The sequence below is a fragment of the Equus asinus genome, chromosome 7 (genome assembly GCF_041296235.1).
Source record: "Equus asinus isolate D_3611 breed Donkey chromosome 7, EquAss-T2T_v2, whole genome shotgun sequence".
Classification (NCBI taxonomy): Eukaryota; Metazoa; Chordata; class Mammalia; order Perissodactyla; family Equidae; genus Equus; species Equus asinus.
Window position 1 is genome coordinate 83,288,562 of NC_091796.1, and position 287,210 is coordinate 83,575,771.

Here is a 287,210-nt window from a genome sequence, read left to right on the forward strand (position 1 = left end):
GAAAATCCAAGCCGCGTGACTCCAGAACTGTCTCTCCACCCCATGCACCATCCTCCTGGTCAGGCTTTCAGACAGCAGGGTAGCCCAGCTGTGGGCACCTGGCTGGGGGTCCAGCACTCATTCCTCCTGTGGGAAGCAGTTTGCTCAGGCCCTCCCTGTGAGGCCGCCACATGTGGGTTGGAGAGTGGCCTAGTGCAGCATTTCCTCCTGGTTGGAGGAGGAGGAGGAAATGCTCCAAGGCGTCAGGGGTCTGCGGATGGGAGTCTGTGTGTGTCTGTGTGTGCATGTGCCTGTGCATGTGTGTGGGCATTTCTGTGTGATTGTGAAGGCCCACGTGTGCTATGGGTCTCTGTGTGGTCTGAGAGTCTGCGTGTGTCCTCTGTATGTACAAACGTGGCTTGTGTGGGGGTCTGGTCTCTTGGTATCTCTGTATGCTTGTGTGATTATGTGTGTGTATGTGTCTGCTGTGTCTCTAGATGTGTTTGGAAGTGTGTCTGAATGTGCTTTTCAGTGGGATTGTGAATTTTTATGCCTGCCTGTGTCTTTGTGTGTGTGTCTCCCTCTGTGTGTGAATATCTGGACTGGCTTCTGTGTGTGATTACGCATCTCTTTGTGCATTTGCTTGTGCCCTCCCCATGGTCCTTGAGCATTCATCACTGCCACTCCCTCCCTGGCTGCCAGAACCTGGCAGGATTCAGGATCATGGGCTGGCCTGGGCTGGGGCGGGTGGGCGGCTGTGGGAGAGGACGGAGGCCTGGGAGGCGGCCCCTACAGCTCACATTCCAGCCAGGAGCAGAGAGGCCAGGGCAGCCCCAGCTCTCACCCCAGTGACCTCTGCGTCCGCTGCTTGCCTGCCCACCCACGCGGGGCTGCCAGAGACGCCGCCTCCCTGCCTGGCCGGCCCCAAGACTGGAGCTCCAGGAGCCAGGGGCCAGTCACTGGACAGCTAAGCGGGGGCCGCAGAGAACTTTCTGACTGGCTGCAACATGCTAGGGCTCGTGGGCAGACAGATTCCTTCCTGGCCTAGGGTTATGGTAGAGGGAGTGTAGGGATCGCTGTGCATGTGTATGGGGGTGAGTAGATGTGTGTTTGTGCATATCTGGATCATATATGTTTGCCCATAACATCTGTGTATACATAGGCATGTGTTTCTGTGTCTTTATCCTGGATTTGGATTTGCGTATGTGGCCACGGGTGTGTGTTATGCATGAACGTGTGTATTAAATGTCTGTCCTGTGTATGCTTGTCTATAGCTGAGTGTCTTGAGCACTTATGTACTGGGCACATTTGCCTATAACCATGTATACCCAGCATGTGTGTATTGTGTGTGTGCGTGCATTTGCACTCCCTCATTTATTCTTTCATCACCACATATTGCTTCATGCCCCGGGGGCTGGGATGTGGTGTGACGGTTCCCTTGAAGTTGACTTTTGGGGGCGGAGGGTATAGATGGCGGAGGATGCCACAGCTCTCTTCCTACACTCCGGAGTGAGCTCAACACCTGGGCAATGACTGTCATTCTCCCAAGTCCACCTCAGGCTTTTTGTCACTAAACTGGGGACTTTCTCAACCTGACCCTTGGGTCGTGAGATGAATTAGCTGGGGTAGGCTAAGACCCCGCAGGTCCCATGGGTTAGATAGAACTTTACTCTTGCTCACATGCAGTCCGGGGGGGTGGTGTGCTGGTAGCTTGGCTCCCCTGAACTGGGACTCCAGTCCTTGCCAGCCACATAACCTCAGGTGACTTCCTTTACTTCGCTGAGCCCCTGCTCGCTCCATCTAAATATATGAGGATAATAACAGTCCTTACTTCACAGGTGGGGACTGACAAAGCAGCTGGGTGCAGGAATGGTACCTGGTAGGCATGATTTCTAATTCAACTTTTGATTCTTGTTAGAGATATAAAAACACTACAGGGGCCGGCCCGGTGGTGCAGTGGTTAAATTCACACTCTCCACTTTGGCGACCTTGGGTTCATGGATTCGGATCCCAGGTGTGGACCTATATAGCGCTTGTCAAGCCATGCTGTGGTGGCATCCCACATACAAGGTAGAGGACGATTGACACAGTTGTTATCTCAGTGACAATCTTCCTCAAGCAAAAAAGAGCAGGATTGGCAATAGATGTTAGCTCAGGGCCACTCTTCCTCACCAAAAAAACCCTCAAAATACTACAGTGACAGAGCAGAGTCCCTGCCTTCGTGGACATGAGACAGAAAATAAAGAATCCTATGTTTCTGCCAATTGCAGAGGAGTGAAAGGATAGAGGGATTTGCACGTGTGCACGCATGCATGCACACACACACATCTCAGCATCACCATCTGGGCAATCAGACCCCCTGTCATGAGGCCTCCCGAGTAGATCCAGGAGCTGAGCACATCCACCGGCAGAGTCAGTGTTCTCAGCTCTGCATTTAACTGGCTATCATCGGAATTCTCAAAATAACCCTATGAGGTAGGTTTCAATTATTCCCATTTTGAAGATGGGAAAATGGAGGTGCAGGGAGTTTAAGTAATTTGCCCACAGTCATTTAGCTACTAAGGAAGGCGCAGAGATGGGGATCAAGCCTAGGTCTTTCTCCAGAACTCTCTCCAGTGAGCAGAAGCTCTTGCTGCTAACCAGACTTCAAATACGTTGAAGGAGGGCCTATGTCTCAAAGCCTTTCTGGGTCTTCCCCCTGCTGGAGCAGAGGGGGTGCTTGCCAAACTCTGACAGGTTGATGTGTGGGAAGGAGAAGCCCTCATCCAAGGCCTGGAGCTGACCCTGTTACGGGAGTTGGGGACATACAGGTGAACACAAGGGTCTCGGCCATAGGAACACTGTCTGGGCCATGACAACACTGTCTGGGCCATGACAGCAGTCACCCTGAGCAGCCACAGGTTCTAGTTCTGCATGCTAAGCTGCCGGGCCAGTCCCTACCTCCCAGGGCCACCCCAAAACACAAGACTTCCCACACTTGGCATTAGTCATGGTTTTAGCCTGAAATACCTGCCTCAACCCATCCCAATTTCTTGGCTTTCAGCTTCCTGACTCCTTTTCCCATTCTGGCCTGGCCTCTTCAATGTCTTGACCCTCTGAATTACTTTCCTTTTCCTTCTCCCTTGATGACAGTTCAGCATCTGGCACTGGAGCAGTGTCCCAGGTGGCCCTGGGTAAGCCCACTCCCTCGGACCCTGTCCCTGAGCCCCAGACCTGGGTGTGGCCAGAGGCGGGTGGGAGGTGGAGTACCTGGGACTGGACTCCCTCCTCCCTGGCTGGCAGGGAGAGCTCGGGCCAATGGCCTTCCCACTTTATAGGCTAGACATGCTGCAGCCACAACTAGCCAAGTCACCAGCAAGAAGGTACCTGGTTGACCTCTTTGCCTTCTCCTCCTGCCTGCTGGGCTGGGATTTCCTGTGGACTCACCCTAGCCTCAACCTGCACCCTCTCGTCTCTCCATGCACTTCTTCCAGGCAGGCTCTGATGGTTGTCCTGGCCACCACCACTGGGTGAAAAGCCACTCATCCAGGTTCTCCCAGCACCTTGAATTGCCCCTCCATCATGGCACCTGACCCCCACTGTCATCACTGCCCAGCTGTCTGTCTGTCTTCCCTCAGACTATAAGATCTGAGAGAACAGACACTTGTTCACTGCTGGATCCCCAGCACCTAGTGCAATGCATGGCGCACAGTAGGTGTTTGATTGATGGCTGAGTTGCACCAATCCTCAGAGCACTCACTCTTCTCCCCATGGGGAAAACATCCCAAGTCTGCCCGTTCCTTGCCCAAATGTCCTTCAGCCTTCAGAGGTAGCCCTCCTGGACCCCATGCTCAAGACAACTTGGGTGGGCCTCTCTGGTAGGGGTAAGTGTGGGAGAACAATGTCCTGTTACTGTGTAATCATGCCCTGGGCTGGTCACCACAGTCCCGCCAGCCTCCAGGGGACAAGGCTCATGCCTCAGGCCAGAGACCAGAACCCGGTGGGAGGCCTGGGGTGGGGCTGAGTTGGAAGGGAGACAAGAGCAGAGCCCATGGGTGACCGAGTGGTTCCCAGGGGCGGGAAACAAGATGGCACCCGCCACGAGGGCTGCGAACAAGGGAAGCCAGGCGAGGTGCCCACGGCCTTGTCCCAGGCCTTTGGAGCGACATGTCGTCACCAAAGGATTGGAAACCTGTACTTTGGGAATTTGGCAGCCGGGGCTGGGTTTTTCGTGTTTTCTGTAATTATTTCCCTTTTGTTCTCCCTTAGTATTTAGTAAAGCCCTTTGTGAAAATGCCAACTGGCCTCAGCTGTGCTAAGAGGACTGACAAAGGGGTACTCTGTGCGTGCTGGGCCCCATGCTTTAGTGGAAGGACCTAGCTTAGTGGTGGCAGCAAAGTCAAGGACCACTAAGGGCGGAGGGAGGCTCTGGGGCCACAGCCGGTATCTTGTGTCCAGCAGCCTCCCCGACACTGAGCTTCCTTCCAGGCCCTTCCAGGCCCCAGACTGGGCTTTATTGAAACCAGAGGGACTGGAGGGCAGGCCAGTCATGGCTGCTTTGAGGGAGGGTGTTTGTTTAGATCCTAGTGGTGACCAAAGCTCCTGAGAAACCCAGAGGCTGGGCACCTGCTGTGCCCTCGCCACCCAGTCGGGGGCAGTCCTCCGCAGCTGGGGCTACTTGGCAAGCTACTGTCGAGGAATCGGGCTCGTGAGCTGGTGCCGTAGCTGCCTCCCCTTCCTGCCCTCACAACTCAGGCCCCTGCTGAGCCTCAGGCCCCCGCCTGCCTGCTGCCCACTAGGGTGGACACTCAGCTTGTCCCTTCCCAACTGCTGAGACCCTCCACATCCTTCTTTCCGGCAACTATGCCCCCCTTCTCCTTCCAGCCCCTCCTGGCTGTCCCACAGCATCTCTGAGCAGCCCTGGTGAGAGGGGCCAGGAGACCTTCCCCCTCAAGAACAATCGCCCCTTTCTCTCTGTTGTGTAAGTGATACGCGAGGAGAGGAAGCTGTTTGTAACTAATCGGCTGTGATGTGGAACGGAGCTCTCTGAGAGCTGGAGAGCCCGCCGACAGCTCGGGGCTGTCCCGCCTCTGTGACAGCTGGGTGGTTGCGATGGCAGATCACCCTTCTCATCCCCCACTTCACTGGGGAGGCCTGAGGGATGATGGCTGGTAGTAGGTCCTGCCCATGTAACACCTCCTGTGTGCCAGCTCTGTGCTTCACACGCTCAGTACGTGGGAATCTCCCAGCCACCTTTGAGAGAAGATTGTTGCCCCTACCTTTCCGATGGGGAAACTGAGGTTCAGAGAGGTGAGGTTGCTCATGCAAGTTCCCTCGGCTAGCAAGCAGCAATGAGGAGAGGGATGGACGAGGTCCAGCGGAGGCCGTGCAATGAGGCAGTGTCCAGCAGGGCTTAAGAGCCTGCCGCTAGTTGTGTGACCTTGGGCAAGTCTTGTCAGCTTTCTAAGCCCATCTCAGAGGCAGGTTGTGTGGTTTAAATGAGAAAGTGGGTGTTGGCCATATAGAAAGGTGCCTGATATGCTGTAAATGCTTAATAACTTCACCTACTGTGATGATTTCCTGGGGAAAGGGGAAAGAGGTGAGCCAGGTTACCACCCCCCAGGCTTCAGGCAGACCCCCCCCATGGTCACCATGGATGGCCCAAAAGCCATCCCACAGGAGGCAAAGCTGCTGGGTTATTCCTCTGCCCTCTGAGGCTGAGCCACTTCGGAGACCCCATTCTCCATAGTGGGGATGTTGGGAGAGGATGGGAGAGAAGAGGGCACCCACACCCCTGGGTCCTTCTCTATGCCAGTTGCATAAGGAGACAAAGATGATCCTGGTGCATAGACATCACAGATCATTCTGAATTGGCATCTGAAGAACCAGAGTCAAGGTGCAAAGTGCTACGGGAGCAGAATGGGTGGGGAAGAGGATGCTGGGGTGTGTGCGCGTGATCAAACACATGTCGGATCTCCCTGGCCTGGCAATCCTGACCATCCCTTCCCCCGGGGAGGCACCCACCCAGAAGCTGGAAGATTCTGTGAAAGGGGAAGGGAGATGGGCCCTAGGACCAGGGCCCTTGGCTTCTTGGGACAGGAGGTCTTAGTGCCCTAGGCATGTCTTCAAGGTGGCAGTGTGACAAAAGTCTTCTGCAGGGACTCCCCCAAAGGAAAAAAAGCGATGCTTGCTTTCTGCGTAGTAAGTGAAGGACTTCCCTGAGCACCTGGGGGAGGGGCCGCGGGGGAGGGAGAGGGCAACAGCAACCCAAAGACCATCCCTGCCCCTCACCCTCAGGCCACTGTGTCCGGAGGCTGCAGAGTCTGGGGAGGCAGCCAGTGGCCTGAAGGCCATTGCTTGCGTCCAGAGCTGGCAGTGGGGCGAAGGGCCTGGAGTCTCAGCTTGGCGCACACCCTGATGCCGAGAGGCCAGGGGCTGGCGAGGGGCTTCTGTTCTTGTCAGGAATGACGTTGTCTCTGTTACAGGTCGGAGGTCAGCGGAGACTTTATAGACTAAACATCTCCTAATTGGAACAGTGTGGATCTGGGTGAGGATCCCCACAAAGCCTGTATCTGTTCCATTTTAATGTCACCCCTTGGAGCGTTAGCCCCTGGTCAAGTTGTCATTCTGTACTTCAGAGGGAGGGGCTGGGCCAGTGACTCAGCCAGACTCCAAGAGAAGGAGCTGCGTCTTCTGTGGGCCCTCCACTCAGTCGGCCCTGCTCTGTGCCGGCCCCTGGGCCTAGTGCTTGAGACACTGAGACGATCATGGCCCTCAAGGAGCTTCCAGTCCGGTGGGAAAGGCTTAAGGTTGTCAATATCAGGTCTGAGGGCCGGCCCTGTGGCCGAGTGGTTAAGTTCGCGCGCTCCGCTTCGGCGGCCCAGGGTTTCACCTGTTTGGATCCTGGGTGCGGACTTAGCACTGCTCATCAGGCCATGCTGAGGCGGCATCCCACATGCCACAACTAGAAGGACCCACAACGAAAGTATGCAACTATGTACTGGGGGACTTTGGGGAGAAGGAAAAATAAAAAATAAATTTAAAAATCTTAAAAAAAAAAAAAAAAGTCAGGTCTGTGCAAAACAGCCCCCAAAGGCCTCTGCCGCAGACTCATGGTTGCAGGGCGGGAGCAACTCTGAGCCTTAGATGGCCTGTCTTCTCCAGGGCCATCAGGCATGTGAAAGATAGAGAGTTCCAGAGACTTCCAGGGAGGTCCACACAGCAGGCAAGAAAGGCTTCACATGGAGAAGGTAATGCTTGTACAGCATCTCACAGGGTGAATCACAGTTTATCAAGAATCCGAGGGCAGAAAGAGCACTGTCGTCAGCGAGGGGAGCTGGGTGAGGTATGGGTTATTTGCAGGACATCAAGGAATCTGGAGGGGCTGGACTATATGCAGGGTAGGGGAAGGGCTGTGCCTGGAGATGAGCCTGGGAGGGAAAGCTGGGGTCAGATTGTGAAGTGCTTTCAAGGCAGTGCTGCGAGTTCATAGTTTATTCCAAGGGCTCCAGGGAGCCATTGAATGTTCTTGAGCAGGAGAGTGCTATGGCTAGATGTGTATTTCAGAGAAACAACTAAGGGCAGGTGGAGAGTTTGGCCTGGAGGCAGGAAGGCCAGATCTGTGGTTATTGCAGAGCTGAGAGTGGCCTGAATCAGGATAGTTGCTATGGGAGGAGACAGGATGGGACCCGAAGCCATCCAGATTAAAGAGTTCCTTTCCCAGCCTTCTTTGGAGCTGGCTATGGCCTTACGACTGAGTTCTGACCAATCCCTGCCCCTTAGGCTTCTTAGGCTTCTGGGTGTAAGTGGAAGTGTTGGGTTTGACTTCTGGGAAGTCTCCTTAAAAAGAGGAGCATGTCCTACTTCTTTGTCTGCCAAGCTTTTACGTAGAACTCCAATGTGATGATAGGAGCTCTTGCAGTCATCTTGGACCATGAAGATGAGTTAGAAAGAAACTGGATCTCTGAAAACTTTACAGGGCTGCCATACCAGCTATGGCCTGCTTACATCCAGAATTATTTTATAGGAGGGGAAAATAAACTTCTATCTTGTTTAAATCACCATTATTTTGGAGTTTTCTGTTAACATACGTGCTGCTCCTCATTTTGCCGTATAAAGGTGAGAAAATGAGTTCCACAGTTCTATATGAGCTTCATAGAAAAAAAGGCTGCATTCTTCCATGGCTTGTCCTGGGGAGTGAGTCATATCACCGTTTCCTGAGAAGAATTGCGGCCCTCCCATCCCCTCTCAGTTTGAAGCAGGAATGGAGAGGCCACTGTTAAGGATACAGATGTTGTGGCCCAGCTGGGCTGGACTTGCCTCCCCAGCCGCATCCCTCCCTCCCCAGTTCTCATCTTCCCCCAGAGAGCACAGGAAGGAAACTTTGTTGGGGGCAAGGGGTGCAGAGGGGAGCCAGATTAGTTCCTCTTATGGTTGGATTCCCAGGGGTGGAGGAGACAGAAAGTCTAGTGGAGGCTTCAGCAGACAGACAGCGGACCTCCAGCTGGACCCTGGGGCCCAAGGCTCTTCTTTGAGTCAGAGAACACTTGGCTGCTTGTCCAAAGATCCTCCTCTGCCTCCAGCTCCCCTGTTCTCAGAGAAGAACAGGGGCTTCTGGTGGATAGCCCAGGAGGCCCTAAGGGGCAGGATGGGCTCCTGCCTTGGGTTTAAAGGGGTGGGGTGGGAGGGGGTGAGGCGGGAGTAGAGGTGGAGTCGGGTCTGGAGGCTGACACCTGCAATTTCACTCTCTAACTTTCCAGCTCTAGCTTTAGGTGAGGAAAGCTTTGGGGGAGGGGGTCCAATTCTCCCAGATTACAAATCAAGTGCTCCAGATAGCATCATCTACCTTGAATCACTTCCATATCTTTCTTCCAGGAACCTGCAGGAGTTTCCCGAAATCCACGCTTACTGAGCACTTACTGAGTGTCAGGTCTCGTGTGTACATGTGTTTGATCTCGCTTCATCCTCACAACAGCCCTCAGAGTTGGCATCGGCCCCATTTTATCCGTGAGAATGGTGAGGCACAGACAGGTTAAGTAATTTGCCTCAGGTCACCCAGCCAGTAAGTGGCCAAGCTGGAACTTGAACACTAGTCACGTGGCTCCAAAGACCAGGTTTTTTGTGCTGGACATCCCTGGGGAGGCCCAGTGGCGGGGGAGGCCTGTGCCTGAAGTTGCAGAGGGCAGTTTCCAGGTCCTCCCAAACCTAGCCCAGGTTGTGAGGGAGGGGTCCAGTCCTTGGCATCCTCCCTTCCAGCCCTCCTGCCTCTCACCCCATCTTATCACCCGCTCTTGTCTTCCTACCTCATCTTCACTTGTTGTCTGCACCCAAAAGGTTTTGAGTGACACTGGATTTGTGATTCAACCAATAAGAATATTAATAATCCCTTATGGAGATTTATTGATGTCAAACTCCTTTCACATACTCAGTGTGCTGAAAACACCCCTGAGGCAGTCAAATGAGGAGATGGAGATTCAAAGACACTCGGGACTTGTCCAGGGCCACACCGCTGGCCAACATGGGGCTTGAGAACAGAGCTCAGTTTCCAGGCTCCTGGTTGGTATTTGGATATGGCAAATAGGATATGCCATCACGTGGAGCCTGACCTCTGACCTCAGGTCTCTGAGCACTTTTTGGATGACATTTGTCCTGCTCCAGGCCCTGTGCTGGGGGAGATTCTAAGGCCTAAGCCACACTCTCAGCCCCTGAGATGCTCAAAACACGGCAGAACAAGGAAGAAAAGTTGAGGAGTCACCCCAAGACCAAGAGCTGGTGTAAGCAGCGATGGGTGGGGGTTCCCAGGAAAGCCAATCGGAGGGATCACTCCTTCCAGGGGTGTCTGCATTTTTCCAGGGACCAAAACTCTTCCATAACCCTGTGTCACATTCATGGTGTGCACCATATCCAAATACCACTGATGCTATTATTTATTTGTTTAGATTGATTTTTTTTTCTTTTTACTCAAAAAAATTTGTAAAGGAAATTTTATATCACTACTTTAAATAGAAAGGTAACTGTGAAGATCAATTAAATTATAGCTGGATGTTGCTGGTGAAGACTCTGCGCCTGAGGGCTGCTCTCTTTTTCTAAAAAAGGACACGCGTGCGGAGCAAGTGTTAATGAGGTGTTAGAGACACATTAGCCCCTGACTGACTTTTTCCTTGACTCATTACAAGGATGGAAAGAGGATAGAGAAAGGGGACAATTTTCTCACTCCATAATTCAATGTTATTAAAGGCTAACTAAAATCATCTCGAATGTGCCCCAGATCATCTCAATGCTGTCCATTCTTTGAGAACCAGTGGCACAGAAAAACGAACATTCGAGTGCCCAGGGTCAAGGTTGGTGTAATGTTCGGGGAGCAGACCCTCCAGCGGCAAGCCCCACAGGGCATTATGGATAACTCATGTCATCTTCTCTCTGCAAAAGAAGAGGATAGGTAGGCTTCTCAGCTTTTATATATCCTTTTACAACTTGCAGAGACTTTGTTAAGCATTTGAAGTTCTCAGATCCCTGGGTAATTTCCTCTCTATTACAGTGGAGAAAGCTCAGGTAGAGATGGTTGCAGGGCCTCCCAAGACCATCCAGCAGGTTACCCAACGAAATACTGAGCAAACACTTGCTGGCCCTCTCTAGAGCCACCCCGTCTTCAGGTGGGAGAACGGAGCACCCACTTTGTGCGGGAAGCCTATCCCCCAGGGAAGCAGTCCCACACCCTCGGAAGTTGATCCTGGAAGAAGAGCTTCTGGAGCAGTCATCTTGGGAGTCTGACCTCTGCCCCTGAAGCTGGACTCACCAGCCTTTGGGGGTCTCTCTCTTCCTCATTCCCATGGCTCCCACCCTGTTGGTCTCAGTGGTTACTCAGGGGAAGGAAAGACTAAGGGGACACAAACACCAAGAAAACAGGAATGCGTCACTGTCCAGAGCCCGAGACATCTGCCCTCCAGTGTCAGGGGCCTGGGGACCTCAGTTCCTGGCCTGCGCCTGCCTCCACATGGACAGCTGACCTGCTAGCCACCACTGGGGAGTTCCTTCTACACTTTGCAGCCTCTTCATGCTCCAGGTTCAAAGCACCTGGTTCCTGGGCCTCTGCCTAGCCAGGCCTTTCCAGCTCAGGGCTGGCTCTTGCGCCAAGGGACACACTTTTCATAACCGGTCTCAGCAATGTTTCTCCTTCCATTGAGACCCACCTCTCACCTTCAGAGTGTGGCATGGCAGTATGAACACACTTTGTTTTAATTAGACAATATATATCCATTGTAGAAAATACAAATTAGCAGAAAGAATAAGATTAAAAATCACTCAACCTCATCACCCAGAGAAAACTCTTATGAATATTTTGTTGTCTGTTCTCTGGATTTTTTTCCATGCATGCCCATCTTTTTTTCTCTATTGCTTTGGTAATGCTTTTTCATATCAGTAGTGAAAACTCTATGGCTTTGACCCTCAAAGTGTGGTCTGGGGACCAGCAACTCAGTATCCCTTGGGAGATTATGAGAAATGAAGAATTTCAGGTGTCACTCCAGACCTGTTGAATCAAAATCTTCATTTTAACAAGCCCCCCGGGGGAATTCCTGTGCGCATTAAGGTTTGAGACTGTGGCTATTTGGCATCATTTTTAATATTGTACTCCCAGGGAATACTTACCACCTTGTGGCTAAATTTTTCTTCTCAAATCCACCTATAGTTGGGCATTTAGGTTATAGCTAATATTTTCTCTGTTAACAAGGCTACAATGAACATCTTTATACATATTTGTTGCCTGTATCCCTTAAATTCCTAGAAATAGAATTTCTAGGTCAAGGGCTTCTGATGTTTATCGTCAAGTTGCTCTACAGAAAGGCTGTTCCAGTTTACACTCCTCCCTGCAATGTCCAGGAACCGTGAGATCCCTACACTCTGGCATCCTTGGTATTATCATTCGGTTACATCTTTGCCATCAGATCTGTGACAGTGTGTCTCAGGGTTGGCTCTGCATACATTTCCTTGGTTACTGGCCAGTTAAGCTGCACATTTCTCCATGTGAGTATCAGCCATTTGCATTTCTTCTGGCTGTGTGTCTACTGGGGTCTTTTGTATCCAAAGCCCCCCAGGATGAGAGTGAGAGATGTTGCTAATGAGGGCTGCAGGTGGCTTGGCCCAGTGCTGGTGGAGAGTTCTGCACAGAGTGAACACAGACAAGTGGACATGCCTGCTTGCACGCTCATGTCGGCTCTCTGTGGGTCCCAGCCTCATGCTGTGTCCAGACCCTAGAGCAAGTGCCCAGCCAAGCCTCTGCCTTCTGGCCTGGTGAGGACTGGGTGCTGGCTGCCACCCAGGATGGTGTTCTTAGGCCTGGCTGGACACCCCATGGTCCTCCAGGCAGACAAGCAGGCCAGCCAGGTGTGCTGCGGGGAGCTGGCAGTGAGGACAATTCAGGGAAGTGACCCTGCCCAGTTGCAGAGCTCCTATCCCAGCAAGCATTGTGAGCCGCCCACTGGCCACTGTTGCTGAAGCTGCTGACCATGGCAGCAGGAAGCAGCACTTACTCAGCCCCGGCTGCACGTGGCTGTTTGCTGCCTCCCTCCGCCCAGGCTTCCTCCAGGCATAGCCTGCCCAGCTAGCAGCTGGAGGAAGTCGTGTGTGGGGAGGAAACAGGCGGGACCACCCCCAACATCCCCTGCAAGCCTGCACCTGTGCTCTGCCGGCCCTGCCACCTGTTGCCTGACTGGGCATGAGGCCTGACCGGGGGGGCCTCTGCAGCAGAGTGAGGCATGGGGCTGGGACATGGGGTGGGTCCTTGCCCCGGGGCAGGGAAATGTGGAGTGGGACCCCGCACTGACATTTACCGAATGCGCCTCTCCCTCTCCACAGCCACTGGGATGTATGTATTATTATCTCCCTCTGACAAACAAGGAAATCAAAGCTCAGAAAATAGGAGCAATAATAGCTTAACCCAGAGATTGCTTATTAGGCACCAGGAAGTCTGCTGAACACTTTGCAAGTGTTAACTTATTCAAGTCTCACAAGAATAGCGGGTACGAGAGTAGACCCATTTTCGGCGAGGAAACTGAGGCATGGAGAGGTGAAGGCACTTGCTCTAGGTCACACAGCCTGTCAGAGGCAGATCTAAGTGTCTTGACTCCGAAGTTCAGACCCTTAATCCCGTCTCCCCACCCGCTGCCCACCAGGTGACCCTTCCAGAGCCCCGGACCTGGCTGAGAGCAGCAGTGGGGAAGTTGGAAGGGGCCAGTCCACTGCCCTCATTGGATTGCCTCAGCACTGGCCACCCGTCCCCCGGGGAAGCACCCAAGCTGTCCCTCGTGTGGCACCATTCAGGGGGAGTCACCTGACCCTGGGCCTTTGTCTTGTCATTCTCTCCTGTGTCTCCTTCCCCCTGAGCAGGTGTCCATGGGGACTGTCTCTCAGATGCTGTGTCCTCCGGCTGTCTCTATCCTGCTCTGTGATGCCCTGACTCTGGGTTTCTCTGGCTCTTCTCTCTGGTAGGCAGAAGGAGCAGAGGGGGAATTTACATGAAATGTAGCAAACGCGTTGTGGCACCCAGTTGCCATGGGCAGCAGAAAAGTGTCTCCCAGCTGGTTGCTGAATGGGTAGAGGATAAAGCAGAGGGGAAGGGAGGGAGGAGCCTGTTCAGGGGTTAGGGGGCCAGCAGGGCTGATGTCTGGAGCATGGGAAGAGACTGTTCCCCAGAACTAGGGAGGGTGCAGTGGCCCTGGGCCCTCACGTACCTCCTTTCACCTTCCACAGTGGCGGTGGTGGCCCCAGGCTGCCCCAAGCGCTGTGCAGCTGTTGCTGCTGATGCAAGCTGCTGGCTGTGGGAGGCTGGGAGGGCCAGGAGGAAGGAGGGAGTTGTTCTCAGAGTGAGGGTCTCTGCGTAAGTCTGTTGACAAGCTTTCAAGTCCGCAAGATGGGACTCTGGGTTCTCAACAAGATTCACTCTGTCCCAAGTGGTGCTCCAGGCTGGCCTCCAGGCCTTTGGCGATCAGGGTGGAGTCCATCCGCAGCTGTCATGGCAACCTGTATCTCTTCAGGACTGCACAGAAAGGCCTAGAGCCTGCAGCCCAGGGGACCAGGGGCTCAGAAGACTGAGCAATGGGCAAGTAAGTGCATGGATGTGCCAGGGGGAACCCTGTAGGGTAGGGCCCATAAAGGGGCCCGACGTTGGCCCAGCTGCTTCCTTCCAGTCCTTGCCTCTTCCCAGCAGTGTCTCCTGGGTCTGGCCTCACTAAGATGTGCTTCTGCCAAGCTGGCTGGCCTCCAGGTGGATTTGGGACAGACAGCTGGGATGTGGTGTTTCCCGCTCTGTAGAGACGGAGGCTGGAGATGGGGCCATAGTGGGGCTGGAGCCAAGAGTGCTGGGCCCCTCGGCTATGGATCTCAGCAGGATGGTGGGGTCACGGGTGGGTGAAGACTGGCCAGAATGTATTTAGTGAGGTTTCCCAGGGAGGGGATATGTCAAAGGATCAGGACCAGGTGGTCCCCATACCTCCACCCATTTTTTACCCAGGTGCCGGTGAGACCTGAGTGGGTCCCTCTGGAAGGCCAGCCAGCTGGTCATGAGGCCCCCTCCTGTGTCCTCACCCCATGGCTCTCACTCATTCAGAATAGTTCCTCTCCCCGTCAGGGTCAGGCAGCCTGCTGCAGGGTAGCAACAGGCACTGTTCACTCGCCTCTTTTTCTTTTTTTTAAAGATTGGCACCTGAGCTAACATCTGTTGCCAATCTTCTTTTTATTTTTTCTTTCTCCCCCAAAGCCCCCCAGTACATAGTTGTATATTCTAGTTGTGGGTCCTTCTGGTTGTGCTATGTGGGACGCCACCTCAGCATGGCTTGATGAGTGGTGCTAGGTCTATGCCTGGGATCCGAACCAGGGAAACTCCAGGCTGCTGAAGGGGAGCATGTGAACTTAACCACTCTGCCACGGGGCCGGCCCCTCACTCGCCTCTTTTTGAATCTCCTGGTGGACTTGGTCATAGCTGCCTGGACTCCTGATTCTGGCAAGGATGCCATGTTCAGCTCAAGACAACCTGTGCTTGGCTTTACAGGGCACACACGAATAATAACACAGCCCTTCCCTGATCCCTAGCTGCCAGGTTCAGCTTTGGTCCTTCTTCCTGTCCTTCCTTGTCTGGACAACTCCTATCCATCCCTTGAGGCCCAGGTCAGATACGAAGCTGTTCCTGCTCTTCCCCACCCATTCCAGGCAGAATCACTCATTTCCCCACTCTGTGTCCCCTTAGCACTGAGTGAATGAAGCTTCCCAAAGAGCCATTCTGAACTTGACACTCTCCTGCTCAAACATTTTCCATGGCTCCCCATTGCAAAAAAGCCTTTTGCACTTTTTGGCTTCCTTATCCCCTAGGCTGTACCAGAGGACCCTCCACTCCCATCAAATTGTCCCCCAGCCTTCCCCCAAACTTGGCCTGAACCTCCCCCTCTCTACTCTCTTGCTCAGGCCAAGGCCTCTTCCTGGAACACACACCACCATGCTCACCTATTGAAATCCTACCCACTCTGCAAGGCCTGCCAACTCCTGGTACCCTGGGAGGCTGATGGCTTCTGAAAAGGCATAAGAGAAACCTCCCTTGGGGGCCCAGGGTTCCTCTTCCATCCCCTCCCCTTTAGGGCTTTTGAACAACTCCCATGATATATTTCATAATTTGAACCAAGCAGCAGCTGACAGCCTCCCATTAATGTCCTATGTGAGTGCACATGAAGTGTGTCACTGTGTGTGGATGGATATACGCATATGGTCATGGGAAGATATAAGCAAGCATATGCACGGGGAGCTATGCATGTGTTTGGAAATGTGTAGGAGTGAATGTGCCTTTGCACGTGTGAAAGTGTGTGTGTGCACATGTGTGCGCATGTGGGCCTATGCGGATGAACCTGTGCCTCTCGGCCAATACATGTGTGCACATGTGTACCTGTGTGGGTGTTTGTGTGTGTTGAAGGTGTGTGCTCATATATGCGGGTGAATCTCTATGTGCACCCGGGTGGACGTGTCCTGGTGCACTTCCTTCCATCCAACCTGGGGGTACTAGGGAAGGTCAAGGCTAGTCAGTTTGCCTTCCATGCACCCCCAATCTCCAGGGGTGTGAGGAGGGGCTGCACATTGCATCCCGACTTTTGACAGAGATAAATGAAGCACTCCTGTGAGGTTTCCAGGCCGTGGTGATGAGCAGCTGTGAGTGGCAGGGGTCTGGCCCAATGGTGACCTGGCCCCTGGCCTCCAGCCCTCGGCACCCCGTCCCCTACTGAGATGGCAACCAGACTAGGAGGGCTAGGGAGGGGTCCAACAAGAGATAATGACTCTGTCCTGGTCCCCAGGCAACAGGAGCCCTCCCTGGGCCTGTGCAGAGCTGCATATGTTGGGCCCTGGCACTGGGGATGGCAATGGGAACAGAGTCCCTGGGGGAAGCCAGGTCTGTGGTCCTCTTTCCTCTTCAGGGTAAACTTTGGAGGAACAAAGCAAGAGGTTAACACTGAAGGAGGGTCCACTCATGTGAACCCGCTTTAGATGGAACAAGGAGTTAGAGGTTTAAAGTGCAACAAGGAGGCTTAGGCTAGACTCGTTTACAAAGGCCACAAAATCTGTGTCTGCAAAGACCTCAACCGTGGGATCCATATCCACCCACAGGGCTGGAGGAGGGTGTCCGAGGCAGGAGACTCCTGGATGTCCTTTAGAAGTCCCCCCACACACTGTTCTGGTTCTGTCTCATGGCCTCTGCAGCTCTGAGGGGCCCAGAGGGGACTCTGAGGAGAGGATTAGCTGGGCCACTTCCGTGCGCTGCTCCCAAGATCCTTCTCGGCACTCCTCCCTCTAGAACCTTCTTATCCTCCATTTCCTGCTGCCCTCCCCTCACTTCCAAGTGGCTGCCCCAGCCTTGCCCCCAAAGTGCAAGTCACTCCCTCTCTGCTGCTCCAGAATTTGGGAAAGAAGCCACAAATTCTCCCAGCAGACCACCCCCAAGGGTCCAGCCCAGTCCTGCCTGGTCCCTGGAGCACAGCCCTGGACTTCCCACCCACAGGAGAGGTGCTTAGAGGCCCATACCCGAGGGGTGCCTCAGGAGGGCAGGGAGAGGGCAGGCTTCGGTTGGCAGGATCCCTCACCAGGGTGGTCCTGAGGGTGCTGAGGCCAACTGAACATGAGAATGTGCCCCGGGACACCACATCCATGCTAGTGTCCTCCTTCTCTGAGGAGGTTTGGGGCCCCTGCCTTACCTTTCCTGGTGGCTTTCTCTTGCTCTCCAGGGAGTGGCCATGCGCGAGACCATGCAGAGATGTTTGGGGAGGGCGTGGAGGGAGGGTGGGTGCCCCCCAACGCCCTGGACTCCCCTCCTCCTCCTGGAGCTCCTGTGCCCTCCTTGGGAGGTCTGACCCAGGCAAGCCCAGAGACAAGGGAAGGAGGTCGTTAATCACCGTTATTTATTATTTCTTATGTAATGGGTGTTATGAAACATGGGACCTTGTACCAGGCATGACCGGGAATATGCGAAAGACAGTCCCTACCAGTAAGAACTTCCCATGGGATGACCAGGTAGGCCAGAAGCCATCAGGCAACTTGCAGACCAGTCTGGAAAGAGGGGTGTAGGCCTGACTGGGCTCTTGTTGGAGGTGAGTCTGTCTGCTCTGACTGCTCACTGCCTCTGAGAGCCCAGAGATAGGAAGGGGGCTGGGTTCGGGGGCCCCCTACACCACAGCAGGCCCAGATCAGCTCTGGCTCCAGGGTGGCCTGGGTCACAGCTGGAGCTGTCACAATATTGACCCAGAAGGAGATAACATCCAAAAGGCTTGGAGTCCCAGTCGGACAAGTAAGAGGACGTCGCCGGAAAAGATCCCTGGCCCCTAGGGGGATCAAACTAAATGGGACTTTAATAGGTCTCTTCCAGCTCAGGTTTCATGGGTAATTGGAAGCAGGTTCTGAGCTGAGCAGAGTGGGCTGGCCCTAATGGCCTGCTGGGGACTGAGGCGGGACAGGGCATGCTGCCTCCATGCCACCCCACACGTCCCACTGTGGCCTCACTGGGGGCTTCCGGACTCCCTTTATTCTGCTTCCGAAGTGCTGCTGGCTTAACCCCTTCAGAGGAAGAACCCGCAGTAAGAAGGTGGATGGAGATTTGAGTCAGAGCTAGCTTACAGGGGAAAAGAGAAGCCCGTCCTGAGCCAGACACGCGCTAGGCCTTCATTCATTCATTCATTCATTCAAGAAATCTACATTAACATTTAAAGCTGGCAACAACCCTTTAAAATAGAACCCTTACATTTTTTTAATTACAAAAGAGTACATACTTGTTGAAATAAAATTCAAGCAACATCAAGGTACATTAAGTAAAATATAAAAATTCTCCTTTCCCACACCCACTGCTCTGTCCCTCCCTCACGACTCCCATACTCCAGGGATAACCTCTGCCTATCGCTTATCAGATGTCCTTCCAGATCATCTGCAATGCATCCTGTACCACATCCTGCTGTTTTCATTCAACAATGTATCACCAATACCCTTCCAAGGCAGTAAGTAGAGTGTGGATAGTCCTCACTCCCACTTTAAAGATGAGAAAACTGAGGTTCAGAAAGGTTTAATGCTGTCCTAGGCTGCACAGCCAGGCCTTGTTCTCACCCTGCCACAGCTTCCAGCCTCTTCCTGCAGAAGGTAGATAGGATGGAGCCCAGAGGCTGGAAAACTGCTGAGGGAGGGTTGGGATGGAGTGGAGTGGAGAACGAGAAGGAAGCAGCTGGCTAGGGAGGGGGTTCAGGGCTGCTTGGAGCGCAGCGGTGCCACTCCTCCAGCATCCCTCAGGAGCCCGCTGTACTCATGCACAGGGGCCTGGGGCCCTGGAGGCCTTGACTGAGCAGGCTGGTCAGCTGGCAGCGGAAGAGTTTTCAAAGCAAACCTGGCGAGAGGGAAGGAAGGATTGCATTTCAGCCCCAAATATGCCTGGGACACGTACATTTCTCCACTGGCTGGCCCCTCCCTAGGCCTAAAGGGGCATTTCTAGCCTCACACCATTGGGTGCAGGCCACTGCCCCTGCCTGCTAATGCCTGCCAGATGGGCCTGTGTTCTCCCTCTAGGGCTACGGTCCTACATTCCCCTGTGGCCTCCAGCCACCTGGCCTCCAGCGACATGTCCATCTGCTGAGGGCGGGCATTCCTTACTGCAGTTGAGACCCTGAGAGGCCAGGACCAGCTCCTACATCAGGGAAGGGACTGAGAGGACAGGGAGGTGGGGGGCCAGCCCAGCCTGTGCCTCAGCCTGAAGTATAAACAAGACAGGCTCTGAAAAGGTCGTGACCCAGAGGCCTCCACTCCAGCCACCCAGCCTTCCTCCTCCTGCCTGGGACCTCCAAGGGGAAGCTGAGAGAACACAGGATGGTCAGGGAAGAAAATATCCATGTTCCTACTAGGCAGACATATGCATTCTCAGCCAGGCACACGCACGCACATGCACACTCATGCACACACCCACTGATGCAGAAAGGGAGAACGCGGCCTAGGCATGGCACAGCTGCCCATCAGAGATGGCTTAAGGGATGCCGCCAGTAGAGCAGAGGAATGGACCAGGTGGCCTTTGGGGAGCTCTCCATTCCTAAGTCTGTCTGGAAAAATGCTCCCACAAGGACCACCCAGACCTGGGATGGAATCACAGAGATTCTCCCACAAGGTACTCAGGTCATTTGGGGAAGAGGACACTGATCCACTCACTTTGCCAATATCCTTGGCAAACCTACTCTGTGCCAGGCACCATGCTGGGCCAGGGAGCACACAGGGCATCTGCAAGGCTCCACTTGTACCAGGCCCCGCTGGGCATATGGGGAAGAGAGTCCCTACCAGCAAGAGAGGAGCCGATTCCTCCCCACCGGCGGGGGGGGGCGGGGGGGGGGTGCTGAGCAATCACTGAGGGGCTGCAGAGTGGTCTTCAGCCAAGCCGAGGCCATACCTAGGATGAAGACCCTCCGGCCCCGCCCCAGCTAGTGCCCAGCTTACAACAAGACTGGGACGGCCCATGTCTCCTCCCTGCCCACACCCCACCCTACCCCCACAGTTCTGGCCCTGGCTGGGGCCCCAGAAAGGAAATCACTAAGGAGGATTGAGTGTCAATTCACAAACTAATCCGATCAGCGCAAACAGCTACAGCACACGCTGTTCCCGCGCCGCAGCCCCCTCCCCTGCTCTGTAGACCCTGGCGGCTGCTGGCGGGCAGGCCTGGCCCCTGCCTGGCTGCGAGGCCAATTACAGCGGCCTTAATCACCACAGTGGCGGCGGCGCGGCGTGAACAACTGTCTGCCCATCAGTCTCCTTCCCGGGGCGACGTGGAGGGGATGAGCCCTTGCAGCTCTCCTCAAAGGAGCAGGAGCGTGAAACTGGATCCCAACAACAACCCGGTGGCCGCCGTCCAGGGGAACGCCTGGCTCCTCTCGCTGCCTGCTGGTCTTCTGTGTGTTTGCCGGGCTCCTGCTGCACTGGGGTGGAGGGCCCACAAGGACAGGCCTGGGGACTGCGCATCCCCTGAGCACTAACGCCATTGCCATTGCTCCCTCCTAGCCGCCATTGCTTCCGACAGCTGAGCTGGGGAGGCGGGCGCTCCCTGCCAGTCAGAGCAAATTAGGTGCCCGGACGTTGAGGTCTGCTTGGCATTTCCTGTGTTGGCTTTGGCTGGTGAGGCCAGGCCAGTGGGCTGCCCTCTTGACCCAAACTGAGTCGAACAGGCACGTCCTGGACTCTGGAGCCCATTGACTTCTGCTCTCTGCCCCACAGGGAATCCTGTTCCGGAAAAAAGCTCACCCCTCCCCGCCTGGGTTCCCACTGAGCTGCCTTCCCTTGCCTTGTAGGGTGCTCTGACGCCTGAGGCCTGGCCAGCCCCCAACCTGGCTCATCTCAATGCATGTTCCTCAGGCTCAGGAATGGAGCCCATGGAATTTGCAGGCCTCTGAGCATCCCAGTGCCTCCTGGATGTGGTAAAGCCCCTTGGCCTGCAGACCCCCGGGGCTGGGGTTCAGTGGGGGGCTCTGAGCTCCTCTGATCTTTGGCTCCCATCTGTCTGTGGAATAATTTCCTCACCCAAAGCCCTGTCCTTTGCCTGGACCCCAAGGAGCCAGGAGCTGCTCTGGGCGGCAGCACCTGGGTCCCAGCTCGAGACCATGCAGGAGCTCCCATAAGGGCCAGCTTCACGTGCAGGCTTTAGCATTTCCAGCTCCTGTTCCTCAGCCCATGTTTTCTTTGGCTTTGGGTCTTTGAGACACCAGATTGTCTAAAACAAGACGATACTCGTCTACTCATGATACTCATTTTCCCAAAGAGCAGAGTCTGCAACACAATCAGGCTCTTTGTGTGCAGTGCGGTCCCCAGCCACCCCTTCCCCAGATGCCCCATCCCCGCCCCAGCCAGGTCGCCTTGGGGCATGGAGCACTCCTCATTCCCAGTGGCCAGGGGTCTCTGGCCTAAGATATGGCAAAGCTGGGCAGAGAGGGCAGAGCTAAATCCCACCCCATAGACCATCACTGGTCTACACTTCTTTCCTCTCTCCTCCCCAGCCTCGGGGGCCAGCAGAGCCTGTGAGAAGCAGCAGGAAATGGGAATTCTCTAGAGCACAAGCCCTAGAGTTAGAGATTCCTGAGTATGAATCCAGCTCTACTGCACACCAGCTGTGTGCCTGGAACAAGTACCAACTGGCTGTGAAACTCAGTCGCCCTGTCAGTAAAATGGGGACAACAAGGGTTCTGTAGCATATGGTTTGTGAGAGGGGTCAACGAGCCTAGCCTATAGTAATCCCTCAATAAATGGCTACCATTTACACATCTATCCCTCTGCATGGAGTTGGCTGAGCAGCCACTAAGGGGTCTGTAGAATGATCCCGGGCCAAGTTTAAGCCACACATAGGATGGAGACTCTGCACCCCTACCCTATGGTTGCTTCCTTGCCCCTAGGCTGGCTCCACACTGCTGTCTCCCTGAGGAGGCTGCAGGCCCGGGCTGGCTCTCTCCCAAGCCCCTCTGCCCCAAGGCCATCAAGAACTTGCCACCCTAACTGGACAGGTCAGCCCACCAGGGCAGAGCGGTCTCAGGGGTCACGAAGATGATTGGGTACCCAAAGTCCCTGCCTGTGCAGGTCTCCGTCTCTCTCCAGGGAAAGAGAAGGCACAGCACAAGCTCCCCAGCTTCCCGGGCCAGGCACACAGTGCTAGGAGTTTGCTGAATGTGTGATGAAGGGACAGGCTCTGGACTTCCTGCACTGCTCGTGGGAGGAGCAATAGGCATAATTTTTCTGGAAAGCTTTGGGTGATAGCTATCAAGAAGACGAGGAGTGTTTATCACTTTGATGCACAATTCTACTTCTGGTACCATCCCCTGGGAAATAATGTGAAATGTCAGAAGTCGGGCAGGGCTGCAGGAGGGCCCATAAAAATTTCTACAAAGATGTTCTTCTTAGTGTCGTTTGTAATAGCAAGAATCAACAAAACAGAGAAGACGCCTCAGTATCCAATGGCAGGAGACTGGTTAAGTACATTATGCTATATCCATCCCCACAGGGAAGTAAAGAGGAAGCACTGAAAATTATGTTTAGGAAAAAATTTTAATGACACATCAACATCTGAGTAAAAAAGTCAGGATATCTAACTGCTGACAGAGTATAATCTTAATTATGTGAAAAAATAGTTTATGAATGGGTAAACAAAATGTGATATATACAATGGAATATTATTCAGCCTTAAAAAGGAATGAATTCTGACACACACTACAACATGGATGAACCTTAAGGACGTTATCCTAAGTGAAATAAGCCAGACAGAAAAGGACAAATACTGTATGATTCCACTTATGTGAGGTATGTAGAGTCATCAAATTCATAGAGACAGAAAGCAGCATGGTGGTTGCCAGGGGAGAAGGGGGAGTTAGAGTTCATGGATAGAGTGTCAATTTGGGAAGATGAAAAGTTCTGGAGATGGTGATGGTTGCATAACAACGTGAATGTACTTAACACCACTGAACTGTACAGTTAAAAGTAGTTAAAATAGGGGGCCGGCCCCGTGGCCGAGTGGTTAAGTTCGCGCACTCCGCTTCAGCGGCCCAGGGTTTCACCGGTTTGGATCCTGGGCACGGACATGACACCACTCATCCGGCCATACAGAGGCGGCATCCCACATGTCACAACTAGAAGGGCCCACAGCTAAAATGTACAACTATGTAGTGGGGGGATTTGGGGAGAAAAAGCAATTTAAAAAAAAAGATTTAAAAAAATAGTTAAAATGGTAAATTTTTTATTATGGATATTTTGCCACAATAAAAAAGGGTCATAGGGAAATACATCAAAATGTTCATAATAAATATTTTTTAGTAAAGGGATTATGGCTGATCTTTATTTCTTTTAGTTTCCAACATCTTGCCCCTAGAAAATGAGCTTTTTTGTTTTGTTTGTTGTTTGTTTTAAGGAAGTTTACTCCAGCATCTCCCAGATGTGCACAGGGGTGGGGGAGGGGGGAGAGGCGGGGTCCAGCTGCAGCTGGAATTGAGGGGAGAAGCACTGCTTGCTGGGGAGCGGTGGCTCTGAGAAGGCTTGGGGTCTCCCCTAAGCTCTCCCCCCGTTATTCACCCGCCTCTCCCTCTGCCTGGCCTGTATGTTCCGGCCTGGCCCAGGAGCCTCTCCCCAGGAACAGCACTGTCCCCAGCCTGAAGGGGCTGCCCCAGCCCTAGTGGGAATGCGGGCTCGGGGCTTTCTCAGACGGTCAGTACCCACGACGCCTTCCCGCTGCTGCTCCGCCCCAGCCCAGCTGCAAAAACAACAGCCCATACCCAAAGCCCTGTTATTGCAGCCTGGACTGTGCAGAGGAAGGAGTGGGGCTGGGGCCTGGCAGCCACAAACAGACCGAGGGGCAGGGGCACACTCGGGAGTGGGAGAGTCCTCTCCTGTTCCCCTGGGGAAACTTGGCTCTGAGGAGGTGGGGAAGGGGCTTGTGGAGGCCTGGGGGACTGAGGGCCAACTCTGCCAGTGGCCTCCCTGGCTCCCTGGGGACCGCAGGGGGTGGGGGCGGAGGTGGGAAGGAAGTCAAGCCACTTGGGAACCCGCTGAGCCAAGCCGTGGGCAGGAGGCGGCACCACCGTGGCTCCTGGGCGGGCCAGGGCCAAGGCTTTCCCACGGGGTATGACTGGCCACTGCGCTCTGCAGAGCCGTCCACCCCAGGCTCCGGCCTGTGAGGCCCCGGAGGAGTCCCTGCGGTCTTCCCTTCAGGGTGTAGGGGATGGCGGGTGGGACTCAGAGCCCAGAGGGCTCTCCCTGTCTGCCCCCCAGCACCCTCAGCTTTGTGCTGGGCATCCTAGCAAGGCCAGGGCACAGCTCTCAGAGGCCTGCCACTCAGCTTTCTCAGCATCAGCTCCAGTCTCATCCACTGGCTCCTTACTCATGTGACAGGGTAGGGACACAGGGCTCATATCACCAAGATCCTGAAAGTCTCAGAGACTGATGGAAGCCTGGCCCGTTTGACCCCTAAAGGCCATTCCACCCACTCTAACATGAAGGGGTGGCTGCTGTGTAATTAGGAGGCACTGTGGAGGTCTCTGGAGACAGATGAACCTGGGTTAGAGCCTAAGCTCTTCTCTACCAGCTCACCTCTGAGCCTCAGCTCCCTCCACTATGAAAAGAAGAAGGTAACGTTTCCTGCGTAGTCTTGTAAGGTTTATATATAAAGTGCCAAAATATACACAAGAATATTTATAGCTTACATTCACCCACCTCCCAAAAAGACTGGAAACAACTCAAATATCCGTTGAAGGAAAACGAATACATAAATCGTGATATAGTCACAACGTAGGTGCTTAATAAGTGGAAGACACTGCGACTCATCACCCAAGCCCCAAGAAATTAAATTGGGAAGAAGTTTCCAATCTCAATTCTCAGTTCAGCCCCCCACCTGCCACATTCTGTAGAGAGCATGCGGGGAGCATGCGTGAGTAGTCCCCGTGCCTTTTTGTTTTCTACTCTGGTCAGGAACCAGTTAATCAAAGTCCCCTCTGAAGTTAGACAGTGACTGTCTGTTGTTAAGGATGTTCCTGGCCACAGGCATTAAACCAGGGACAGAAACTATTCCAGGGAAGGAGGGCAGCCCGATGGGAGAGGGTGAGCCTCAGGCTGGTGGGAGCCACCAGCAGCTTCTGTTTGCAGGTTAGTCACCCAGTGTCACTTACGCACCAAGGGTGGCAGCAAGCTGCTCTGACCCAGGGCCCGAGCTTCCTGATGGCTGCAGCATCATGCAAGGTCTGCTGCTGTTCTGAAACACTCTCAGGTGGTTACAATAACTCATTCATTCTTGAAAGAGAGGAGTTAGAGAAATAAAAGCGGGTGTTAGTTGTCTCTGGATTACCTGGTCTTCAAAATTACAACTAGATCCTTATTAAATACATTAAAATCACCTTTTATGAAGATTTTATTGTTTTTTTAAAGAAATTTTTTTTTTAAGATTTTATTTTTTTCCTTTTTCTCCCCAAAGCCCCCTGGTACATAGTTGTATGTTCTTAGTTGTGCGTCCTTCTAATTGTGGCATGTGGGATGCTGCCTCAGCGTGGCTTGATGAGCAATGCCATGTCCGTGCCCAGGATTCGAACCGACGAGACACTGGGCCGCCTGCAGCAGAGCGCGCGAACTTAACCACTCGGTCACAGGGCCGGCCCCTGAAGATTTTAAAAAACTTCTCTTGATATGTAGTGGGTATCCAGACCTACTGCTTTAAAGATCAATAGTAGTACAACGTCTCTAAATCTTTGAGATATGAAATGTCACTGTTATCAGCATCTCCACTGACACACAAGATCACCCAGCTTGGGAGAGGCAGACCTAAGATCTGAACTGAGATCATATGACTTCCAATCCCAAGCTTTTAAACAGTTCAACGTTCAACTACACTGCTACCATAGCTAAGAGGATAAGTGGCTACTGGGCCTTGGTCTTCGCTTTTTTTTTTTTCCAAATCAGAGACTATTTGTTTTTGTTTACCTAGGTGCTTGGTACATTCCCACTTAGGATGAACCTATCAGTTGTGGAAAAACTGATCTGTTGACTGGAACCAGCTCACTTCGTAGGGCTGTTTAAAGACCAAAAGAGATATGGAATATAAAAGCCTTTAACTAAAAGGCAAAATCCTCTACAGTGTAAGGGATGGTGCCGTTTATTATTATGGGCTGTTTTCCAACACGCAACATGACACTTGGTATAAAGGTGCTCAATAAATATTGTTACATGTCAAATATGTTGATCTATGAAGAGCAATTGTTAATACGCAGTCCTAACAATGATAGGGTAGTGTTTTTTTCTAATCACATGCCCGGATCCCACTACCTGTGTCTGTCATTAGAATTTCTGTTCAAATTCCTAGCAATTGACTGTGTTTAAGTGACAGGAAATCTCAAGGACAGAGCCAGATCCCACAAAAATACAAACGCACATTTAGAACAAGCTTAGCTTCTAGTCAAGCAGGCAGAAGAGTGGCTCTACCTTTAGGCCTGGCTAGATCTAAGGGTCTACATCAGCTCAGTTGCTCTTTCTCTCTCACTCTAAGATCTTGCTCTGCTTGCTTCTGCTTCTCCTGGAGCAGCTGCCTGACTTGCTCCTGCAGACAAGCTTTCTCCATGAGGCAGGAAAGCTGGCCACTGATAGTCCCAAGCTGACCTCCTTATGATCTAAAGGAGAGAACATGATCTAAAGGAGAGAAGCCTGCTTCCTTCAAGGGTCCATATAGCAAATCACAGGGAAGGACTGAATGGCTTTGCACAACCAATCAGTGGAGAAGTGGGGCGACTGACCAGACCTGAGTGGTGTGCCATCCCTGTGGCTAGGGGCCACTTGAGGCACCAGGAGACCCTGGGACTGACAGTTCCACCCAAATGACATGGGATGAGGAGGAGCAGTTCCCAAAGGAAAGCGGGTGTAGGGCAGACAAAAACAACAGGTGTCCACCACAATAGCACTTGTTCTCAGGTTGCGTAGAGACATGACTTATCCATGAAAACAATCAGAGAAGGATAAAAACAGTAGCGCATTCACATGCCGCAGCGTTGAGTCAAAGTCCTTCAGGAAAAGGAAGTGATCTGATGGCCTAAGGAGATTCTTTAGAACAGGAGGAGAAAGACGCAAATATTTTAGTCAGCCTCCCTCCGCCCAGTTGAGGATTATCATCATAATCACCTTATTCCCCAAATTAAGTTTGGAAACTGTGATTTGACAATCATGCAGACAATTAGTCAGAATGTTTGAAATTGGGACACTTTGGAAAAATCTGGAAGATTTGGTCAAAATAATCATACTCCTGGTTGAGAGAATGGGCCTGATGAAGGATTTCTTACTTTTCTTCTCTGTCTTAAATAACTTTTCTTTCTGATTATAAGTGGGATGTGTTTATCGTAGAAATTTTAGAAAATACAGAACAGTTCAAAAACGAAAATAAAAATCACTCTTGTACTTGTTAGGAATGGGGGCAATTGCAAGAGACAGAAACTCAAAGATCACAGTGGCCTAAACAAGACTGCAGTTTATTTTGCTCACAGCTACATGAAATCCAGAAGCCCAGGTTGGTGCGGGCGTCTGCTCCACAGAGCCCTCAGGTGCCCCGGCTTCTTCCAGCTCACCACTCTGCCATCCCTGCCATGTGGCCTGCATCCTCGACATCTCAGCTGCCAGAGCAGAAAGGCAGCAAGAAAGAGCAAGGGATAAAGAGGCCAAGGATCCATGCCAGCTCTCTCCTAGGGAAGGTTCTCAGAAGCAGCAACACTTTCACACGATCCCCTTGTAAGAATGTGGTCACATGGCCACATCTACCTGCTGGGGAGCCTGGGGAATGCAGGCTTTACTCTAGGTGGCTATTTGCCCTGATAAAACTCTATCACTAGAGAAGAATGGCTTTTGAGGCAATGAGCGGTCTCTGATAAATCAGTAATCATACTTTCCAGAGACAGACACTGTTAACATCTTGGTACATGTCATTGAAACACACACATATCCACACACCCACCCCAAACCTATATAGATAGAGAGATAGTAGATAGATTAGATAGACAGACAGATGGTATATATATACACGTATTTATGTATAGGTTTGTGCGTATGTGTAAGTATGTGTGTGCGTGTGTGTATACATATATTTTATATATAAAATACATATGAATAACATACATTTTTAAATGAAATTGAGATTCCCACCAAATATACTCGTTTCATATCCTGATTTTTTGAAAAATTGCAGACTTTAAAGAAAGTCTCTTTTATTATCTATTTTAGCACTGAGTTATTTAACAGTTATAGCTAAGAGTAATGTAATGTGGCTGTACTGTAATTTCCAAACCAACTTCCTAATTTTGAATATTTCTGACTTTTGTGTAATAAATAATATCGTGGAAAATATTATGGACAAATCTTTGTGCCTATTTCTGATTATTTCCTTAGGATAAATTTCTAGCCATGGGCATGCTAGTTTAAAGGGTATGAATGAACATTCTTACAGGCTTTTGCTATGTTTTTCCAAATTGTCCTTCTGAAAGGTGTTTCAATTTACAATCCCACAGCAATATATGAGAATTGGGCCAAGTTCCTAAATATACTAATATTGCAACACTAATTACAGTCAAATAGTTGGTATCCTGAACATATAAATAGATCTCAAATAAACTAGAAAAAGATAAATACCCAATATCCAGATGCTTTGGGCTGCAAGTGACAGAAAACCCCATTTGAAATTATATAAAGAGAGAAATTTATCACTTCATATAATAAGAAGTCTACAGATAGGGCAACTTCTGGAGTTGCTGATTTCACACAACGACTTTAATAAAAGACACCACAATACATAGACTGAGAGGCTTGGAAGCAAGACTGTTGGGTTTTTATCCCAGCTCTTCCACTTGCTGGGTGTGTGAAACTGAGCAAGTTACTTATCCTATTTATGCCTCAGGTTCCTCTTTTGAAAATGGTTATATTAATAGTATCTATCTCATAGGATTGGTGTAAGGATGAAAAAAGTTAACACATGTAAAATATCCAGTATGTGTTGATATTATCAAAAGCCTAGGTTCTTTCTGTTTTTCTTTTCTGTCACCCTCAGCATGTTAACTTTATCCTCAGTCTTGAGGCCGCATGGTCACAACATAGCTGCAGTAACTCCAGGCATCATATCCAAGAAGACCAGAGGTAGAAGAAACTAAGTAGTCTTCTGTTTTTTTCTTAAGAACAGGGAAACCTTTCCAGGAAGTCCTAAATAGATCTCCCCCATATGCCACTGGCTAGAAAATAGGTTACCCTACACCAATCTATAAAAAAAGGAGAATGGAATTACTATGATTGGCTTAGACCAATCAGGATTTATCCATAAGCTAAAACCACTTCCCCTATGAGTAAAAACCAAACAAAATCAGTGCTTTTTAACAAGGAAGAAGAAAGAAATGGATATTAGGTGCACAACCAGAGTGCCTGCCATATATGACATTAGCAAAATGGGCAAATCACATGCAACGGCAATTCATAAGAGACAAAAAGCAAATGGTAAAGAAACATGAAAAAACGTTCATCTTGGTTAATGAATACAGAAATGCAAATTAAACAGTTTTTGTATTTTCTCTACCAATTTGCCAATGATGAAAAAAATGATAATCATCTACAATAGCAACAAATATATAAGGTGCCTAGGAATAAATCTTACACAAGATGTGCAAGACCTATATAAAGAAAATTACAAAATTATACTGGATGACATTAAAGAAGACCTAAATAAATGGACATATATACCATGTTCATGGACAGGAAGACTCAGTACCTTAAAGATGTCAATTCTCAAACTGATTTAAAGATTTAAAGCACTTTCAATCAAAATCTCAATAGTTTTTTTTTTTTGAGGAATAGACAAGTTATTTCCAAAATATATATGAAAGAGATAAGGCCCAAAACTAGTCAAGATCCTCTTAAAGAAAGGAATATGGCAAAGGGGATTTTTATTATCTGATAGCAAGACTATGTTTTTATTAATAAGACAATAGTAATTAAGAATATGTGATGTTGGTTCAGGGATAGGCAATTTAGCAATGGAACAAAATAGAGGGCCCCCAAACAGACTCACACATTACAGTAACTTGAAATAATTACAGTGGTAGCATTGAAAATCACTGGAGAAAGAATGGAAAAAGAAAATAGAATTGAATTCCCATCTCTCACCCTCCATAGAAAGTAATTCAAAATTATGTGTAGAGACAAAATTGTAAATTATTTAGAATAAAATACAAGAAATTATCTTTATGACTTTAGGGAAAGATTTTTTTAAAAATAAAATACAAGAGGCATTAACTATAAAAGACAAAGTTGATAAATTGACCATGTTAAAACAAAGAACTCTGTTCAAAGACATCTTAAAGTGAATACAAAGACAAGCCATTATCTGAGAGAAGATATTTATAACACAAATGACTGAAAAAGATTAGTATTCAGAATATATAAGGAACTCCTAAAAATCTATTAGAAAAAGATTTTTTTTAAAAGCCAAAAGTATGCAAAAGACACAAATAGATATTTCACAAAGGAGAAAAAACACATGGCCAGTAACCATGTGAGAAAAATGAACAACCTCAATAGTAATCAGGAAAACAAATTAAGATGACAATGAGATATCCTTTTATATCCACCTGATTCCTCCAAAATAAAACAGGTGATGACACCAAGTGCTGGTAAGGATGTAGATCAGCTGGAACTCTAAGTTCCGCTGGAAGGAGGACACATCAATTTTACCACTTTGGAAGACTAGCACTGTTTGTAACGTTAAATACTCACATAGCCCATGACTCAGTTGTTTCACTTGTAGGTGTGCCAAAGTATACACAAGAATATTTATAGCTTACATTCACCCACCTCCCAAAAAGACTGGAAACAACTCAAATATCCGTTGAAGGAAAATGAATACATAAATCGTGATATAGTCACATGATGGAATACTATGCAGCAATGCAAACGAGATAACCACAGATACATGGTAGCAACATGGGAAAATTTCAGGAACGTCATATTGAGTGGAAGAAGCAAGTTGTAGAAAATGACATTATAATACCCCTTGTAAAAAACTCAAAAACAAGCAAAGCTCAACAACATGCTTTTTAGGGATTGTAAATATATAATCAATTATTTTTTTATAAAGCAAAGGAATATCAATCAAAATTTAGATTAGTGATTATCCTTGGGTGTGGGAAAGGCAGGGAAATAGGGTAGGAGAATTGTACACACATCAGTGTGACGGTATCAGCAGTGTTTTAGTTTTTTTAAAAAATATATCACATTTTGGGGCTGGCCCCGTGGCCGAGTGGTTAAGTTCACGCGCTCTGCTGCAGGCGGCCCAGTGTTTCGTTGGTTCGAATCCTGGGCGCAGACATGGCACTGCTCATCAAACCACGCTGAGGCAGCGTCCCACATGCCACAACTAGAAGGATCCACAACTAAAATATGCAACTATGTACTGGGGGGCTTTGGGGGAAAAAAGGAAAAAATAAAATCTTTAAAAAAAAAATATATCACATTTTTTTAATTGTGGTAAAACGCACATGACATAAAATTTACCACATTAACTCTTTTTAAGTGTGCAGTTCAGTGGCATTAAGTACATTTCCATTGTTGTGTAATGTAAATGTACATCCATTATCCACCATTCATCTTTAGAACTCTTTTCATCTTGTAAAACCAACTCTGTGCCCACTGAACAATAACTTTCCCCTCCCTCCAGCCCCTGACAACCACCATACTACCGCCTGTGTCTATGCATTTGAGAATTTTAGTTTTTAAGTTGAGAGATGGGTTCGTGGGTGTTCATTTTGTTGTCATGCTTCATAACTTGTGTATATATATGTTATACACACGCACATATACATATTCTTTTGGATGTATAAAATAGTATGTACCTTATTTTTTTAATGGCTTGATATCTGGAAAAATAAAGAATGACAATATCCAAAATTGGCCAGAACATGGTAAATACTAACAAGCATATAAATTGATACAATCTTTAAGACGTTGTAAACTTAACACACAGGAAAACTGACAAATAGTTTATGGCTTTTGGGATCTACAGTGTTTTCAATTTTGGTTTCTAATTATTCGTTGCTAGCGCTTAGAAGTATGACTGGTTTTTGTGTGTTGACCTTGTATCCTGCTAAATTCACCTCTTAGTCTTAGGAAGTTTTTTGTTATTATTTTGATTCTGTGGGATTTTTCTATGTAGACATCCTGCCTTCTCTGAATAGGGACAGGTTTTTTTTTCTTGCCTGTCTGTATGCTTTTAAAAATTATTTCTTTTTCAAGCCTTATTCCACTAGCTAGGACTTTAAGTACAGGATTGAATAGGAGAGGTGAGAGTGCACATCCTTGCTTTGTTCCTGACCTGAAGCAGAAAGAAGTCTTTCACCATTAAGTATGATGTTAGGTGCAGGATTTTGTAGACGCTCTTCATCAAGTTGAATAAGTTCCCCTCTATTTCTAGTTTTCTGAGAGTTTTAAAAATCATGAATGGCTGTTGAATTTTGTCAAAGGCTATTTGCATCAACTGATATGATCATGTGGTTTTCCTTTTAAGATTGTTAATATGGTACATTAAATTGATTTGATTTTCAAATTATGAAAGCTTTGCATTCCAGGTTTAAATTCTCCTTTGTAATTGTGTTCATCTTTTTATGTATTGCTGGATTTGATAATTTGTTGCAGATTTTTGCATCTATGCTCATGAGGGATATTGGGCTCTAGTTTTATTTTTTGTACTCTGATTTTGGTTTTGATATAATCTTTTTGGAGGGCAATTTGTCAATTATAACAAAAGTCAGAAATGTGTGCGCCCAAGGATTCTACTTCTAAGAATTTATCTTAAGGAAATTAATCAGAAATTCTCACTACATACAGACTTCGGGTTCAGACAGACCTGGATTAAACATGATGCCGTCCCCTTAACAACTGCTTAAATTCTGTGGGTCTGTTTCCTAATCTGTAAAATGAGAATAAGAGGACCTATCTCACGGAGTTGCCTTAGATGAAACAATTCACACACAGTGCCCAACACCTAGTAAGCTTTAAGTAAATGGCAGCCCTTGGTATTAAAGGCTCCCATATTAGCTCCCAGTTTGAATCTCCTGATTGGTGGGTATTCGGTCTCCTCATGTTGGATTCCTCTGCCTTATATTACGTGCGCTGGGCATTGGGAATGCAAAGGCAAAAAAGATATATGGTCCCTGTCCCCGGGGAGCTGAATGTATCAGAGAGACAGACACAGGAGCAGACGAACCAGTCCCATGCAATGTAACAGCGTTATAACCGGGGTCTGCCCAAGGTAGACGCGCGCTCTGAGCGTCTGCGTCAGACACCGGGCCGTCACCAGAGCTGGGGGACCAGGAAAGAGGGCAGCAACTTCTCCAGTTTAGCCTCGAGCCGCGGTGGGGGCCGTACAGACCGGCTGTTCCCATAGCAACGAGACGAGCCACCCTCTACAGGCCTCACGCGTCACCTTCGTTCGGCGTCCGAGGAACCAGGAAAGCCCACTTCCGGTTCTCCCGCTGCAACGGAAAAACTCGAGCTCCCAGTCTCTGATTGGCTCAGGCAGACGGAGAGGGCGGGCGGTGGCGGCGAGGGGCGTGGCCCGCCGTCTTCCAAACTACAGTTTGTCTCGCAGAGCGGAAGCCGACCTCGACGTCCCCGGAAGTGCACACTCGGAGTTGGTGCCGGTGTGGATTCCGCCGGCGAGGTGACTGTTTTCGAGATGCCAGGAGCCGCGGCGAGGGGCTCGGAGTTGTCCGAGAGGATCGAGAGTTTCGTGGAGACCCTGAAGCGGGGCGGCGGGAGGCGCAGCTCCGAGGACATGGCTCGGGAGACCCTGGGGCTGCTGCGCCGGATCATCACGGACCACCGCTGGAGCAACGCAGGTGAGGCAGGCCTAGCTCCGTTGCGCCCCTCGTCGCTTTCTGTTCCCGATCTTCACCGCGCGTTTGCCCTGCTCACGCTCTCGCTCTCGGACCGCAGAGGAGCTGATGGAGCTGATCCGCAGAGAGGGCCGGAGGATGGCGGCCGCGCAGCCCTCAGAGACTACCGTGGGCAACATGGTGCGGAGAGTGCTCAGGATTATCCGGGAGGAGTATGGCAGGTCAGGCCCACGTCCTGGGCTCTGGGTTGGACCCAGTGACGCTTTTTGCGCCCCTCTCTCTGGTTGGATCCTTTATTGGAGCTGAGCAGCTCCTGTTACTTAAATGACCACACCTCCTCCCCACCTCCCTCTTTGTGTCTTGTTGCTTCCATAGACTCCACGGACGGAGCGACGAGAGCGATCAGCAGGAGTCCCTGCACAAACTTTTGACATCTGGAGGCCTGACCGAGGACTTCAGCTTACATTATGCGCAACTCCAGTCCAACATCATTGAGGCAATTAGCGAGCTGCTTGTGGAACTGGGTAAGAGTCCTGATCCTTGGGTGGACAGGACAGGTTGCAGGCAGATGAGGAAACAGGACTCTGGAGGTTTTTCGTTAGCAGAGATGGGAGCTAACCAGTCCCATGGTTCTCAGACGTTTGTTCTCCATCCTGATTAGGAACGCTTGGAATAGGTGGCAGGTCTAACAACCCTCTCTACATTTCCTTACAGACTAACCCTTTATGGACTGCAAATGCACTGTGACAGAGACTCTATTAGGGAAGGGCTTTATTTTCATTTTAAAGAGATGAATCCCCCTAAAACCACAGTTGTTAGATCCTTCTTCACTAAACTTCCTCTTTTTTTTTTAAAGGCTTAAAAGTCTTCTTCTTCTTTTCTTTTCTTTCTTTCTTTTTTTTTTTGTGAGGAAGATTGTCCCTGAGCTAACATCTGTTGCCAATCTTCCTCTGTTTGCTTGAGGAAGATTGTCCCTGAGCTAAGATCTGTGCCAGTCCTCCTCTATTTTGTATGTGGGACACTGCCTCAGCATGGCTTGATGAGTGGTGTGTAGGTTTGTGCCCAGGATCCCCCAGTGCACCCTGGGCTGCCAAAGCGGAGCTCATGAACTTAACCACTGCGCCCCAGGCTATCCCCTAAACAACTTCTTGAATTTTGATACACACACAAAACCTCCAACCCCCTTGTCTTTGTGTCCCAGAAGACCTTCAGATATTCATTACAATCAGAGATCCCCAGGGGAGGAAGAAGCTGGGTCTGTCTGTGCACTGAGCTGCTGCTTCCAAATTCCTCCTTTGTTTTTCTTCTCTGGCTTTCCTCTCTCGGGTGGAAGTGTTGTGGTCACCTTTGGGAGGAAGAGTTCTTTTGGGGAAGCTCTGTTTACCCTACTCTCAGCACTTGAGGATTTCCCAGATTGGGCCATTTCTTGCCTGAATTCATTGTCTTCAAAGTCAATTGTAAGGAGCTGCTGTAGTGGTGGGGGTTAGAGGGGAGTTGGTGAGTAGGCTACTGCTGGGAAAGAGGGCAGACTGAGAACTTGGGACGTAGGAGACCCCCAGGAGTGGGGCTTTTAAGGAAATGTGACATTTCACATGAAATCCTTTAAGCTTGTTACCAGGGTCAGCTAGGTGGGCAGTCTGTGTGATGGACACATGTCCCTTTCTGTGTTCTGTTATCTGTTCATAATGTAGCATGGCAATTTCATATTTTCCTTGCAAAACTGACTATTCTTACAGAAGGGACAACGGAGAACATCGCAGCCCAGGCTCTGGAGCACATCCACTCCAATGAGGTGATCATGACCATTGGCTTCTCTCGAACAGTAGAGGCCTTCCTCAAAGAGGCCGCCCGGAAGAGGAAATTCCATGTCATTGTGGCAGAGTGTGCTCCTTTCTGCCAGGTAGGGGACAGCTGAGGTTGCTAAGAAAAATGAAAAATGAGGAGAGATTAAAAGAGGGATAGATGGGGTCCATAACAACTTTGAATTGATAAGCAAGATATCGAGAAGATAAAGTAAAACATTAAGGGAATTTCCAGGTTGTCCATCCTGTGAACATTTTTAAACATCGATTTGAGAAAATTGGATGAACCGCTGAATCACAGAAAAGATAAATATTGGTTCTTTTAGGAATCAAAATAGGGTAAATTATCTTTGGGATGACTGATGCTTGGTCTGACCTCACTCGATCCCTAGGTAGATAATAGGTCTCAAAAAAGGAAATATGTAAGGATGCAGGATGTGGTAAAATAATGAGCCAGGAGCTACCTTGTCGGCCCGATTACACAAGCAAGTAGTATTTCCAGTTTTGTGGCTGCTCTGGTGCTGCTGTGGAGTATTAAACATTTGTCAGCTTCCCCTGGGCTTCCTGCCACTCACCAGAGAATACCTCCCATAGGCAGAAAAATGAGTTATCTGTTGAAAGTGGGTGTTGGATGTGCCCCGTATCACAGAATTCTCCAGGTACAGTTACGTTTGCAAGGTCTTTCACTCTGTCGCTCTTTCTCCCAGCATCCTCCTCTCTCTCCTATTGCAGGGCCATGAAATGGCAGTCAATTTGTCCGATGCGGGTATTGAGACAACTGTCATGACTGATGCTGCCATTTTTGCTGTTATGTCAAGAGTCAACAAGGTGGGTGTCTTTGGAGTTATATTATGTTGAATTCATAAAGATGATACTTCTGAAACATTTTTCCCCCTCCTGTAATATCCAGGAGAAGAGAAGAAAGCTTCTAGGACCTTTTGAAAGTACACACTTGGGCCTTTTTAATATATCAACTGAATTTCTTTTCCCTTTATCTGTATCATTGTCCCTCACTTGGAGTAGCCTCTTTCTGGTGAAAGCTTTGGAAAGAATGAAGTAGGACTATGCTAAGCATGTCAGCTGCTAGGGATCGGGTGGAGAGCTCTGCATTATGCTCAGACAGCTTGCCGGTGGTGGATGTGAGTAGAAAGGCTCCCGGCTTCTCAGGATGTGTGGCATATAGAGTTCCAGAAAAGACAGGGCTAAGAGCAGTAGATATTGCAGTTCTCTGTCATGTACTGTCTTCATTCTAACCGTGGAAACCCACTCTTAGGCTAGAATTTGTGGTCCTGAGCCTAGAATCCCTTTCCCACTACTGGTCTGTGACCCCCCAGGATACCAAGATGGAGGCCTGCAAATTCAGGCTGTTGTGCCTAATGACTCTTTTAAGGCTCTATCCCCGGGATGGCTCACATTTTTCTTCCTGTCCCAAAGGTGATCATTGGCACAAAGACCATCCTGGCCAATGGTGCCTTGAGAGCTGTGACAGGAACTCACACTCTAGCATTGGCAGCAAAACACCATTCCACGCCACTCATCGTCTGTGCTCCTATGTTCAAGCTTTCCCCACAGGTATGTCTGTCTCTAGCTGGTCTCTCTCTAGCCAACAGAGAGAAGGAAGCCAAAGTGAGGCTTAAACTCTGGGCTTTCAACCTACTCCTTCTGGGGCTTCTCTTTATCTGCATGTACTCAGTGGCTCAAACCCAGCAGAGGCTGGAAAAAGCCACAGAAGACTTGATCCAGGAAAAACAATGGACAGTTATAACCCACCAGCTTTAGGAAGTTGAAATTGTAAGGTCAAGACAGTGCATAGCCCCTTTGTTTACCTTGTCACCACTCCCTGTCACCCTGACCATTTCTGAAAATGCCAAGCAAGTTGAAATTAGGAACACAGAATCCATTTTATTTATCATAGTTCCAGGGACTGTCCTCTGTAGCCTGAATGCAAGCAGTTACTAAGTGAAGAGCCATTTCATCAGTGATGGAAACTATTTGCCTTGAAAATATTAACCCACTTATAGGTCTCTATTTTTTCTAATTGAGGTAAAATTCACATAACACAATTAACCATTTTAAACTGTGCAGTTCAGTAGCGTTTACTACATTCACAGCATTATGCAGCTACCACTGTCTAATTTCAAAACTTTTTCATCATCCCAGAAAAACAGTCCATATGTGTTAAGTAATCACTCTCTAGGCTTCTTTCTCCCCATCTCCTAGAAATCACTAATCTGCTTTCTGTTTCTATGGGTTTGCCTATTTTGGATATTTCATATAAAAAGAATTATATAATATGTGCCCTTTGGTTTCTGACTTTTTTCACTGAGTGTAATGTTTTGGGGGGTTCATCTGAGTTGTAGCACAGTATGCTGTTCCTTTTTATGGCTGAATAATATTCCATTGTATGGATATATCAGTTTCTTTAAACATTCATCTGTTGATGGGCATTTGGGTTTTTTCTGTCTTTTGGCTTTTGTGAATGCTGCTGCTGTGAGCATTCATGTACAAGTTTCTGTGTGGACATATGTTATTGTTTGTTTGGTTTTTTTTTTTGAGGAAGATTAGCCCTAAATTAACACCTATGCCCATCTTCTTCTATTTTATATGTGGGATGCCTGCCACAGCATGGCTTGCTAAGCGGTGCGTAGGTCTGCACCCGGGATCCAAACTGATGAACTGTAGGCCACCACAGCAGAGTGCACAACCTTAAGCACTATGCCCCTGGGCTGGCCCCCATGTTTTTTATTTCTTTTGGGTACATACCCCTAGAAGTGGAATTGCTGGGTCTCTTATTTTTTTTTAAATTTTTCCTTTTCCAGTTCCCCAATGAAGAAGATTCATTTCACAAGTTTGTGGCTCCTGAAGAAGTCCTGCCTTTCACAGAAGGTACAGAAGTTGTGTGTGTGCATGTGCACGTGTCTGTGTTGGTGTTTTGGTTTGGTAGTCCACGGAATTGAATGCTGTCAGGTTGTGCTTTCTATCGTATTTCCCATGGGGACTGTTTTCTTTAGCAGCTTAGAGGGCTTGGGGACCTGATCCACGTTCATTTTGTTCTGAGAGTAATATATTTAGCTGAGTTACTGGGGCCATGATGTGTGGGATCACCCAGCACTGACTGGGTTTGGCTTTGCACATTGTCTGAGACACAGGCAACAACCCAGTGGGAAAATGTACTTGTTTCAGTTGCTGTAGGGAGTCATTTTGGTGACGTGGCTGCCAAAGGGAGCAGGCTCTGAAACATTCCTACTTAGAAAACTCGGCCGTAGCCTGGATACCTTTGTGTGCTGGGCTCCTTCTCTCTGACTTCTTCTGAGTCAGCCGCTCTGCTCAGTGAGCTTGCTGCCTCATCAACAGTTAACACGGCCTTAAACACCCTCTGGGAGCAAAGCATAGTACTTGGGGTGCCAGCTATTCTTGGAAGTTGAATAACTTCATCCATTTATTCAAACTTCATTCTTTCACGAAATATCTTTTGAGCATCCACGGCGCATCCAGCACTAGTGTAGCACCAGGGATGTAACGGTGAACAACTAGATAGGCTCTGCTCCCACAGAGCTTATGTTGTATTGCAGAAGACAGATAAAAAAAGGTCAGGTCGTGAGATGTTTTAGGAAGAAAACAAATAAGGATGATGTGATGGAAGGTGGCTAGGAGACTTCCTTAGATTGGGGAAGGGTCTTAATAAGATGACGTTTCAGCTGAGTCCTGAATGAATAGAGCCCACCCTGTGAAGATCAAGGAAAGAGTTTTGCAGGAGTTGGTGCAAAGGGCCTGAGTTGGGTACATGCTTATGCAGTTGGTAAAAGATGGCCGTATGTCTGGAGAGAAATGAGCAAGAAGGAGAGCTGTACGAATTATAATTAGTGTGGTATGGTGGGGAGGGGCCAGATTTTGAAGGTTGCAATCCCAAATTTGAATTTTATTCTAAGGGCTGTGGAAGGGCATTGGACAGTTTTAAGTGGGAAGTACCATGATTGAAGTCATCTCTTCATATTCACATTTTGCTGCAGCTTGCCTTCCTTGGGGTCGCAAGTATGCCTGCATTATTGAGCTTAGAATCTATATGCTACTTAATTATTAGGGCAGGATCCTCAGTTTTATCTTTAGCACGTGTGATTGCCTTTCAGGGGACATTCTGGAGAAGGTCAGCGTTCACTGCCCTGTGTTTGACTACGTCCCCCCAGAGCTCATTACCCTGTTTATCTCCAACATTGGTGGGAACGCACCTTCCTACATATACCGCCTGATGAGTGAACTCTACCATCCTGATGATCATGTCCTATGACCACCCTCATCCTAAGCGGAAGCTGCTTAGGCAAACACAGAATGGAGAGGAGACTCCAGTGCTACTGCTAAAATGCATCTTCCTTGTAATGGGGGAGTGGACTGGAGTCAACCCAGAGAAAGACTTGATACTGTTCCCCGCCTTTTTAGTCACCCTGGAACAAGGACGCACATCCTGGACTGTCTCCTGCCTTTCGGGTCTTAACAGAGCAGCAGGGCTTGACCTATTGATTTTGGAGCCTCTAAGTGACCTGACGCATCTGTTTCAGGAACTTAAACTTCCTGGTTTAGTGGTGTGTTAAACATAACACTGAATACCTTGCCAGGATACAGGGTTTTGCTCAGAAATGGCTACCACACCTTTTCTTAGACTGTGCCAATAAAAGCTGCTCGAAGGTTCCTGAGTTGGTTTATTTATTGTTCTGCTCTGACTGTGCCTGAAACAACAGCAGCAGAGCCCTTTTCGTGTTTTCCTAGGGGGCTGTAAAGAGCTAACACTCTACAACAGGAGGGCAACTGGAAGTGTTCACCATTTCCCTTATAATTCACTGGAAATGGTCTCAAACAACTTGTTAGTAGTCTAAGACAGTGGTTCCAGAACCTCTCTGATCATAAGAATCATTAGGAAGCTTAAAAAAATATACAGGGGCCAGCCCCGTGGCCAAGTGGTTAAGTTTGCACACTCCACTACAGTGGCCCAGGGTTTCACTGGTTCGAATCCTGGGCGCGGACATGGCACCGCTCATTAGGCCACGCTGAGGCAGCGTCCCACATGCCACAACTAGAAGGACCCACAACTAAAATATACAACTATGTACTTGGGGGATTTGGGGAGAAAAAGCAGAAGAAGAAAAAGAAAAAAGAAGATTGGCAACAGTTGTTAGCTCAGGTGCTAAACTTTAAAAAAAAAAATACAATCTTGGGCTCCATTCCAGACCTAGTTTATCTGGTCTCGGGCGGCCCCTGGGAATCTGTTGAAAGCTCCCCAGAAAAGGACCCTCTCCTGTCTTGTTAATAGGATTTTAAATTGGTACAACCTTTTCTAGGTTGACTTTGAACCTGCACTTCTACAAATACTTGTATAAGCACACAAAAATAAAGACAAGAATGTCCATTGTAGCAGCTGGAATGTCATAGCCTGTGTCCAGCAATAGCATTTTAATAAGTATGACATACTGTGAAATATGTATACACTGCAATTGAGGTTTCAAAAGGGTGGTTTGAGGGCAGTGTTGGGATTGAAGACATTTTAGTTGCTTCACCCAATTCAATGCACCTTTGAATTGGTTACCAATATTTAAAAATCTGGAGCTTGCACATTAAACAAATTGAGATTTTTTTGTTTCCCTTGAAAACTCAGAAGATTTGGCGATTCTGGGTCTATGTTCCCAAATGGCAGCAGTTTGCTGTAGTTGAGTAGTTTCTGATTCCATTAGATGGAAAACCTCCAGTTTTCTTCAGTTCCTCCCTGGTCCATTTAACTCACTTATGCTATCTGTTTAACCCCCAGAGGCATCTGAGTTGTGACCCTTGTGTTGAAAGAATGGAGTAGATTTATAAGAAAGTCCATTTTAATTTCTGTTAACGAAAACAAGCTGGGAAAAAAACCAAGCTGCAGAGCAATATGCGTATGACCCTTACTTCGTTACAACAAAACAAATGTGTGCATGTGCAGGATGAAAGTATGGAAGAATAACACCAACTCGTGCAAGCAGGGGGACATCGTCTAACTTTATTTAGTAAGTTTATATAGTATTCCTGTGTTTTACATGTACTATGATAGTAGTTATGTTTTCAAAGAGTCTCCCCAGGTAATCCAGATGATCTGCCATGTTTGGGAAGTACTGGTCCAAAGCAGAGGTCTGAGGTGTAACGAGGAACCTCTGGGATGCTTCTCACAAAGGCCACCTCCTGCCCCATGTGGTAGTGTCTGTATTGTCACGTGGCGTAGTCTGTAGGGAGCGCTAGGAGTCTGCATGTTTAACAGTAAGCAGCCCAAGGGATGTTCACAGGTGATTTGATAGCCACACTTCGGTAAACACCGGCCAGAGGTAGGCTACGAGGGAAAGGCCTCTACTTTTATGTGATACCTTCTTGAGACAGATCTTGGCCTTAGGGCTCTTGTCTTCCCTGAGAGGGGAAAAACAAGATTGCAGAGGGTCAGTCTAAAAGACCGACCTAAAAGCTCTTTGACTCAGAAGATCCTGACTCACTCAGGCCTCAGTCTGTCCCATTATTTCTTAAAGCATCTAAGACCCCACGCTTTCTCAGTGAAGTGGCTTATAGCTACCAATTATGAGCAATTATCTCCTCTGAAGGCACCAATTCTAACAGCAATTCACTTGGGTACAATTGTGTGGTCTGGAGTAAGAGCAACAGTGAGTCAAGGAATTTAAATCTGTTTTTGGCTCCAAAAATGCTTTACGATACTTGTCCTTTGTGCATCTTAGTCTCTGGTCTAAAATTAGCACCAACATCCTTCCCAGGCCTGACTGAGATGGATGAAGGTTACAGGGGTGTCTCTTTTGGGTCAGCTCTTCCAGCGCCTAGCACAGAACTGCACAGATGCATATTCTTCAGAATCTTTAGGACCTCAATTAAGTAAATCCCACAGAGCTATTTATATGCCTTGTTTCTCTACTTCCCTCTCTCCCTTTTCCTCTTTCAGAGTAAATATTGGAAATAAATATCAGAAGGTGATCTAAACAGGGAGAAACTGAGGAGTTCCATGTTGACTTACTACCACTCCCTCCCACCTCTGCCTTTGCAGGCAGAACCCAGAAACTAAGGAAGAAAACCGTTGTAGCCTGGAGAGAATTAATAGAGGATTCCATGGATGTGAAAGGCTTCCTGAACATGCTAAATAAACCAAGTTAGATAACTTACTACAGTTTGTAAAGATACTTTTCCCACGGTTTATATCTTCCAATTTGGGCGGAGGGCAGGAAAGGCATAATTCTTGGAACTCGAATAAGGAACAGAAATTCCTAATTTAGCCTCAGAAAAGAAGTCTAAAAAACACTCTACCAAGAAAAACTTAAGTGTAAAGTGATACCTCAAAGAAATAAATGCTGGCACCCAGAGGATCGTCAGTTTCACAGACGTGATTCGAGACTGTTTCTCAAAGCAGTCTCTCACATCAGTCTGGGTTCATGAAGGTTGCCAGGGACACAGTTCATCACGGAGCTACCTGACTGTCATACCACGTACGTAGAACTCAGTTCATCAGGACAGCACCAGATGGTGATGTAATTACTGTAAAGGCCATACTGCCCTCCTGCCCTCACAAAACCTCCCTCTGCAGACATGCACCTCATTTGCACAAAGGAGCTATTCTGACACGTGGTTTGGAAGTGTTTTACATCTGGCCTACTTCGCTTTGAATTCTTCTTTCATTCACCAAAAAGCTGTTCCAGGATACTGTTCAATGGCTAAGCAATTATTAATAAAGAGCTGTAGTCTAAGCTGTCAGTCTTCTTCACAACCCTCACACAATGGAGGGCAGCCTTGGAGCCTAACCACACTTGAAATGGTGACTGCTTGATATTTATATTAAATACCGTGCTAAAGAGAAGGAGCCTTTCAGTAGAGTTTTTTCAGGCACATTATATTTAGTATTAAGACGTGCCTAAAGAAGAAGGAAGCTACTTACAAACCTGACAAGAAGGGCCGGCCCTGTGGTGTAGTGGTTAAGTTTGGCGTGCTCCACTTCGGTGGCCTGGGTTCGCAGGTTCGGATTTCGGGCACAGACCTACACCATTCATCAAGCCACACTGTGGTGGCAAGCCACCTATAAAATAGAGGAAGATGGGTACAGATGTTAGCTCAGGGACAGTCTTCCTCACCAAAACAAAAACAAAAACACTTGATGAGATTCATGCGGCAGTTAACTACTATAAAAGAGAGGTGATGAAACACTTTGAATAAGGATAAACAAATAGCAGTACCTAACTCCAAACCACGTTTTTTTAGAGGGGTGGACAGCCTTGGATACTCCTTGCTTTTGAAGTAAACAAGAGCAAGTTGTTTACAGTCAGGCAAGTTGTAAGGGTAAAGTCAGGCCAAATCCAGCTTCTTCAGACTGCCACTTGAGTCACGCTAGCTTACTGGCCTGATAGATTACAAAATGTAAGACACTCAGATTCCCCAGGGCTTGATCAGGTTGCCTGAACTTTATCAGATGTTTCTGGAGAAGACTGAGTGCTCTATGACAAATGGGGCAATGATCCAAGTGTTTGAAAAATCCTAAGCCATAGGATAACCTCTTTTTTCTTTCTATCTCCTACAACTTCTTATGCCATACATTTAGACGGGACTCACTCAGTGAACAGTTACTGAATGATGAAAAAACGGAGGGATAGAAGGAAGGGTTTATTTGGTGTAGATTATGCAGATTTTTGGCTTCCCAGAATCCCTTCTTTTCCTCTCTCCTGAGCCCACCTTTTTGCCATCTCGTGTTGATGAGCAGCTCCAGCTGAGAAAGGGTGAAAGCAGGCCTGATAGGTGGTGGCACCACACCAGTCAGTTCTCAGTGTTCGCCCCCTGTAAAGGGTTTGCTGGAACGGGGCAGCCCCTCAGGTGGAGAACAGGTAGGGAGAGGCTGCTTCTCTGCAGGGAGCTGTTCTTCCCTTCATTCAGATATGCCAATGCTGGCTCCCACCTGCAGCTTCAGCTGAGCTTGGCTGCCAGGCTCTCTAGGAACTGATGGGGTGCATCTGTTCTCCCTCGGCCTGTCTTCGTCAGCCCCCTACTCATCTCTTGGCCTTGGGCCCCCTCCTGCCCTGCCCCTGTTTTGGTTGCCTTGTTTTTTCACTGTTAGGCCCAGAGCCCAGCTGGTCATTTGTGTCTGATCCTTTGCCTCGTTCTGACATCTGATTGCTAGAACCTCTCCATTCTCAACTACTCATCAAGTTCCAGATCCCCAGCTAGGTTCTGGACCTTGCCCTAGCCCCCTCCCAGTCTCTCGCCTTCCTTCCAGTCTACACTCTAAGCTTTGCCTTAAGCTTTTCTGATATTAGCTCCTCTTGCCATTATAGTTTTAATTCTTTCAGAATTGTTATCCCCTTTTATCTCAATAATAAAGATATAGCTGTTTAACTCAGGATCCCTGAACCTAGAGGAAGTTACCATATTCTATCATCAGTTTCCTTGTCTCTCCCAGACTGAAGCTAAGCTTCTTAAAGGTATGCAACTTGACTTAATAAAATTTTGATGAATGTTACTGAAAAAGGAACTCTCAAGAATGGCTTCATTGCACATCTCATCTCTCAAATTTTACTCTAAAGTTAATGAAGCCTCCACTAACCAGAATCTAATAAAGTTGAACTACTAAGTTTACAAACTGATAAATCCCTAGTAAATTACAAATATATAGGGCAGCATGGGGTAATAATAGGAAGGAGTGTGCAATGTGAGCTCACACAGACTTGGGTCTGAATTCTGGCTCTCTTAGCTAGGCCCTGAGTAAACTGGTTAACGTCTCTGTGCCTTAGTAGTCTCACTGTAAAACAGAGATACTAGCTTCCTAAGAGGACTGTTGTAAGGATTAGAAATAACTGGGGCCAGCCCCACGGCATAGTGGTTGAATTCAGTGCACTGGTGGCCTAGGTTTGCAGGTTTGGATCCCAGGCGTGGACCTACACCACTTGTCAGCCACGCTGTGGCAGCAAGCCACATAAAAAGTGGAGGAAGATTGACACAGATGTTATCCCAGGGCCAATCTTCCTCAGCAAAAAAAAGAAAAAGAAAGAAAGAAAGAATGTATACAAAGCATGTGGTATATAGTAAGCTCTCAATAAATGGTAACTATTCTTGTTATTGGAGCCAGAAAACTTGGATACCACTCTCAGCTTTACTTACTAGCTGTGTGATCTTAGAGAAATAAGTAATATTTTTCAGCCTTAGATTCCCCCTTTGTAAAATGGGGAGAATAATACCACCTTATCTCATGGATTGCCAAGGAGTTCAAATTTGGTAGGCAAAAATTATTTTGTAAACCTTAAAGCACCATATAGGTATTAATGATTACTATCATGTGTTAGAAAACTGAATATATCTTTGTTCTCATGGCACCTGAATTAAAACAGAACAAAACTCTAACAGGCAATCAAAGTAATGTTAGGTATTTTTGGCTAATAGGTTGGTTTTATGCTGATACATGCTACTGAGTTTATAAATTATTAAAATAGGGTAATTATCTCTTAAATTGCTTGAGTCTGGCTACCCAGAAGACTGGCTACATAATATATGAAGAACTTTTTCTAATCCTCTGCTATTCTCATGCAAACAGTGGTTTGGGATTATAGCAAAACCTTTTGACCTCACACCCCATCATCCTAATACAAGAGGTATGGTAACTTTTCTTTTTTGGCTGAGGAAGATTAGCCCTGAGCTAACATCTGTGCCAATATTCCTCCACTTTATATGTGGGTTGCTGCCACAGCATGAATGACGAGTGGTGTAGGTCTGTGCCAGGGATCCAAACCCACAAACCCAGGCTGCCAAAGCAGAGTGCACTGAACTGAACCACTGTGCCACTGGGCTGGCCCCTTGTAACACTTTTTTTAATCCCACAAATTGGTCTGACCCAAAAGGATTTTTAAAACTCCCAGGACAGCTGGCCTCCACGTAGCTCTAGAGAGCGGAGGCAGAGGGCCAGAGGCCACAGCACCCCACTGGGCCTGGAAGCAGAGCCCCTGACAGCCTCACAAATCCCCTGAAAACACTCTCCTTTCTAAGGTCACGTCTCCCAGTCTATGAAACCATTTATATGTATTTAGAAGAATAAAGGCCATTTTTAGACAGTGGTGCCTATTCTTCAGGGTTCCAATTACGTAATTCTACAAGGATCCCCTTGAAAACCAGTGAAGGCTTTCCTTGAACCTTCTGTGAGGCACACGCTGATGAATGCAATACTTGATTGCTCCTGTAAGATTCACTGCAGGGCTGTTGCCAAGTGAACTTTTCTTTCATGAGCACAAATTTGTTTCCTGTATTAAAAATTGAGGAGAATCATTCCATTGATACAAAGGCCAATTTGAGCAGGCTGGTCAGGAAATACAAAAGTGAAAATTCTTGTTGCAATATCTTTCTCATTGTATGGCATCCCAGTTGCGATAAACATCACGAGCTGGTTTTTTTGCTTTTTTTCCCTTCTATAGGACTTTAGTCTAATTGAGTCTTATTAACCAGAAATCAAATCATCTAAAAAAGTGGGGGAAATACAGATGAAGAGTGGCATAACAAGCATTTGCAGAAAGATCAGTCCTGGTCCCAAAGGAAATTATGAGGCCATTAAACAGGCATACTGTAATAAAACCAAGACATAATTTGAAAGAGACCAAAAGAACCCTTGTCTCCTGAAAAAATGTAGAGAACATATCTGGTTAGGCTAAAAGAATAAATGCTGCATTTTTATATGAAAATTGCTTTCCATCTAAAGAGAGATACTTTACAAAGTACAAAAAAAATTATACTTTAAAAAACAAGCTCATAGTACTTTCACCATTTTACTGGTTTGGGATATGAAAACTGTGAGTTTTTTTTCAAAGACTGGCACCTGAGCTAACATCTGTTGCCAATCTTGGGTTTTTTTTTCTTCTCCCCAAAGCCCCCCAGTCCATAGTTGTATATTCTAGTTGTAGGTCCTTCTGGTTGTGCTATGTGGGACATGCCTCAGCATGGCTTGATGAGCAGTGCCATGTCCGCACCCAGGATCTGAACCGGTGAAACCCTGGGCCACCAAAGGGGAGCATGCAAACTTAACCACTTGACCATGGGGCCAGTCCCTCTGAAAGAGTTTTTTGTTTTTTGGGGTTTTTTTTTTTTGTTTTTTTTTAAGATTGGCACCTGAGCTAACAACTGTTGCCAATCTTTTTTTTCTTCTTCTTTTTCTCCCCAAAGCTCCCCAGTACATAGTTGTATGTTCCATTTGTGAGTGCCTCTGGTTGTGCTATGTGGGACGCAGGCTCAGCATGGCCTGATGAGTGGTGCCATGTCTGCACCCAGGATCTGAACCAGCAAAACCCTGGGCCGCCGAAGCAGAGCATGGGCGAACTTAACCACTCAGCCATGGGGCCAGCCCCTGAAACAGTTTTTAAAGAGGCAATAAAACAAACAAAAACCCAGGAACAGGACTTTAAATTTTTTCTATCCTATCCTTTTCCTTGTTTCTCTTCTTATCAATAGTATTTATCCCTAAAATAATCTAACTGCAGGCCTGATGGAAGACTGTAGGGACTGGTTTTCTTGAGCATACAGAAACTCTTTAAGTCTGAGATTTAGAATGTAAAGCAGCAGCAGAGGGAAGTGAAGACAACTGAGGGAAGGAGGGACTCACGGAGCACAGCCACGGGCAGTTGAGGAAGGCCGACACCATCCTTGAGAGTTCAGTGTCAGGTAAATTACATCAATGCAAATTATGAGACTGGAAAAACTGCAAAACAAAAACAAAATAACCCCCATCCCACCCCAAGAAAAACCACAAACAAATCAACCAATCAATCATTAAATTTTATCTCTAAATAAGTTACAAAAAGTAGATATTATATGGCAACCTCCTCTGTCCATGGCTACAAATGAATGAACAGTGTAGGCCTGAATTCCTCTGGTCCTCAACCAGAGGGATCATCTGCTCAGGGAAGACTGCCAGCGCTTGGTTGCTCGGGTGCACTGGGTGGATGCAGTCAAGACTCCCAGTGCCTGCTGCTCATGCTCTCTGCACAGAGGCAGACAGTTAGCACCCTGTGGTTCCTAGTCCATCAGCAATTCCGTTCTCATGGTGGCTCACAAGGAGGCATGGATTCCTGCAGCCTTTGTCTTGTATCACATCCTTGTGCTTTTCCAAAGAGATGCCAGGCCTGGGCCATTCTGCAAAGTCTAGCAAGATTAGGTTTAATCTATGGGAAGAAAGAGAAGAACTCCAATTAGCACTATGAAAAGCCAAGTAGCATATAAGTATTTCCTAATTAGGGCTATTCAAATCTGTTTGGATTTCTATTCTGGATTCGGAACAGATTATAGGTTTCCTTAGGATAAGTAGGACTGAAAACTGTAAGTCTGGATCTCCCTCTCTCCAGGAATGGAGACAAAACTTTCTTCACTGTCATGTGAAACAATAAGTTTTTCATGGAGTAAAATCTACTGGATGAGTCAGAAAATATTAATGCCTGAAAACTCCAGGAAAGAAAATACTTTACAGCCCTTAGTAGAAAAGGTAAGCAAGAGAAAAGGTTTTGGAAAACAGCAACATTCCTATTATGCTCTCATGTTCTGTTTCATTTAAGATTCTAACAAAGACAGAAAATGTTCTTTAATTTAAACCACTCTGTGCCTTTATTGCATTATCCACATCATTGTTCCTGGGCTGCTGAGTAATCAGCGCCAAAGCATAATGTGGACATCTCCTAAGCTTGGTTCCTTGCCTAATGACCCCCAAATCATAACTCTAGAGATCGGTGGAGATGGCTGCCATCTCCAGCAAGGTCACCATTTCCAGAAAGTACCGTCAAGCAGCTGGCTGTTTAGGCTATATTTATTTGCCAGTGGTGAATTGGGTGTGTTTCTACCAACTTCCTGTAGCCCCAGAGAACCTGCGCATCTTATCAACCTAGAGCCAGCAGGCAACAGACGCTCAGGACATGTCAGTCTGTACGTGTGTTAAGTTTAAAATACAAAGGCATCCTGTGTATAATCTGACAGTTCTACCTAAGCTCCATTTTTCATTTGAGCTAGAAGATAAAATTGTGAGACTTCATATAAAACTTACAATGCATATTTTTCAAAACTCTTGTATTTTGGAAAGGATTAAAACAGATTACATTAGGATAATAGGAGCCGGAAAAGAAAGAAAAGATAAACTTTGCTCCCTGTTCTCCTGTTAGTCATTACTGTACCTGTTTTTCCTGCTCCAAGTGGTCCATGTCAGCTAATGGCAGCATAGAAGGTCTCCCGTGAGCACACTGGAATGGCAGCTGGCACCAAGACAGGGCTTCAATAAGGCGACAGCTCTCCTCTAGGCTCAGGCCATCATTAAACTTAATGGCCCCTAAACGAAAGACAGAAACAAGAAGGTTATGGTGCGTATGGTGGGAAACCAGTGCTGACCCTGGGTCAGAGCCAAATATCTGGGAAAAGTAAGACATTTCTTAAGCTTCTTTCACGTGACTTTAATACTGCTTGAAATTGGCACTTACGGCCACGGGTGAAACTATGGCTTCAGGACTGGATTGTCTCTCAGCTTTTCCTTACGGGGTCGTTGTCTTTCTAATCCCTGTAGGAGGCATTCCTTAACTTGTTAGGATTTTGCTGTCAGAGTTTTTCTTGTGAAATCAAGGTCATCTTTGTCCAGAGTCAATCTATCACCAAGAGCTCTCATTGTTTCCCTACAATGTCCACTTCATTTGCTCCTTTTTTCGACTTCCATAATAATCTTCATAATCTGAACTCTCATATTGTCATAACCTGCCTTTATGCATACATTAATTCACTCAGTCAACAATGTATTTATTTATTAAGTATATACTTAATAAATATTTACTTATTATTTATTAAGTATATACTTTGTCTTAGGAGCTATGCCGGGCAGTGAATGAGACAGATGATCTCTGCCCTCATGGGCTTATGATCTAATAGGTGAGACAAACATTAAACAAATAGTTACACAGTAATTTAAATTACATATTTAAGTACTATAAAACACAGAGTATGAAAGAATATATAATAGGAAGACCAAACCCAGTTTAGGAAGGTCAGGGAAGGCTTTCCTGGCAAAATGGTAGTTAATCTGAGACCTTAGGTTAAGAAAGACATGGTTAATTGAAGAAGCAGGAATTTCAGACAGAGGAAAAAGGCAAGAGCAGAAGTTCAGCACACAAGAACAGGACCAAGGAAGCAAGCTGGAATGTCAGGGGCAAGGTGGAGAGTGACGTGAGATGAAACTGGAGAGGCAGGCAGGGGCCAGATCATGAAGACCCTTGTGAGCCATGGTAAAGAAGAAAATTTTTATCCTAAGAGCAATGGGTAGTCTTTGGCACATTTTAGTTAGAAGAATGACATGCTCAGAGGAATGCTTAACAAAGGAAACATCTGGTTGCTGAAGGAAGAATGGCTTGAAGGGGAGTCAGAATGGACATGGAGAGACTAAGTAAAAGGACTCAACAGTGGCAAGAACTAGGAAGGCGGCAGGGGAAACAGATCACATTGGAGAGATTTCAGATACATTTTGAAGGTAGAGATGCTGAAATTTGGTGATGGAGTAGATATGAGGAGTAAGTAAAGACAGGATAAAGGTGCGAAGGAGTTTAGGATGTTTGCAGGAGACAAACTAATGAGGATTTGAGGTTACTAAGCCAGGAAAGACAGGCATGAAGAGAGGAGAAGGTTGATGGAAAATAGAAGGAGGGAGGGTGTCAGTGGATTGGAGACCCCACTGTGGTCAAATGATAGCTGCAGGGGCTTCTGTAGCTGTCATGATCCCTAAAGTAAGTTCCTCCAATACCATTTTCTATATTTTATCATATTACCCTACTCAAGAACTGTCAATGATTCTAATGCCTTCTGTACAAGATCTAACGGGTTTGTTGTGACCTTCTAGGCTTCTATTCTTTCTTACTAGCCTAATTTCTGGATACTCTTTGCTGCTCCTCATATAACTAATTTGTTTCTGCTTTTGGTCTCTGCACAGGCTGTTTCCTCCCCCTGTAGTAAGCTTCCCCTTCCATCCTATGAATCTGTGTCCCTCAGCTCATTCAAAACTTGACTCAAAATGCACCTCCTCTAGGTTTTACTCCTTCACTCGTAAGTCAGCCTGCATTATGGCCAAATATATGTGTTGGTATTTTGCTTTCTAAAAGTAATGTTTTAGTGTTCATTTTTAGTGTATTCAGTTACTTGATCTAAACTGTACCCTCCAAGTAGCACACAGTAAAGGTGCCTTCTCCTTCTCTCATAATTGCTGTACCCCTGCACGTGCTTAGCCGCAGAGGCACACAGTAGCTGGTGTCTGGAGAGACTTACCATGGCAGGCTTGGGATGCCAACACCTTCTGGACAGTCAGTGGCAAAGTCCCTTGGATGCCTCCTGTAGTCTGGAGTAGCTAATGCATAAACACATTCTTTATTGATGGGAAAAGGACATGGGACAATGGAGCCTTTTGTGTGTGGTGCTTCTGTGTGAAACCCCAAAATAAGAGAAAGGCTTACCTCCACTTGTTCGCGAATAAATTCCTACAAAGCAAAAAGGAAAACAGGCATTAATCTACTATTAGAATTGTCCTTTGATAGTTTACAAAATAGCCCAGTGTTCTTCTTTAAAATATGCCTCTTAAAGGAAAGAGTTCCAGCTATATAGCACTTAGGTGCATAATTTATTTCTTGTAAGGCACTTTGAATATGAAATATCAAGACAACTGAATAGACTCTTATTGAACAGAGAATATATTTAGCTACTGAAACTGCCCCCAGAGACAGCTCATCACTTCAAGAGGTTATGTGACCGCTCAGAGCAGCCTTGATGACTCAACTGATTCTAATATCAGGGAGATGTCTCGTTAAGAGGCTGTCTGTTTGCATTTATAATCTTAGCCAGAACGAGTGTAATATTACATGCAAACAGAATAAATACACAATCATCATCAGCACAACTGTGCACTCAGTATAACACTTGCTTAAATATCATAAACATAAGTAGTTATTTTAGTTCCCATAGGCTTTTTTTTTTTTTTGACAATTCCCTTCAGGTCAAAAAGCTTATTTTCTGAGAAGTTTTGTTAAGAAGTTTCTCCTCCCTTGCATATTTCTGTCCCTGGGGTAGCCTTTTCAATAGTTATATCCCTATAGATGTTAATATTTACAAAAGGACTTGAAAGAAATTTAAAGCAGACACTATTTCATGCTACCAATTTGTTTAACCTCTGGAGGTACTGTTTTGAGATATGCCACATTTAACAATTTCTTTATAAGAAAACACAAGATTTCTTTACTCCTAGAAAGGGCTATATGTAAATTAGCTTCCTAAGATTATAACACAGTAGATTTCTTTTTAAACTAGACTCAGAAAATACTCTCCCCCCCATATGCACTCTAGTCCACCATGCTTATAAATGAGCATATTTACTAGAGCTAGGTGGTAGACACTATATATTTTTTAAAAGCCATGTATTTTCCCAAACAAACCTGAACAGAAAGATGTCTCTTAATACCTGACTCTCTACAAAGCTTAGTGTGGATGCAGATCAAGCCTAATTCTTTGCTATTCTCTCTGTGCTTATACCTCTGGGACTTGTAAAGCATCAGTTTGTAAGCCTGGTGAAGGGGAAATGGATCTTACTCTCTGTTATTTCATATTTCAATGGTTCGATTAATGCTAGATAATTTAAATAATACTAAAAAGGCTCATTCATCAGGCTAGAGGATAGAACTTTATAGAAAGATGTATTAGTGATCTTTCAACTGCTAGGACTAAGGAGCTACCTCCTCCCCTTCAAGATACCAAAACTGTTCCAGCTTCTTCTAGAATCAACAAAATCTCTCCTGATCAGCCTGACTTAACATAATCAAGATTTGCTGAAACCATAAGCTTTGTCTCAATTTGAAGTAAACTTCTTACCAGTAGTCTTTGAAGTCACTTTAGGAAACGTTCTTATTACAATTTTCTGGTTAAATACTTAGGGATTGAATTACAATAAAAGATTCTAACAGATCCTATCTTTTGGATTTAAAACAGCTTGGAGGAGGAGCCCTAGAGAAAAATAAGCTTTTTGGGAGAAAAGAGCACAGCAGAAAGCAAAGCACAGGGTGTCTCATCAAAGGGCACTTTGGAAAGGGTAAACCAAGTCCCAGAGCTGGCACTGTGAACTGCCTCTTCCTCAAGAACGTCTCCTCGCCCTTAGCCTACAAACACGCTGAAGTCTCTCCCATCTGAAAACCAACACCCCTCCTCAACCCTGTGTCCTGCCCAGCACTTCCCGACCACCCCTAACTTTTGCCTATCACCTTCTCTCTCTCTTCTGTATGCAGTGAAGTTCTTGAAAGAGGAGCCCACTTAGCTCCACTTCCTCTCCCTTCCCATGACCCCTTGCAAAGTCTTCTGCCCCACTTCACCCCCAGAACACATTCCACAAGGTAACAAAGTCTTCATTAGGGCCAAATCCAACTTTTCAGGCTTTACTCCATGGCTATTGTTGACTATTCCCTTCTTGCTTAAACTTCCCTTGTTTTGGGGAATCTTACTTTTTTCTAGGTTTTCCTTCTCTCTCTGACTAAATATTTTCAATCATCCTTTATAGTTTCCTCTTTTTGGCAGTAGCTTTCCAGACCTTTGCCAAAACATATACATCCCGAGAGCTGGTATTCCTTTACCCTCTTCTCTTTTTATTCTTCATATTTTCCCTAGACAAGCTCGCTTCCTCTAGACCCCTTTCCAGCTTCTATTATTAAAATATATGTACTGTTAACTTCCAAAAAGATATGTATAGCCCAGACTACTTTGCCAAGCACTAGATCATTAGGCTGCCCATACACTGGACATCCCCACTGGAAGGCACATTCAATGTATCCAAACTTATGCTCATAATCTAACTCTCCAACCAGGTGTATATTTTCTTTTTCTCTCAGTGGCACCACCATCCTTCCAGTCATCCATCATTCAAGCTAGACCCTCAGAATCATTACTTATCTTTTCTCCTTTATCCCTTTTATATTCTATTGCTTACCAGGTCATCTTGATTCTACATTCCAAATTATGTTTCAAATATGTCCCTCCTTGCCATTCCCACTGCTACCGACTTCATCAAATCCTCATCCTCTCTTATTTGAATCAGTGCAATAGCCTCTCAACTGCTGTCTCTGCCTCAAATCTTCCCTTGTCAAGCTATCCCACAATTTATGCACTAAATCTATCTTCTAATTTTTATTTTTAGATATTACTAATGTAATTCAGATTTCTCAAAAAATGGTAGACTGAGTTGATGTGGATATGGCTGTGCTCCAAACAGAAAGAGCAAAAGAAGGAGTAAGAAACCAAAATGAATAAAACAGGACACTGTGAAAAAAGAACAGATAGACTTGAGAAATAACTAAATAAAAATTCTGGAAATAAAAAATAAAGTCATTGAAATAAAAAACTCAGTGTACAACCTAAACATCTAATTAAACAATAAGTGAAGAGAGAATTTAGTTCACTAGAAGATAAATGAGGAGATTTCCCAGAATGTATCACAGAGAGATCAACAGTGGGAAATATGAAAGAGAAGTTGAAAGACATGGAGACTAGAAAGATAAGGCCCAGTAGACATCTGACAGGACTTCTAGGAGATGAGAGAGAACAGGGGAAGAAGCAATGTTTGAAGTGATACAAACTGTACATTTTCCAAATAAAGAAGCATGATGAATCCCAAGAAGGAAATGAAAATAAATCCCTAAGAGATACATCATAGGGAAACTGCAGAACACCAAAGACAAAGAGAAAATCTTAAAAGCAACCAGAGAGAAAAATCAGATTACCTACAAAGTAACGATAATTAGATTGACAAGGGACTTTTAATGGGAAAAAGTGAATGTCAAAAGTAATGGAGTATTTTCAAAATGCTGAGGGATAAGTGGCAAGGTGGGATTCTGTTTTTAGCTAGACAATCATGCAAGTGTGGACATAAAGACATTTTCAAAGACAATTTATAATTCATGGACTCTTTTTTTTTTGAGGAAGATTAGCCCTGAGCTAACATCTGCTGTCAATCCTCCTCTTTTTGCTGAGGAAGACTGGCCCTGAGCTAACATCTGTGCCCATCTTCCTCCACTTTATATGTGGGATGCCTGCCACAGCATGACTTGACAAGCGGTGCCATGTCCGCACCCGGGATCCGGACCGGCGAACCCCGGGCTGACGAAGCGGAATGTGCGCGCTTAACTGCTGTGCCACTGGGCCGGCCCCTCATGGACTCTTAATAAAAGAACTTTTAAAAGATTTACTTCCATAAAAAGAAAACTGAATACAGAAAGAATAAGAAGGATGCAAGAAGCAACAGTGAACAAAGTCTCATAACATTTTGGTTAATCTAAATAGACACTGACTATAAAATTAACGACTACCAAGGGGATTACAAAGAAGGTGGAATTAAAATACTGGTAACAACATGGAAGATGTGAGGGGAGTGATGGAAGACAAAGAGTTGTAAGGTTTTTGTACAGTTAAGGAAGAGAAAAGAGGAACAAATTACCTTTAAACTTTGTTAAGTACACACGCTAAAATTCAAGGCTAATCTAAAGGAATACAAATGGAATATGTAACTTCTAAACCAGTAGAGGAAATAAAGAAAAAGAAAAAGAAAGAAAACGCTAATAGAAAACAGGAAAAGAGGAGAGAAAAGGCAACAAAGACGAAATAAATTATATTTCTTGTAAGAAAAAAAACAGGAAACAAGTAAAGTAAGAAGTAATGGCCTCTTCATCACCTCCAATGCCACATCCCAGCAGCACCTTTCCCGACCTTTACAAAACATATGTGTAGAGTACTCATATTTCAAATGCAATGCTCAGAATGTAGTTTACTCTTCTTCATTGGCTGCCTACAGGATGAAATGCAAACTACTTAGCAGAATACGTAAATCCCTGTATGACCTGGCCTTGACAACCTATCTTGCCTCGCCTAGTCCCACCACTACCCCAAATAGATCTTAATTTGCGCCACATACATTGGTAGTTCCCTAAACACAGGACCTGCTTCAAGTCTTTGATATCTGTTGCTCTGTCTAGAACGTTCTTCTCTCTTCTTCTGTACTTGGCAGGTTCCTGCTGTTCTATAAGACTTTTCGTAAAAAAACAGCTTTCTGTGACAGTTCCCTTGACCTCCACCTCCTGGGTACAGTAATCATTCTGTATTTCCATAGTACTTTTGAACATACTTCTACTGGCCAAATTTCACTACATTATAATTACTTAAATGTCCTTCTTCCTCACCTCAAGCTAATTCATCTTTGAGTCTCCAGCACCTGGCAGACAGCAGGTATTTCATAAATGCTTATTAAATAAAAGATGAATATAGAGTTTCTAAACAAAATACGAGGTTACGACACTCAGCAGTTCCCTCAACAGCTGCAGCTACGGCTTACCTCCACGATACTCTTGGTCACAGTAGCTCTTCCTCTCCGAAGTTCATTAGCTTCTCTTTCTACAAAACACAGGGGCACTTTTCCTACAAGGACCAGAGAATCACTAGTGTCTGGAAATATAATTTCAAGGCCAAGATCTTCCAGACTGTTGTGGTAACACCTAGAGAGAGACCCTCAAATGTAAAAGTACTGCTTCATTCACATTTCAGTGCTGGTTCCAAGTACCTGACAGTTTCTCAAAACCTGCCACAAGCTTTAAAAGTTGTGCTGTTTTTCTGACACTTATGGGTGTTTATTTGGGACTTTATCATCACATTTCCTGTTTGAATTACAGTAACCATCATTTTTTTTCTCTTTGCCATTGAGAAAATCAATTTGTTTCTAAGTCTTGTTCCTAAGTTTTTATTCTTCACTGAGGAATTGCTAACTTCTTCTCCTTGTTGGCACTTAGGAGTTTGGCACAAATAAAAGAGCTGAGAACGTTTTGAATCAGCATTAAAGCAGGGAGATAATTAACAGCCCCAGGAACTGAGAAGTCCTGATTAACGGGATGTAAATAAAGGGATCTGCCTCTAATATAAATTATGCCCCAGAGAAAAAGATTTATTGGCAGTGGCATATTCTCAAACCTGAAATAAATTCAGAGACAATTCTGCCTTTTTCATTTCCAATCATTTGTGCTGTCTAAAAGTAGGAAAACATCCTACTTGTGACTCACTACATGATTTGCCCCTTCCTTGCGGCCCCACGTTTTACTTTTTTCCCAGCATGATTACGGTAATGAAAACTAAGAATCTAGAATGCACTAAGGCAAAGCAGAATGGAAGCAATTACTGCAGTAACTTTGCTTTCAGAAACAGCACAGCATAAACACTGACTGTTCCAAGAAACGTTAAGAGTATTCTAAGCCAACTGCTGGAAAAAATTATCAGGGAAACTCTATCCTATACACAACAGCTGTGATATAGTGGAAAGAACAGCATTTGGAGTCAGAAGACCTGCATCTGAGTGCCTGCTCCACTACCTAAGAGCTGTTGTGACCTTGAACAAGTCATGTAACCTCTCCTGGTCTCAGGTTCCTTATCTGAAAAAGGAACAGTAGTCATGCTTATACCTCACAGAATTATCGTGAGAATTTACACTGTCAACCTCACATCCTCATGGTGGTACTAACCGTAAGAGTCTCCTCTGTTCCTCTGTCACTGATATCTCTAGTGGAGGACTTATAGTGGAAGACAGTAATTTCTTCCGACCAGAGCCTTGTGGCTGTTGCTTCTCATAGGAATCTATTGGGAGAAAGACGAATGAGTTAGGAGTAGGAAGTGAAGTCTTCTAGATTCATTTTCAGATAAAAATGAAGCATATGAGGCACAGCCATGTCATTATTATAGTGCTTAGCAGTGTGTTCAATATTCAGTTTTATGCTTTCAATTTCCATTATTGAAGTCAAACTAGTAAATATTCAGTCTGTTTATTCATTTTAGCAGTATTTTCCAAAATAAGAAATACAAGACTTAAATCTTACATTCAAATGAACAATGCAATGTTCCCATAGACAGTCAATAAATGTGATTTTAACAACAGAGGTGAATAATCTGGATTATTGGGGAAATACAATGGGTTTACTACACAATCCTATGGCTCAGGAAGGCTTCCCCATTCCTTCAGAAGGGTTTCCCAGTCTCTGAAGACAAGTAGTCAGTAGTATTCTCAAATGGTCCAGGGCCTTAGCAAGTAAGTTTTTCTAATATTGTTTTTACTACATCTTCGCTAACAATTAGGTCTTGATTTTATAAGGAAAAGTGAACATGGAAGTAACATCACGGCCATTCTAGTCCATGGAAGATCTCTCTAGGTCCTCCCCTGCCTAATTCTTTGACATTAGGGTTTTTCATTACTTGACCACAGGAGTAAAGATTTTCCTGGTATTTTTCCTCTTGGGGAACACACTGCCTCATGATGAGAAAAAGGGTAGCAAAGATTAAAAAGCATGTCCTGACTTTGAAAGGATAATAACAAATTAGTGATATGGTTGCCTCTGAGGAGAGAAACTAGGTGGGATGAGGGACAAAGGTAGAACAGAGACTTTATTATATTCTCTTTTGTGCTGCTCATACTTGAACCTATTTAATTATACTCCCTACTCAGAAACAAATTAAATTTTAAAATAAAAACAATATATGGGGGAGCCGGTCTGGTGGCATTTTGGTTAAGTTCATGCACTCTGCTTCAGCAGCCCAGGCTTCACAGGTTCAGATCCTGGGCACGGACCTAGTACTGCTTGTCAAGCCACACTGTGGCGGCATCCCACATAAAATAGAGGGAGATGGGCACCGATGTTAGCTCAGCAACAATCTTCCTCAAGCAAAAAGAGGAAGACTGGCAACAGATGTTAGCTCAGGGCCAATCTTCCTCACACACACAAAACAAAAACAAAAACAAAAAACCATATATTGGGCCTTCTGAGCTGCTGGTGGTCTCTACCTGTTGAGCTGTGAAGAAGGCACACCAGGATCACATGGGCATGTGGAGGGCATCTTTGTGCTGGATGTCACAATAAAGCAGCCTGATCCCTCGATACCCAATCCTTATGGTTGATGATAAGTATATGGCAAATATGCCTTTGACCATGTACGACCCACATATTTGAATCAGTAAAGTGAACTACTACATTCTTTCAGTTATAAAAGAAACCAAACCAGAGAACTTCAGCTTAATTTTTTAAACATACAATTCATCTTTTCTCACAACAGTCACAGAAAAACTCTTTCAGGTGCACTAATTCTGCTGGAGAGCCTCAGATCTTTTCTAGTTCTGAACAGGTCCTTACCAATAATAAGCTGCTCCAAACGGACACGCTCATGGGCAGCATGCTGATCCACCAAAACCAGCAGGTTTCCACCTAAAAGATTAGTAAGGATCACTGGAGCTTCAAATTCTCAGATCACGATTAAAATGATCATGTTGTGTTGAGGGAGAAGAGCTTAATTCAAACTGTTTAACAAGAGGAGCATAAGAGAAACATATATACTGAGTAGTAACAGTTGTATCTTTTATTTTCTAAAAAATCAAAATTATGGGGGAAACGACAACAAATTTATCCCTGATGAAAAACTGTTTAGTTCATTAGTATTTCATTTATGAAACACAGTTAAAGCCCTACATTCTTACTGTTTAAATCCTGATTTTGCTTTTTTAATTCAAATTTGATACAATGAAGTATCATTAAACTACACATTATTATAATCAGCTGACCTTGATTTGCAAGCTACTCTGGAACCCAAGAAGAATGCAATCCTACTACACTTCAGATCAGAGGTGAGCAAACTTTTTCTGTGAAGGGCCAGACAGTAAATATTTTAGAGTTTTGGGACACATGGTTTCTGTCACAAATATGCAACTATTCATTTTGAACCAAAGCAGCCACAGACAACAGGTGAATGTTGTAGCTATGTTCCAATAAAACTTTATTATGGACACTAAAATATTAATTTCATGTAATTTTAATGTGTCAAGAAATCTTCTTCTTCTTTTGCTTTTTCCCCCCAACTATTTAAAAATGTAGAAACCATTCTTATCTCCCTGGCTATACAAAAATAGGTAATGGCTGGATCTGGCCCACAGGCCATAGATTGCCTTGCTTTAGACTCAGGTTTCTCAAACTTTGACAGGCCTACGAATCACCTGGGGATCTTATTAAAATGCAGATTCGGATTCAGTAGGTTAGGGGTGGGACACAAGACTCTGCACGTCTAACAAAGTCCCAGGTGTTGCTATTTACAGACCATGACTTTGACCAGCAAGACTTTAGACTCTCAAGTGCAAGAGAGGAGGCAGAATGTCCTGACCCAAAAAGCCAAACCTACAGGGAAATCTCTTTCTCATTGACACGTCTGATTCATAGTTACATTCATACATCTTTTTAACTTGTAATTTTATTACTTTTGGCCACAGAGCTGAGGTTTATTGCTACTGATTATATAGAAATAAAAGTTCTCCTCTTGAATTTGTTCAAAATAGATAATGCCTATTTTTCCTATTTCTACTAAAGATTAAAAAACTGTTTCTATGGCACCATCAAATTCATGGCATGAGAGATTAAGCTTTAAAGAAAAAAAGGAAATAATTTTTTGACAGCAGTTCAACCACAGAAACAGCTCCAAAATGTTGAATTTTAAACTCCTTTGAGGATAGGAGGAGTTGCAGCTGGTTGTGATGAATACTGAACATCCTGTATTGGGCAAAACAATGGAATAAATAATAAATTTTGAGGGAGCAACCTCAAACTTGAAACTAGAGCCAAGGTGAATTACCAAGAGTCAGGGACCCGAAGAAGTCAACCTTGTACCTGCCTGTGGAGGAACGGTTTATCGTCTACGTAGCGTTCATGACATTTTCCATTTCTTGAATGAAGCAGAATATATTAAGGTAATTTACTCATGTCAGAAGCTGTATTTTTGATATTCCAACACAACAGAATAGAAGCTTCATAAGGGCAAGGACTTTGTCTGTAATATTCCCAGCATGTGTATCAGCACCAGGACATAAGAGGCACTCAGTAAATAGTTACAGAATAAATGAATGCGTCCTTATTCTTTTGGGTATCATAAGTGAACAACTGTATGTTATCGTAGGTAGAAACATGCAATAAAAAATGCCAATATATGGCATTAATTTCACTATAATTTAAAACAATAATGTATTTGTCCCTTGTAAAAATTTGTGCAAATATTAAAAGTAAGTCAATTATAGGAATAGCTTGCTTTTGGTATTTGTGAGCGACAGTAAAAACACTCACATTTTGATTTAGAAAATGTATTTATCTAAGAGTATTCTTTGGTGACAGCCAACGAATACAATAATAATATAGAATCTCAAGAGAAATTCAGAGGGCCATTTTTCTTCTTCGAACATCCGCAGATTTTGTGGCTACATCCATCTCAGGTGCCACTAGTGGAGGTTTTGGGATTAAACAACAAAGAATTCCAGGCAATCAAAACTTTAGAAAAAAATCTAGTCATTTTCTAGAAACAGTAGGGAAGAAAACTACTAGAATTTGACCTTTACTAATTCCATATTTATGATAATTAGGACAGAACTGTTGGTTAATTTGCCTTTGATCTACTACGACATTTACTTAATAAATCTACAATGTAAACAAGGTAAAAGGGAATATTTTGAAATACAAAGAGAATGAACTGCTTTCAAACTTTAGAAGCACTCGCCTGCAGGTTTACCTGTCTGGAGCTGACCCCTCCACTGGTGCCAAGGGTTCTCGGCCACTCAGGCCTTTTCCAGAACCTTACAGTATAAAACATTCCTTGTAAATGTGTTCAAGAGTCTCCCAGTTTGGGGGGAAAAAAAAAAGCCTTCTCTAAGCCTCATCCTCCTTCAGTCCCTCTCTTCCATGTCACAGATTTCCGAGGCTCTCCTTGTGGTCTCTGTCAGCATCCTGACCTATTTCTTCTCTGAAACAGCTCTCATTTATTTAAGTCTCTGACTTCCACTGTCAGGAAACTGAATGGATACTTTTGGTCTTCACTTTAACCTCTCAGCAGCATTTAGTACAAAGTCTTGGTTTTGCAACAGTACCTTCATCTGTTTTCCTCCTATTTCTCTAGCTGTTCCTTCACAATCTCTCTTGCTGGTTCCCCCTTTTCTACCTAGCTGTTAAATGTTGGAATTATTCTAGATTCAGAATCTCTCCTCTCGTCACTCCTCACTCCTTTTCTAGGTGATAAAATGTACACCCATGACTTCAATGACCAACTTTATGCTGACAACTCACATTTATATCTCCATGTCAGAATGCTTCTCTAATCCCAGACTGTAATATCCAACTACATTGTTGACATCTCTTCTTGAACATTTCAAAGAGACTTCAGACTGAACTCATGATTTTCACCTTGCCTGCCTGATTCTCCTCCAATCGGGTCCTGCAACATCATCCACTCAGTTATGGAGGTCAGAAAACTAGGAGTCATCTTTGATATACCTTCCCCATATCTAATCCACCACCAAGCCCTGTTCACTTTATCTCCTAAGTATCTTTCCAATGCATTCACTTCTCTCTAGTCCACCCTGGTCCCAGCTAACCATAATTTCTTAGATATTGCAATATCCTTCACACAGTCTCTCTGCCTTACTGGGACTCCACCCCCACACCCAATCCATTTTCAACACTGCTACCAGAGCAATATTTTCAAAATGCAAATGTGATGTGACACATGCCACTGCGAAAACAAACTAAAAACGGAAAACAAAAAGCTTTCAATTGTTTCCAGTTGGTGTTGGGACAAAGAAAAAGCTTGTAAGCGGCATTTACAATCTGGCTGCGACCTCCTTCTCTAGCTTCACCTCCTTGCTCTCACTCCAGCTGCACTTGCCCTACTTCCTCTCACTGAATGGGAGGAAATCACAAAGTGCATGTGTTATTCCCTCTGCCCAGGGTCCTCCTCCCTCCCTCTCTCCCTCCCTCCCGTACCTGGTTACCTCATCCTCACACTTCTGATCTCACTTTACCAAGAAAACCTTCCCTGACCTCCCAGACTAAATCAAGTCTCCCACTCCACATCATCTTGCTTCTCTCCTCCAAAGCACTAGCTACGGGAAGAACTTTAACATTTGTGTAATTATCTGTTTCTGTGCCATGTATATTTTTTCCCACTATCGTATCCCTAGGGCCTGGTACAGTCTCTGGCATGAAATAAGCACTCAATCAATATTTGTTGCATGAGTTAAGGTTATAATTTACAAACTACTATTGTTTTATTAAAGCAGGTCACCAAGTAATTATATGTAACTCTTGATAAACCTAGCAGAGTTCATTATATAAACTTCTATTATTATAAATGGAATACATGAAAATATTATTTAAAAGTCAAACAACAGGGGCCAGCCCCATGGCCAAGTGGTTGGGTTCACACGCTCCACTGCGGCGGCCCAGGGTTTCACTGGTTCCGATCCTGGTTGCGGACATGGCACCGCTCGTCAGGCCATGCTGAGGCAGCATCCCACATGCCACAACTAGAAGGACCCACAACTAGGATATATAACTATGTACTAGGGTGATTTGGGGAGAAAAAGCAGAACAAAAAAGAAAAAAAAGTCAAACAATATAAAATATTCTAAAGAGTAAAAGACGAAATTTCCCCTTTGCCCATTCCCATTCTCACTCCCAAGGTAACAACTACTAATAGTTTAACGTGTATCTTATATATATGTATATATATATTTATATATATAAAAAACTAGGGTCCGGCCCCAGGGCCGAGTGGTTAAGTTCACACGCTCCGCTTCGGCGGCCCAGAGTTTCACCGGTTCAGATCCTGGGTATGGACATGGCACTGCTCAACAGGCCGTGCTGAGGCGGCGTCCCACATAGCACAGCCAGAGGCACTCACACCTACAGTATACAACTATATACTGGGGGGCCTTGGGGAGAAAAAGCTGAAAAAAAAAAAACTAAATGTACTTTAAAACTGTTGTTTCATAATATCAATTCAGAGAGGTTTTCCCTAATCTGTCCAAATCACTGTATATAAAAAAAATCCTTAAAAGGAAGTTATCAGAAGACCAGCTGTTTATTAATCAAAGCTAAACTCCATTCTTACCTGCCTCACCATTCTCTTCAGTCTTAGTGCTCATTAAACAGGCAATAAACTTGTTATCCACTTGCTGGAGAACCTGCCACACATTCAAATAAGCAGTACAACACTAAATAAAAATTAACAAAGGCTTATCTGCATAGAAAGAGACAAAACTGTACTTAATTTAGAGTTGTTTGCATTATAACATTCTTATCTAAGACTGAGGGAAGGTGCCGATGAACCTGAGGGAGTCCTCAGGAAGGATAAAGAATGGGCAAGTAGAGCAATCAGAAGACATAAAGGAAAGAAGACCACATGGCAACACAGACTGAGGCATCTAAGAGGGACATGCTAACAAAACTTTAGAGCAGACCTAGAATGTTCCCAACAGAACGACTCTTATTAATAGGTAATATGATCAGATTGCTAAGAAATAAGGCTGAAATAAATTTTGGAAATTTATGAAAAAGTGAGGAAAACCAGTTTGGAGGAGCTAGTCCATTAAAAGCCACCCTGGCATTAGACTTTAGTGGCTCCTCTCTGTCCAGGTACAGATAAAGTTCCCTCATTGGCCCCTAATCTACACCACTTGCCCAGGGTCTATTTCTGGCCCAAGTGCTTGCTCTGTTCTGGTACCAGGTAAACGCCACATTAGTAGTTTACCTAGATCTGTCTAACCTCCTGATTTGATTCCATATTGAAATCAAGGAGACGAAGACAGCCAGAGTGGTACAGAGAGGGCAAACTAGAAAAGCAGATGAGACAAGGGGTCCCTTTTGTTAACAGAACTCCTCAATCTGGGGTCTCCTGAGCAATGTTGTTTGCAGCCTCACACAACAGAGGGTCATTTAAAAAGGGACACTGGTGCACATTTAAGGACAATGTCTCTACAGTACTCAGTCAAAATATGAAGTCAATATATAATCTTTGAAACTGTGGGCCTGAATCCATAATTTGTTCCTCTAAACCTGCTCATACTGAGGACATTTTTTTCTTTGTAATTGTAATTAGTTCTTTGCTTTTTCTTCTGATGATAAAAGTTCCAGTAAGATTTAAAAAAACACATGTGCCTTGACCTGGGTGGTCTATATCATTAACTAAATCCAATTTCACAAGAGTTAGTCTAGCTTACGTCTTAAGTATATTTTTAAGAGACTTCAAAGTCAATCTTTTACCTGCATCGAATGAATCATTTCTTTAGTGAAACGATAAGGATACAAGATGTTGTGAATTTTAACTGCTAAGCTCTCAGCCTGGCCACTGCTTACATCAAGAGCAACCTAGAAAGAACCAGCACAAACATCATTTAAATTTTAATTTTTTTATGTCTGCAGAACTAGAGATTTTACTAGAGATCTCAAAGTGCCTTAAAAACGTTCATTTTCACAGAACCTATTAGAGGTCAGTTGAATTCGGGGAACTTATAGAAACTCAAAAGGCTCTACGAATTATTAGTCTTTTTTTTTTTTTTTTGGAGGAAGATTAGCCCTGAGCTAACTTCTGCCACCAATCCTCCTCTTTTTTGCTGAGGAAGACTGGCCGTGACCTAACATCCATGCCCATCCTCCTCCACTTTTTTGTACGTGGGATGCCTGCCACAGCATGGCTTGATAAGTGGTGCATAGGTCTGCACCCGGGATCCAAACTGGCAAACCCGGGGCCACTGAAGTGGAACGTGCAAACTTAACTGCTGTGCACCAGGCCAGCCCCTTTGAATTATTAGCTTTAAATAATAATTTTTGTTTATAAACAAAATTACTGACAGAAATCAATATTGTTTCAGAATAACATTCTGTCCATGCTCCATGCTCAAGCCTTTAAAGATATCTTAACTGAAGAATCAGGAATCAAAGGCTCAATTATTATACACCTCATTACAACACACAAAGTACATTCTGTGATAACCCACTGAGGACAGAACGTATGCTCAGGTCCAGTGATGAACTGTTCCTCCAGTAGAAGATTTACTGCTTTATCTAATGATAACAGGTTTCATTATCACCACCTTAAATACTTCGCCAAAACTGCAAGTCAGGGTTTCTAAGAGTGGTAAACACATTCGATATTCACACACTGATTACACACGTTTAATCCAAAACGTCTGAACTCCCAATATGCTATGAATTCTGATTCTCTACATTAAATACTAATTTCCAAATAAACTATTTGGAAACATGCCCACTTTGCATTTGTAATTACAAATTAGTACAGTCCTTCATGCCAACACCCAACTTAAATGAAATTCAAATTTTAAAACAGGCAAAGAAAAATTGCTGCAGACCCACCTCTGGATAACGAGCAAATACGGGATTGTCCCATTCTGAGAACAAAGACTGAAGCGATTCACTACCAACAGCATCGGACACGGTATCTAGGGCAAAAGGGGACAGGTAAAGTCGGCATCAATGGCCTCAGGGAAAAGGGTGAATGGCATCTCATATTTGGTGTGGTGTAGCTCAAGACCAAAGATCAGACATATTGTTCCAATATTCTACAAATGTTCAGTGTTTGCTCTATCTCTAAATTGTTTTGATCTGTTATTTTTAAAACTACAATTGATGACCGTATCCTCCGGCATTATAGCTTTTTCTCCAAATTATTTTCAAGAGAGATTTCAGAATACAAGTCCAGAAGAAACTGGTTCAAATTAGTAGCCTCACTTCCTTTAGGTAAAAATATACCTTCTCTATTTTCAGAAACAAAAAAAGAAAAAAGAATAAGTGTCGTTAGCTTTTTGTGTAGTAAGAGTTTTCTTACATAAAACTACTGCAATATGGAGTGCAACTCCAATCTTTAAAAATAAGAACCATTTTCTCCAACACAAGACACCACAGACTGCATAATCACCCAGTATTGACCTCAAGTCTGGAAAAGTAATTTCTGATCTAAATGCATGCACTGAAGTACTTAGTTCTGCTGTTAAATAGGACTGTGGGGAACTCTTGGTTCTCTTAAGGCACAGCTGGCACTGATCAAGCTCAATAATGCAACCCTGCTTGTTTTCGAGTTAGGGGCACAGTGTGTGCTAAGAGTACTGGCGATCTCTCTTATTACCCTACCTCTGTTACTCTGTCTCATCGCAGTCCTCTCTTCCCGAGCTCTAGGAAGGAAAGGAAGAACAAGGTCGCTTCTAAAAGGATGACACCTGTACTGAAATCCTAAATACAAAAGAGAAAAACCTAGATATTTGAACTCAAAATATAAACTATTAAGAAGTTAAGTTACACAAAATCTCTTTATGCACAAACTGAATTGAGACATAAGGCAGACTAGTAAACACTTGACTGAGAGTCAGATGTTCTGTAATGAAATTATTCTGCTAACTTAGGAATCTACATTAATGCTTAGTCCCACTATCCATCTAAACCAGACAGAATGAGGACCTCAAATAGACCACTGATTCTCAGTGGAGGCAATTTTGCTTGGGGAACATTTGGCAATATTTTGAGACATTTTTGGTTGTCACAACTTGGGTGAGGGGTGCTACTGCCATCTAGCAGATAGAGGTGACGGATGCTGCTAACTATCCTACAATGTATAGGACAAACCCTACAACAAAGAATTATTTGGTCCAAAAGTCAACTGTGCTACCGTTGAGACACTCTGTATTAGACATATAGTGGTACTTAATTGCCATCCTTCACTACTTGGTGCAACCTTCACAAGTCCCCAATTTATATGTCTCTTATCGCCAATATATGAGTCTATTATAACAATTATGTCATCATACTAGAATTATGTTTAGACAGCTGTCTTCCCTAATAGACTGTGAACTCCTGAAAGCAAAATTAATCCACAATGTGGCGGCACCTAGCACAGTGTGAACGATCAATAAGTGACCCAATAGACGAACGAATGAAAAGTTCTCAATTTAATCTCCCAAATCCAAATTACACCCTCCTCTCTGAAGGATGATCAGATTTGAGTGTTAGAAACAATGCTGAATTAGACAGTTTTGGGACAGGGCAAAACATGATGAGATTATTATTTCAAAAAGATAAATCCTGGGGCCAGCCCAGTGGCACAGCAGTTAAGTTAGCACGTTCTGCTTCATTGGCCCATGGTTCACTAGTTCGGATCCCCAGTGTGGACATGGTACCGCTTGGCAAGCCATGCTGTCCCACATATAAAGTAGAGGAAGATAGGCACAGACGTTAGCTCAGGGCCAGTCTTCCACAGCAAAAAGAGGAGGACTGGCAGCAGATGTTAGCTCAGGGCTAATCTTCCTCAAAAATAAATACATAAATAAATCTGTTGGACAAAAACTGGAGAAAGATTAATTCAGAATGATAAAATTAAAGTGTGATGTGAAATAAGGTTGTGTCATTGGTAATAGAAAGGACAGAGTTAAAAACATTTTAAAGGAAAAAACTGCCAGGGCTTGGAGGCTTGACACTACTCCTTAAAATCACCTTTATAGATCCTCTCTTCTGTGCAATTAAATTTACCTAATGTAACATTTTTGTGTATGGTTCAACAATGTCCTAATGTCCTGCCATACATCAGCCAGAAGGGTAACATTCCATGTGAATGGACAGTGCTTAGGAGCCATCTTTTCATGAAACTTGTTTCTATACCCAAAATATTTTTCAGTATGAAACTCTAAGTTAACATGACTTTCAGAAGTTCACTACAAGATTTGCTAATCCAGAAAGTTAAGTAGGTTGAAGTGTTTGAAACATCTAGATTTATTTAACAGGAACAGATGTTTATGTTGAATATGGCAGCCAAGACTTCCCCCTTTGTTTTAGCAACAACCATCTCAGTTTAATGTAATCCAGTGATTTTTTGTCATCATGTCAGAAGCAGCTATATTCAGGAAGATGAGGTGCCAGTGCCTTAGACTGATGTCTGTCTGATAAGCATTCAGTATAAATCAGGACATAAAACTACACAGACTGAAAGATACGTGTCTTGAAGAGCAATCTGATAGTCTCAGGAGCAGTAATGAAAGAAAAGGCTTTTCTCCTATTTAATACTTTGAAAGTTACTACAGTGATTATTTTTTTCACAAGGAAAAAAACTAGAAATCATTGAAAAATAAAGGTCCTATTTAACCTTAAATAAATCAGAGCCTCCTGCTAGAGATATTCACCCTAAGGAGAAACTATAAATTAATCTGCAATTACATTCATACAATTTACATTCTTTTGCAACATTCAAGGCTTTTAATATGGATGCACATTTAATGTTTATCCTCCTGATGTAAAACCAATATTATATATACCCAGATGGAAATCAGCTTTACTATCTCCCAACATCTGGCTCTCAATACACTGCCAAAACACTGTCACTTTTAATGTTGACTGAGACCTGAGAACTGAGGCCTAGTCTAGGCTCTGAAGTAGCCTTGTGGTATGGTCTAAAAGCCACATTATCATTTTCCTGAATAACAGCTACTTATACCATAAATAGATCAAGTGTATTAGCATATGTATTATAATAAAGTACACTTAAAAAGCATAGTTATGAAAATACATACTTAACTTATATTCCAAAAAAATTATGGCCAAGTACTATTTTCAAAAAAATCCACAAATATAGTACTGTACCAAGCCATAGATTTTAATGGGAAACCTAAGATAACAACAGGGTCATTCTAGCCCTTTAGCTGGCAGCTGCAGAGAGAAAATTCTAGAAAAATACCACACTGGCATTGTAGGTGCCTTTATTATTTATTTACTTATTTTCGAGGAAGATTCACCCTGAGCTAAGATCTATTGCCAATCCTCCTCCGTTTTTTTCGCTCAAGGAAGATTAGCCCTGAGCTCACATCCATGCCAGTCTTCCTCTGCTTTGTACATGGGATGCCTCCACAGCAGGGCTGAGCGGAGTAGGTCTGCTGAAGTGGAGTGTGCAGAACTTTAACCACTCAGCCACAGGGCTGGCCCCCTGCAAGTGCCTTTAAAGACAAATTTCTAAGAGAGTTGTGCTCGGGAGAGAGCAGAAAGAAGTTGGGGAAGCCCCGTGGATCTTCTCAACTATTAATAGTACAATTTTCATTAAAAACTGTCTCACCCTCTTACACATAAACACACCCATAAACACTTCCATTCTATATCAAGCTTATATTGTATTTCCAGATTTAAATAGTATTGGACCCAGAGAATCTTCATGTACCATAAAAAATATTTCATAATTAAACTTAAAAATGTTCTATCAGCTGAGATAATCTCTTTGAACAATGATGATCTTACTCCTCGGCCATTATTCCCATCTTCAAAAGCATTGCATGCCAGTGAACACTACATCCTTACCATTCTTGAGCATGACATCCACAGCCACAGTTGTCAGATCTTTAGTACAAGCAGCCTGAACATCCTCAGTAGGAGCAGTGAAAGTGCTAAGTCCAGTTGTTTTGTTGATATAAACCATTCTTCCCAGGGCTACATCAAAATGCTGCTGCCAATCCAAAGAACGTGTGTTTGACTCTTCATTTTCAGAACAAGTTCTTGCTATAGAGTCCTCACTCTGAAAACAAGTTCCATTTTGGCCAGCTGTGGAATCTTCCATGTGACTCATTAACATGCTACTGGGAGATTCAAGACTTCCTCTCTGTTGTTCTGAAGCTATAAGAACATCTGAATCTTTACTGCCAGCTTTAGAATTACTACAGGGTAATACCAAAGGAGTTTCTGGTATCACAGAGCTCTCTGTTGTATTGTTGTTAGAATATGTTTCACTATCTTTATTGAAGGTATTATCCTGTGTGACAGAGTCCGATGTTGGGACGATGCCACTCTCTGTTTTTTTATGCTCATTTTTAAATAACTTACAGGAATCTAGGGCTAACCCAGTGCCCAAGTCACTGTCTTTCCTACTGGAATCCGATTGTAGTTGTTCATTAAAGTGACTCACCACTTCCATTGTTTGAGTCTCTCTCTCAGAACCTTTCATTCTGGATAATTTAGAGGCTAGAGATTCAGGTGACTTCTCAACATCCAAAGTTTTTCTGCTAAAATGAGATAACTCCTTTAGAGTCACAGGACTTTCTCTTAAGCAAGGCATCTGTTGTTCCAAACAATCTTCTTCCTTGGAGAATGGAAACTTCTCTGAGTAAAGAATGTGACGGACTGGTTGACAACTATTATTTGAATCATTATGTCTCACAGTAGTGATTTTACAAATGTCAGAGTTGTCCAAGTGGTTCTTACCTTTCTGTGGAATGTCAGGTTCAACTTGAGGACTGAGATTGGTAGTGATTTCAAAATTATTATTTTCCTCCATTTCTGTATTCAGAGGATTTTTAACCTTCCCATATTGCCTCTTAAACTTCTCTAAAGATCCTAGTTGTGAACTTAAGCTTAGCTTCTTATGGGCTATGGGCTTGGAGGAACCAATCAACTTATCTGTTTCCTCATTACCATTTGAAACATGTCTACACCAAGGGAAAGAGGAGGATGTGTCAGGTAATAAGCAGCCTGTATGTGACTTTTTACTACCTTCCTGAAAAACAGCAAAATTTTTATAACCTACAGGTTTGTTCTCTAGCCCGTAACTTATATTTGTTCTGCACACTTTTTTGTTGGGCAGCTGAGCAAATTCTGTACTTAAAGTGCTGGTTAAATCTTTGATGTTTGGAGTCTCAGTTGAATGGCATGTTCTATTTCCAAATGTTTCTTTGGCACTCGCAGGACCAGGTCGAACACAATTTTTAAATAAATGCTCTGTTTCAGTTGATTTAGTTTGCTCCCTTTGTACCACATGAGTTATAAAGCCAGTGGAACATAATTTAATTTGTCCGTAACTAAAAATGTTTATCCTTCCGCAATTACTAGGTTCTTCTTCTCTTTTCTCATCCTCTCTCTGAGCATCATGTACTCTCAATGTTGTTGTCTCAAAAGGCAGAGGTTGGCATCCCATCTCAGTAGCATCTTTAGATCTCTCGAGTTGATTCTGAATTCTATTCTTTTTCAGGATGCTGGCAGTCATGTCATTAACAGTAGTACTTACTTTCTGCATTTCTGGATCTTCTCCACTCTCCTCCAAGTGATACGATGTCTGAAAAGGGCTTGCAAACATTTCTGAACTGGTTCCACATGGATCTCTTGAAGAGTTAAGTTCCAAGCAAGATTTTTTATGTTTCTCATTTTCTCCTGATTCTGATGCTTTAGCTGTCTCTCGTTCTAAGATCTCTGATTCTGAGTGACAGCTATCTTTGTTTTGTAAAGATGACTCCGTCATTTTACTACAGCCCGGGTCATCTGAGTTGTAAGTGTACAAAAATGAATCACTTGCCTTTTTTCCAATAGCTTCTGAATCCTTAGAATTCTGTATGTTTTCTATAGTAGCTTTTCTTTTCACAGCTTTTGACTGCATATTAAACATTTCATAGGAATCCAAAATAGTATTACATGCTTCTTGGAAACTGACCTGGTCACCCTTCTCATCAGAGGACACATGCTTCTGAAGAGTAGCGTTAAAAAAACTAAAATCATTATCTTCACTAAATTCCTTTATGTCCTCACCTGATAATTCCACAAATAATTTTTCTTTCTTTAAAAACATTTTCACTCCTTCCTGAACGCAAACCAAAGGAGTATCCCAGTTCTGAAACTCAATCAGAGTTTTTGCTGGCTCCATGCACACATCATACTCACAGAATTGGCACTGCATATTGATTACATATATCCCATGGAGTTCTGGGTTGGACCTATATCGAGGATTTGAAGTCATTTGCCTACTGGCAGAGCCATTCTTTGGTTTGCATATAATACTTTCTTTCCTTAATAAAAAGTCAATGAGTTTATGTAACTTTGTCCTTAAAATTAGCCTTCTATTCACAAACAAAAACTGCATATTCTTATTATAATGTGCTTCAGAGCTGATATAGCCACTGAGCTCAAACTCTTTATATTTAAAATTTATTTCCCTTAACTTTTGGGACTTGCCCAGCCCATAAATTTGACAAAATCGGGAACATACGTCTTTGGTTTTAGGGAGCTGAAGAACCATGGAACCAGAAACATCATTCCTCAGAGAGAAAGAAATGGAAGGGTGCATGAGTGAGAGTGCCTCTACCCTCTGCCTAACTTTCTCAAACTCCAGTCTGGGATCCATGCATTTCCTTCGTACAGGTAACTGATAAAATAGGTTATAGACTGTTACTGTTGTCCCAGCGCTTGGTCTACTCAACTCAGCTTCACAAGCTTTCAGGGCTTTTCCATTCTGAAACAGTTTCACAAAAGTTTTCATTGTTTTGTTTTTCTTGGATGAAATTTCCACAGCACTGGCCATGTCAGCTATACTTGCCAAGGCCTCCCCTCGGAAACCATAAAACCTTAGGTTCTCCAAGTCCTGCAGAGAGCTGCATTTACTAGTGAAATAACGATTTCCCACCTTGTCTACATCATCACTCCCCATCCCAAATCCATTGTCTATCACTTGAACTTGGAAGGTTTCCATATTCACCCTGACAGCCACACATTTTGCTTCAGCATCAATACTGTTCAGGGCAAGCTCCTCAACACACTGGCCTAAGGAGCAGATAGCCAAACCAGAACGCAATTTGGCTTGTACTTCGACTGACAAGCGCTTGATCATGGCAGGAGGAAAGCTGGTGAGAGTGCCAGGCACTGGTTTCCTTCTCTGACTGGAAATAATTGCCTGGGGAAGGAAAAACACACACGCACATTATCAAAGCTTCAGAGTTACATAGCATTACCCATTTCTTTCAAGCATTAGGAAGAAGTATCATCTGAGTTCAATAAAATCTCTCATTAAACCACATTGTAAAACAAAACGAAACAAATTATAGTTCTGATCTCTAGGCAGATCACACAGCTCATGTTTGGTGCTCAACAGACTTAAATAACATCCAAAGTAGCATTCATAATTTCCTAATTTTCACGGCTCCTTTCTAAATCCCACACGCCCTAAAGTGAAATCAGAATCACATTTGAAGTTGACCCATAAAGACAGTGTTAGAAATTCTAATCACTTCACCAAAAACAGATGCCTAAACTAAATTCAGCTAAGAAACATGAGCTAGAATTTATTCATGAAAAAGATGTCCAAGCTAGTTTTATAACATTCATATATTACATGATAACCATGACTTTTAGAAAAAATTCATAATGAAGTTTTAAGACACCGTAATAAGAAAGGGGAAGGGGGAAATTAAAAAAAAAAAATCAAATTGTTGTATCAAGAAGAGATGGGCATTAAGAGAGTATTATTAATTATTACTATTATTGGTTAAATGTAGTTGCCTCAGAGGAAAGAGACTGGGACTGGGGAAGGATAAGGCAGGGAAACTCCTTTTCATTCTAAGCCTTTCTTTCTCTACCATTTGATTTTTAAATCTTCTTCACATATTACTTTGATAAAAAGTTTTCAGAAGGTCCTTATTATTAATATTCTTTTGTATAATACTCTTTTGGTCTTTACAGATGGCTACACTCTATCTTGGCAATAACAGTGATGGTCAGAGGCTGTCTGAACTTGATTTTAAGTTTTCTCGCAGGTAAAAAAAATCAAGATTATAGTGCAATTAAAGGTCCCCACCCTTCTTCCTAGCTGACAGAGGAGCACGGGCTGAACCTCTCCAAGATGGTAGGGCTAGTTTTTCAAACCCAGGAAAATCAGAGCTGTAACTGCAAATCTGATGATTTCTAAGATAATGAACTCTGCAGCCGGCAACAAATGAAAGGTAAACGTTTAATAAGTATTCCGACTGCTACCCAACTCAACGATTTCCTGATCACATCCCAGTCCTTTCAGGACCACAGCTCCTGGGTCAAGTGGGGGCGATTCCGTCTAGGGGCTGCGCTAAGAAACTTTCCGGGGCTGGGCCCGGGCGCGGACCCCCAGGCTCAGGCTCCACCCCGCCCCTCCCCCAACCCGCACCCCGCACCCCGGCCGCCGGCACGCGGGCGCCCGCGCGGAAGACAGGCCGAGCCCTCTGGGCACCCTCGCGCAGCTGGGTCCGAAAAGCTGGCCCGCAGCAGGCGTCACCGCCCTTCTGCTGTCAGAAGAGCTCCCGGGACCATCCTTCCGTCGCGTGCTCCCCCCCACGTCACCTCGAATCGCCCTTCACCAACTCCCCTACCACCAACCGCCTTGGACGCCGGACGCGCGCACGTTGGCTCGCGCGGCTCATGCACGCGCGCGCCCACGAGCATGCGCTTCTGAGGAGGCTCGGCGAGGACTCCCTTTGGTCCGTGCGGCCCCGATGCGCACGCGCACCAGTGTTACCTGTTTAGCTGCTGACGCGTCCGGGGTCTTTTCACATTGGTGCTCTGAATTCTCGATCTTTATGCCCTTTTAGTCTTATGTGAAAAGCTGTTTCTAGCAACTTTTGCCTTTTTCCAGTTCCCCCTTTCGTCCTTTCTCGTTTGCGCGTACTACCATTTATTAATTAAATATATATTTTATTTGCTTGTCTCTTCACTCACTAGAATGTAAGCTAGATGAAGGTAGGGGTTTTTGTCTGTTTTGTTTACTGCTGTACCCCATGGCCAAGAACAGTGCCATGAGTTTTGTGGATTTCAATGAATGAATAAATCCAGAGCCTTCCATCTTACAGAATTATAGCATTTCAGAGCTGGAAAAGACTGAAAAACTGTGTAGCTCAACTTAATTTACGGATGAGGACACCAAGACTCTCTTCATTGACTTTTCTGGTATCTTCCCAATACCACGGCAGCTTCTTTTCTAGCAGAAGGAAAGTGGAATTCTAAGAACACTGTGAGAATAGGTGTTTTGGGAATTGTTACCAATCCGTTTTTGCTGTCCATCTCATTTTCATTAACACCTTCTATTTTTAAAAATTGGAATTTATGACACGTGTCAAACCCAGAAAGCATTTGATACATATTGTTTAATGGCTGACCAAACCAAATCAGACTTCTAGGGCTGATCAAGCAAAATCTTTATTGCTTGTATGAGTTTGCTAGGGCTGCCGTAACACAAAATACCACCGACTGGGTGGCTTCCACAACAGAAATTTATTTTGTCAGTTCTGGAGGCTGGAAGTCTGAGGTCAAGATGTCAACATGGTTGATTTCTTCTGAGGCCTCTCTCCTTGGCTTGTACATGACTGTCTTTTCCCTCTGTGTTTACATGTTCTTTCCACTGTGCACACACGTGTCTCTGTCCAAATTTCCTTTTTATAAGGACACTGGGGCATTCTGGATTAGAGCCACCCTAATGGCCTCATTTAAACTTAATTATCTCTTTAAAGGCCCTATTCCCAAATACAGTCACATTCTGAGGTACCTAGGATTAGCACTTCAACATATGAATTTTGGGGGATCATAATTTAGCCCATAACATTGCTTTATGTGAATTCCTTACCCAGAGGAAAGGAGTGACAGCAGAAACTCCAGAAAACTAAAAGTAATTAGCCCAAAACATCATTTGAACAGCTAACAAATTGAATTTGAGCTATTTGTTCTCATTAGGTGTGCAATTTCCTGAAGAAAAACTTTACGGAAACCATTTAAAGAAATGATTCAAAGTAACCACTTTTTCTTTCAGACCTCTTTAAATTACCTTACAATTCTCTTCCCACAGATGTTTACTGAGTAAATACCTCTTCTTTTGCCCAAAATGAAGTTCACCAAAGATAAAGATAGGTTTTAATGTGTTTTTATTGATTAGAACTGTGTACACTTGAATCCTTGCATCATATAATATACAGTAGCAAGCAAATCACTGGTGCTAAAATAACTTACTGACAAATTCTAATACTGAGCACAGAATAGTTCTATCTCTATTAACAATAAAAAACAAAACCACAAGTTTATCTTGGAAAATTTAAATTCAGACCATTATTTCACAATTTGGAAATCTGAGTAATCCAACTTTAAGATGACTTTCTCATTGCTGAAGCTTGCTCTGTCGATGTGCGATTTGGGACTTCCTTTTGTCTCAAGCCATTCTTGCATATGACGCACTTTGGAGATGGGACCTTGCACCTGTCCTTGCACTGTGCCCTCGTCAGTGTTCTGGACCCAGCCTACCAATCCCAGCTTTTTACCCTCAGTCTAAGGGAAAAAAAAAGACAAGAGAGAGAAATCCAGTGAGATTGAACAAAACAAAGTGAAACTACAATCTCTTGCCAGAATCTTGGCCTAGAATCAAGCCACTAAACTAATTTGATATTGTCCAGAACAGTCAAAACAGAACCACAGCAAGGAGAATCTCATTGCTGATGTTAACATGAAGTGTTGGTCAGTTAACTCCATTTCCTTCTTCCACCCTATAAAACCCAGGCACTAGAATTTTTTACTGTGTAGTCAATTTGGTTAAGTACTAAAGACTTAAGACCAAATCAAATGCTTTCAAAATCATTCCCTAAGGCTGACTGTTGTTAGGACACTGGGCTGTATCTTGCTTATTTTTCCTTCTCCTAATCAAGAATCTATTAGGTATATTAAATAGAAAAAGCATGAAGTTATCTGATCCTTCCCTTTGTCTTTAACCAGGGCCACACCTAAACAAATCCAGATGAATAAGTGTCCTTTGTATCTTTAAAGATCATCAGAGAGTATTTCACAATTTCCTGGGTAACTCATTCCATTGTTCTCACTATAGAGAAACTATCTAATCCAAGGTATTCATGTTGCATCCAAGACCCACTTTCTGTCATCCTCCTAGAGAAGGAAAAAGCAGCTGGTGATCAGCCTCTGTACATCCAAGTTTCAGGAGACTACATAACTATTAGGCTTTCACTTGCCTTTCTTCTCTTCTGTCTAAATAACCACAGTGACTTTTAAAAAGTTGAATAAGACCATCTAATCATTGTAGTTGCTCTTTTCTTAGCCTTTCCAATGTTCTTTCCTTTAAGTCATTAAACTGTAGAATGACTGAAAATTTGGGAAAGGTAGCAATGTTTTAGAGGTAATTTTATCTTTGTAAAATTTCCAAGTAAGGATAGTATAAAGTTATTGATTGTTAAAGTAATCTATCTAAATAGAAAGGGTTGGATTACAAAAGAAAATTGGAGTTAACATGACTGCATGCCCAAATGCAGGAGTAGTGACCTCGTAAATGTGGGAAATTGCTGGAGTTGGCCAAATAAAATGCAACGCACAGCAAAACCATGTTTGCTGAAGAACTGACACATCCATCAAATCAGTTACGTTCAAAGCAAAGACATGTTTGGCTAATGAACAAAAGACACTTCAGTCAAATAAGTAACAGTTTAAAGGATACAGAGGAAGTTAAGGAATGAAGAAAAGTAGGAGATACCTAAAGCATGTATTAAGTGCTGAAGATGGTGGCATAAAAAAGGAAGGCAGGGAACGGATTTTGGAAGACTCCACATCCAAATGACTTTGTATAACAACCGCACTCTTCTGCTTCAAGTTAGCCTGGGGGAGGTTGGCTAGCCCAGGTTCTTAATTACCTTATATGGCAACTAGCTATAAGAATGATTGTGCTGATTTTGGAGCAGGAGGTTCTAACAGTCAAAAAAAATCTTTAAATTGCAATGTGATTTATCTGAACTCCCAAGAGTGAGTGAGTTCACTCTGAGTGAGTGAGTTTGACTGGTGTTGAGAATGGGAATTTCCTATGAGTTTTATTTGTGCCCTCAATTCTGAGCTTATTTTTAAAATGATAGCATAATGTTGCTGACTCATGTTCAGTTTTGAGTATCTATCAAAACAAGTCAACAGTGTTTTATCCTAAGATAATGCCAAAAAGCTAATTCTCCCTCATAATGATATTTCTGCTTGGACAGTCGTCTGGAAACATTTGAAGGAACATAATCACCAAATCTAGTCTCAATCTAAAACCCAAGTCCCTCAAATCAATAAATTAGACTTCCATTGTAGGAAACTAGAAAAACAAGAGCCAACCAAACCCAAAACAAGCAGAAAGAAGAAAATAATAAAGATTAGAGCAGGAGTTAATAAAATAGAGAATAGACAAAAAGAGAAAATCAGTGAAACCAAAAGTTGGCTCTTTGAAAAGATGAACAAAATTGTCAAACCTTTCGCTGGACTTATAAAGAACAAAAGAGAGAAGGCTCAAATTACTAAAATCAGAAATGAGGGGCCGGCCCAGTGGCGCAGCAGTTAAGTTCGCATGTTCCAGTTCGGCGGCCTGGGGTTCGCTGATTCACATCCCGGGTGTGGACATGGCACCGCTTGGCAAGCCATGCTGTGGCAGGCGTCCCACATATAAAGTAGAGGAAGATGGGCACGGATGTTAGCTCAGGGCCAGTCTTCCTCAGCAAAAAGAGGAGGATTGGGAGCAGATGTTAGCTCAGGGCTAATCTTCCTCAAAAAAAAGAAATGAAAGAGGGGTTATTACCACCAACCTTACAAAAATAAAAAGGATTATAAGGGAATACTATGAACAATTGTATGCCAACAAATTAGATAACTTAGATGAAAAGGGTGGATTTCTAGAAAGACTCAAACTACAGAAACTGAATCAAGAAATAGAAAATCTGAATAGACCTATAAAAAGTAAAGAGATTGAATTAGTAATCAAAAACTTCCCACAAAGAAAAGCTCAGGACTAGATGGTTTTACACGTGAATTCTACCAAATGTTTAAAGAAGAATCCTTCAACAGTCCTTCATGAACTAGACCAAAAAACAGAAGAGGAGGAAACACTTCCCAAATCATTCTGTTAAGCCAGTATTACCCTCATATCAAAACCAAACAAAGACATCACAAGAAAAGAAAACTATACACAAATATCCCTTGTGAATACAGGCATACCCTGTTTTATTGCATTTCACTTTATTGTGCTTTGCAGATACTGCATTTTTTGAAAAGACCCTCCACCATAAAAAGATTATGACTCACTGAAGGCTCAGATGATGGGTAGCATTTTTTAGCAATATTTTTTTAACTAAGGTATCACATTGTTCTGTTAGACATAATGCCACTGCACACTTAATAGACTACGGTATAGTGTAAACATAACGTTTGTTTTTCTTTTAATTTGTGTTTCTTTTTTGGTGAGGAAGATTGGCCCTGAGCTAATATCTGTTGCCAATCTTCCTCTTTTTTTCCTTCCCCAAAGCCCCAGGACATAGGTGCATATCCTAGTTGTAAGTCCTTCTATGTGGGATGCTGCCACAGCATGGCTTGATGAGTGGTACATAGGTCCACGCCCAGGATCCGAACCAGCGAACCCTGAGCTGCCGAAGCAGAGCGCATGAACTTAACCACTCAGCCACGGGGCCAGCCCTTAACATAACTTTTATATGCACTGGAAAACAAAAATATTCAAGTGACTCGCTTTATTGTGATATTCACTTTATTATGGTGGTCTGGAACCCAAACCCTCAATATCTCCAAGGTATACCTGTACTGATGCAAAACTCAACCAGATGTAAGCAAACCAAATCTAGCAATATACAAAGATTATACACCATGAAAAATTGGAATTTATCACAGGAATGAAAGGTTGGTTCAACATACAAAAACAGTACACCATATTAATAAATAAAATGGAATGTAATATATCATATTAATAAATAAAACAGAAGCCAGATGATCATCTCAATAGGTGAAGAAAAACCATTTGACAAACTCCAACATCTTTAATGACAAAAACACTCAAACTAGGAACAGGAGAGAACTTCCTTCACCTGATAAAAGGTGTACAGAGTTCATTGACCTCCCAGCCTTCCAAGGACACTGGGCATGGGCCCTACGTGAAGGAATGTGTCTGGGCTCGGGGCCAAAGATGGCCACTTCAGCCCTGACTCTAAGGAACAAGTTACAAAGAATATCTCCTGCGTCATGTTCCTTGTCTGGGCTGGCCACCCCGACGGACACCTGACTGCAGTTTAAAAACATCCCATCTGTGGGAACAAAAAGGTAGAAACAACTCACCCGTGGGAACAAGAAGAAATAACTCAAAGTATCCAAATGTCTAAAACCCTAAGTCAGAACCCAGAGAAACCTTAGGATAAAAGGGAGTCACAGACATAGAACAATTGGGAGTCTCACTGAGGAAAATGCCTCAGACCTGGACAATCGGCACTCCCACCCGACGTACAAACTATTGGGACTTCCTCGGCTGATTGTGGTGTGGATGTTGTAAGTACCGATTTGTTGTTCCCCTTTATCTCTGCTCCTCGTTATGTTTCCCTTTATCAATAACCTTTGATTGCTTAAACAACCAAGTAGCCTTGGTGGTACCTGTCATTCCTTGCCCTCTGAGGCTGCGGGCAACAAAAGGCATCTGTGAAAAACCCACAACTAACATCATACCTAATGGTGAAAGACTGAAAGCTTTCCCCGTAGGGTCAGGAACAAGACAAGGATATCTGTTCTCGCCACTTCTACTCAATATTATACTGAAGGTTCTAGCCAGGGCAGGGAAAAAGAAATAAAAAGCACTCAGAGTGGAAAGGAAGAAGTAAAACTACCTCTACTCACTGACGGCATATCTTGTATACAGAAAAATCCTAAGCAATATACACACAGACGCAGACACACACACACTCACAAACTAGAACTAATAAGTTCACAAGGTTGCAGGATACAAAGATCAATATGCAAAAATTAATTGTATTTCTGTACATTAGCAACGAACAATCAAAAATGAAATTAAGAAAACTCCATTTATAATAGCATCAAAAATAATAAAATTCTTAGGAATAAATGTAACAAAAGAAGTATAAGACTTACATATGGTAAACTATAAAATATTTTTGAAATAAATTAAAGACCTAAATAAATGGAAAGACAGCCCATGTTCAGGGATTGGAAGATTTAATATCGTTAATATGACAATACTCCCTAAACGGATCTACAGATTCTACAGAGTCTCTATCAAAAGTCCAGGTGCCTTCTTTGCAGCAGTTAACATTGATCCTAAACTTCACATGGAAACATATAGGATCCAGGATAGCTGAAAATAATCTTGGAAAGGAAGAACAAAGCTGAAGGACTCACACATCCCAATTTCAAAATTTACTACAAAGCTACAGTAATCAATACAGTTTGGTACTGGCCTGCGGACAGACATACAGATCAACTGGAGTCCATAAATAAACCCTTACATTTATGGCCAATTGATTTTTGACAAGGGTGTCATGACAATTCAACGGGAAAAATAGTCTTTTTAACAAATAGTGCTGGAACAACTGGATATCCACACGCAAAAGAACAAAGTTGGACCTCCTACCTCACATCACATAAAGATTTAACTCAAACTGGATCAAAGACCTAAAGCTAAGAGCTTAAACTATAAAAATCTTAGAAGAAACTTTTAGCAGAAAACATAGGTGTGAACCTTCATGACCTTGGATTAGGCAAAGGGTTCTTAGATATAACACTAAAAGCACAAGCAACAAAAGAAAAAACAGATAAATTAGACTTCATCAATATTAAAAAACTTCTGTGCTTCAAAATTTTCATCAAGAAAGTGAAAAGAAAACCTGCAGAATAGGAGAAATATTTGAAAATCATATAAGTGATAAGGGACTAGTATCCAGAATGTATAAAAATTCTTACAATTTAACAATAAGACAACTCAATTAAAAAATGGGCAAAGGATTTGAATAGACATTTCTCCAAAGAAGATATACAATATCTTCTTTCATGTGCCAATAAGCACATGAAAAGATGTTCAACATAATTAGTCATTAGGAGAAGGCAAACAAAACCACATTGCGGATATATACATACAATGGACTATTATTCAGCCTTAAAAAGGAAGGAAATTTGGACACATGCTACAACATGGATGGTCTTTAAGGATATTATGCTAGTGAAATAAGCCAGTCACAAAAGGACAAACACTGTAGGCTTCCACTTATATGAGGCACCTAGAGTAGACAAATTCATAGAGACAGAAAGTAGAACAGTGGCTGCCAGGGGCCGGCGGGGAGGGGGGAATTAGGAGTTATTGTTTAACGGGTACAGAGCTTCAGTTTTGCAAGATGAAGAGTTCTGTGAATGGATGGTGGTGATGGTAGCACAACAGTGTGAAGGTACTGAAGGTCAATGAACTACATACTTAAAAATGGTTAAAATGGCAAATTTCACATTATGTATATTTTACCACAAGTTTTTAAAAAAGTAGGTTATATAGCTTCCAAATATTTGGGGATTTTCCAGTTATCTTCCTGTTATTGATTTGTAGTTTACTCCCATTATGGTTGGTGAACATGCTTTGTATGACTTAAATACTTTTAAATTCATTGATACCTCAAAACAAAACAAAACAACAAAAAAACACTTCACACCCACTAGGATGGCTATAATAAAAAAGACAAGGGGCCTGCCGGGTGACGTAGTGGTTAAATTCACACACTCAGCTTCGGCGGCCCAGGGTTTGCAGGTTCAGATCCCAGGCAGCCCTAGCACTGCTCATCACGCATGCTGTGGCGGCAGCCCACATAAAACAGAGGAGGACTGGCACAGATGTTAGCTCAGGGCCAACCTTCCTCACACACAAAAAAGACAGACGATAACAATTGTTAGCAAGGATGTGGAGAAGTTGGAATTCTCACATATTGCTTACGAGAATGTAAAATGTACAGCTGCTTTGGAAAATAGTTTGGCACTTCCTCAAAAAGTTATACATAGGAGTTACCACGTGACCCAACAATCTACTCCTAGGTATATATACAAGAGGGAATTGAAAAAAAGGCTTACACGAAAACAAGTACATAAATGTTCACAGCATCATTTTTCATAATTGCCAAAAGGTAGAAACAACCTAAATGTCCATCAATTGACGAATAGGTATATAAAATGTGATATATCCATACAATGGAATATCATTCAGCCATAAAAAGGAATGAAGTACTGACATATGCTACAATGTGAATACACTTTGAAAACATGTTAAACGAGAGAAGCCAAACACAAAAGGCCACATATTATATGAGTCTATTTACATTAAATGTCCAGAACCGGCAAACCCATAGAGACAGAAGTGAAGTTAGTGGTTGCCAGGGGCTAGTGGGATAAGGGGTGAGTGCTAATGGGTATGAAGTTTCTTTCTGGGGTGATGAAATATTCTGGAATTAGTGCACAACTTGGTAAATATATTAAAAGCCACTGAATTACACACTCTAAAAGGGTGAATTTTGTGGGATGTGAATTATATTCCAACTTAAAAAGAGTCTCTTTGAGTATTCCCATCACTCATTCTAGGAGTGATGGAATTTAACTAAGAGGTTAGATGATATCAATATGCATAGACTGTAGCAAAATAAAACAATTGTTAAAATGAACATACATATTTAAATGATTATAAGTAGTCAAGAGTAGGTACAAGTCTAATTAAGTGGGGAAAAGATGGCATTTTCCTTGTCAATGTTTGTTTTTCTGCATGCTTTTATTCTCTCTTTAAATTAGGGGTGAGCCTTCAGTAAAGAAAGATGGGCTAGACTACCATCTGGTCCTTTTCCCTCAACAACTTTAATTAATCCTCAAAGTTGTCACCTCCATTTACTAAATCACGGCAACTTACCCTGCATAACTGGTAGCAAAGCAACTGCAACACAGCTCTTGCCATGACTTTCAGCAATTCCTTTTTTCAACAGGCACTTCATATATGAGTATGAAACAGGAGGAAATGATTTGCAAGTAATTGGAAAAAGAGGTAGTGACATTTAACATGCATATTTCAAAGATTCAGATTTGGATTTAAATACCACAGTCCCAGGAATGTGACACTTGGAAAGCTCTGCAGTCTCAACTCATTATCTTTGAGGTTCAGATACATTGGGAAGGCAATACCCTGATATCCCCCTATTGAAGACAGAAGAGAAATTGAGATTTCAGTTGTGTGTGCATGAGGCTGTCAATAGTTTGTTCACCCCCTCAACTACTCCCTATGACTCTAATGGGAATACCAGACTCCACGTTCAGTGTTACCATTACTTATCGTGGAATGAAGTATCTTCATTAGAAAAGCTTCACCTGGAAAAGGTAAATTGTTCTTTCAAAGCCAAACTGAGTAAAAAGGAATTAATTAGAGGAACGGGGGAAGGAATGGGGGAAAGAGGTCTGAAGAAAAGGCAGCAGCCACAGAGGAAGCAATCACATAAATTACACAAATGTCATGAGTTCATGTAAATGCCATCTCCTCCATCAAGGTCAGCCCTCTATTCCCCTTCGGAAGAGAGAAGCTCGTTAATACGTGTCTAGGTACCCGGGTACCATTGTTAGAAAAGACCAGTAACAACAGCCGACGAATCTTCCATTTACATTTTTTGACCCACTGCAAAGCATTTTCATACCCACTGCTCCACAAAGCACCTCTTTGCCATGCAGCTACCAAACAGCCAGCTTCTGCCGGGGCACATTTGTCAGGAACACGTCTCTTATTCCCACGCTCAGAACCTAGGTTTGTCCCCAAAGCCTGCAGGCCACATACCTGAGTGTACTTGCGGAAAAACACCCCTTGCACCTTCCCAAAAATTTCATAGTCCACTGATATCAGGGTACCCCCTTCTGCCATGCTCACGTTCAAACCTGTCAGGGACGAGGAAAGCAGAAAAGTAAAGGGCTCCGGATCCTATTCCAAGACCCCCAACCCTGAGGCAGAAAGCGCCACACCCACACTTCTCCATCCTTAACCTCTGCGACCTCTCCCTGACCTTAAGGTGCCCGATCTTCACAGTACTCAAGCGGATACGTGTAAGCGAGGTGTGTGAAGTAACAGAGGACACCCGAGCAAGGAGGCTTCGGGCCTCTTTGGGGGAATTACCTGCTTATCCAGTCACCTCCCTATACCCATCGCCGCTTCTGCTCCCTCTCCATCCGTACCTCTTCCCAGGGACCTGGCCTCCCTGCGGCCGCCAGAATCCCCTTCTCCTAACATTTCAGGGCTAACCGAACTGATGAGGACGCCCTAGGGACGCGTCCCAGGCTCACCCTCCTCGTCCTCCTCTTAGGCGATCGGCGCTCCCCTGGCGACCACCACGCCAAACGGTTCCTTCGGTCGCGTAACCGCCGCGCCCGGAAGTTTAGGGCGCAGCTCCTCCTTCGCTGCCTCTCATGCCCATCACCTCCTCAGACCAATCAGAGACGGCGCTCTGGGCCCAGAGCCCGCCCAGAGGGTGGGATTTCGGGACGCGGTTGTGTGCGAGCGCGAGCGAGCCTCGAGTTGGGGATCTGTCCACGGTCGCGACTCGGCTTCTACAGACCGAGCCCTCACCCCACCTCGGTCACTAAGCTAAACCCCTTTCTCGTTTACTCGTGGGGAGAAAGATATGGACGAAGAAGCACTTGAGATAAATTCAGTCATTCAATAAATATTTACTGAGACCCTCGTGTGCCAGGCACAGTTCTAGGTGGTCGACATACATTCGTGAACAAGAAGGATCCCTGGCCTGGAGGAGCCTACATTCTGGAGACGGGAGACAGACGATACATTAAACATCTCAAACAAGAAAACTGGACAGGACACCTACAACCTTTCGGCAGTGACTTTTTCTTTTAGTTCTCCAAATTTTGGGTGATGCCCAAGTCTGGAATGGGTAGCAAGGGAGATGTGTGTACAGGAGGTCCCAGTGGAGGTTACCGTTCCTTCAGTGCTTCTGGAAGCTGCCCACCAGAGTCCACCTTACTAAGAAAACCCCAAATAATGCTTATCTCAATCAATCACGTGCACAAGCAAAATAACCCAAGGCTTCAGAATCACAAATGAATCAGTCAATCTAAGCCATATGACCAAATTGCACAAATTCTTTCGGGAAAATGGAATTGTCAAGGGAAGTTGTGGGTGAGGATTTTTAAAAGTAGGGTTGCCTTGCAGGCATTGAATCCAGCTACCCTTACGATTAAGGATGTGTATGAAGGAAAACTGCGGTGTGTACTGCTCCTCTTTGGAGGGCTTGTATACGTTACATCCCCTCATTAGACTCCAGATGTGAATATGCTAGGTTGGCAGACTTGACAAGGTGCGATGGATTTGCAATGGAAGCCACGGAGATGCATCATTCCACTAATTTCCCACTACTAAGTGAGGCTATAGATCCTGGAGAATCATATAACCTTAGTGCTGGTGTCGGGTGGCGGGCCCGGCGGGGTGGGAAGCTAGATTGAATATCATGCTTGGCAATATTTGAAAATAAAGCTAAACAGAGTACCCAGCTGACGTTATTTTTTTTCTCTAAAATTCATTTTTTAAAAACTAGTTTCTTGGAAGTCTAACATTGTATAAATTCATTCATAAGTGGAAGATAAATAAAAACATAGATACAGAGATTAGATTAGTGGTTATCAGAAGGGAATCGGGGAGAGCAAAAGGGGTAATAGGGCGCATGTGTATGGTGATGGATGGTAATTAGTCTTTGGGTGCTGAACGTGATGCAGTCTACACAGAAATCGAAATATAATGAGGTACACCTGACATTTGTATAATGTTATAAACCAATGTTACCTCAATAAATAAAATTTTTTAAAAACCCCCAAAACAAAAAACTACTTTTTCAGGCTGGCCCTGTGGCTGAGTGGTTAAGTTTGCGCACTCTGCTTCAGCGGCCCAGGGTTTCACCGGTTCAGATCCTGGGCGCAGACATGGCACCGCTCATCAAGCCATGTTGAGGTGGCGTCCCACATGCCACAACTAGAAGGACCTACAACCAAAAATATACAACTATGTACCAGGGGGCTTTGGGGAGAAAAAGAAAAAATAAAATCTTTGAAAAAACTAGTTTTTCCATAGAATTAAAAACCTATTGAGTGTCTATTATGTATGGGACACTGTAGGATTACAAAGATGAAAGATATATAACTTTTGTCCTCAAAGAGTTTTTTATTTAGTGTAAGGGAAAAATATGCATGGAAATAATGGCAATACTATGCACAACATGCTAATTTAATTCCATGAACACCCATTGAGAGCTCATCATGAACCAGCACCGTGCTATAACAAGGACAGGAAATATTATGAGAGCACAAAGGAACAAAGAGATTTATTCTGACTGGGAAGACTGGAAAAGCATTCTTGGAGGAAACAGCATATTATCCAAGGTTACACAACCACAACCAGTAAGTGACAGAGCTGGGATTTACTTCTAAGCAGTCTAAATACAGAGCCCACTCCGGTAAATGCTATGCTCTACTACCAGTACGTGGAGCTTGCGGTGAAGCAGTGCCACTGAGGTAAGAAAGTGGAAGTAGTCAGGTATGGCTAGCCCAGGGGTTCTCAACCCTGGCCACACACTAGGACCTCAGGGGAAGCTTTTAAAAATACTGATACCCAGGTCTCACCCCTATAAATTGCTTTCCATGTAATCCGAAAGCACAGCCACGGTTGAGATCCACCAGGCTAGCTGCTGGGGAGGCAGGGCTGGAAAGGTAGGCAGGAACTAATCTGGCAGGTTGAAATACCATGTTAAATTATATGTTTCAACTCTATTCTATAGGTAAAGAAGAGGCCACTGGGTAGGAGAATGACAGGTTCAGAAGTATTTAGGATAATTCTTCTGGCAGAAGCATGAAGGATGGGCTTGGGAAGCAGATGTTGAAGGCAAGAACAGCGGTTAGGATTGTGATGCCATCCCAATGAGAAGTGAGGAAGAACTCTCCTAGGGCAGCAGAAATGTAAAGGAAGGGTCATGTATGAGAGACACTGCGGAGTAAATTCAACAGAGCCTGCTGACTGATTAGAGGGAAGGAGTGACAAAGAGGGAGCAGTGGAGATGACTGATGCTTTCAGCATGGGAGGGAACACTGGAGAAGAAGTGGATTGGGGAAATTGAGAGATAATCATGAGTTTCTTTTCTTTCATATTGAGTTTGAGTTCCCTGAGGAACATTCATGCGGAGGTGCTAAATGGGCAGTTGGAAATTTGAGCCTGTAACTAAGGAGAGAGCCAAGATGGATATCGTTTATACATAGATGAGACCTGAAATTTCATCATTTGGTTGAATCATCGAGAAACAGAATGCCTGAAACTGCATATACAAGAGAAATAAGAGGGCTATGGAGAACCTAACTTTGCAGGGGGGCAGGTGAGGAAAAGACTTTATAAATGCCAGAGACCTGGAAGAAGATGGAGCAAGGACATGAAAACAGAAACCAAGAAAGCACAGAAGCAAGTGAGAAGAGTTGCAAGAGAGTGAAAAATCAATAATGGCAAACGAGGCTGAAGAAATAGCAGCTTTGTCTTTGGTCACTGGAAGGTCACTGGTAGCCCTGCAGTTAAATAAAGTGGAAAGGATGGAAGCCAGACCACAATGGACTGAACAATGAGGGGGAGATGAGGAAGTGGGGACAGCAAATGTAAAGTTTTCTATTAAGAAGTCTTGTGGTGAAGAGGAGAAATGAATAGGACCCCAACATGAGAGGCAGCAGGTCGAGGAAAACAAGGTTTATTTTGCAGAGGAAATTTAAGCACATTTTAAAACCAAAGAGAATGAGTATGTAGATAGATACAACTTGAAGCTAACAAGATGGAGTGCTAAAGTGACGGAGTCAATTCCTGGAGTGTAATGAAAGGAACTAATTCAAGAGAACTCATGGAAAAAGAAAGACTCTTCTTCTTCAGAAACAAAAAGGAAGGAAGTCAAGATGGAGGGAGACACTCTGGGAAATTCTGCCAGACTGGAGGGGAGCTGAGGGAGCTGATGACAAGGAGGCCCGGTGCTGAGGTAATTGGGACTTTGAGAAGAGTGGGAAATGTCTGGAAATGCATTTACAGAGAAGGCAGTAAAGAGTCAACTAGGAAGGAAAACAAGGAATAAAAGGACTGCCCTAGAGGGCCCACCAAGGAATTCCTTTGTAACATGTAAAAGATGTAATACGACATGTTAAAGTATTAACACTGACTACTGCTGTCTATAACTATTTTCCATGTGCATGAATCTTTTGAGTAGTTACAGGAAAAAAGTAAGCTGTCTGTTCCAAATAGCTTACACAAATGAACTGAAGCATGAAGACAAACTTTCTTCTGATGTTGACAAGTTAGTATCATTTAGTGTTGAAACCAGGTTACACTGATTATTTTCGATCTGGTACTTAACTTTATTATCATTTCATTTGGCTGAGTCATTCTTGGGCCCTAAGAGAGGACGGCCAGAGTTACCACGTGAGAATCAAACATCATATCAAAATAATTTGACTACAAAAACCACCCCGGAAAAATACTGCGTAGCAAAACCTAGCCGAGTTAATAAAATTTGACAGCAAGCTCCAAACTACTGGCGAGGAAACGAACGGAGAGACAGTATATAGCCATACCTGGGGCTCGTACAAAGCAGCCGAGCGTGCTAAGAAAGGCTACCAGCAGGCCCACTCCCGCTAAGCGGGCGGACACCGGAATCCTGCGGCGGAATGACTCGAGGGCACAGGTAGGGGCTCCGGCGTTTGCCAGAGAAAGGTCTGGGAGCATCATTCACAGAAAAATACAAGTTCTTTGATGGAGTCTTAGAAAAGCCTCTCCCTCCCCCTCCCCCGTTCCCAAGGGCAGGGCGACACAGCTGCAGAATTGGCGGGATACTAGGTTAAGTGACACTCAGGCTGGCCGCACCGCCTCCCCGGGCAGGTCCCGACCGCGTGAGGACTGCGCCTGCGCGCGCCTCCCCCGGGCGGGGTGTGTTCGCTGCCAGAGGCGGGGCTGGGCGCGCACGCGCTCCTGTCTCCAGGCAACGGGAATAACGGAGGCCGGCTGAGAGCGCCTGCGCGGCCATCGGTTAGTGGGTGTCGGGTCGGGAAAACTAGGTCCTATGGTTTTCCCCGGGCAAGAGCGGTCCCCGAGAGCCTCAGGTACGCGGAAGGGCGGGGAGACATGGGGTCAGCACCTCGACCTCCAAAGGGCCCGATGGTCAGAAGAGCGCTTTGTTCCCGAAGCGGACTCCCCATTGGGTGCGCCACTGCTGACCCTCCAGGACAGAACGTGACTTCCGCATTCCGGATCTAAACCCCATGGCGGCCAGGGCAGGTGGCCCCCGCCCCTCAGGTTACAGACCTTTCGCTGTCTGCGCCGCGGGGACTCCTTGGGTGAGGATTTGTGAGCCAGGCACCTGCTGCAGCAGGCCCTGAGCGGCCTCTGTGCTCTTTGGCGTCAAGCACGGTTCCAGCAGGAGGGAAGCCCTGAGAGCTCCTTGTGCCCGTCACTTACCCCCAGGCCGCAGTTTTCTCACCTATAAATGATGCGGCTGGACTCGCAGTTCTAAGGTCCCTAAATACCAGTCGTGTAACTCTAACTGAGCGAACCTCTCAGTTTACGGGTGAAGAAACTGGAGCCAGTAAGAGGAAGTTGCTTGTCCTTTGTCACAGGCCTAAAACCTGACTTTCAATCCAGTGGTTCTTTCCACTTACTATGGAATGTACTGTGTATGGTAGGAGCATCACTGTATATGGCAGAGGCTAGTACTGGTATAAAGGAAAGCTAGGCAGCAGGAATACCTGTAGCAGAATCGTTTTTCCATCCTCAGGACCTAATAAGCACTCACAGGATAATAAGCACTCACCAAATGCTTATTGAACGAAAGCTTTGGCAGACCCAGCTCCACTGTCCCTAAAGTTTAAGGCAAAATGTGGGTAGGACAAACGTAGAAACAGTTTACTTTAGCAGCCGAGGTGAATCTCAGACAAACTCCTTATATATCTGGTTTAAATCCCTCCCAGACTTCAGTCCAGGCCCTGAATGGCTGGTCTCCAGTTGGCGCCACCTCTGCCTGTGGGCGTTATGCTCCCATATAATAAAACGGAAACTCCAAGGCTCCACCCAGCCGAGCAAGACCCCTATGAAAAAGGTGACTCTCCCCAGCGGTCCTCGATGGGGCACCTGAGGAACAATTTCCAGCAGAAGCTTTGGAGCAACAAAGAGCTGACACTGGATAATCTCTCCACTCACCCCAAGTGGAGCACCTGCACAAAAGTCCAGAGCTACTCCCATCCCCACCGTGCTGGAGTCAGCCAGCAAGATCCAGGAAGCAAGCCCCAGGGCCAAGCAAAGTGTTTGTTTTACTCATCAGGCCCTCAATCCCGGTATTCCAAAGCAAACAACCAGGACTTCATCCCCTTTACAAAGAAGCGAGTTGGAGTAGATCGGGCATACCCACTGAAACCTGTGTTCCATCGGAAGTCTCGTAGTATAGGTGAGGCTGGCACTGATGGGGACCAGGATGTCTCTCCAAGACCCCCTGAGCCAGGAGAGTTTTCATACAGCAGCTTTGGTTCAAGAAACTGGGTGAATTCCTCTGTGGCTGGCACTGTTGCCGCCACGCAGGGGGAGAGGGCGATGGCAAACCTCAACACGACTGCGTGGATGCGGATCCAAAGACTAGAGGCTGCAGGAGAGAACTTACAGGAGGAAATCCGAAGAAAAGAGACCCTCCTGAGGGAAAAGCTGAAGAAGACAGAGGAGGAACTCAGAAGGATCCGGAAGGAAAAGCAACAGGCAGAGGAAAATGAAAGAAGAGAGCTCCAGGGAGAGACACTCCCCAGGAGGAGAGTTAAAGGTAGTAGCAACGCCACATACAAACGTCTCTTCTCCCCAGAGTTGGGGTCTGAGGAGGTCTTCAGTAGAGACAGGGGAGAGGACGAAACTTGGGTATGGTCTCAAGAAAATTCTAGGCCATTCCAGTTCTCTGATTATGGAATACAGAAGCTCAAAAGGGAAAGACTGGTGGCAAGCAATAACAAAATCCGAGAGCAAGTCTCAGGGCCGTTGAGGGAGAAGTTTTCTCAGCCTTCAGAAGTGCCAGGCAGTGCTTTGCAGGGACCCACCAGCAATTCCAGCTTGTCTGGGGCACCAGACTCCTCAGGTTCCAGCTGTCCCACTGAAGAGCCAGAACTTGGCGAGTGCAGCCACTGTGGACGCAAGTTTCTCTTGCTCAGGCTGGAGAGACACTCCAACATCTGCAGCAGGATGCAGGGTTCCAAGAGGAAAGTGTTCGACTCCTCCAGGGCCAGGGCTAAAGGCACTGAACTAGAGCAGTACTTGAACTGGAAGGGATCAGCCTCAATCAAGGTAACAAAGGCCTTAGGGATTTGATTTTGTGTGTAAGGGCCTGTTATATCTGCATCAGTTTTCTTTAGAAAAATTTCATGTGTTTGATAGGGAGAAAGTGAGAATTAACAATTATTGATTACTACTGGGTGCTGGTCACTGTGATGGGAGTTTTTCGTATGATCCTGACCACAACCCTATGAGGATTTCACTGTCTCTTATCAATTCAAAAATTAAGTCTCAGAGAGGTTAACTTGCTTGAGCTAACAAATAGCATTAAATGGCAGAGTCGGCATATAAATCTGGGTCGGAATGACTCCAAAATCTAGACTTAAAAAATATATGTCCTTTTGATTATAAAAGTAATAAACGCTTACTGTAAAAAATTTAAAAGACATGAAAATTATAAAGAAAAAACTATGCATTTCAGCACTCTGAGAGACTTCCTTGCTCTTTGCAATATACTCTGCCACCTCCCCAGACTAAGATCTGTTGCCACTCCTATAACTGTGTCTACTTTTCCAAGATTAGCTCAATTTTGATAGATCTTCTTAGTAAATATGTGAAACGCAACTAAGTTTGGAATTCTTTTTCTCCCCATTTAGAATGTAAACACCTAAAAGGTAAAGGACTTTATTTTTGGTTATCTTTCAAAACATCCCTAGCTGCAGAAAAAGTAGGTTGTATAAAGTAAGGATATCAAGACACTTACGTGGTAAGTTTAGGGGAACTTTGTAGGCATGTCTGGACAGTCAGATCTGGAGAAGATTGTCTTGTAAGTCAGTCCACAACCCTGTCAAGGTTATGCCACTTTGTTGTAAAAGGAGTGTTTCTCATAACAAAACCCAAGAGTGGCATACTGACAAACACTTTTCATTTAACTAGTTTTACTGTGTATTAGAAAACTATAACAACATATCAAGCCCTTCATTTCTAGGAATCACGAATTTAAAGAAAATGTTAAGTAATTAATAGTAAGGGGATAAAGTGAAAGTGGTATGCAAATAATCAAACTTTGGGAAATCCTAGACCGGAGGATCTCAAAGGCCCCATCCAGCTGTAATATTCTAGCAAAATGTGAGAGCCTCATTCTGTTTTCATTTCTTTCCAACCCTCCCTCTGCTGCACTAGCACCTCTGATCCTTCAGCACTTTACAGTTTGTGTGTTTTTAATGGGGCCTTTAAAAACTCACATTTATGTGATGGCTGTTAAGAAAAGTAGTTTGCAGATAGAGTGACTTCTTTCAGTACGATTTGGGAGGTCATCACGAGAAAGTCCCTTCCATGTTCAGAGGTAATCTCTCTGACATCCAGTTTCCAATAAGAAGTCAACATTTTGCTCTTACAGATAAGGACATGATCATCAGTTCCTGTTCTTGCCTGTTTTCTTTCTGGTCAACCCAAAAATCCACTGGGGTATTCTCTGTCCCACTATCATGGTTTATTTCTAGCCAGAATATATAGAATCTTTTGTTTCTTAAATTCCCAAATAGAGTAGCAGTGAAGCAGAAGAATTGGGTTTCTGAGAGCAGACACCCTAGCTTTGTGGAAACTAGTTTAAGTGGGGAATATGTTGCATTGAGGACACCAAGGCAGAAAGGACCTGGATTGAGATGCCCTTCCCACCTTGGAATGTCCCGAGTCTTATTCCAAAGCTCTGTGCCTTTGGAAGCTGCGTGGTTTGTGCCTCTCTGTCGTTCCCCTCGTGTACTACAAAAGCATGTGATTTTCCTTGTATCCTTTAATCTTCACATAACTTCCAGCAGACTTGTACCTCTTGTCTCTCTACTAGACCTTAAACATTTGAGCACAGGGACCACATCTCTGTGCTTTGTGATGTGTTTAATGAATAAAATTTCAATATGATGAAAATTAAAGTATAAGTATCATATGGTTGAGGAACTTCCCTCTAATTCAATCCTTTTAAAGGTTCCTGGATACCATCTCTAACACTCTTAATTCTCTTGCCTTCTTGTCTGTTTCAGAGACTCTCCTGATGCTTCCTTTTCCTTTGATAGCATCTCTTCCTATTGTGCATCATTAATGATGTCAGATCACCGAGCAGCTACTTGTCTTCCTTTTTTCTTCTTTTTAAAATTAATTTTCTTTTAATCTAAATTATATTTGAATACATTTTAAAAATCATGTAGTACTAAGTGATCTATAATGCAGATCAGCAGTATCCTGCCTCGTCCCTCTTCAACCCCTAATCCAGCCCCCAGTTCTATAGATGACTATTCTGGTATGTATTTCCATATTTCTACCTAATATGCTTGTTTTCTTGCTTTATTCGTTTTGTACATTATCTGTTGACTTCCTCGTATGGACGCTGTGGGTTAGCTCTCTTTCACATCCCCTCTCCTAGTGCTTGTCTCCTTCCCTTATCCTTCCTTGTAGTAGAATCACAATTGTGGGTTAAATCAGTAGTTAGCTTTTTCATTATAATGACCATGTAAATTTTGTTCATTGACGAGGGAACAAATTCTGCCCCTGCCCACATGCACCTGGAGTTAATAACTGACTCATGTTTTCGTGCGTTTAGTCCTCCATACCTAATTGTTTTTTTCCTCCTAAATGATCCGTTCAATGTCAGACACCTGTTAATGTCTTTGTAAGTGCTCAGATGCCTCTCATTTCTATCAGTTTGATTTTTTGTTCTGGAAACCTCCCTCGCACCACTCTCTTTCCTCCTGCTCCAGTCTGGATGGGTTATTCTCTGGGGCTGATGCAGATCTGTTGTCTTGGGACCTCTCTCTGCTTCTCTTCTGTGTTGGGTCTCCTGTTTCCACCATCCTGTCTTCTTTTTTCTTACTTTACTTACTTTGGTGAAGAAAGGTGCATGGGAGGCATATTTTTTATCTTGGAATGAATGAAAATATCTATATAATACCCTTACATTTGATTGATAGTTTGGCCAGTAGGGAATTCTAGGTGGAAAATTAGTTTCTGTTAGAACTTCTAAGGCATTTTCCCACTAGTTTTTAGCATCCGGTGTTACTGTTGAGAAATCTTATGCCATTGTGATTCCTGCTCCATTATATGAAACCTACTTTGTTTTTTCTTTTTCTGATAGTTTACAGGATTCTCTCTTTATTTTGAAATTCTGAAATTTTACAATGATTTTGTTGGATACTTGGTAGGCCATTTTGATCTCAAGAGTAGTGACCTTTAATTCTAGGAATGTTTACTGTGTTATTTAACAATTTTCTCCCTGTGTTTTCTCTTTCTTTTTGCAACTCATATTGGTCAGGTGTTGGACTTCTGGATTGACTCTAATTTTCTAATCTTTTCTTTTTTACTTTCCATCTTGATCTTTGTTCCCATTCTGAGTAAGTTTCTTGACATTATTTTACATATCTGTTTTAATTTTTGGCTATCACAGTTTTAATTTATAATAGTTCTTTCTGGTTCTCTGGTTCTTTTTCATAGTATATATATTCTTGTTTTGTGGACACAAGCTTTCCAAAACTCCTTTGTTGATATTATGTTTTTTTGTAAAAAAAAAAGTTTTCTACTGCTGCCTGCCTTGTTGCTGCTTCTGTGTGTGTGTGTGTGTCTGTGTACACGCATGTGCATGTGTTCGTGTACTTGGTCTCTTTCTTTTTAGAGCTTTACTCAAATATCTGGTGATCTTGGGCTGTCCATTCATATTTAAGCTTCAGTGGGGCTTATTGACTAATGGCCTTCATATTAGGGTTATTAAGTAGTGAGCCTTTTAACAGAGGTCCCTCAGGGTCAGCATCTGCTGGTTTTTCTCTCGACTGCTCAGTGCATCCAGAAAACCCTAAAAGGGTGCCAGTGTGCTTAGTACTCTGAGCTGAGTGGGAGAAGGAGGCTGACAGTTCCACAATTCATCATGTATACTTGCACTGTATCCCCATTTTCAGCCCCAAGATTAACCCTCTTCTCCACTGTACCTGGATTTCCTGAGTCTGAAACCTGTCTGGTTCAGTTTCTCCAGAGGAGAAACTCCTGTTCTCCTGTGAAGGTGTGGAAGTGATGGACACTTGGGTGTACCAGGTGGGAGAGGAGCCCTGGGGTCCAACTTGTTTTCAGCCCTGCACCTCTCCCCTTTCCACTACTTGTACTTCCAAGCACTGAACCTCTTAGGGGTTCTGCTGGGAAAAACAGCTTGCCTCTCAGTACCATCCCCTCTGCAGGCCCTTAGTTTAAGTGCTTAGTTTAAGAGCTCTGGCAAGTCAGCTATCACTGTTGCTCCTTTCCTGTTTTCTTTGACCTTGTGGATTAACATCCTTTTTATTTCCTTACTGTCATTCTAATGGAGACATAAGGAGATGAGATAAATGCCAAGTTGATTGATTAGTCTTCCTTCTACTTACAGGCTGAACTCCCTCGGAAGAGCAGCTGGAGACAGAGGCATGAATCTTTCATCCGTACCCTCCGTCAGGCTCGAGAGCTCCAGCAGGTAATTGCCAAAGGTGGAAACCCCTCAGACTTGCCTCCCATCCTGCCTGCAGAAAATCCAGACTATATCCAGTGTCCTCATTGTAGCCGCCATTTTGCTCCCAAGGTGGCCGAGCGGCACATTCACAAGTGTAAGACCATCAAGAACCGTCCTCCACCTCCAAGGAAGCATTACAGTTGAGGAAACAACAGTGGAAACCTCCTCCCTAGTTCTGAAGGCTCTGCTTCTCTTCAGCAGTAAATAGGAATAGAATAATTTGATGCAAAGCAGTAAGAACTAAAACTTTTACATCTCCGAGGTCCGCCTGCAGAGCTGAAACCAGTGAGGAGAGACCAATTGCTAAGTAGAAGGAGGCAGAAGGAAGCCCCAGCTTCCCACTAAATTACCACCTCAGGCTGGTGTGCCTTATGTTATTGCCCTAAGAACTGATGAGTGAAGGCACAAGAGTAGCGAGCAGGCTACATTAAAGCTCTCTTCTCCTAAGCCTGACTTGTGGTTTATGCTAGTTAAGTGCCTCCGTTTGCTGTGCCTTCTTGCCACTGCCTCTGCGTGTATGTCTGTGGTTCCTGTTAACTCTTCTTGATCTTGCATGAAGTTGGCTCATTAGGATGAGTTGGTGTCAGAGGATCATGGTCACCCAGGTGGTATCTTATAAAAGGTAATATGATTTTGCTGAAAGGAAAATAGAAGTCTGTCCTTAACTTCCCTGGTGCATAGTCCTGGCCCAAAGCCAACAGAAGTACATAAGGTTAGGGCACCAGAGTATCCTAAACCCTCTCTGTGGTGTACTGTGTAATAAAGGGAACCTCATCTTTATGTACTTTACAGGCTAGGGATGGGGGAAAGAACATTATACGCCTAAATGGTTCTTTTCTAATGGATTTCATATGTCAAAAAAAAAAAAAAGGAAGAAACTTGTTTCAGCTATTGCTAGCACTCTCCTTTCAAATCAGGTTGGTTGGATGGCTTTTTAAGTGAGGCAGCAAAATCTGCCATCAAAGCAAGCTCAGACACTCCGGTGTCACATCTTCCTGTGGATTATACCACAATAAACCAAACTTTGAAGGAAAAGGTGCCAGATCTTTTAAATTTTCTCTGTGCAGAATCATGCCTAATGCAAGTAACCTTTATAATTAGGCCCTCAATAAATGGGTTTTGGGGATTTAAAATTAAATGAATAATAAAATGAGTGAGTCCTAGACTTGTTAAATGGGAGAAGGGATAAGGTAATGCCTTATGGGGGTAATATCAGTTCAGATAGGATGACGCTAGCGCAAAAGAGCTGAATACTAGGATTGTTGTCCTGAGAGCATCACTCAAATTGTTAGTTTAAAATACTGGAGAAAAATCACCCAACCTGACCTGGGCAAATGGGACTGGGCAGACAACAAAACCATATTTTACTAAACAACAAATGGCCACTCACTCTTGTTCCATTTCCTCTGTAGCTTTTGCTGAGTGGCTGGGCTAACAGATCAGACCAATTTGAAATGTGAGTTTAAGGTTTTAGCTGTGAAGCTGCAGGACACTAGGCTGAAAAAAAATTGTATATTTTAAAAACAGCATATATTGAATTGCTTTATGCTCTTCTTAATTGTTGCAAAGAAAAGGAGGTATCACATAATGGGCTTCTGGTTGGCCACTTAAAGAAACCTCACATAGAGACACTGGACATTTAACTCAATACATACATTCCCCAGGCAAGTTTAAAGAGGTACACACTTTGTTTCACACTAATGGTAAAAGCAATAGATGACAAGAATGAGCTGTGGCCAAGGTCCAAAAGTGGTAGCCTGTGGACTGCTTTGCCCCTCATATATGTTTTATTTGGCTGGCACAGCACTAAAAATATAATCTGACATTTAAGAATTGGGTTCTCTCTTGAAAAACTGGAAGTTCTGGAAGCACTGGGCCAGCAACCCTACATAGCACCAACTGAGTGAGGTTCAGAATCGTCTGCTCCTGCAGATGGGACAGAGCACTCAGACCACAGCCCCACCTGGCCTGCTTTACTTACTTGCCTTCTCTGCCTGGCCTCCCAGGCACTTGGGTTCGGGATCCCTGGATGATGTTATAAAGGTCACAGATCAGAGCCCTCCAGGGAGAACAAATGTGTGTGGAGGGAGTGCTTTCTATAGACACAGGAAGCTGTTATTCATTCTAATGTTGCTGGAGAAATAAAACAATAGTCAATGCCTTAGTGTTCCCTTTGATTTCAAGATGTTTAGGCCTTGACTATATTAGTCTTTTAAATTCAGCTTAATCTGATCTTTGGGAAAAGGTAAGAACCCTTTTTTTAAATCTAGGTCTCTTCCTGGATAGGAGAGGACAATAATGGATAAACAAACACTGCTTGTTAATGCCCATGTATCATACTACTTTATCCAAGAACCTCTAGTGCAAGTAAATGTTATAAATTTTAAAGTTCAAAAGGTTAAGCAATGGGAAAAAAATCTCATGGTGAAATTCACTTCATTTGAAAGTGTACGCAGACGTGCTGAGATTTCTTAACAGCAGTGTATTCAAGGCAGCACAGCGCCTTCTGGCCAACATTTGCTTTTGGTCATCAATTTATCACTCTTCACAGCTACACAGGAGGTAGCAGAAATGTGATAGTGTTTTCTCCTAAGGTTCATGATTCTGTGAGGGCTGGTGAGCAGCACGTTCACGTCCACAGTTAATCACTGGAGCAGATGCGCCCTGGCTTTGTGGCAGGAAGGAACAGGTTCTGGAGTCCTGACTACAGCCCATTCTGCGCTGACACGATCATGAATAATACTTCTTTGGAGGCCCAGGGATACTCATTTGAATGAATTTATTTGATACATCCTCACTCCAGAGTTGTTCTTTCTATTATGAATGTTTCCAAATATATGGCAAAGCAAATGAAATGTGAGTTGAAGGCTGCTCTTGCTTTAAACTTTAGTGAAGTGCTCAGCCAAGAGAAGTTATAACTTGGCTGTGCTATGTCAGAGAGATCAAATACAGTTCAAGCTCTCTGAGGGAAAACAGTTTTATAAACAGAAACTGGTGTTATCACTCGAACAAGCCCACTGAGACTGAGGAGGTAAGTACAAGAAGTGATCCCTCCTCTTTTAATGGCTCATTTTTTAGTCCCTCTATACTTCTAAGCACTATATTTTAAAAATGTTGGTGGAAAAAAGTTGTAACAGCAGAAATGATTCTGTTAGCAAGAAAAAATTGGAAAGAAGCAAAGATTATTTCTGTGCAAATGTCTCTTGTGTTGTTTCTGTTACAAGAACATTTATTTATTTATTTATATAAAGTCTCACTCAATTAAAAATTCACGAAGGCCTAGAATCTGGGTGTTTTATCCCCAGTGACTAAGGTCCATGCGCAGGCTTACTGAAGCATAGTATTGATTGAGAGTTTAAATGTTTATTTAAAACAGAAATGCCAAACCACTCCACCCTCAACCTTTCGAACATCTGGCTAACAATAAGCTAGTTCTTTAGCAACAATGTCAGAGCAGAGGAGTAACTCAGGTTATACTAAAACTCAAAAGCAATACTACTGGCAAACTTCAAACACCTAGCACTGCATAAAGAGGAAAAGTAGGACAAATTTTAAGAGCTCTACAGAAAACCATTCAAAGGCATTTTTGCTGCCTCACCTTTCACTTTTCGTCAAATATATGGCTGCCACCTTTGAACTGGTTTCTGTTTGCATAGCTGTTTGGTGGGAAAAATCATATGGCTGTCCCAGGCACAATTTGGGAAAGTGCAAATTGTCTCTAAGGCACAGAACTTAGATTCTTAGCCAGATTAATAGCAAACCTAGACTTCCCAAGGAAACATGCGAAAGAAAACGACCACAGCATTCCACTGCTAGAAAATGACTCCCCTCTGGAACAAGAGCAGGGCTCTCACCCTTCCTTCAATGCTCACTTTCATCCCACAGTCTCAGCAACGTGCCCATGTTCCTCAGTTCCATAGCAGAAGCAATACTCATGATGAACACCCAAACTGACCCTGCCTCTCAGGCCTGCTGAGATGGTGAGCATGAGGGACACAGGAACATGAAAGGCCAGTCAGTCCTTAAAAAAGTCAAAGTTGCATTTACAAGATGAACCAAAACCCATTGTTAGGGTTAACAGCAAACCCCCAAGTCCCCAGAACTTGTAACTTTAATCCAGGGTTGGCCCCTTCCCTTATTTTAAGAAAAGGCTTCAGTGATTACATTAGTACCATTGTACTAGGCTTCCCAGAATTGAGAAAACAATGGGAACATCAAACCAAAGAAGATCCCATTGAACAGAGTTGCCCGTCCCCAGCCATGGGGTTTTCCCCGAGCATCAGCCTTTACACCACTAGTTTTAGGGAAATGGCAAAATTTCCATTGCACAGGTCCTTCCAAAATATTAAACAGATATCAAACATTCATTTTTTGGTTTGGGGAAAATGAGACAAAAATTAGTTGGTTGTAGGGAGGTAGGATGTGAAACTCATCAAGGCAGCTCCTGGACCCCAAATAAGAAGGGAACATTTCATGTGTTAAAGAAACACAGAGTTCACATCCTTAAGTAGAACCATTGAATGCTTGCCTAGAACTTGACGAAGTTTTGTTCTTCCAGGACACTTTCTCTTTGGGGAAGGTGGCTTGCTCCTGTCTACAAGGACACAATGACTATGGGATTACAAGGGAGCTCTCGGCCAAATTCCTTTCACCTGGCAGGTTCTACCATTCTGTTAGGCTTCAGGGACTACTAGGGTTTGGTGCTGGCTTTGGGCCACTCAAGGAGGAAAGATGATACAGATTCACTGATATGGCTTCATAAAACACCAAAAGGGGAAAAATACTGACTAGACATATCAAAAGGGAGTTGTTGGGGCTGCTAATGTCAAATTTACAACCCTAAGAGCCACGAAGGCAGAGGCTCAAGAAGCCTTCTTATGAGCAGAAGACTCAGTCACTCTAGGCCCTCTTGAAGATACCAAGTGAAGGAAGCTACAGGAGGACCTCCTTTCCCTCACAGTTTTCTCTTAAGGCCATTCCTACTGCCCCACTGACTCAATTCTCTATGAGATACCTCAACTCTTAGAGGTAGCTTCCAAAGCTAGGAAATCCCACCGTGCAGTCTGAAACTCCAGCTGTGTCACGAGGAGGGACCTGCCCTTCTTTCTCTACTCCTCACTGAAGAAATTTCAATCAACCCTCAGAGGAAAAGCAATCTAAGCCCACTTTTCCTCCTAAAGCATTTAGCTGCACGAAGTAATTGAACTTTCTGAAAACAAGCCCTACACTGACTCCATCAGACAAATTTTCCTAGACTCAGGACTCCTGAGAGGGCTCAGAATACTTCACCACTCTCCACATGACCCTGGATGGGCCACACTTGGTTCCAGCCCATTCCAGCTTTACACTTTTCCCCTCCTCCACCTAGAGGTGCAATGCCTGGTGTTGAATTCTTGAGGCAGCTTCCAATTAACGGTGAAAATGATAAATGGGAGATAAGCTGCTACCAGCGAAAATAAGGTGAGCACTGTGTCTCCTCTTCAAAGGTGGGATCAACAGATGAGGTACAGAGCTGCTATGGCAGTCACTGAGGACAAAGCCAGGGCCATGGGGCCCTTCCATTCTCCAAAACAAAACCACTCCTAGATCCTATCTAAAAGGCAATGCCACTCTCCAAGTGTACATGGAAAGTGCTTCAGAGCCTCCACCTTGCGCTCCTTGTCTGCAAGTGAACAAAGCCAGGAAAGCGCTCTCTGCATTCAGTAAGTGTGCTGTGAAGTTCTTTGGATCCCAGTTTCCTGGAAGCTATACAGGCTCAGGAGACTAGAGGCTGGGTCGACAGGAGTCTGTTCCCAGGAGGCACCAGGAATCTGAATCTAAGTCAGGCTTTGGATCCATTTCCATCTCTTCCTTTGCTGTCTGAGTTCCTTTGGAATGCATCCCCACCTGTCAAGATAAAACACAGTTCTACATTAACAACACTGCCACCTAGTCACAGCAGTTCAGGAGTAGATTTTCAATGCCATCCTGTAAGGATTTGTAGCCACAGTTTTGTGAGAAGCTCATAACACTACCTTAGATAAAGGCCACACCTTTACATTTGCTGAAGGTAGGGTGACCAACTGTCCTGGTTTGCCCAAGACTGCAGGATTTTCTGGGATGCAGAACTCTCAGTTTTAAAACTGAGACAGTCCTAGGCAAGACAATTCTCCTGCCTGCTCGAGCTGCCAATCACCCCATGCTTACCTCAAGTGTATATATTACTTTATGAGACATTATTTCATTTAATCCTCAAAACAACCATACAAGGTGGGTGGTATTATTTTCTTCTTTTGAGTGAGAAACCAGGGCTCACAGACACAATTTGTCCAAACACCTGTAGCTGGTAGATGGCAAAGCCAAGGTGGAGCCCTATTTCCCCACTCTTAGTTCACTTTATATAGAGCAATACTATGGCTCTAAAAATGACGTGAGCAGCAGCACCTGGGAAATATTTCTACCAAAAATGTTTCACCTGAATCTAATCAAGCCTTAAGTCTAATTTCCAGTTAATAGAAATGACAGGGTGACAAAAAAAACAAGCAACACCCCAAGAAAACATGACAAAACCAGAATGTAGGACATTCTGTTAAACACTGACCCAGTTTCTTCAACAAGTCAATGCAATGAAAATTAAAAAAAAAAGGTGGTGGTGGTGGAGGGAACTGTCTAGATTAAAAGCAACAAGAGACATAATTGCAACGGGAGGTTCTTAACTGGATTCTGGTCTGATAAAAACAGTTACAATGGACATTTTTGTGGAAAACTGGGAAAATTCAAGTATCAACTAGGTACTGGCTAAGAATTGAGAATATCAGTGTTAATTTTGCTAGGTGTGATAATAGTATTGTGGTTATCCAGGAGAATGAATGTCTTTATTTCTGGATATGCATAATAAAGTACTCAGGGGGGCTATGTCACAACTTTTATAATTTCCTTGAAAATGGTTCAGCAAAATAAATAAATACACACACACATTTTACATACACAGATACATACCCACACATATTTTAAACACACACATACACACGTATTTGAAACAAATAAAGCAACACGTTAACAACTGTTGAATCTAGATGGTGGATAAATGGGTGTTCACTGAGCTGTAATGTTTAAAATTTTTCATAATAAAAAGTAAAATAAAAAAGAGTAACAAAAATTATGGAAGTTAGGTGTTGAAAATGATTCAATCTAGGTATCTGAATAAGGCCCAAGGCTTCTGGGATTAATTACAAAAGTTACATCATCAAAAGGTAAGTACTTGCAAAAGAATACATCTATTTCAGCCCTTGATGTTCTGTTTCTGTGATTCTTCAAAACAGAATTAGAAATTGAATTATTCTTTTAATGCTCTCACCTGCTGCCCTCCTTCTAATTTCTTGTTCAGCGTCTGTAGCTGGGTGAAAATCTGGAGGTTTTCTTGCTGTAGCTTCTGTTGTTCAGCCAGACACGCTACCACCAGCCCCTGCAACCTCTCCACCTCCACACGTAGAGTGCTGCAAGCACAGGCAGGAGGCGGCAATGGCGCTCCTTTCCCAGCACACGTTCCTGCGGGGTTCAGCCGGGGTGGCTAAAGAGAGGAGAGCGAGCTCACAGGAGGTTCTGCCTGGGTGCCACAGCTCCCCAACCCAAACTTCCTCTAAGTACGAACAGATTTTTACCTTCAAAGTAACAAGATAAAACACACATACGTATGAAGTATATGTAAGATAAATGGAAAAACTGGCTGAGATTACAACAGCCCCTGGCTCTAACATAACAGGGCAAGAGAATGCACACTGCCTCAGTCCCCATTACGCTAAGGCAGAAAAAGGATCACCTATTTTGGTGGATTTTGTGAAAAAGCATGATTTGGTTTGGAACAAGTCTTTCTGATCAGTGAGGACACTATGATCCAAAGGGCCAATATTCCTGAAATGAAGTAGACCACACTTTAGAAGAGATTTGAGAGGTGGTCAGGAAACAGGATCACCAAAACAATTCAAGAAGGAGAACTGACAGGAATTAAAACATTCACTTTGAAGTTTCAAAGGTTCTATTACCTCTTCTGGGAAGCTTTTCAATTATCCTAGTCTGGATTTTTCTCCCTTCTTCTGTGGTACTTTGTTTATAGCAAGGGTCAGCAAACAACAGCTCATGGGCCAAATATGGGCTACTGCCTATTTCTGTAAATAAAGTTTTGTTGGAACACGAGCATGCTCATTCATTATGTATTATCTATGGCTGCTTTTGTACTACAATGTTAGAGTGGAGTAGTTGAAAAATGAGACTGCATGGTCCACAAAGCCAAAAATAATTACTATGTGGCCCTTTATAGGAAATGTTTGATGACCCCTGGTTTACAGTTTTATTGAGGTATTTACCACAATTTGATTTCTACAAGGTTAGTATTCATGTGTTGCTCCCTCACTAGACTGCAAGTATTATTTCTTACATTAGAGCCTCCAACCCACTGTAGCAGTGTCATGAAAAATAGGATTTGAATTTTGGAATTTCAATTGTGGTACTTCTGAGGCAGAGAGAAAAGAAAGACAATCCTTTGGTATGGAAAGGTGTTGGCCTGTCAGAAATGTGAAAGGGTAAATACTTTTCCAAGGCAACTCAGTTTAGCCTTGGCTAGAGGCTGTAAGCACTACCAAATAGACAGAATGAGTTGATGCAGGGCAGCTGGGAGATTAATGAAGCTAGAAGAGGAGACAGCGAGGCCAGGAGAACTGGGCACAGCTTACAGCCACTGTTTACCTAGTTATGATTCAAAGGCAAAAAGCTCAGTTACCCAGGCTCCTACTGGAGGCTTATGTTCTGAAGGAGCTTCAGAGGCCACTTTGAGTCCTTGCAGCTCTTCATAAGGCAAGGTATCTTTCTCAGATTCTGAAAAAGCTGCACTTAGGGGAGATGGGCTGTCAGGCATGGGGATGAATTCTGCATTTTCCAGCTCCTAAGTATAAGACAAAGAATCTCATCAGTTCTATTTGAGCCATTTACTTTCTCCCAAATTCCCTTCTTGCTATAGCTTTCACTCTGTCATGACATCAGCACCCTCTAGTGGAGCAAGACAGTTGTGGTTATAACACAGCTCACCCTACCAGTCAACAGCCTGCCACTCTTCCTCAAGAGGAGTAACAGTGATGCTTGAGTTGAACAGAATTCAAACTCAAGTTCCGTTTGGAGTGTCTGGCATGTTTCCTCAACACACTTACTCTACACAGGCTATTCAGGGAGTTGGGAAGCTCTAAGGTGATGGCAGTGAGGCTTGCTGCCAGGCTGCTAAAGGCTGAGGCTGAAGCATTAGACAGAACAGAGTGCTGCTTCCTCCATTCATACTCCCAAACAGCAAGTTTAGTCTTACTACATAGGGAGCTTTAAATCTATAGGTTTTTTTTTTTTTGGTAAAAAATTTAAAATTGCAGATGGGCAAAGGGAGATGATAAAAACCACCAGCAATTCCATCACTCATAGATAACCAGTTACAATGATCAATATATGATCTTGTAGACCTTCTTTGCATTACATATTTTCTACAAGAATGGGATCACACTGCACAGATATTCCACCCTTTTCTGCAAAGCTATATGTTGTAACCAACTTTCCATATAAAAAAATATACTCCAACATTTTTACTGTCTGTACTTCAACTTTCATAAACATTTCTCTATTTTAAGGCATTCCAATTGCCCTGATATTCCACTTCTACAAACCACAGGACAAAATCTGTAAGTTTAATCTTTGTATACATGCATTACAAAAACTGCCTTCAAGGAAGAGTGTATTAAATTTACATTCATTTAAGTAATACAGGTATGAGAACATTTTGTATTTCTTCTTGTCAGGAAGAAAAAAGGATTCGTTCCAGGTAGAAATCAGAAAGCTGGATGCCTGCTGCAAAACAGTTAGCAGGACACAGGAAATGAAGAGATCCTGGCAGCTCCTTTCTAGTCCTTGCAAAGGGCCTGATATTTTACCTAAGGTACCTTTACAAAGGAATTACCTTTCGAAGCCAGCCAGGACAGGAGCTGCTGGCCCCACTACTGATCCCCATGGCTTCCGTGGGACTGACTAAACCTTCCATTCCTCGGTCTGCTTCCATTGTTCCTCGGAAGCCTCCACTTGGATCAGGAGTTTCCGATTCCTGCTGACTGTCCTCCTCTTCTCGCCCAGCACCGCCGCCGCCGCCTCCTGGGGTAGAGCTCTGAACCACTGACAGATACACAGCACAGAAGTAGAGAGCTTTGCTATGCAGCAAGAAAGATTTAGCACCCCACTGACCCCTGGAAAGGTTCCTAGAGTTGTATGAAGTAGAATAGCAAAAATGCAAGTCAGATATTTGGGACTAGATTTTTGGTTTCTATACAAAGTAACTGTATATTAGTATCATCATAATGATAATTCACTTCTACTTTCCAAACATTCTTATCCCTCTAAACATAGCAGATTATCAATGTTCTAAGGCATTATTCAACAATCACCCAACCATGGCTCACCAAATCTAGTATCCACGCTTTAACAGATACATTCAGGCTCTAGCATCCTCCGGAGAGGTTCATCTTATATACAAAACTCTAACATTTGTGCCAAACACCTATTAAAGTTGCCTGATAAATTCACCACTAACTCCCTTCTGAGGAAACATCCTAATGATGAATTCTTCAATGATTAAATTCATTACATTTTTTGATGACTATTTGTAAGAATTTTAAAATATGATGGCTGGTTCTTTCATATCAATGAAGGATACTCCAAGTTACCTTAAATGAAGACTAGCTGATGTGTAGTCAAGAAATGAAATTGAATTTTAATATGGGCCAAAGAAAAATATAATCAAGAAAGTAAATCTGCCAAAGCTTAAAAAACATTCATGGTATATTCTAAAGTTAAATGTAGAGGATTGTTTATGATCATCTGCTATACTGGCTTGAGGACTGACTGTGTCACACTGTGATCCTACTGAAGCAGCAGAACTATAGATGCCAAAATAAGCTCCGAGGCTTGCTTTTTTGTTATAAATGGCTTTAAAAAATTATGTTACACTTGAGATATACATAAGACTATTTTTAACATATATGTAAGTTTTGATGCCTAACAAAATAAACATACGTGAATATACCACTTGAATGACTAGATTTCCAATATGGTAGCCACTAGCCATATGTGGCTATTTAAATTTAAATAAAATAAAAAATTCTGTTCCTCAGTCAACAGCAGTCATTTTACAAGTATTCAATAGCTACATGTGGCTAGTGGCTACCAAACTGAACAGCACAAATACAGAACATTTCCATTGTTGCAGAAAGATCTATGGGGCAGTCCTGAACTAGAATATTACCTATATCACTCTCCCTGACTTTATGAATTCCTTCTTTCTCTGGCCTCCTACTCAGATGTAACCACTGATTAATTTTGCATTTATTATTTCTTCTTAAAAAAAAACCTTTACCACATATTTATGTATCTTTAAGCAATATATTACTTTGCTCGTGTTTTTTTTTTTTTTTTTGAGGAAGATTAGCCCTGAGCTAACTTCTGCTGCCAATCCTCTTCCTTTTGCTGAGGAAGACTGGCCCTGAGCTAACATCCGTGCCTATCTTCCTCTACTTTATGTGTGGGATGCCTACCACAGCATGGCTTGCCAAGCGGTGCCATGTCCGCACCTGGGATCCGAACCGGGAAACCCCAGGCCGCCAAAGCAGAACGTGCTCACTTAACTGCTGAGCCACTGGGCCGGCCCCTATTTTGCTCATTTTTTAACTTTATACAAAGGCACATAGTCTGTTGAACTTGGCTTTTTACATTTCGCATTATGGAAATCTTTGTAGATGTTGCTCATTTTCATGCTTACATAATATTCCATTAGATGGTTATAACACACAGTCAACAAATATTTATTGAGCATCTGTCATTTGCCAGGCTCTCTTCCAGGCAATGTGGTTAAAATTAACTAATAAAAAAGACAAAAATTCCTGCCCTTATGGGTTATATTTTCTGGCCAATGGACATGTGCTTTTTTAATCATATTTTTCCTTAAATCCTGTTCCAGGAAAACAAAGCTGTAATAGAGCAGCTTATTTTATCATTTGTGACAGATATTAATAAGTACGAATAGATGCTGAGCAATGGATTACTTAAGGAAACCAATAAAAGGTATGATGTATGTGTGTATGCATGTGAATGTGTAAACTAAAGTTCAAGTCTAGATCAGATGTTCAACTGTTTCTTTTTGGAGAATTAGTCTGCTTTTATTCTACGTCTTTATTGTTTTGATTCCACAAAATATCAGAATCCAGGTCCTGAGACATCAACTCTAGCAAGTGGAAAACCAAAAAGGAACACAGATCAATTTCCTGGCATGACCTCAAATAACAGAGCACCATGAAGAAAGCAGTCAAAGGAAAATTATCAGAGAGCTTTGGGCTGATTTTCCTAACCACAGTGAAAGTTTAGCGAACCTTTAATTCTGAAGGCCTGTTTTGAAGGACTATTTCTATAGACTGGAATACCTCTGGGAATACCATGGAAATAAAAGGCAGGCAGAACCCATAGTCCCTAGCATAGTAAGGAAAGGAACAATACATAAGTCACATTACAGCGTTGGGCAAGCCACTTAACTACTTCCATATGCTTGGTGGCAAAGATGTACTCTCCCTCTGACCACGATGTAAAAATCATAACTTATTATGAAATCCACCAAAATATGAGCTTCCCTCTTCATCACTCTGTTCCTCATTTCCCAGATATAGCTCCCATTTTTCTTTTTTTGGAGACTGCATGGAATCCAACTCAAAGACCCACACCTCCGAAAACCACTGATACCTGAGACATTGCTACTTACCAGTTCCGATGGATAAGCCGCTGCTATTGGAACGGATGGTCTTAGAATTCAATACTTTCTCTGAGGAAAAATGTTCAGTAGGTAAGCACTGTATTCGGCTACAGGCGGGAAAAGTGAGACGACTAGGATAGGGAGTTAATTTAGGAGATAACTACTATCCTTGCCCCCAGATAACTTTATAATTATTATTTACTGTTTTAGATATTAATGTCATAAGCCAACCACCACTAGCTGCTCTAACCATATTCACTATGTTAAGTAGCAATTCTCCATGTTGGCTGACCTTTGGAATCATCTGGGAAGCTTTAGAAAGTAACAATGTCTAGGTCCCACCCCAGAGATTCTGATTTAATTGGTCAGGGCTAAGATCTGGATAACGGGGCTTCTAAAAACTCTTTCTGGGATTCTAATGTACAGCCAAGGTTGCAAACCACTGATCTAAAAGAATGGACTTATAAACCCTCACACAGGCCTTTACAATCGAGTTCATAACAAACTAATCTTTTATACAGAAAGCAGTTATGATTTACTTTCTTTTTAAAAGTGTACTGAATGTTTTCACAAAGCATGAACACAGACATTAAATTAATTGACTAGAAGTAACAAATTATATGGTGAGAACGGCAGAGCCCAAGGTTATCATGTTAAAAAGTGGTCAAGAGGTGGTAGATGACAAAGCTCAGGAAATGACAATGTTCTGTTTCTATCACTACGTATGGCATCACTGACCATTATAAGACTTAAAGAAGCAGGCTTTTTTCTTCAGGACACTTCTGTTTCCAAGAATGGGACAATTAATACCTGAGGTGTAGGGTCTATCCTTTGTCAAAGCCACCTCAACCCACACATACGAAACACTCACCAACAATGAGAATGGTGTGCCAACCACGGCAAGATAGGTCTGGTACGTGATGCAAAGATCCAAAAATAGGCCGAGGCCATGAGGTACAGATATCAGAGCCATGTGGTCTCTCTGTGGGGGTCATCGCCAGGCGACCATTACCACCATTGCCCCAGGCAAAAATGTGATTATCTAGAAAAAAAATTAAACAGTAGATAGTTTAACAGAACACTGGGTTCCCAACTCTTTGGGTTCTCCATCTTTGTGCCCTAGAGTCAGTAAGATTTCCCACCATGTACAAAACAAGGGAAAGCTGTTTATTCCCCTCTATAAAGCGTAAAGTCTTCCTGATCCTACCCAGGTAAAAATGACTATGGCTCTTATGCACTGCCATTCATTCATTCATTTATTCACTCATTCAACAACTTTTTTGGGTTGTCATTCAAATATTTATTGGGCATCTACTTCATGACAGGTACAGCCCGAGGTGCCATGGATAGAGCATTGAACTAAAGAAAGTCGCTGCCCTTGTGGAACTGACATTCTAGTGGAGGAGACTGATAATACATAAATAAATACCTAATACTTCAGGTAGTGATAAGTGCTACGAAGGAAGAGAAATGGTAAAGAAAAGTAAGTGGAAATAAAGAATAATAGTGGAGTACCATTACTCTGGGGTAGTCAGAGAAGTACCTTTGATACTTGAGCAGAGACCTGATTGAAATGAGAAAAAGAGAGCCATGTGGATATCTAGAGGAAGAGCTTTCCTGGCAGAGGGAACAGCAAATAGAAAGATCCTGTGTAGGTAACATAAGTGTCACAAACAAGGAACAAGAAGGCCCCTGCAGCTGGAGAAAAGTAAGAGAGGGGACAGTGATCAGAGAAGAGGTCAGGAGGTGGCTGGGGTCCTGGTCATGTAGGGCCACGCAGGCCATCGTAATGACTTTGGTTTTTATTGACTGAGATAGGAAACCATTAGAGTTTCTGAGCCGTAGCTATTTAGGATCCCTCAGGCTACCAAGAATAGAACTAACTTCAGGGGAGCAAGGGTGGAAGAAGGGAGACCAGATGTAGCAGCAAAGATGGTGAGACGTGGTTGGATGTATTCTGAAGATTTTCAATAAAATTTGCTGATGGATGGGACGTGGAGTGTAGGATGGAGCTGCCATTTACTGAGATGGGAAGGCTGCAGGAGGAAAAAATTTGGCTAGAAAACCAGAAGTTTAACTTTGAATATACTGTATGTTTGAGATGGCTAACTTAGTCAAATCAGGACTTATTTTTAATGAAAAAGGGTGTTATTGGGGCCAGCCTTGTGGCCAAGTGATTAAGTTCAAACCCTCCGATGCGGCCGCCTGGGGTTTTGCTGGTTCAGATCCTGGGTGTGGACATGGCACCGCTCGTCAGGCCATGCTGAGGCAGTGTCCCACATGCCACAACTAGAAGGACCCACAACTAAGAATATACAACTATGTACTGGGGGGCTTTGGGGAGAAAAAGGAAAAAAAAGAAAAGAAAAAGAGTGTTATTAATGATTAACCCAGGACAACAGGCATCAATCAGGACTAACCCAGGAAAACTGCGCTACAAAGCCGCCCTATCTTTAGACATCTAAGTCAAGGGGCTGTTGAATAAGTGAGTCTGGAGGTCAGGGGTGGTAATGTATAGTCATACATCATTTAATGATGGGGATATGTTCTGAGAAATGTGTCATTAGGCAATTTCGTCGTTGTGCGAACGTCATAGGGTACACTTGCACAAACCTAGATGGTATAGCCTACTACACACCTAGGCTATTATCTTATGGGACCACCATCATATAAGCGGTCCGTCATTGGCTGAAACGTCGCTATGCAACCCATGACTGCAAAGCTCTTAGTGTAGGGGGGGATTTAAGGTAATGAGCTCACTTAGGGGGTGAAGGGAGATGGTGGAGACTGAGGAGGATTGAACCTTGGGCACTCCAGGGCTTAGAAGCGTTGGATACTGCTATGATGGAACCTGAAGGATCTGCCTGTACCAGTCTGTTTATATGTATGTCTCCCCTGCTCTGCTAGACTGTGAGCTCCTTGAGGACAGAGGCTTTCTGAGACTTACTTCTAAATTCGCAGAGCCTAAAGAAGGAACTGGCACATACTAAGAACTCAGTTTATGTCTGCTGTGTGAATGAGGTGATCAAATACAGTTCAGAGGAGTACAGGAACATTTATCAAGAAGTAATATGTCCAGCCACAGATTTCAATTCTACCCTCCTCATTCTGAAGTTTAACTCGGGAAGTATACAGATCTACTGAGGAAACATTACCTCTTTGAGGTGCTGACAGAAAGTGCTACTGAACTTGCTGTACTCAGTTTAATCCTCAGTGACATCCTGACTCTGTCTTTCTAGGTAACATATGCATTTATCTAGTCTGACCCAAACAGTTTGCTCCCTAAAGTCTCTTGCTCTGGGATAAGCAGGGAAGGTTAATGTGCTACTCTGAAAGTTGGTTCACTTAAAAGCAGTAACAGATCACTTATCTGACACTATCCCCGGACTCCTCGTGTGTATATAACAGGCACACACTAAAGAAAACAAAGACATCTCAGAACATGAGCAACAACAAAAAAAGTCGAAATGAATCAAAAGATAAGACGACAAAATGTGACTGTTGTTCAGCAGTCACAAGAAAGAGGTAGCTACAAAAATAAAAATAAAAAATCAGAAGATGATACAGGAAGAAGAGAGAAAAAAAGAAAGCAGAATAAAGAGGGAGGGGAATGAAGACTAGCAGAAGTGGCAGTAAGAAAGAGAAGCAGGGGCCGGACCCATGGCTGAGTGGTTAAGTTTGAGTGCTCCACTTTGGTGGCCTGGGGTTCACTGGTTCGGATCGTGGGCACAGACGTACACACTGCTCATCAAGCCATGCTGTGGCGGAATCCCACACACAAGAACTAGAATGACCTATAACTAGGATACACAACTATGTACTGGGACTTTGGGGAGGGGGAAAAAATCAGAAAGACTGGCAACCAATGTTAGCTCAGGGCCAATCTCCTCACCAAAAAAAAAGAGAGAGAGAGAGAAGCAGTGATAGGTGCAAGAAGACACTGCCAAGTAGAAATAACTATGAGAGGACAGAGAGAAGAAAAATCAATTAGACCAATTCAGAAAGCTGAAAGATACACAGTATACAGTCCTTCAAGGCCTAGCAGTCCCTAAAGACATCACTGCCCAGCAGTGCAGCTGACTCCAACTAAGAAGCAAGGTTAAATTACGTTGCTGAGCAAGGTATATATAGAAGCATTTAATACTCTTAAAGCATTTTACCAAAAAGGCAAAAGTAAGAAAAGTAGGGCCTTAGAATATTAATTTGCCATTATCTAGAAATCTGACCTCATAAAAACAATCGCTATGTTAGGGACATGAAAAGTTAATGAAGCTCCATATGCATAAAAATTGGCCACCAATTTAACACAAATAAGAAAGTAAATGTATGATTCAGCTATACAAATAACCAGTCTACCTCTTTCCCAACCAAAAATTAAAACATAGCCATCTATCCAGAAAGCTTGAAATGATGTGTACAGACTCACCATCCGTGGCAGCAATGGTAAACTCGTCACCGCAGGAGACCCTGATCACTTGCTTCCCACCTAGTGGTCCCCCCAACAAGTTGATTCCTAGCCGCTTCTTATAATTCCCAACACCCAGTTGTCCACACTTGTTGCAGCCAAAGGTTAGCAGCCGGCCTCGCTCTGAGAGAGAAGCAAAAATAGACAACCAGGCACAAATGGGTCACAGAACAGAGGAAAAACACAGCCAATACAGAGTTCCACGGACCAGCTTCTGGTTGTTAGAGTATAAAAATAAAAAGCTAGCCACACGATCCTGGATGTAGGGCAGCTAGGGTATCCAGAACTATGAGCAATTAGACCCAGGAAGTGACTCAATATTGTATTCTCTCTCCAATATTGAATTTGAAATGTGGAAAATTCTAACTCAGAATACTTATAGAAGGTGCTAATTAGAGGCAGTGGTTGTCTCGAATTACAGGTGTTGTTCTCCTTAAAGGACATATTGATTATGCATTCATAATGATTATCAACAAAAATTGTACTTGAATGCCTAATTTGTTAATGAGGTAATCCTAGATACTAGGGGGAAATCAGGAGAGTGCATATATTGTTAAGAAGAGCTAATACTTGATAGAATAAAGCAGCCTGAGCTATGTGTATACAGTTGTGAATCGACTCACCATCAATAGCAGCGGTGTGAGTCTTGCCTGGGGCAATTGTACGAATCTTATAAAAGGACAACTGTTTGGCCAAGGTAAAGGAGGTTGTGTAGGGAACTTCATGGTATGCCTGAAACAAGGTAAAACACAAAGCAAAGACTCATAGGTAAAAATGGAGAGGTAACAGGCTGACCAAAAGGCCTTTCAAGCACATCATGTTCCTAAGAAGGTGCCAGGTAGCTTTTCATCTCCAATAGAATCCAAGAAATAAGCTCAATATGTAATCAGAGAATTTAATTAGTATATGAGACAGGACTTTCAGATAAAAGCTTTAGATTCCTAATTAGGGTATGAAAAACATGAACTCTCCACCCTAGAAAGTATCTACATAAGGAGAGAATCACTGACATTTGTCTTGGTTATATACTCTGCATACCTAACAAGGGCAAGGGCAAGGGCAAAGAATTAAAATCCTGAGGACTCTCCAGCCCACAGAGCAACCAGTTTACTGTGATCTAATTTCATCTACAGGGCAGTGTTTCTCAACATGTTAAAATCCATGTTCCTTTAGATTAGCATTAAAAAAAAGTCCTCTCATTTAAGTTTAAAATTTCACAACAAATCCAATGTTATAAAAACCCAAATCAAGTAATGGTCCTTCTACATATGCCCTTTCAAACTACACAGACATGCTCCCAGACCTGCCCCGAATTTGTACTCTCCCATTTGAGAACCACTACTTCAGAGAATGCATCAAAATTCTTCTCTCTTCCACTGAGTCAGGAAACTTTTCTCTCTTGATTCTTCAAAGAATGACAAAAACTCATCATACTAACACAAAGAGGAGACTAAGACTTAATATTAGTGGTGAATTTCATGACATCCTTGAAGGAGGAGAATGGAAATCACATTTAATAAGCCTGTACAGGATCAGTGATTTGGGAGTGATAAATCTAAAAAACTCTCCAGGGAGGTGATGCATGGAAATATGTTTCTTTCCATAATGTTAATTTTCTTGTACCTATTTCAGTGATAAGGTAGAATATGAATTCCATCACTTGACTCTTTGTAATCAATTTATTTATTGAGGTATAACATACTGTAAAATATTGTACAGCTTGATACATTTTCCTTATGTATATAAATGTAAAACCACCACCCAGATCAAGATACAGACCACTCCCATCCCCCTAGGATCCCTCCCACGCCTTCCGTTAATACCCATACCCTTCCTCCCAGAAGTAACTATTTTGACTTCTGCTATCCTAAGTTAATTTTGCCTGTTCTTAAACTTCATATAATTAGAATCATATAGTATGTACTCTTTTGTGGCTAGCTTCTTTTGCTAAATATAATGTCTGCAAGATCCTCACTTTATTCTTAAGTTAAAATCCATGATAGCATTCCCAGAGAAATGCCAACCTAGAGAAGTCATGACAATGGTGGTTAGGACACCAAAGTGGGTACTCACCTCATGGTTGATGATTCCACACATGCACTGATTCAGACCCAACTTGTTGGACTCATTGAGTCCACAGGCCAGCACTTTGCCTGACTGGGTCAGCAGAAATGTCCCATCACAGCCACATTGAACTGCAACAATAATCAAAGCCTTCGGAACATCCACCTGCAAGAAAAAAAAAATCCCCCAAACATAACTTGTATTAGGAAAAAACCCTCCAATTCTTTCAAAAGTGACATCCTGCATTTAGCAGAACGACTACAGGGAAGTAAAGGTTGCTCTGTTCTCTTCGATTTGCCCAGTAGCATAGAGGCTGTTTGCAAAAAGGAGCTCAAGTTTTATAATAAAGTAAAAGAAGGCAATTCCAGGTTGGCTAAACAGGCCCCGTCAAAGTTTGTTTTAGTCAATAGATCCTACTTAGGAAGACTTCTCAAAAAACGTTGGGAAAGGAGATGCTTTGATGTGCTGCAGATTTTGTCCTCTGAGACGGAAGCCTCCATGACAGTTATAGAAGAAACTCAGTAGCTCGTGGGGTCCCAGTCTGGTCAAGCTGTAAGTGAGGTGACAGAGTACTGAGGGAGCAGCCAGGAATCCAAATGCTCACATCCCTCTGCAGCTAACCAGACAGGGCTGGAGAATGGTGGGGGCACATGATGGAGGTCTGTGAAATCCAAAAAATCAAATCGCGAAGTTTCTACCACAGCCTTTTCAGAAGAAGAGGAACAGCGGTGAATCCCATTGAGAATGGTCACACAAATATTTAAGTTAATTTAAAAAATGTACATAAACTTTGTTAACAGTGAATGGTATAGTCAATTACAGTCAACCTTCCAGGGGGCACTCCTGTGCCCTAGGTGGGTGTGAGAGAAATGTGAGCGTGCTCTTCCCTCGGCTGGTTTCAGCTCTGCCTGTGCCAGCTCCTGCAGTGTCAGCTCTTGCAGTGCTGAGAGCAATTAGATATCATGTGTCACACAACATGACCCCTGAGTACACACAACTATTTCATCTGGTGTTCAACTGTGCAAGTAGGAGGGGAAAATGGCTGTGATGAGCTAAGAGAGAGTATATTGCTTTCCAATATCTTCCCAAGGAATTTTCCAGGGTGCATTTAGCTCAATGTGACTTTTTCATTTCACTGTGCATGCTGACTTTAGCTCCTATCCTCGAGTAACATGTGACTCCAGAGTGTCCACAGTGGCTGTATCCTCTTTCTCAACTTTTTATGATTTAGTCAGATGACAAGAGCAAAGAGTGCTAAATCAGGAATCCTGGAATGTCAGTCTCCCAGATAGGAAATATTTCAGAAACAGACACCTTAATATGGGGAGTCAGGGAAAGAGGACATATTACTGGAGTCTGTGCGACCTAGATGGGCTTTAGGCAGAAGCTGCTTCTGATTTTACCTTTTGTGGTGTATAATAATCCTCTTCTGAATCCAATCCCAGTCTTCCTGAGATACACATAAGAAAGAAAGTCATTAAAATGAGTGCATCCCTCCCAATGAAAATGTTCTATAAGAATATTCTCCTTTACTGAATTAACACTTGTCAAGGAGAAGCTGCATGATGTGTTTAGATGCACACAAGCCTGAAGTCAGGTTGTGCACCAGGGAATAAGTGGAGAGAGACAAGGCTACACCTACCATATTCGCCACAGCCCCAAGAATAGACTTCTTTGTTTCGTGTCAAAACCACCACATGATTATCTCCACAGGAGACCTGCTCCACTGGATTGTTCAAGAAGAAGTTTAGCTGCATGGGTTCTAGTACTTCGGGGCCGGCAACCTTGTCCACCCCCATGCAGCCATAATAATCAGATCCAAAGGCATAGAGTTGACCCTCATCTGCAAAAGAAAGGAAAGCAAAACCCATCAAAGGAATGACTTAGTTTGTACAATCAGAAAGCTGGGCAGGGCTGGAATGAGGACTACCCTAGCCAATGATCTCACATGAGATAATTACATCAGAGAAATCCAAAGATTTCTCTGTGCAAGTCTAGATTTGTTTGTGTTTAGAGGGTCACGAGTACTGTTATAATAATAGTTTAAAAAAAAGTGGTAGGATCATCATGTTAAAGGTTTAAAATTTTAGTAGGGTCATCTCTAGTCCATAGAGAAAAAGATAAGTACCAAGGAATCATAAAGTGAGTAATGGCAAGAACAAGAGTAAATTTCAGCTCTTGATTCCTGATTTAGTGTTATCCACACCTGACTAAGTGGTGAGGTTATTTATTCCCTTAACTGGAACACACAACATGATCCCACTCTTTTGTATTATCTACCTGCCTTCTCCTTGTTCACTACCCCCCAACACTATAGCAAATTGGGCACGTTGTTACTAATATCTATATGTGCTTATTGTCTTTGGTTCTTTGAATACTGTCTTTCATTGTAAAATTCCAACTAAAATATTACAGCATTAAGTACAATACCCCTCATCAAATGCATTTGGATGCTTTCTGCTGATGGCTTACCTGTCACACAGACAGTGAAATCATCACCACATGACACCTGGCGGATGGCTTTGCCTTGCAACTTTTCCACATGCTTTGGCTGTCGGTAGGAGGCTTTGTCTCCATGGCCCAGCTGACCATGGAGTTTAGTACCCCCCTGCATGTTCTGTGAAATAAAGAGGTCTTGTGAAGTTTTAACTTTTTATGCCAAAAGCTAGTCTTTAATATATCTTCTTAATAATAAAAAAAGTATAAAAAAATCAGCTGGAAATTTAGAAATGAAAAAAAAATGAGTAAGAGGATTAAACCTTTTAATGGTAGGTAGTATAAAACCCCTGCCAAGAGGTAAAGATTTAAAAAGTATCCAGATTGGTATCCATCAGGCCTTAAAAGGACACATTCCCAATTTTGTCTTTCAAATCTAAGTTGAACTATATATTTAATTATGGGTGAATGGTGAAAAAAAATTCTTTATATAGTCTAATTTGATTGTTTTCTACAGGAGGATAGCCTCTTGGAAATCCTTAATAGAAGTTTTACAAATTTTGGTCACAGTTTCCCTGAAATATGGAATAGTTATAAAGAATGTGGCTGCACAGAGGCTGCTATACAGCACTGAAAATAGTCCTAAATGACTTTTCAACAGTTTTATAGAGATAGTAATTCTTTTCATTCAATAATTCAACTGTAAGTCATTATATATATATTTTTTGTCTTTTTTTTTTCATGAGGAAGAATGGCCCTGAGCTAATACCTGTTGCCAATCCTTCTCTTTTTTTTTGCTTGAGGAAGATTGGCACTGAGCTAATACCTGTGTCAGTCTTCCTCTATTTTGTATGTAGGTTGCTGCCACAGCATGGCTTGATGAGTGGTGTAGGTCTGCACCCAGGATCTGAAACTGTGAACCCTGGGCTGCCAAAGTGGAGCACACTGAACTTAATAACCATGCCACCAGGCCAGCCCTAATATATACATGTTTTTTAAGGCACTAATTTCACTCCACCTCTGGCAGCCCCCCAGGGGCTTATTCTTTAAGGGATAGAGTTTTAGGAAATGACAGCAAGTTAATGCTCTATAACAGAGACAAAATCATTCATTCATTCTTTCAGTCAATCAACAGTTGAGTGTCTACACTGTCACACAGTGAAGATAAACCCTATCCTCATGGAGAAGTCATCTGAAACTATTGGAAAAAATGAGTTCTCTCAGGAAGAAGAGGAACAGTGAGAAGAATTAAGGGCCTAAGACAAAGTTGGGTAAAGAAAAGCAGCCTGAAAAGAGACTAAGAAGGCATAGCTGAAAAGAAAGAAGGAAAGCCAAGAGAATATGCTCTCATAGAAGCCAAGGGAAGGAAGACAAAGCTTCGAGAAGGAGGGAGTGGTCAACTATGTGAAATGCTGCCAGGAGGTCAAGCAAGGTAAGGACTAAATAGTATCTATTTTATTTTCACAATTTATAGGTCATTTTGGTAAGAGTAGTTTCAATCGAGTGGCAGGGATGGAAGCTGCACCGTAGGTGAATGAAGAGCGAGTGGGAGATAAGGAAACAGATAGCAAGTACAGGCAATTTGTTCAACAAGGTGAGAAAGAGGGTAGAATCTAGAGGGAACAAAAGAAAATTCTATTCAAGATATACCTAGCCAGCTTCGATCAGTGATGGAGGTCTTAGAATTTTCCTGACACGGTATACTGCTTCATTTGTTTAGAAAGCTATTTCATAGATACTAACCGCTGTGAACCTCATGGTAATAGAAGAGAGTAATGAAGTGACTTTCTGAAATCACTCAGCTATAAATGAGAAAGTCCAGTCTCCTGAGTCCAAACCTAGGGCCTTTTAATTCTTTCTCTCTCTTTCATTCATTCCTTCCAAAAACATTTACAATTGACCTAATATGTACCAGGCACTGGGGATACATCAGTGAACTAAACAGACAAAATCCCTGCTCTCATAAGAGCTTACGTTCTATCACCCAGGCTGCCACTCCCACAGCTGATGCTCAACTAACAAAATACTTAGACATCCTGGGCCCAGTAAACAATTAGGCTCACATCACAGTTTGAAAGTACTTAGCTTTCACTTACCACCCAGGTGTACAGTTCCTTCTCCACTGTGACCACAGCAAAGTGGGTATTCCCTGCACACACCTGCCGGGCACTACAGCCACTCTTGATGACATCCAGTTTCTGGGGAGTGGATTTTCCACCACCCCATACATAGACTTCACTGGTTCGAGATGTTACCACAGCAATGGGTGCTTCAGTCACAGTGCTTGACCTGCCAACAACCCCCAGAACAAAGGCACATTTAACATAAAAACCACATCAAAGAAAAATGCTTCCAGTCTGTTCCCTGAGAAGAACTGCCAATTATGGTATGAGAAAGTATGTTCTTTCTTGACAACTTATTTCAACCCTCTATCATAGCAGGCTTCGCAATTTCTGCCTCAGGGTTTCACCACAGCTTGGCCAGATCAGATTCCAGTCTCATCCATAACACCTACACTTTTCAACTTTTCAACATTCATCATGGTAATGATGTCCACTTTGGCATGAGGGTGAAATTATAGCTTTCTTTTTCTCAGAAACAACTATTTGACATTTAAGCAGATGTTGGCTTCTGAACAGGACACCAAAGGCTACTTACTGTGATCAAACAATGCTTAGACCCAAGAAAGACAGACCCCCTAGCGGTAATTTAAGATATATCACTTTTCAAGCGTCCCTTGAGCATTACCTTGGTCTTTTTGTAGGTGCATTAAGGAGTGTGACTTTTTCCTCCATCTCTCTACCAAAAGAAAAGTAAACATACATGAGCGAAATAATAGGTTTCTATATTGCACCAGTGTCTTTTTAATACATTGAACAGATTTAATCCTCTTTAAATCATATACCTCCTGCAACATTACGATACTTTTAGGAAAGTACCTCGATGCAACTTACAGGTACATCGGCCTGGCATTAGACAATTCATTAAATACAAGGGGCCAGCAGTTTGGGCCATTTGTTTTCTATCTCTGAGAAATGTTTCAAGCTAGAACAGAGAGCCTCAAGAACCTCTAATGCACATTTTTAAGTACCTGCTGACATCTCCATCTAGTCTGACTCCCCAAACTCAACATCTCAAATCTCAGCTCATTCTCTCTCTCCCATAAAGCTTTCTTTCTGACTCTCCTATTTCTCTAACTGGCACCCCTCCTCCCCATTCTCCCAGTCAACAAGGCTTCAAATTCAAGTCATCTCTGATTCAGCTGTCTCCCTTTCTTCCATAGTCGAGTTCTACAGATTCTACCTACACAGTGCCCTTTATCCTCAGCTCTCCTTTCCAGTTTGACCACCTTAGTTCTGGGGAGCTTTACTTCCCACCTGGACTGTGGTAGCGCCTCCTACGTGGTCTCACTACAGTTCTAATCTACTTTAATCAGTCCCATACTGATTTAACACTGATATTAGTATTGCCAAATAACTCTTTCTTAGGCATGCCTCTCATCATATGAACTACCCTCTCAAAAACATCCAATACTTCTGTACTATCTCTTGAATTAAGCACAAATTCCTTCATCTGGATTCAAGATTCTCTACCTTCCTTTCTAGCCTTCTTTCCCTCTACTTACTCCCCAGGTTATAGCCCAGGGTTCTTATTCTGCCTAAATCTATTACAGCTGAATTCCTGGGGTGGCGCTTAGGCGTCAGTATTTTTTGAAAGCTCCTGAGGTGGGAGCCCTCAGGTCTAGAACCACTAATCTATCCAAATACAACTTCCCGAATATTTTCCACAATTTCCTGAGTCTGTGTTTTATCCTGAAAGCTCTTTGTCTTATGTTTTTCCATCAAAGTTCAAAGTTCTAACAAAGTACTGCATATAAATCTACAATTACCTCAATAAAAATTGCAATTAAAAATTATCAATGGAAATATTTAAATAAGAGATGAGAACAGTGATTACATTGTTGGGAAATAAGACAGATAAAAAATTTAAATATGCTTAACCAGCCCCAAAGGGTGATATTGCCTGAATATGCATAGAACATAAATGAAAGGTCATGGTTCTGTATCTGGAGTATTACACATAATTCTAAGCACTAAAGCACTGGCTAGAGATCAACTGGAAAAGCAGAAAGATTAATTAAATGACACAACAGAAGAAAGGTACCGACCAAACGAGAAAGATTATGGAACAAGGTATATACGTCATGTATCTAAGGGCAAGAGTTGAAAAAGAGCAGAGTAAATGTTTGAATATTGGGAAGATACAGAAACAAAGAACTGGTAGGGGAGAAAGAAGGGTAGTAAGGCAAGAATAGGACAATAGGATGAAATACAGACTAGAACATTTAAGAAGGACAAAGAACTCTTTAAGTTAGGGTTTGAAGCCTCCTACAGGAAGTGAGGGATAAAGGACCTCCTTCCTACCTCTAGAGACCTCTAACAGAATGAATCTCAGGAAAGAACCTGTCAGGAATCAATCAGGCTCGACTTCAGGAAATGGGCCAAAGGTATCTGAAAAGGACTCCTCCAACTGCAACCCACTGTGCAAACAAATGCACTAAAAAACAAAGGCCCAGTCCAAGTCCATACTACCATCTGACAATTGTGAAGCCTTGTGCCAGGCCCTGGGCAGAGCACTTTATATGCTACCTCCTTTAATCCTCACCCTACCTCCCTTTATAGAGGAGAAAACTAAGGAACAGAGTTGGTAAATAACTTCACAAAGATAATGACAGAACTCAGACACAAACCTAAGGATGTCTGAGTCCAGAGCCCTCCTCTCTTAATTACTATGCTCTAATGCCCCATCTCTAGATTAAAACTCACAAATGGGCAAGTGCTGGGCTCTAGGGTCTCATCAGTCTAAATGTAGAAGAAAAGAGGAGGTGAAAGTCAGGAGCTACCCCCAAGAAATGAAAGCAGAGATGTTGGTGGACAATAGCACCAGACTGGCCAAGTCAGGAACCACCGCCCTCTCTCGTGGTACTCTGATCAGGCTTCTAACAGTTAACCATCTACAGAAAGATGATTTCCTTGTACTTTACCTCCTGCGTCTCCTGAGAAGGGGGCGATCCAGAAGTTCATCTGCAGTGGGTCTCTGCTCAGGATCCTAAAAAGTACAAATGGGGTTAGTTTTAATTTAAAGGAAATGGGCAAAATGGGATTTAAAGAGGCATGTTACGTCCTCTTAGAAGGCCATATGTTAGTTATTCAAAGACCACTGTATATTATCCTTTTGTTTGAAAAAACATTTTCTTATGTCACATTCCAGGACTCTGCTTAACATCTCATTACCATCAACACTTATACGTGAATGAGAATGCACCTTCCTCACTTGTTCAGTTAGGGCAGTGGCTGTCAAAGTGCAATATATACAGCACATAAGAATCTCCCAGAGTGCTTGTTACAAATAAAGATTTCTAGACTTTATCCACAGAGATTCTGATCCAGTTGGCCTGAGGTGTGGCCTAGGAATCTTCATTTTTCACTTGTAAACATCCTCAGGAGGTTCTAATGCCTGTGCTTCAGGGACCATACTTTGAATAATAATGACCTAGAGCTACAATGCAAAGCAAATGAGACATTAGAACTATACACATTCTTCAAATTAGGAACTCTAAATCATCTCTGACTATAATTTTATAAAATCGATTTATAAAAATTAATCTTGATCATAAGAAATGGAGCACAATTTAACTGGTAAAATCATTTCACAAATTAATAAAGTAAGAAAAAAGCAGAATAAAGTAAGAATTTATTGGCTGAAGCACACAACTATCATGAATTGCCAATGTCTATTCTTCTGGGTACAGCCACAAACATATCCCACCCTGGAGAAGTGGATACGGTTTCAAGCAGGTTCATCTATGCCATACCCCAACACTAAGGCTGGAAGGGAAACACTAAACTGAAATGAATATATAAGTCAACTACCTGGTCGAGGCACGCATGGACCATTTGGATCAGTTCCAAAGAGTACTGGCTAGAATCAACTTCCATGGCCCGGATTCCTTGTACAATCTTCACACACAGGTTGAGTGGATTCTATGAGAAAATGATGATTGAATTGTTTTTGGTTATATAAGGATGACATAATCTACCAGTAGGGCCCTGAGATGTCTGTAACTATTATCAAAAGAAGTGCAATAGTTCTGCCTTGGGTCTGACTTCTTTCTATAACTATTAGTATGCATCAGCGAGAAAGGGTTAGTGATGCACAGCTGCTATCAGATAGAATGAAGCCAAATGGCCAACATGGAGATATGACTATGTGGCCCAAAGCATAATACTCAGAGTATATTATAATCTGACCCTTCAACTAATTCCCAAGAAAAAGGAAAGCAAGGTTACCTTCTTGGCTTTAAGTACCTCCTTTGCCAACTAATTTGCCTCCTAATTTATATATCCTAATAATGATTACACAGGTGATATTCTGTTGCAACAGACAAGGCAGTGAATAACAATGATGATGATAATGATAATATTATAATAATAATATCACAATCACCTTTATTGAGAGACCACAATGTATTAGGCAGATATGTTATATATGATCTTTTTCGTATCCCTTGCAAACACCACACAAGGATATTATTATTATTACCAATTTAGAGATGTAAAGTAACTTGCCCAAGACTACATAGATAGTAAAAAATGGACCCCTAATTTCATTCAAAGTCTAATTCCAAAACTCGTTTTCCCTCCACTATATTATTTAGGAGAATTAGACGATATGCCAGAATAAACTTCAGGATTTAGAAAAATAAATAGGTCTCAAGAAAGGCCAATGAATTTTTATCATCTTACATTTGTATTTTTCATATACATTATGAGATCAACTCTGTGAGAGGCATATACATTTTTTCCTCATTATAGATAATGAAATAGAGGATCAAAGAAATGAAGTGATTTGCTTAAGTTCTCACACCTGATTTGTAGAGGACATTGAATGTGAATTCAGTTTTGCTACTCAAATTGTGGTCCATGGACTAGCGGCATCAGCAGCATCTGGGAGCTTGTTAGAAACAAAGAATATCAAGCCCTGCCTCAGACCTACTAAAACTGAGCCTGCATTTTAACAAGATGTCCAGGTGGTTTCCTATGCATATTAAAGTTGAGAAGCACTGGCTTACACTGGGCTTTACTTAAGAAGAAAAGGAAAAGGACTTTAAGGAATTTGTTGTCCATAAAACAATAACAATCTTTAAGAAGAGTCAGTGTATAATTTTCCATAAAAAAGATCATGTTAATGAGTATTATATATTTGCTTTAGCTTTTAAAAAAATGATGTAGCTGAAGCATAAGAAATAAAATGGCTTATCCAAACTGCAGCATCACATAGTTAACCCCAGAGCCAGTTTTAAAATTACAGTCAACAAATTCAAGTGCAGCATTCAAACTACTTGATTATGGCTATTTCAAAGGGGAATTCAAGTTGGAGATAAATCTGATCTATAGCATTTTAATAATACACTACTAAGCCAGTGCCTGAGTCCTGATTGCTATTTTTGCCTACAGTTGGTTTCTGTTCAAGAAATCAGAAGCTCAGGGATAAATGAAGTTGATTCTCTCAACCAAGTTGTACCATCTGCAAGGACAATGAGGGGATAATACATCAACTTACTGTAGCATCAAACGTTCTCTTTAGAGTAAGCAGTTCAAAAATGACGCAACCTACTGCCCAGATATCAGACTTGAAATTGTACTTTACTCCTTGGCACAGCTCTGGAGACATGTAATATGGAGTTCCTACAAGCTGAACAACAAAGAAAATAATCAAAGAATAACTTCTTTTCTGAGGTAACTATATTAATATTTCAACAACTAAATTAAATTTCCCAGGAACTAGTGATAACAACTATAAAACATTCACTGGCATATCTCAACATGGTTTTATGAGATGATGCCACCACAGGGAGAAATTTTATTCCCATCACATCTCTTGGGGCAATTATAAAGGGACAATTTCTGTGGCAAAGGTACTGTGGTAATCTGGGAGGTGCAACAGTTCTGTGATTCCTGGATCACAGAGGCTTAAGGCATTCAAGGCCCACTGAAGGCTTCACACAGATAAAGACACACTTACTAAAAGCTCACCAGTGGAAAAAACAAAAAAAAACTGGCTGTCGGGAGATGGTAACTGAATAAAAGAGTTAAAAGTTCTAACTGCAGGGGCTGGCCGCGTGGCTGAGTGGTTAAGTTCACACACTCCGCTTCGGTGGCCCAGGGTTTCACCAGTTTGGATCCTGGGCGCAGACATGGCACAGCTCATCAAGCCATGCTGAGGCGGCATCCCACATGCCACAACTAGAAGGACCCACAACTAAAAATATACAACTATGTACCCAGGGGGCTTTGGGGAGAAAAAGGAAAAATAAAATCTTTAGAAAAATAAAGTTCTAACTGCAATGTATAGTACTGAAACTTTGTAAATGGCTCAATTTGATATTTGTAATACTAACATGCAAGTGAATTTCTTTTGAATTTGAAAAAGATCTTCTGACTTCAAGAATGGGTTTGGAAATAAAAATGTCATGAATGGAGGTCATGTCTCTCCCAAGATGAGAAACAATGAGTACTTCAGAAGTTCTAATAAAACTGATAGCCATCTTTAATCAGCAAAACAAAGAAATTTTCAGATGGCTTACATGGCATTTTAAAATTTTCCTATCATTCCTTCTTTGCATTTAACTGGCTAAAAATAGTCAAATCTTGGTCTTATCAGATTATTCTTGATAAGAAAAATCCATATAAGGACATGATTGCTCTCTCAGAAGCTCAACATGGCACCATGATACAAGCAGACTGAGTCCTTGAAGCAGACTCCCAACCCTGGCTATTGGCATCCTTGGATGTCTCTAAACTGCTTGCAGGCATATCATGAAAACATCATCAGGACAAAATTAATTTTATTAACTTATGTTTTCAAGTTCTTTTATGGACAGAACATTGTGAAACCAGAAGAGTAATAACTGAGTTTTATAATTCCTAAAAGGAGGAGATCACTGTCTTTAAAGATCAACTTATGTCTACTCCTCACCAATATTCTTTCTTAAGATCAGGTAAGAAGGGAGTCCCGCAGTTCAGACCACGTATGATATTAAAGGGCAGATTGTTCTCTCGGCATCGGCCTTTATTTGAAATACAGGGCTTCTGAACTAGAAAAATTCAAAAGACACACAAAGAGAGATTGTCCAATCCTGAGTTCAAACATTAAATAAGAGATATAGTGAAATCTACTAAAGAGCCTGGGCTGGAAAAAACAGTAAAGCATTTTATTGCTTTTAGAAGTCTCTAGTCAGTGTTGCAAAGGGCTATGAGGTCGGAGCTGTAACGTGGACAGACTCTTGAAAGAACATCAGACTATGTAAATGCCTGTTAGTGAGCCCAGGAAAAAGACTCCTGAAGACTTGCTCTATAAGTACGGAAAACCCACAAGAATATTGAGGAAAGTGCAAGATTTAGGAAGTATAGTTACATCTCTTGGTGCTGGAAAGGAAAAAAAAATTAAGACAAGGGCAACGCATACTTACCGTCTCAGCCATGGAATACTCAGAATTAAGTTTCTTTGCTAGGCCATAATCTCCAAGTTTTATCAGGTTTGCCTTTGTCAGAAAAATATTTAATGTCTTTATATCTCTGAAAAAAAAAGATGCTGCACATTAACCTATATAGTTAATTGTTTTATCTCATCCCCCACCCACCTAGGATTAGTACAGAGTAATAATGAGTGTGTCACCACTGCTCAGACAGTCATGGGATGCCAAATAGTGGTCATCACTTTCACATGCACCTTAACATTGAAAAGGGAACTTGAGTGAGTGGAGGCAGAGAATTAACTTCATCCTCCAGGGCTTCACAGCACAGGCATGTCTCCCATAGTACTGACACCATTAGAAGAAGTTGAGAGGGTCAGACAAAAAACCAGCATCCTAGGTAATCCTAATTCCTACAAGGTGCACAGCATCTTCATTGACCACTTATGCCTTGGATTAAGTGATATCAAGGCAATTTTAACACTTGTTTGGTGTCAAAGTTTCAAATCTGCTAAGGCAAGAGAAAATGCTCCTCACCCCAGCAGCAACATGGTTAGGCTGTGTAGATTACCTAAATAAAATCACTGGCTATTTTTCTAAAGGTGAATTGACATATATAACACAAATAAACTGCCTGGTTCACACTCTGCCTTCTTTTATTGGAAGACGTGAAAAAACTAGAACAATATTCTCTGTAACTTTTGAAAAGAAAATAACAATATGCAACTATAGCCATTCAACAGCTATCAAGAAATATATGCTAACTGAATGAACAAACCAACAAAAAAAGAAATACTGGTATATTAACAGTAATCTCTAGCAATGGGCAATGACTCACTTCAGAAAAGTATAATGATGTGGAAATGTTCTTATAATGGTTGTGTCTTATAGCTAGAAATGAATAGAAAGCTGTTTTGTCCCCCCAAAGATCTGGTAAAATTGTATAATTAATTGTACAAAATGAATAGGCTTCTTATTTAAATTAAAAGATTTAATTAGAAAATTAAAAACAATTGCCAAGTATTACCGCTCAGAGAAAACATTTACTGTGAATTCCAACCAATCTAATACCACTTCTCATAGTGGCTTCTAGGGTCTACTGAGGAATTAATGAACTGAACTCTAAAATATCTCTTCAAGAAATGACTGAGCAGTACTTAGTTACTGAGACTCTTCTTTTACTTATTCATTCATTTATTTTAAGGAAGATTAGCCCTGAGCTAACATCCACTGCCAATCCTTCTCTTTTTTTTTGCTGAGGAAGACTGGCCCTGAGCTAACATCCGTGCCCATCTCCCTCTACTTTATATGTGGGATGCCTGTCACAGCATGGGTTGATAAGTGGTGTGCGGGTCTGCACCTGGGATCCAAACCAGCGAACCCCAGGCCACCGAAGTGGAGTGTGCGAACTTAACCGCTGCACCACTGGGCCAGCCCCTTGAGATTCTTCTTAAACATAGTTTAACTTCAGGAAGTGAAGATAGCACCCCTCATCACTCACTTTTTCTTTTCTAAATTATATCAATGGAATAGACTTGACTGCTTAATCAAGAAAATAACGGTCCTGATGGGAGGTACCCAAGGTGGGAGTTGGATTGGTGGGGAGGAATCCATCCCATAGTCTTTCACTCATTACCTATGAAGGATTCCAGCTTTATGGATACAGCTCACTGCTGAAACAATCTGAAATAGGTACCACACCACCATCTGCAGAGAAAAAATAAATTATATTTGCAAGCAAAAAACCAAAAAAAGTTGCATTTAAATAAACACACACATACGCACTCTCAAACAAACAAAACAAAGGAAGCTGCAACCAGAGGTTATGATTCAACATGACTTGACATCTCTTGTTTGTAGGTTGAGTAGGCAAAGAAAAGTGGTAGGGGTAAAAAGAAAAAGCAGGTCATCATAAAATAGTTTCAATGTCATTATAAAATATAGTATGGTGAAGCAGACTTGTGGAAAGAAATCCAGGAATAATGCAAAGGTATAGAAAACTGGGCATACCAGTATGTAGTAATAGAACCGGGAAAGAAAGCCCATAGAGACTCATGATGTGGAGGTAAAACGTTTAGGAAGCAGCTATAGACAGCTTCCTTGTTAGAGGTTTCCTTTGCCATGAATATCAACCAGAGCCCGGAAGGAGTCTGAACAAAAGGAAAAAGACACTCTTCATTGTTGGAAGAGTAAATACAGAACTAGAATGCAAGAATCACAACATTACAATTCTAGCTTCCTTCCACAGAAATATGAATTACCTCTTCCTCAAACAACTTGTCCTTCTGACGAAGGATTTTGTCATACAGGTTCCCTCCTGTAATTAAACAAAAGACAGGTTTGAATTGCTTAATAGAGATCAAAGCTTGGCTCCTGTATCTACTGGGGTTTTAACAGGTGACACAAAGAAAGAAAGGATTCCGCTTCCTCTCCAAAGGAAACTCCTTCTTCCCTCTTGGTTTTTCAAATGGGTACAAAACTCTTCACATCTTTCAAAGACTGTATGCAAAATATTCTTCAAAGATTTCCCTCCCTAACAGAAGAGGCTCAATACAAAAACAGGAAGTATGACATTTTTAGAAAACATTAGAATTAAAGACCATTCCTATAGTACCCCGATTAGTGAAATTACCTTGAATGTCTTCAAGAGCAGATGATTTTCTTTTCTAGAACTCCTTTTAAAAGACTCTGCAATATTTTTGTAACAACTCTCTCAATGTGACTACTAGAACATTTGGATTCCAACTGTGATGCAATGTTTTGTATATACAGGTGTATATCAACAACTTCTTTTTCTTTCCACTTCATGATCAAAAGGCTTCCCCAAACTCAGGGTACACCCCAGACTGTTTCCAATCATTACTCCCTTTACTAACTCCTTCCTGCAGAGTAAGTCTGTTTGCTTCTCCTTTTCCTTTATCAAGTAATACAGACTGCAAATGATCACGCTTCATTTTACTTCCTACCTGCAACTGGCTAAGTTTCACAACTTTTTTTCCCCTGCAATTCAGTAACTCGGAGTTTCAATAAATGTACCATTTGTTCTAGTTCCTCCTAACCACAAAGGAAGTTAACTACTTGAGGCTTCTGCTACTTCGAAAATCTCTTACATAATCTTGTACATTTAGCATTGATCAGAACCAGGAACAATTATGATACACAAAAGTCTAGACAAGAAAGTTAGAAGTCTAGGAGCTCTCTCTTAGAGATTTAAGCAAAGAATATGCTGGAATCTCTTTAGCATGCAACTCAAGAAAGGGCTTTGGGGGTTCTCTTATGCAATACGAAGGATAACAGCAAGTATAGTATGTATCAAACATTTGCTACATCCCAAGTACCATGCCAGGGGCTTTACATATTCATTTAATACATCAACCTTAAGAGGTAGGTACTGTATATCAACAAACTCATATTAAGATGAGGAAGCTGAGGCACACAGAAGTCAAGTTTCTTGCACAGGTTACAGAGCTAAAAAGTAGTGGAGCTTGAGATATGGGTTTAGAGTCTATTTTCTTAATAACTAGGCTATACTGCCATCTGACGAGCAAAATGGGCCAAAGAAATCAGAGACCAGATAAATAAGGCCATGCTTCACTATGTATCATTTTCATTCAGCTATGATCTTTGGACCATTTTCAATAGGATAGCTTTGGCTGAAGTCAATATAAATAAATATCAGCTATAAGATTTCATTAAATATATCAAGCAGTGCCAAGCCACACTACGTCTCTACTGTCATTTCATGAGAAAAAAACCCTGAAAAATGAATGTAAAATTCAACTGAACAAATAATTTGAACAACTATAATCACAAGGGAGACTTTGAGTATGCAGGGGAAAATCCCTCCCCTTATTTTATACATCGCTTCAAAACTCTCCAGGACCTGAACTATTTCTCTTAAACTCTAGAAATCCACTCAAAGCTTTTATCACTGTATATGTCTCTTCTTTTTCTCTCTCCCTTAAGCTAAGTATGAGCACAAGAATGTCTTGCCAGAGGAAGTCCCACTGAATTCTACCTTACCATTACAATATTCCAGCTCAATCAGTAGGGTGGTATTGTCCATGAAGTGATTGTAGTAGGCAATGATGTTGTCATGCTGCAGCAGGGCCAGAATAACAATCTCATTCAAGGCATCACGACGTTCCTTCTCAGACAGTCGGGTCAAATCAACTTCCTTCCACACAACCAGTGAGTCATCCTACAACACAGTAATAGAGGTATCGTGCTTTCCTCTTGCTTGGCAGAGAATGAATCCACACCCGGATCTGCAGGCCTAGAAAGAAAACTTCCTAGATGGGCAGAGAGTGACTCCTTTTACTTTTTCCTTTAAACAAAACATGAACAGACTTTAAAGGTTCTGCCTATAATTGAGCATCACAATTTACTGCAGGACTAGGGAAAGTGAATCATTAAGATGCTATGACGTTGTTACACTTAACTTGCATGATGTCAGTTCCAGGTAAAAATATAGGATGGAGGGAGATCTCAAAGATTCTATTGCGGGACATTAGGACAGACCGCTAATCATGATGAGGACTGTAGTAGGGCTAGAATATTGGAGAATTAAAGAACTGGAGAGTGGTTGTCTATAGCTGGCCACAGTTTCTTGTAAAATGGAGATATTAAACAACTCTAATTTTATAAATTTAGATTTCTCTAATGATTTTCATCTATCCTTTCTGGATAATAAGTCATGTCTAAGGACTCTGAATTCACTTCTCTCACCCTGCCCCATTTTGCAACTCTGCATCTCCTGTCACTTTCATGGATCACATGTTTTCCTCTACTCAGGAAAACTTACCTGCAGCTCCCAATATCCACTTCCTTTTATAATATCTCTAATTCTTTACTGATGCTGCTCCCCAGTCCAGGGGCATGCCCACCTAAATAAACCTACCTATCCTTTAGAATGGCTCTGCCAGGCCTTTAAACCTTTTTTGGGAAGATTCTGATGAACCTTCTACTGTACATTTACTCAATGCAACCATTTCCTTAATTGTCAGAGCTCATATTGAGATAATATTTGTCCATTGTTTTTCATTTATATACACATACAACTTCAATGCTATTTGTTTACTAACAGGGCTAACGTCTTCCCATTGAAATATGGGAAGCTTCTTGAGGGAAAGAGCTGCTTCTAATTAAACCTTTGTAAATTTACAGATCTAATGAACATCTGGTGATATGGATAATACTATGCAGTTTTTGGGAAGTATAATCAAATTTAACTTAAAACAATCTCAGTGATCAAGTTCAACACGATAATAATGGAAAGGCACAGACAGGCAAGGAGATGTGAAACCTCATTCCAGCCCAAGATTTACTTCTAATTAAGTGGGCAAGTCACTTAAAGATACTGTCTTAGTTTCTTTTACTATAAAACAAGAATACCAAAACCCTTCTCCTCTTTCTCATATTGTGAGTACAAATAAGAAAATAGAATACTAACAGTAACTCCAACATCATATATTAGTGTTGCATTAGGATAAAAAGTAACACAAAAATATTCTCTTGCAATTACCTCTCTCCTTCTCCATCTTTCAGCCTTAAAAGTCTGCTGGCTTGGAACCCACGCTAGAACTGCAGATGGTTCACTGATGGATGAACCACCTTCAGTAACCCCACCAAGTTCTCATTAAAAGCTTAGCTATTCTAAAGCTAGAGTTTTAAGACATTAGTGACCAAACCCACTTTATGGTTAGTTTTTGGAAGTAGCATCACCACTACAGGGTTTTAGATCTGTATATATTCTGAACTTGGGGGTTGGTGATGCATGAATCTCTTCAAAGGATGTGTATCTGTGCAATAGTGGGTGGGGGGGACTGTGCTTACACTAGGTTCTCAAAGGAGTCCTTGTTCCCCGTAAAGATAAGGACGAATGGCTCAGACTATACTAAAAACCTATTTGCCGTGCATAAACGCTGCTGGATAAACACTGATGAATAACCTAACACGTGACGATCTTCAAGAAAAATCTCCAATCGAGAGTTCACATCTGAATTTAAAGATAGCGGCCAAGACAGAGGAGTTGCTATCTTGTGGGACTTTTGAAGCTCTGCCCCTCCTCCCCACCCCGACCTTGGAGAGCTATACAGCAGGAAAGGAAGGAAGTTTTGACAATGCCTCACATTCGTATACCACTTTAATTCACAGTTTGCAAAGTACCTTCGTTCGATTCTCAAAATAACCTTAAAAAAGAAAGATGATTTTTACGGTAGTTATCACTAACTCCAATTTACAGATGGAGAAACTAAGGCTTAAGGAAGATTCTATGACGTGCTTAGTTTCCCGGGTTAAACAAAAACGACCAATTAGTAAAAGCAGTGACCTAACGAAGCCCTAGTGCAGGTGCGCTGGCAAAGCGCTGAAGACCTGAGACACACACCCCGCGGGCGGCCAACGCTAAGTGGGACGCGGCGCCGACGCAGGGGAAGCGGGGCCGCTAAGGAGGGGCTCGGGCGGCGGGGGCCGCTACCTCGGTGCGGCGGTACAGCGTGGCCTCCCCGAAGGCGCCGCGGCCCAGGACGCGGATGGGGATGTAGTGCAGCTCCTCCTGCTCCGCCGCGCCGCCGCCGGCTCGCGGCCCCGGACTGGCGCTGGGCCCCGGGCCCGAGTCCCCGCCACCCCCGGACTCGCTCCCAAAGTCCGAGTTGATGGAATCGCAGTGTCGCTCGTACTCGCCCAGCACCGACATGGCGGCGGCCGCGGAACCGGCCTGCGTGTCCCGGCGGCGCTGGCTGCGCTCAGCCGCTCTCGCTTCAGACGCCGGCCCGCGCCTCCGTCAGCCCCACAGCCCCGCGAGGCTCCATGGTGGCTCCGTCCCCTGACCCGGAAGCAGACCTGGGTGCTTCCGGCCCGGCGGGGTTCCGTCCGCCTTCGCGGGCACACTGAGTGTGGAGCCGTGGCTTCTCTCCCTGCGGGCGGCCCGGGAAAGCGAGGCCTCCGGCGCGGGTTGACGGGCGCGGGTGGGGACCGCGTGGAACCGAAGGGCTCGGGAAGGGCAAGGGCGTCACCCACAGGTCTCTAGGCCCCTCCCCCAATCTCAGACCAGGTGCCCAGACAGCTTCGAGGTCCAGAGGGCGTCAAGTCTCATCTTGGCGCCAGGTCAGTGATTAGGCAGCAGTGCCTTCCAGTTGGGCAGCGCTATTTCTTTAGAGAGATAGTACAATAAAGATATTATTTCTTGTTGTTAGTGACCTCCAGTCGATTCCACTCCTAGCGACCCTGTGTACAGCAGAGCAGAAGCTGCCGGGTCTTTTTGCGCCATCCTCGCACCTTCCGGGGCTATATCAAACAATGTTCTTCTGCTTGCCATTCATGGGGTTTTGATAGCCAGTTTTTTCAGGTCCTTCCTAGTCTGAGTCTGGAAGCTCTGCTAAAACCCTGTCCCCCATGGGTGGCCCTGCTGGTATTTGAAATATCAGTGACATAGTTTTCAGCATCACAGCAACATGCAGCTGATGAGAACTGACAGGTGGTGTGGTTCCCTTACCAGGAAGCGAACCCTGGCCACGGCGCTGAGTGCCAAATCTTAACCACTAGAGCACCAGGGCTGGCTGGGGGAGGGAGGATCTGCAATAAGACACTCCCTGCCCTCAAGTCACCAAGAGAATCGCAATATAGTGAAGAAATGTGTTCCATCAGTTATGTGACCTTGGGCAACTTCACATCTCCAAGCTTGCTTTTTTTAATTGTAAAGTTATGGGAATATGACCATCACGGATAACAGCTAACATTTATTGAGTGTTGTGGCACTGTGTGGCACTGTTGTGGCACTGTGCTAAAGGCTGTCTTTCCATGTGTCATCACTCTTAATCCTCATATTATTCCCATTTTGTAGAAGGAACTGAGATACAGAGAGGTTAAGTAACCTGTTCACTGTTACATAGCTAGTAAGGGGAGCTGGGAGTCAAACCTGGCAATCTGGCTCCAGATCTTTTTCACAGAGCAGGATGTGTTGGGGCTAAGAGAAGATCACATGGCTGGAGACCCAGGTGTATGTAGGGTAGAAGCAGGAGGAGACGGGGCCGCAAATGTTTTATAGAGTTTGGCTTTTCCTGTGGGCAGTGGAAAATTATTGGAGATTTTTAAGCAGAGGAGTATATGATTAGTGTGACTGCATGTCCCGATTTGCTGGGGAAGTCCCTATTTGCGCCTTTTTTCCCCAGCGTAATTGAGAGAGCCTTCTTTTGCTGAAGTGCCCAGCTCAGACAATAAACATATGGTCACCTTACATAAGACCAAAGTTATATTTTACAAAAAGAACTCTGATGACAGTGTGGAGGACAAAGACTGGAGGCTGGGAGACTAGTTAGGAGGCAATTTATATTCTAAGAAAAGTAGAGACACTGGGGTACTATGAGTGTGAGTGTAGAGGAGGTCCAGATTTAAGAAATCCATACAAGGAACACTTAGAACTTTTTGTGATCATTTGGAATATGGTTGGTGAGGTAAATGTGAGAGTCCAGGAGGCTCACCTTTTTAACTAGGTGGATAGTGATAGCAAATGTAGGAGGAAGAGGATTGCTAGGAGAGGGTCAGAGGTGAGAAGGCTAATGAGTTCACATTCCTCTGACCTCTCTACAGGTCATCAATGTTCGTTTAAAAGGATGATATTGTACACTCTGCGTAACATTCCCCATCAGGTCTGAATAGGAGAGTATGAGGGGACTTCTGTCCCCCTACATCTGGATCCAATATTTCTGTTAGTGTGCCAGCCGGCGAGATTGTCTGCTTATACTGAGCTCACACTTAACTGAACCTCTTTTTCATATCCCATCTAATCCAAAGTAACACAGCTCTCCCACCAGATTGTATCACTCCTTATTTTGTTCACAATGCTCATCTCTGAAATACTGATGTCTTGTTCATTATGTTTACTTTCTTGACTCTCTCATTCATCAGAATGTAAGCTCTATGAGAGCCTGGGTTTTGCACCCTTGTTCATAGCTCTCTATCAGCAGTACCTGGAAAAGTGCTTGATATTATAGACTTAACAATTATTTGTTGAATGACTATCAGGTCAGTATTACCTCATATGTATATAACATTTTTTAAACCTCAGTGCAAGACTGACTGATAATGCCTGTTAAATTTTATTTTGTTTGTTTCATTCCAGGGTTCTAGATTATAAGGATATTTTTGAATTTTCAATTCATTCATTCAACAAACACCGAGTACCAACTTGTGCTAGGTTACAACAGGGAACAAAATAAACATGGTTCCTACTCTCGTGGAGCTTACAGTCCACATGACAGACAAATAACCAGGCAACTACTACAGTGTATAAGTGCTATTAGAAGGAAAGTACAAGCTTCTAGAAAGGCATTAGGAGGAGCATCTTTCCAAGCCAAACTTGCTGGGTTAGGGAAGGCTTCCTGGAGGAATATCCAAAATGTTAAGTCAGTGATGGCTAACCAAAGTAGGCTATTCCACCTACCACCTCCTATTAATTAGAAGACATTTTGAGAATAGGTATTGTTTCTTATTTATCTGGGTCTACTCCAGAGTTTAGCCCAGCACATTAAACAGATGTTCAATAAATGTTTTTTTGAATTACAAGATGGAAAAAATAGTTATTTAAAATCAGAAATATTGACTTTCATTTAGAGAAGCTGAAGCCAAAGCTTAAAAATTCATTTTTCTGGCATCTTTGCAAGGAGGAACTAAATCATTTTCTGTAACCTGGTTAGCCTGATATTGTGAATTGTTCTAGTTACAATGTATAGATACAAACTTAACAGACAAACGTCCTTTTCCATCTTAGAGAATACAGAACAGAAACCCTCATGCTCACTTCTTTATTATACTGGATATAAATGAGACTAAATATCTGACCTTTGAATATTTATAAACCCAGAAATACTGAACATTCCAAAGCTATAACTGATTTTAAAGTGCCTTTGGTCAAAAATGGATTATTTCCATGTCATATTTTAACAAGTGAATAGTTAGGATGCTATATAGTAGAAGTTTCCACTTGTGAATGGCAGATCCCCAGGGGCCATTGTTACTGTAAAAGTTAAAGAATTTACCAAAGTACCAAGCAAAGTCTGTATCTATTCTCTGTTCAATATGATAGCCACTAGCTACATGCACCTACTGAACACTTGAATTGTGGCTTGTCTGAATGGAGATGTGCTATAGCTAGCTCTAAAATGCACACTAGATTTCAAAGACTATATTCAAAAAAGAATGTAGGGGCTAGCCCGGTGGCACAGCAGTTAAGTTTGCATGTTCTGCTTCGGCGGCCAGGGGTTTACGGGTTCAGATCTTGGGTGTGGACCTATGCAATGCTTGTCCAGCCATGCTGTGGTGGGCATCCTACATATAAAGTAGAGAAAGATGGGCACAGATGTTAGCTCAGGGCCAGTCTTCCTCAGCAAAAAAGAGGAGGATTGGTGGCAGATGTTAGCTCAGGACTAATCTTCCTAAAAAAAAAAAAGGGGGCACAGCAGTTAAGTTCACACGTTCTGCTACGGCAGCCTGGGGTTCCCCAGTTCAGATCCCCGGTGCGGACATGGCACTGCTTGGCAAGCCATGCTGTGGCAGGCGTCCCACATATAAAGTAGAGGAAGATGGGCATAGATGTTAGCTCAGGGCTAGTATTCCTCAGCAAAAAGAGGAGGATTGGCAGCAGATGTTAGCTCAGGGCTAATCTTCCTCAAAAAAAAAAAGTAAAACAGGGGCTGGCCCCGTGGCCGAGTGGTTAAGTCCGTACGCTCCGCTGCAGGCGGCCCAGTGTTTCGTTGGTTCGAATCCTGGGCACGGACATGGCACTGCTCATCAAACCATGCTGAGGCAGCATCCCACATGCTACAACTAGAAGGACCCACAACGAAGAATATACAACTATGTACTGGGGGGCTTTGGGGAGAAAAAGGAAAAAATAAAAAAAAAAATCTTTAAAAAAAAAAGTAAAACATCTCATTAATCGTGTTTATATTGACTACAGGTTAAAATGCTATTTTGGATATATTACACTAACTATATTGAGCTGGCCCGGTGGCACAGCAGTTAAGTTTGCATGCTCCACTTTGGTGGCCCGGGGTTCGCCAGTTCAGATCCCAGGTGCAGACCTATGTGCCACTTGTCAAGCCGTGCTGTGGCACGCGTCCCACATATAAATTAGAGGAAGATGGGCAGGAATGTTAGCTCAGGGTCAGTCTTCCTCAGCAAAAAAAGAGGAGGATTGGCAGCAGACATTAGCTTAGGGCTAATCTTCCTCAAAAGAAAAACATTAAAAAATAAATAGACTAAATATATTATTAAAATTAATTTCACCCGTTTCTTTTTACTTGTCTAATGTGGTGCTAGAAAATTTAAAATTATACATGGGACTCATGTTATGTGGGACACCACTGCAACAGACTGAATAATTTGCAGAAGATGTACTACCATTTGGTACGAATGTGATACTGTTGAGACTATTAAATTTAGTTATAAGTTTTGAATTCATTATTTATGTCCTCTAAAAGTAAAACATCAGTGAGAAATAAGAAGTTTTCAATGTTAAAATATTTATACTCAAATACTGGGAACCACTACTTTATAGACTATAGAGTCACTGACAAATTTATTATGTTTTTTGGGGGAAATGGAGGTAGGGGGTAAATAAGAGGCTAGCCAGTGAATGTGCAAAGCACTTGAAGTTGACTCTTGGAAAGAGGCTTTATGAAAAATGTTCAACCACAAGTAAAAGGAGATGGGGTTCACCCCATCACCTTCAGCTGCTGGGATGGGGTTTTGCATAGATGTGATGGGCCAAAAAAGCAAGTCCTGAGGGGTTCTAACTTGGGAGGAGTATTTTAAGGATGGAGGGCAAGGGAGATCCTCTGTGGGAATAATTCCAATAGCAATTTCCAAAAGAGAGATGCTGACAGAGAGTGCCTGGCTTACAGAACCCTATTTGGTCTTTCTGAAGATGTATAATTAAGCATCATTATTTTTAAATACATCTTGAATAATTTACATATTTACATATAAAATATAATAAACTTTTACTAGCTCACATAAACTTTATCCATCTGGCGTAAATTATGGACAACAATGTTTTTTCTCTATTTCATCACATATAATTTGCCATGCTTTAAAACTGAGGAATATGCAGGGATTATTACCAATCCAGAAGTAACAGAAAAATACACCTAAAATGGTTTCTGCTAGCCTTTATTTGAGAAAATTTACACAAAAAATTCCCAATCCAACACTTACAAGTGAATCTGTATAAATCCACATGCCTCTTTCCATTAAACAGAAAAACGGCTTATGATGGGGTTTATGACAATGGTATAACAAAACTTACTTAAACCGGATCATTCTCATCTATATTACACAGATGGTGTCGAATAACAGGCTCAAAAATGAAGGAAAGCAGATAACATCCTCGTTTTTAAAGCTGATTTGCTCTTGCACTAGCCTTTTATCAAGGCAAATAATTTTAACTTTTAGATAAATCAAGGTGTAATATCAATGAACTTTAAACCAAAAACACAAATGTCCGAGCTGGTTGTTTTGGCATGAGTGAAAGGGAAAGGACATGAAAGAATTTCAGTTTCACAAAGTCACATTTGGGAACGAAAACATCAGCAAAATAAAATATTGTCCTGTCCTATCTTCTTGACATGTTGTCAGAACAGAAGACTATAACCAACTAAGTGGCTTTCATTGCTGCTAAAAAGGGGAAAGGCACCAGTCAGAAATATGAAAGCATATCTTGTTAGGCTAAATGGTACAGATTAGAATTTCACCTTTAAACATCTAAGGATAGAACTTAACGCACAAATTTGGTTATTCTTTTCCCTACTTGGATGCATCCTCTGTCGGTTAGTATAGGTAATCCCACAGATAGGCCTGCTCAACATCTGCTGCCCCTAGGGCGAGGATTCAGCTGCCTGGTTCTCAGAACAGTACCTATCAGTTCTTAACAGCAGATGGCAGTGTTGCACAAATTAATGAAAGAACCATTTTCATGCCACACCAGAGGAATTCATACAGGGAGTCAAAATAAAGGGGAAAAAAGGCTTTTGGGTTCCCAGGAGGTGAAACATTAACAGAACAGCCTGAGATTTTAACAACATAACTCACTCCCTCTTCCACCTTTGTACTTTATCCAGGTCATCACAGCAGTGTTCTCTGTTAACTCTGAAGTGCTGCTTAACTGCAAGCTGCATGGCCCTAAATCCTATAATTCTTGCACTGCAATTAGCCAAGCCCTCTAACAGTCAGCAGGGTTAAAAAAGAGATTACAGAAAGGACAAACTTCTACCCACTTTCCTGGGAGAACTGGGAAAGTTTCGTGATAGTATTTTTCCTAACTGTTTAACAAACATGGTCATTTGTATCCACACTTTCTCTTATTTACATTAGTATTAGCCTTTAGGCACCGCCAATTCCCACAGCAATTCTTGGCTTTGCTTTCACAACATGTATTTTCAAGTATTTAGTCCATTCATGATCCTCCCAGATGTGTTATTTTTTATACCTCATATGTCTTAATTTTCTAGATGGAATACATAAGGACTAGATGGAATTAAGTCAGTGACTGGCCATGTAAGATGACTTAAGTTTTACTTATTTTTTCCTTGATAGAAGTTATGTTACAAATTCAAGCAGCAACATATCTGACAAAGGACTTGTACCTAGGATATATAAGGAACTCTCAAAACTCAACAGTAAAAAGAACATACAATCTAATAAGAAAACGGGCAAAGGACATGAACAGGTATTTCACTGCGGAAGATATACAGATGGCAAATAAGCACATGAAAAGATAGTCAACATTACTAGCCATTAGGAAAATGCAAATTAAAACCATGAGGTATCATTATACTCACCTATCAGAATGACTAAAATAAAAAAATAATAATATAGCAAATACTGGTGAGGATGCAGAGAAACTGGACTGGTCATACATTTCTAGTGGGAACATAAAATGGCACAGTCACTCTGGAAAAAGAGTAGCAGTCTCTTACAAAAATGAACACGTGCTTACCATAGAACCTAGCAATTGCTTTCTTGGGCAATTATTGCAGACAAATGAAAATTTATGTTCACATAAAAACCTGTTCATGAATGTTAACAATAGCTTTATTATTAATGGCCCAAAACTGAAAACAACCCCAATGTCCTTCAGTAGGTGAATGGTTAAACAAAACTGGTACATCCATACCATGAAATACTACTGAGCAAGAAAAAGGAACAAACTCTTGATACATGCAACAACTTGAATGGATTGCAAGGGAATTATGCTGAGTGAAAAAAGTCAATCTCAAAGGTTACATACTATATGATTCCATTTATATGACATTCTTGAAATGGCAAAGTTAGAGATGGAGAACAGATGAGTGGTTGCCAGAGGATGGGGCTTGGTGGTAAAGAAGGGAGGTGGCTGTGGCTGTGGCTGTAAAAGGGGAGCACAAGGGATCTGTGTGATGGAACTGTTCCGCACCTTGCTGTGGTGGTCACACAAATCTACACGTGATAAAATTGCATGGAACTAAACACAATTACACAAAAAGAAAAAAGATCAAGCAGTTGAGCACAAATATTTTAATTCTCTAAAATGAAATTTTAATTTTCTTTTAATTTCTTTTAAAAGAAATGAAATTTCTTTTAATTTTATCTAGAGTTCAGAGCTCACTTCTATGAGGTGTCACATCCATCACCCTTTTAAGCGACATAAAATTATGAAAGGATATCACCAGAAGCCACCTAAACACTTCAACTAAGGGTCAAGAGAAAGTTAGGGATGTTTGCACATGGAAACCCAAAGAGGACAATCAGAATGAAACAGTTCAACATGGTCACACAAATCTCGATAAAGGAACTAGAGTGGAAGCCCAAGCTGGTGAGCAAGTGGGAGAAGAAAAGAAAACATGGTTCAAACAGATCATATGAGGAAACCCAGTACAAATGCTGGCTTTGGCATTATCTAGGTAACCCCTATTTTTTGTCATAGGTGACTCTAATAATGTCCCATTGTTGCAAAACCAGTTCAAATCCTACCAAGTTAAAAAGAAGTCCTCACTGACTTGCTGGGTGTAGGTGGTAACCCATGTCCTCCCACACCAAAAGAGATCAGTTCTGGCAAGCAAGTTCCAACATGCCTTGATGGTGCTGTTGGTAGGATGTCTTAGGCCAGGCATGTCCCAGCGATGTTCTGCTGGCTGAGATAGGTGGGAGGAGACTGGGCCTGATTACTCAATCAACTTCTTGGCCTTGAAGAAGCGACGCAGGTAGAAGACCTGCCAGGTGGCTAGTCCAATGAGGCAGAACATTGAAAAGATGCTGAAGTACAGGACCCGAGTGTTCGTTGACTCTAAAAACACAAAAGCATTGTAAATGTAATGAAGTGAGGCACAGCAGGCTAACCAACTGCCAGGCGGAAAAGGCAATTAACTTCACTCTATTCCTAGGCCTAACAGTAGAATTTCAGATCGTTTTTTCTTAAATTTTCATTATTCTACATATAAATATTAAAAATTACAAAGATTAGTACTATCAATTTGATACACTAAAAGCTAACTGTGTCTCACAGAAGAAATTTCTATTCCCTTGAAATCTAACCAGGCTCATTTACCTGTAGCAGCAACAACACCGAAGTAAGCAATTATCCTTCCATACAACCTCCCTTCAGCAAACTGAGAAAAGGGTACACCAGAATTTAAAGTTTGGGAATCTGTCTCCTTTTGGTTCACTTATTGAGAAACAAAAGCCGCCTTCCTCTCACCATTGGTGTCCCGCATCTCTTCCTCTCGCTTCTTCATGTAGGCAAAATCATTCACGATAGACTCTGAAAGGTCTTCTAGGCGTCGTAACTCTACCTCTAAAGGTTTGAGCTTCTCAACTTTTGCAATCTGAAAAAGAAAGGACTTATGAACCCGCTTCCTGAAAAAACTGCTCTGGTCAAGAACAAAAGACAAAAGAGGAGTCTTTCAAAAACTTTCACCAAAATTAAAATCTCTTCTGTCATTACTACAACATATTTTAAAATCTGGGCTTCTCCCCTTCCCTACAAACTGTTTATATATTTCCATCTCACACTTTTTTAATACTTTAATTTTGATTAAAACCTCCTTACAAGTACTTTAATATGGTAGGCTGTAAAGTAAGACATACTATTTTCCCAATATTTCTGACTTTAATAAATCACTTCACTTTGCCCTTCCACTCATGTCTAAGAAATAAACAAATACTCTTAGAATAAGTGTTTTTTTTTTAACACTTTAATACTCTTACAACAATGCTTTTTTGAGTGCTCACTATGTACAAGGCACTAAGATCAGTTATGATCTCTGCTCCTAAGAAGCTCACAGCCTGGTGGGGAGACTCACATAAGCAGCTATAACCATAATATAAGGCATTATGTAGTAACTTTTACAATGAAGGTACACATTAAAAGTGGAATAGAAAGAAAGTAGCATGAGATTAATTATAGTTGGAAGTTATAAGCTGAACACGAAGTGGGTGAGTTAGGTCTCACAGGTTGCGCAGGATTTTGAAAGAGATGAGAGAAAGACATTCAAGGCTGAGGGGAACTTGCAAACCAAAACATGATGGGAAGAAAGTGCAGGCCGTGTTTAGAAGACCATGAGTAGTCTAGTCATAAGCAGACTGACGTGCATGCGCGTGCACACACTAATGTGTCAACACACACGTTTGGGGGAAGGTGGTGGGTAATAGCAAATGAAGTGTCAAAAGGTAGGCTAGAGCTAAACTGAGGAAGAAGATGAAGAAGGTAGCATAACGAATTAGACCTATTAGTATATACCTAGAATGTGATATGTATTTTGTATCTTGTAATCTCACTTAATCCTCATAACCCTATATAAGGTGAATATTATTATCCCTAAATTTTTCAGATGAGGAAATTAGGCTTAGAGTGTTAAATAACCTGTCCAAGGTCTCAGAGCTTGGTGGAGCTGGGACTGGAATCCAAATCTGAGTTTAGATTTTATTCTGTAAGCACTAAAAATTCGATGAAGAAAACCAGTTGACTACACTTAATTTTTCTGCATCAAAGGTGAAGTAAACGAGCTATATTTGGCCACAAGGATCTGGGTAAGTTGTCCAATTTATCACACTTCCTAGGTTTCATACTGCTATTATTCTAATTTTTACAGACTAATAGAGTAAAATTTTATGGGGTTGGCCCAGTGGCCCAGCGGTTAAGTTTGCAGCGGTTAAGTTTTGGTGGCCTGGGGTTCACCGGTTCGGATCCTGGGTGCGGACATGGCACCGCTTGGCAAAAGCCATGCTGTGGTAGGCGTCCCACATATAAAGCAGAGGAAGATGGGCACGGATGTTAGCTCAGGGCCAGTCTTCCTCAGCAAAAAGAGGAGGTTTGGCAGTGGTTAGCTCAGGGCTAATCTTCCTTAAAAAAAGAGTAAAATTTTAAAACAAATTATCCTAAGTATTCTCAGGAAGACCCTCTTCACTTTCCCAGGACTAAGCATTCGGTGAGTATCATCAAGACTTTATATCATACTACAAAAAGCTGACAAGAAAACCTCTATCAAGACCCCTGCTGCCTGTTGTTCTGTTCTTCTAAACATCTGACTTAACATTCAAAGTATCTGTAAGAATGTGAAATTATACACGTTTCACAAAGGCAGGCCATATTCTTCTAGTCTACTCTCTTCCATGGCTGGAAAAATGTGTTTTGCCAACAGCTTGATAAAAGCAAAGCCTATCTGACAATGTGTACCACAGGACCTCCGCTAGGGGGTGGCATTCCCCTTGCAGGCTGCATTTAGCTGTTAAATAATCAACGAGTATTAGAACTACAAGGGACTTCATTTTATTTTACAAATGAGGAAACTGAAGAGTCCATGAAGTTACTCAGTCCTTTGGGTGGAAGACCAAGACTAGCAGAACCATGGTCTCGACTCCCTCCCCAGGGTCCCCAAAGCATTTTTTCAGCATCAAACCTTAAAGCTTTGCTGTAATGCAAGTGTGTATATAAATCCTACCTCTCAAGCCTTAACCATGAAGCCTCCTTTAACCACTCCTATCCACGCTGATTCCATCTTCCCTAAAGCCCTACAGCACTTAGACTGTGCCACACAATTAACACTCCATCACACATCGTTTTAATTTTTATTGTTCCTCCACCAATATGGCCCTTGAACTCAAGAAACTTAAAACGCTATGCACTTTGTATAGTCCCACACACCTGACATACGGTGAACACTTCTAACTGTTATGCCCACTCTATGCCTTCTTCAATGGAGCCAACTTTCTCATAGCAGACAGTAAGTGCCGCTGGCCCCCTGAAGCAAGTGCTTCCTGCACGGTAAGAGCACTCTGCATCTACCTTCACTCAGAATTCATTTTCACAAGGCCCACTGCCTAGGAGAAAGTCTTCTCTACCACAGTATCTATCACTCTCATCTGTAAAGTAGGTACTGTCTATAAAAGCTAAAAGTTATAAAGCCTTTCCTTGCATATCTACACACCTCCAAAATAACTGTAAAATTACACTTCTTAAACTATATCCAAATCTTCCACTCCTCTAATGATGATTTGAATCTAAAGAGTTCGGAGTTATATGTAATCGTACCAAGGAAAGGTGTTAATTCTGAAAAACTGCTTCTTAAAATGCATGTGAATCCAGCCTCTAGAGAACCGCTCGATTCTTTTCCTTGGTGGAACACTGAGACTCAAGACAGAAGCTTCTTGTGGTAAGCCAAACTCAGTCAAATTACTTTGTTACCTCCACACCACTCATCACAGCCCCTGCATATTTGAGAAGCACCACAACAAAAGTGGAGACCATCTAGTCTAACGCAATCAAGATAAAGCAGACAGACCTACAGCCAAGGACAAGTCTATTTGTGTAGGGGTATGTGAATCACAGGTCTCTTCACAGAAGCTCAAAAGGTCAACAGTGTGCCAAAATAAGTCCAGGTAACACTGCCAATCTTAAGGCTAAATGAAATTTAGCAACATCTCATTTACTCTGTCATAGCCATTTGGCAGTTTCCAGAAAGAGTAGGAGAAGGGAGCTAAAATCTACTGAACTGACCAACTATGTGTCAGGTGCCTTACCCATGTTAGTTCATTTCACTTATGTCATGAATGGGACTTTGGACTAGTATATAGAACCCGAGTTCCTCCTTCCTGAAGGCATTCCGAAAAATAAAACTTTTGGAAAGTCTTCAGCTGTTGCTCCAACCAGGTAACTGTGTTTTCGGTGTATCTGTTGATAGCAAATGACAGACTAATAGAACTCTAGGCAAAATGGGATTTTTCGTTGTGCTGAAGATGCTGAGATCCACAGCAAGTCGGGACATACAAAGCCCAAGAGTTAGAGGATGCGTCAGATAGCTGCTTCTTTGTGGGACACCAATTGTCTCCATTCTCACAACTGCAACATTAGATGGTAAGTCCCTGCAAACAGCTGCTCTAGTTCACAGACCTCAAACTCAAAAGAAATGGTTCGCTTCACAGATTGATTCTACAAAGATGCCCGCCTCTGACAGGCAAAAGATAGTGCTGAGAGGTCCTTCAAATACGACAGAGGGAGTCAAAGTTGCTTTACTTCTGAGGACACAAGCATTCTTTCTCTTTAAAGAATTCAAACTACAAGACTCTCTGCTTCTTTACAATGTGGCAACCCTTCTGTCTTCCAAATAATATCCCCCTGCATTTGTATTGTGTTTACAAGCAATTCCACATGCATTAACTAATTAAATCCTCCATAACAATTTAGGAGGTAGTGTGGTACTCTGCCCAGCTATTAAGATACTGATTACTACTGAATTTTACAGGACCACACGGGATTTCAGAATTATGAAGCCCACAAATGTGAGAAAGATACATTGGATGCGACGAAAATTAAACAAACGTGCCATTTTCCTGAATCTAAATACTGATGCCAAAGAGCCAAAATCCTCAGGAGATAAAGTCTCTCCATTATCTCAAGGGCCTGAAATTAAATACCTCAAAACCTCTACATATACTCAGGGCTGTCTGGTAATTACCAGGGAACAAGTGCTTCTATTATCCATGTTCTTGTCACAGGCATTAGCCCAGAGACAACTATCAGCTGTTTCAAGGCAAGGTTCAAGGGAGCCTAGACATAGGCTGAGAAAAAGACTCGTCTTTGGCCTGTGTCATAACCACTTCTCCTCCTCTGTCTCAATTCAGTCTGCTTTTTTGGAGGGGAAAAGGGTTAGGTCGCCAAAGAAAGTAGTGGGAGGAGCTTCTTGGTTAAGAAACAGAATTTAGCGCTGTTGTAACCATGTGCGTAAAGCAAAGCTTAGGACGTGCCAGACTTCTGAAGCAGGAAGCAGGCAAAGGAAGCACCGTGGTTTCCTTTCTGCTAGGGATTCCCCTGTTGGGTTAAGCAAAAGGTCAGGAAAGATAAAAATCCTTTCCCGATGTTAACAAAGTCTAAGGATGACGGAAATTGCAGGAAATATAGGAGTTCTAAAATGCTATATGACAGTCATGTCCACATCATTCTATATGTAAACTCACAATCCCATCTGTTTGAGGAGAACAAGCTATGTCTAATGTCTAATCAAGAGCCCTGCTACTTATATTTAATACATATCCCTTAATATAGTGATCATATTAGGGGAAAAAAGTTACAACTGGTAACATTCCACATAGTAGGAATTCAATGAATGCTTGCTTAGAGGATGGACTGAAGTTGAGAATATCGCAGCAGTAATGAAAAACTGAAAATCATTTTACTGATTCACCTCAAAACAACTACATTTTTCTTAGTGTTTTATACCTTACAATAGCACTTTAACATAATCTTACTTACTCACTCACTCACTTCCTCGCTTCTTTATTTATTTAGGTGAGGAAGATTGACCCTGAACTAACATCCACTGCCAATCTTCCTCTTTTCACTTGAGGAAGATTGTCCCTGAGCTAACACCTGTGGCAATCTTCTTCTATTTTGTATGTACTGATGAGCAGTGTGTAGGTCTGCACCCAGGATCCAAACCCGTGAACCCCAGCCACAGAAGCGGAGCACATGAACTTAACCACTACACCACTGGGCCGGCCCGACATTATCTTATTTAAATATAATTAGGATTCTTATGAATCATGAAAGTTTAAAAGCGTTTTTCAGTTTACTCTTAAGTGCATCAAATAAAGAGGTTCCTTGTAAACCAAAGTCTCTACCAGGGATAGTCTTCCGCTCACTACTATGTCACCTGCTCCTGTTTATTGCCTGCTACAAATAACTCAAGCCAGTTTTGTTCAACTGAACACTTGAACTAGGAAAAAGAGGAAAGACCTGAAGAGCTGCAATTGTTGTACTAGTACTTTCTTGTGCAGAATTAGCCAGTCACTTCCAATCTTTTTCCATTTTAGGATATTTCCCTTCCCAGTCCTGAATGAAGAAAGAGCAACTTCTCCTGTCCCGTCATTTCTAGAAAATTCTCTTAAATCACTTGAAACAACTTTCCTTTGTTTATTTAGTTTACATTCTTCAAAAGCCATTTACGTTTCCTGTACCCCATCTACTCTTCACAGCCTCAGGTACTGTTGTAAAAAGACTGATCTGGGTAAAAATACTCATCTTTCTGCAAAGATGAATCCTCTAGTCTTAAACAGTTCTTGTGGTTTTTCAAAGGTGCTCTTCGTTTGAAAAACCATTTTGCACTGCCCCCAAGTCTCTCATAATAGAGACGAAAAAGGCTCAGTCCTCCTTCCCTTATTCTACGCACACCTCCACCTCCCTACCACCTAAATGTCACTTTTTATTCTCTACACTACTTCCTGTCAGCAAAAATTACTATTCATTATCACTGTCCCTAGTCTCTTACAGTTTCTTCTTCCATCTTGCTCTCTTCCTTAAAAGTCTGAAATTATTTTAACTAAAAGCTACTTTTGACTATTGTGTGTCTCAAAGACAGCACAAATATTCTAGTCTAAACAGCAGTGAATCCATGCCCTATATACCTGTCAGTCTGGGAATAAAAGCCTTAGGAATTAAAAACAAATCACTTTTCTTAACCTTGGACATTAACATATAAATGAATTCCAGCTTTTAAAAATTATAAATATGTCTCTATCTGGTGTCTGTCTCAGGAGAACTAATGCATATGTTTGAGTGTTTTATCACACCCATATTTCTATGGGATGGTTGGTTCAGTCATTTGGCTGACAGCACAGTAAGAATTATTGTTCAAAGTTGTTAATACAACTTTTTATATCAATAAGATTGTAGTTGGTTGTCACATGACTGCTGAGAAAAACCAGTCTTCTGGGAAAAGCACAGCTGGTTGGCTTGACTAGGTCACAGAAACCTCATAGCACAGCACGCCACTGCCTCCTCTGGCTGTCACAGCAGGACATACCTCTTCATAATTTTTTGCCTCCACTCCATGCTTCATGTCTAGGATCACGAGTTGGTCGGGTATCCGCCCTGTTCCTGAGAAAAAAAATCAAAGGCTTCATTGTGCGGAATATTTAAAATTCCGGGAAATCACCCACCCACCCTCCCTCTCCCTAACCCCTACTCTCTCAATAGAGGGAAACAGCCGCAACTCCTCCCGCTACTCAGCTGCAGAAAATTCCTGGCTCTGGCTAAAATCACAAGCATTCCAGACAAAGCCTCTATCTGTGTGGGGTGCCGGAAAGCAACAAGAACATGCTGCTGGCAAACATCTCTGAGCAGGCAGGACACAAGATACTGCAGCTGGTACTACAGAGGAAGAGAATAGGAGAAGGAAAAACAGCCTTACTGGATTAGGAAATAAAACTCAAAAGTCAAAACGGTATAAGATGGAGTGGCATATAGACCAATAGGCTGTGGATACCAACTTAAGCTGAAAAAGTACACTTCCACATCTGAAAAGGCTGCCCTGTCAAATTCTGAGAGAAGGACTACTGGGTACAGGCTAAGCTTGGATTTACTTAACACAAACAAGAATATTGAAAAGAACACAGGATTTATCTAATATTCCACTTTAATTCAAACATTTTGGTCAATAGGCAAATAAAATGTTATATGACTATTCCCACAAAATCCTTAAAAGAGAAGAGCACAAGAAAAAAACTTAATAAGAGTACAATTCTCAGGGATGCTTCTTAGAAAGAAATATCTCTTTGGAATAGTAGAGTCAACAGAGCAATGTTTACATTTTTTGGACAGACTAGAAAGATCAATTTGAAAGCAATTTAAATAAGACAGAATAGGTAGGATTAAGAAACTAAGACAACTCACAGATACTTTCTAAGCATTAGACCAGTAAGTCTCCAAAAAATAAAATTAAAATAGCACCCAGAGAGGTCTCCTCCCAAATCCAATGTGTAATCCTGATCATAGCATTGCCCATAAGAGATGCTATGCAAATTTTTGCTTCTCCTTCCTCATTTAAAAAGTTGTGAAATCCAAGCAGCTCACACACCAACCTGGTCCAAACGATCAAGATAACAGACTCTCTCCACTATCTTTCTGTTTGCTATAGCACAGTATTAGCATTATTTAAACACAAGTGAAACCACAAAACCACAGACCTCTGACTGGTCTGAGTCCAGACCATACAGTCTCTTGCATAGAACAGCTGGCCTATCCCCTTAGGTGACATCATGGTCCTAAAGGATCTCCTTTATAAAAAGACCCTTCAGTAATTTCTCTCTGCATTTGCCAGGCAAATAGACAATCTTTTAAAAGGTGCTCTAAAGACTAGAAGGTATCAGGTCTCCATATCATAAACAGAACACAAATGAAACTAGAAACTGAGTTCTGACTATAACGTGTGTTATATATTTATACACATATATACATATATATTTTTAAATTAGTTCCTAGGCATCTACATGCACACCAACAGCATATAAGAAATTCAGAATAAAAGATAATCTCTATCTTCAAAGAGTTTAAAATTAGGAATGTAAGACATATATACATGACACATTTAAACAACAGAAGGCTGTGTGTGTGAGTGATATAAATACATTCAAATGCCTAAATAAATAATCCAATCAGTAAGTGATGTTCCATTTAGAGATAGCCACGTTAACCTCCTTGTTGTTTCTGAGGCATGCTCAGCATCTCAAGGTGTTTGCTTTTTCTCCAAAGTCCTCATTACCACCTGACATATTTGTTTATTGTCTGTTTGCTCCAATGAAAATGTAAGTTCCATGAGAGCAGAGACTTCTGTTTTATTCACTGCTATATCCCAAATACCTAGTACAATGCTTGGCATATAAGGGCACTTAATATATATTTGCTCAATCAAGCAATCAATTGATTAAGAAATTGAGCAGGCTAGAATGGTTGAGGGAAGTACTCCAAAAGAACTAAGGATAAACTCATGTTTATATGGGAAGACAGCATTGCAGCAAATGAATAAATATGACAGGTTTAGAGGGCAAAGCAGACCAGACTGGCTGGGGCCTAATGAGTAGTGAAAGATAAAGCAAGAGCGAGAGTATAAAGACCATTAAATGGTACGATGCCTAAAGTCCCTTTCAGCTCGAAAATTCTAATTTTGGGTTTCATCCTATAGAACAGGAACATTACTACCACTACAGAGAAAGGAAAGCTTCTGAAAAAGGACTGACATGATGAAAGATGTATCTTAGGAGATAAATCTGGTAGCAGCATTTGGATATATTAAAAGCACGGGGGTGGCCGGCCCCGTGGCTGAGCGGTTAAGTTAGTGTGCTCCGCTTTGGTGGCCCAGGGTTTCGCCGGTTCGGATCCTGGGTGCGGACATGGCACTGCTCATCAGGCCATGATGAGGCGGTACCCACATGCCACAACTAGGATCCACAGCTAAAAATATACAACTATGTACTGGGGGGCTTTGGGGAGAAAAAGGAAAAATAAAATCTTTAAAAAAAAAGAAAAAGCAGGAGTATCAGTTAGAGGGCTAATGACATAATCCATAATTTAAAAGATTAGAGTTCAGATTTGTGTGGTGACAGATACAAGGATATTTTGAAAGAAGTATCTAGCGTAACTTGATGACAGACTGGAAAAGACAAAAATAATTTCAAAAATGTGAGCAAGCCCAAGTAACTGCAAGGACAGTGGTAACAGTGAGGGAAACTAGTTAGAAAAAGAAGCTCATGGATACAGTCTTAGACATCTTGGTTTTAAGGTAAGAGTGGCACAACCATGTGGAAATGTCTAAAAGAGTGTGGAGACATCCTGGAACCGGCAAGGGTTGGGGCAAAGAGAAGGATATCAGTCATGAAATCACTATTAAAGACCTTTACGGGCTGGCCCCATGGCCGAGTGGTTAAGTTCGTGCGCTCCGCTGCAGGCGGCCCAGTGTTTCATTGGTTCGAATCCTGGGCGCGGACATGGCACCGCTCATCAAACCACGCTGAGGCAGTGTCCCACATGCCACAACCAGAAGGACCCACAACGAAGAATATGCAACTATGTACTGGGGGGCTTTGGGGAGTAAAAGGAAAAAAAATTAAAAATCTTTAAAAAAAGACCTTTAATTTTCTATTTTTTTTTTTTTTTAAGATTTTATTTTTCCCTTTTCTCCCCAAACCCCCTGAGTACACAGTCGGATATTTTTAGTTGTGGGTCCTTCTAGATATGGGATGTGGGACGCCGCCACAGCATGGCTTGATGAGCTGTGCCATGTCCACGCCCAGGATCCAAACCGGCAAAACCCTGGGCCGCTGAAGCAGTGTGTGTGAACTTACCCACTTGGCCACAGGGCGGGCCCCCATAATTTTCTATTCTTAATCTATTATTCCATTTACTTCAGGCGAACTCCCTTAGCTTTTAGGCTAAATAACTGACGCACTTTAGATCAAGGGAGTCAATTCTTTTTTTTCTTTTTCGCTTTTCCTCCCCAAATGCCCCCAGTACACAGGAGTCTATTCTTGCTTAACTGTTGAAAGCAGCTAGGTTGATGTGCTATTCTTGAGAATCTACTGGCAAAGGTGCTTGCCCTTCTTCTAGGATCATGTTTTGAACATTCTATAAAGGTATAATTGCCAGGAGTCCTTTTGCTACCATACGGAAAACGTCTGAAAATAAAGTCAAATGGAAGCAAGGAAAGGAAGCACTAAAAGAGAAGTAAGCTTCCAATGATACTGTTAAAACCCCAAGATGCGGCCCTGCCTCAGGTCAGCCCCACAATGCAGACTTCCAGGTTCAGGGAGTCAAATGGTCCTTCTCTTCAAGCCAGTTTATGTTTTTATGTCTTGCAGCCCAAGAGGGTCCCAACTAATATAACAAACATACATTCATATAGCTTTTAGAGTCTAGTGTTCCTGAAGCCAAAGAATAGGGAGTGAAAAGGAATCTGCTTTCTTACCCACCACTGAGCAGAGAAGCCATCAGGTAACCAGCCTACAAGCTCCTATGGGATCTTGGCCTTGAGATGCACAGAAGAAGCCACAGCAAGGTATTAGCACTAGGAAGTAACAAGTGCTCTGGAGACCAAAACTGCTTCTGACTTTACCATATCTTATCTGTCAGACAGATCCTACTTGTAATCCCTGAGAAAACGTGTCACTAGCATATAATTGCAATATTTTCTAGCATCTAGTCCAGATTCAACTCTATCATTCAAGCCAAGTACATCACAGCATTCAAGAAATGCCTACTCCTGCACATGAAGAACTCCACTCATTAGCCAACTTTCACTTACATGTACGTGCACCCCAACAAATGTAGTTTTCATTTCCTCTTCCTGCTGGCCCAAGAGAGAAAGTTTATGCTCGCTCTAACTTGAGAGAAGATGCTTAATTCAGGGAAAACACTGATTACTTACCCTTGCTCTCAAAACACACTTCAAACATGTCATAATCTTCAGTGGTAAAGGCAAATTTCCCCTTGGTTGCATCCTCCTTGGAGTACAGAATATGGCCAGCAGAATCTGTGATCTAAAATAAAAAGGTAAGTAAGCACAGGCACCAAATAACACTTGGGAAGAGAACTTGCAGAAACTGGAGAAATGGAAAGAACCACTGTCTATAAAATACAGCTGAGGGGGCCAGCCTGGTGGCACAGCAGTTAAGTTCACATGTTCTGCTTTGGTGGCCTGGCGTTCGCCGGTTAGGATCCTGGGTGCAGACCTACGCACTGCTTGTCAAGCCATGCTGTGGTAGGCATCCCACATATAAAGTAGAGAAAGATGGGCATGGATATTAGCTCAGGGCCAATCTTCCTCAGCAAAAAGGAGGAGGATTGGCGGCAGATGTTAGCTCAGGGCTAATCTTCCTCAAAAAAAAGACAGTTGATATTTCTCATTACAATGACTATGTTCTAACCATTCCCAAATCCAGGAACTGGATTAGAAGATGAAACCTAAATACAGCAAGCTTCATTCATTCGAACAGCCTACCCACACTGCAGGCTAAAATCTGTTGCCACTACAGAATGTCTCACCATTAACAAAAAGTTAATACAGTTGATATAAATTGGGGTTATTAGAAAAAGTTCACTTTACAGAATGCAGACCTGTATCACTCCCCAGAAAGAGACATGTCACAAAAATGGAAGTGGACAATCACCAAAAGAATATACTACAAAAAGGAGAAAGATGCATAAGAATACACTTCCTCTGTAAAACAAATCTTGATGGGGTGGAGGTCGGGGGGGGGGGGGGAGAGTGGAAATGGGACCCCAGATACAAGGAGAAAAGGAAAAGAAGGCATGCATAGAGAGGAAAATCTGGGAGATCCATTTCCACAAATTTCATGTTAATTATGCCAATGGCCACATGGAATGGGAGAGGTACAGGGCATAAACAAGAAGTTTCTCCTAAAAAAGACATTCTTGGCTTCCACAGATGATTAATTCCTTTCTTCTGGGTTGTTAGCTTGAGTTCTCCAAACTTAAACTGCTGCATTCCTAGAGAATGGCCTGTAAGCACAGACGAAGTGGCATACATTGGTTAAGTGAATGGTCAGATATAAAGCAAGGGAATAACACGGTAATATGACAGACTGGATCTCAGGCTTCTTTTCTAGAGCACATGGCTATCTTAGCAGCAGGCAATTTCATTACCTAAGACAGGAAGCTGCTTGAAATGTGCAACACAATAGTAGTGACTTCATTACATTAAACTAGACGTTTTAATGCTGTTTGTAAAATAAGATTCATTTACAGGTGAGATTTTAAATATGAAAATTGAGGAGCACACATATAAGTGCATATATTTAAAGTATTTTAATAATATTAGTTATTTCTGAGTAGTGAGATTTCTTCTTCTTTTTCGGCGAGGAAGATTGGCCCTGAGCTAACATCCGTTACCAATCTTCCTCTTTTTGCTTGAGGAAGAGCGGCCCTCAGCTAACACCTGTTCCCAACTTCCTCTATTTTACATGTAGGTCACTGCCACAGCATGGCCTGAGGAGTAGTGTAGGTGCGTGCCTGGTATCTGAACTCAGACAGCCAAAGTGGAGCACACCGAGCTTAACCACCATGCCACTGAGCCAGCCCCAGATTTCTTCTTTATACTTTTTTGTTTTCTTTCAATTTTCTACAAAGGCACATATCACTTATGGTCAGAAATAAAGTTATTTCATTTGTGGGAAAAAACATACTAACTAAAGAATAGCTATCAGTGCTACACAAATTTGAGTCAACAGGTTAATTAAAAAAGTTTCATGCCTATTAGTATTATGATAATACCATCTTTTTGTCTTTGTTTCTGGACCCCAGGCCTTCATATTTGTTGTCTTTTCTACTCTGAATTCTTTATTCCTATTGTTCCCTTGATTGCAACTCATCCTTCAGAATTCGGCTCATGCGTCACCTCCTCCACGATATGCTCCTCGACCCTCCATAATCCCATGGCACCTGTGCACACCTCTTCTAAATTCCCTAAAAATAACAGCAGTAATATTAATCAAGTATCTTCTACCACGAACCATGCTGATGCTCATTCATTAATTTGTCACACATTTAAAATGCTAGATCCACAATGGTCAACATGTCTCCAAAGGGCTTTAGAGCCTAAATGAGAAGAATAAGAAATGAGACAACTTCACCACAACATGAAAAGCTCACTGCTAGAGGTGTGCACAGGTGCCACGGGGTCACGGAGGGTCAGGGAGAGTACTGTGGAGAAGGTGACATAGGAGCTGAATTCTGAAGATAGGAGAAAGGAATTCGGAGTAGAAAAGATGGCAAATATGAAGGCCTGGGGTCCAGAAACGAAAACAAAAACATGGTATCATCACAATACTAATAGCTAATATTTACTGAGCATTTACTAAGTGTCAATTGCTGTGCCAAAGGCTTTATAAGCATTTTAATTTAAACTTCACTATAACCCTATAGGTAAGAACTACTATTTCCCCCATGTTCCACAGGAGGAAACTGAGGCACAGAGAGGTTAAGTGGCTAGAGAGGTAGCAGCCAGAACATGTAGAACTGCAACACCATGCTAAGGAGTTTCAGTTTCACTTAATGCAAAGTGGAAAGGCAATGAAAAATTTGAAACGAGAGTAATGTGATTCAATTCGCAATTTCGAAAGGTGAATCTGATAATACTGTAAAAACAGACTCAAATGGGACAATACTAGAGATAAGAAGATGTTTAGGACACTATTCCAGTACTCCAGGTTATAAACGATGAGGGCTTTGGGTATAGAGAGAAGAGGACAGATTTGAGGGATTTTAAAGAGGGAGAGCCCACAGGACAAGACCACAAAGTAAACGCCCACAGATTAAGAGAGCAACATAACTGAGTCTAATGGACCAGTATAAGTCCACAGGGTGTGGCGGACAAAGTGGCAAACTGCAGAAGATGGGACTGTCTCAAGGGAGAAACTGCTACAGCACCCCAGGTTTTCAGATCACCCAACTTTTCAAAAGAAGCTAGACATTTTAACTTTTATTTGAAATCTCATAATTTTTAAATCCTTGCAACCAATCCCAGCATTTGAAAAACTATCTTAAGGCCAAACAAAAAATGCCTATAGAACCAAGTTCTTCTGGGCCACCAATTTCTGACCTCTGCATAAGATAGGAAGAAAGCTGACTAAAATCACATTAAAAAACTGCAAAGTCTCAGCTGAGGTCATAGACCTTGGATTTCTAGCCACACCTAGCAGCCAGGATGCAGGAACAAAGAAAAGTATTAAGTGATTTAGGCTTAGGGTTCTGCAACTGAGTGGTATGGAAGGACAAGAGGATTAAGGAATTATGCTATAAACTTTACACATAATCTTTAAGCCTCACAACAATCCCTTAGAGGCCAGTCTTATTATCCCCTTTTTACTGATGAGGAAACTCAGTAACTTGTCCCTGATCATAGAGTTAATAAACTGTGTACGTGGATTTGAAGCAGTCTACAACCCATGCTCTCTCCACATTCCATGCTGCCTCCTCACAAAAGGAATGTCTGAAAGAAGTGGAATGCACAGACGCCAAGAAAGACTAACAATCTGATGGATTCTTTGGGGCAGCGCAAGCCAGAGAGCCTGAGAGTCCTTTCAAGTGGGACGCAGCACTGTTCAGTTTGCACTCTCCACCTCAGAGGGATTAGCAGGCACCCACAGGGAGAGGCCTTGAAGTCAGCAATAACCAAATAATCTGCAGAGGAATATTTAGCCATGAAGATTCCTAAAGGCCTCTTGGTCCTGTGATAACTTTTTCTGAATCATCAACTAAAAGAAAAAGCATAACAAAGGACCGCTTTAGAACCGGTGATATACACAAACTATAGGGCAAAAAGGTCTGGGAACTAATCAAATCCCAAAGCAAGGTGTAGTTGCCAGTGTGGTTCCACTCTTCCTTTCTTCAGAATCTGTTCACCCATCAGATACTACACTTCCCCACTCCCTAGCTCCTAAAAGCACAATGACAATTCATAAGAGAAAAGAGGAAGCTCAAAAAGAGAGGCTGCAGGAATAACAGATTTTCACATCCCAAGCTGATCTAAAAACTCTAATTTGGATTTGGCTCCTATGAATAAAGTTGCAGAAAATGTGGAACTTCTCCAAGACATATTGGGATAAAAATAAGCTTCCAGATTTGCTCACTGTACTACTTTAATTCTAAAGGAAGAAGGAAAAGATTACAGGTTGCTAGAAATGTTTCAACGTAAATGAAGCCAGTAGAGGACAGCAGGGAATGAGCATCGAGGGTACAGCACTGAAGAGTCATCACAGATGTCAACATCCCCTGGTAAGGAAAGAGGCCAGGTCACTGGCATGGGGCAAACAACCTAATTGGGCTTACATGATTTGGCACACATTTGCCCAACCATCTTATTTCCTCGAAGAATAGCTTATGATCTCTTTGTATTCTCCTAAGATACTAAAAGGGTTCTTCAAAAAAATTATTAATTTAAGAACAGGAGCATCTATGGATGAGAAAAGGGCCTAAATGCAGTCAGAAAACTTAATAAGGCACTGGCAAAAATCCTTCATCGAGTACTTTGCAAAATGAATTAAGAAGCCTACCATGTTTTTCTGAAAGACTCCGATACAATTCACACCTCCAACTGGTACTCAGAAGGGGTAAAAACTGTTTAAACTGTCCTCTCCTACACTGTACTAAGGAACTACAGTCATGGCAGAACCACTTGCATTGGTGGTTTTTTCCTGTGACATCCGAAAACATATTAAAGATTCATTCCAGGGCAAAGACTCAAACGATTTACAAGCGGCTGAAGGCCAAGGACTCATCACTGCCTGCACCTTTATCAGCATGAAATAGTGTGTGATAATAATCACAATTGCCTCAAGGCCTCCGTAGTTCTATACTCCCTATGACCTTCAACTGACACAACTATATGAGGGTTATTTATCCAGATACTTGGAAATCCAGGCAGGCAACTTGACAGCTTAACCTTCATATTAAGCGCTTATGGACTGCTGGGTATTCTAACAGATCCTAGAATTTGTCTGAAAATCAGCAGGTTTCCCACGTAGTTCATAACTTTGCAGCTGTTTAGGGGCCAAGCCATTGATCTTAAGAAAAAAAAAATCACATGCCCTAACCCCAATATAATTACATAAATCAGCAGGTAGCTAAAATTAGAGAATAGAAAACTGGGCCAAGCTCAGTGACTAGCCCCAGCTGGCAAAGTCTAATAGGCTGAAATGATGGTTTTAGGTTTCCTTTAATTAAAATGTTCTCATTACAGATCACCTTAGAAGATCATCTGGTTTCTCAAGAATTGAGAGATTTTATTTTTTCTTCTTAAATCCTACTAGAGAACCACCTTGGTAATGTGATAAATAACTGCCACTTTCACATACTCTAACAGCAAGCTCTTAAAGGATTTCTTTCTTCCCTTTTAACAATAAAAAACACATAATATCTACTGTAAAGTTCTTAATTAAACAAGGTAACATTAAGCCATAAAATTTGCCCATATGACCTCAAGGAATGGGAAGTAATGAAGATTTATTTCTAGATAACACCTTCTGAAGAAAAGCAAACCAAAGTTCACAACTTAAAAAGTAGGAAAATAGTGTTAATTGTATATGCAGAGTAGCTGATGTCAAGAATATGTGAATACTCACACTGAAACTGTTAAATAAGGGAGAATGCAGGACACTGGGAAAATACACTCATTTAGAATTGGATTTTCTTGGACCATGCTAGGCAGTGGCCAGAAAACAGGTTCCTGAGCAGGTTCTGCTCCTGAAGCCTCCCCCCATTTCTTTACCAAACATTCAAGATAATACTCTGCCTACTTCAAAAGGATCCTTAGCTTAGGCCCAAACACTAGGCAAATAAAGCCATTAGAAATAAAAGAGAATAGGGGCCGGCCAGTGTCCAAGTGGTTAAGTTCGCGTGCTCCGCTTCAGCGGCCCAGGGTTTTGCCGGTTTGGATCCTGGGGGTGGACATGGCATCGCTCATGAGGCCACGCTGAGGTGGCGTCCCACATGCCACAACCAGAGGCACTCACAACTAGAATACACAACTATGTACTGGGGGACTTTGGGGAGAAGAAGAAAAATAAAAAAGAAATAAAAGAGAAGAGAGTTCACCTGGAGGAAGAAACAAATAGGCTGTCAAGAACCTGAACTGAGCAAATGATATCTGTACGATAACTATGGCGCTAAGCTTTCTGGAAGCCACGATTAAAAGACTAAAAGAGAAACAAGCTGGGTTACACATAATTTCTTTCCTGATGAAAGCTCCCAAATTTATCTTCAGAGATAATTTTCCTGGAACTAAACACGAAAAATAATTTATCAGGAAGGTCCTTGTAAAAGGACTGTGACCAATACTTGACCCTCCATTTTCAACCATGGCCTTGCTAAAGATACAAATGCAGTTCAAATGGGGACTTTTAGTGACCCTACTTAACGATCCGCCTGACCTACTGCAGGGGTAGAACCTGAAGGAGCTAGACGAATGCTCTGTGCCCTGGTTCTCTGCCCTCAGCACTGCCACTTCTTTCCCCACCCTAGCCTCTCTTGCTGCTTACAGAATTCCAGCCTTACTCTAAAGTTGCAAGAGGGGGCTGGCCCGGTGGCGCAGCAGTTAAGTTCCCACGTTCCGCTTCTCAACGGCCCGGGGTTCGCCGGTTCAGGTCCTGGGTGTGGACATGGCACTGCTTGGCAGGCCATGCTGTGGTAGGCGTCCCACAGATAAAGTAGAGGAAGATGGACACGGATGTTAACTCTGGGCTGGTCTTCCTTAGCAAAAAAGAGGAGGACTGGCAGTAGTTAGCTCAGGGCTAATCTTCCTCAAAAAAAAATAAATAAATAAAAAATAAAGTTGCAAGAAAGCTGGGACTACTTTTGGCCACTTGCTGCTACCACAATTTAAAAAAAAAAAGTACCAGGAAAAGATGTCTTAAAAATAATACTATCTACCCAGATCTTGGTTTCTAATGCCATTCTCTAAAAAAAGAAACTCAGGGCTCCTTGGAGAAATGGCTGATCCCCAGACTGGAGCAGGAAATATACAAGATGAGCCCAGAGCATCTTGTAGTGCCAGAAAGGAAAGAAGTGCTCAAAAACAAACCAAAAGAAAAAACAAGAATAGGAGTATGTCAAAGGGACACAGGAGCCAAATGACAGAGCTCCCAACAGCCAAAGCTGAAACATTTTGAGCCACAAAATAAAGTAGTCATGGATTGTAATTCAAAGTATAAAATAAATACACATGCTCTATACTGTTACAATTGATCAAACAAACAAACAAACAAATGGAGAAGAGACAAACATCCCATGCAGAAGATTCTCAATTTATGTAAAAACGGCGGCCTCGAGGAGGTCAAGCATAACTCCCGACTCTTAAGTGTGGGCTGCACAGTGACTTCCTTCCACAGAGCACAGTATGGAAAGAGGAGAACGAGTAACTTTACCGTGGAGAAACCTGACAGACACCACCTCAGGCAGATGATCAAGGTCAATATCAACAGTGATAAATCACGTTGATAGTATGCTCCCTTGATATGACATGATGAATATGACACTTTGCCTCTGTGGTCTCCCTCCCCTAAACCCATAATCCTAGTTTTATCATGAGGAAAACATCAGAAAATCTCATTAGAGGGGCATCCTACAAAAATACTTGACGAGTACTCCTCAAAACTCACAGGGCTGTCAAAAACATGGAGAGTCTGAGAACCTGTCATAATCTAGAGGAGCCCAAAGAGACATGCTCAAATGTAACATATCCAGGATAGGAGCCTGGAACAGAAAAGAAGGACATTAGGTAAAAACTAAGGAAATCTGAATAAAGTATGGACTTCACATGTAGGGAGTGCTGGAGTCATCTTGTAGTTCATACTATCCCGCGTCACCAGCTAACACTTCATTGAACACCTGCTATTAGACATTTTGTATCCCTTCAATTTCTAAATCTTGCTGCTGCTTCCTTGAGAGTTTACCTGTCTTTTTCTCGGTTTCCATGCACTCACCATTCGGGCCCTAATCATCCCTGGGTTTAGTCTATGCAGTGTACTTTATCTAGTTTGCCATCCTTTGGCACTGTTAGGTTGGAAGTATGGTTAGTGACTTAAATGTTTATGGAGTTTTGATTTACCACTAACAAACAGTTATCATAACAACAATAGTAACAATAATAGTAACATTTATTGAGTGCCTGCTACGTGCCAGACACTGTTCCAGGCACTTCACCTGTATTAAATTTAATCCTCACAGTAAGCTCATGAAGTACATACTACTGTCCTTATGTTACAGAGGAGGCACAGAGAGGTTAAGGAACATACCCAAGGCTTTACAGCTATTAAGTGGCACAACTGTGATTTGAACACAGACCTGAGGTCTGACTCTAGAACCTTCAGTCTAACTACTATGCTGCACTGTTGCTCAAAGGGAGAAGAGGGTAGGTGTTTCTGTTTCAGTTCATCTTTATTCAATGTATAACAGAGCTTCTACAAGGGACATGAAGTTTCTAGATTCCTGAGTTAGTCATTCAGGAACTACAAGGTTGATGGTTATCCTTAAAATAATATATACACACTGCATCCTCAGGGTTGCACCACAGGCTGATTATAAACCTGAGGAAGACAGAGTGCAGGCAGGAGCCAATTATTTGAAGGAAATTACAACTTCAAATTTTCACTAAGTATGCCAAAGCTGCAAGCTGACTGTCCTCTGCTGCTATGGGAGCACTCCTGGAAAAGAAGTGTGTGTTTGTTTGTTAAGCTGCTAAGTAATAAACTGCATGAAGGCCCCAACCACATTAGGTGTGGGGGGAGGGGAAAAGAGGACTATGTATGCATATATAATGATCAGCGGTCATTTGGTAAGAGTTCACAAGGGAATCTTGAGCCATGGGGTCTATTAGTCTAAGATACAAAAAGGCAGAAAGAACACCAAATCATTGATGATACGGTGGTTTTAGACTAGAAAAGTAGTATTAGAAATATTTTCAAAAGGCTACCATATGTCACCACTGTTCTCAAACATGAAGTATACGGACAACTCTGATAGCCTAGAAGCTTTATTTAATGGTCATAAAATGAATTTACACTGATCCTTCAAACAAGAGCAAGTACCAAGTCCATCAAATGCATCCCTGAAATCAAAGATCACATCTAGATTTTACCTAGAACAAAGTCAAACTTAGAAAGGCCACAGCAGCATTTAGCAACACTAAACTCTTTCAAATTTCCAACACAATTCAGCAATGGCATACACAGCACAGAAGTCTTGCTTAAGGAGGCTTGTAGAAGTGTTGAAAAGGGTGGAATATTTCCAGGCAGTGGTATGATAATGGATAGATGCTCTCTTCCTGCTTCTATCAGCATTTGCTACATTAACTCAACAGAGGCCATACGTCATGCTTGACCGGGGGCGGGGAGGGGAGAAGAGTTGGAAGGAAGAAAGAGGGAGGAAGGGAGGGGAATGAGAACGAAAGACCAGTTGACGCCCTAACAATACTACTGCGGGGGTGAAGCCAGATCAAATGTTTTTTTTCATACTGTTCCAAAGTTATTTACGGTAAAAACCTCCAGAGTGACCCTTTTAGGCACAAACAAAGCCTTGTTTTTTCTTAACAACTAGTCCCTTGATTTCCCACACGTTATGTTGAACAATGAGGCTGGGGGCACAGGATAAAGCAGATGACATCAACCTCCCTCAAGTTGGAGGCTTGTTTGGGAGCCCAAACTCTGGTCTGTGGCCAGCTGGCTGATTTCACACAGAGCTCTACTGTCTAGGCTGCCAGGCTGCATATGCATATGGGGACAATGGCTCAGGATCAACCACCAGTCAGCAATTCACACAAGAAACAGCATAGGAGTCACTGCACCCCACTTGATTACCTTTATAATCTGTTCCATTTTCCTAGAAATTAGACTCACTCTTCAGAAGTCATCATAAAGATACGGTGTAGCAATTTCAAATTGTAAGCAGTCCCTTCTCTAGATCTAGACTCACTGGACAACAGTCACATCAAATATAAATTGGAAAGAGATACTTTTTCCAACAGAAAAAGATCAGCCCTCAGTAGAGACACAAAGTAATAATAAGCTAAAACAGAACTGTTCCAAATAAAATCATCTCAAAACTACAGCATATATATACACTATCATTTCCTACAGCTTTTTTGAGGGGAGAGGGCTGCAGTTATTAGCCAATGGTTCCCAACTGCCAAAACGCTTCTTGATAATTTTTAGGCTTAAATTGTGATAGGCCTATGATTCAAGGCGGAACTCTTCAAGTGGTCTGTTTGGCTTTCTCATCAATAAGCTACGTGGGAAAGATTGGGACCATAACTGGGTATAATATCCAAGTAAAAGATAATCTCATTTAGCAAAATGAATTGTTAATTATCATTAGTACTCTTGAAAAATGACTACAACAAAAAAATGTTAGACCAATTAGATTATTTGGAAGAGGCTAAAAAAGTATAAATGACTTAAATTATTACCATGAGGCTTTTCTTTCCTTTCTGGTGATAATTATGACAACTCCTCACATTGCTTTTTCTCTTTCCGCAATCTATTTCCAAGGTATAAACTGGCCTTAGGCAACAACTCATCTCATTCCCCAAAATTAATTCATACTCCAATTTTCACTATTAACAAGCATTCTAAATAATAAATGGTATTGGAACTCATTAAACTATTATTGTATCATCTAGTCTTAATGAAAATATGTTTTTCAATTCAAAACCAAGAGCTGAGATTCTTTTTTTTTTTAAAGATGGGCACCTGCGCTAACATCTGTTGCCAATCCTTTTTGTTTGTTTGTTTATTGTTATTATTTTTTTTCTTCTCCCCAAAGCCCCTGGGGTACACAGTTGTATGTCTAGTTGTGAGTGTCTCTGGTTGTGCTATATGGGACGCCACCTCAATATGACCTGATGAGCGGTGCCATGTCCGCACCCAGGATCCGAACCGGCGACACCCTGGGCCGCCCAAGCGGAGCGCATGAACTTAACCACTTGGCCACAGGGCCGGCCCCAACAGTTGAGATTCTGAGTCACTACAACAGGCTATTATTATGGACCTGAAGTAATGAGGAAACCTGTATATTCACTAGGAATGATCAGTTGATACTTCATGCCTCATTTTTGTGCAGCAAAGTCTCTAAATCTGATACTATTAGCCTGGTTTAGCCTCATTTTGTGAATCAAGTAGGGAAAGGTGGTATGGGATGAACTCAATTGGAAATCTCAACACAGAACACATCTCAACACAGGCCTGAAGCAGAAATCCCTGCAGCAGAGTCCCACCCATCCTTTCAATCCCTTTCTCTCTCTGTTCAGAAAGGCCTTCCCTGACCACTCAAATACTCTTTACCCCATCAATCACTCCCTACCCGCTACTGCCTGATTCTTCACTAATCACTACCTGAAATTGTACATATTTTTTTAACTTGTTTTTCTATTTGTTCCCCACTAGAGCTCAAGGACCTTGTCTGCTCTTCCTCCCCATAGCTCCAGATACCTCTGGCATATACTAAATATTTAATAAATATTTATTGAATGAATGGGAGAACCATAAACAAAATGCTCAGAATTCCTCTCATTAAAATATTCTTTATCTGGTCACTGCAATGACATGGGGCAAGGGATCAGATTAGAGATTCAATTTTCATTCAATAGAGAGGAAAGGAATGAGTACCAACATCTCTGGCCCACCATAATGGGCCCTGCACAATAAAGAATCCATTTCAATTAGTCCTTCTAACAATTCTATGAGATCTATGATCCCCATCTTACAGATAAGGGATCCGAGGAGAAGGGTTAAATAACTCCCCCAAGACCATACACTCTTTAAGGGGTGGAGCTGCTGGGATTTGAACCCAAATCTGTCTAACTCCAGATCCAAGCTCTTTCCACTACACCACAGGGCTGCTCTCTCAGACTAAAATACTCAACTCAGTTGTCCAACAACACGTACATAGTACATTAAACTGAAGCCACAAGACGAATGAGACATTAAGGAGTTCACAAAGTAAGCACCACACTACTTGAAAAGTGCCATGTCAAACAGGATGTAATGGAAGCACACAGGAGAGGCAAACAGGCAAAGACTGGTCAAGGTTAAGAGAACATTGTATTCACAGACCTGCAAGGTGTTCAGTACGGCTAGAGGCAAGAGTGGGAGGAGAGAGGTGAAGAGAAAGGAAGGAAAGATCAGACATGAGGCTAGGACAGTGCCAATTCATTTGTTCATTCATTCCTTCTGTTGAAGTCCTACTACACGCCAGGCACTGTAATAGACACAAGCAATTCAATGATGAATGAGACATAGTCTCCGCTCAAGGAGCTTATAGTCTATCTAAGGAGATGGGTAAAACACAACTACAACATAGAGTGATATATGATAATATTGATGTATTTATTCATTGGACATTAAGGTGCTCCTTCACAGGAAGGTGAATTAGGTCAATTAAGGCACTACATTCACAAAGATCCTTCTAAGAGAGATTACCTCATTCAGAGCAACAACTAAATGCCAAGCCCAGCTGACCAGGTTTTGCACTACAGAAAGTCTCCAGTTCTTCTAACCTCAACACAAACCACAGCCACTTGAACTAAGGGTGGACATATGACCCAAGAAAAGACAATCAATTGACTGTTCAGAGAACAGAATGTGGCCTGGCATATAAACGGAGCTGAACCAAGTGGATTCCCGCACTCAGGAGCTGCACTTCAGAAGCTGAAGTGATCCACAGAGAGAATCCTTGAGGCAGAGTCTGGGCCATGAGTAGTCAAATTTTAAGAGAAAGCAGAACTAAGCAAACAGATGTTATGAAAAAGGTTGTGAACTGTGCTAAGGGGCTGGATCAAGCCCACAAATGTGTTCGTGGCCTGCACAGCATACTAAATTTTTTTAAATGACAGCCTGTGGTCCCTAAAATACCATTCCCCACAAAAAGGAGCCAGAACTCCTTGGAAGAATAGTTGCTTCCAGGTCAGAGGTTGGACGGACAAAAGACGAGTCTAGAACACCTTGTTGTTCCACAAAACAGGGAAGCTATCAAAGCCAAACAGGATTGTCTCAAAGGATATAGGAGCCAAAGGGACATGTGAGCATAAAGAACAAATGCAAATGACAAAAATGATGACTCTAAATACTGAAACAAAAAAATTATTTCAGTATAATACTTAAAAAAAAAAAACCTCTTCAGACTACATTGGAAATGACAAGGCCAAGAATTCCTTACTCTGAAAACTGCTGAGTAGAAGCAATGAATTCTGCATTTATCCTGCCTTTCCTACATGAACTATAAACTTTATAAATATGGAATGAATAATAGCATTAGAAAATCTTCCTTTCACAACCTTAATGAAATAATAAATTTACACAGCAGTCATCAATGAAAGATCAGTGGGAAGCTTTACAATGGAGGCTTCAGGCTGTTACCACCTTGGTAGGCAGAGTAACACCCCCCACCCAAAAGACGTCCACATCCTAATTCCTAGAACCTGTGAATATGTTATCTTACATGGCAAAGGGGGTTCTGCAGATGTGACTAAATCAAGGGTCTTGAGATAAAAGAGATTATCACAAGGGTGCTTATAAGGGAAAGAGGGAAGCAGGAGAGTCAGAGAAAGAGATGAGATGATGGAAGCAGAGGAGGGAGAGAGAGGTGGGTGCAAGAGAGAAAGATTTGGAGATACTATGCTACTGGCTCTGAAGACAGAGGAAGGGGTCATCAGCCAAAGAATGCAAGTGGTCTCTAGAAGCTGGACAAGGCAAGGAAACGGATTCTCCCCCAGAGCCTCCAGAAGGAACAGAGCCCTGCTGACACCCTGATTTTAGGACTTCTGACTCCTAAGAACTGTAACATAAATGGGTGTTGTTTTAAGCCACTAAGTTCATGGTAATTTGTTACAGCAGCAGTAGGACACTACACATGTGCACCCACTGATCAACATAAGCAGCACTGACGGACACAAAAAGTACCATGTGCTCTGCCACATGAAGCACACCTCACCACCCATGAAGTACCCTCAGCAAAAAGATAAACCGGACTCTAACTACGTCTTTACAGCTGCTTCCTTTTACAAGAAATATGAGGGACAGAACAGGTTAAACGACACCTCAAGGTAACAGACAAATCCAAAATGTAGGACATTCTTTAAGGACAACTGACTCCAACAATACAACAAGCATGAAATAAAGAGAGAGAATGGATTGCTCTAGATTAAAGAGACTTGAGAAATACAACAAATTAATTTTAAATAAATATTTTTGAGACAAGTGGAGAACTCTGAATTTGGCATTAAGGAATTATTGGTAATTTTGTGCAGTGTGATTAGAGGCACATAATATTGTGATTATGCTCATACTTTTTAAGAGATTCATGCTGAAGTATGCAGGACTGAAATACCATATCTGGGATTTACCGTAAACCGATTCAGCATAAAATAAGAGGGCGGAAGCAATTAAGACACAAGTGCGGCGAGACCCTGATAACTGTTCAATCTGGGTACTGTGTAAATGTTGGACTGACTGTACTCTTCTCTATAAAACTGAAAACAATGCCAAAACCAATTTGAATTGGTTGGTGACATTTAAAAATCAGTTTTCACATCCAAATCTGGATTTCCGACTTCATTTGAAAAATAAGATGTGCCAACAAGATCCACAACAAGAGATGAGTACTGGCCACTCCAAATTAATTGGAGTAGTTTCCACTACTCCCAATTATCCAGCGTTTATCATTACTGCTGCTGTCCTTCTTATACCTGGCCCAATTCATTCATTTATGTTACCTATTTGGCATCCGAGTTTAGGACCCCAGGAATAGTTCAGTTAAACTGGTTAGTAGCAAGAGAACAGAGCAGACATAGGGAGAACAACTGAGTGATGGCAAAATGCTGGTGTGTAGATGTACGGACTCCGGCTGTTGAGGTCCCTTCAGGAGCCTTGGATAGAGATGTAACTCCCATAAGGTCATGCTACACTATGCTTCCTGTATTTATTAACTGCTTACTAGAAGCAAGGCAGTATGCTTGACATCCTGGAAAATACGAACATGAAAATAATTCCTGCCCTCAGGATACTAACAGTCTAATAAAGAAGACAAGGTATTAAAATAAGTAGTTACAATTCAGAAAAAAATGAGTTTAGGGTACTGTTCAAGATGGCTCATGTGCAAAAGGCAAAGTAGGGTGTGACAAAGTATATAAAGTTTCAGGAACAGATCATGAAAAGCACTACAGAGCACGTCAGGAAATTTAAACTTCATCAGATGAGCACCAGTGAGCCACCGAAAGGTTTTACAATATAAATACAAATCAGAGATAAGAGTAATACCAGAGATGAGAGTCAAGTCTCTTTCACTGCTCAAATTCCCCGATTCTATGCACTACATCCTTTGAAGAGTCAGAAGCATGACCCCCAAAATGTTGTATCTAAGTCTCCAAAATTATGCCATCATGGCTTTCTTGGCCAGACAGAAGTTTGGTACCTGAAGAGAATAACGAAAGGATAGGTCACTCAGCAACAGCCCTGAAAAGTTTTTATCTCCTAAATCAAGTACTAGTAAATTGCATCTATTACCACTCCTGGGTTCCAATACCTTAAACATAAATTATGGTCTTATTATACCTGAAGCTCTATTAAAAAGTAAAAATGTTTTCTTATTTGGTCTAAGACCCATTCTGTTAAACGAAACAAAACACACGTTATTATGAACGAATAAAATTACCCACAACTCAGTCAAATCTTGACTGCTATCAAACTATAATAAAATTTCAAAGATCGGGCTCAGTCATGCCAACCGCAAACTGGCATCATGAGAGTAGTTGTCACCACCCAAGAGTATCGTCGAAATTTACATAAAACTTGGCCAAGTCCAGATTCTGGGGTACCAGAAAGGAAAGGACTAGAGACTGAGACCATTTTGTGACCAACAGTCGAATTTAATCAACCACAGGAATTAAAAATAAAAAGCTAGGAGAGTGTAAGATCGTAGCACTTGTCCTTCACCTTATTTAACTCCCAAAATAAGAATCAATTCCGCTCTGACATCAGTTTATTCTACTGCCTCGCTGAGCCTCAGTTTCCTCATGCGTAAAACGAGACTAACAGCACCTACTTCACAGGGTAGTGTGTGAACTAAATGGTAACATACGTAAGGTAGCACAGGACCTGACATGCGGCTAACGCTCACGAAATAACAGGTTTTCTTATTCACAATAAGCTTCAGTGCCTCCATTATTTTCCTACAGGTATCAATGTGTCTTTTGATGCCAACCTCCACAAATACTCAACGTCCAAAGACTTCTTTGGAGAACGAAGCGACAGTTCAAGGTATCTAGGACCGAAACTAGTACAGGACCCTGACCACGACCCGAAGTCGAGGCCGCCCCAGCTCAGCTGTCACCACATCCGCCGAGGCCTCGCGGCCCTTCCATGGGCTCCCCGGGATCTGGCGCCCAGCCCCGCCCCGCGAACGCCAACGTGCAGGGAGAGGGGGCGGTCTCCACCGCGCGCCCTTCGCGCTCGGGGGAGGCCACACCGCCCTCTGAGCCTCCCCTCAACCCCCGCATCCTCGGCCTCTGCTGGCCTACGACCGCGGGCTGTCCTCCCCGTCCCGCGCCGCCCAGAGCCGCACCTTGAGGTGGGTGCGCAGGCCGCCCGCGCCCCCAGACTGGTCGGTGATCTCGTAGGCGCCCGTCACCAGCAGGTCCTTGTGGATCTCTTCGCGGAGGCACTTGCGGGAGTTAACGGGCAGGTGGAAGGAGATGGCGAGGACCGAGCTGGGGCCGAGCAGAAATAAAAGCAGCAACGCTAACGGGCAAGGGCCACCCAGCGCCTGTGGGCCAGACAAACCAGACATGGTGCCGGAGCCTCTTCACCACCCTGGGCCTCTACCGCGCCGGAACCGGGAGGGCCCACGTGACTCACCTCTGACCTCCCAATGCCGTCGGCGCCATTTTGGAGACTGGCAAATAGAGGAAGACTATATTGTAAATCTTTTGAAAGGGAAGAAACGATGTGATAACACGTTATATCGCGAGTTAAAGTGTTTAAATAAGAGTTTCTGGAAGTTTTCCGCAAGAGCTTTATTTTGCTGCGCTTAGTGACGGCTCAGTCGGCCATAGCAAGTACGGGCAGCCCTGGAAGTAATTCGCCTTTTACTTCCGTAAGCCGTGCCTGCCGAGTTTTGAGGTCGGTGATACCATAGCAACCAAGCCCCAATAGGAAACAGCCACAAGGCCCTTCGCTGGCCCGCCCACCGGCCGCCAAAGCGCGCGGGGCGGGGGCAGAGGCTGACGGTTTGCAGTCTAGACACCGCTCTGTCTGGGTGACAGCTGGGACATTGGGCACTTTAGAGGAACGCTTCGAGAGGCCAAACGGAAAGATTCTACTTTGGCTGTTAGGCGAGGGGGGTCCGTACCTCAGAGAATGTGTAGAGGTCGCCTGGTGAATGAGCTGGGCGGGCGTCCAGTTCGTGCTCCGAGCCGGGTATTTGGGCTGGAGTAACTGCTTTCTGAATGTGCATCTTTCTTAGCAAACATTGAGCGCCTACGATGCTAGGCAATATTCAAACTAAATTTGAATTTTGTGTTTAAGTTGAATAAAACACTATGTTTTAGTCCAGCCTGAGAGAAGGACCTAATTCGGTTTACCAGATAAGCGTTGTCAAGGGAAGGCAAGTGTTTGTTTTAAGTGCACCAACACTTTAGGCATCAAATTGGCTAGTCTACGGTAAACAAACTTACACAGTAATCGTTCATGCTTTTGTTTAACAAATATTTACTGTGTACCTACTATGTGCCAGCCACTATACCATGCATGTATACCAACATGTTTATTGATTTAACAAACCACCATTGGGATACTGTCAAATATCCCAGGCTGCAGAAAATATGAAGATGAGAAAGGAATACACAACAGCCTATGTTTGGAATCATCTGCTTTGATTAATATTTATTGAGCATCTACAGAAAAACCCAGAAGATGGCCTATCTGCTCTTAGTAATTTAAATGATTGTTCTGTATTTGTAACTCCTTTCAGTCCATCTCATTCTCTTCCTGGAGCTAAAGTCCCACAAACAAAATGAGAACAAACATAAAGGAGCTGTAAAGCATTTTAAAATTTGACAAGTGTCATATAAAAATTATTTTATGAGGGGCTGGCCCCGTGGCCGAGTGGTTAAGTTCGCGCGCTCCACTGCAGGCGGCCCAGTGTTTCGTTGGTTCGAATCCTGGGCGCGGACATGGCACTGCTCATCAAACCACGCTGAGGCAGCGTCCCACATGCCACAACTAGAAGAATCCACAACGAAGAATATACAACTATGTACCGGGGGGTGTTGGGGAGAAAAAGGAAATAATAAAATCTTTAAAAAAAAAAAATTATTTTATGAGATGTCCACTAGGAACATTTAGTTTGATTATTTTATCCCTGATCTAAGATAAGATGGCTAGTCTACTCATTCCATCCTGATAATTTGCATTGGCCTTTTCCCTGCCAGTGCAGGGAATCAGCACCAAGCAGTTACCTAACTCATTGTTTTTCTTAGTCCTGAGGCTCTGCTGACTGTCAGTAAGAGCTTTGCAACCCATAAAATAAGTGTGTGTCTTTTCTTTAAATTTCCGTCTTGTTTATATAATAGCTTATATGTTCTTTTTTTTTTTTTTTTGAGGAAGGTTAGCCCTGAGCTAACAACTGCCAATCCTCCTCTTTTTGCTGAGGAAGACTGGCCCTGAGCTAACGTCCATGCCCATCTTCCTCTACTTTATACGTGGGACACCTGCCACAGCATGGCTTTTCCCAAGCGGTGCCTTGTCCACACCCAGGATCGGAACCAGCGAACCGCGGACCACCGAGAAGCAGAACGTGCGACCTTAACTGCTGCGCCACTGGGCCGGCCCCATAGCTTATATGTTCTTAAATATTTTTACATATATTAATTATTTCATTTGACATATTCAAAAACCATGTGACATAGACTGGGCAAGTCTGTGAATTTAACAGATGAGGAACCTTAGGTTCTGAGAGACCAAAGAACTTTTGTCCCCAAAGTCTCATAGCAGAGTGACAAAGTCAGGCTGAGGGCCTGAGCCTTCTTCAGGAAGGCCCTGTTGTTTATTATTTTGCAGATGAAAAAACGGAGACTTAGAGAAATTGAGTTACTTTCCTAAATCACAGCTCTCAAGTCCTTTCTTATCTTATGTTCTCACTTATCCAGGCCCCCAACTCTGTCCTGTTTCGCTTCCCTCCTCTGTAGTTTCCTCCTCAGCCCTCACCACTACTTAGTACAGCATACATTTACACTAGTTCCCCCTTAGCCACAGTTTTGCTTCTTGCAGTTTAAGTTACCCATGCTCAACTGTAGTCTGAAAACATTACATGTAAAATTCCAGAAATAAACAATTTGTGAGTTTTAAATTGCCCGCCGTTCTAAGTAGTAGTACGCCCAAGACATGAATCATCCCTTTGTCCAGCGTGTCCACGCTGTGTGCGCTACCCCCAGTAGTCACTTAGTAGCCATCTCTCTTGTCAGGTTGACTGTAGTGGTATCACAGTGCTTGTGTTCAAGTCACCCTTATTTTGCTTAATAATGAGCCCAAAGCACAAGAGTAGTGATGCTGGCAATTCGGATATGCCAAAGAGAAACCATAAACTACTTCCTTTAAGAGAAAAGGTGAAAGTTCTCAATAAGGAAAGAAAAAAATCATTTGCTGAGGTTGCTAAGCTCTATGGTAAGAACAAATCTATCCATGAAATTGTGAAGAAGGGAAAAGAAATTCATGCTCATTTTGCTATCACACCTCAAATATGTATGTATAGGAAAAAACATAGTATATATAGGGTTCAGTACTATCCACCGTTTCAGGCATCCACTGGCTGTCTTGGAACGTGTTTCCCACGGGTAAAGGGGAACCACTGCACTTATTTATCGTGTTTATTACTCCGTCTCCCTAACTAGGATATCTGTTTTGTGAGGGGCAGAAATGTTTGTCTATTTTGTTCACTGCTTTGTCTTCTGAATCTAAAATAGTGCCCAGCACTTAGAAGGCACAATAAATAACGCTTCAGTGAATGCAGGGTTGATTCCTTGGTTCCTAGCAGAAGGCCTAAGAGCAAATTCCCTCCATTATTCCCTAGCTATTTTCACACAAATTTATTTAATCCACAATATATCTAAAGTGTCCGTACGATTTCAGGTTCACCAACAATATGCATATCTTTTTTTGATTGAAAAATCTATTCTGTTTCCATATAGGGACACAGAAAAAAAATTCTCCCCTCTATGCTGTGGAACTAGAGGGCAGAGTAGAAACTTCTAGGGAACCCAAACTTTTAACCTCTGCATCTGCATTAAAGAAGGAACCATTTTACATCTGTGTGGAGAAAAGGTCTCCTTCGGAACTGGAGAGCAAGTGGAAGGTGTCCCACAACTAGAGAAAATGTTTCTTCCTGGCCTAACAGTCTTCTGTCCTCTCGTCATTCTGAAACTTCCCCAGCCAGATTCCTGGAGCCCCCGGAGCCTCTAGAGGTGAAGAGATGTCACGAGGACACACCTTCTACCCAGTATATCCCTAAGCCACAGGTTTTGCAACCTTTTGTTTGTCTGAGAGGGAAAATGTTTAAAACACACCTCACCCCAGACAGTGAATCTGAACCTCTTATTAAAAATCTGCATTTGCTAATAAATTTTGGAGAGTTTGTGGAGAAAAGGGAACCCTCATCCACTGCTGGTGGGAATGTAAACTGGTGTAGCCACTATGGAAAACAGTACGGAGATTTCTCAAAAAATTAAAAATAGAATTACTCTATGACCTAGCTATCCCACTACTGGGTGTTTATTCAAAGAACTTGAAATCAAAAATACAAAGAGGCTTATGCACCCCTATGTTCATTGCAGCATTATTCACAATAGCCAAGACGTAGAAGCAACCCAAGTGCCCAACGACTGATGATTGGATAAAGATGTGGTAGATATATACAATGGAATACTACTCAGCCATAAAAAAGGACATAATCGTCCCATTTACAATCACATGGATAGACCTTGAGGGCATCATGTTAAGCGAAATAAGCCACACAGAGAAAGACAAATACTATATGATTTCACTCACATGTGGAATATAAACAAACTTAATGGACAAAGAGAACAATTTAGTGGTTACCAGGGGGAAGTAGGGGGAGGGGTGGGCACAAGGGGTACAGGGGCACATTTATATGGTGTTTGACAAATATTAATGTACAACTGAAATTTCACAATGTTATAAACTATTTAGACCACAATAAAAAATTCTTTTAAAAAAAATCTGCAATTGCAATAAGGTTGCTGGGCGATTCCATGGTTGGGAGTCCTTGAAGCGCTTCGGTCCTCTCGACACCTCCTTTAACCCTCATAATCCTCAAGTGTGGCTTGAGGCTCCCCAGCTCCAATGCATGAGCAGTCAAGGATCCCTAACTCCAGTGTCCCTGCCCATTTGTGTGTACAGTGCCACTCACAGCGTGTGTTTAAATAGCTAAAACAAGATGGGTCTGTGAAGATACAAAAGACGCTTTTGGAAAACAATTTGGCAATATTTGTCATGTGTTGTACTCTTTGACCCAGAGAGTGATTCCAAGGACCTCTTCTATGGGTCCTCTAACTTCTAGACTCTCCTAGGACCTGGTCCTGGAACCTGCACGCTGCATGCTGGGTGATCTCATCCAGTCTCATGACTTTAAATTCATCCATGGGCCGATAACTCCCACATGTGGATCTCCAGACTTGACCTCTCCCCTAAACTACGGAGTCTATATCAGGCTCCCTACTTGACTTCTCCACTTGGATGACTAATGGGCAACTCATGCTTAACTCTTCATTTCCCCTCTCCCCCCACTCCCAAATCTGCTGCTTCCCCATCTCAGTAAATGACACCAACTTCGACTTCTTCACTGAGGCCATCTTTGTTTCCTCTTTCTCCTACACTCTCCCCACACAGAGCCAAGTTCATCAGCAAGTCCTACCAGTTCTGTGTCCTAAATATATTCCAATCAGTTGCTACTTCTCTCTAAGCAAGGCATTGGCAAACTACTGCCCAGCTAGGCAGGCCAAATCTGGCATGCAACCTCCCGTTTTTGTATCGCCCAGAAGCTAAGAATGGTTTTTACATTTTTAGAGGGTTGTTAAAAAAGAAGGAGGAGGAGGAGCAAGACAGAGGAGGAGAAGAAGAATGTGTGAACTTATGTAGCTCACAAAGCCTAAAATATTTACTATCTGACCCTTTACAGAAGAAGTTTGCTTTTCTCACCTAGACAAGACAACCGTCTGCTCCCATTCTTGCCCCACTATAATCATGCTCCTTAATACAGCACAAGCGATTTTTTTTAATGAAAATCAGATCAATCAGAATAAAGCCCCGATAATAAGGCCACTGTGGTCTGACTCCTGCCTATGTCTCTACTCTCTTCGTACCCAGTGAGCACTTCCTCCCACTACCCACTCATTCACTCTCCTGTAGTCACCTGGTCTTCCCAACAGTGTAAGCTCCTCCTTGCCTCAGGGCCTTTGTACTTACTGTCTACCTGGAGCTCTCTTCCCCAGATCTTGACCTGTGAACTCTGAACTCTGCAGGCTGCTCCTTGTCATTCAGGTCCCAACTCCAATGTCACCTCCTAGTGAGCCCACCTTGCATAAGTAACCCTGCCCCAGATTACTTTCTATCACATGATCCAGTTTTCTTATCTATATAGCACTTGTCACTATTCGAGAGTACTCTGTTATTTCTTGTTTATTATCACCCAGCCCTACTGGAATTTAAGATCTAAGAGAGCAAGGTCTTTGTTTCATGCCTGATATATTCCTGAGGCCAAGCATAACATCCTGTATGTAGTGGGTGCTCAATAAATATTTGCTAAATGAATGAAATAATACAACATGATATAGAGCACTTAGCACATCAACATGGAGCAGTTGCTCAATAAACGCTAGTTCCTCTATCTAGTATTTTCAGTGCCATTTTTGCTATGGAGAAGCTGAGGTCCAAAGCTGTGAAGTGACTTGCCTCAAGCCGTACGATGACTCAGTGTGAGGGTTCATCACACTGAGAATAGAAATGACAGCTCCTAACTGCAGACCAGTTTTCACACATAATTGTCATTACACTTGAAAAAATATAGTATTTATTAGTTCCCACTCCACTAAGATTTGGATTCCCAGGTAGTCTTTTCCTGCCCTCACTTATATTCATAATACAACTTTTGTGGGTTTTAAGTGAATTTAAGTCTTCCAGAACATCCATGAAGATGTTAATAGTTAATGCAAAACTTGTGGCATCTACTAGCATCTCCTCTCAATTCACTTTTCTTGAAAAAACAAGATTTATCTTCCTCTCCAGATTCTCAGGGTGCTAATTTTTAATCTTCCTAGGTGGGGAACAGGACTCCTCACCAACTCTCCATGACGATTAACACCCTTCTTCAATGTTGTCTATAGGACATTGTTGAGATTAACTATCAGGACCCTTCCTTATATGTTACGGCCTGTAAATCCTGATTGCCAGGATCAAAGTTCTTCTAGTGACATATGTGAGCTGAGGGCACTAAGAAGTCTGGATTTAACAAAAAATTTATTAGGAAGAATTTTAAAGATGATTTTAAAGATGCAAAACGTGTTCCAAAAGAACAAGTTTCAGAAAATGTAAGAACCATCACGTGAACCATTGTCACTACCCACGTGTCTTGAGAACAAACCAAATTTGAAAAGGACAAGACTAGGAGGGAGGCGTCTCCTCTGCCCCGTAAGCACTATTTGCTTATGGAGAACACAAGCCTTAGAGCCCAGAGCAGAGAGATGAAGTCCTGGAGGCCAGGAAGGCAGAATCTCAAGGCAGGAATGAGATGAAAAGAAATCCTCTGGACCAGTAGGGAGTGGAGGAACTGAGGGACAAAAAAGAAGAGTTGTGAAGACGGGATTCTAGGGGAGAAGGAAGTAGGGTCAGGGAGGTAAGATGGGAACCACAGGGACCTCCTATTTACCTTAAGTCTGTAGTTACTTATACTTCAAAGAAGGAAAAAAGTATTGAGAAAGAAAGAAAGAAATGGGAAAATTACTCAGTATGTTGTGAAGTAGCCCCAGAGTTGAGGACCTCCGAAGGAAGGTTAATAGAGAGCCAAACAGCATCTATCCCCAAACGTTAGCTACACTCTGCACCTGGACACAGCCACGCCTGAAGCCTGTCCACATGCAGATCCTCAGAGGGCTTGGGATTCAGAAGTGCTTTGAGACCTTGAAGCTCGGTAACCTACAGCAGAGGACTACACTGTCTTGGCCTTCACTCCTGGTTATGAGAAAGTTTTGGGTGTCCTCTCCAATGCATTTTCCTTGATAGGCCACTAAGCAGTCAGTATCTGGTGTGCACCAGCACTAACTATCTCTGAAATCCATCAAAACTCATTCTCCTTCAATAAAAGCTCCATCTTGTGAGAGATATGGACCTTACACATAGAAAAAGAACACCAGCTGCAGGCACCTTGATAATACCCATATGACTTTTCTTTTGTTATTTACTTGAATCACCTCTGCACACTGGCATCACTTGAGCATCTTTTTAACAACTGCCAATGCCTAGAATCCAACCCAGACCACTGAAAACAGAATATCTGGCTATATTCCCTGGGAATAGCGTATTTCAGTAGTTCCCTAAGTTGGCTGCACACTGGAATCATCTGGGGATCTTAAAAAAACGCTGATGCCTGACTCCCACCCCAGGACCTTCTGATGTAAATAGTATGGGGTGCAACCTGAGCACTGGGATTTTTAAAACTTCCCTGTGGTCCAATAAGCATCCAGGGTTGAAAACCAGGGCTCCAACCTACCCCTGTCATTCCTCTTTCAGCCCTAACCTTTCAATGCCTTCAAGTAGCGTGCTCTCAATAAATGCTTCTCAGGTTGATTGACATCTCTTATTTCTCCTGCTGAAGCGCTGCTGCCCTTTCTCCTAGAAGGTGACACAAAAGCAGTCCCTGGTAAGTAGAGTAGCTGGAACGCCAGCTTGGGGACAAGGGTTGTTCCTCAGCTGGCCACATTCTACCAGCTTAAGTGTTAGCAAGGGCCAACAGCTGAAGAGGAGGCTCTCCACAGGCACATGAAGGAGCCCATTTCTTCTTCCTTGCAGAAAACCATTGTGGCACGTGCACAAAGGAAGTATTAATAACCTTTCTAAAGAGGTACTTCTCCAAGATTTGGTGTTTCACAGACCGCAACCAGTGCTGTCAGTTCTACAGATGGTCAACTTCTGCATTTCAGACAGTGGCTTCCGAAGATAGCTCAGCTTGCCTCCCCAAAGCAGAAGACCCAGCTATGGGGAAGGGAACCATCAGAGTTTCTAAGCCAGAGGTCAAAAGCCGCTACCCACATGTTGGTCAAGGGCAAGAAGACTGACCACCAAGCAAAATTATTAGAGGTAATTGGCTCTTTTAGAGTTAAATTAAAGTAAGAACATTACAGCATTATAATAAGTAGGCCTTTGTGGGAGCCCACTCTGAGAGCCATGGACTGGGCATCCCACAGGAGAGGTGTGCTCTACACAGGGGTCCTGCCTCTGCCCTGCCATCCACTCACTGGGTGACCTTGGGCTGGAAATTATACTTTCTAGGTGTTGACTTCCTCCTCTTAAAATGTGAAGCCAGAGACTGGAGGCAGAGCTTCTTTGACATCTTACTCGCCTGCGTGCACAGAGAAGTGGAGAAGTCACAAGCTCACAAAGATGCTGCCACAACACCACTAATGGCTGGGCTCCACCACCCTCCTGCAGGGCCCAGGGTCCTGGCTGGGGATTCGGCAAGCACAGCTGAGCTGTCTGCAGTTTGTGACCTCACGGCTCAGTGTCTAATCGCAAAGCCTTCCCCAGGGCTAATGGGGTGACTAGAATGAAGGCCTCTGGATGAGTGTCCTAGCGCTGCCGTAACAAACTACCACAAATTCGGTGGCTTAAAACAACAGAAATGTATTGGGTCACAGTTACAGAAGCCTGACCTCTGAACTCAAGGGGTCATCAGGGACATGCTCCACTCAGGTCTCCAGGGGAGGATCTTTCCTTGTCTCTTCCAGCTTCCCGTAGCTCCAGGCTTTCTGGGGCTTGTGGCTGCCTAACTCCAATCTCTGCATCTGTCTTCGCATGGACTTCTCTTCCCTCTGTGTCTCTTCTCTGTCTGTCTCTTATAAGGACACTTGTCATTGGATTTAGGATCCACCCATATAATCCAGGATGCTCTCATCTCAAGATCCTTAACTTAGATACATCTGCAAAGACCCTTTTCCCAAAAAAGGTCACATTCACAGGTCCCAGGGGTTAGGATCTCAACATACCTTTTTGGGGGACACCATTCAATCCAATACAGCCTCCAAATGGAGAAGCGTAGAGGGATGTACAAATTTCTATCCTTCCTTAAAGCCCAGGTCATCATTTTACAGTGTATACAAATATCAAATCATTGTGTTGTCCACTTGAAACTAACATAATGTTTTATGTTAATTATACCTCAAAAAAAAAAAAATAGCCCAAGTCAAACGCCACCTTATCTAGGAGACCTTGCCACTTCATGCCACCCTGATCTTACCTCCACTGGGCCGTCTAGTTATTTCTGCACTGTCCATGTGTTTTCCGCCTACCTCTAGGTCACCGTCATCAGAGTTACCTAAGGAGCAGGTTAAAAATACAAAGTTCTGTCTTCCCTGCCCAGCCCCTACCACTCTCACTGCTGCCCGAGTCAGCCTTTCTAGGCCTTGGGCCCCAGAGTGTGTATTTTAGATCATCTGCCTGGGAGATTCTGACACACCAGAGGTTTAAGTTCCATGCCATGCTGTGAACTCCATGGCCGATTCTCTGCTGTATCTCTAGATGCCTTACATTTATTTAAGCTGATGAGAGGCAGGATGTAAGTGTGTGGTCTGGAGTCAGAATGCCTGAGTTCTGCTACCCACTGACTGTGTGACTTTAGGCTAAGTACCCAAACTCTCTGTGCATCCGCTTCCTCATGTAAACGACGATAATTACAATGCCTACCTCACAAGGCTGTGGTGAGGATTAAATGAAATAAAACTGAGAACAGCATCTGGCACGTAGTATGCACTCAGTAAATGGAAGCTGTCATGAAACAGAACAGGTTGGCAGTGGCTTCTTTTTCAGGATATTCCTAGATCCCGCCCTCCTGGGCATATACCCTGATCTTTCCACCATTGTCAATTATTGCTAACATCTAATGAATCTTTTTCTTTTCCAGGCACTCTGCTAAGCTCAATACATGCTTTATCTCATTTCATCCTCACAACAATGGTATGGGCAGATGGTATTATTATCTCCCATTTTATGGATAAGGAAATTGAGGGTCAGACAGGTTAAGCAACTTGCCCGAAGTCGCACAGTCGGTGACAGTGAGGTGGGCCTGTGAAGTATCAGCTTGGGCTCCCAGCCCCACTGCTACCCTGCACTTCTTTCTACTTCTACTGCCACACCCCCCACCCCGGCCAGCCCCTGAAGGCATTCCCTGTGCCCTCCTCAGGCCCAGCCATCTCTCTGAACCAACTCCCTAAACCACCCCTCACACAGCTTCCCCACATCAAGTTCCATCTTTTCTGATCCCTTCAAACCATGCTTTTCCATGCTTTTTTGGTCTAGGGCCCTCAAGAAAATGTCCTCTTCTCAGAGGTGTTTAATCAAACCATATTTCTCCTCCACCTTCCTGGGGATCTCCTCTAAATCCTATATCTGCCCAAACCCAAATCCGTCCCCTCACGCACAGCCACTCTGGCTGGTTTCTCCCTCAACCCCCATGTGGCCCTTGTGTCCGTTGAGAGCCTGCTGCCCTCTTCCTTCCCTGTCTCCATAGCTCCTTCAGGTGGGGAAACCTGCAGGCCTGGATGCCAGGAAAACCAACAACCAATCACCCCTCGGATGTGGTGCCCATCCCTGGCTAATCCCAGGTCTCTTGGTCACCCCCAGGCCTTCCCTCAGCCCCTGTCAGGGAGGGGCCTCTCACCCTGCCCCACTCTGCTGCCTGTCCTCCCACTTCATGTCCCTGGCCCAGGGCTTGGGGCCACCATCAGGCACACAGGCCTTATCACTACACAAACACTTCCTCTTTCCCCCAATACTGGTTCTCACACAATAGGTAATCAGGGTAAACTTCCTCTGACAATTCACTGAGCAAACACTCACTGTGCCCCTGCCCTATGCGTAGGCCTGGGGGGAACCCAAACCTGGCCTCCACCTCTAGGAGCCTTGAATCTGGTCAGGATGAAGCAGACAAATGAGTATCAGATGTCCCATGCTTTGTGGCCCAGCACACCTGGGTTCTAATCCCATTTCTGCTTCACAAGCTGTCTGTACCTTGGAGCAAGCTACTTACCCCTTTCTGATCCTGAGTTTCCTTAGCTATGAAATGGGAATAATGCCATCTAGGTTTGTTGTGAGAATTAACAGAGATAAGATCCTTAAAGGGCCTGGCAGAGCACCTGAGATAAGGAGTTAGTTCCTGAGTTCCTGGGAGAGGGAGAGCAGGATGAGGAGAGGGAGGGGTCTGCCAGGAGCTGGAGCAGGCTTCCTTCAGGTGGGAGAGGAAGGTGGTTATGGGGGTGGCTTCCTCCAGAGACCGAATTGCACCTTGAAAGCCAAACGCCACAAATAATGGCTCCTTTCTCTAGTCCCTGCTCCTTTGAGATCTAAGAGTAGGTGTGGTGCCACCTTTCAGGTATAAACTGAGTGGTCCCTGTGCATGACAGGGTCAGCCAATCCCTCAATAAGAACGCACTAGCAATTCACATGCTGGGGAACACAGATAGACAGATGGCGTACAAAACATAGTCCCTTAGTTGAATGTGGGGTGGTGGTCATGGTTAGTCGTAACATGTCCGTATGCAACAACAAAAGAGCAGGACAGGATAAGTTGATTTCCTAGGCAAGTGCTAACTCTGTGGGCACAGCCTGTAAAGGAGAGATGACCGTGGGCCTGCAGTAGTTGGGAAATTTCTCACTGTTGAGGAGTCAGTATGCAAAATCACAGCAACCCAGGCAGAGCAATCTGTGGCATGTCAAGACACAGGAGTACAACAGGTCCCTCCCTCCGCCCCTCTGTCAAAACATGCAAGCAAAACAGACAATCTTTCAACCTCCGTGTTTGGTTCTTTCTTAATACTTTAGGGTTGGTTTGTGCTCTGGCCTCGGTTTGTAGGAAACATGAGGGGGGAAGAGGAGAGAGGGGCCAGAGGGGCTGGGCTCTGGCAGAGGGCACTGGGGGTGGGGGGCACTGAGCCATGAGCACGGGTAGCAGGAATTGGAGAGTGGCTTCTGGCCTCAGGTGGGGTGACATGGGGAAAAGGGTGATGCTGATTATCCCTCCACTGAAGGAAGATTCTAGAGAAGGACACCAAGAGGGAGCACAGTGCAGCTATGGACAGAGCCTGAGCTTTGGTGCGAGGCTGATCCGACTCAGTTTTCACTGGGTCCTCAGCACCGAGCAACCGGCTGTGCGACCTTTACCTCTTTGAACCTCAGTTGCTTAATCTCTAAACGAGAATAACGACATCTGCTTTGTGGAGCTTTTGTGAGGCCTGTAAACTATAGAACACAGAGCCTGCCAGAAAGTGGATGATCAAATTCCCTTCCCCCCACTCAAGCTTCTAGGAATGCCCCAGAAATACAAGACTGACTACATTTAGTGTCTGGCTCCCTCCCCCGCCAACCCACGGTTAAGTTAGAATTAAACTGCTTATGCCAAAGCCCCTTCCAGTTCTCAAATTCTCTAGTAATATGTGTGGACTGAGTGGGAGGGGACAGTCATTCACCTCCTGGGGACTTCTTGGTCGCTGCTGGGCCAGGCTGGGCTCTGAGCAGCACATGCAGTGCCTGTGGGTGCAAGAGCTGTTAGATGGGGCCCTGAGGGGATGGGGGAGAGGGGGGAGTTGCCCAGAAGCCTGACAACTCCTCCTTTCCTATCCAGGGTTCCCCGTATCTGGGCTCCTTCCCTTCCCTTTGTGGGGATTTGCCTTGGGTGATGGTGAGCGTGGCAGGAGGGGTAACCTTAGCAGAAGAAAGAGTTGCTGGCTGGCCCCACAAGAGCGGGTGTGCAGCAAAGCTACCACAGGCTGATTTCAGCCCACTCTGAGAAAGAACGTTGTAGTAATGTGATGTCGGACACTGGAAAGGCGTCTCAGGCAGCAGCAAGAGCGTGGGTCCTGGACAGTTTACCCAGATACAACAATTCTCAACTCTGAAGGCATATAAAATATCCCGGGGAGTTTTGTAAAAACTCCCATTAGCCTGGCCCCTATCTATGAGATTCTGTTTCTCTTGGCCCATGGTGGTGGCTGTGGATCCTTGGGATTTTGTTAACAGTTCCTCCAGGTGAGTGCCCTGAGTGGGTAAGGATGAGGACCAGTGTTCCCCAGGCTGGTGACCCCCCCAGGCATGCCTGTACCCCTGGGCCAGAGCTCCTCTGTGCTCCTTTCTAACTCTGGGAGTCCACATGTCTGGTATGAAGTGTGTATTGTGGTCACCTCGACTTGCTTTCATCCTGATCCCTTGCAATCCGCTCTGAGACACAGAAGCCAGAGTGGTGCCTTTTAAACATAAATTGGATCCCATCCCTTCCCCACTTCAGTGTGTCACACTTCAATTCCAACTCCTCACCACGGCTGACAGGGCCCTGCATCCCCCCTCACCCCTCCGGGCACTGGACCTCTTCTGTTCCTCAAGGGCACCAAGCTGCTCCAGCCCTGGGGCTTTGCACTTGCTGTGCCTCTGCCTGGGGTGCTCATCCTGTCTGGTTCCTGGCTAGCTCCTCCTCATCCTCTGGGTCTCACAGGCCCCTTTTCAGAGAAACCTTGCGTCACCTGCCTAGTCCATGTGGTGCTCCTCCCCACACCTGCGCTTCCCTGTCACATCTCGGGAGGAGTACTAGCCTCCTAGAAAGTAAGATCCATGAGAACAAGGAACCTGCCTAGCTGGTTTATCACAGCGCCCACTGGCACAAATGGATTCTCGACAACTATTTGTTGAACAAATGAGTGAGTGTGTACATAGAATATGTTTATATATTAAAATCATGTGTTTTTATGTACATGTAGCTGCATTTAATGTGATTAGAAGTCTGGAGTGGAAAGGAACAGACGGTATTAGGGAAGAGGGCATCCAAGAAGGGAAGGAATATTTACTGAGCACTGACTCGGTGCCAGGCACTATTCTAGGGCTTTTCATACATTTGATCCTCACAAAAACCCACTGTTAACACAATTCCAAGGGTCTGCAGCCACCATGGACCGACAGAATCAGAATCTTGGAGATGGGGCCAGTGTTATTTTTCCATTCTACAGAGAAAGAAACTGAGACCTAGAGAGGGGAAATAACCTGCTTGAAGTTAAACTACCAAAAAGTTCTAGAATGGGATACAAATCTGAGTTTATTGGACTCCAAAGCTATCTTGTTCATCGCATCATTCTTGAAGGAGAAATTACCTTGATCACTACTTCTCTCCACTCTCAGGGAATAAAAAACCCTCTGGGGAATTCGACCTGAGAGAGCAATGGCTAATTGGTGAGTGGAGCTAATAACATTAGCAGCGGGCGCAGGACAGATAAGGAAGGGAAAGAGAATTTACTAATAGTCTTGCCACCAGATCAATTTAAATTCAACCTTATTTCTTAATTTTATTTGTGATCAGTTAAGAATTTGCACTCCTTTCCTTTTATTTAAAAAAAAAATGTTATAGTCTGCTTGATTTAAGTTCCTAGAAATCAACAATTATGAATAAGATTTCCTGGGTCATCAGAATGTCCTGGAGGTACAATCAACCTTTCTGAACACCAGCATGCATAGCCTAGAGGGTTATAGTATATAAACCCAGAGGCTAGTTATTTAGTCAGTGGACTAGTTAATTTGGGCCTTCTATCTTAAACTTCCAAATCTAATTTCCAGCCAAAGGATTAGGATATACCCTTTAGAACATCCTTTTAAAAAGTCCCTAGAACTTGGTTTATACCCAGATTCTCTTGATCTTAATAGAAGAAATGGGGGACCTTTTCTTATTTTTAAATGTTAGAACCAGCTCTCCATTAAATCTCATCAAAATACATGGAGCCACCTAGCATTGGGACAGAGATGAGTTGGACACCCTCCTTGCCCATAAAATGCAAGCAAACGAACAGCCAGCTCACAGGGGACTGTTACCCAGGGCCTTAAGCTTAGTTGGGGAAGGGCCGTTAAGTGAGATATACACACAATGCGGAGAATCTGTAACACAGGATGAGAAGTTTGCATGCTTCATTCTGTAGACAGTGGGGAGCTATGTCAGGCCTCTTCGGTTACAGATGACAGGAAACAATTCTGGGTTAATGGAAAAGAAAAAGGGGACAATCCGCTGGAAGGATATTGGGGAGTTTACGGAATTGAAGGAAAAACTGACTAGGCGAGAGGGGATCTCCAGAGGATGAACTCGTGACTCGGCCTTTCATCTCTGAATCCCCGCTCAAAATTTGGATTCCCAGGAGAGAGTCTGATTAGCTTGACTTGGGTCATGTGCCCACCTGAAAGGATCTGGGATTGATCATCCTCCAGAATCCTGCAGAACAGGAAGAGGGAGACAGTTCCTACAGGAAGAGATACTGGCCAGAGAGACAAGACATGTCTGCTCTAGTAGCCACTGGACGCTTCTGAGCATAGAAATGATGTGATTACCTTAGATCGCATGTCACTAGGTGCTTGGATCAATAGTTTTGATTTATCCTCACAACATCCCAGTAATGTGGGCACATTTATTAATCCCTATTTTTAAAGATGAGGAAAATTGCAATTTTGAGAAGGTTGCATGACTTTTCCCAAGAGGCAAAGCTCTTTTGGGACACTAAATCCTGTTTCTCTTTCCTGTATTATTTTCCTGTCCTTTAGAATCATTAGTTTGGCTCTAAAGTGTTTAAGAAAACAGAGAGGCAGGAGATGGGTTAGCAAGCTGTTAGAATCAACCAATGTGGAAGGAATGAGCCAGGCTGGGCCAGTGGAAGGAAGCAAATAGACTTGAGGCACCAGGGCTCAAAAAGTAGTTTGCAAACTAGACAGCGTTAGAAACATCCGGGCAGCTTGTTAAAAACACTGATCCCGAGAGTCCATCTCTGAACTGAACCAGAATCCTCTCTGGGTGGTGATGGGAATCTATAATTTTAAAACACACACCCATCTTATGGTGGTAATCATTTTGCAATATATAAGTATATCAAATCGACACGTCGTACGCCTTAAATTTACACAACGTCATATGTCAATTATACCTCAATAAAGCTGGAAAAAATTTTAAAAACACACACCCATCCCCCATATAGGTGATTATTCTGTGGCCAGCTGGATCCTGGCCTGTAGAGGGGCATTTGTAAATTATTGACCTATTAGACCTTTTTTCTAAATGTCCTCTAGTCCAGTTTCTTGTCTTATCTCTCTGCTGTTGCAGTTAAGCATTATCAAAGAATAGCTTTTGCGTGGTTGTAATTTGTACTCATTACATTTAGAGTCATGTATCTGCAGTATCTCTTCTGAGGTCTGAGGGATGTAAACAAGGATAGAGAGGTAAAGTGGCTCCTAGCTGTCCCCTTATTTTGTTAGTGTGGCTGGGGCTTGTGGCTTTTGACAGGGACTCTTGGGAGATGCCTTTGCCAGCTTTCCCTTTGAGGAGAATAATCCTGGGTTCTCACCCTCCCTTTCGCTATAGTAAGTCTCCACAACGAACACACCCAAGTCTGGTATTTCTGAACTTATGGTTCTGTGCTGCATGCATGCTGTTCCTGGAGCCAGGCTCGCTTTGCGGTTTTCCTCCCCACCCACCCTTTGGTCCCACTGATGGGCTGTTCCAGCCTTGGTGTGTGATAACCCACAGGCTCTGGGTGTTCTCTCTACGACACTGCAGAGCGTATAGGCTTTCAGTAATATCTGGGATTAGAAAGAACGGTGGTCTTTGGAAATGGGGTCTGGTACAGGTTGGAGAACAGGATTTGTGGTCTCCAGTTGCTCCCACCATTCATACAGTGAGGGGACTCATAAGAATGAGTAACTAGGAAAGCTTCCCAAATCTCAGTCATTTGAATACCATCCTCATGGGTTTTGCCAAGTCTGTGTGCCATCTATCTGTTATTTACTTAATATTTTCCACTATATTAATTAACATATTTTACTGGAGTGCTCATTACCCATGCTAGCTTTGCCATGAACAATAACAATATTCATGAAGTCACTGATTCACAAAGTCAGGTCTAATATGCAACCTGTAAACTTTCTTCTAGTACATATTAAAATAAATATGCATCTATTAAAATTGTGAAGATGTTCACCCATGTACTATCTAAAATCCTCCCATAGAGGGAGGTATATGTATCATTAGAGGTATGTGTATCACATTTTGGAAAATTATCCTAAAGAATCCCATGTGCTAAGAAACATGTGGTTCCAGATCCCTCAATTCATCACAGTTTGCATGTCAACCATAAGAATATTTGTTTGAGGGTCTATTTAGTGGAAAACTATGCTTTTACATCCTCTTGCTGCAGGAGTTAAGGTTCAAAGCAGGAAACAGAAAGCCAGCCAGGGTATTTTAACTAAGAAGGAAATTAATAATTTTATAATGATCTGAAGGGTTGGAGGACTGAGCTTCCTCTTGGAATGATTACCAGAGCACCGCAGAACTGACCTGCCAGGGGAACCGCACCTCCTCCATCATCAGGAGGCTGCTAACGAGACAGCTTGGCTTAAGAACTCACCACCAGGGAATCCAGGGACCAGGTACCACCTCCACCTCCTCCACCACAGGTTCCACTAGACACGCATGGATCTGGAAATTGAACACTGGACAGCTGCTGTAGGTGTCCACATGGCCTTGACATTGCTTGTCAGCAGAACATAGCCAAAGCATCAGGAAGGTGACCCTGACTCTCTTCTGCCTTTTTTTTTTTGAGGAAGATTAGCCCTGACCTAACATCTGCCGCCAATCCTCTTCTTTTTGCTGAGGAAGACTGGCCCTGAGCTAACATCCATGCCCATCTTCCTCTATTTTATGTGGGATGCCTGCCCTGACAGCATGGCTTGACAAATGGTGCGTAGGTCCAAACCAGGATCTGAACTGGTGAACCCCGGGCCACCGAAGTGGAACATGTGAACTTAACCACTGCACCACTTGGCCAGCCCCTCTCTTCTGCCTTTTAAATCTCTCAGAAGTGCATCTAATTGATGGAACATAATTTACCCCATCCAGAACCCCAGCCACAAGGGGGTCTGAGAAACATAGTTTATAGCTCTCTGGCTTCTAATTCTAAAAAGGCCCAGTAAAAAGTGGGACCGGATGTTGAGAGCCAGTTAGTCATACCCAACACACTGCCTGTCTGTGGCAGCTCTGCCACTGATTCCCTGTAAACTAAGGAATTAGTAAACGGAAGGAAAAAACAAGATCTAGGTGGGTTCTTATATTACCAAACAGTTGCTCTTTTGTGAATTGGAGGGGGGTGTGTGTGTGTGTAAAGGCAGGTTTTGTCTAATCTGAAAGTATACACTTGCAAACATACCAGCTAAGTCAATAAAAATGACCTGGATAGCACGAATTGACAGGCGGTGCCAGAAACCTCCATGGCCCCTTGCTGTCTGTGGAAAGGCAGTCCAGCAGCAGCCTCGTGTTGCTCGCCTTTTACAAGCAGGCCTGAACACGCAGCGTGTTGTGACAGCCCTCCCCGTCAGTCACAGAGGTCTGGGAACTGACAAGAAGCAGCCAGGCAGTCCTCTTCCCTGCCTTTCCTGTCAGCAGGACCCGGCTTGGAAAGCTGTTTCGTCCTCTCCACTTAACTTGAATCTTAATCTTCCTTCAAGGTCTAATTCTGTGCTCCTTTCTCACTTCCTAAAACAGGCTTTACTCTCTCGTTTCGTGCTCCCTCTATTAGGAAAAATGATTCCCCTCAGTGGGGACCCGGTTTCCACCCTCCTAGTCACCCTGTCAGGTCTTCTCTTCCCTGTAACCTGCTTGGGGAGGTGCCTCAACCCTCTGCTCCTGTTACACTCAGCACTTCCGTCCATCGCATGTGAAGCTGGAAGAGGAAAATCACCTTTACCCTCCCTCCCAGGAAAAGACCAAGACTAGGAGAAGGGTGGTCTGGACTTAAGGACCAAATCTAGTAGGTCCTTACAAGTAGTGACAGCAAAGCTTTAACCAAATCGTCAGCTGTGCAAAGAAGGTCTGAAGCTGGGGAAAATGGAATTGTTCTGCACACAACAAAAGGACAAATGGGGTTGGCTTCTGAGAGGCAGGAAGAGGTAAAGCAGTGCGAGAAGGGACATTGGAGAGAGGAGTGGGGAGAGAGGTGAGCATCATGAAGGACCTCTAAGAAGAGAGATGCTTAGTGCTATGTGGGGATGATACGGTGCAGCTCTCAAACCCCAGAAAGGTCTGCTGCTCCCACCACGGCCTCAGTGAGTGGCTTTTTGTGCCAAGACTGGAATGATATTGAGCTCCAGATGTGAGCTGTCATGTGACAGAGCAGGGACCCTTCATGGGGATGGTGAGAAGATTCAGATTGACTGAATTCAGGGGAAGTAGGCGCTTGGCCTCAGAAGTACCATGATCACCAGAATCCTGCAAGAGATCAGATAAATCACAGCTGGGAATGAGACCTTCTCTGACTGCGCACAGTCAGAGCAGTACAAAGGCACACCTCCCGGGAGGTCATCAGAAGGCAGAATCCACTTCTACCCTGTCCCTAATACTCCCACCCCCACAGATCTCCTAATCCCCAGAACCTCTGAATAGGATGAGATAGCACGCCTGTGATTATGTTATGTTATATGGCACAGGGAGAGTGCCTAAGTGGGCCTGATCTAATAGCATGGCTGGTAGGAGCAGAAAGCTTTCTTAGGAGCAGCAGAAGAGGAAGTGCAAGATTCAGAACATGAAGGAGATTTGACGCACTGTTGCTGGCTTTGAAGATGTCTGGGGCCGCATGAGAAGGAATGTGAGAGGCATCCAGGAGCAGAAAGTGGACCCTGGCAGGTGGCCAGCAGGGAACAGGGACCTCAATTCTATAACCACAGGAACTGAACTTTGCCAACACCTAGATGAGTTTATAAGTGCGTTCTTCCCCTGGGCCTCCAGATAAGAGCTCAGCATGGTTGATATGTTGACTTCAGCCTTATGAGAACCTAAACATAGAGCACAACTGAGCCTATTGGACTTCTGACCTACAGAACTGTCAGCCAATGCCTGAGTGTCATTTTAAGCCACTGAGTTGGTGGTGATTTGTTATGCAGCAATAGAAAACTAATATACCTCCCATCTCCTGCCCAGTGTTGAACTCAGCATCACCTTCTGGCTCTATGGACTTGTATCCTTTTATTATAGGATGCTTTAGTTGGGACCCTTTCCCTTGGCCCCTCAATATTTGTCACACTCTACTGACCCCATCTGAACACAGGCCTAGCTCCCTTTAGACTGTTCCATCTGGGGGATCTTTGAACTATACCTGCAAGGCCTCTGATGTATTGTGTGCCTCTTCCCTCCAGCTGTTGGGTAATTCCAACATTTAACTGACCTGGACTGGAGTCCCATATCTAACTGGACTGTGACATTTATTACCCATATCCCCAACATCTAGCATGGTGCCTAGCATATAGTTGGTACTCAATAATATGTGTTGATGATTCTGATGAATAGAGAGAGATGGCAATCTCTGGATTGTCTCCATCAAAGATTCGCAGTGTTGGCACTTGATGCTCTAGCCTTGTTGCACTATGTGCAGTGCCCAGGAGATGCCATGGTCTCCTTCGCCTCTGAGTTTCTCCGTCCCTAACCTGCTTTTCATCCATGCTCACTGCCTGTACCTTCCTCCCTCTTTCAACCAGCTAAATCTTCTTATTCTTCACGTCTCAGCTCAGATATGACATTCCCTGAAAAGCCTTCTCTGGTCCTCCGGTTCAAGATTAGGCCCTCTTTTGTTCTTAGGCAGTGCCCCATCATTACAATTGCCTTTTAATTATAATTGTCATTTTGCTTTGAAGATGTATGGGGCTGCGTGAGAAGGAAGGTGAGTGGCTGTGAGTACCGTGAAGGAATGTGAGTACCATGGTGAGATAGCTTCTTTGTCTTTTGAAACTCCAGCACCTCACACAGGGCAGGTTCTCTATAAACTTTTGGTGAATGGCTGTGCTTCTTTGTCACTCTGGGGATCCTGTTAAAGTGAAGATTCTGATTCTTAGATCTGAGTGGGGCCTAAGATTCTGCATGTCTAACAAGCTCCAAGTGATCCTGATACTGCTGGTCCGTGGACCACACTTTGAGTAGCAAGGTAACAGGATAGCCATTCCCACAATTATCTCTTTGTGGCAAAAAGTTTGCATTTAAGAGAAGCTAGACAGGGTTGAGGGTGCAAATAATGGCCACAGGACAAAATTCCCCGTGTCATTACTAAGCCGGCTGACTCATTTACAGAGATGAAGCCAATAACCTTGGCCTTATTAGCAACTGAGCTAACCGCCACAAACCAATAAATAACAACATTTGGCTAATTTGCATTTCAAAATTGTTTCCTTCCCTTGCTCACACTCTAGAACAGGTGCTAATGAACCATGAAATGTCGAAAGCATTGGCAGCAAGGAAGAAAAGAGGCAGAGTTGACCCACGCCTGAAGAATAACGATCCTTAAAAATCAAGAGCTACAAAATGCAATGTGGTATTGGATCCTGGAACAGAAAAAGGACATTAGTAGAAAAACTGGTGAAATCAGAATAAAGCAGGGAATTTAGTTTGTTAGTTATGGATCAATGTTGGTTTCTTTGTTTTTTTCTTAAATTATTTTATTGAGGTCACATTGGTTTATAAAATTGTGTAAATTTCAGGGGTACCTCATTATATTTCGGCTTCTGTAGAGACTGCATTGTGTTCACCACCAAAAGTGTGGTTTCCATCCATCACCATATATTTATGCCCCTTTACCCCTTTTGCCCTCCCCCGCTCCCTTCCCCTCTGGTAACCACTAATCTGTTCTCCTTACCTATGAGTTTGTTTATCTTCCATATATGAGTGAAGTCATATGGTATTTGTCTTTCTCCATCTGACTTATTTTCCTTAGCATAATACCCTCAAGGTCCATCCATGTTGTCACAAATGGCAAGATTTCATCTTTTTTATGGCTGAGTAGCGTTCCATTGTATATATATACCACATCTTTATCCATTCATCCATTCATGGGCACTTGGGTTGCTTCCAAGTCTTGGTTATTGTGAACAATGCTGCAATGAACATAAGGGTACATATATCTCTTCAAATTAGTGTTTTCATGTTCTTTGGATAAATACCCAGAAGTGGAATAGCTGGATTATACAGTATTTATATTTTTAACTATTTTGAGAAATCTCCATACTGTCTTCCTTATTGGCTGCACCAGTTTGCATTCCCACTAGCAGCGTATGAGGGTTCCCTTTTCACCACATCCTCTCCAACACTTGTTATTTCTTGTCTTTTTAATAATAGCCATTCTGACAGGTGTGAGGTGATATCTCATTGTAGTTTTGATTTGTATTTTCCTAATAATTAGTGATGCTGAACATCTTTTCATATGCCTGGTGGTTACCAGGTCATGAGCATCTTTGGCAAAATGTCTGTTTATATCTTCTGCCCATTTTTTGATTGGGTTTTTCTTTTTGTTGTTGTTGACTTGTGTGAGATCTTTATACATTTTAGAAATTAACCCCTTATTGGATATGTGATTTACGAATATTTTATTACTGCTGGTGGGTTGTCTTTTCATTTTGTTTATGGTTTCCTTTGCCATGCAGAAGCTTTTTAGTTTGATGTTGTCTCACTTGTTTAGTTTTTCTTTTGTTTCCCTTGCCTGAGGAGACATGGTATTCAAAAAGATACTGCTAAGACTGATGTCAAAGCCTATGTTTTCTTCTAGGAGTTGTACGGTTTCAGGTCTTACATTTAAGTCTTTAATCCATTTCAAGTTAATTTTTGTATATGGTGTAAGATAATGGTCTACTTTCATTCTTTTTCATGTGACTGTCCAGTTTTCCCAACTGGTTTCTTAGTTTTGACAAATACATTATTAGGAAAAACTGGGTGAGGGAGATATGGGGACTCTTTGTATTATCTTTGCAACTTTTCTGAATCTAAAATTATTCCAAAATAAGAAGTTTCTTAAAAGAATCAAGAGCTAGACTGCATAGATTTTCTTTACTTTGTGTAATAGCACTCTATTATACTAGTTTCTGAAAATGTAAAACAATTGCCATTGACTTAACAATAAAAAATTGGAAATGTGTGTTCATGGGAAAAAATCTCCAACCAAAACTAAGTAGCAATCAAAGGAGGAGTTAGAAGGTGGCTGGTGCCCATAGCATACCTGGCAAGGGAGTGTACCAGCAATGCCTACATCCCAAAAGTGCTTCACCATGCATCATGAATTCCAACATATTCTGACTGCTGTTTGCTCCATATTCTACTTTCATTTCTTCAACATATCAGGAATTTCTGCCATTCTTGAGGATTTCTTGATTCTGTACTCAGGATTCAGGGTGTCGTTCATTCGTTTGTTTGTGTAGCAATACTATCTTACAGACTTGGTCATGGTATCACGTTTTGCCTCAACTGTGATCCTTATCTATTAGAGACTCTAAGCCTAGTGAGGCCATGGACTTGAACTTATCCATCATTGCATGTCCAGCACCTGACTCCAAACTGGGCACATGGCAGATGCTTAATAATTATTTGTTGCATGATGAATAAAGGAAGTACTTCAGTATTTGAAGTGAATTCCTGCCTGGAAAACATGAATTTTTCAATTATATTTCATTATGTACATGTATCCCTTTGGTGGAACTTGACAGAAGTTATGAGGTCTTCAAGTCTTGCAAAAAAAACTTATCAACAGGCCTTTTCCAGCTCTGGTGAATTCATGGAAAGTCATGAAGATCCTATTACCTCTTATGGAAACCATGGCTTTAACTAAAATAGTGCACAGTTGAGTGTGCTCTGGTCTCAGGAGGGGCTGCTCTCCGGGACCTGCACTGAGGCCCAGGCTCGGGGCTGCCCACAGAGGGATGGTCAGAGGCTGTGTGGTCAAAGGTTTGCGTACTTATTGTTTTGTCTGTCCTGCAGTACCTGCTTCCCTAAGGAAGTTGCTCCTCTCCCACTCTGACAGGGTGGGAAAGGAATTCACAGTTTGTCCGCCTCCCTGGTAAACCCGTGACTCCTGCCAGGCCAATCAGAGCCTTCTCTGTGGTTTTGAAAGCTTGGAGCTAGAGGAGAAGGGGCTTTTGCCTTTTAGAGCACAGAATTGAGGGGATGTGATGTGAGGGCAGCTGTCGGTCACATTCCCTGCCCCGTGGAGAAAATCTGCAGAAGAAGAGAGGAGCCTCAGTCAAGATACAGAAATGGAGAGAGAAAGAGAGATCTAACATCCATAATTAAGTGTCAGGATCCAATTGTACTTTAGGGCACTTTATCCTCCTGAACTTCCCAGTTACAAGAGCCAAAAAATGCCCTTTTTTCTTAGGCTGATTTGGGTTTCTACCAGTTCCCATGGAGAGCTCTAGAATCCTGGAGAAAAATGTGCAATTTCCTTCCTACACGTAATGGGGATTGGTACCAGCTCAGGCAGGGAACCAGCTCTGTGGGCCTCTGCTTGGACTCGGTGCCGTGGCAGAGGTAGCCAGCTGCCCTCCCAAAACTCAAGTTCTCCCTTCCATTGCATGGCACCGTCACTGTGGGATGGCACCTCACCCACTGACTACATCTCCTTTTACATTCCGGTGGAAACGCAAGGTTAGCTCTCACCAATGGAACGTGAGTGGAAGTGACACGTGTCACTTCGAGGCTGGAAGGCAGTTAAGAAGCAGGGATTCCTTTGCCGTTCTCTTCTTTTTGCTACCCCCCAGCTGGATAAAGACAGGATGGTAGAGGTGAGCTGGAAGGAGCCTGGGTCCTGCCGTCAGGCCAGAAAATTCCCATTTGACTATTCTGTAGAGTAAGAAATAGTCCTTGGTTATACTAAGCCACTGAAAGGTTGGGGATTTGTTGGTTACAGCAGCTAACATTACTCTGACTAATACATTTCCAAGAGCTGGAGCTGGAGTGAGTTGAATATTTTGTCAGTAGGGAGAGTCATAAGCAAAGCTTAAGAGAGAGAGAGACCCAGAGTTGAAACTAGAGCTGAACTCCATAGGCGAGTCCAAGGGATGATTTCAAGGATGGAAACAGGAGACAAAGTCCAAGGTCAGCAACCAGATGGGCTCTGAAAGAAGTGGCAAGTAGGCAATAAGAGCAGGGACAGATACAGAGTGGGAGCAAACTAAGTGGGGTGCCTGTGGCTTGGTTTTTGTGGCTTCCAGCAGCATGGAACATGAATGAGTCTTCCCGGTTTAGGGGGACAGGAAGCACAGGTAACCTGGGGTAATGATGCCAGGTGTCGGGCCAGGGGGATGAATCGAATCCACAAACAGGAAATCAGTCATGATGTCAGAACCTCCAAGGCTTGGGAACACGTTGGGATGTAGTGCAGGAAACAGGTCAAGGCAAGTGGTTTAGAACTAATGACCAAGGTATTTTGGAAGCCGCATTCTCTGTGGAGTATTGGGATGGGCTGGGTAAAGTACAGGAAGGTAGCAGGCCAGGTGGGGATGGGGCCAAGGAAGAGCACAGGCCCCATCCAAAGGGGGCAGCTGCCGCTCAGCTCCTGTGGGTTATTGCCACATAGACATGCAGCCCTAATGTCTTCAAATCTTCCAATTTTTCAGGAGAAGCAGGAAATCTGGATTTTGTGTGTGTGTGTGTGTGTGTGAAATCTCCCGATTTTTAAATGCTGGCAACTAATTCAAAATTTTTAAAAACACCCTGTAGGCCAAAGAAAACACATTCACAGGCTGAATCGGCCCACAGGCTGCCAGCTTTTGGCCTCCAGCTTAAAGGAAATGGGCAGAACCAGAAGAGTGTAAAAAACAAAAACAGAGAACCTGAGAATCATTCACAGTTTCCCCCAATCTCCAGGCACCACAGATACTACAGGAAAAAGAGCTTTGCGACAACCACTCACAAAAAACACAGTATGCTTGGGCTTCAGAAAAGCTATGGGCTTCTGCAAGTTGCCAGAGACGTATACTGTAGTCCCCCAAATCTGTTGCAGTTTCCTCAGAATTGGATCTGTAGCTTTGAAGGAGTGAGCTCGTTTTCTTCAATCCGTCTTCCAAGTGCAGCAGGTTTTGGGTTTACAGTATTGTCCTTTCCTTTCTGAAAGGCCATCAACTCTATCTTGACAGCTGAGTTTCCAGTAAAAGCACTCACTTGAGTGAAGTCAATTTCAAGAAACAGGACTTGAGCCAAATAAGAGTTTGGCTAACTAAATTTTATGATAGGAAATGCTTCCAGGCCAAAAACCTCAAAAAGTGATCAAAGGTTTTCAAGGACTGCATCTAACTAGTCCAGTTTATTTACCTTGGCTTGTGTCCGAACCAGGGCCATGCTCAGAGGATGTGGCAAATGCAGAATCTGATTTTTCAAAAAATGTGGTCTCTTCCAGCGTATGTATCGCCATGATTGGCTGCTGAACTGTTCCGTCTCCACTGCCCCAAGTCAGTATCTGGCTTAAGGCTTTGCACATCCCAACAGTCCTGCTTGCCCAGGAATGAGATGTTCTCTGGGATGTGGGACGTTCAGTACCCAGACTGGAACAGTCTCGGGCAAACAAGGACAGTTGGTCACCCAAATCCCAGGTCCTTTTCTCAGGGTTCGTGCTATAAAGTTTTGACCCTTTTGACTGTGCCTTAAAAAAACAATAAAACAAAACAAAACAGAAAGCTCTCCCTCTTCAACTGCCATAGTGCTGCTCTTTCTTGGTTTTCTTCCTATTTTTCTGTTTGTTCTTACTCACTTCCTTTGCTGCATTCTCTTCCTCCTCCTACTTTTTCACTATGAATTGCACCTCAAGTTCCAGCCCTTGGGCTTCTGTTCTATTTTCCATCCATCTCAGCCAACTCATTTTTACGTGGAAGATTTCCACCTTTAGATCTTGAGCTCATATTCTCACCTGAGATACGACCCTCCAGCTCTAACAACTTCGCAAACATTTTCCATGGGGACGTCCTTGATCATCTCATGGCCTGAGTCATTATCTTCCGGCCCAATCCAGCTCTCACTCACTCACCTCGTTAGAGGCAACACCATCTTTTCAAGCCTTCAATCTCAGAATCCTAGAGATGCTAATCCCAAGTTAGCGTCTGTGCACTATGGGTGTATCCACAGCAGCATACTGCTGCGCACGTTGGAAGGGCTCAGTAAATGCTTGTTGAATCAAATCAGATCTTGGGAAAGGAGTCCAAGGAGGAGGATATGTAATAGCATCCTACCAGAGGCTCAGGATATCCAAGTGAGTACTCAGGGTTTGTGGGGAGAAGCAAAGCAAAGATCTGACAGATATGAGCACTACAGATACAATTAATTCAAATCTTCATTGATGTAACTTCAATCTGACCACCTATTAGTTAAATTAACTTGAGTGTTATTAAATTTCAAGTTCACTTTGTATTGTGGTGATATACTTTTAGGCATGGTCAGAGGTCTTTCCAAGGTTCCAGACAGTTATACGGGCTAACGTGACAAATATGGATTCTACTCTGCTTTATTTGCTAGGTTCCTGATAAAAGACGCTGCCTTTAATCGCCAAATGCACAGATTCAGAGCAAAGCTAGTGACCAGAACCCAGGTCTTTCTCCTTCTGTCCTCAACCCTTTCCCGCATTCTTTTTACCTTAAAAAAAAAGAAAAAGTACTTATACAACAATCACTTTGGAAATACTCTTGAAGTAGAGCTCTACCACGTTTTGATGGGGGCCAGCAGCTTGGAAACATTGCTCTTATTTTAGGAAAATCCTCCTCCTAATAGGTCTTCCTTTTCAGATAGCTCCAAGTCTGGGGGTTCCCCAGAACCCCTTTCTTTGTATCTATAAAGCACAGAACACCTTACAGCAGAGTCTCCCTCCCTTGGTGCTATTGACATTTGGGGCTGGCTAATTCTTTGATGGGGGAAGGTACTATCCTGTGCATTCTGGGATGTTCAGCAGCACCCCAGGCCTCTACCCATTGGATGCCAGCAGCACACATACACTCTCTCAAGGTGTGACAACCGAAAATGCCACCAGACATTACCAAATGTCTCCTGGTTGGGGATGGGGGACAGGAATTGTCCATGGTTGAAAATCACTGCCCTTGATTCTTTGACTCAGAAGTGAAAATGGGGCCTGTTTACTCCCACTAGTGAAATGTCTCTTTGTTCTTTGAGTCTTTTTGTGCCCTGTCCCAGCCAGTATTGTTCCCAGAATTGGGAGGAGGGGATTATCTCCAGGGAGGGCCCAAGGCTGGGCCTGACAGGTCCATCAATCAAGGAGGCTTTAATTGCACCCATTACCTTATCTGAGAAAATTCTCCTTTGGAAGATCACCCTGCAGCATGTGCCTCTGGGACAATTTGCCCTTCCTTAGGGGGATGGAAGGGAGCAGGGTGCTGGAGAAGGAAGGTGGGCTGAGATCTGAGGCGCCACCAGAATGAGTGGCCTGAGTCAGCGGAGCTGCTCCTGCCTCGGCTTGGGGATTTCCAGGGGGAACTGTGTGGACAGAATTCCCCCTGGATGATGGTCTAGACAGGGCCTACCCTTCCCTCTGCTCACCAGGGCCTTCTGCTTCCCCTTTAGGAAGAGGAAACACCCTGGCCGTTTATTTTGGGGCTGAGGATCTGTTGTGAATAAGCCCCAGGATGGGCCGCAGCACGTGGGGCATTTCAGGAAATGCAGCCCTGGCTGCAGCCCTTGGCCATGGTGCTCCAGGGGGCTTTTAGATCAGTTAGGAAAATAAAGGAAGGACAACACCTCAGATTAAGTCCAGGGGGCCTGCCCGTGGCCAAGTGGGCGGCCCAGGTTTGGATCCTGGGCGTGGACATGGCACTGCGTTGAGGCGGAGTCCCACATGCCACAACTAGCAGGACGTGCAACTAAGATATACAACTATGTACTGGGGGGATTTGAGGAGATAAAGCAGAAAAAAGAAAAACAGAGATTAAGTCCAGTAAATAAAATGCAATTTAAAAGCAGATTAGAATTCTTCCTAATTTTCCCAATTTTAGAAAACAATCTATTTAGTAAAAATATATATAATCCCACAGCCGTTATTGAAGTGCTTTCCATGTGCAAATTAACATAAAGAGCTAGGCTCATATTACATATACTATTACATGATTTTTTTCTGATTAAAAATATGTCTTCTAAATACTACTTTATGTTAATAATTATATATGTTCTTTATCATTTTTAAGGGCTAAAAAGTTTTCCTATGGTCTGAATATGCCACAATTATTTTAACTAAAATCTATACTGAAACATTTTAGTTGTTCACATTTTTCCATTATAAAGTATGCCTGCAACAAACATATTTGTCCACAAATTCTTATGCTTTTCCCAACTGTGTTCTCTACAACTTTTTATTCATCTTCTTTCTTCTTTTTTCCACCTTCCTTCTCTCTTTCCTGCACCCTCCTCCACCCAAGTGAATGTTGACAGCATGGTGTATATTTGTCTACACCTTTCTTTCTTTCTTTTTTGAGGAAGATTAGCTCTGAGCTAACTACTGCCAGTCCTCCTCTTTTTTGCTGAGGAAGCCTGGCCCTGAGCTAACATCTGTGCCCATCTTCCTCTACTTTATATGTGGGACGCCTACCACAGTATGGCGTGCCAAGTGGTGCCATGTCCACACCCGGGATCCAAACCAGCGAACCCTGGGATGCTGAGAAGCAGAACATGCACACTTAACTGCTGCGCCACCGGGCTGGCCCCTGTCTACACCTTTCTCTATGCCCAAGCAATGATGCACAGCCCCTACACACATAGAGGGCTGATTCGTTTGGTCACTTGTCTATGAGTAATGGAATGCATTCCATATTCTTAGCGACTTGGTTTCCTCTCTTGATGAGAAACTCTCTATCTCTATCCACACATTCTTTCCCAGAAGTGAGCATCCACGGGGTCAGGAGATCTGATAACTTTCTCTCTCCCCATCTTCCATTGCTACTTGGAGGCCTGAGATAGGAGCCATTATCTCCTCACACTTTTAGTTTCTCCACCCATGAAATGGGAGCATGCCACTGACCCATCTACTTCACAGGACTACTCTGAGCTGTTAAAAAAGAAACAATGGGCCCAAGATGGAGTCACTTGTGCTAAGCCCCATGTCAGCACACCAAAACTCAATACCCAGCCTAATTGCAGTGTCAGCCTTTCTTGGGAATGTGACCTTTAACCAGTCCGTCTGGAAGTACCTGGTCAGCACTAGTGAGGTAATCTGCCTGTTAGACGCCTAACTTCCCCCAAAGGAAGGTGACCTTGCCTGAAACTCCACTCTTTGCTAGAAACCACCTTTTCTGTCCCCTTCTGCATATAGAAGTCTTCCATTTTGTTTAGCTCCTTTCTATCTGCTAGATGGGATGCTGCCCAATTTACAAATCTTTGAATACAGCCAATTAGATCTTTACATTTACTCAGTTGAATTTCATCTTTTTAACAAAGCAAAACTTCCAAGTGAATATATATATATATAGTCACGTGCTACATTACATAGCAACATTTCAGTCAATGATGGACCACATAGACAATGGTGGTCCCATAAGATTAGTACCACATAGTCTAGGTATATAGTAGGCTATACCATCTAGATTTGTATAAGTACTGCAGGAGAGGAAGAAATTTTCCTCTACTCTCTACGTTCTGCTGGCTGGCCTAAGAATTAAATTGACATGAGAGAGATTAACAGGAGAAAAACAAACAAAAAGTTTAATAACAGGGGCTGGCCCTATGGCTTAGTGGTTAGGTTCGTGTGCTCTGCTGCAGGTGGCCCGGTGTTTTGTGAGTTCGAACTGTGGGTGCGGACATGGCACTGCTCATCAAACCACACTGAGGTGGTGTCCCACATGCCACAACTAGAAGGACCCACAACTAAGAATATACAACTATGTACTGGGGGGCTTTGGGGAGAAAAAGGAAAAAAATAAAATCTTTAAAAAAAAAGTTTAATAACATATATACATGGGAGAAACTGAGGAAAACCAAGTAACTTGCCAAAATGGCCAAAGTCCTCACCTTAGATACTATCCTCAGCTAAAGACAAAAGAAGGTGTTGGGGTGGGGAGTCAGGGACTTCAAAGGGAAGGAAGGCAATTCACAGGTAGGTGAAAAGGAGAAAATGTTTGGAAAACAAGTGTTTAGCCACACAGAAACAGAAAAACACAGAGGGGAGCCCAACAAACAGGCTCTTCTAGGTTCCTACCAGTCTACCACCTAGTTCATGTTATGCTAAGGTGATAGCTAGCTCACTTCCTGAGACAGGTGTTTTTATCTGGATTCTTTTAGGCAATTAAAAGAGAGGTAACAAGAAAAATTTTCTGAGTCTTTTGTTTCTTAAATAGTCAGCATAAAATAAGCCTCTTGTTAGAGAGACACATTTTGGGGTGGCAAATTTTGTTCTTCTTCAGTATACTCTATGATCACACAATGACAAAATCTCCTAATGATGAATTTTCCAGAACTTATCCATTGTTAAGTGACACATGACTGTATATATAAAATAAACCTTTACTTATTGGCTATGGTAACCAAGAGACACAGTGTCCTTTATTTGCTATTTTGAAACACCCCTGACACTTCCCTGCCTCTGTGCCTTTGCTTATGTCATTCATCTTGCCTGGAATACCCTTCCACTTGCTCCACTTAAAGTCCTACCCACCCCTTAAGGCCTGGTTCAAATCCCATTTCTTTCTTGTAATTGCCTCTGATGCCTCCAGCTGGAAGTCATTCTCCCCCTGCCTCCCCTCACCAGACCCTGAATTTTCTGCATTTGTCATTCATTCATTTCCTTGCAGTATTTAATTTTTTTTTCTTTTTGATGAGGAAGATTCACCCTGAGCTAACATCTGTGCCAATCTTCCTCTGTTTTGTATGTGGGTTGCTGCCACAGCATGACTGCCAACGAGTGGTGTAGGTCTGTGCCCAGGAACCAAACCCACGGACCCGGGCCACTGAAGTGGCGCCCACTGAACTTAACCCCTAGGCCACAGAGCTGGTCTCCATATTTAATTGTTTTAAATCTGAATTTAAAAGCTTCTGAGGACCGGAACTGTATCTTATACATCTCATGTTACCATAGGGTCCAGTAATAACACCCAATATGCACTCAAAAATTTGCATAATAAAAGGATGAATGAGGGGGCCAGCCCTGTGGCCGAGTGGTTAAGTTTTCGCACTCCGCTTCAGCGGCCCAGGGTTTCGCTGGTTCGGATCCTGGGCGCAGACGTGGTACCACTCATCAGGCTATGCTGAGGCAGTGTCCCACATGGCACAACTAAAGGCACTCACAACTAGAATACACAACTATGCACTGGAGGGCTTTGGGGAGAAGAAGAAGGAAAAAAAAGAAGATTGGCAACAGATGTTAGGTCAGGTGCCAATCTTTAAAACAAAAAAAGAATGAATGACATGAGTGAGTGAATGAATGAATGCTCTCTATTATCACTCTCGCACAAACATTCCCATGGAGACAGTTTCAGGAATAGATTAGAATCACGGAAGATTCTGAGCACTTTGAAAGAAAGATATTTTAGAAGTTCTCTAACTAAAATACTTTGCCCTCATTGGAAAACACTGCACTGTGGAAAATCCAAAAAAATAAAATAAAATTTATCTTTTATCCACAAAGATAAAAATGAAAATCAATCACAGTTTAGCCACCAGGAGAAAATTCACCTTTAACATTTTGGAGCATATCTTTTTAGTCTTCCTGTGCATATACTTACTGACAAAGCACAGACGTATATAATATACATTTATGTATGTATGTATGTCATATACCCACACACAACTTTAAAAAAAGATTAGCACTTGTGCTCTGTCGGGAAAGGGGCCATGGAAGGAGTGACTCTTGGATGCCGGGGCTCTGGCTCATGGGTTCTGGTTATGGAAGGTTTGGAAGCATTTCCCCTAAGGGCAAGTTGAGGCAAGCTCCTGGGGACCTTTGTGTTTGTTGAGTCACGGAGGCAAGGGAGGAGACCTGAGCAGAGAGCAGTGGGTCCCTGGGGGTCCTGCATCCCTGGGTCCCACGGGACAGAGGAAAAGTGACTACAGTCTCCCTCTCCTCCAGCTACCCTCTCATTCTCACCCTCCTAGGACGTCCAGGTCCCCCAAGGCTTCTGGGTCTCATTCACCCAAGAAAACCTTAGCCCCGGGGCGACGATTTCCCTGTTTCCAGCCCTTGCTACTGGAAACACCAAAACTACAAGAATTACCCAACAAGTGAATGAGTGAACTGTTTCTCCCTGGGAATTCTGACACTCCCAGAGGAGGGAAGGAAATACACCCACTCCCCAGGATGGATCCTCAGACAGACAGAGGCTGATGGGTTGAGGGGTGTGTTCTTGGGTAGGGCACTGGATAAGAACTCACATTCATTGTGCGTTGACTCTGCCAGATGTTTCTGGCCCTTTACTCACTTTCTCACTTAACTTTCAAAAGAAACTCTCAAGATGGTATTATCATGCCCATTTGATAGAAGAGGAAAACTGAGGCTGGTGCCGAAGCCTCTAAAATAAAACTATGTGAGCATAGCTGGCTCCACCTGGTGTCAGGTATGGCCACACTGGGGTTCACCGGCTGGCACTACCTGATTGCCTCCTCCCCCGCCTCTCCTTCATTCTGTAAGAATGACCTTTCTTCTCCTAGGAATCACCCTTGACTTTTTCTCTCACCTCCACATCCAGTCCCTCAGCAAGACCTGTTGACTCTAACTCCAAAACATCTCTTGAATCTTCCACGTCTCTCCCTCGTCACTGCTCGCACCCTGGTCCAAAACACCATCATTCTCTCCTAAACTGTTGCAATTGCCCTGCTGCTTTTAGTTTATTTTCCACAACACAGCCCAAATGATCTTTTAAAAGATCATACCACTTTCCTTCTTAAAAGCATCTAATGGATTCCCCACAAACTTTCAACAAAACCCAGATTCCTTGCCTTGGCTTATAAAACACTACAGGACATGGCCTGCTTGCTCCTCAGGTCTCAGCTCCTGCCACTTCCCCCAGCCTCCCTGCTCCAGCCACACTGCCCTTCTCTCTGTTCCTCAAACAGTCCAGCTGGCTCCCACCTCAGGTGCACTGCAGGGGCTGGTCCTTACGTCTGGACAGCTTTCTCCCCTCAGCTTCCCATGCTGGTTCCTTCTTGCTGTTCAGGACTCAGTTGAAAGGTCACCTCCTCAGAGACGTTCTCCCTGACCACCTGGTCTAAGTAGCCACTTAATCACTTGCTATCACATCGTCCTGTTTTAATGAACTGCGTAGTACTTACCACTATGCGACACTTATAAAATTACATCATTCATTTCCTGTTTCCTTCCACTACAATCTATCCTCAATACCAACAGTGCCTGGCATATTGTGGCTGCTCAATAAGTCTCTGCTGAATGAATTTGTGAATGAATGACATTTTTCTCTAAGTAATTAATTCAATGAACATTTATCATCTGTTAGGGGCCAGATGCTAAGCTAAGGGCTGTGTGAAAAGCAAAGATGAACAAGACACATAGACCATCAAAAAGTGTTTGGTTCATTGGGGCCGGCCCCATGGCCGAGTGGTTAAGTTCGTGCGTTCCGATTCGGCGGCCAAGGGTTTCGCCCGTTCGGATCCTGGGTGCAGCCATGGCACTGCTGGTCAGGCCATGCTGAGGCGGAGTCCCACATGCCACAAGTAGAAGGACCTACAACTAAAATATACCAACTATGTACTGGGGGGCCTTGGCGAGAAGAAGAAGAAGAAGAAGAAGAAGAAGAAGAAGAAGAAGAAAAAACCAGATTGGCAACAGATGTTAGCTCAGGTGCCAATCTTTAAAAAAAAAAAAAAAAGAGCAATTCATGATGTCTGAGATGTGCTAATAATCTAGAAAAAAAATGAGAGAACAGATGAAATGAGGCTGGCCAAGTGTTGATGATGATTGAGGCAGCATGATGGGAAATGGGGGATTATTATATTATTCTCCTGATTTTTGGGGATCTTTGAAAGTGTCCAAAATAAAAAGTTTTTTTTTAAAGAAGCTTATGATGAAATGGGGAGAAATGGACTCACATAACTACTTTGCTGCAGACTGCTGAGAATGCTGTAAATGAGGGAGCTTGTTAGTGAGTAAATGCTTACTCCATCGACTGAGCATCTAGTGTGTGTCAGGTGCTGTGCTAAGTACCAGGGATGTAACGATAACTGAGATGTACACAGGGTCTGCTTTCATACAGTGTCTGGTCCAGCCTATAGGCATAGGGACAGTAGCTGAAAAAAAGGACAAACACAGGGTGCCAGGAGAGTGTGTAACAGAGAGCACTCACTGGGTCTGGGGTTCAGGAACATGAGTGGGGTGAAAGGTGGCAGGGACAGCCTCCCAGGCAGAAGGAACAGCTTGCCCAATGGCTTAGCGGTGTGAGAGAAAAGCTCACATCCCAGGAGCCAAAGAAGGCCAGCGTCCTAGGGCAGGCAGAGCAAGGAGGAAAGCGGAGAGAGATAAGGCTAGGCCAGTGAGCAGGGGCCAGACTCCACAGGGATATGTAGGTCCTCTTAAACATGGGGGACTTTCTCCTTCACCACTAGGAGGACGCAGGAAGCTTTCTTGAAGTAGGGGACCTATGAACGAGCCTCTGAAGTTTGGAGGGAATTGCAACAGGCAAAGGTAGCTCCGAAAGGCATTCCTGGTGAAGGGAATCGAGTGAACTCTGAGCAGGAAGGAGAGAGTTCAAGCTATTGAGGAAGTAGTGGGTGGCCTGGCATGGGAGGAGCCCATGGCGCGCACAGGGGTGTAGAGGGCAATAAGCCTAGATAGGAAGATCAGAGACAAGCGCCAGACATTGTATACTAAGGAGTTTGGACTTTATTCCTCAGACAATGGGGAGCCACTGAAGACTTTGTGATCATTGGAGAGACATGATCAGAGCTGCCCTTAGGAAGGATAGATTTGACGGGGAAAGCAAGCAGGAGATTATTATTTATGTGAGAGGCAATGTGGGTCCAACTTTAACACTCAGCAATTTGTGGAGCACATACTACATCCCAGGCATTGTATTGAAAGCTGGAGATGCAAAGAGGAAAATAGGACTGCCTCTGTCCTGCCCCATGGAGCTCACAGACGGCTAAACTGGCAATGACAATACAGCGTGCTATGATAGTGACATGACCAGGACATTACGGGAACCCTTAAGAAAGGGGCTACTGAATGCTTCCTGAAGTGGGGGCAGTGGTCAGGAAAGGCTCTCAGAATGCTACGATGCCCTTCTGAGCCTTTCTTGATGAGTTACCAGAAAAGGGTGGTGAGCCCCATTTCACACGGCAGCACGTGTAGACAATCGTGGAGGTTTGAGAGTAGCATGACAGCAGACTCGGGCTGAGGCTGCAGAAGCGGCGCTGTGGCTAAGGAGAGGCTAGGCAGACAAGCAGGAGTCAGACAGCGGGCTTTGCATACCAAACCAATTTGTTTGTTATCATTAAAGTAATGGAAATAATTAATTATCCCAACTTCTTCCCTTTGTTCCTGCAGTCCTGGGGATGGCCGAGGGCCCCTTCCTATAGTCGCTACCTCTGTGCTACCTTAGCATTCTCTCTGTCTTCTCAGTTTCCTGGTTGACAACTTTAGACTTATTAAACAATTGACCTGAAAAGAATCTTAAACCTTAAAATATCTGTTAGAATAGCTGGTGTGATTTCAGTTCCCTGACTGGACCCTGAATGATAGTGAGGCCTTGAGAAATTTTAAGAGGAGATTTATGTTTTAGAAAGCTCTCTCTAGGGGCAATTATGGAGAATGAAGCCTGGAGGCAAGGAATCCATTCAGGCAGTGCTTGCGGTATTGCAAGGGGAGACAGACGACAGCCTACATTCGGGAGAATGGAGATGGAAAGGAGATGCAGTCAGGAGAGACTAAGGAAGTAGAGTTAACGGAAGGTGGAGACCAATTAGAAGATTTGCTGAGGCTTCTGGGTTTGCATAGTGTGCCATTTATTGGGGCACAAAATACAGAATAGATAGATGGGTGTTGAGGAAATTAAGTCTGAGGGGTTGTGGCACCACTGGGTAGAAATATTCTGGAGGCAGCTGTGTATACAGATCTGTGGTCAGAAGAGAGAAGTCTGAGCCAGACAGATGGATTAGAAAATCAACAGGGTATGATTGTGGTTGAGGTCCTGGATGAAATCACCCAGGGTGCATGTGGAAGAAGATGAGAGGAGAGGGCTGAGGGTGGAACCCTTGGGATCCCAACGCTTATGAGATGGGCTAAGGAAGAGGAACTCACAGAGAATCCTGAACAGAAGGCTGGGAACCACAAAAATGGTGGAGGCAGGACCAGGCAAGGGCATTCACAGGGAGGATGGACTTGCCGAGGGGTGTGTGTTACAGGCACATGGATACATATGCATTTTTAAAGTAATTCCTTCCCATAAGTTTGGAATATTAAACAGAAACTTTTTCACATCAATCCTGGTGCCTTCAGGTGACCTGGCCCAACCCTTCACCATTGTCCAAGTGCGTCAGGAGAAGCCACCTGGCAGGAAGGAGCCAGGTGGAGCACAGAGCAGCCAGTCTTATGGTCAATAACCCGTGATAAGGCCAGATGTGTGGCAATATCAAATAACCAAGAACCGGCGTCACCCCAGGCAGCATAGTCAACTGTCTTCAGCCAGGAGACAAGGAAGGGGTGGAGGGGTGTCCCAGATGCCTGGGAGGGGAAGTGGGAGGGAGCACACGTTTATGGAGTGGGCTGGCGCTGTGCTAAACTCTTTGCATGTTATCTTAATTAATCCTCCCAACAGCCTTGCCCCTTTCAAAGGTAAGGAAGCTGAGGCTCAGAGAGGTTGAATAATGTGCCCAAGGTCACATAATAACTGGGTGACCTAAGATTTGAACCCAGGAGGCCAAAGCCTATGCTGTCTCAAATGAGCCCTTGGTCTCCAGCAAAGTCTAATTCCCGGGTGACCTGCAGGGCCACATTCTTTAATTTGGGGGTGCTGATACAAACTTCCTGTGGAAGCGGGAGCTGAGTGATGGCTCAGCACCCAATCAGCAGCCTGAGTTAGCTGTTCCACACAAGTGGTTACGCTGGCGCTCGCTTCCAATCCAGACATCCTGTTTCATCATTCCCACCTATTGTCTCATTCCTGGATTTCTTGCCAAATGCCTTCCTTGCCACTCCCAGTTGGGGGGGAGGTGACAGGAACAGGCTGTAATGAGGAGTCTGTCAGACCTACTCATCTTCCAGAGACCCTCAAACCTGATGAACAACCAGCAGCTCTGGGACAGGCCAATTTCCACTCAATTTGAGGGACCCTAAAAAACCTCCTTTGAGTCTGATTACGGGTCAAATAATGATAATCGCTGGAGGGCACTGAGTGGCTTTCTGTGTGCCAAGCTTTGAGTTGTGTGCCGTGCATGCATTGTTTCATGTAATCCTTAAAACAACCCTGTGAGGTAAGCATGATTGGTACGCCTATTTTCATGCAAGAGACCAAGCCTAGAGAAAGGTGTCTACACCCATCTGCATCAGGAATGTCTGAATCAAAGGCATAGAGAGGTGCCTGCCCTGCCACCCTCACTTACTCTTCTGTCCCTGCCCCCAGTGCCCTTGGCTTAGATTCCTTGATCCATGAGAAATCTCTCCTTCTTTTTTCTAAGGCTAAAGGAAATTCTGGCCAGGGTTGCAAAGTGGTGGTGAAGGAAATGTGTGCCTTGGGTGTACCCAGAGTCCCATTTGGGAGCTTTTACTCCATAAACCTTTTTACACAGAAATAAAAAGCTCTGTCCCCTGTTACAGGTATTTTATATTAGCAGTGGAGCCCATAAAGAAGGGGTGTGTGTGCACGCACGTCTGTGCCTGTGTGTGCACACACGCGTGTATATGAGCGTGGGGTAGGAATTAGGCAAATAACCTCATAGACCTGCCCCCTGTTTCAATGGTCATACGTAGCTTCAGTGACTGCATTTTCTAAATCAAAAGTCAGGACACGTGGACTGGCCAATATAACTGTTTTTGAGGGGATAACACAGCAACAATGAAAGTGATGCCATCCACGTGAGATGTGGAGGCTGTTGGCTAACAGTTCAACAGCGAAGCTCTGGTGTGCTTTTGGGGATGGCCAAGAGGCCTCTGGGAGAGACAAGATTTGGCTAAGAGTCGAGGCCTGAATATCTAAGTATAGGCCTGCTGACAGCCCACTAATGATTAACATTAATAATATGTAATTTTAAAGATGCTGTAACGGAAGATCTGATATTCCCAAAACATGCAAGGGAAACATTATAGCCTAAAGCTAGAGGGGAGATCCGAAACAATATCTTGTTTTAGGGGCTATTATGGGATGCATTACATTAATAATTGAATCTATTTATATACATACAAAATGTCATGAAGAACTGAGCCAGCCCTGCCCACACATGAGGCTGAAAAGATTACCTTTGCTTAAAATACTCAATGAGTGGAGATAAAAGTGATTTTTGTTTTTGCATGACATGAATTCAACAAACATGTACTATTTCCTACTATTACTACCTACTAGCTACTAGCTTCCAGATGCTGGGTGCCAGGCCCATGGAGGACTGAGACTAGGATTACAGTGATAATGGGGATGACAGGTACGCAGAGGATAATTATGACACCATGCAAGAGGGTTGCAGTACTGGTAAGTACAATATGCTGGGGAGTCCAGAGGATGATTAGGTAATTCTTGGAAGGGGGCTGGTATTTGTTTTCTATTGCTCCATAACAAATTACCATAAATTTAGTGGCTTAAAACAACAAACATTTGTTATCTCATAGTTTCTGTGCGTCAGGAGTCGGGCATGGCTTGGCTGGGTCCACTGCCTAGGGGCTCCCCAGGCTGTAATCAAGGTGTCCTTTGGGCTACATTCCTTTCTGGAGCTCAGGTCCTCTTCCAAGCTCATGTGGTTCTTGGCAGAATTTAGTTCCTTATGCTTGTATGATTGAAGTCCCTGTTTTCTCTCCAACTGTCAGTAAAGACCATTCTCAGCAACCAGAGGCTGCCATCAGGTCCTTGACACATGGCCCTTTCTATAGGCCCTCTCACAATGTGGCAGCTTATTTCTTCAAAGCCAGCAGGAGAGTCTCTCTGATTTCAGGGAGTGTCCCAATTCCTCTTTTGAAGGGCTCACCTGATTAGGTCAGACCTATGCAGGATAATCTCCTCTTTAATTAACTCAAAATCAACTGATTAGGGTCCTTAATTACATCTGCAAAACCCCTTTTGCTATAATTAAGGGAGTGATAGCACATTATAGTCACAGATCCTACCCACACTTGAGGGTATATAAGGGTATACAGGGCGTGTGCACCAGATGGCAGGAATCTTGGGGCCCATCTTAGCATTCTGCCTCCCAAGGGTGGGGAGGGAGAAGGAAGAGGAAAGTGACAGAGTAGGTAACCGTTGTTGAGCTGAGTATTGAAGAATGAATTTAAGTGCTCCAGGCTGCCAAGGAGGGGAGGTGTTTCGGTAGGGAACAAGGAGGTGTGGGAAAGACATCATGGAAAGACAGGAGACCACAAACAAGGGTACAAGGGCATGGAGACACCTGTTGAGTGGCAGTGGAGTTGTCCAGTGGGGCCACAGGTTGAGGGTGGGGTTGAGAAAAGGTAGACAGACTGTGAAGTCACAAACACCATGTTCTTTCAATGAGTTCTTGGCCCCGACACCTGGTGACGGTACAGCATAGGCTGGAGACAAAAACTCTCACATAACAAAAATTTCATTGCAAGCTCCCTCACTTGCATTTCTCCGTCCCCACATCCCAACTCCTTTAGAAGGGTCCTTTCCCCGGAGGTGTCTCTCCAGGGATCCCTGACCTCATCTATCTGTGCATCACAGCTCTGCTGGTCTAGTAAGATGAATATCCACACTCTTCTGGGACCCTTACTTCCAGGCTTCTAAGGGGGAACAGATTTCTTGCTTACTGAGTCAGCTCTGGAGGCTCTTTTTTCATGTGTGAAGAAGCCAAACAGTGGGCAGACTGGAGAGGATTAGAAGAAGCCAGAGATGCTAGTCAATCTACATAAGAATAAAGAGCCAAGAGAGAAGTCGGAAGAGAGAGAGAAATATCCTGGAGGGCTGGGCATCTGCAAGTTCTAGGAGGCTCTTAGCAGCTACAAGGTTCAGAGAGGAGAGGAAAGGAGAGGTTCAGAGAGTGGCTGTGTCTGCTGATCAGATCCTTCGTTTTTATTTCCTTTTTTCCTCTTCTCAATATTTAAATAAAAATGGGAATTAATTTTTAAATTAGTTTTTAATTAGTTTAGATTATTTCTCCTGTGTACATGTGTTTTTTTTGGTTTTGTTCTGGAAGATGATACTGTGTAGATCCTGGGTGCCATGGGACCCCAGGTTTGGGTGACCTTAAAAGGAAAGGATCTGATAAATCACAGATGCCTTCATGTGACATAGTTTAATATGTTACCACTCTTTGAAGCATTTAGTTAAAAGAGAGCTCCAAGGACAGAAACACTCTCCACCCTCCAGAAATGAACAGGTATTCGTAGAATTTCAGAGGTAATTGTAGGGGATGATGACTCTTTCTTCAAAAAAGCACAACCCAGTTTCATTCCATCTTATCTGTACTCTTCATGTAATTTCTCTAACCTCTGGTTCCTGGGGTCAGCTGTGTTTCCTTCCTTGGAATTTATATCTGGTACCCAGTGATCAAGACAACAAACCTGTAACTACGTATTTTTTAGGGAAAAAATGTTTTGCCCTGCATTCCCTCAAGCAGAAAAAGAACAAATCACTCAGCTGCCTCAGCTGGACAGCATTTCTGCCCCTCATACCTGTGAGCAGTGCTCATCGCTTCCAGACAAGGTCAAGGCCCTGAGGCCTACAGAACAGTCAGCCAAATTCACTCCTCTTGACTTCTTAGCACAACCTCCTTATCCCCAGATTGTGTGTGTTTGGTTGGACTAAAGTAAACATAGTCGGATTTTGTTTTTGTTGTTGCTGTTTGTTAGTTTTGCAGAATGGGATTCTAAAGCGGGGGGCATCCCAGCCACCCTCGACTCCATATTGGCCAGGGAGAAGTGGTGTGGAGGGCAGTGAGGAGGAACTGTGAGGTAGAATGGGGACTGGTGTGGGAACTGACTTCCTCCCGAAAAGCCTGGAACATCCTTCTCAAAGCTCCACACAGCCAAGCTCCTTGCGCCAGCTCCCAGCCATTCCCTCGATACGTTCTCCTCAGAGCAGGGCTCCACATGGTACACACATACAGCCCGTGCGCGCACACACACACACACACACACACACACACACACACACACACGGCGCTGTCTGGTGACAGATTGGGCCTGAAGAATCTGGCAGTCTGCGTGGCCGATGGCAGAGAGTCGAGCCTGTTCTCGCTGTCTCCCTGGAGTCCCGCTGCAGACGCAGGTGCGCGTCAGTGCCGGCTCTAATTTTATCCCTGGTTGATGGAGGAGACTAACTGAGCAGCAGGGAGGCTGCTATTTTGGGTCTTCTGTGGCTCTGGGTTATATAAAGCCTATTGCCGTGACCTGCATTGCTTTGTGGCTGTGCCTCACTCTTGCGCGTTCTGTCACAATATGTCATCGGTTCAGACACTCACACACACACCCCCCCGGGGCTCTTGGGGAATGAGAAGGGAGGTGTGTGCTGAAGGATGTGTGTGTGTGCTCCTGCCAGCTTGCTGCGGGAGGAGGCCTGCATATACCACTGGGAGGGGGCATTGTACGTGAAGGAGGTTTGTTTTTGAAGGAAATGGAAAGATCTTTCTGATGGAGGAACGTGAGTGTATGTGCTTTGGGCTTTAGGACGGAGCGTGTTTGTGAGATGGTGTTGTGGGTCTGCTGTTGGCATGGCGATAAGAATAACTTCTATTTCGGTAACTCTTTTCATTTCGAAGGAACCCAAGAGTTTCATAAATTATACACAAACGGCTCTGCCTCTGGATGGCAGGATTTTTTTGGCCTGGAATTAGGAACAGCAGCTAGATGAACAAATGTGAAAGCCTGAATTTGGGGATGGGTTGATGGCAGAAGACGGCATTTCCTACATCACTGGGGACAAATCTTACCTGGAAAATTTTTCTCATAGATCAAAAACGCCTTATGGTGATGGTATTGTGACTGTTGTGTAAAGATAGGTACTGGCTGGAGTTAGTCATCTATGATATCCAATTTATCTCCTAGTATTTAATCTTAATAAATATTTTTAGATATGTAAATTTTGATGGTTGAACATACAACAGAATCCTGATATAATACAGCTCATTGGTCTATGAATTTGAAAGAACCAGGTTTCCCAAAATATAAATTATTCACACAGAACAAGCCTAACAGAGCTCGATGAGCTTCTCACACAGGTATTTGTCCTGTCCCCAGTACAAGCAGGGGAAAGGAGATGTCCTATACTTGGTGGGTTACGTGTCTCCCATATATAATCTCCAGGGGTATATTCTGGCTGATATGATGGAGCCCATAAAGCATTACCCAAGGGAACGATGATTTGGCAAGTACACAGCTCGGCTCTTGGAGCCTGACAGAGTGTGAGGCCTTAGGATGGCACTCGTGTTTCTCATTCGACTTTTCCTGTCACTGTCATCAGCAGCTACCACAGCAGGTGGGACTCCCGTTTCTAGTAACTTGACTGAGACTCTCTTTCTTGGCTGCTCTTTGAAAGGCGTTGAAGACCCTTCTCTTCCACTGTTCAAAGCACTTGTAAGGGATTTTATTTTTTACTTATTTTTTTATTTTCTTTTGAGGAAGATTAGCCCTGAGCTAACTACTGCCAATCCTCCTCTTTTTGCTGAGGAAGACTGGCCCTGAGCTAACATCCGTGCCCATCTTCCTCTACTTTATATGTGGGACGCCTACCACAGCATGGCGTGCCAAGCGGTGCCATGTCTGCACCCGGGATCCGAACCTGAGAACCCCAGGCCACTGAGAAGCGGAACGTGTGAACTTAACTGCTGCGCCACCAGGCCGGGCCTGTAAGGGATTTTAGAGAGAAAATCTTGGGAGATTTCTATGAAGAAAACCAGAAGAATCTGGCAGCCTGCTACCGAGGGCTGAAGGGAACTGGCACCTCAGAGCATTCCGGTGAAGGGAGCTGCTGAGGGAAGAAGGAAAGGGAACCAGACCAGAACCAAAGACAGAGCTTGGAGGGGCCAGATGGGGAAATGAAGCCGGGAACGGGGAAGGCATAAATGATCACTGCGTGTCTCTTTCATTAATAATTGACTTAAGCAGAATCTCACCACGCATGCCCCTCCCTCCGCCCCGGCTGGGGGCAGGAGCTCACTCCTCTGGCTCCTTGGTGGTCTCCTCGCTGCCCTCCATGCTCCCCTGCCCCCCAAAGTGACCTTTCTAAAACGTAAATCTGATCACCCCATTCCGTAAACTGCTCCAGAGTCTTTTCATTTCTCTCTCTGGAGAAAACCCAAATGCTTTAGCAGGCAGACAAGGCTCTCTGTGATCTGGAGCCTGCTTATCTCTCTGGCTTAGGTCACATAGCAGCCTTCCCAACCCTCCCCGAAGTGGGCCTCCTCCAGCCCCCCTCATTCTACTCTCTGACACCTTAAACTTTACTGAACCGCTTGCAATCCCCTGAATGTGCTTAACTCTCTTGTCCTCTATGTGTTAGCATGGACCATTCCATCTATATGGAATGCCTTTCCAGTCTTTTTTTTTTTCCCTGAGCTTCCTTCAGCACCTCAATTCAAGCATCTCCTTCTCCAGGAAGTTGTGTTAACCCTCTGTGTCTGGATCAGGGCTCTCTCCTCTGGCATCTTCGCTCACCTCTGTCGTAGTGCTTAAATGCTCTGCAGTCTGTCCTGCCTAGACGATGGGACTAGACCTGCCCCACTGCTCAGCCTGCAACAGCACGTGTTTGTTGAATGAATGACTGAATTTGAGCAGAAGCCACATTTCAGAGCTAAAAGTTCCATAACTTGGCATGAGGGGTAGGGTTGGTGGGAAATATTGATGAAGTTGAAGAAGAAAGGCCAGGTCCTGGGAAATCTAATCATGAACAACTCCAGCGGGCCCACAATTGTCTGTCTCCGAAGCCTGAGACAGATAGGGCTGTCCTGCCCTACTGTGTGTCAGGCAAGTAGGACTGTGGCTCAGGGTAGAACAGTTGGTGTGACGCCTCTGCCATCACGGTGGTCAGCCATCACTGCTCAGCATCTTTCCCACAGTCTACACAGGGTCTGCTTTTTCTGCCCTCCACTCCACCATGCATCTGTGAGGTACAGGGACGGGACTTGCATACGGACCTCAGTGTCCCTCACGGAGGACCACAGGCCTCCGTCCATGCCCTCCCCGTGGTCCCTCCAAGGAACTGCCAAGGCCACTGTGATTCTACCGTGGTCATCAGAACCTCACCACTCCCTCCCACTGGGTTGGCTGCTCACTCTGCTGTGCCACACCCTGGAGAGACTGGCCTCGGGCACAGGAGAGAAGCCAGCATGCTGAGCAGCTTATACTTGACCAAAATAGATGAGGCCACCTTGGGTCAGGGAATTCAGCTCAGCAGTTCTGGTGGTAGCTGACACTTGAGATTTTTGAAGAAACAGAGGCAGGATTAGAGGAGGCCTCATACTATAAATCAGATGTCAAATGTACCGAGAGAGGCTCTTCGATTAAATCCTTGATGTTGCCATGTTATCGGAAATAATTTTTTTTTAAAGATTTTATTTTTCCTTTTTCTCCCCAAAGCCCCCTGGGTACATAGTTGCATACTTTTAGTTGTGGGTCCTTCTAGTTGTGGCATGTGGGATGTCACCTCAGCGTGGCTTAATGAGGGGTGCCATGTCCACGCCCAGGATTAGAACCGGCGAAACCCTGGGCCACCGAAGTGGACCATGTGAACTTAACCACTCGGCCATGGGGCTGGCCCCATGGAAATAGTTTTTTAGAATATGGTTAATCACCACTTAATTCATCTATTTTAATGTTCGCACTTTCATTTATTGGGCTTTATTAAAGTAGGGTCTACTTTGTCTATACTCTCAGGGCATCACTGCCCCAGATATTTTCACTTCATACAGTGTTGGAAACTGCCTACTGGTTTTCCAAAAAGCAATCCATGTGCGTGTACACACACGCATGTTATCCTAAGTCCTTGTCCCCGTTCTCAGAGTGGCCCCATCAGAACAGAATACTGATGATATTAACCCAGGAATAAACTGGCTATGGGGGAAATAGGAACATAATTGGCATTTTCTGGGAAAGTTTCAGAATTTTAAACAATGCCTTTTTTAGGCTCATGAATCTGATAGACACACGCCCTGCTGTGACAAAGAGGGAGCGAGAGAGAGACCTGCGTGCATGGGAGCCAGAGGGGCGGAGAGGAAGGGAGGACGGCTGTTGGCGTGCTCACAGTTTTGGAACAGCTGTAGTGGTAAGAGTAGCTCCCCCTGAATGAGATGATGCTGGGCCACTTAGGGGAAAGGGAGGGAAGATTCCACGGCCGATGATGAGGGCGGGGGGGGAGGGGCGCTCGGTTTACCGGGTGGGTGGCTATCGAACGGATTACCTGTATTAGGCACTATTACCATCACCCAGAAAGGCATGTGCTTTAACTGCCAAGAAACTAATAATAAATTGGAACACTGTCCAGGGATGAGAACAAGTTAAAACAATACATTCTGTGCTCGATATGGAAAATACTTCAACACGAGTAGCACATCTGGCTTATTAGGGGCATGATAAGACAGAAATTATAGAGGATCTTGTATTTGTCACTTATTTTGGTGTCTTTTATTTTTTATTTTATTTTTTTTTAAAGATTTTATTTTTTCCTTTTTCTCCCCAAAGCCCCCCAGTACATAGTTGTATATTGTTCACCGTGGGTCCTTCTAATTGTGGTATGTGGGACGCTGCCTCAGCGTGGTTTGATGAGCAGTGCCATGTCCGCGCCCAGGATTCGAAACAATGAAACACTGGGCCACCTGCAGTGGAGCGCACGAACTTAACCACTGGGCCACGGGGCCAGCCCCTATTTTGGTGTCTTTTAAAAGTCACCTACCAGGGCTCTCCACAGTGAGGATACTAGCTAATGTTTATTGTGTGCTAACTGCATGCTCATTGCTCTTCTAAATGTTCTTTAATCATCAACTTACGTAATCCTTGCAACTTTTTGAGCTGGGTACTCTTAATATTCCATTTTACAGATGGAGAAATGGAGCCTCAGAGAGATGAAGTAACATGCTCAAGACCAGACAGCCAGTCAGTGGAAGAGCTAAGATTTGACCTTGGCAGTCTGGCTCTAGATCCCAAACTTGTAATCACTATTGTAAGCCACCTTTGTAGTAGCCCATGTACCCTTTTAAAACTGTTTGTAGGGGGCCAGCCCCGTGGTCAAGTGCTTAAGTTCCGTGTTCCGCTTCACCGGCCAGGGTTTCACCGGTTCAGCTCCTGGGTGCTGACTGCTCCGTCAAGCCATGCTGAGGTGGCCCACATAGCAGAACTAGAAGGACCTGCAACCAGAATATGCAACTATGTACTGGGGGGCTTTGGGGAGAAGAAGAAGAAGAAGAAAGATTGGCAACAGATGTTAGCTCAGGGCTAATCTTTAAAATAAAACCCAAAACTGTCTGTCAATGGTATGCAGGGTGTATGTTTTGCCTCAATGCATAACAATGACAGAAACTATGTGGAAATCCTGTATGAGCGTCACCATGACATCATTATTAATAAATGCTTATGGATCAGGTCAGTCACGTCACCTTTAGGGCTGAGCAGCAAATCCACACAGGACTCAGAGTGAGTTTCATTTCTGGATGCACTGCCCCAAAGTATTCAATGAGCGATTCCTTCATCTGGTCACTCAATAAATGTTTATTAAGCACTTAGTCTGTGCCTGGCACTTTGGACACACTGTACTAGGCTCTAGGGAAAAATACCGAGACTAAGGCCCAGTCCTTGCCCTCTAGGAGCATGTGATACATGGACATCTCTCAACCAATGGCCAACGGGGAAAAGGTGTAACAATATCCTAAGGGCTGATGACCACCTGTTGTCCATTTGTTACCTGCCTCAGACGTGTGGGTAATTCCTGTTTGCTAGAGGCCCCAGCAGCAGCTCAACCACCAGCTTGAGGAGCTGCCATCCCTGAGAGTCACCTGTGTCCAGAAATGTTTTCCCAGGGGTCTGCCAAGAGCTTGAATTTCTTGTCAGGGAAGTGACATGGAAGGGTGTCAAAGATGGCGGCTAAGACAGGCAATTGTGAACGGCATGTGTAACGTGAACTCACGGTGGTTTAAGCATACAGAATAAATACATAGAAAAGTTTAGGGCTAGTTTCTAGGGAGCAGCTTGTGGAACTGAAAAGTCCAGGAGGAGTCTGTGTCAGGCAAGGCTTCATCTAGGTGCTCTAGGACCCACCTAGGATGTGAGAGGTAGAGTCAACTCCATTTAAAGCTCGGGGTGGGGGCGCTGTAAGAGCAGGAATGGGTGATTCTCTGGAGGAAAAGGGGAGTCCAGTTACCAGGAGAAATACGAACGAATGTTGGGTGGCAAAACAAGAGGAAAAGGTATAGTTGGGGGAGGGCCATATCTCCCCAATTGATTTGTTTCCTTGAAAGTTTCCTTGTAGATACCCCTCACATCAGACCCACCCTGGAGTAGAGTGAAGAAACGACAAACGTGCCTCATGCTCAGGCTAGGGCTGATTATGAAGAAAAGTCTATATAGGGAGTAGCCAGGACTAGCGACCTGGAATCAGGAGAATCGCGCAGGGAGGACTATGTGAAAGTAAAGGCTCGAATATATAGAAGGCCAAACTCAAGGGGTCAGGAACCTATCCCTGTGTCCAAGGGTGTGGCAGCTTTGTGACTGCCTTTTAGAGACATACAATATAAGCCTGGAATCTCAGATGCCCCGGGGCAGGCAGATCAGGCAAATGAGGGCAATGGGCTGCTGCAAAGAACCAAAGCCACGTGCCCACTTAAAGGGGGCAGCCGTCACCCCCAGCACCATTTTTCCCCCAAGGAAGGCTGTACATCCAGATTGGATGTGCGTGCGCACACGTGTGAAATCTCTCTGTTTTTAAACATTGGCAACGAGGCAAATTTTAAAATACATTATGTGGGCCGGAACAGAAAAACACGTCAATGGGCCAGAATCTGATTGTGGACCCCCGAATGTATGTAATCTGATAGATCCATATTGTCATAGAGAGAACGTAAGTCCTTTCTCCATTTGTGCAACATCAAATCTGTGTGTAAATCTACGCCCAGATCAACAAACACCCAATGACAGCCCACTGCCCAAAGTTCAGCCCTTTCATCTACGCTATCTAACTAGAATCTGAAAAACACCGTGTGGGCCACGAAAGGAGAGGGAACATCGCTGTGAGAACTGCACTTTCATTTCCTGGCGGGGGTGTGGTTAAATTCACAACTTCAGTGTGACACTAACCGTCGGAGGGTTTTACATTCGATTTCCTGTTTCCTTTTCTTAATAAAGAAAGGAAAAGCGGGCCCCCGCAACGGTGCACTGAGTTCCATAGGAAGACACCATGGGGGTTCCGACTTGGCCACAAACAAAAACAAAGAGTAACCCCGAAACCTGGTAACTCCGAAACCTGGTAAATAGCAATATGCAGAAGACCATGGGTCATGTGATTGCTTAGGATTGTTTTGATCATCTCCTGGAGCAATTTTCCACCTCATATTCATTAGACCAGCGACCAAGGTCCTCCATTTTTGAGTTGCTGGAACCATTTCCCAAGACAGGTTTGGAAAATAGTAATGGTGATCATGATAATGATGGTGGCTATCGCGTGCTGAGGACTGTGAGAGGACCTGCCTCGCATGTCTCTAATCTCACATAAGCTCTCCAAGAACTATCTTCATTTTACTGATAAGGACACGGAGACTTGGAGGACTTATGATAATTTGTCCAAGTGCCTCATAAGTGATGGAGCCGGAGTTACAATCTTACATTCCTCAAATATTTATCAGTCACCTGTTTATTGGGCCAGGCACTACAAAAAGATTTACAGTTGAAAGCAGCTGAGCTCAAAATGATTCTCACTTGTTGAAAATGACCTCTGCGTAGAGGCCACCTTTGGAATATTTATCTTGAGTTTTCTTTCATTTGTTCAGACACTTAGTGAGCATCTACTGCGTACACAGTTCTAGGCTGAAGGGAATACCCTGATCCTGACTTTTGAAAGCTTGTAGTTTGGTTGCGGAGGCAGAGCCTATGCAATAAAACATTTCAATAATAATACAAGATAATGCATAATTAAGTGCCAAAGTAAATGGTCCACAAGAAAAAGTTCAGAGAGATGAGAGACTACTTTGGGCTGGGATGGTGGGACAGCGGACTGGAGGAGCGGGTCTTTGAGGAATGGGTAGAGTGGAGGTGACATCCTCCATAGGTGCGCAGGAGAAAGGGCAAAGCACAGCGTAAGCAAAGGAGTGTACAGGAGGAAGGAAGAGGATGATGCTGTGTAATCTGGTGTGTAAGCACTCAGTTTGGGCAGTCACATCGTAAGGTCCAGGATGTGAATCCAAGCTCGACAGCTTTCTACTTGTGTGATCCTGGATCAAACTTGTCTTAAGCCTCAGTTTCCTAACCTGTGAAATGGGCATCATGAATGAAATGAGGCAGATAAAGCAGGGTGTGGCACACGGTGAGCCCGCAGTGCAGCTACTATTTATTGATACGGTCTCTTCATGGGGGTACCTTGCAGCTGTTCCATCTGAATAGTGGAGAGAGATGTGTGGCCAACCTGAAACCATAACGTAAGAGCCCAAAGGAGGACTGGAAACTCTACAGCCGTGAACTAAAAGCAGCGAGTATCAGCCCCAGAATCGGATAACACAAGCAAACCACAAATGCGCTGCTCAGGTCTTCAAAGTTCTCCGGCAGCGCAGGACTCACTGTAACTTACTTTGTGTGATGGAGTCAAACCAGATTTTTTTTTTTTCTTTTTCTCATCAGACTTCACAGGAAGTGCACTCCTTTGTTCAGATTTGAGATAAGCACCCTCCACCTTGACTGTCCTTTGCAGCACTAACACACCCATTAAGTCCCTCACTTTCTATCCTAGGCCCATATCATCAGCAGCTTATATTTAGAAGGGCGTGAGTTTGTATTGCCCTTATGTTAGAAGTCAAATAGAAATGAAATCTATTAAGACATGTTTGTAGTCAGACTGAGATGATAATCTAAGAAAAGGAGGTGAGAGTCTCCAGGGGGACGCAGCCAAGGGCGGTGGACTTTTTTAAAGCTTGTTTATTTGGCCATCAGTAATCCCCTAAATTGCTCTTGCTCAATAATTATTTTAGGTTTCATGACTTTCAACCTAACCTTTGTGCCCAGTAGGAAGGAGCTGTACTGTGGTGTTGCAGCTGTTACGAATTAATAGCTTTGGCTCCCTTCCCAAGTTGACCCATTCAAATTCTCAAGAAAATTGGCTTTAAGGAATTTCCCAAAGACCCCTGACCTAATCTAACAGGATTTTTTCCCAATCTCAGGGTACTCATTCCTGGATTTCTTCAGAAAGGACTACGTAAGGACTGACAGCAGGAGGACATAGCAGGAGTAGCATAAACAATAGTGTAGTAAGTGGTAGAGACAGTTATCAACCAAATTATCTCATATCCAGAGAAAGACAGATGCAAAGAAATAACAAACTACCACACCAACGATAATGCCTGACATTTACTGGGCAATTGACATACACACACATTTTCTCACTGTCCTCCCACCAACACTGTAAGGAAGGTACAATTGTTATCCCCATTTTGCAGATGAGGAAACTGAGGCACAGAAAGATGAAATAATTTGGAAAATAAATATATATTTTTGCAAATGAGTGGCAGAGCTAGAATCAGAACCCAGGGAGTCTGGCTCCGGGGCTGGTGGTGTTAAATACCCCCAAGGTATGTGTGTTTTATTGGAGGAGGTGGAGGGAGAGGAAGTGTTATAAAGGGGCCAGGAAGAGAAGGGTGCCTTGGGGGCTTTGGCTTCGGCCTTGCATGATGCTGTCCTAGGCAGAGAACAGAACCCAAGCCCAGATGGATAAGGGCATATCCAGACGAATGCCCAGAAATTTGACAGTCATAGTTCTGTACCTAATCTCTGCCCGCATCCTTTTCTGTTCTTGTAGGGTCAGCCAGGTTCTAGACTTGTAGTATAGGATCTGGTTAGCCAAAGGGAATTACTGGAGCCATCTCTGGCTCATGCAGCTCCAGAGTGGCCAAAAAGAGCCTAGGGGCCAGAATCAGATGACGCTTCTGGAGGCATGGAACTAGTGGTCCCAAAGATCCCCAGTAAACTGGACTTTGGGGCCTTGAATCCCCCCGTCCAAGATGCAAATGTCTCAAGACCCCTCCCTGGTCCCGTGTCTCCACTGACTCTGAGAGCAGGGCCTCCACTTTGCTGTACAGAGTTAAGAGCTCAGTCCTGGAAGCCAGTCAGGGCTGGGTTTGCATTTCACTCACTGCCTGTGCACACTTGGGAACTTAACTTCTCTGTGCCTTCAGTTTTCCATCTGCCAAATGGGGATAAGAATAGAACCTACTTCACAGGGTTGTTCTAAGGGTTAAATAATGAAACCATATCACACATAAATCAATAATTGCGGGCAACGGTAATTATCCACACCTTGTCTTCATTTAAAAAGTAATTCTAACTGTCTCAAACCCACAGTGTATGTTATCACATCCGGTAGGGAGCGGCCTGGTGAGCAAAGCCTGTGGCCTTGCCAGGCCCTGCAGCCATGTGCTAGGGCCTCTCTTGGAGAGGAAATGGTTTCATCACCCGACTCTCTGGGTCACGGCCACTTTCTTCAGAGAAGGGCTCTGTGGCCTTGCCTGTTGGACATGCTTGATTTTGCCCCACGCCCTAGCCTGGCTCTGCCACCCCTAGTGTGCAAAGGAGCACAGAGAGCCACACGCCCACCTGTCCAGTAGAATGCTCTTTCACAACAGCCCCGGGTGTGGTTGTGCAAGGCCTTGTTCTTGCCCCTGGGGCAGGTGAGGATCCCATGAGAGCTAGTGCTCTTCTGAAGGTCCTTTTATTGACCTGGCTGGATGACCATGACCGTCACCTTCACCTAGGAAATGCCTGTATTCAAGGAAAGGCTATCCCAGGGTCCAGGGCAAGGGCAATTTCTAGACCTGGTAGAAAGGCCCCCTGTTCTGTTTTTTTTTTTTTTTTTTTTTGGTGAGGAAGATTAGCCCAGAGCTAACATCTGTGCTCATCTTCCTCTATTTTTATATGTGGGAAGCCTGCCACAGCATGGCTTCGTAAGCGGTGCAGATGTCTGTGCCTGGTATCCAAACCAGTGATCCCCTGCCACCAAAGTGGAGTACACGAGCTTAACCACTATGCCACTGGGCCAGCCCCAGAAAGACCCTTTTTAAGTTGACTTGGGAGCCTCGAGAGTAAAGTGTGGAGATGACAGGGTGGGGACTGGGGGCAATACCTGCGTCTGCTCCTCATGGCATCTCTAGGCCCTGGCACAGTGTTGGCTCTCTAGGAACAGTGCTACCACACGGTGGTTAAGCCCATGGGTTTCGGAGCCAGACTACCTGTGGCAGAATCCTGGCACTGTCACTTATTAGCTGGTGTCCTTTGGCAAACTGCTTAATCTTTCTGTGCCTCTGTTTCTTATCTGTAAAAGGGAACGATGATAGTAGTACTCATCTACTCACCTCTTTAGGTTGTTTTGAAGCTTAAGTGAGTTTCATAAAAATGCTTAGAACAGTGCCTGGCGTGTGGTAGCATAAGTGCTAGCTGTGATTTCCCACGTGCCAGAGATTTTACTTCCATCTTAGATAGAGGCTCGGGTAAATAAGGGGGCAAATCCAGAGTTCTAGACTAAATTTGTTTGACCTTGAAGTGTGTTCTGTTTGAATGTTACCACCTTGTGTGAAAAGAATCTCTAATTTGGATGCTATAGAAAAGTTCAGATTTCAACTTTGGGAACCTGAAGTAGAACACAATTGTCAGACCTCAGATTTTTGTTTTAGATCCTGGAGTTAAGACGCCCGCGGGTAAGGGACTCAGGTTAATCCAGCCCCAATGGACACGGTCAACCATCGCCTAGTCCTGGATCCCAGGGCCATGAGAGTCTGAGAAGGCTGCCCTTTGACCTGAATCTGGCTGACGTTAGTAACACAGGAATAGGTGAAATGCCAGCCACACCTGGCTGGCCCATAAAGAGGAAATACTTCCCACACCTTGCTTTTGCACACCGAGGGCCCCCAGGTGAAGGCAACCCCGGTGCGAGCCGCTGGCTTTCATGCCTGGGTGTGGCTGTGGGAACCACCCAGTGCAAACCCAGCGAACCTGCTGCCCTTTCCCTCCCAGCTGCCAAGTCAAACAGAACTCAGGGAACACAAATAGAATCATCACAATAACTCGTTGTTGGAGCCAGACACAGGAGAACCCACTCCCTGGCACCGCCACCCCCCTCGCGGGTCTAGACAAGATGAGTGCTCGGAGGGCTGAAGAAGGTGTGGCCTGTGGGCATTCCTGCCCGGCAAGAAGCCCTCTCGCTTGTCTGTACTCATTGCCACCCACATGGATCTCTCCAGGCGCGGCTTGCCAAGTCAGCCAGGGAGGAGGGTCTCCCTTCCTCCAAGCCCTGGATCTCGGGGAAATGCCCTTCCCACCCACTCACTTGACTAATGCTGCTTGTCAAGGAGGGAACTCTTTAAACACATTAAAATCCTAAAGGCATCTGAGGGCTGGAGGAATTCGTGCTGGACGTGCTTCTCTGCAGGGTCAGGCATGGGGGAGGAGAGAAGGGAAGAGGGAGGGGCCAGTCTAAGTGACAGCTTCACATAAATCTGGGCAGAGCTCTCCAGGTAGCCAGTGAACTCAAGCAGTGCCCTCCCTACCCTAGGGCAGGTCAGAGTCTCCCAGAACTCGCCCAAACTTTGCTGCTGCATGTGCTCTGGGGCATGTCTCTCTTTGCCTCTCGGATCTTGGGCCAATGAGGAAACCTGGGTTAGTCTCAGGAGGCAGGGATGAAGCCACATTCTTACTTTGTGGTGTCAGCGCCTTTTCACGGAGTTCTAGCAGAGCTCACAAAAAGAACTTCCCTCTCCCGTCCACCTTTTCTTTTTAACAGACGTGGAAAAAGGGGATAGAGTTCCCTGTAGAAACGTAAACTTGTGACTGATCCAAGTGGAAGTTTCCTGTGCATTCCACCCCATCGTGGGGATGCAGGAAGAGCAAAAACTCTGAAAAAGGACACCTGGGCTGGAAGCCTGGCTCTGTCCTACATCCTTGGGAAGTTACTTGGCTTGAGTTTCAGTTTCTTTGGTTGCCAAAATGGGCATAAGAAGACCTAACTCAGGGATGATGGGAGGATAAAAGGAGACACCATGTGAGAGAGCACTCTGCATAGCTCTGGCACATCAAAGGACTAGATCAATCTTGCCTTCAGTTTTCCCTTCCCCCACACTCTCTGGCAGTGGCTTGCTAGGTCCTTGACTGGCCTGAAGAATTGGAAGAGAGACCTAGAGAGAGATAGAATCTTACTGTAAACAAAACTGTCTTACTCTGACTTTACTCTGAGCTTAAAATGGGGAAGATAAGCAAGACTGCTGCTCCACCTTTTTCTAGACGGCAAAATAGGTTATTTATACGCCTGGGGATAAATCATATCAATGCTTTTACTTTCCCATCTGAAACAAAACACAAACCACTTCATTCCCATGCCAAAACTGATTCAATCTAATCCAGCCTCAAGTCAGGCCTTCCCATTAACCTGAACTTGAGGTTTCTGTCTTTTCCATCTGCCTTACGCTCTAAGTGGAATATTGGGGGTGGGGGGAGGGCAACTGACACTCCCAAAGGGGTCTAGCTTGACCATCGGTCGACAGAAAAAAAGTAGAAATTATCATTACTTCCCTGAAAATGTCAGAATTAGTACATTGCTGCCTTGCCCATAGTCCTTAATAAGCAGAATCCGCATAATACTTGGATATGTGGCATAAATCTTATTATCCGGAATTTTTTTTTAAGTGCAGATGACGACTTCGTCCAACTTACGGTGCACTTCCTCCTGTATTTGGCCTACGTTTACAGAAGGCTGCCTTCTTCCATTAAGTAAGGGCCAGACAGGAAAAACATTACGGTGGAGATGAGCGGATGGGGCAAGGGTTTGGGGAGTGCTGGTCAGTTGGGTAGAAACCTGGGGAGTGGCAACAGACAGGGAAGGGAGTTGAGGGAGAACTGTGTGGAGAAGGGTGTCAGGGAAGTGAGTAAGAGGTAGGTCAGAGGATGGAGCAAGGGAATATTGAAAGGAAACAGATACGCTATGTGGGCAGGTGGTAAACCATCTGAATGGGAGCCCAGGGAGGTCTAGCAGAGACTCACAGGGAGGCAACCCTGAGGTGCTGACTTGTCCAAGATGGAAAATGGGATTGGATACGGGTTGGTGGAGGAACGGAGGGATCCCAGACCAACCCGAGGTGCCATTCATTTTAATGAAATCCTTCTTTATGCTTCTGCCATGGGAAACAGATGCTGTGTACTCATCCCAATGGCTTATTTTTAATTCCAGCAAATAATACCTCCTCTGCTGTCTCTCAAAAATAAGAGACCATTTAAATTCAGCCAGGCTGGAAGTTGATGATATTTGGAAAAAATTCAAAGTCCTGGGCCCTTCAGCTGCGCCCTATCATTCAAATGTGATGTTCTGTTCACAGTGGTTGCCTTCACATGGTCATCCCGACCCTCCACTCTGTTACTGGATCTGCTTTTGTTTACAGTTTGTTGCCGCAATCTTCCTGTGACTGTTTCCAGAGCTGTGTGAAGGAGGAGACTGGCATACTGAGATTCCTCATGCTCCGCTAGCTTGTACGACAAGACAAAGTTAAGCAGTGTGGCGACCAAAGCTTCCTTCCTACTGACCTACGTTTTTCATGCTTGCCCATTTCTCAGAATCACAGTCTTCTGGGATTTCTAAATTTTCTCTTCCTTTGAGAAGGGAATGTTCTTGACTGGGGTTACTAGGCATCCCTCCCTCAAGTCTTCAACAAAGCTCTAAGGAATGAATGTATAACATTATCCTGCCTTTAAAGTATAAAAACAAATCCAAACTCCTTTCCGATTCCCCTCGATTGTGGAGTTTACTCCAGGAGGGGGAAAGTTGTCTATGCCGGTCTTGTTCCTGTCCCATGGGCAAGGCAGTTTGGGCAGTGGTTGTCCTGTGGGATGCTGTCTGGAGGAGACGGCGGTTCGGGAGGTCACCCTGACAATTATGGCCGGCTAAGGGTGGAGGGAGTGGTGAGGGTTTGGCCCTCAGTTTGGAGTCACAGGCAGCACAGACAGATCTTGGCTCAGGACCTGAGGCTGAGGCGTGCTGGGACAGCCTAGGGGGTGTCCTGGCTTTCCAGGGGCTGGGGAACCCTCTCTGGCCCGGGGGCGGGAGCCGCCGTTCCATAATGGGTTCTGGCTCCACTGCCGCCTCAGCACTTTCTAAATCCAGCTCCAAACATCAACAGCCGCAGCTGCAGCCATAGCAACAAGCCCCGCCCACCCGGCCTCGCTCGGGGCCTGCAGCACGTGACGGCGACGCCTGCGTCGCTCCCTCCGCCCCTGGCGCTTCAGGAGGGCGGGGAGGCAGGGGGATGACGTTTATTCTGTCGTCTCCATGGATATAATGCATAGACGTCAACGTCGCCCAGTGTTTAGTGTGTAACGTTCCTCCGTCTCCATGGGAACGTCAGGCGGCCAAACACCGGCCCCAGCAACAGGCTTCTGATTGGCCCAAGGTTTCCAAAGGCGGAGCTCGGTCTCCCGCGCCCGCTCTACTGTGTTGCTGTTTTGGTTGTTTGTCTCCCACTTGTTTATTTCTCAAACAGATCCTGGAGGCTAAGGTCTGGATCCGTCGCCAAGGATGGGATCCAGGAGAAAACGTGCTCAACGTGCAGCTTGTGCCTACCGATTACAGCCCAATAGATGACATAGTTCCACTGTGATCAAGTCCATTGTGGGAGACACGGCCCTCAGGCCCGGCGTCTGTCACAGCCCAATATTTGCGGTTACACCCCCGACCGCTCCTCGCATTACATCTCAGAAATCTCATCCTCTCGGCCTCATCCCAGAGACTGTTGCCTTCACAGTTACACTCTTTTCTCTCTCAGGCGCAGGTGGGGGCCTTTCATACCTACTGCCAGAATTCAGTGCTACCCTCTGCAGGATTTGGCTTCATTTTTCTGTCTGGTCCTAATTCTGTCGAATGACGTCATTTATCCGTGTTCCCAACCAGAGATGCCCAGATTTCTTGTAGTCTGAGCAGATACCGAAGAATCCCAAAGGACACGGGTTCTTCTATTCACGGACTCACTGAATCTCATGCTTTCATCTCTGCCCATTTTAATTCAAAACGAGGGGGCCATTTGCCTTCTCCAAAAGAAAGGGAAATAAACTGAGGACAGAGATGATGGGCGTGGGGTAGGGGAGAATTCTAGTCTTAAAATCTCAGATTTCTTGATTTATAATAGTCGTGTACTGATGGAGTTAAACATTCTGAGGCATAAATAATGTCTCCAGAAACAGTTTTAACCTTACCCTGGGCTCCCATCAGCGAAACCAAGTTAGCATCTGGCAAGAGATAGTGATCTAGCCCCAGGGGTTTCAGTCAAGTTGTGCTGAAAAGAATGCCTTAAAATCTTCAGTTATGGTGTCAAAAGTAATAAATCTTCAGCAGCTCATGCACATACAAGTCTGAAATGTTTCATAAAAGGTTTAGATGACCCGATAATATGTTTGCAAAACCGAGAGACACTGATGCAAACCTCAAGTTAAAAACAAGAAAGTGAAATTACTTTCGTAGGTTGGAGTTGATAAGGAGGGTATCTGTTTGCTCTGCTCTAATCTGAGCCCACTACTTCCTTTCTCCTTTATCTGCTCTGGTGAATATCCTTGCTGACTGTCCTCCGCCGGCCCCCTCATAGCCTACAATTTCCTCGGAAGATGTGAGTGAAATTAAACGAAATTGGGAGCCCTGCTTAATGCAAATAGGACTAAAGGGCACAGCTCTTTATTGTAATGAACTTCATTCTGATTAAGTCACAGAGGCTGCAAGTGCTTACTGTTTACCCAGTAAATATATTAAAGTGCCGGGCAAGTCTCCCTTCCTGGCCTGACACTGCCAGGGAATATTTGAAAGTCTGATAGAAGATCATTTTTAGACCATCAAACATCCCTTTCTAATTCTATCATCTCTCTTTACGTTTCCAGGAACACAGAGTGTCTTGGTCTCTGAGAGCCAATATATCTGGGTTACACCGAAAGAGGAATAATGAGGCAATATTTGCATTGTACATTGAAGATGACCTGAAAAGCTTGAAGAGGTGACTGAGGGCATTTTCTCCGTGTGGATGAGGAAGAGGGGAGGAAGATGGACGACAACAGAATCTCTAAGAGCTTGGATTTGACTCCAGCACATGAACTGGATTTTATGATTCTGTCCAAGGGCATCAGTTTAACCTCAAGCTTCCACGTCCTTCTCTGTTTCCCAGACTTAGTTCTTTCTTTCTTAGTTTTGTTGTTATTCTTTTGACTATGATGCAAACATGGTCGTGGGCCACAGTGTGTAGCCCAGGGAGTTTTTAATCGAGGAAATACCATGAACTTAGAGTTTTGATGGTACTGAAGGCAACAGACTGTTTCATACATGTTTGCTTGCACACTCATATGCACAGGAACCCCTTCCTGCCCTGTGGTTCGGCAAAGCCGCTCCATTTAGCTGACCAACCTCAGGACCGTGATGTCCTGCTATGCTGCTGATTTCCTCAAACTGCAATATGATTAATCTCCCTAGCCTATTTCCTTGTCTATAAAATGGGGTCTGGAGAACTCACTGATCCCACTTGGTTGCTTTGACCTAAGAGGATTGTAATGATACAGTGATTGCTAGTTGGCACTGTGGAAATACCAAGTGGTGTATAAATGCTGATTGTTATCAGCGGGTACAATTTCCCCCAACACCTCTCCAGCTTAGTGCTGAGTGGAGCCTCCACCCACAGTGGAGGTTTCCACAGCACAGAGGCCTTGTCCCAGGCCAGGAGGAGCAGTGACCTATGTGGCCTTCCAAGGCCCAGGTGCACCGAAACTCTTCCAACATCCCACTCATGACAAATTCAGCTCTCCTGTTCACACTCCTCAAGTCTGGCTTTCCTCGGTTTAAAACCAAAGACATTGCTCCCTGCCCTGTTTACCTCTCAGGACTGTTATGAGGGTCACACTAGGTAGGTAATGCTTGTGAAAGGACTTTCAGAACCATAGAGTAGGGGCTGGCCTGGCGGCGCAGCAGTGAAGTTTGCACGTTCCACTTCGGTGGCCCGGGGTTCACCGGTTCGGATCCCAGGTGCGGACATGGTACCGCTTGGCAAGCCATGCTGTGGCAGGCGTCCCACATATAAAGTGGAGGAAGATGGGCACGGATGTTAGCTCAGGGCCAGGGTTCCTCAGCAAAAAGAGGAGGACTGGTGGCAGATGTTAGCTCAGGGCTAATCTTCCTAAAAAAAAAAATCAACATAGAACAGAAGACATTTTCAGGTTTAAAAATGTTTGAGAAGTTGAGGTGAGCTGCACATGCAGCAGTGTCAAGGTGGACGTGAGGCGTGTAATTGATAGAGGCTGGTTGAATGCCCACCTGTGTGATCTGATACATCCTACATCAAGGCGTGCTCCCTCACTGTCCCTGAGATTCCATTACTAGCAACATATGCTTTTGGAGTAAGCATTTGCTACTCTCTTCAGGACTTAGTTTTAAAATACAGATCCTTTGCTGAGCAGGAAGTTCCTAGGGTTTACCATAAATTAGGTTATCAGACCTGTTCCTCCTCGACAGGTGAGATGGCGCCGTACAGGAGCGCTGGACTCTTAGATAGATCTGAGAAACAGCATGCTGGGAGCCTAGAGAAGACTGTTCCTGTTCCTCAAAGTCAGTCCTTACAAGTGTGCTGGTTGTGCTGGTTGCTGACAGAGGGCCCCCGGGACGCCCCCAGCAGACCTGTAGCTCCACTCACACGACAGGGGGCGACTCTTGCCCACCACCTCACCCAAAGCCCCCCAGGACTCTCCGTGCAGTAGTCCAGGGGTGCCCACACGGCTGGATTTTACGGGCCAGCGAAATGTTTTAAAAGTTAGCAAACTGACATAGGTTGCCAACTTTTAATTTTACCAAACAATTACCACTTCTTATCACAATCATTTCATAAATGAGAGGACATTTTAACACTAAAAAAGTCAAAAGGACATAATTTAAGACGAAAGGACAGCCCCTTGAAATTGAATAGATGTAGCTTTATGAAAACTCCCTAGTTTGTCTTTATTTTTTCCATTTTCTCTTGACAGTCTAACTTCTTCAGTCTCCATGGGGTGGTGTTGACAGTGGTGAAGAGAAGACAGAGAAATCAAGGAGAGATAAAAATCTAACTGAAGGATTGTTTAATTTTCCTAATCAAACTGATCACGGATCACTTCTTGCACTGTGCACCTTTGGGTCACCAGTTTCTTTGGTAAAGAAGAGTAACATAATCTCACCAGGGTGGATTAGAATATAATATGGTGGTGGGAATATAATACTTTGAGTAATTCCCTTGGAATTACTTCCACTCTGGGCCAGGTCACTTTGTTTCCACCTGGTCTAATGCTTGTTTGGACCATGCCCCACCCACCCAAACACTTCTGGTTTTACCTGGGCAGGTGGGATTATTGACTGCCCCACGCCTGGTTCAGCCAGATCAGATGGGGCTGAATGGTGGAGATTGGCATGGTTCCCAGGGGAGGGGACAAGCCTGCCTTTCCACTGGTGCCCCAGGCAGGTGCAGGAGACACTGGCAGAACCAGTTTAACCAGCATCTTGGGCAAGATTTGGCCCATACTTTTTTCCTACTTCCAGTTTTCTCTGGCAGAGGTAGAAACACTCTAAGTGTTCTGTGGTCGCCTATGAAACCAATGCAACCAGCACTACATATGTACAATATATTGTATGTTTTTCCCTCCAAAGCCCAATGTAAATAGAAGCTGAGGCTATAATTTAATTCTAAGCAAGTTAAGCATAATTAAGGCTCATAAAACTGAGTTTCTCTCTCATCAGTCACTCCCTAGTAGACACTTAGGGAAATAAATTCACTTATTCAGGTCACCAAGGCACTACCTACTAGACTGGGAAGAAATTTAGCTCAGTTATCCATTGTGGATTAAATATATAATTATATTATAAATTATAATTATTTAAAAAAATTTACTGACCCTATTCAACCAAAATGGCATAATATATACCTATATTATTAAAATTTGAATATTAAATAACAAAACAATATCTATAAAGCACCCAGCATAATCCCTGAAGAAGAACTCAGTAAATATTAGCTATTGTTATTTCCATTCCATCAAGAAGCATCTTTTGAGCAGCTGTTATGTGGTCAGCTACTATGTTAGGGCTAGAGAGTCAATGATGAGTAAAACAGGCAAGGTTTCTGCCTTCCTGGAGTAGAGAGACAGACACCAAACAAGTTCAACCAGCAGTAACAGCTACTAATACCAGCCGTTTTCTAGGGGTTTGGGGGGTCCATCAGTGAGCAGAACAAAGACCCCCATCTTGCAGAACTTATCTTTTAGATATCAGCCCAGTTGCTTTCTAAGTAAGTATATATTATGCCAAATGGTGTTAAGTGCTATAAATGCAAAGCCTAGGGTGGACTGAGGGCTTCTGGAGGGTTCCTGATTCAACGGGAACCCTCTATGAGGGAAGTCCTCCATGAGGATATGACATTTCCAGTTTGAGGTCTGGATAAGAGTCGGCTTCATTGAGGAGAAGAGTGGGAGATGGGGCAGAGATGTGTAATACTAGTAATTCATATTTAATTCCTGCTTTCCATGTTACAATGCCTTTCTACAAGTCTTCCAGAGGCTGGGACTGCCAAAGATGGGAGACAGCCCCTGCCTCAGAAGTTGGCAACTGGATTGCACTTGGCCCTCAGCTCCAGAAGGCATGACAGTAGCTGCCTATAGTTTGCTCCTTCCCAGGAATCACTGACAGTTGACGGTCACTGCCTCAGCTTCCCTTGGTCTCCATTGACTGGAACAATTAGTATCAACTATGGAAAGAATGACCTCTGAGAGCTGAACTCAGCTTCTTCTACTTGCTGTAATGAAAGTCACCCTAGTGCCCCCAGAAGTGTGTGTCAGCATACATTTGCTGCTGGATTTAAATAATCAAGCGTGGGCTGAATAATCAGTCTCTGAGGGCTACACTCTTTCCCCAACACATACATAATCCTTTAGCCAGCTTTCCTTTGTGACTAAATTTTCTCTCATTTAAGGTTTAATGCTCTTCTTATGTCATTCCTATTAATGAGTTTTCACAGCTTGGTTCATATTCCAGCTATGAAATAGTTCACATAGTTCTGTGCAGACGTAATATTTACAGGAACTCAAGATGAGCAGATTCTGATAATGGCTTGTGGGATAGTCTCCAGTGCAATCAAAATAACAAGGAATTCAAGAAACGAATACTTTGAGAGTTTAGTCCCCCACAAACTTCCCAAATGGCCTTGCTTGAACCCTGGGTGAGTATCAACAGAATCCAGGGGAGTATCGCCCTGGGTGGGAAAGCTTGGGTTGTTCCGTGTTTTGCTGTTTTACAGCGCAAATTCTAAGCTGAACTCTGTTTATTGTTGATAGCTCCCTAACAAAGGGCAAAATGGAATGTGCCTGTTTTCAAATTCCTGTGAAAAAGGGCCCTGGAAGACCTCAAAGCCTGGTTTAGGGCAATTTACGTCACTGTTTTTCAGTGCTTTCATTTAAGATTCCCTAATCTACTGAGAGAGATCTTACCAGTCAGCGATTTTAGCGTGGAGCCATCTATAAGAAGGATCCATATGGGTTATTACTGTACGGGAATGAAATAGAACTGCCCAGATCCTGTTTGAAGTGTAGCAACAACTAGGGAGGGAACTAAACTGGAAATAGCTGGGACATTTCCAGATTTGATGGCATTGATCCAAAAGTTGGTGTTTATGGTCTAGGGGAGGGGAGATGGCTTGTTGATTACTTAGACACTAGGGCTTGAGGTGCTCCTTGCAAGGAAAGAAGGGTGGCTCGGTTCAGAGCTGCGGGGGAATCAACAGTTACGCTTCTCACTACTTAACTTTATACTGGGAAGCACTTCCTCTGCCCTCAATGTTCTGCTCCCTGTTCTTCCAAAGCTGGTTCCTTCTTGTCATTTACTTCTCATGATAAATGTCACCTCCTTCCACTCAATCCAAAGCAGGAACACAGTCACTCACAACATATCCCTCTCTTTTAATTACCTGCCCAGTGCTTACTTTTATCTGACATTTTTGGTTGTTCATTTTCTTGTCTGTTACATTACATACTAGACTGTGAGCTTCATGTTCGTAAGAAGCTTGTCTGTTTGCTATGGATTCCAGTGACTGACACCTGGTAGGTGCCAATGAAGGTGTTGAATGAAGACTAAAGAATAGGATAACTGACTCTGTGCAGTTTGATTTAAGGAAGGATTAACTTTGTAGAGGCCATACCCTAGTATCTATAGGTAGTTGGTTTTTTCTGGCTCTTGTGCAAGGTAATAATAATTTGAGGTATGTGAAACCCCTTTCCTCCCTGCAGGGAATTCTGAAACCAATGGAAAAACAGAAAGCAGGGTAAAGATATCTGATAAGAATGGAACTAAATATGTCTCAAACCAGATGGGTGATATAAACACCTCAGGGCTGCTCTTATCTAAACATACAATCTACAATCACTTAATTTGAAACTCTTCAATTTTCTCCATTATTATTATTATTATTACTATTATTATTATTATTACTTTTGCTGAAGAAGATTAGCCCTGGGCCAGTCTTCCACCACTTTAAATGTGGGTTGCCACCACTGCATGGCTGATGAGTGGTGTAGGTGTGCGCCCAGGATCCAAACCTGTGAACCCTGGCCGGTGAAGTAGAGTGCACCGTACTTAACCACTATGCCACAGGGCTGGCCCCCATTATTATTTTTTACTTGCTTCTCTGGTCATTTTACTACATGGGCCAGGAATGAGTAAGAAGTGTCCAAACAGTCACTGTGGCTTGGAGCTGTTGATTTGGCAGGCCAGTGAGTGGAATGCTGTTTGAAGAACACCAGGTTTTTTCAATTTCCCCAGCCTATTTCACAACTCCTTCCTTCACTCTTTTCTAAGTTCCAAGCTCAGAGAGACATCAGCTGGACGAAGCCCTGGCTTCAAATAAACTTGACTTGGATGGTGAAGTACTAGTAGCAAACAAACTCCAAAATCCCCACCTACCGTGGAGTTTCCCATTTGGGGCAAACAGAGACAGGGGGAGCCAAGATTCTTCACCCACAGACATCCTCTGGGCAGGGAACCCATGATTTAGTCCAAACCACTTGATTAATCTGGAGAAAGGAATAGAATGGTTCTGCCACTTGATTCAAATGAGGAATTCTGTGGGCTGATCCCATCCCTCAGTGCTAAGCAATCTGAACTGGTCGGGGGCACACGGTGCTCTTTTTGTGAGCGCTGAGATCTGCTCCAGCCCAGACGGGGCTGATGGAGGCACTGCATCCAGGCCTCAGGTGATCCTGTGGTTACTCCAGTCCTTCCACCCAGTGCAAGTCAAACAATCAACAGTCAAACAATCATGGCTGGATTGCCCAAGAAGTCAGATAAGCATGTGCTGGGGCAGAGGCAGGGGCAGGGGTGGGGGTCGGGGTAAGGGGCATTCAAGAAAGATTTAGGAAAACTGTATCCATTGTTCTATTTATTGAGTGCTTGCTATTGTGCCAGGCACGGTTCCTGGCACTGGGGAACCAGCAATTTTTCCCTTCCTCATGGAACTTACATCCTGGCATGATTTCAACATACTTGTAAGTTTTATTTCTTCAAATAAAAACTTAGTTTGCAATTTAATATTGTTTTTATTTTGAATTACTTGGGAGGGTACCATAATCATTTTAGTATGGGGGGCCATAAAAGTACTATTCCCAGCACTTTTAAAATAAAAGTTGGTTAGGTTTTTACCTTTATGCCCAATATTTTCTAAAAAGTTGCTTGTAGTTTTAGGCTGAGTTTGTGGAAAAGAAAGGATCTGGGGGATGACCCACACCAGATGAAATTTCTCATTCGCTGATCACTGTTTCCGTGTGGGGTGGTTGTGGATTTAAAACTACAGCACCCTTACCCTCTTGAATGGCATGTTGCAGAAGCCTTTGGACAGCAGATATGATGGGCTTGTACAGTTCTAGAGATGGGAGTGCTCCTTGGTTTATGAGCATCTAAATTCTTATGCCTGGTAAAGAAGGTGCTGAACAGGATTTTGGTTCCTCTCACCTGAGGAGGGGATAGGCAAGAAGTCACCCATCAAGCCCCCTTCTCCAAAAAGAGAATCTATGCTGCCTTCTCAGCCTCACGGACAAAAGCTGATGACCTTTCTGTTTAACATTCATTCATTCCACAAACATTTACTGAGTGTCTACTCGTGTCAAGAAGCTTAGGCACTGAGGATACACACCTACTGAAGGAGACAGATAAGGCCCCTGCTTTCGTAGAGCTTATGGCTTCGTAGAGGAAGCCAGACAATGAAAGAGTCATAGATAAACAAACAGGGTAACATAGTGGTAAGTCTTAGATAGAAAATAAACTGGGTAATGTGACAGAAAGTGACTGAGGGGCAGGGAGAAGGGACACAAAATTGGATGGGGCATGGGACAGGCTTCCTGGAGAATGTGCTATTCGAGCAGATATTGATCATGCAGAAGAGTCAACACATGAAGATCTTGGGGGGAGTGGGAGAGTGGGTACAAAGGCCCAGCTGCAGAACAAGCTTGGAATATTTGAGGAAGAGAAAGAAGGCCAGTGTGGCTGAAATGGAATGAATAAGGGAAAGTAGTTCCAGATGAGGTTGGAGGGCTAGGCAGGAGCCTGGTCACACAGACTTGGCAGACCTTGGTAAGGAGTGTAGATTTTTTTCTAAATGTGCTTCTGTAAATTAGCCACTAAACAAGTTTGGAAGGATTTTTGATTTAGTGTCTAGTGTTATGATTTAAGTCAGAGGCCCACTAAGTGGGAGAGTGTTCAGTGTACGGTCTCGGTCTGTCCCTATCTAATTGATTACTTTACAATCTTGGGAGGGTCAGAGTCTGAAGGTGGAATTCTTCAGTAGAGTCATTTTTTGGATTTTTACAAGGGATCTGTAACTCATTGACACTCCAGGTCAAACATCAGGGAAGAAAATCAGACCTCACCTGGGAGTTGCAACTGAGTTTTCTTGTACAACACAATCACATATTAAACTAAGACAAAAAGTATTCACATCTGAGGATGAAACTATGATCTATAGATTTGAAGGCAGCGTAACTCTGAATTCCTCCATACCGGTCAGGATTTTCCTGGTTTAGGAAAGGGGAATTTTTTTTTTTTGCATTATAATTATTATTTTTTTTAAAGATTGGCACCTCAGCTAACAACTGTTGCCAATCTTTTTTTTTTTTTTTCTGCTTTTATCTCCCCAAATACCCCTGGTACATAGTTGTATATTTTTAGTTGTGGATCCTTCTAGCTGTGGCATGTGGGATGCCGCCTCAGCATGGCTTGATGAGTGATGCCATGTCTGTTCCCGGGATCCGAACCGGCGAAACCCTGGGCCACCGAAGCAGAGCGTGTGAACTTAACCACTCGGCTACGGGGGCTGGCCCCAGCATTATAATTTTTAACATCTCTTTTTAAAGATCTTTCTTATTGAGTCAGGTGGTGGATAAAATGGTGTAAACTATGCTTGAGATGTCTTGACACATCGGAGCACATAATGTGCCAGCCCATTTTAGCCATCCCTGGTCCTGTCCATGCCGGTTGTGGGGTTTTCCCATTGGATGGGAGCCCTGCAATTGAGGTTTTTCTTAGTGAGGGTGTGTTGTTGTCCTGTAGGCTTAGTGACGTGGATGAAGTTCCTTTGGAATTCCAGTAGCTAAGAAGTCCACCAGAGCCGAAGAAGTTCAGCTCAGGACATCTGGGGAGCTGACAGCCTGGAGAAGACTCGCTGGTCTGCAGATGGGGAGCTCGGGTTTCTGCAGCAAGGTTCAACATGACTGACAGAATGAGGGTCCGATGCTGCCGGTTATGGTGAAAGATGCTGCGGGCTTGGGCTGAAACGTATCCTTCTTAGGCACCGTAGCTGTTCCCCAGTTTCCTCAGTTCCAGATGGAGTGTGTCCCCAGGGACCACACAGAGCTTTGCTTAAATGCTCGCATTAGCAGAAGGACGGGGATCCCATTGAATCATCATCTCCTGTCAAAAAGCCAAGAGCTGTTCAGAATGAAAACAGTTTTTCCTAAAGAGGGTAAATCCCTAGTACTGATTAGTGGTGGTGGTGGTAAGGGGTGTGTGTGTGTGTGTGTGTATGGTGATGGTGGTGGTAATCCCATGCCTCCACTGTTTTAAAATAGGGGCAGTCTTTTTGCTCGCTGTCTGAGCCACAGGGTGAGTAACTTCGACCTCTAAGACCCTTCCTTGGGCTCACGTGTGTGTGAGTCCTGCAAAAATTGTGGAAGGCTTCTCCCCCTTGGGTCCAGACATTTAGAATGAATAAATTAGAGGGTGGTGGTAACACGGTTATTGTCATTGCAGACAATGTGGCATTTATGTATGGGCACTGGCTGTCTTTCTCATGGGGCTCAAAAACAAGGGTAAGTTTGATCTTTCATCACGAACCACTGGGGTGTTCTTTATACGCAGAAACTGCACCAGCTGAAAATAGCCCTAACGTCTTGTTATTTTCTCTTCCCCAATTTTTGCCTATTCATACCCAAGAATAAAAGACTCAGCCTGTTCAGCCTTTCCAAAGATTTAAAGAACATTATCTATTTGGTTTCAAAGTGCCCATAAAGGACAAGAATATATATTCACCTTGCTTGGATGAGGGCATTCATTCATTCATTCATCCCTTTAATAGATATTTAGAGAATACCTACTATGGGCCAGGCACTGTGCTAGATGCTAAGTGAACATCAGTACATGAAAAAGACAAAGGTTAGAAATATGTAGATGTTGAATAAGTCTGAGAAGTGAATTCCCCAAGTCCCTGAAGGAGTTGATTTTGCTATACGCATCTTCCCGACTTCTGGTCCCGTGCTCTGACCACAATGCTTCACCACTAGACTACACTTCCCCAAATAAATAACTACTGCTGCATGCTGGGGGCGGGTTGTGTGCGGCAGCATTTACGTAGGTGGCACAGACAGCAGCCTTTCACTTAATGTTGCAATAACATCAGGCTAAACAACGTGCACTGACTTTCAGCATTATTGAACAAATACTCGACACGGATCAGGTCTCTTAATTCAAATGCCAGAGAAGTGCAAAATAGGAAAAGCCTCTATCTGATAAGGAACTCCTGCTGAGGAAAAAGGAATTTGTTTTCAATTTGGGTTAAAATTAGATGTGGGATGCTACCCTCCTTTTCACTTTTGGATCTCCAGATAGGAGGAACTCATCACACAGAGAATTGCCAACTGTGTAAGTTTGGTTTTATATGCTCAGACTCGTCCAGATCACGGAATCCTCGCCCTGCTGGAAGGCAGCACTATGTTCAGAGAGGCACACTCGTCTGTCTCGTAGTCACCCTGAGACAGGAACCAGCCTAACAAGACAGGGCCATCTGCAAGGCCCCTGGCCTAACAAGATAAGGCTCCTAACCAATCGGCAAGCTAGGAGAATCAAACAGAGGCCCCTAAGGTCCACATTCCGCTGCCTCTGGACTTGCTTGGACTTACGCATGCACCCTAGCACCCAGCAGTCCACTGAAGGTGACCCTAGCCCAATCAGCACAGTAAAAATCACACCCAGGGGTGGAGAGCTAGCATGCTAACGATACATGCGTCGCCTGAGGTGGCACGTTGAACAACAGCACAAGCACAGGCACAACCCCACCTCTACGTGCCATGACAAGGCACTCCTCCTCAGCCTTTGCCTAATAAAAACCCCAAAATCATGTTCTCTAACAAGCCAGTCACCTGCCCCTTTCCTTTCCGCACTGGCTCCCTTGTGCCTCTCCTGTGCATAAGCTAATAAACTTTTACTTTTCTACTCCCGTTTGTTGTCTCTCTTGATTTCTATCCTGGGGGACAACAAGAACCCAATGTTCTGGTAACAACCCTGACCTTTCAAATAACAAAGATAATTTCACATGTTGGTTCTGATTTCCTTTTATTTTAAGGCTACATCATGTGAGCTCTATATCAAAAATGTGATTTTGCAGTCCTGACACGGATACCACGAGTAGATTGAGATGTGAGCATACGTTAGAATGATCACAGGTTCAAATGTTAGTGGGGCAGGAGAGGGAGTCTGAGATTGTATCCTCTAATACTACTGCTTCCGGTTGAGCCCTTGCTTCCCTAAATAATGCTCTGGCATTTCAATCTTTATCACGTCATTTCCCAGAGGACAGTGGATCCAGGTCTCATCACCGCATTTCAGTCACTTCCTCTGGTACCTGTCTCCAAGCCCTCTTCTGTGTTCTTACCTCTGTCAAACCACTTCCTGCTGCCCTGCAACTGTCTAGTGATTTGTCCATCTTCTCCGAGAGGCTGGAGTCTCTCTGAGGGTAGGGACATGTCCACCCTGTTCATGACAGTGAGTGCCAGCCCCCAGCACAGTGCTTGGCCATAGGAGCCTCTCAACAGTCCTTTGTTAAAGAAAGAAAGAATGAATGAAAGAAAGAATGGTTCTGTCCTTTTCAGAGGATGGATTTATTGTCTCCAACTCTCTGGTCATAATGGTGCCAGGAAGGAAAGAGTTAAGCTTTCTCCAGGAGACAGGTTCACCCAAACACCCTTTCCCTTTTTATGTGTTGGCAAAGGCAGGACAAGTGATATATGAGAGAAATCCTGCATATAAAATCTTGACACATCCTTTAGGTGTTGGCCTGAGCTGCTTCCAGACTCTGAAGGGGAAGTAAATGAAATCATTCCGGGTTTTCTCTTAAGTGGCCTGAGATCCAGTTATGAATGGAAGGCAAACCGAGACCCAGGAATTCAAAGCTTGACCTACTTTGTCCGAAGCTAATAATAAGAGAGAGAGATTTGCCTTTATGATTTTTTTCCTTAAATAATCAAGGACAGTAAAGAGGCCTGGCAGATGACAGAATTAGGAGAACTGAAGGCCGCAGAATTGTTTAGGATTCAGAGCAGCTCTGAGAAGTCTGTGTTTATATATTATGTGTTTTTCCTTTTCCCCCTTTTTAAAGTGAGGAGAAAAAACCGGCCTTAATTCCCACCAACATAAACCAGTGACATACAATGATGAAATTCTGTTTTCACCTCTGCCTGTGACAGGGAGTGCAAAAATAGCAAGTGGCCCAGTTCCACGGATCCCCGCCTCCCTGAGCTCCCGGCTCCTGCCGGGTTCGCATCTCTAAGAATGGAGGGTAGCGCACGGCAGCTCGCGAACCGCACTCAGCCCCCGGACCCGGCGGATGATGTCAGGCGGCGGGAGTGGCCGCAGCCCGGCGGGGAGGCCAAGGCCCCGGGGGAGCGAGGAGGGAGGGCGGCGTCGCCTGGAGACGGCCCTGGCGGCGCAGTGTTGCTGTAAACAGCCGCTTCCCTGTTACTATCTATAGCAGGATCGCCTGGCTCCGGGGTGCGGCGGCAGGAGGCAGGTCGGCAGTCCCGCTCCCCCCGCGTCCCGAAGGATCTGTCCGCTGCCCTAATCCCACCTCGCCCTCTCCAGGTGCCCACCGTGATTACGGGGCCCGAAGAGTGGGGGAAGGGACACAGAGGCTCTGCGGAAACCTGCGGCTTCGCACCCCGGAGGTGGCCGGGGCGCTAGGATCCAGCCGGGGCAGTGTGACCCCTGCTGTCCTTTGCAAGGAGCAGGAGGCTGGGGGAGTCTGGGGGTGTCTGGGGGCGCAGCTCACTCCTCGAGCACCTTGCCGCCCCAAAGCCCCCTTTTCCAGGCCACGGAGCCGCGCCTGAGATCTCAGTGACCCAGGTCTCCGGCCTGGGCGCTGCTGGGCACGGTCCTTCCAGCGCCCCCGGTCCTCCCTCCTCCAAGTCCGCGCTGGAAAATCACCCGCTGCGGGCTCAGTGTAAGTCCAGCTTCTTGGGGGACTGACACCCCCCACCCCCAGCTCAGACTTGCGGGCCCCCAAGAGCTCACTTCACTTGGTACCCCTAACTGACGACCTTGTCACCATAACACCCCCACCCCCACCCCATGCCCCGGGCCCTCCTCAGAACCAGGCAGACGAACCCTTCAGACATCCTTGCATGGAGGTTCTGCACAATGTTTACTGGCCAGAGTCTCAAGCATTTGACAGTAACACTAATATCCCGTATAAGGCCGAGAAAAAAAAAATGCGCCTTTTTCCTTAAAAACAAAAAAATTAAAATTAAAATACCCAGCATGGTAGATAAAGTAGGTTGTCGTATTCTCTTATTTTGAATCCCCCGACTTTCTGCTTCCAAACGCAGTTGACAGTCCCAGTATTGCTCGAGCCCGGGGGCTTGAGGGAAGGGCGTGAGGATCTGCTTCCACGGTTTGCGCCGCCGAATTAGGGCTAGAATTGGGAATGAGGGTGGAGGCGCATTCCTTCGGGGGCCGAGGCTTAAGCCCTCGGGGCGGTGTACCTGTTTCTCCTATACCTGAGCCTCAAGAACTGTTGTCTGGTTTCTGTACACTGGTAAAAAGGCACCCCCACCCCATCCCCCACCCCACGGGGGAACAAGGGTCCGCATTGAACCAGGTGCGAATGTTCGCTCGCGTTCTCCGCCTTTCCCGCCTCCCCTCCCCCGGCCGCGGCCCCCGCCTCCCCCCGCGCTGCACCCTTGGTGTTGGCTGCAGCCGGCAAGCAGTTCCCGTCAATATCCTCCCCCCCTTTACACAGGATGTCCATATTAGGACATCTGCGTCAGCAGGTTTCCACGGCCGTTCCCTGCGGGCGTGGGGGGAGACATCCCCGAAATCCCTCATCTCGGGGGGTCCACGAGACCCCTAAGACCCAGATTGTTAAACGCTCATTAGATAAAGAAACACAACAAGACGGGGGGCAGAGGGCTGCGAGGGCGGCGAAGGCAGTAAGGAGGTGGCAGAAGTGTCCAGGTCCGCCAGCCACCCCTGCGGCGCCGCGATGGTTGCGCCCATGACGTGTTGGGCTCATTCATAAAATGCTGTTATAAAAGCAGTGGCTGCGGCGCCTCGTACTCCAACCGCATCTGCAGTGAGCAGCCGAGAAGCTGAGACAGAGTCGGCGGCGGCGCAGCGAGCGAGCAGTGACCGCGCTCCTACCCAGCTCTGCCCCACCGCTCCTACCTGTCTCCGCCCCTCAGCCCCTCGCCCCGGCTTTGACTAACTGCGACCATGATGTTCTCTGGCTTCAACGCCGACTACGAGGCGTCATCCTCCCGCTGCAGCAGCGCCTCCCCGGCCGGGGACAGTCTCTCCTACTACCACTCGCCGGCCGACTCCTTCTCCAGTATGGGCTCTCCGGTCAATGCGCAGGTAAGGCTGGCTACGCGCACCGGCCGGGCCCGGCCTCGGGGTTACCGGGGAGGAGACTCGGGGGCGGGATGCTCAGGAAGACGAGTCAGGGACCCCTTTCGCTCGGGAGGGAGTCTGCCCCGGCTGGAGCAGCCCTATCTCGGGAGTGCGGGACTCGTTCGGAGCACAGGCACGCTTGTCATAGTAGGAATTGGTTCTCCTTTCCCGCGGCAGGCTCCTTCTGAGCTGTTGCCGGCCCGCGCTCCCTGGCTGGTCTCTGACATTAGTTGGGGCAAACGTATCCCGAGCAAAGACTCGCTAACTAGAGCCTGGCTCCTCCGGGGAGGCGGCAGAAAGCGGCAATCCCCCCTCCCCTCGCAGCCTGGAGCAGGGAGGAGGGGCGGGGGAGGAGGGTGAAGCAGGCGGGTGTGTAAGGCAGTTTCATTGATAAAAAGCGAGTTCATTCAGGAGACTCCGGAGCGGCGCCTGCGTCAGCGCAGACGTCAGGGATATTTATAACAAACCCCCTTTCAAGCGAGTGATGCTGAAGGGATAACGGGAACGCGGCAGCGGGATGGAGGAGAAAGGCGCTGCGCTGCGGAATTCTTGGGTGGAAAGGGGGAGACCTTTCATCCAGGATGAGGGGCATATAAAAAGACATGAGCAGTCCCTGGCAGGACCGTTTCTCCTCCCTCTCTCTCCCTGCTGCATGCGGCACTGGGAACTCAACTCGCTCCGCTCCACCTGTGTTTGGCACCTGCTTGCTCACATCAGCTTTCCCCTTCTGTTTCGTTCTAGGACTACTGCACGGATTTGGCCGTCTCCAGTGCCAACTTCATCCCAACGGTAACTGCCATCTCGACCAGCCCGGACCTGCAGTGGCTGGTGCAGCCCACCCTGGTCTCCTCGGTAGCCCCATCCCAGACCAGAGCTCCTCACCCCTATGGAGTCCCCACCCCCTCGGCTGGGGCTTACTCCAGGACGGGAGTCGTGAAGACCATGACAGGAGGCAGAGCTCAGAGCATTGGCAGAAGGGGCAAGGTGGAACAGGTGAGGAGTTCTTCTGCACCATCTCTCTGCAGAGGGGTAGGCACTGGTGGAGATGGGGAGCACAGTAGATAGGGTGAAGCCTCGGATGGAACTGACCGCACATCCTGAACAGGGAACACTGGCTTCAAGCCCTTTCCATCCCAAGTCGTATTCTGATAGTCGCACCCTGAGAAATGCCCTAATAGGTTCCTATCTCATGCTTTTATCCTGGGCTCTTCCTTCTCTTCTCTTGCTGAGGATCTTATTTGAAATGCAAGTCACACCCAGCCTGCAACTGCAGGTTAGAAATGGCTTCACAGAAAAAGTGCCAGGAAGCTGGGAAGCTGCAGGAGCCAGTTTCCCTGGGGCGGGTGATTGGAGCTGATGGCAGACACTGTTACTGAATGTTGGTCTTTTTTTTTCTTTTAGTTGTCTCCAGAAGAAGAAGAGAAAAGGAGAATCCGAAGGGAAAGGAATAAGATGGCTGCAGCCAAATGCCGGAACCGGAGGAGGGAGCTGACTGACACACTCCAAGCGGTAGGTAGAGCCCAGGAGTCACTCCTTTTTAAAACTTAAGGGGAAAGTTGCAGATGGGGCACAGAGGTGCAGTGTCCTTGAGTAAGACTGTGTCTTATGCTTTGCTTTCTCCTTCTGTCTACAGGAGACAGACCAACTAGAAGATGAGAAGTCTGCTTTGCAGACCGAGATTGCCAACCTTCTGAAGGAGAAGGAAAAACTAGAGTTCATCCTGGCAGCTCACCGGCCTGCCTGCAAGATCCCCGATGACCTGGGCTTCCCAGAAGAGATGTCTGTGGCTTCCCTTGATCTGAGTGGGGGCCTGCCTGAGGCTGCCACCCCTGAATCTGAGGAGGCCTTCACCCTGCCCCTCCTTAATGATCCTGAGCCCAAGCCCTCAGTGGAGCCTGTCAAGAGCATCAGCAGCATGGAGCTGAAGGCCGAGCCCTTTGATGACTTCATGTTCCCAGCATCGTCCCGGCCCAGTGGCTCTGAGACCGCCCGCTCTGTGCCAGACATGGACCTGTCTGGTTCCTTCTATGCAGCAGACTGGGAGCCCCTGCACGGTGGCTCCCTGGGGATGGGGCCCATGGCCTCAGAGCTGGAGCCCCTGTGCACTCCGGTGGTCACCTGTACTCCCAGCTGCACCACTTACACGTCTTCCTTCGTCTTCACCTACCCCGAGGCTGACTCCTTCCCCAGCTGTGCGGCTGCCCACCGCAAGGGCAGCAGCAGCAATGAGCCCTCCTCTGACTCGCTCAGCTCACCCACGCTGCTGGCCCTGTGAGCAGGCAGGGAGGGGAGGCAGCAGGCACACACAAGCGCCACTGCCCGAGTTGGTGCATTACAGAGAGGAGAAACACGTCTTCCCTCGAGGGTTCCCGTAGACCTAGGGAAGACCTTATCTGTGCGTGAAACACACCAGGCTGTGGGCCTCAAGGACTTGAAAGCATCCACGTGTGGACTCAAGTCCTTACCTCTTCCGGAGATGTAGCAAAACGCATGGAGTGTGTATTGTTCCCAGTGACACATCTGAGAGCTGGTAGTTAGTAGCATGTTGAGCCAGGCCTGGGTCTGTGTCTCTTTTCTCTTTCTCTTTAGTCTTCTCATAGCATTAACTAATCTATTGGGTTCATTATTGGAATTAACCTGGTGCTGGATATTTTCAAATTGTATCTAGTGCAGCTGATTTTAACAATAACTACTGTGTTCCTGGCAATAGTGTGTTCTGATTAGCAATGACCAATATTAAACTAAGAAAAGATATGACTTTATTTTCTAGTAGATAGAAATAAATAGCTATATCCATGTACTGTAGTTTTTCTTCAACATCAATGTCCATTGTAATGTTACTGATCATGCATTGTTGAGGTGGTCTGAATGTTCTGACATTAACAGTTTTCCATGAAAACGTTTTATTGTGTTTTTAATTTATTTATTAAGATGGATTCTCAGATATTTATATTTTTATTTTATTTTTTTCTACCTTGAGGTCTTTTGACATGTGGAAAGTGAATTTGAATGAAAAATTTAAGCATTGTTTGCTTATTGTTCAAAGACATTGTCAATAAAAGCATTTAAGTTGAATGCGATCAACCTCATGCTCTTTTCATTCTGGAAGTTTTGTAAGATTCGGAGAGGTATTTGTTGCAGACCAGTTTGTCAAGAAGGGCAGCTCCTGGAGGGGGACACACCCTTTGTTGGATGCCTTATCAAAGAGAAGGAAACTCTAGAGCTGATGCTGGAATATTTTATGAATAGGTCTTCACGTTGCAATGCTCATGCTGAGATTCATTAGAGATTGTGGGGGTGGGAACCCGCTGTACAATAGCTTTTGCGGGAACATGTCTTCCTGCTTCTTTTTCTGTTTGGAAAGTCAAAGGGGGGAATGTTTAAATCTAGTCGTGCTAATATTAAATTTAAATGTCTTGATCTTAGAGAAATCCTTTTAGCAAACAGAATTAAGCTTTGCACAAACCACTTTGTAACTTTTTGTTCCCACAAAGTCAAGTGAAGGTTTCCTCCTACCTTAAAGGTGAGCAAATTGAAGAATGGTTAGAATGAAAGACTCTCTCAATATTTCACTATTAGGATTGGAATCGTAACTTCCTCACTTATTATCACATCCATCAGGCTGACCTGCGTCTGGGTTAAAAGAAAGTGTTTACTTGGTTAGAAAAAAAAGCAACTTTTCAGTCCTTAACTCTAACATACATACATTTAGTTGGGTTATTTTCATTCTCAGGAGGAAAGGAGGGTTATTGTCCCATCCCTTAGTGACAAATGCATTGTAATTTCTGAAGTTTCTTTAACAACCTATGCCTGACATTCAGTTTTTACTGGGAGAAGAAAACGCTGGTGCTGAGAAGTGGAAAGGGAGCTCAAACAGTACAAATAATGGTTAATCATTCAGTAAATAAAACATTACATAATAGCTCAAGAAGTCAACACAACTCGGAATAAGCTTTAATTTAGAAAGTTTATCATCTTAAAGAAGAACATGACCTTTGTCTGGACACCTCTGATAATGGGGCACTTACACGCACATGTACAAACCACCAAGAAAGGAGGGGGCGCCCTTGCTGCCCTGCTCTCAGGTCTCCTGCAGGCTCCAGGCTTGCAAGCCAGAGACCAGGTCTGAACACATGCTAGGTGGGCAAGGAGCTTCAGTGCCAGCCTTCTAATGCTTTGGTGATAATGAAAATCACCGAGTGGCTATGGGGGGTGTCACATTCTGTCCAGCTGAAAGTTTTAATTTAAAATGACAGTTCCGTGGAGGTTGATGTTCTCACCTGTGCTCTCCCTGCTCCTCACTTAGTAATTGACATTTGAAAGCAACTTACTTTAGACTCTTAAGAGCACTGAAAGATCGCACACCATTTGCATATTGTTTTTGTCTGTCTGGGATTAACGAACGTGGCCTTAGATGCCTGTTTGCTGTTCAGAGGGTAAATTTTCTGTAGCCTTTAAATATGACCTCAACTAAATATGGAGTTACTGTAACTAACACCCAGATCTGAAATAACAAGGTGATATACCCTGTTAGGGAACCAGCTGGCTCTCTTACATGTATGGTAATAACAACCCAAGAAAGGAGATTTCCCAGATGGAGAAGGGAGGCTGGACCTCTAGCCCTGGACACTGGACTGCTCCTGAGGAGCTGACTAATGGCCACGGTCAGCCACTTTCTATTTGACAGCCCTGGTCTAGACCTGGACCCAGACCCTTCCTCTGGTTCACCATAGCCCGGCTGAGATCAGCCTGCTGCATCAACAAGACTGCATTAAAGGTCCAGGGAGAGGGACTTGTTCACAGGGTATCTCTTTTTTTTTTTTTTTTAAAGATTTTATTATTTCCTTTTTCTCCCCAACACCCCCCGGTACATAGTTGTATATTCTTCGTTGTGGATTCTTCTAGTTGTGGCATGTGGGACGCTGCCTCAGCGTGGTCTGACGAGCAGTGCCATGTCCGCGCCCAGGATTCGAACCAACGAAACACTGGGCCGCCTGCAGCGGAGCGCGCGAACTTAACCACTCGGCCACGGGGCCAGCCCCCACAGGGCATCTCTTTAATAGTGTTCTCAGAGGCCTGTTATAGGGTCCCCCATAGGGTTGACATCCCATCAAGCCCCCTGCTGACCATTCTTATGGGATCAAGAAAAAAAAGGAATTGCCTATCTTTCCAGCTGAAGGGCTTCTTCCAAATCCTCCTTTCCTGACTCAGGATTCAACAAGCCCCATGGATGACTGACTCTGGGAGCCTCAACTTCCTTTGGGAAAGACTCTGATCCCCACCCACAAGATATGGACTTACACTGGTCTCAACAAAATAATTGTCTCAGGGCAGCATGTTCAAGACTGATGCAGAAGATGCACATATAACAGCAGGGGATGGGAATAAGGATGGAAGGGGGTCATTTCCTGATGGGGACAATGTCTAGTTTAGCTCAGCAGTTGATCCCCACACCTGGCTCAGTGCCTGGTATATAATACAAGGTTAACGAATATTTGCCGGGTGGATGAAGGAATAAATTCTGCACTATTTCAACAAGCAGAAATATATTCCTCAGGTATTCTCAAAATTCTCCTATCCCAGGCCCTGTTAGGATATTGAGCAATAGCGAGTTCATATCTTTTATATCTGGCTTCAAACACATACCCCACTTCCATTTTTGGCTCCTGGAATTCCTCCTCTGCCTCCTCTGGCTTTCTTCTGCCAATTCAACTTCAGAGTGAATGCACTGCCATTGTGCTTCTGGCTAATTAATTTTGGCTGGAAAAGGGGTAGAAGAAAATAAATATTTATCTCCATATGACAGTGGATTGTAGATCCTGCATCATCTTTGCACATTCCTGCATCTTGCATAATTATCAAAATTAAAGGGTAGCATTTAACAATTTGTTCTCATAACAGTAATTTTGCATCAACAACAACTTTCCACGTGTGAATGAAAGTAAATCAATTATGCTATCTTTAATTAATGGACAAAGAAGAGACGGAAGCAAAGTAAAAGTTCTTAAATGATTACTCTAAGGAAATATCTAAAGTTTCAATGTTTTTTAAATTAAAAAAAGTCAAACAAAAAAATCAACCTTTAAACTGTGTATGAGACCTCCTTCAAACACAGAATAATCAAATTCCTCAAAAAATAAATGAGATATGAGCATTACTTGAATGTTGATTATCAGAGTCCTTTAAGCCGTGTTGTTTGGCTGTAAATATTAAAGAGTTAATTCTTTTTTTGTTGTTTTTGCATTTGCAGAGTAATTATGAAAGAAGACTGCTGAATCTAGCTCACATACTTACATAACAATGAACCCCACCCTATATCCAATATACATCAAGAGCAGTTGTGACATGTTAAACTTCCGTAGTGCAATAGGGCCGGTCACTCATATGCAGTGGTCTGCTTTGGTTGTAGGTCCAGCAGAGATCAGATAACAAACAAATGGCTGTTCATGCTGGTTAGCTGTGGTCTAGGTATCTTAGAAGGGTTAGCAAAGACCATTCCTTAACTGTACTGTGTGTGGCTGCTTTTCTGATTTTCAAGCACAGCGTACTGGCTGTCTAGCTGAAGTGTAAAGGCCTGGTTTTTTGAAACCTCATTCCTACCTCTCGTTTTATGGCTGACTACTACAAAGCTCTCCTCCATTTCTTTATCCTTCTGGCTTTCTATGTGCTTGGCAGTGAACGGCAGGGAGGGGAACTATGCATCACTATATATTTCTAGTGGTCCTTGTGGTGTTTTCCTTGTTGTGGTTAACCTGGCCCCAGGAGGTCTATACACACCGTCAAGTCATTGCTGGTTCTGGGGTTTCTGTAACAATTCCTGGAGCAGGAGGTGCTCAGACTGGAGCTGTTTAATTCCAGGGACCTGAAGATTTTTCTACACCACCCCACTACCTCCACCTTCTTCCCAGTTTATCACCTGGATCTGCTCTTTTCTCATTGTCGTCTTCTTCCTTTCCACTTATTTGCATTGCCTGAACTCTGAGGCCAACGTAATCAACCTCTTTTTGCTCAAATTCTTTCCACTCATGCCTCCTCCCCTACAGGCACTCTGTTCAATGGCTTTCCTTCCATCCCTGACACAGAGCACGAGTGTTGCTGCTGCAGGTACTTGCTGTACCTCTGCTGGGGCCCCTTTTCTCAGGCTGGCTCCTTCCTGTCATTAGGACTCAGCGTCAAGGACAGTCCCTCCAAGAAGCCTTCGCAGGCCATTCTATCTAGAGTAACTTCTGCATACACCCTTGCCCCATGACTGTCTCATTATCCTGCCTCATTGTTCACAGCACATCTCACTACCTGCAACACGTAATATAGCTTTTCTTTTCTGTTTTAACAAATTTCTGTGCTTCACCACTGGACAGCAAATTCTACGTGAGCAGGGACCTTTTCTGTCTTGATCACCTCTGTATCCCCAATGCCTACTAGGCATTCAAATGCTTGTTCAGTGAATGAAGATGGACGAGTGAATGAAGGCAGATAAAAATTACAAAAATGTCTAAAGGGAGGTAACTAGAACTTAACAGTGAATACGACTGTTCACTTTATAGAGTTCTTCCTGAGTGGAAGGGCACGCCCCCTTGTTTAAAAAAAATTCTCGTCAAGAGTTCTACAACATTAAGATGAGGAACCAGCTAGCTTGGGAAGGAATTTTAAGGGGTACAAAAAATACAAATATACTGCAGATCACTCACACTTCTCGACTAATTACATTGAGAAATTTGTTTCAATATCGAATGAAGAATGGATGCATATGTAAATATAGGTATAATCATCTTCAAAGAAACAAACAAAACTATATTTTTCATTCTTATGGCTATAAAATTTTCACACTACCACACAAATCCATTTGAATTCATGGGTTCCTAGCAATTGGTGTGCTAAATTATAAAACCTACAATTTGGTCTGCATTAGAATAGAAGAATAAAGGTTAGCTGCTATCACTATCGTTATCAATATCAATGTCATTATCATAACCCTTATTTACCAAGCATATGCCCAGACCTGAGGAAAAGCAGACGGGAATAAAGTGTAGTGAACCCTAATGAATGAGTTCAAAGTGCCCGAAGGGTGCTGGCAGGGGAGGTTTCCCCTTTCTTTGCACACAGGAGAAAGCAACAGAAGCATAAACCGGTTTAGTTGCAACAGAATTCATTTCAATGGCTCCACACACCCACTCAAGGACTTAACTAAGCCACCTTTCCTTTGCCCAAGAAGCATTGTTCAGCCGTCCAAGGGGACAAAGAGCAGAAAGGGCTCCAGTCATTGTCCCAAGGAGGCTGCCTGGCCCGGTGGCCATCAGCTCTTCTTAATTAATAAGCCCTTTATACTTTCAGCTCACACTGACATGGCACTTAGGTTTGGTTCAATCAGTTGATTTGGATAAGAACCCAGAGGGGTCTGACCGTCGGTTCCATTAGCAGCAGGCTCTGTGAAAGGCGGTGGAACCAGGGGCAGCACCATCATCCGAAGGGTAAATGGCACAGCCCCCAGCTGCTGCCACGTTTACTTTGGGGAGCGATTCGTGGTCAGATCTACAGAAACAATGACTTGTTTTCAGGCTTTTTAGTCAATCATGAGACTGTCATCATAGCCAAACTTATCAAAACAATATGACGAATTAATCTGGATTTGAGGAATTGCCTCCAATAGCGGAGAGTAATCAGAGCATAGACTCAGCTCTGGATCCTGGCTCCTTGACGTTGGGCAAGTTACTTTGCCTCTCTGTACCTTAGTCTCCCCATCTGTAGAAGGGGGATAATAATTGTACCCACCTCCTAGGGTTGTGAGCATTAAATAAGTTAGTATGCATAGAGTACTTATTACAGTGCCTGGGCACACAGATGTATTATAGAAGTGTTAGCTATTATTTATCATCTTTATAATTTAGGGAGAAGGGGGTCAGGGGAGAAAACATATACCCTCTGGAGCAAGCATGGGCTTCATCTCATTCAACAGAAAGTTTCTGGATGTCTACTATGTATCAGGTGCTGGATTCAGATGTGAGGAAGGCATAGTCCTGTCCTCAAAGAGTTCATGGTCTAGTAAGGCAGAAAGACACATAAACATATCCATCGTACTACACTGAAATAATGAAAACTGACACAAGGCGCAGGGCGTGCACGAAGGAGGGAGGGATGAACTCCATCTGGGGGGAGCCTCTGAGATGGTGACTTCTGAGCTGGGCTTCAAAGATAGATGGAGTTTGCTAGATGAGCCAGTGGCACGTGGAAGAACTCCAGGAGACAGAGGGATAGCACTGTGAAGGCACAGACTCATAAAACAATGCACTTGGTTTTGCTGGACTATAAAACGTGGGGGTAGGAGGAGGAGAGGGTGGGAGATGTAAATTATAGAGCATCACACAAGTACATTTGATTTCATTTACATCAATATTGCAGCATCAAAGCAGAGGGGGCTGGAGATGGGTCAAGAAGAGGTAACTGTGGCCAGATCATGAAGGGCCTGGTATTTACTTAGTTCAGTTGTGTGTAGGCTGAACCAAGGCAGTGGTGGTGGGAATGGAGAGGGAACAAGAGGTAATTAGGGGGTAGGACTGTCGGGACTTGGTGACTGAGTGGATGTGGGAGGTCAGGGAGAGGGAGGAATCCAAGCTCACTCCCAGGTTTGCCAGGCTTGACACACAAGGACGCTTGTGGTCCCACCAATGACTTTGTGATCATAGGAAGAAGAGTGGGTTGGGGGACAGGAAGATAAGTTCTGTGTTGCACATGTCGAGTTTGCGACACCTGTGGAATACCCAGGGGGGCAATGTAAGCAGCTGGAATTACACGATAGAGGTTCTATGATGTGAATTTATTGAGTTTGTCTGGAGGCATGTGGTTGGGATAGAAGCTGGAGCCTTAGGACACAATATTGATAAGGCTAACATTTCGCACACACTTGCTCTGGGTCAGGCTGTGCTACGTGCTTTACAGGGAATGCTAAATTGGCGACCATATTTGCTTTGCTAATCACTTTACCTCTAGTAACTGGCACATAATGGGCATACGATAATTCTTTTGTTGAATGGATGCTCTCATTTAGTCCTCACAACAATCCTATGAAGCAGATATTATTAGGATCTTCATTTTACAGATAGGACAATGATCTAGAAAAGGTTAAATAGGTTAACCAAGGTCACACAACCGGTAATTAGCAGATCTGAGAGTTGAAATCAGCTCTTTGTGATTCTAAAGGCCAAAGTGCTTAACTGCTTGGCTAGAATGCTAAAATCTGCCCCTAAATATGTACTTATGTGACCTAGGGTGAGACTTTAACCTCTCTGAGACTGTTTCCTCTACCACATCAGGAGTGGGCTTCAAAAATCTCAAAGCTCCCTATCCAGCTTCAAAACTGACATCAGATGGCTTCTGTGGAGACGCACTGAAAGGGCCCACACCGCATCCTTTGGGGGAAGGCCTAAGCTGTGCAGGCACTGTGCGGCAGCCCACCAAGCGCCATGAGGTGGGAGCAGTCTGGCCCAGGTGCAGGCAAAGAGGACCGATTAGAGTTCTATTTCTGTATAACAAATTACCACACACTCCGCAGCTTGAAACAACGCACATTTATCATCTCACAGTCTCTGTGGGTCAGGAGTCTGGGCACAGCTCAGCTCGGTCCTCTATGCAAGGTCTCACAAGGCTGCAATCAAGGTGTCAGCTGAGCTGCTTTCTCAGCTGGATGCTTGAAGCGGTCGGTCTACCTCTGAGCTCCTTCCTGTTGTCGGCAGACTTTACTTCCTTATGATTGTTAACTAAGGCCCTGCTTTTTGCTGACTGTTGGCTGGAAGCTGCCCTCAGGTCCTAGAGGCTGCTCATAGTTCCTTGCCATGTGAGCTTCCTCAACACGGCTGCTCACTTCATCAAGCCCGCCAAGAGAACCTACTAGTGTGTGCTAGCAACATGGAGTCTTTTATATATATCTCTCTATGTATCGTGACACAATCATAGCAGTGACATCCCGTCACCTTTGCCATATTCTATGGCTTAGAAGCAAGTCTCGGCTTCCACCTGCTCTCAAGGGGAGGGAATTATACAAAGGCATAGACATCAGGAGGCAGGAATTATTGGGGGTCACGCTAGGGTCTGTCATCCACAAGGGGTCACATTAACTGCTGAGAATTTAAAAATAATAATAAAACCAGCTAAAGTTGATCTAGTTTTTATTAACACCATGAGCTGGAAATTCTAGACATTGTCAGTGACAAAATACTCCTGCCTGAAAAAATCTTTGGTTGTTTTAAGTTCTCAACAGTTGCTGGGGTTACTGTTGAGTTTTCACAATGTATATGTAAGCTCCATTTAAAAAATGACTTATCTTTTAAGACATTGTATTCTACATGGAAGTAAATGCCCAGTTCTACTAACAGTTGGTCTCCAAACCATGGACTTAACTATGTCCTTTCATTTTAAGGGTGAGTTTGTAATGGTTCAGAATCATTTGAGATCTTTTAGGGGGCTGTGTGTGTCTCCAACCCTGTGGTAGGGAGTACACAATACTGTGTTTGAACAGCAGATTTGAAACAAACGAAGACAACACAGTGACTGTAAAGACAAAGACACTGACCTTGAGTCACTTCAGTTCTGTTATTCTATACGACCATTTAGAGTTTTTATGTTTAATATTTACAACAGTGAAGCAGTGCAAACTGAGACATGTAATGTTTTTATTTGGTAAGTGCACATTTCAGTGAATACAGGAAACATTTAATTAAATTTTAATGTTAACTTTAAATGGAAAATTCTTTTAAAATTATTTTAAAACTAAAAAATGAATCAAAAAACAAAACATTACATCAGTCACATGATTTAGTAGTTGCCTAATATTAGGTAAGCCACTGCTGTGCTTAGGAATAAAAATAAATAGCTAGCACTAATTTGGGCTCACAATGTGCTAGACACTGTTCCAAAAACACTCACATAGACACACGCCTATAGTAATTCACTAAAACAACCTCGCAGGTAAGTCCTGCTATCAACCTTATTTCATAGATAATATGGGGGCACGGAAGGACTGTGATCGCCTTGAGACCATCCATCTAGAGTGGGGAGCTGGAATTTGAGTCCAGGGTAGTGTGGCTCCAATGCCTGAATTCTTAGCCACTAATAAGCAAAAAGGAAGCAAAACCAATATTCCCAACACCCCTGCAGCCCGAAGGAAGTCCTTCAAAAAGGAGAGGAAGGTTTCTTTCCATCCAGGAGGGCTTCTTTCTGTTCCTGACCTGCCCCTGCTGGATCCCGGGCTGAGGGAGAGCTGGCTTCCCAGGGACCTCCCAGAAAGGGTGCTCCCTCGCCGTCGCCTCCTCCGCCCTCTGGGCACCCTCGCCGCGCCCCTGCCCCCGTCTGCCAGGCCCAGGTTTTTTCTCCTGGCCCTTCCCAGCTTCCGGCCCTTTGCTCCAGGCCAGGTCGCTGGGTCAGGCTGTGCCAGGAGCTCGCGAGTTTGCTATTTACTGTTTGGTTTCCATGGTGACACGTCGGCGCCGTCAGCGCCTCCCGTCATCGGCCCAGCAGCGCGGCCCCCACCCGGCGCCGTGACGTCTGCCCGCCGCTTCCGCTCTGCCCATATTCGGCGCCGCCGCCGCGCCGCCCGTCGGGAGGAGGCTGGGAGCCCGGCGCGCGCCCCGCCCCGCCCCCTGCCCCGGCCACGCCCCCGTGGAATGCCGCGGGCGGCCGGTTCCGCGCGACCCCCGCCCCTTCCCGGACTCCCCAGCCGAGGCGAGGGGCGGGGGCGCTGGGGACCCCGAGAGAGGGCGTAGGGGATTGACGGAGGAACGCTGAGATCTCCAGCATTCCCGGACTCGGACTGCTTGCTGAGGCTGCAGTCGAGATTTGGGGCTGTCTCGTCTTTCCGGGTGGGTGAGCTGGGATCACGATTTTCCCACTCTGTGCCCGGAAATCATGAAAACAGCCATCCCTCATCGAACTCTATTTTATATTTTATAGGCTTGAACGTAAAATTCTCGCCCATGGCGCAGTGGAAAGCTTTGAAGTCCGAGGTTGTGGGATCAGAGTTGCCCCCTCGGGGGATAAGTGACCTTGGAAAGGTCACTTCCCTTTACCCAGCCTGGTAAAATGAACTGGGGATGGAGAGGTCGGGGGAGGCGTAATGGTTGCAGCAGTGTCATCAGGTTTGTGAGGGGAGACCGTCCCTCACCTTCTAACTACCGCCCTACCCCATGACATAGTTGGAATGTCAGTGAAGTTCTTTGAGGACCCCTACAATTCTGACCCCCAGTAACTGGATTTGTGTCTCTTTGCGCCTTGCTCATATTAGGCGTTTAATTAACTTTAGGTAACTGATTATTGAATGAATCCGAGGCAAATTACCTTCGGAGTTCACCTTCATAAATCCGGACCCCCGCAATTCCTTTTATAGGCGGAAGGAGGAATATTGCGATGATTAATAATCGCGCAGCAGGGTTGCTGATGTAAAGCGATTTGCAGATGTAAAGGGCAATAAGCATTCCTAGGAGGAATCCAGCGAGATTCCAGAAGTCTCCGAGGGAGCCGTGGGTGTGTGCCGCCGGATCAGGAGGGCGGGGGCGGGGCGGGCAGTGCCGCAGTGGCCTCAGCTGGGGAGCCGACTGCGGGCGGAGGGTTAACTCTTCAAGCTGCTGGCTCGCGGGCTCACTGCCCCCATCCCCCTGCCCGTTACCCCGTTCTTCTGGCCAGAGGAGTGTCTGTTTTTCAAAATTTCAGAGCTGGAACGCACATCATACTATTCTCTAATTCAGCCTTTCCGTTTCACAAATGGAGAAACTAAGGCCCAGAGAAGTTGGTTCACCCCTCCAAACTTGCATAGCTAGTTAGAGACAGGTGAAAGCCAGGTTTCCGGGCTTCATATTAGTGTCCCTTGCACCTCACCTCTAACTCCCTGTGCTCTTGTGGCTGCGGGACCCTGTTGCCTGGCTCAGATGGTGGGGTGTACAATGAAGCTAAATACTGACTTCAGGGCTCCTAAAGGATGCGAGTGGCACGTCTACAGCCATACACAGCCCCACAGCATGACTCCAGGGCCTGGGGTGATGGCCAGGAGGGGTGTCCTCCCCAAACAACCAGCATTCCTCCTGTATTGAAGGACTATAGTGGCTGGAATGGCTACCCTTGTCCAGAGAACCTGAGTTGGCTGTCCTGAAACCAGTCTTAGACGATCAGCTGGTCCTTTTTCAATTACCCAAGCCTTGCATTAACCTTTTCTCAGCCAAGTCGACAGCAGAAGGCATGAGTAACCTGAAGCCATGGAAACCCCATTGGAACGTCTTTTCATGGTACATAGAGGTTAGATCCTGTGGGAGAATGCGCTTTAATGTCGCGCTCGCTTCCCTTTCAGTCTCACCCAACTTCCTCTTACATGCTCTCCTCTATTTCTTCCCTAACTTCTAGGCTGAATATGAAGGCAGCTCAGACCGAGAAGACTGGTGCCCACCGCTCGCCTCCGGGCATCCCTCCTGGCGGAGTTGGGAAGTCTGGGATCCTTCGCCTGTCTCTCTGATCGTGCGGAGCCATAGCTGCAGAAGCAGCAGCTCTGCCCCCTGCTGGACACGTGAGGCAGCGCGCACTTTTCCTGTTCCAGATGCAGCGCCCTGGTGGTGCTGGGGGAAGAGATTTTTTGGCTCACTCTGATGGAAACAGCAAAACTGGGCGGAATAAAAATCCCAGGTTTTTTTTCTCTCTAGTTTATTTCTGAGGATCTGATCTATTTGGATGCAGAAAACATTTCTGTTGTTTCTCTTGCCTGGACGGCTTTTTTCCTTCCTGCTAGCCAAACCCGGCCCCTTTCAAGCCCTGTTTCAGAGTCCACCTCCTCCAAAACACCCTTTCTGACTTCCCTCTCCTATGTGAATGTTTTGAAATACAGCTATGCACAGACCCGGCCCACGGAGTGCACACTCACAAACTGGCTTTACTGTTGTGTCCTTGAGGGTGGGGGCCAGGTTTGTGTGGCCTTTGTGTTCACAGACCCCGCCCGTAAGGTCCAGCACAGAGCTGGGGATGAAACCTGCTCGCAAGCCCTTGTTGATTAATGGATTAATTAATCAATTAGTTTCTACGGAAGCAACTCCAAGCCTTTGCTTTGATAAATCTTCCTCTTAGCTCTTTGGGGGAATCTAGATAGTGATGTAATTCAATATAGCCTTGCACAATAAGTAGTTTCACAAAGCAGTTTCACAAGAGAACACCACCACCACCCAGAGAGGGATGAGGAAGTTTGGAGTGGTCTGTTAGAAAGATGAGGAGGAGGGTGGCGATGTGGGAAGGATGAAGAATTAGGAGAGGGGATCTCTGCTCCAGGGTTCAGCAACGCAGCACAGCCTCTAAAGCCAGGTTTATATCCAGACTCCACCACTTGCTGTGTGGCCTTGTACAAGTTTACTCTTCTCTCTGTGCCTCGCTTTTCTCCTCTGTAAAAATAAGTGCCCATCCTATCGTGATATGATGAGGATAAATTGACTTGATATTTGCAAAGTGCTAGGACAGTGTCTGGCACATAGTAAGTGCTATATAACAGTTTGTAAATGAGTTTTCCAGCTTAGCTGTCTTGTAAATGGAATGGGGGAAGATTATATGATCTCTCAGTTCTCTCCCGTGCTGACCTTCCGGGGCAGTGCATGAGCTTTGCGGTCAGACAGGTCTGGGTTGACTCCTGTCTCTTTTAGCACCTGCGTGACCTGGGGCAGATGGCTCTCCTTGGAGCCTCAGTTTTCTCTTCTGTGAAGTGGGGATAATTGTGTCTACCTCAAAAGACTTGTGTGCATTCCGTGCTTGTAAAATGCCTGGCATGTAAGAAGCTCAATAAACAGAAGCTCTGATTATTATTATCTATGAGAAGAGAGCTGTAGATAAAGGAGAATAGAGTCTCTAAAATCTTTGAGGTTTCAAGAAAGATTGAACGTATTGAATAGCAATGAGCTCAGCTCAATTCACGGAGTTTGGGGGTGGGACGGTGGGCCCTGATCTGGGCCCTGACCAGATAGCACAACATCAGAAGAAACCAGGAATGGTGTGACTCACACATCAGCTCTAGGAACATTTTCTGCCCGAGGGCTGCGGGGAGGGTGGGGACCCAGTGGGGCCAGGTGCCAGCAGCTGTGGGCCTTTCCTCCTCTCCTTCCCAGGAGGGGGGACTTTAGGAGGACAGGGCGTGGGGAGGGTGGGCCCTGGAAACCCGTTGTTGTTGAGTGTGTACGTGTGGGAATGGCCCAGAGACATCTTGCCCCAGGAGCTGGACTCCCAGGCCCAGTGTAGCCTCCCTCATGGCAGAACCTGTCTGCACAGCGCCTCAAAGCTGCCATTCCCATCCCTGACCAAGGACGCTCCAGGCTGATTGCCAACAATTGTCCAAGGGGTTAGGGAAAGGAGGGTTACGACAGTCTTAAAGCTAAATTAAGCTTAATTCCCTTCAGCTGCATGTGTGGAAAAGTACTAAAGAGAGTATGCAAATACTGTATGTTCCTTTGAGTTCTCTTTCAAGGGGGAAGGAGGATTGCAAAATCCAACAATGGCAGGTGTTGCAATCCCAAACACGGTGGGAATCACTCCAACCGTCCTTGCACTTGATGGCTCTTGTCTTCCGTGAGCCATGGGGACTTGTGTGCTCTCCATCAGGCCAGGATCTACACCAAGTAAGTTGTTATTCCAGGATCCCAGATGCAGTCCGAGATCCGGACAAATCCAGTTTAGGAGCATTTGGGGATCACAGAGGACCTGTGAGCCTCATTCCAAAGTTGTGTTTCCAGAAATGGAAATATGGAAAAAAATGTGGCTTCTGAACAGTCACGAAGGTGCTAATATCCGTTGTCTCTGGGGAGACTGGAAAGTGTTTTTATCTTCATTTTACTTGTTGGTACTTTCTGATTTTTTGTTTTTGGCAAGCACATACTGCTTTTGTAATAAGAAAAAATGTTTTGTTTTTTTTAAATTCTTCTCCCCAAGTCCCCCAGTACATAGTTGTATATTCTAGTTGTAGATCCTTCTGGTTGTGGCATGTGGGATGCCACCTCAGCGTGGCCTGATGAGCGGTGCCATCTGAACCAGCGAAACCCTGGGCCGCCACAGCGGAGCGTGTGAACTTAACCACTCGGCCACGGGGCCGGCCCCAGGAAAAATGTTTTTAAATGTTCCCAGCAGAGCAGTATGTTTGTTTTTTTAATAGATAACAGAACATAATAAATGGGAAGGCTCGACACCTCCTGATTTTCTTTTTTTTCTTTCTTTCCCTCCTCTTTGCAAAAGAAATAGATGCTCATGGTGAAACCTTTGAAAAATCAGATAACCAAAATAAAAACAAATAACAATCACCTTCAATTCCATCACAGAGATAACCACTGTTAACATTTTTGATTCTCCCTCTCCAATACGCACTTTAGTTTTATACTCTTTAGTTTATATGCGGCAGTTTTTATGAAAATAGGACCGTGCCATAATAGCGTTTTGCAATCTGCTTCTTCTGCACCATACATCACAAACATAAAACATTTTTCTACACGATCACTTTAACAGCTAGTCACATAGGATTCTAGTTATAAACACCCAACAATTGAACCAATCCTGTGTTGTTGGATCTTTGGGTTATTTCTAATTTTGTTGCTATTATAGACAAGGCTGCAGATATCTTTGCAGCTAAATTTTTGTGTGCATCCAAGATTCTTTCTTTCGAGGCAGGCCAAGGGCATGCTCCTTTTTAAGTCTTTTGAAATGTAGCTGTGCCGTCGGTACAGCGTCACAGTACAGTGCACAGTGCCTGTTGCAAACAGGAAGGTACTATTGGCTCAACTAGTTTCTAGCCGTGTCATCTTGAGGAAATTACCCTCTCTACCCTTCAATTTCCTCAACCGTAAAGCTGGCGTGACGGTAGCTACCCAATAAGATTGTGAGGACTGGATGCAAAAGATGTGTAAAGTGATGCCTGGCACAGCATGTGATGAGCCTCGACAAATGGTGGTTGTTTCTGACTTAGGGATCGCCTTCTCTTCAGGAGGAGAAGTTGTCTTGAAATTAAGTCTGGTTGTCTGGGAAAGTCGCGGGGAGAACTTGAGCAGGTTTCCGCGGTGAATGGGAAGACGCTGGAGAGTGGAAGGCAGACACGGACAAGAAGTGGACAAGGGGCTGATGCTGGGGAGGGCGAGGAGAGGTTAGCAGGGAGGGTGGGCTGTGGGGGAGAACGAGAACTCAGTGGACAGGGGTGAGATGTCCACGTGGACCGTTTGGAGCAGGGACCCCTGGAAACAGAGCCACTTGCCAGTCACTTTGGAGCCTGGGAGGCCACGTCTGTAAAATCTGAGGTGGGGCCTGTGTCCTCTGGTCCCTGGGCCCCTCGAGGCTGATTTCTGCCATTCAGCCTCCTGTTGCATCACTCCATGCCTGTCTTCTTTCAGTTCCTTGAGTGCGCCACGTTCCTTCTTGTTGTGTGACCTTTGTACATTCTCTTCTCTCTGCCAGGAACTCCTACTCCTTTCTTGGTTAACTCCTATGCACCCTTCAGATGTCAAGAGATCTTCAGGCTGACTTCCTCAGAGAAGCCGTCCCTGACGGTTTGGGATAAACCAGCCCCCCTTACTCCTGTTAGTCTCATGGCCCTCTTTTCCCCGCATAGCAATATCCAGGTTTGTAGCTATGTGTTTGTGGTTATGCTCCCTTGGTGTCCCCACGAGGCTGAACGCTCCACGACGGCAGGAACAGGATCTGTTTTCGTCCACTGTTGTATCCCCGATGCCCAGCACATAGTAGACACTCAATAAGCACTTATTGAACGGAAGAAGAATGAGGCAGTCGATTTGTGATCCGCAAAATGCTTTTACATCCCCTCCTGTGGCTTCAATTCCATCTTGGTTGATGCTGGCTGATTGGTTGAAGGAACAGGAGATGGGGCTGGCCCGGTGGTACAGCAGTTCAGTTCACACGTTCTGCTTCTCGGCGGCCCAGGGTTTACCGGTTCAGATCCTGGGTGCGGACATGGCACCTCTTGGCAAAAGCCACGCTGTGGTAGGCGTCCTACATATAAAGTAGAGGAAGATGGGCATGGATGTTAGCTCAGGGCTAGTCTTCCTCAGCAAAAAGAGGAGGATTGGCAGTAGTTAGCTCAGGGCTAATCTTCCTCAATGTGAGGAATGCCTTGGCCAGCTCTTCTCCCACCTCCTTTCCCTTGTGGACGCAGGCTTCCCTTTCTAAGACTAGAAATTTTAACCAGTGCCTCTCAAACTTTATTGTGTATATAAATTAACTGGGGATCTTCTTAACGTGAGAATTCTGATTCAAGAGGTCTAGGGTAGGGTGCAAGATTCTGCATCTCTAACAAGCTCCCAGGTGATGCCCATGTTGTTGGTCCCGGGACCACCCTCTGAGCAGCAAGGCTTCCAGACTGCAGCCTCCTGTTCTACACTCACTGTGATTCCCACGCTTAGGGTTGAGTCGCTGCGCCCTCTGTCGACCACTGCAGGGCATGACAATCCTTGACCAGGTTGACGAAGGCAGCATGCATGAATTTTAAAATTCACACAAAATTCTTGGGGGACAAGATCTCCTTCTAAAAGCAGATAGGCACACAGATTCTGATAGTGTTAGGAAACTTATTCTTAAGAATACACTCTGTAAAGGATTCTTCCCGAAACTGAAGGATGCTAGGGTTGGGAGGAACTCACACTCATCTAGTCAGAGATTTTCTTCTTTTGTCACTGTTTGCTTTTCCCACCTCTTTTTTTTTTTTTTTTAAAGATTTTATTTTTTCCCTTTTTCTCCCCAAAGCCCCCCAGTACATAGTTGTATATTCTTCGTTGCGGGTCCTTCTAGTTGTGGTATGTGGGACGCTGCCTCAGCGTGGTTTGATGAGCAGTGCCATGTCCACGCCCAGGATTCGAACCAACGAAACACTGGGCTGCCTGCAGCAGAGCGCGCGAACTTAACCACTCGTCCACGGGGCCAGCCCCTTTTCCCACCTCTTTTAAAAAAAAGTATCAAGCCTTTCTTCATCCAGGCTGCAGTATGACTTCCGTGGGCCCTAGGAACTTTGAACTTTCTGGGCCCCTTACTCTACAAAAATTTATTAAAGATTATATTTTATGACTGCATTGGTATACAGGTGAATATATTAAGTCTTTTCTTCATGGAAAATTAATTGTTTTCTTCTGATTTTTAAAAGAAATTAAAATGTTTCCATGTGTTCCTAAAAATATTGTGGGCCCTGAGCACTGTGCCTCCGGCATCAGTCCTGTTCTCCGTGTGGTCGCCGAGTTACATCTCCCTACACGTACCCAAGGCGGTACTGGATGCCTCGAGGGCTATGTTGCTTTGTAAGCAGGAAACCAGATTGGACATGTTACATGACTTAGACCTATAATGTCCTGAGTGTTTCTGATGTGCCAAGTGCTTGAAACACATCTTTCAAGCTTCAGAACAGCCCCGTGAGGTAGGAATTACTATCCATGTTGTTCCCATGAGAAAACCAGAGTGGAGAAGGTGACGTCACTTCCTTTACATGACAGGACTTGCAGGTGGCAGATCTGAGATTTGAACCCCGAGTCTGTGTGATCCCCTCCAAAGGCCGGGCCCTTGATGTGACAGGATAGACAATGAGGTGCAGCCTGGATGTAAGTTCCCAATGTGTGTTACCATGTCAGGGCTCCCAGGGGCAACGTGTCAGGGGGGCTGGAGTGTCTTAGGGAAGAGGGAGACTGGAGGCTGGCTTTGGAGAAACAGTCATCACAGAGATGAAATGGCAGGGCAAGACACTTGAGACCACAAACACGTGGAGGTGGCGTCCTCTGGTTCAGGGACCACGAGGAGAGAATCTTCCCAAGCACAAGGCAACGCAAGTTAGGACAAAGGGTGTGGCTATGGAGGGTGAGGAATTGGGGCCCAATCAGTGGGAGGTTCTTGTTTCTTTGAGCCCTAAAACCTAGTCGTAAATTATCAATGATGTAGCAAAGTTTTGTCCACCCTCCCTGTCTCAGTTTCTTGTCTACCAGATAGGAATTATGAAGGTTGCCCTCCACTCTCGGAGATGTCAGGAAGTTCACATGACTGTCAGCCCCATAAGAGTGGGGAGCCCATGTCTGATTCAACTGTATCCCCAGGGCCTGTGTGCTCAGCACACATTAATGAGGGAATGGATGTCATCTTCTAGAAGTCCCTTTAAAAGCCGCAGCAAGAGGAGGCATCGTGGCTGGAGAAAGGTCCCCAAGCCAGAAGAGGGCGCTCTTCAGTGAAATGAGGTTTGATATGAGGAACCACCAGGATCTTTCTGTGAGATCGTGGAGAATTTGCATCCCTGGGCTTTGCTTTAAGCTTTAGGATTTAGGAAGTCAAATCATTTCATTCTAAATGCTTATATCTAAACCTACCTTAAGTCAAGTATCCTAACCAGGAAAAGAGGCTAAAATGTGGTTTATTTCCGCTATTTCATGTTCTCTTGATGCTTTAGGCACTTACTACATACAGATGTAATTATTTTTCCTTTGAGGGGGTTTGAAACAGCAACCAATTTATTATATCTCATGATTTTCTGGGTCAGGAATTAAGACAGGAATTGGCTGGGAAATTCTGCTCAGTATGGCCAAGATTGATGTCCTCCGTGGTACTTAGCTGGGGGATGGGCTGGTCTAGAGGGTCTGAAATGGCTTCACCCATGTGACACAGATGTAATTTTCCATTTTGTGTGGTTACTTGACTAATGTCTGTCTCCCTCACAAGTCCAGAAGCTACCAAAGGGCTGGAACCGTGTCTGTTTGTGTCTGTCATTTTATCCCTAGTGGCTAGTGCACTGGCTGGCCCACTGAGACTTAGTAAATATTTGTTAAATTAGTCAGTGATGTAATTCTAATGAAGAGTGTCAGGATCCTCAGAAAAAAGGCATAGGTGGGAGTCAGTGATGGAGATGGTAGCTCAGTAAGTGCCAGGACTCTGCAACCTGGCTGGTCGGCATCATTTACCCCCATTTTACAGATGAGAAGCTGAGGCTGCCCCGACACACCTTCAAAGGGTAATGAATGAGAAGCATCTTTTATATCATAAGTCAGAGCATGTGGGGTAAATTCAGGAGCCCCAGAGGCCAGCCATGTTATTAAGATGAGTTCTTTGGGAGGTAAAAACCTGATGAAGTGACAAAAGGCTAGAAGCCGTGTTTTCACATTAGTCATACACAATGTTCCAGATTCTTCCTTCTACAGTTATCCAAATAGTAGGAGCAAAACCACCCCAAATGTTGAGGTGAAAATTCGCTTGGATGTCCATCACCATATAAACTTAAGCCTTCCTCAAAATCCACATAATTGTTTCTTCTTCTTCCTAGATTTATTTCTTTTTGATGTTTCTGCACAGCTAGACTGTTCCGTCAACATGTTACACTGCTTCTTTGGTTTTCTCAAACAACAGGCTGGCCTTTCGTCGTGAATGTGGCATCAAGAAGCCAACATGGGTTAGTAATAGTGCCCTTGATTGAAGTCGGCTGTGGGGTCAGAGCATTAGCGGGTTATCTGATGCCCCTGCTTCCTGTGGGCTCTGTCTTGCCCAAAGAGCTCTTCTAGATCTTGTTACTGTGATGGGGAAATACCCCACGCTGCCAGGAAATTCCTGCCCGAGTAGGGAGCTGACTTCCCGGTATCCCAGGGATTCCAAGCCCAGCCCCGTGCAGCCCATCGGCAAGGGAGCTGCCTCAAACTGACAAGCAAAATGAAGCCCAACAAAAGCAGCTGGAATCCAAACAAACAGACTTGGGTGAGGCTGGGAGGGGAGTCAGGTCTGGCGTCATCCAGGCTCTGGGCCAGGCTGTTGTCATGGTGACGGCCAGTCCGTTTACCAGCGGGCAGCAGAGCCAGTTCTCTGAGGGTGAAACCCAAGGAAGGGGGCTGGGGTTCCCAGGGGGCCTGCACTTCTCCGAGTAAGAGAAACTCACAGAGAAGGCATGGCCACTTCCAGAGAGCAGCGCCTTCTCTGAGGAGCCAGGCAGGTGGTCTGGGGGGCAGTGGGCTCGGAGAGGCTGGCCGGCCTGAGCAGGAGGGAAGTGGCCACTGAACCAGCAAAGAGGCCTCTGGAAAGGCTGGAAGGCTTTCTGGGCAGAAAGGATTTGCAGGTGTGTTAGCTTTCTGGGCAAAGCATGAGTTGAAGTGGATCACAGAGTTCTCTAAGACAAAAAAACAGTGGCCAGTGGTGGAGAGAGGGGCCTTTGGGAACCTCAGAGGTGAAACGTGAAAATATTTTATGTCCCTCTCCAGGAGGTTTTTTTTGCTGATGACCACAATTCGGGTAATAACCTGGAGGACAAGAGGAATGAACAGCATCCAGTGTAAAACAAAACGTCAGAAAACTGCTTTGCAGGGCAGGCCTGAGAGGTGTTCGTGTCCACGAGGGGGGGTGACTTTAGGTAAAGAATGGACCCCCTTTCTGGCTAATGCGCAACATTGGCCAAAACAAATGATGTGGAGGAAAGATTCTTGGTACCTTCCTCCAGAAATCTTGCTGCAAAAGTGTCTGTCACACAAAAGGACAAATCCTGTGTGATTCCTCTTACGTGAGGTTCCTGGGGCAGTTGCATTCGTAGAGACAGAAAGTAGAATGGTGGTAGCCAGAGGCCGCGGGAGGCGGGAATGGGGAGTGAGTATTTCGAGAGTATAGAGTTTCAGTTTGAAGATGGAAAGGCTTCTGGAGATGGATGGTGGTGACAGTTGCCCAACAATGTGAATATACTTAATGCCACTGAACTGTACACATAAAAATGGTTAAAATGACAAATTCTATGTTATGTATATTTTACCACAATTTTTTAAAAAGTGTCCATCAGTTAAAGACTGTCTTCTTGTTGTACGAGGACTCAGGGGCATATGCTTGAAGGCTGACACCCGGACTGCTTTCACGTCCATTCTCTGTTATTGGCTAAAGTCCACTTTATGGAGACACAGCTGAGGCTCAGAGAGGTGAACCAAGAAGCGCCAGGTGATTAAGATGATATTTCAGAATTCACTGTTAAGGTACCAAATGCCAAGGGGCAAGGTGAAAGGAGAAAGGGGGAGCTTTGGAGGAAACTAAGGAAAGGGTTATATATGGCAATTAGAAGAAGTGGAGGGGCCGGCCCGGTGGCGCAGCAGCTAAGTTCGCACGTTCTTGCTTCGGTGGCCTGGGGTTCGCCGGCCGGGAGCCCGGGTGCGGACATGGCACCGCTTGGCAAGCCATGCTGTGGCAGGTGTCCCACATATAAAGTAGAGGAAGATGGACATGGATGTTAGCTCAGGGCCAGTCTTCCTCAGCAAAAAGAGGAGGATTGACAGTACTTAGCTCAGGGCTAATCTTCCTAAAAAAAAAAAAAAAAAAAAAAGAATTGGAAAAAGCCTGAAATGCCTTAGGAGAGTAGAAGAGAATTTTGGGCTCTTCTCAGGGGCCAGAAGGTAAGATCCAACTTAGACTATCACAGCCAATGAAAACAGTTCTCCCTTTTGCTCTGCCTAAATTGAGAAACAAGTTAAACCCACCCATCAGGAGGAAATGAAACGAAATGAAACAATGTCAAAACATCAGCTCTCAAATTTCACGAAGGGAAATGTTACAGTTACAACACGGTGCTGGGTCGAAGCTTCTGGGATCTGGAACCCAAATGCCTGGGTGGAACTCAAATCACCATCAGAGTCCTATTAACTGTCAACAATTATTCAAAGCAACTTTTTTTTCTGTTTAAAGAAATACACCACTCATCACCACCACCACTTACCCAGCGTCTGGTATACTGGCATATGTTAGCATTGATATATAGGATATAACATATTAGCATATATTAGCATGTGCCAAGCTTGGATCTAAATGTCTGCCTTATCTTTTCACTCCTTATAAGAACCGTGCAAGATGAAACTTTTTTATAAATGACCACATGAGGCTCCTGTTTAGCAGTTTCTTCTTTCTGGTTCCTTGTTTCCTCATCCCTAAACGAGAATCATGTTACAGCTAGAGAAGTCGTGCAGTTTGCCCCAAGTCGCACAGATGCTAAGTAGTAATGTCAGGATTTGAACTCATGTCTATCTGATTCCAAAGGTCTGCGGTGGAACCCCACACTATGCTGGAGAAGACTATTGCTGAGAAGCTTGTCAAACAAAACTGGTACAGAATATTCTGCTCAGGGAGCAATTAGAACGAGCACTTGGTAAGTTGCTTTATCCTAACATGGCATGATGTCATGATGACATACGAAGGGGAAGGGCAATAAGCATCATGAGTGTGTATTTATCAGGGATTTGGCTCTAAAGATGGATGAAACCACCAAGCACAGAGTCTGAAACAATGCTTGGCCATGTTACGTATGTATGGTGTGTGTTGTATGTCTTGTATGTTTTGTTCTGTGTGTGTTGTGTGTGTTTCGTTTTGTGTGGATGTGTGTTCAGCGTATATTACGTGTATGGGAGTGGGGTGTGTAAGTGAGGGAGACTTGCGTGATGACTGATTTCTCAACACTGAACACCAGGTATTCCAACAGCCGACACTTACTCAGCGCTCGCTCTGAGCCAGCCACTCCTCTCAGTGCTTCGCGTTTAATAACTCATTCCTCTGCCCAACAGTGCTGGGCAGTGGCTGGTAATAGTGCCCTCACTTTATGCATGAGGAAATGGAGGCACAGAAAGGTCAATAACTTGCCCTAGACCCCCCAGAGAGTAAGAGGTGGAGCTGGGGGTTGAACCCAGGGAGATTGGCTTCAAATTCTGTGTTTTTTATTCTTTTCTTAATCGGTGATCGCAGATCACTATGTGAGAAATGATAGAATTGTTCTCCTCTCTGGAGAGCGTGTGGACAACGTGCACACATGTTGGCTGAGACAGCACCCCTTCGTTAAACATTAGTTGGGGGGAGCTGGCCATTGCTGACCTGGTAGTGCGTGTGTGATTGCTATCAACTTAATGATTATGAAGAATCAAAAAGGAATGCTGTCAAAATCTTACATTTCACATTTATGAAATGTATATGAACAAAATGGTTTCATTAACTTGTTCCCTCTAACCTGGGGGCCACCTGGAGATGACCAGTATATATGGATCAGATATTCTAGGGCATGACGACAGTGTGTGATTTCTTTGAGACAGGATCACATTTCCCCTCTTGTCTTTCTCCAACTGCCTTTCAGCGCCTGTCACATTAAAGCTGAGGATAACAGAAGGAGGTCTTTGGTAATGCCACTCAAGGCAGAGAAGGAGACTGAGCCTGTCGCTACAGTAACATAAAGAAGGTGGGTATCCATCCATCCATCCATCCATCCATGCATCCTTCCATCCATCCATCCTTCCATCTAACAAATGTTCATTGGGAACCTGTTATTTGCCAGGCGCTGTTTTAGATGTCAAAAACTCAGTGATAAATGAAATAAAGTAGTTGCTCTTGTGGAGCATCTATTCCAGTGGAGAAAAGAGACATCAAACAACTGAGTAAACATAAAAACCATACAAGTCCAGGGGCCGGCCCGGTGGAGTAATGGTTAAGGTCCCATGCTCTGTTTTGGTGCCCAGTGTTCGCAGGTTTGGATCCAGGGCACAGACCTACACACTCCTCGTCATGTCGTGCTGTGGTGGCATCCCACATACAAAAGAGAGGAAGATTGGCACAGATGTCCGCTCAGGGCCAGTCTTCCTCACCAAAAACAAACAAACAAACAAAATCCCTCCAAAACGCATACAAGTCAAGATAAAAAATAAGGGCTTTGAAGAAAATGAAGCAGGGAAAGGGGGAGAGAGAGCAACTGGGATGGGAGTAGAGGCATATTTTAGATAGTGTGGCCACAGGGGTTTATCTGAGGCTCTGCAAAGAGGTTAATCCAATTACGTAAAAAATCTGATTATCTTATACATACTCCATCCCAAGCCTAGGCCCCTCTCTCCACGGGCTGCTTTCTTCTTGTCCCCCTTCTTCTCCCACAGGATCTGAGGGTAACCCACTTCCCCAAACCCTCAGCTGCAGAATGGAGGGGCATGATGGACATTTAGGCAGGGCATGAGGAGAGGGTGGAGGCAGACCCTGGGCAGGGGAGCCAAGGGGTTGAAGGGCTGGGAGGCTCACAGGGTGAAGAGTGCACTGGATGTTCACTGGTTCCTACTCAATATGCATTCCTCTTCTCCTACTTCCTAACCCAGATTCTCCTTTCGGGTTTGGGTGGGATGCCAGGGGGTTCTTGACCGTCTTTAGCCAATCAGCATAATACCAATCCTTTGCCTGAGTGATTGGTGCAGGTTGGGAAATGTGAAGTGTGATGCTTGAGTCTCCTGATGGATACAAAGAGAAGTTCTCTCCCCTCCTGGTGTAGACACGAATACAGGCAGCTCTTGGCCTCTCTCTCTTTTTTTTTAAAGATTGGCACCTGAGCTAACATCTGTTGCCAATCTTTTCTTCTTCTTCTTCTTCTTCTCCCCAAATCCCCCTAGTACATAGTTGTATATTTTAGTTGTGGGTCCTTCTAGTTGTGGCATGTGGGATGCCGCCTCAACATCGCCTGACGAGCAGTGCCACATCCGCGCCCAGGATCGGAACCGGCAAAACCCTGGGCCGCCTAAGCGGAGCTCACGAACTTAACCACTTAGCCACGGGGCCGGCCCCTCTCGGTCCATCTTGTGGCCTTGATGGAAGCCATCCTGACAATAAAACCAACACATGGAAGAGGTCAGAGAGCAGAGGAGTAGAGCCAGGGTCCCAAGTGCTCTTGAAACCCATGGTACTGGATTTTTCCCTTTGTGAACCAATTCATTCATTCAAAACAATTTGAGTGCTTGTTATGTGCTAGATACTGTTCTACGTGCTTGGGAAAAAATCCCTGTCCAGTTTTTCTTGGCTTTTCTTTTCCTAGCATGTGAGGAGTGGCGGGCAGATGTTCGTCAGAATCGACTGCCTCGGTTTAAATCCTGTTTCTACCTCTGCCTGGCTGTCTGACATCAGGCAAGTTCTTTAACCTCTCTGTGCATCAGTTTCCACATGCAAAAAGGAGCTAATTCCAGTGTCTACCTCATAGGATTGTTGTGAGGATTGAATGAGATAACGAAGGGCGAGGACAATACCTACAGTATGTGCTTGTGGTGGGAGCTGTCATGTCCCACCCACATCACCCTTTGGGAACAGAGGACTTATTTCCCCTGGCGACCGGGAGTGGACAGTTGTCAGTCCTTTACAGGGATGCCCCACTTGAAGAGAACCACATTGTGCAAACTCACAGCCTCTTTCTGGGAGCAGTCGGCATCCAGTGACTGATTCATGAGGAGCTGTAAAGGCCTGGACCACTTACCTCAACTCAGGGCAACTTGGAAAGGTCACCCTAGTTCTAGAGCTCTCCATGGGGTTGATGGAGGCCTTGCTTGAGCTTCCGTCTCAGCTCAACTTCTCCCTCTGCCCCCTGCTTCTTTTCCCTCCCTTTCTACAGATATTGATCCAAAGAGCACATCTTGCATGCTGGTCTCTGAGTTTGCCTCCCAGAAACCCAACCCATGACTCAATAAATGTTAGCTGCGATCATTGTCATCGTCATCGTCATCGTCATCATCATCATCATCATCATCATCATCACGACGCAAAAGCATCCCAAGCAATAGAGAAAATAAGAGAAAGGGTGCAGAGGGGAGAGGTTTCCCTGCTAATTGGGAGAGGGTGACCACATGGGGCAGAAAGTCTAGAAACGCAGACCCCACTCCTTTAGGGAAGCTGGAGGGGGTGTTCAATAGAGCAGAGGAGTCTTCAAACCCCTGTCTCCAGGGCCTTCTGTGTGGGCTGGAATTGCTGACTTAAACCTGAGGAAAAGCTCTGTGTATGAGCTTGACCAGCCAACAGTCAGGTTTTCCCTTCTTAATGGACTGTAGCATCTCCTCCTCTCCAGCGTTAAGGGTGTAGTACAAGGTTACACTTTTGCCCTGTTATTCAGGTTTTTTTGCCATGGCTATTCTGGGAATTTGGCAGGCACTTGTCACAGATGAAAGCTCAGCTTAGTGCTGTGATGGGTGGACCCGTTGGAAAGGGATGGAGGCTCCTGGTTTTATAGTCGCATGGGGGCAGGAGTTTGTTTTCTCCATCTAGAGAGACATCAGGACCCTGGTGTTCACAGTCTGTATGTGGCAAATGAAAACCAGGATCTTGCACATGCCGTGCTTAGAGCTTTGCTGGACTGGGAAGCCTGCTTCTGTCATCTGGCTTTTTAAGTCAAGCGATGGTGACACAGGAAAGCAGGCTTCTCTCTCTTAAATGCTAATGGAATCACTTGAACCCCACAAGCATCATTTGAGTGCCCACCATGGGCAAGCAGTCTGTGCGTGAGTGTGTATGACAGAGAGAGAAGGTGACAGAAAGAGAAGTGGCTTGAAATACAGAGATGAGAAACCAGGGTCCCAACTGTCTGCAGGGGAGATGAGCTATGTTCCCAAAACACGTGTCACATGGCACGGTGGAGGGTGCTCCAGATTTAGACATCTAGTTCTCCTAAACAAGGATGTGGGTTTTATTAGGAGTCACAGAAAGAGCTGTGGGGACCAATGGATAGGAGACGATAATTCTGGAAAAGGGAAGTATCTCGTGTTTGCTGTGTTATTTAAGAATATTCAATTCTGCTACAGAAAAGGAGAGAAATTAAGTATAGAAGCAAGTAGCTGATGAGATCTTAGACACAAATAGAATAAATAGAATTTGCATGTGTTGAATATAGATAAAATGATGAAAGATATGAGAATGTTACTCATAGACAGGAATGAAAAGACTAAGTAAGGCTTAAATATTTATAAGGCGTGGATCATGTCTTTTCCAGATTGAAGCAATGTCACTCCCAAGTTGGCCACCTAACGGCGACACTCATTACATCCAAGAAATATAGGTAAAATCCGTAGGTGCTCCGCAGATTGATTGGGGTGCTGCAGTGTGACCAGGTGTACCTGCCCCGAGTCTCCCCACTAAAGGCAGTCTGTGCGTGGACTCCAGGCACCACCTTCCAGCGGCTCCCCTTGGCTTGCGCTCAGCCCTGGTCCTTGCGGCCGCACCGTCAGGAGTGAAGGCGGATGCAGCAGAGAGAACAAGGTGCGTGAATGTTGTGTAACCCGGGATTTGGGAGGGTGTCCTTCCACCTGCTTGCACTTGTCCTAAGTGTGTTCACCTGTCCCATCTCTGTCCTTGCTTCTCACTGTATGTTGCATTGATTAAATAAACGGTGTCATTCAAACATCTTGATCTGACTGTGAGCCTTTCTGTTCTGTGACCTCTGGGATAGCCTGCATGGAAGTGTCCTCGGAGGCTACCGTTGCCTCAAGGTAACTTCCCAAACACGGGGGGAGTCTTAGATCAGGTTTGCTGGAAGCAAAGCCTGACACAGGGATTCTGGTGCAAGTGATTTATGAGAGAATTGTCTCTGGAGAAAAAGTCCACGAGGAGGTGAGGAAAACAGGCTGGGAGAAGGGAGGAGGCCAAGCAACGATGAGGTTCCAGTGAAGTATGACCTCAGCCCCATCCCATGGGGAGCTCTGGAGCGGGGACGATACCTTGGGTTTGGCCTCCTTGAGGCAAGAGGGCCCTCCTTTTGTACCTTGTATCTGAGAAGGGGTTCAGCAGCCTACCAAATGGGGCCCGAGTGAGGCACCAGCAGCATCTGCTGCAGGCAATCGGTCTGAGTTCCTCTCCCAGGCAAGTTACAGGGGCAAGCGAGGGAAGAGAGAACTTAGAAGGTCGGGAAGGTAATGGGGAAAGGACTGGCAAGTCAAGGTGCAGGATGGCTCGGAGGGGTCTGAAAGCCAGAGCAAGAAGCTAAGCCCTGATTCCATGGGGATTCTTAGAAGCCATAGGGAGCCACGGTGTGTTCTGGAGCGCACATGTGATCCGGAGTGGTGCTTAGGAAGAGCCGAATGGCAGAGGCACGCTTTGGGAGGAAGCTGCAGGCAAGGAAGGCTGATGGGCCTGGTCTGGGCAGTAATACAGCCAGCTTAAAGCATCTTTCTCCTCTGTGGCCTTCGGGCAGCTCTGTAGACTCAGAAGGCTGCTCCCCAGAGTCTAGTTTTGCAGCCATCTCGCTGGCCTCAATCGTACGGAGTCTACGTTCTTTTAAGAATCAGCCTTGGGGCCAGGCCCGTGGCCAAGTGGTTAAGTTCGTGTGCTCTGCTTTGGCGGCCCAGGGATTTGTCAGTTTAAATCTTGGGCACGGACATGGCACCGCTCATCAAGCCATGCTGAGGCGGCATCCCACATGCCACAACTAGAAGGACCCACAACTGAAAATATACACAACTATGTACTGGGGCGGGGGGGGGGGGAAGGAGGGGGCTTTGGGAGAAAAAAAGGAAAAATAAAATCTTTAAAAAAAAAAAAAAAAGAGTCAGCCTTGTCCTGAAGGAAGAGGGTCTGGTACCACATCCCTGAGAGGTAAGCCTCACTAAGCCGGGCTGGGGGTGGGCAAAGGAGGGGAGAGGTGCATTGCTGAAGGCTCCCGCTCAGAGCAGAATACCTCATAAAAAGCTCCACAGCAGAGCTAGGCTGGCTGCAGAGGGCTGAGGAACGCAGGGGTTGCACAAGCTGAGCTGGCTCCGAGCGGGGTTACCTGATCCCTGAGTAACAGAGCTTTTAAGCCTCCGGCTTTGGGGCAGCGTGTCCACCTGGTCAGCAGGCCCGCTGAAGATTCTGGGCCTCAGACCAAGCCAGCCTCCCTGCAAGATTCTCCCTCAGGGTGAGGTTTTGACTATGTATCGAAACCTTAAGGGCAGTGGTCTTAAACTCTAGCATGCAAAAACACTACTGTTTTCCAAAAGCACTAATGCTTTCTAAAAGCACAGATGCCTGGGCACCCCCTGCAGAGATTCGGCCTCAGGAGGTCTGGGGTTGGGGTGAGGAATTTGCATTTTAAATAAGCACTCTGGTGATGGGAGCAGGTGGTCCAGATAGGGAAGATCCAGCATTTGTTTATTCAGGAAACACAACAGCCCTGTGAAGTAGGTAATATTATTTTCATCATTCTCAATTTACAGATGGATAAACTTATGCTCAAAGGGTTTAACTAAACTGCCCAACGTCTCAGAACCAGTAAGTGGCGGAGCTGGGTTTCCGACCCAATTAACTAGAGCCTGTGCTGCTCTCTGAGATCTGGAGAAAGAAACATGGCGGATCTAGCTGACTGCACACATAGGCAGGCTTGTCTCCTGACACCTCCTGGTCTAAGCCCTCCACTTCAGCCAGGCCAATGGCATCAGTCAGGAACAGGCTAGGTTCTGCTGCAGGAAGGAATGAGTCACCAAGTTCATTTCTTGCTCCTGCTACATGGCTGTTCAGACCAGCAGGAGGCTCTCTTCGTTGTGGTCACTCAGGGATCCGGGCTGATGGAAGCTCTGTCTTGACATATTTCCACTACTGGAGAGGTAGGGAAAGAAGTGACAAATAAAAATGGCAAGCAATAGGATATATTGGAGTATATGAGGAAGCCGTTTGGTATAAACCTAATTCGGCCTGACTTTGTTTTTTTTTTTTCAAAAGGGCCTGACTGTGGCTGTTGAGCACACATTGCATATCTGCTTAGACATTTCCTATGGCCAGAACAAAGGCCCTTGAGAAAAAGGTGCAACTTCCCTCCCCCTCCCACATTGGCATTTCCTTAGGGATAAGCATCTTTCCTTAGGCTAGGAACTGATTGCTGCACTCACCTGTGACCACCCAGCTGGAGACAACAGACTGCCACCCTGCTGTGTTCACTGAGACAGAAGACCTACCTGCTGTTTCCATCAATCGCTGTGCCGACAGAGCAGTCTCGCGACTATTGTAAAAGGGACATTTCAATCCTATGTGAAACATCCTCTCTGGGGGTATATAACCAGTCTGTGCACCCCACTTCTTTGGTGCCCTTTCTTCCTTCGGGAAGAAAGGCCCCGGGTTATAATCCTCAGATTTAAGCTCAGAGTAAACTCACCCAAATTTTCATTTATAGATTGGTTATGGATTATTTTCATCGACAGAAGACACAGGCTCTTGAACCATGTATTTCTGTCTGGAAAAGACATGGGTGTCACTTCTGCTCAAATTTCATTGGCCAAGTCAGTCCCCTGGCCATGCCTGAGTTCATAGGGGTGTAGAAATGTAAACAGGAATAGTTCACCACACCAACCCCCTCACAAGGCCCTGAGTGCACCTTCTTTTCTTGTGTCTTTGCACATCTGTTGCATCTGTTGGAGATGTCCTGTCCTGGCTTTGCAGCCAGGCCAACTCGACTGTGTGTTTAATGCTAGACTCCCCTCCCACCAGCTCTGGGTGACCTTTCCCAACCTGCCAGGCTGGACTAGGTGCCCCAGTCTCCAGGCCCCCGAGGGCCTTGGCCTTATCTCTGTTCGGGCGCATGTTGTGTTGCATTGCTGCCATCGGTTTACTTGTGCCCCAGCCCACGGGGCTCTGGGAGATGGAATGTGTGGTAGGAACAGGCCCTGCAGATCGAGCCCCTCGAAGGCAGGAGCTGTGCAGGAGCTCAGGGGCAGAAGATCAGAGTGATTAAGGGCTGGATTCTGGGCCTTGTGGGACCTGTCCACCTTTCCTCACAGAAACAGCATATCTAGGGGCTTTAGAAAATGGAGAAGAGGAAGTCAAGTCTTCTGTGACTTCAGGATGAGCCAACCGCAGATGGGAGAAGAAAAATCCCCTGCAGGAGGGGGCTTTTTCCAAGGCTTCATTGCCCCATCATGGAAAGAGTCACCTCAAACACAAATTAGTCACTGCCTGGAGCTGGCTGTATCACCACAGGGTGAATTTCAAGAGCCCAAGGGAAGGACATTGTGCAGCTGGGGGAAAATCCTTGCTGTCCTCGCTCTGGGCCCCCGATGCCCATTAAAGGTCATTGTTTGCAAAGGGGCAGGTGTTAGTCGCCTCTTCACAGGGAACTTTGCCTGGGTCCTGTCACACCACAGCCTCTGGGTGCTGGGGAAGGCTATTTGGGGTCAAGAAGAGGGGATCAAGGCCTGTCTGGCAAGGGCATCAGCCTGACTCTGATGTGGGGCTCTGCAAGGTCTGGGTCACCTGTTGGGTGCCTACACATGGAGTAACCACAGAGGAGAGGCAAAGAGGCCCAGAACCGTGTGTGGGAGTGAAGTCCATGGGCCCTTGAGCAGAACAAGGCAGGATCCATCGCTGGCCACCTGGCTTCGGGTGCTCCATCTCCCTCCCACTCCCCGCCTCACACCCTGGGCTCCGGGGCATGCATCATTTTCAGTTCTCAGGATACCCCATGCTCTCTCACTTCTGGGCCTATGTATCCACTAACTCAGACACAACCTCGGTCTCTTCACTGCATTTTTCACAAGAAATTAAACACTCCAAGTGTTTTGCCTCTTTGTAGTGTGGCTTTCCCTCAAGTCTGAGGGAGGGGACTGTCTTCGGGCAGGTCCCGTTGTGCAGTCCCCAGCCCCCAGCTCACCCCTTCCTTTTTCTCTGCTTTCCTCCCCACCAGGGTTCTCTGCAAGCCCCCGGTGCCCCTCCCTCCATCATGCACAGTAACTCCCCACTTCCTTTACAGCCTCAGGGCTACCAGATGTCCTGGACTTAGAGGTTCAGCTTTTGCCCAAATTCAAGGCCATTGCTTGAAAAAGAAATGACTCTCTCTGCTCAGCTGCTGAGATAACTCATTCTCCACCTCGTTATATGCTGTTCCCTTTGCCCAGACACCTGGTCCCACTTGGCCTTGCTAAGTCCCACCCCTTTGGTTTCAGCTGGCCTCATCCATGTGCCTCACAAGAAATGATGTTTAAATTTTCAGGATTTTTGTGAGCTGGTTGTTAAACTCAGCCATTATTAAAAATTCAAAGATGATGGGGCCGGCTCCATGGCCGAGTGGTTAAGTCCACGCGCTCTGCTGCGGTGGCCCAGGGTTCGGATCCTGGGCGCGGACATGGCACCGCTCGTCAGGCCACGTTGAGGCGGCGTCCTACATCCCACAACTAGAAGGACGTGCAACTTGGATATGCAACTGTGTATGCGGAGGGGTGGTTGGGGAGATAAAGCAGAAAAAAAAAAAAGATTGGCAACAGTTGTTAGCCCAGGTGCCAATCTTTAAAAGAAAAAAAAAATTCAAAGATGGTAATAAGTATTCAAAATTCACTACTTCCTAATTACTTTAGTACATTTTACTGTTACCTCTGCTCTTGAGGTTACTTATGTCTCTTGTATCCATATGATGGAGATACTTTATATTTTGTAAACTACTGTGCATCTCCTCCCAAATCTTCTTCAGTGGTATTACATTCCATGTCTTAGTCCCTTCCAGCTGTTATAACAAAATACCACAGACTGGGTGGCTTATAAACAACAGAAGTTTATTTCTCATAGTTCTGGAGGTGGGGATGTCCAAGATCAAGGAGCCAATCCAGTTGTCTTCTGGTGAGGGGCCTCTTCCTCGTTCATTGCTGGCATCTTCTCTCTTCCATGTCCTCACGTGGCGGAAGGGGCAAGGATCACTCCAGAGCCTCTTTCATCAGGGCACTAATTTCATTCACGAGGGCTCCACCTCATGATCTAATCACTTCCCAAAGGCCCCATCTCCTAACAGCATCATCTTTAGGAGTTAGGATTTCACCATATTACTTTTTGGGGGACACAAACATTCAGACCGTAGCACATGGGTAGTTTGAAGCCAGCCTTCGTGGATATATTTACAGCATGAAAACAGGCAAATGCTATAAATCAGGGATTAGTTTGCTGTCGTGTTGGTTGTCTAAATTTAAGGAAGTGATGGAGAAAATGTTAATAATGCAGATTACGGGCCAGCCCCGTGGCCGAGTGGTTAAGTTCTCACGCTCCACTTCGGTGGCTCAGGGTTTCGCTGGTTCAGATCCTGGGTGTGGACATGGCACCGCTCATCAGGCCACACCGAGGCGGCGTCTAACATGCCACAACTGGAAGGACCCACAACTAAAAATATACAACTATGTATCAGGGGCACTTTGGGGAGGAAATAAAATCTTTTTTAAAAAAATGCAGGCTAAACTTAAAAGTGTGTTGTAGTCACTACGTTGTGGATAGCACAAAAAGTTGAGGAAATGTTAATTCAGTATTCAAAAACCATTATCCCACTCAGCAAAGAAGTTGTTCGTGTCATCGACAAGTGAGTGAAGTTCCAACATACGTTTTTATCTCACACTTGTCTTACTTATTAACATAATCAACAATATCTAATATTCTGTTGGGACTACATCTGTTCATCAATTCCAACAATAGGTTGACTCAGGCCCAAGTGTCAGCAAAAATCAACAAAAGCATTCTGTGAAAATCAATAGGTTATATGGAATTTCCACTAAAGAATATTGTGTATTTTGTTATCATTTACAAATTATGTGCTATGCATCCTTTATATCAATAAAGTAAATATGTATATCACACACATATTTTCCTGGAGACCCAATTGTTAAACATTTACCAGCAAATGACTGCCTGGAGTCTCCTGTCCACCTCCATCACAGAACTCACCTGCTGTGCTCATAGTGCCTGTTTGTTTGCCTGCATCCCCTCCGGACTGTGGGCTCTGTGGTGGCAAGGGTCGTCTTGTTCAACTATGGATCCCCGAGTATTTGTCAGGACTTAGTGCTCAGGAGTTACTCAATAAATACCTGTTGCATGGATTTGCTAGTGCAAAAATAACTCTGGGTCCTGCTGGTAAGGCGATGATTCCTGTTCTCTGGGTCAACCTGTAAAGTGGAGGTGGACGCTTAATGATGGAGTCCTGCAGGACTGGTCCTGGTGGGGCAGCCTGCACAGGCTTTCCCTTCCCCTGGCTCCTCTGTCCAGAGCTAGGGAGTGGCCCAGTGCTGAGTGGGCTGCCTGCAGTGTCCCACCTGCAGCCAGATGGCTCTGAGGCCAACAGAGGCATGAGGAGAGTTCAGGAGGCTGAGCTCACACAGGTAGGTATGAGTGGGATGCAGTGGCTCACAGGCTCAGGCTACAAGCCCCTTGAGGGCTGGGGGCAGATCCCATTACTGTCTCATCTCCAGAACCTGTCCTGATTGTGGCCAATGCTGCCCTACAGGTTGGAACCTACTCCTCTCTCTGCTCACCTCTGCTTACCTCCTCTGACCTAAACCCCCACCACTCTCCCTCCGCCCTGCTCCAGCCATACTGGCTCATGGCTTTTCCTGCAGCATGTCCTTTGTCCTCCTGCCTCAGGGCCTTTGCACCTACTCTTCCCTGACTGCTCCTCCCCAAAAGTCTAAAAAGCTTGTCAATGAAGTCAGGTTCCTGTCCAAATCTCACCTTATCAGAGAGGCCTTCCTGATCAGCATGGCCCTCAAGGAGTGTGCCCTGACTTCCTTATCCTGCCTAACTTGCTTCATGGGCCTTTCCCCACTGAGGGATCATGCACTTGGTTATTTTCTGTTTCTTCTCTCTCAACTCTAAGCTCCATGAGAGCAGGTTCTTTCTGTTCTGGTCCTCACTCTATCCCCAGGACCTAGAATAATACAAGTGGTTGTATAGTCAACACTTAAGCAAAGTCTGCTGAAATAAAGGGTCTGTTGTCAGAGAGAACTAGATACCAAATCCGGCTCTCTAGTCTCCTATGGCTAATTTGGTCCCAGCCCATGTTCTTCTCTGACTGCTAATCTGAAAGCCAGTGTATCTTTTCTTATTTCTCTGGGGTTAGCCCCCAGCCCAGGGAGAAGTGTCACCTCTCCTCCAGGGGAGACTGAAACCCCATAACCGCTGCCAGAGAGCATTCACCAGGGCCGCCACGGGGCAGGCCGGGCTGCCGATTCCAGTCCAGGTAGCCGCTGTGGCTGGCGGGAAAGGCTGGCCACACTCAGCCTGCAGGGGGGTTCTATCCAACCTGCAGATACCTTTATTTTATTTTATTTTTTAAAATGAGTCCAACATTCAGAAACTGAGACATTTCACAAAACAATTCAGAGGACACGGACACAGTGGTCCTGCATTCCAGCACGGCACGGTCCCGGAGCTGAGAAGCGGGCCTGTTTCAGCTCGGGTCTTCCACGTGCCATGGTCCTCACCACTCTTGCAAGCCATGCTTTGGTGCCACCTGAAGTAAAGCGCATGTTGCCCCTTTTCTCCTCCCACCAGCTGTGGGACTTCACGTCCCTGAGACCCCTGCATCTGCAAGACGGGTTCCCAATGGCCCCCTGAGTCTGTGATGAGGACTGGATGAGAAAGTGCTGGGGAAGCAGTCGGTGCTCGGTCCCTGTCTCACGTGCTGCCCCACCTCCACTTCCTCTTCCCTTCTCTCCCCTTCCCAAACCCCACCGCTTCCATCGCTCCAGCCTGCTCAGGTGGGTCCTCGCTTAGCAGCTGGATCTGCCCTCCCAGGTGGGGAGAGCTTTGGGCCTCCATGGCTGCGACACCTGCGTCCGTGTGAGGGCTCTGCCTGGGAAGGAGGCGTAGGTCACAGTGAGGGGGACGGGGCTGCAGGAGGCTCTGAGTCCTAGCTGGGCGTGCCCTCAGAACAACAAAATATGAGGCTTCTACCAGGTCGCCACCAGACAGGTGGCTGCCACTGAAAAGTCTTCCCTTTCCAAACCTAAGGTCCTTGTTCTAGAAACGGGTGTCACAGCGACTCTCAGTGAAGTCAGCTGGGTTTGCTCAGCTTTGCCAGGAAACAGCTATTTCTTCCCTCCTGGGACCATGAAACTAGTGCACCTTTTAAAAGGTTTTCAACTTTTATTGCTCCTTTGAAATAAAGCATTCCTCCCATTCCAAAAGGCATTGCACTTCAAACGGATTTCCCAAGATTTTCTTTGTTTTGATTACAAAAGTAATCCCGTCCATGTTTTTTATAGAAAAATTTGGGAAATATATAAAGACAGAGAAGGAAATTAAAACCTCCCACAGTCACTCTTAATATTTTGGTTTATGTCCTTCCAGACATTTTTTTCTGTATATTCCCAATCATATATATATATATATATATATATATATATATATATATATATGTATTTCCATGTAGGAATTTTCCACATTTACATGTCGGAATCTTATTACACGCACTATTTAATAATACACAGCATAATGCCTGCCAAATAGTATGTGATAAATAAATATTGACACTGATAATAAGTATCACTTATCAAATGGGTACCATATGCCAGGCACAATGTTAGGTGTCTAACATGCGCTGTCTCATCTAGTCCTTATAAAGAGCCTGTGATACAGGAGCTGTCTTAGTCATGCTTTACAGACGAGAAGCTTGAGGCTCAGAGAGGTTACGTTACTTCTCAAAAGTTGCAAGGTAGTCAATCAATGGACAAATCCCTGTTCTTGTATTTTTATATGAACAAAGTGCACATTTACTGGTTTAAAAGTTTTTCAAACTTGACTTAAGGAGAGCCTGGCTGCCCACTCAGGTGAGAATTTTACTGAGAATGATGTAAACACATGGGCTGGTCTTGGAGGCAGGAAATCTGGTTCTGCAACTGACTGGTTGGGTGACCTGGAGCAAGTAGCTTAACCTCCCTGACCATCAGTTTCCTCGTCGACAATATGGGGTTTCTGTGGGGAGAGGAGTTAGGACTGTGCCCGGCATATAGGAGTGTTTGATGCGACTGCCAAATGCTGATGGCAACTGGAAAACGTCAAGGATCTGCAAAAGCACAGGCTTTAAATGGCAGGCTTTAAAAGGCTCTCCATGACATTTCACAGCAATACCGTTCGGTGTGGGGCTGATGGGCATTATGTTCTTGGCCAGGAGCGAGTCCCCATGAGGCCGTGCTTGCCTCCTAGACAGGCCTGGAATGCTGAGCTGCAGTGACACCACTTGTGAATTTGGCTTTGAGAAACAGGTAGTATCGAAATGTGCCCAACTCCTAACATGGCACACTTGCCCCTCTAAAATCTTTGTGGCTCAAATAAAAATCGGTGGCAGGGGAAATGAAAATGCACGGGACACCTGAACCTGAATTCACCTGAATTGTATTGCCATTGGGCATCTCCCCGTTTCCCTGCTCTGTGGCCCGTGAACTTCTCTGGGCTTCAGTTTTTCCAAGTGTCAGTTGGGAGTAGTAATACCTCCTTCCTGGGGATAATGTGAAGGCGAAAAACTATATATGTGAAGGTTTCAGCTCAGGGTCTCGGCCATATTAAATAAAACATATACCCTTTATGGAGCTGCATATATGAGGTGTGCTAGAACACAGGCTTTGAGGTTAGATCTGGGGTAAGATTCTGGTTCTGCCATTCAACAGCTGTCACCTCAGGCAGGTTATTTAGGCTCTCTGAGACTACCTCATGCGGTTTGTAAAGACTAAGCCCTAATGCATGTCGTATCTGGCCCAGAGCAGGCATCCAACATCAAATATTATAATGAACTCCTCCTTGCCTTCTCCTGGTCACATCACTCTTTTGCCTTTTGGTCCTTGTAAAGCCTGGACGGCATAACGAAGCTCTTGATAATATACCGCCTTGTATTGGCCTCTTGTTTTTTTCTCATGTGCTTAATGCTGGCTCTTTTCACAAGGCTCAGTTCCTCGAAGGCACCATCTGGGACACACACTTCCTTCGTCGTCTTCCTTCCAGGGACTCATGGATGCATATGCTCCATAAACCTTTGCTGCCTTGAGATGCATCTGACTGATGACTCTTTGACTGATGACTCTTTTACGGCTGATTTCT

At 44.4% G+C, this 287,210-nt stretch overlaps 7 protein-coding genes, 4 long non-coding RNA genes and 1 pseudogene across 40 annotated transcripts; 5 read left to right on the plus strand and 7 right to left on the minus strand.

Moving 5' to 3' along the window:
• Nucleotides 1-9,866: 9,866 nt before the first annotated feature.
• On the minus strand, nt 9,867-20,573 carry LOC106827739 (uncharacterized). Of its 6 annotated transcripts, XR_011504685.1 has the most exons (5): nt 17,181-20,573; nt 13,686-16,412; nt 13,286-13,436; nt 10,754-10,834; nt 9,867-10,377 (listed from the first exon to the last, which is right to left on the minus strand). It is a non-coding gene; the product is annotated as an uncharacterized lncRNA (long non-coding RNA). The 6 variants fall into 6 exon arrangements; XR_001397212.3 differs by lacking the exon at nt 10,754-10,834 and having other exon boundaries at nt 17,181-20,567; XR_011504681.1 differs by lacking the exon at nt 10,754-10,834 and having other exon boundaries at nt 13,291-13,436; nt 17,181-20,564.
• A 12,750-nt stretch (nt 20,574-33,323) lies between these two features.
• EIF2B2 (eukaryotic translation initiation factor 2B subunit beta) lies at nt 33,324-43,411 on the plus strand. 2 transcript variants are annotated; one of them, XM_014835779.3, is made up of 8 exons: nt 33,324-33,866; nt 33,964-34,084; nt 34,239-34,387; nt 35,600-35,763; nt 36,398-36,493; nt 37,100-37,237; nt 38,485-38,551; nt 39,793-40,348. In XM_014835779.3, exons 1-8 carry the CDS (start codon nt 33,704-33,706, stop codon nt 39,948-39,950), a joined length of 1,056 nt encoding a protein of 351 aa, XP_014691265.1. In that variant the 5' UTR covers nt 33,324-33,703; the 3' UTR covers nt 39,951-40,348. The 2 variants fall into 2 exon arrangements, with proteins under 2 accessions (XP_014691265.1, XP_070370184.1); XM_070514083.1 differs by lacking the exon at nt 39,793-40,348 and adding an exon at nt 42,618-43,411 and having other exon boundaries at nt 33,610-33,866.
• Nucleotides 41,662-75,889, minus strand: MLH3 (mutL homolog 3). 14 transcript variants are annotated; one of them, XM_070514072.1, is made up of 15 exons: nt 75,664-75,884; nt 70,900-74,248; nt 67,702-67,800; nt 66,928-67,013; nt 65,818-65,922; nt 64,667-64,739; nt 59,884-59,955; nt 58,228-58,339; nt 57,054-57,213; nt 52,150-52,173; nt 51,965-52,043; nt 49,843-49,994; nt 48,288-48,846; nt 43,602-43,739; nt 41,662-42,079 (listed from the first exon to the last, which is right to left on the minus strand). In XM_070514072.1, the coding sequence occupies exons 1-13, from the start codon at nt 75,763-75,765 to the stop codon at nt 48,724-48,726; spliced, it is 4,536 nt and encodes a 1,511-aa protein (XP_070370173.1). In that variant the 5' UTR covers nt 75,766-75,884; the 3' UTR covers nt 41,662-42,079; nt 43,602-43,739; nt 48,288-48,723. The 14 variants fall into 14 exon arrangements, with proteins under 14 accessions (XP_070370173.1, XP_044629960.1, XP_070370176.1 ...); XM_070514074.1 differs by having other exon boundaries at nt 41,663-42,079; nt 43,606-43,739; nt 57,054-57,136; nt 75,664-75,888; XM_014835709.3 differs by having other exon boundaries at nt 41,664-42,079; nt 43,606-43,739.
• A 1,328-nt stretch (nt 75,890-77,217) lies between these two features.
• Nucleotides 77,218-91,061, minus strand: ACYP1 (acylphosphatase 1). 4 transcript variants are annotated; one of them, XM_070514084.1, is made up of 3 exons: nt 90,769-91,061; nt 85,955-86,052; nt 77,218-77,631 (listed from the first exon to the last, which is right to left on the minus strand). In XM_070514084.1, exons 1-3 carry the CDS (start codon nt 90,920-90,922, stop codon nt 77,416-77,418), a joined length of 468 nt encoding a protein of 155 aa, XP_070370185.1. In that variant the 5' UTR covers nt 90,923-91,061; the 3' UTR covers nt 77,218-77,415. The 4 variants fall into 4 exon arrangements, with proteins under 4 accessions (XP_070370185.1, XP_014691274.1, XP_014691273.1 ...); XM_014835788.3 differs by lacking the exon at nt 90,769-91,061 and adding an exon at nt 86,455-86,584; XM_014835787.3 differs by lacking the exon at nt 90,769-91,061 and adding an exon at nt 86,347-86,540.
• On the plus strand, nt 89,445-107,914 carry ZC2HC1C (zinc finger C2HC-type containing 1C). 7 transcript variants are annotated; one of them, XM_070514081.1, is made up of 4 exons: nt 90,619-90,878; nt 92,158-93,505; nt 97,827-97,910; nt 107,756-107,914. In XM_070514081.1, exons 2-4 carry the CDS (start codon nt 92,177-92,179, stop codon nt 107,780-107,782), a joined length of 1,440 nt encoding a protein of 479 aa, XP_070370182.1. In that variant the 5' UTR covers nt 90,619-90,878; nt 92,158-92,176; the 3' UTR covers nt 107,783-107,914. The 7 variants fall into 7 exon arrangements, with proteins under 7 accessions (XP_044629963.1, XP_070370182.1, XP_014691167.2 ...); XM_044774029.2 differs by lacking the exon at nt 90,619-90,878 and adding an exon at nt 91,156-91,293 and having other exon boundaries at nt 107,756-107,872; XM_044774028.2 differs by lacking the exon at nt 107,756-107,914 and having other exon boundaries at nt 89,445-90,878; nt 97,827-98,393.
• Nucleotides 100,709-136,087, minus strand: NEK9 (NIMA related kinase 9). 2 transcript variants are annotated; one of them, XR_006530234.2, is made up of 22 exons: nt 135,721-136,087; nt 133,266-133,443; nt 131,504-131,559; nt 130,879-130,949; nt 129,240-129,345; nt 127,331-127,462; nt 125,641-125,751; nt 124,752-124,816; nt 122,456-122,506; nt 121,804-121,996; nt 119,744-119,888; nt 118,914-119,114; nt 118,675-118,721; nt 117,281-117,436; nt 115,831-115,939; nt 115,169-115,330; nt 111,614-111,784; nt 110,752-110,811; nt 107,914-108,205; nt 106,702-106,863; nt 105,283-105,495; nt 100,709-103,832 (listed from the first exon to the last, which is right to left on the minus strand). XR_006530234.2 is itself a non-coding variant. In XM_014835679.3 (22 exons), exons 1-22 carry the CDS (start codon nt 135,937-135,939, stop codon nt 103,710-103,712), a joined length of 2,940 nt encoding a protein of 979 aa, XP_014691165.1. In that variant the 5' UTR covers nt 135,940-136,087; the 3' UTR covers nt 100,709-103,709. The 2 variants fall into 2 exon arrangements, 1 of the variants encoding a protein (XP_014691165.1); XM_014835679.3 differs by having other exon boundaries at nt 107,914-108,122.
• Nucleotides 136,088-141,397: 5,310 nt separating this feature from the next.
• On the minus strand, nt 141,398-172,960 carry TMED10 (transmembrane p24 trafficking protein 10). The gene is made up of 5 exons (XM_014835700.3): nt 172,669-172,960; nt 155,969-156,080; nt 151,574-151,647; nt 144,976-145,102; nt 141,398-144,564 (listed from the first exon to the last, which is right to left on the minus strand). The coding sequence occupies exons 1-5, from the start codon at nt 172,891-172,893 to the stop codon at nt 144,443-144,445; spliced, it is 660 nt and encodes a 219-aa protein (XP_014691186.1). The 5' UTR covers nt 172,894-172,960; the 3' UTR covers nt 141,398-144,442.
• Nucleotides 172,961-219,394: 46,434 nt separating this feature from the next.
• LOC106827730 (uncharacterized) lies at nt 219,395-220,740 on the plus strand. The gene is made up of 3 exons (XR_011504687.1): nt 219,395-219,533; nt 220,306-220,427; nt 220,531-220,740. It is a non-coding gene; the product is annotated as an uncharacterized lncRNA (long non-coding RNA).
• A 25,399-nt stretch (nt 220,741-246,139) lies between these two features.
• Nucleotides 246,140-249,754, plus strand: FOS (Fos proto-oncogene, AP-1 transcription factor subunit). The gene is made up of 4 exons (XM_014835741.3): nt 246,140-246,638; nt 247,416-247,667; nt 248,076-248,183; nt 248,308-249,754. Exons 1-4 carry the CDS (start codon nt 246,498-246,500, stop codon nt 248,947-248,949), a joined length of 1,143 nt encoding a protein of 380 aa, XP_014691227.1. The 5' UTR covers nt 246,140-246,497; the 3' UTR covers nt 248,950-249,754.
• LOC123287162 (uncharacterized) lies at nt 249,467-260,862 on the minus strand. Its single transcript, XR_011504688.1, has 4 exons — nt 259,998-260,862; nt 252,321-252,434; nt 250,191-250,307; nt 249,467-250,026 (listed from the first exon to the last, which is right to left on the minus strand). It is a non-coding gene; the product is annotated as an uncharacterized lncRNA (long non-coding RNA).
• Nucleotides 253,174-253,693, minus strand: LOC106827671 (protein CDV3 homolog pseudogene; annotated as a pseudogene).
• LOC123286868 (uncharacterized) lies at nt 258,317-262,460 on the plus strand. The gene is made up of 4 exons (XR_006529677.2): nt 258,317-259,522; nt 259,614-259,737; nt 260,872-260,938; nt 261,054-262,460. It is a non-coding gene; the product is annotated as an uncharacterized lncRNA (long non-coding RNA).
• Nucleotides 262,461-287,210: the final 24,750 nt, after the last annotated feature.

Bases quoted from the DNA above. Each gene is read 5' to 3' on its own strand.
- EIF2B2 (XM_014835779.3), top strand. From the start codon at position 33,704: ATGCCAGGAGCCGCGGCGAGGGGCTCGGAGTTGTCCGAGAGGATCGAG. The intron at 33,867-33,963 runs GTGAGGCAGGCC...CTCGGACCGCAG, and splicing joins CCACCGCTGGAGCAACGCAG to AGGAGCTGATGGAGCTGATC. The intron at 38,552-39,792 runs GTACAGAAGTTG...ATTGCCTTTCAG, and splicing joins AGTCCTGCCTTTCACAGAAG to GGGACATTCTGGAGAAGGTC.
- MLH3 (XM_070514072.1), bottom strand. From the start codon at position 75,765: ATGCTCGTGGGCGCGCGCGTGCATGAGCCGCGCGAGCCAACGTGCGCG. The intron at 67,014-67,701 runs GTAGGGTAATAA...CTTTTGCCCTAG, and splicing joins GATGAGACAGAGTAACAGAG to ATACCGTGTCCGATGCTGTT. The intron at 58,340-59,883 runs GTAAGGACCTGT...TTCTCCCAATAG, and splicing joins TTTGGAGCAGCTTATTATTG to ATTCCTATGAGAAGCAACAG.
- ACYP1 (XM_070514084.1), bottom strand. From the start codon at position 90,922: ATGATGCTCCCAGACCTTTCTCTGGCAAACGCCGGAGCCCCTACCTGT. The intron at 86,053-90,768 runs GTATGGCTATAT...CGTCCCTGACAG, and splicing joins CTGCTTTGTACGAGCCCCAG to GTTTGAACGTGAGCATGGCA. The intron at 77,632-85,954 runs GTATGTGGCCTG...TTTTTCCCTTAG, and splicing joins TTTTCCGCAAGTACACTCAG to ACTGAGGGTAAAAAGCTGGG.
- ZC2HC1C (XM_044774028.2), top strand. From the start codon at position 92,177: ATGGCTGGTCTCCAGTTGGCGCCACCTCTGCCTGTGGGCGTTATGCTC. The intron at 93,506-97,826 runs GTAACAAAGGCC...TTCTACTTACAG, and splicing joins AGGGATCAGCCTCAATCAAG to GCTGAACTCCCTCGGAAGAG.
- NEK9 (XM_014835679.3), bottom strand. From the start codon at position 135,939: ATGTCGGTGCTGGGCGAGTACGAGCGACACTGCGATTCCATCAACTCG. The intron at 115,331-115,830 runs GTGAGTCGATTC...CTTCTCTCTCAG, and splicing joins TCACACCGCTGCTATTGATG to AGCGAGGCCGGCTGCTAACC. The intron at 103,833-105,282 runs GTGAGAGCATTA...TTATCTTGACAG, and splicing joins AATTAGAAGGAGGGCAGCAG to GTGGGGATGCATTCCAAAGG.
- TMED10 (XM_014835700.3), bottom strand. From the start codon at position 172,893: ATGTCTGGTTTGTCTGGCCCACAGGCGCTGGGTGGCCCTTGCCCGTTA. The intron at 156,081-172,668 runs GTGCGGCTCTGG...TTTTTATTTTAG, and splicing joins GCCTGCGCACCCACCTCAAG to ATCACAGATTCTGCTGGCCA. The intron at 144,565-144,975 runs GTGAGAGGAAGG...TTGTGTTTTTAG, and splicing joins AGAGATGCGGGACACCAATG to AGTCAACGAACACTCGGGTC.
- FOS (XM_014835741.3), top strand. From the start codon at position 246,498: ATGATGTTCTCTGGCTTCAACGCCGACTACGAGGCGTCATCCTCCCGC. The intron at 247,668-248,075 runs GTGAGGAGTTCT...TTTTTCTTTTAG, and splicing joins GAAGGGGCAAGGTGGAACAG to TTGTCTCCAGAAGAAGAAGA. The intron at 248,184-248,307 runs GTAGGTAGAGCC...TTCTGTCTACAG, and splicing joins TGACTGACACACTCCAAGCG to GAGACAGACCAACTAGAAGA.